General features: G+C 39.6%; 1 long non-coding RNA gene and 2 pseudogenes across 1 annotated transcript; all 3 read right to left on the reverse strand.

The window, feature by feature from the left end:
- Nucleotides 1-52,620: 52,620 nt before the first annotated feature.
- On the reverse strand, nucleotides 52,621-202,288 carry LOC149156761 (uncharacterized). The gene is made up of 2 exons (XR_016263485.1): nucleotides 202,196-202,288; nucleotides 52,621-53,174 (listed from the first exon to the last, which is right to left on the reverse strand). It is a non-coding gene; the product is annotated as an uncharacterized LOC149156761 (long non-coding RNA).
- LOC149156762 (kinesin-like protein KIN-14L pseudogene) lies at nucleotides 118,714-121,290 on the reverse strand (annotated as a pseudogene).
- On the reverse strand, nucleotides 121,319-136,407 carry LOC149156763 (phospholipase A(1) LCAT3 pseudogene; annotated as a pseudogene).
- Nucleotides 202,289-288,358: the final 86,070 nt, after the last annotated feature.

Genomic DNA, 288,358 nt, shown 5'->3' on the forward strand with positions numbered 1-288,358 from the left:
GGGTCGCTCTGGCGGCTGTTCCTTGGGATTTAATAAACACTCCACTAAAATCCTCAATGTCTGGGGGGGAGAAGGTTTTCTTGGGGCTGATATAGTTTTGGTGGAGCTCAACAGGCCTCTCAGGCTTATCAATATTTATGGGCCTTGTCAGTACATAGAAGTTTTCTGTAACAGGATTATGGGGGTTGAGTTCATGAACCAAGAGAATATAATCATTAGTGGAGACCTAAATTTCTCCCTTGGTTTAGCTGAATCATGGGGTTCTCAGGGTCAAAGCGACCATCTCACAGCCTTTTTTGAAAATTTGTTGGATTCCCACGATCTACTAAATATTGACCCTACAAAGATCAAGCTGACATGGCGAAGCCGAAGATTGGTGGCAGAAGCTCTGGCTAGAAGGTTGGACCATTTTTTGATCAAAGCCCCTCTATTGGCAAGCTTGAATTTGTTTCATCAATGGGTGCGTACCGGAGGGATCTCAGATCACTCTCCCATCTTTTTGGAGCTCAAGGATAATAATTTTAAACTGCCTTCGCCTTTCAAATTCAACTCTTCATGGATTTTGGAGACGATTTTTCGGAAATTGGTAATGGATACCTAGATTCATTGCTCTCATGACAAGCTCTCCTCTCCAGGGGAGGCTTTGCGAAAAACTTAGCAGTTTTAAAAACCAAAACAATAATATGGGCAAGGGAGAAACGAAGGAAAGATGATGAATACCTTATAAGGATTTAAGTGGCCCTCAAAGCATTTGAAGACTCGGCTTCCAAAGGAACGCCTTCCGCTAACTTAAAGGCTCAGTTGATTCAGCTTGAAACTGAAAGAATCAAAGTTCTTCGATCAAAAGAAGAAATTTGGAGGCTGAAGAGCAGAGAAATCTAGCTTCAAGCTGGAGATGAAAATTCAAATTTTTTTTAACAATATGCAAGGGGCTGGAAATCAATCAACACTATCTGGGAACTACAAGACCATGAGGGCTGAAAAGCAAGCTCCTTTGAGAAACTAGCAGACATGGGGATTGGACACTTCTTTGATATCTACAAAACCCCCATAGGAATAACTCTCCCAAGCATCATCTGCACAGTTGAAGCCTTGCCCAGTTTTGTTGATCCAAATGAGGTGGAAAATTTAAACTCCTGGGTATCTAGAGAAGAATTAGAAGCGGTGCTGAAGTGCTTTAAAAAGCATAAGAGCCCAGGGCTGGATGGATGGCTGGCTAAATTCTATAGTTCCTTCTTTGAGCTAATTGGAGACGATCTACTTCAAACCATAGAGGAATGTAGAAGATCTGGCAAAATGTTAGAGGCTTTCAATTCGACCTTTCTGGATCTTATTCCTAAAACTGACAACCCTTCCTCCTTTGATGATTACCGGCCCATATCCCTCTGCAACAGTATTTACAAAATCATCTCAAAAACAATTGCCCTTCGTATCAAACCTATCCTCTCCCGCATGATCTCCAAGGAACAGTTTGCTTTCCTCAGCCAACGCCAAATCCATGAAGCTATAGGAACTGCCTAGGAAGCCTTCCAATTGATCAAAAAGCTCCATAAAAAATCTATTATCCTTAAAATTGATCTGTCTAAAGCCTTTGATCGTTCATGTTGGTCTTACCTCCGGATTACCCTCACCCACATCAGCTTTCCCTATGCCTTCATCAACTGGATCATGGGTTGTCTTACTTTTGTCTCTTATAGTATCCTCATCAACGGTGTTGCCTCAGGGTTCTTTCATGTGGAACATGGACTTAGACAAGGTTGCCCTCTTTCTCCGTTGCTCTTCCTTCTCATTATGGAGGGGTTTAGAAGGTTGATTAAAAAAGGTAGAAAGGATGGCTCTTTGGCTGGTGTCCGAATCTCCAATATGTCATCTCTAACCCATCTTTTATTTGTAGATGATGTTTTGATTTTTGTAAGTGGATCCTTTAAAGACTCATATGCTTTCAAGTCCATACTATCCCTCTTTTGCAAAGCTACAGATATGGAGCCAAATTTTGAAAAATCTACAATTATAACTGTAACTTGTCAACCGCATGAAACAAGATTTGCTTGCCAACAAATTGACTATGTATGGCAAGATCTGGATGCTGACCTAAAATATTTGGGCTTCACATTGAAACCAAATGGTTATCGAATAGCCGACTGGGCATGGCTCATTGCAAATATTGAAAGCAGAATCAACATCTGGCAACAACGATGGCTTTCTAGAGCAAGTAGGCTCACTCTGCTCAAATTGGTTTTGGAAGCAATACCAGTTTATTAGATGTCGTTGGCCTGGATTCCCAAAGGAATATTAAAAAGAATCAAACAAATATGTTGTTGTTTCCTCTAGAGAGGCCAAAGTATAGGTACAAATTTTGCTTGGGTTCGTTGGGACCGCATTGACAACCCAAAAAACTGGGAGGCTGGGGCATAAAGAACCTTTAGTTATTCGCAGAGGCACTTGATGCAAAATTGGGATGGCGTCTCATAAACTACAGAAGCCTTTGGCAGGAGGTTACCTTCTACAAATACATCCATCCGCTCACAGTCTTGGACTGGATCCACAGCCCCTCCAATTTTACGACTGGATCCTCTATAATTTGGAAAGCAATAATTCAGTCCCTCCCCCTCATCAAGAGAGGTCTGGCTTGGAAAATTGGTAATGGGGACCAAGTGAGGATCGGCTTGGATGCTTGGAGTGGCTGCGGGAATGCTCACATCCTCCCATGCCCACTCTATAATCATCTGCAGGCTGTTGGCATCACCCACTTAGCGCAAATAGCAAACGTAAACCAAGATCGATGGCAGAATCAGAACTGGATGGATCACAGAATGCTCAACATCCCAGCCTGTTGGGAAGAGGACTGGCAGAGGTTTATCGGGTCACTCGAGGAGGCCAATGTGCAGATCAACGATAATCAAGATGTCCTTATTTGGGCTCTAGACCCCCATGGCAGATACTCCCCCAAAGCAGGTTATGCATCCTCAATGGCTACCAGACAAATTGGAGATATCTCTTGGTGGTGGCGCCACCTTTGGAAATTAAAAGCCCCTCCTAAAACCACGCTATTCATGTGGTGCATCCTTATGGACAAAGCTCGTACTGAGCTTAAGCTAATGCATCGAGCAATCAACGGCCCCTCCAGATGTAGCCTGTGTAAGCAGCAAGAGGAAGATACAAATCATTTATTCCTTACTTGTCCCGTGTCGAACTTATTTTGGTCAAGGATCACGACCTCCCTAAATTTACACATTGCCTAGTCAGGGAAAAACATAGAGGAGGCTTGGCTCAGATGGTGGACAGAAGTGCAATCTCAGAAAGTCAGAAGCCTGCCATTGCTTATTTGTTGGGGTATATGGTTAAATAAGAACAAATCTATTTTTATGGATGCCAAGATAAATTGGGAAACCTCTTGTACTTCGTTGATGGCCATTTTTAATTTGATCCCGGAGGACCCTGTCAGCAAACCCCCTCGGGTCATTATCCCAGAATCTATTGACACTAATTCCCCCTGGGGTTATTTTGATGGTTCGGCACAGGCCGAAGGCTACGGGGGGGTCTTGCATATTGACAATGTCGTGTCCTATAGAATTCAAGTTGGCCTAGGCAGGGGTACCAACAATTATGCTGAATTGAACAGTCTTAAATATCTTCTTCTATTTGCAAGAGAACTAAATTGCCAAAAGATTCAGATTTTTGGGGACTCACAGCTCAATATAAACTAGACAAATGAAGTATATCACTGTCACTTTCACACACTCAAAGATATTCTGGCTGATATCATTACTCTAAAATCTCAATTTGATTCCTTTGCATGCTTACATATATACAGGGAAAGGAATGATATCGTTGATAATCTTTCCAAGGAGGCAGTGCAGCTGAATAGAGGACAATGGCAGATTCAAGAATTCAGGGAAGGCACTTTCTACAGTTATTACCACCGACCATTCATGGACATGAATGGGCTCATCTCTGAATGATCTCTTGATCATTCTAATTTTCCTTTTTTTTGGTTCTATGTATATAACTTTTTACAGTTGTTTATTATGGGACAGAACTCAGTTATTATCATTTTTTCTAATGTTTTCTGGACTACTTTGAAGTTTATTATTAGCTACATCATGAATATTTTTGTAAAGATTATATATACTACTTGATCTGCTCCTCGGACATAGCATCTCATACATGTAGTATTATACAACATGTAATTTACTTATCATATTAATGAAAATTACGCTTTTTCCATGGAAAAAAAATATGTCACGCCTCAAAAAATAATATAAATAAATAAATAAAATAAAATAAAAATAACAAAGCCCCCAATCGGGGTGAGAGACGGAGATATGACGTGGGTACGGAGCATGACGAGGAGAGGACGACAGGGTCGACCACCAAACATTCCCATTATAAACCAGGACACGGGGGCGGCATGCAGGTGGGATGGCATCCCAAGAAACGGAGGTGACAGGGGAATGGGGGAAGAAACAACAAAAATCGATGGCAGAAAAATGATGCGCTGCGGGACAAATGGGAGACGGCCAATAAAGGTGGAGAAGGGAGTAAAGGAAATCATAATGCAGTGAAGGAGGAAGATAGCAAGAGTGCAGGGTGAACTGGTTCCATCTGAGGTGAAGCAAAGGTCCAGGTATGTTTTCGTAAAGCCAACTCCTATAATTTTTTTAATCTTAGGCAGTCTGATGGAAGTGGGAGGTGAGCTAGGAATAGCAGAGAGAGGTAGAAGTATGCCAGAGGGGGAAATACCCCTTGTAACTCGCAGCAAAAAAGGGGAAGGTGGCACGAAGGAAAATTTAGAGGAAGGGCAGAGCATGGGGAAAAACTGTGGAAACCAGGGTGAAGACCCATTGGGCTTCTGTAAGTGTTGCGCTCAGGGCCAGCCTGAAGAGGAAAAGGAAACAATCTGGGAGATAGAGAAGAATACAGAGAATAAATTGTCTGGGCTAGGGGGAGGAAAGCCTGGAAGTAGCCAAACCATCAGGAGAAATTGGAGAGAGGAGGGCAGAATCTGGGAAAAGGAAACTCAGGAAACGGGAACAAAATCCATTGCAAAGAATCTAACCTTTTTTGTTGGCCATGATACATAGGAGGTTGTAAGGAGGAAAATGGCGTGCCAGGGACAAGGAAGAGGACGTGGTGGAAGAGGCTGGTCTAATCAGCCCGGTCACAGCAACCCAACAACCTCAGAGCCGGCCATTCAAAGACGCCGCCGGAAAACAATGAGGACATCTGTTCAAGAGACGGAAAGGGCGTACAGAGTAGGCACCGATGAGGAGATCCGCAGGCTCATTAAGGAACTAGAAGAAAACGTAATGGAGGAAGATTCAGCGCCTGAAATGGAAGAATGGGGGAACCACATTTCGGACCCAGGTAATACCAGGGGATGGATGATGTTATATAAACAGACTTTGCACGTTTATTGGGTGTTGAAACGCTTACTAGCTAAGGCGTTGGAGCAAGTTGCAGGCGAAATGGTGGAACTGACCCAAGGCACGCCTAACATGAAGAAGGAAATGAAGAACCTGCAAATCATTATGATCATGCAAGATAGCAAGCTGGATGAAATCCAGCAACAGTTGAAGCAGCTTATTCCAGCGAAGAGGGAAGCGACAGCACCACTCGAGCTTTTGGAAGAATGATATTTTAGATCTTGCAGATGTTTACCATGTTGATTTTCTGAAGCTAGTTTTCCATTTTCCTGTTTATTATCATGATTGTTAGATATATGCTTAGTATTTTTTGTTGCGAAGTTTATTTAGCTTGGATTGATAGACTTACTCATTTTTGCAATTGGATGGCCTATGTTAATTTGAGGTGGCCAACAGACTTGATTTCCCATCTCGGCGGTTTGAGGCCACCAAAACGATGTACATGGCTTAACCTAATTTTATGTGAATAGAAAAGGAAAGGCACTACCTCAGCTTACAAAAAAAAAAAAATAACAAAGGATTAACAAGGGATCCAAATCTAAACACATAAAGATCCCTTGATAATCCTTTGATAAATATTCCAGTGTTAGATCCCTTGTTATTTGTTTAATCTATTGTGGATTTAATGCTAAGTTGGTCTTAAAATTTTATTATTATTATTATTGTATTAAGCTTCCAGGTCATTGGTAGTGGGAGAGTAATAAAATAAGAAGGGAGTAATTATGCACGTCAAAATATTCTTGAACGAAACAAATTATTTCAAACATTAGCAAAGAAAAAATTTATTTCAAGAGTAATCTTGACGCAATAAATTATTAAAACTACTCTTTAAGATATATTTAGTAATAAACTAGTCTTCAAGATATATTTAGTAATACCTAGATGACATTACTGAGAATTAATTAGTTGTCAGAAGTTGTGATACCTAAAATTAAATGAAATAGATGTGCAATATCAATCTTCATACAAACTATTGACAAGATTGTCTCCCTTCTTCATCACCAACTAATTATTAATAGACAATTACATACACATAAAAATATAACACAACAACTGTAACATTCAAAAACATTGTCATCCAAATCCAAACACATAAAGATCCCTTGTTAATCTTTGTTATTTTTATTTTTATTACTCCTTTCTTATGTGTAAGTATGTCACATCCTCAAAAAATAATAAAAATAAATAAATAAAATAAAAATAAAAATAACAAAAGATTAACAAGGAATCCAAATCCAAACACATGAAGATCCCTTGTTAATCTTTTGATAAATATACCAATATTAGATCTCTTGTTATTTGTTTAATTTATTGTAAATTTAATGTTAAATTAGTCTTAAATAATAATAATAATAAATTATTATAATATTAAGCTTCACAAGTTGGGAGAGTTTACAACTTTAATTTAGATAAGCAAGGACAATAACTCTTTTGAGTGTTTTTTTTAGTATTTTCTTTTGGATTTTCTTTTCATCGTAGGGTGGTATTGTTGTCTATATTAGCTTGAGTGCTTTTTCTCATGTTTTGATATTTTTTTTACAATTTTTTTTTTCTTTTCTATTGTACATGTATATTTGTGTTGTTTTGTTCTTGTTATTTTGTAGTAGCCTTTTTGTTTATGGTATTTTATCTTTGTAATCGTTATCAAGAAAAAAATATTGGAGCCATAATGAAAAAATGTCATTATGGAATAGATGTTATGTCTTATGTGGATGAAAAGAAATCCAAAGGGCTTTGTAAAAATGAGAAATATGTAGTAAAGGCTCATTGTAACATCACCAATTTAAGTTTTAGATGGATTATTATGCATGAAGAACGAAATAGGTGGTAAAGAATAAGATTCAAAATGATTGTGTTATGAAGATTGTTTTTCAGCTAGTTGTTGGTGTTAAAAGAAGTAAAGCATGAATTTAGTACATTTATGATTATTAATCGAGAGAAATATTTTCAATTGGAATTCTGAGCTTTATTCTAAGTCGGCACAATCAGTTTTGTGGCATGAAAATTTCATTAGAGTAAATTTGGTTTTAAAACAAACATCATAAAACACATATATCGTTGATAACTCGGGATTCAAAAACCAATAGAAATTCATGAAATTAGATTAATAATAACTATTAAATTTGAATTATAAAATTAAAATTATATATTATATTTTTATTTAATAATATTTAAATATATATAAACCTCATCTTAATTAAAATTTTGGTTAAATCATTGAAAATATAATAAATGTTTTTCAAACTCTAAATACAAATATCATATTGCATTACTTTCCATGTTTCTCTAAATAAATCTCACATTAATTTAATTGATAGTAAAATTACTTATAATTACCATAAATATTTTATATTATTAATTATTTTTATATTATTAGCTATTTAAAAAAAAAAATAGTATACAATAATTGACCATATAAACATAATATTAATAGATATTAATTCACAATAAACATTAAGATATTTACCTCATAATATATGTCTTATAATACATATCATGTTTCCAAAATTTTAATAAATTAATTAAATTATAACTTTATTATTATTATTATTATTATTATTAAAAGAATTAATACAAGAGTTAAACATATATACATTTAAAAAAACATGTAACAAGAAAAATGTAGTAAAGCAAGTTTAATGCTATAAATCAAAACTTAATGGAAAGAAAATCTCACACATTAGAATATGATCTTTTTTAATTAAATTGAAAAGAAAAATGACATAACTACCTTTGAAATAAATTGCAACCTTCTAACTCTAACTAGTACTAAAAATATTATATGGAGATTTTATTATTGATAATTAAATTAAAAATTTAGAAGCTCTATTTCAAAATAGACATGCCTATGAGCATAAATTTATAAATATCATTTGGAAGTACCCCAAGCAGTTGAGAGAAACATTATTATCCTACCTATGTGGGTTCAATTCCCTGTATGTGACATGTTTAAGCTCTTAATGAGTATACCCTTAAAATGCCTTTAAGTCTTATTGTTTGACAATCTTTGAATGTTGCTTTTAAGTTGTTTGACAATCTAGAATGATTATATATATATATATATATATATATATATATATATATATATAATTGTTTAATTAAAATTAACTAATTATAAAAAAACAATAACAAATAAATAAATATTCCATATATAGTATTTTTTAATTTCAAGTTTCATTATTTGACAATCCCTCTTCATGTGGAATATAAAAATATATTTTTCTATATATATGTGTGTGTGTGTGCGCGCGCGGGCACGCGCACGGGCGCTTTGAGTCTTGTTGTTGAGTCAGAGTAACATGTATATTCTTAACATGATATATAAAAATATAATATATTTAATTTTAATTAAATAATTGTTATTTATATATACATATAACAATTGTTTAATTATATATATATATATATATATATATATATATAAACATCTATATTCTTCACATGATATATAAAAATGTAATATATTTAATTTTAATTAAATAATTGTTATTATATATATATAACAATTGTTTATATATATATATATATATATCGAAGTGTGGTTCACGGTCACAGAGTGGGTAAGTCCACCTGAAGGGATCTAACCATTTTCTTATCTGGTCGAGCCTAACCCCAAGGGCGTCCGGAGATTTGACCCCGTGACCTCTCAATTGGCAAGGTACTTAGCATTTGACCCCATGACCTCCCAATTAGTAAGGTACTTAGCAATGGAACTCGACTAATTGAACTATCCCTTGGGGCTATATATATATATATATATAATCATTGTTTAATTAAAACTAACTAATTATATTTTTTTTCATGAAAAATATCTTTATATTTCATGTGAGGAGGTTAAAATACATTATATCAAAGCACATCATATCACTTGGATGGGGAGGATAGCAATTATTCCTCCCAGCGACCCAAGATAAACCCAAATGACGACTAGCCAATTATATTTTATATTTTATGATGATGGTGATAAAGTCTTTTAAGACTTATATGGTCTATCAAACAATAAGAAGGCACGAGATTAATTGGAGTTCTTTAACATTATATGTTTGTGCTCAAAAAGAAGTGTTCCCAAATCACCATAGTTTTGTTGACTTAAAGGTTAAAAGGTCGGTAGCATGACAAATATTTTGAAAATTAGAATATGAGTATAAAATGGAAAATCTAATAGAAAGTGTTTTACATCTTCAACCCTTTAAGAGTGATCTTTTTCCATTTGCAAGCCTAATTTAAATGGATGTAGAAAACAATTAATCAATTTAAATTTAAATAGATATATTAAATAATTAATCAAATTTAATTTAAACGGATTTATTAGATAAGTTAACATTAGTATAGAGTAAATGTGTAGGTGTAAACAATTTTAAATGTCAACTTAATTAAAAAATAAAAATAAAAAGTAAAATTGATATTAAGGATGAGTGCAAACATTTAAATGTTGGCTTAATTAATAATTAAACATTGAAGTAATAAAAATAAATTTGTTATATTTTGATTTTGTTATTAACTTGTGAATAGGCTTTGTTACAATACCGTGGGCCAATACCATGGTTTATTAATATCGCACGGCCAAAAACCATAACTTATTTCACAACCAAAATATTTTATAGCAATATCACAAGATTCTTGACCATGGATATTCACCCCAACTTTACCGTGAATGTCATTAACTTGTAAAAATTGGGATTTGTTGCAATACCATGGCTTATAAATACCACATACCCAAAAAAACATAACTTACTTCACAATCAAAATACTTTAAAACAATATGAAAATATATTCTTAACCATGGATAGCCCCACTTTACGATGGATATTATTAATTTGTAAATAGGATTTGTCACAATAGCATGGCTTATCAATACCGCATGCCCAAAAGCATAACTTATTTCACAATCAAAATATTTTATAACAATAAGACAAGATTCTTAATCACGGATATTCACCCCCACTTTCTCATTGATATTATGAATTTATGGATATTCAACCCCTTTACCATGGATATTATTAACTTGTAAATAGGATGTATTACAATACCATGGCTTATCAATACCACATGCCCAAAAATCATAACTTATTTCACAATTAAAATATTTCATAAGAATAAGACAAGATTCTTAATTATGGATATTCACCCCCACTTTGCCATTGATATAATGAACTTGTGAATAGCCTTTGTTATAATAGCATGGCCTTATACCAAGGTTTATCAATACCACATGCCAAAAAATCATAACTTATTTCATAATCAAAATATTTTTTAACAATATGACAAGATTCTTAACCATTGATATTCACCCTCACTTTACGATGGATATTATTAAATTGCAAATAGTTTTTTAACAATACCATGGGTTATCAATACCACATGCCCAAAAACCATAACTTATTTCACAATAAAAATAATTTAATTTAATTTAATTTTATAACATTTTTTAATTGAAGCTGAAAGGAAAAATAATTATTTTTGAGATATATCTAAACCCTCTATCCTCACCACTACTAAAAATATTCCCGTAGAAATTAAATTAAGCTTTTCATAAAATTAAAAATGAGAATACTTTTATATCTAAAAATATGAAATTTATATAATATAAATAGTATTAGTAAGAATCAACATAGATCCATCTTAACTAAGGATCCAAGGGATGACAACACCCAAAGTAAAGGGAAGAAAGGGGGGGTAGATAGTGACAAAATTGGAGGGAAGAAAGAGAGGGAGGGAGAGAGGGAGAGGGGCAGTGACAAAGGAGAGATGGAGAGAGAGTGAGGGATAGAGGATAGGAGGGAAGAGAGATAAGATGAGGGGAAAGAGATAAAGAGAGAAGAGAAGAGAAAGGGAGATAGTGATAGAGTTCGAGGAAAGAGAGAGAGAGAGAGAGAGAGAGAGAGATGGGGGAGAGATAGAGAGAGGTGGGAGAGAAATGGAGAGAGAGGACTCAAGAGAGAGATGGAGTTGGAGGGGAAGAGAGATGGAAGGAAAAAGAAAGAAATAAAGGGAGAAAGGTAGAGAGAGTGGGAGGGAAGAGAGAGAGGGAGAGAGAAGTGGAAGAGAGAAAGGCCAAGAGGAATAGGGATGGTGAGAAATATATATAGATATGGAGAGAGTGTATGCATGTTTGGGGGTGAGATAGAGAGAGTGAATAAGAAAGAGACACATAGATACAAATATAGATATTATATGGTATTATATAACCACCCTAGATCCCTCTTAACCCCGGATCTATCAATCACCGAGAGAGATCAAATGTCTCAAGATGCAAACATTTCCTGAAGTTTTGCACTCAAAAAAAAAGGTTTGCACCTCGAGAGATTGAATCCCTCTCAACACTTGATAGATCCAGGGTTAAAATAGATCTAGACTTAAACAGTTAAGGTGTTGTACAAGGTAGATTGGCAAACTTAGGAATATCTTAATGAATGATTGGTAAAATCCTAGTAAGGTACATTACACTGAGAACATTACATTGGGAACATTATTACTGTAGATTACCAACTTGACAAGAGATGACAGATTGCCCATCTCATTTGGGAGATTCCATGTAAGTCTTGAACAAGTATAGCTTTTTATTTAAAGTGAACCAAACTGCCAAGGATTTCGCCACTAAACATTTTGCTTCTTAAATCAAGGATATCTGGTTGCATACAATTTTTATGCTCGGGTGATATTCCACTGAGCATCTTGTTTCTAGAAAAATTCAAGGTCTTCAAGGCATTCCACCCTTCTACATTATTCAAAGGATTCTGAAAACTTCTTTTAATCAATGAGGTGCCCGAAGATTTGGATTTATGCCTTCCAGATTCATTCGAGTAAATAGATTTAGTACTTTCCCTTCAGGTCTATTATGAATATACTCCCATTATTGGAATCAAGGAAACAACAGTTTGTTCGGGCATTTTTTTCAAACAATTGAATGGTTTCCTGTGTTCTCACATTGTCACAATATCCTGCAATCATGGTAGTCTATGAAAAGGAATTCCATTCTGGCACATCATCAAGCAAATAGCATGTTTTATCTATTCCACATCATCGGGCATATCTTCCCCCATTGTATCCCACGAAACAATATTCCGTTCATGCATTTCAGCAAACAGTTTGGATGCATCCTCTATTTTCCCATCTGTAGGTGATCCAGGAATCATCACAGACCAGGAAACCATATCTCAGCCAGGCATTTTATCTAAATCATGTGAGCATAATTCATACATTGATTCTTGGCTACATTCTCCATCCTGGGATTTGCAAGATCGCCCTCACGGTAGTCAATAGTTCCAAATCAGTCCATTTTGAACGTTGATGTCATTCGGATGTTCAACCCCCTTTTTTGCAAAGCATCACGAAATACACGCTCTGCATTGGGGTTCTAACAAATGTTGCCATGGAAAACAAGGAGTATCCCTCAAATCTTAGAGGTTGTAGATGAATCAGACGCCATGGAATTGAATGCTTCTCTTCATTACCCTGGTTTGCTGAAAGTTCGGATTACACATCCACATTTTGCCCTAAAATGAGATGATAAAGTCGTGGGGTAACACAATAGGTGAATTTGCAATCATTTCCGGTGGAGAAGACTGCAGAGAGAAGTCTGTAATGAAGAAGAACGGGCAATGAATGGGGTGCACACCATCAACCTCATATACCACCCACAACCATCACACAATTCTTAGAGAGACAGTGTGCTACTTTATTTAGAGGTTTCACGAAATAGTTCAATTCAATTTCAATTTCTCTATCGTAATCTCTTGTTTGAAACATGCAAACACTCTAATAATGAATAGTAATAGTACTAACCTTTTCGGCTTTCTGACGCACTAACAACTTCGATGCTCAGAGACAACGCTACCAGCCTACCGGGCTATTGCCAGAAGCCATATGCAAACCATTCCACATGCTCAACATTCATCACTGTTAGAAATTCTCTACGTCATTCACACCGAGACTCATAAAGTTAGTCGTCCTTGAAATTGAAATTCTGAATATGGAAACATTCACTCTGGAATCCTCTGAATCTGGAAGCATTTCTTAGAGTAACTATGCTCGTCCTTGAGATTGAATTCTCAAAGGATAAGCTAGCATTTCTTCTAACACTTTATGCGCATCACCTTATATGTATTATTTTTCGTTATTAAACATCTTGTCAACAAACTCCTTGCGTTTTGGCTTGGGCAATTTTCCAACCGATTTGTGCAAAAAGTCCATGCTTCTAAATTTCTCATACATTTATAAAACTTCTTGTAGAAATAAAGGGATATGCCATGGAAAAAGGTCAAGGAAAAAAAGGCCAATGATATCTTAAAAAAAATTTAAGATAATATTTTTGTGGAGAAGTTAAGGATGGGAGTCATTTGTAAGGGAATAAAATTATTTTATGGTATTTTCAAAATTGATTGAGCTTTGCACAATCTTGATGGTAATATCTTTCAAGCGGATAGATCATTTTTCCATTTAACATTAGAGTTGACTATGAATGCAAAATTTGAAGAAAGGTTTGCACCTTAGAGATTTGGTCGGATCTAGATTGGTTATATAATACTATATAATATCTATATTTGTATCTATGTGTCTCTTTCTTGTTCAATCTCTCTATCTCACCGCTCTCCCCACCCCTCTCTCTCTCTCTCTCTTCCCCTTCTCTCCTCTCTCTCTTCCCCCTGCCCTCCTCTCTCCTTCACTCTCTCTCCATCGCTCCCTTATCACTCCTTCTCGCCCCCCCCCCCAACTCCATCTCTCTCTCTCCCTCTCTCTCCCCTCCTCTCTCTCTTCCTTCCTCTCTCCCACCTTCCCCTCTTCGTCTTCCCCTATCTCTCTCTCTCTCCCCTCTTCCCCTTCTCTCCTTCACTCTCTCTTCCCTCCCACTCTCCTCTCCATCACTCCCTCTCTCCCCCCCCTCCAACTCCATCTCTCTCTCTCTCTCTCCCTCTCTCCTTCTCTCTTCCCCCTCCCCTCTCTCTTCCTTCCTCTCTCTCCCACCTCCCCCTCTCTGTCTCCCCCATCTCTCTCTCTCTCTCTCCCCCTCCCCCTCTCTTCCCTTCACTTTGTCATCCCTTGGATCCTGAACTTTTCTTCAACATAGCAAGCTCATGAATAGCTAAGGAGAAATATGTTTGCAGCTAAGGAGAATACCTCTATCGCTAAGAGAGAGTGTTGATTTTTTTGTAACAGGGGTATTCTCACATGCCAAAGAGGTCTCCAAATCACCTAAGAAAATTAAAATATATATATAGGGTGCAAGTCAGCCTAGTCAAGTGAAGGGGTGTGTCCCTTGGTTTATTTTAGCCCATTTGATGAGTATAAATACATGATATGGCATTTCATTTTTATCATCAATCAAGCAAGTTTCTTCTTCATATCTAAGGTTTGTTAGGCAGCGACACGTGAGCCTGAGGAAAGGAGGATGAATTGATTGTTTTTTACCAAGTTGTTTCTCTTTGTATTTCACTGAGTTTGAGTAGGGATGATCGAGTTGCAAGAGGGTTGAGTTTGACCACAATCAGCCAAAGGAGCCATAGGCAGAAGTTTGACCAGTTTAACCGCAATCGACTGCAAATTAACTGCAATTGATCACAGGAGCCGCAGGTCCGAATTTGACTATAGTTGATTGGTATGACTATTGTTATCTTTTTGTTGATAAACCTTGTTGAAGAATAATTTCTCCTAAAAGGAAATTTGTTTGGTTTTCTCCCAAGGTTGGGTTTTCCAAGGTAAAATTATTGTCTCTATTGTGCATGGTTGTCTTTCTCACGTCTTTCTATGATCTTTATTGTTTTCGCTGCATTTACTATTGAGATTTTTTGTATATAATTGCTCAATGATATCTGTGGCATGAAATAAATTGTTAGAATATCATTAGGTAGAAATTATCAAATTAGAAAATTGGTTTCTATTGTGCATCTTGTAGAAAATTCAACAAGGTATGCTCTATTGTTAATGTCTATTTGCAAGTTCTTTATCAAGAGAAGATTCTTTGTTGGAACTCATTAATCAATAAAGGATTCTAAATACAATAATGGAATTATTTTGGGAAAAGATTTCAATCTCATTGTCTACCCTTGGGAGAAAAAAGAGGGTACCGGTATAAGAAACCCTTTTAGGGAAACTATGGAGGACCACATTTCATCATTTAAACTAGTGGATATTAAACCAACCTTCAAAAATAACACTTGGAGCAATCGAAGAATTGGTGTTAGGCCTATAATTGCTCACCTCGACAGATTTCTCATAGACAGTGACCTTTTGAATCATAAATTTTCTCTTCCAATATTCTTACTTGGGGAGAATTGTATCACAGGGTAATCTCCCTCTTAATGTGCTAAAACACTGATTACGACCCTTTTCATTTCAATTCGACTCGCATTGGCTAAAACAGCAAGCAATGTGGAAATGATCTCATCTACTTGGAGCAAATGGATTATGGGCTCCCATATTCATATATGGGAATGCAAAATTAGAAATCTAAAGCTTGTTCTCAAAAAATGGGCCAAGGAAAACAAAAAAGATTGGAGTCAATAAATAAACCTCCACAAAACAAATCTAGCAAGTATTCAGAAGAGAATGGAAAAATGAAAATATATCTGTTGAAATTGTGCAAGAAGAGAGAAGAAGTTTTGATCAATATCATGCAGCCATCAAAAAGGAAGAATAAATGTGGAGAAACAACTCAAGAAGTCTATTGCTCAAAGTGGGAGGTAGAATGATGCAGGAGCATACAGCGCAACAATTCATTATGTTCTAGTTAACTTAGGGGGGGTCTTGTGTTTTCAAGGAATTTGGATTCCTATGTATGTAATTATTAATGTTTTAAGTGATTGGAATCAGAATTAATTAGATATTGTGAGGATATTTGTAAATTCTCTCGAATGTAGGGGAACATGAGTGATGATAAGTGATGACGAGAGAGTTGGAAATCAATTATAAGTCTTAGACTAGAAAGTGGTGTCATGATTCATAGAACTAGAGAGGATTCTTAGGGATTACTAGAGTTAAAAGTGGAATTAGAGGATATTCAGGATTTAGTTCAGCAGACTAAGGATCTGAACCAGAATTGGTTAAACAGAACCTTTTGTATAAATATAAGCCTAAAAGGCATAGTAGGAGGTAGAGTCAGTCAGTCAGTCAGGAGTCAGAGAGTTAGTTATTTAGGCCTACGGGCAGGAAAGGAAAGGCCACTGATATAGAAGATCAGGTCGAGGAAGAAATTCTTGTGTAAATGTTTGTTTGTTAATACAGATTACTCGATTCTGAGTTTGTATGATGTGTATTGTGTAATTGAATTATAGATTGTGTGTGACTAGAGTAATTATGCGTAACTTAGGTTGCAGGTCTGCAGAATCAGAGAAGGAGTAACAGAGAAGTGTGTTACGTGGTTGCGCACAGACAGTATTGGAGAGAACCTTCACAGCGAAGGAATAACTGTAAGGTTTCTTAAAACCTAAAGGTTTACGAAGGAAGCGTAAAGGCGCGAACAGAGATCGAGATCAGAACAAGTGAAAACCGTAAGGCGGAAGCAAATACACAGGCAGAAAGCCGAATGAGCTATTTCACAGTAGGAGCCAAAAGAACGTAATGGTGCACAAGAATCGTTGGATCAGTCAGATCAACAGACGAGGTTGTGTGCGATAGACGACTAAGATTAAGTCACGCAAAGTAAAGTGAAGAAGATGAACGGCGGAGATTAAGCGCTAACCCTTTATTAAGCCAAGTTCTTTAAAGAATGAACTAAAGCATGTGGGCAGTTTACAAAGACGGGAAGCAGTTTCTCGTGCGCCCTAAAGGTGGTAAGCGGTCTTTCTAAAATTCACGTGATTAAGCTTAGAGGTCGACACGTAGCAAACGATGGAGAGAGAAAACCACTTTTCTCGCGTGCCCTCAATTTGATATCGCTCGTGCAAGTATCTGCGCGAGATTGCGCGATAACCGTTGGATCAAGCGGGATTGATCAACGGTGAAGATCAGCCAAGCTTGTTGGCAATCGGGTGACGCGACAGTCGTTGGATCGGATAGAGCAGATCAACGGTGGAGATCGTCTGGGATAGTTAATGATCAGGTTACATGATAACTGTTGGATCGAGGAATGAGATTGACGGCGGAGATTTAATGTGCTAAGGAGAGCATCGAAATATGTGTAAAAGGTTGAAGAATGGCGGAAAGGTAAGGTTTAAGTGTGTTTATGAGATATTTCTATTATATGGGAATTATAATATAAATAAGCGGGATTAGTGTATTTCAAGTTAAGTTCATAATTAACCAAAGATTATGAAGGGTTGTGCAAAGTTCCGCTTAAAGGTTTATTAAAGTCTAAACTTGGGATAGTTAGACGGAATATTTTCGCTTAAGGAATTGAACTTTGATAAAGTGGGTTTTCATCAGATATTATATTTCCGTTGGTTAAAACTTTGGTTTAAGAGGATTTTTCCTAAGTATGGAATATCTAGAATTCCTGGGACACACAGTGTGTGACATGCAATTTAATTTGCATACTGTGGGTATATGAGGCTTAGGTTGCATCATTGGGGTATATGCAGCTGGGGCTGGCATCATAGAAATACAAAAAAAAAATATAATCGGGCAAAAATGAGACAATGCAGGAACAATATCAAATCCATAGTAGTGGATGGGAAACATGTTTCTGATTTTACCAAAATGAAGGAGTTGGCCTTCAACTATTTTAGAGCTTTATACAAAAAAACCAAAGATAATAATTCAATCGAGCTGTTATATGCTATAGCACATCTCAAAGCAAATCATTAATGAAGAAAATGAAGATATCCTGAAATCTACAATAGAAGAAGAAATCTTGAGAGTTATGGCTTCTTTTGACCGAGAGAAATCTCTGAGTCTAGATGGCTTCTTGGCACACTTTTATCAAAAATGTTGCAAAATCATTAATGCAAATTTATGTCGAATGAATAACTAATCTTTAAAGCATGGATATGTTGGAGGAAGAACAAACTGCTCCTTAGCTCTAATTGTAATACCCAAGGAATTTAATCCATGTACTTGTGATTGGATTGTCTTATTTCTTTATGTAATGTCTAATATAAGCTAATGTCAAAAATTATGGCACTAAGAATAAAGCCTCATTTGTCTAGGCTTATCTCTACAAAATCAAGGGTTTATGGGAGAGAGACAAATGGTGGACAACATTATTCTGACTCAAGAAGAAATACATTCAAGTAAGATGAGGGGGGAAGGAATGGTAATAAAATTGGATATGGCCAATGCCTTCAATAAAGTGGATCACAATTTCCTTCTCGAAACCCTAAAGAAGATGGCCTTTGATGATCACGTCCTCTAGCAAATCTTAGAGTGTATTTCAAACCCATGGATAGCTCCATTAGTCAATGGGAGACCTATAGACTTTTTTAAAGCTTCAAGAGGACTAGGACAAGCCTATGCCCTCTTTACCCACTATTATATATTCTCACGGTGAATACTTTTAGCAAAAGGCTAGAATATGAAAAAAAAATGAAATGCTTCCTGGGATAAGATATGAATCAAATGTTAAGAAAATCAACCACTCAACATGCAAACAATACTTTGCTAATTGGGGGAGCATCAATCATAATAACTAAAAGGTTCAAAAATATTTTGGACAAGTTTGTCAATGCATCAAGAGGATTTATTAATTCAAAAAAAAAGTCAAATATATGCCTACAATATTGGGAAAAGGAACAAATCAACTAACTAGATTGATGGGCTTCAAAATTGTGGAAAATTGCTCAAAGTTTAAATATATGGGAGTGCCCCTTTGCATTAAGCCCTTTCCTCACCTGTCATGGACACCAATTCTATCCAAATTGGGAAAAAAAGTGAACAATAAGGAGCCATCTAGCTAAACTCTGAAAGAAGGATAATTCTAATTAAATATGTTATTTCAGCTCTTCCCCTTTTCCGATTTTCTACATTATTTGACCTAGCAGCTGTCATTCTTAAAATACCAAAATTATTAGAAAAATTCTTTCACAAGGGGGTAAATCAAGGACGAAAAAAATAATTTGCTCAAATGGGAAGTTGTGCACACCCCAAAAAGTCACGGTGGTATAGGTATAAGAGATCCATCCCTAATGAATCTTTCCATTGGTGCAAAGTTAGCTTGGATACTCATCTCCTCTAAAGATGAATGGTGGAATATTGTGATCATCCATAATATTTAAATGGAAACAAACTAATGTGTCTTGACTCCCCCCCTTCACATTGAGGAGGGTCCACAATTTGGAAGCTGATTTCTTCAACATCCACTTTGATTTCAAATCACATAACTTGGCTTCCTAGAAATAATTGATTAATAAATATCTTGAATTGCAACATCATGGGACAACCTCCCTTAATTGATTTGATGCCTCTTCTTCCCCTTAGACAATGGTTTGTGCAACGGGCATATTGTTATGGGATGAGGATAAGAGGTGGTTGAGATGGAACTTTCATGAGGCTCCCAACACCCTCAATGAAGCAATATGCCTACTTCTTGGGAACTCTCAGGTTGTGCCCCAAATCATTGGGAGGAAGAAGACTCTAGGGGATGGAAAGAGTTGGAATACATTGTAAAGCAAGATGTCATACCTTATTATTTCCATGAGGTGAGCTCCCTGAATCAAGATTGTGGAGAAATATTTTATTGGAAGTAATGCTTCCATGTCACGTGTAGTTGTCATTATGAGTCACGATGAGTCAATTGAGAAGTTGTTGTTTCCTATGTATGAGTTGTAGTCAAGATCTAGATGTGTGGAAGTTAGAGATCTATGTCCTATATATGTGTAATTGTTGTGATCAATAAATATATCACAATGTGTGTTTTGTGTTGTTTGTAATCGCTCTTTGATCTCTCTATATTTTCTAACATGGTATCAGAGACAATGAGGGTCGAGATCTTGGATTTGTGTGGAATGATAAATTAAATAACATGTGCATGGTTTGTTGTGTTGAGATATGTTTTTTGGAACGATCATTGATTGGTTGAGCGTTGAATCTGAGCATTGTGAGGAGCCAATGCAATGGTGCAAAGTTTTTCCTATTAAAAGTCACAGATCTGCTTAAATTCATCACACTAACATAAAAAAGGACCAATACTTGCATGAGATTCGAGATCCTAGGGTTACACAATCAGCAAAGTCACAAATCCCCGTTGTGGCACGTTTTTTTTTTGGTCTCCTCACTGTGATTTGCGTGGCATGAAGATTTGTACCATGCAATCGGTGTTTGAGGAGCAGCTGATTAGAGATAGCATGAAAGCGTAAGAGACAGCATGCCATCAATGTCAGACTTTGAGGATCAAACTTCGACGTGGGACAATGTAGTTGAACGTTGTTGTGTTTTGCTGGTTGTTGCGGTTGCGAGTATAGAGATTTGTTGTGTTGAGGGGTGGCGTACTTGTTGGAGGTGTTAAGGTGAAGCTCCACGGGTGGAAGAGATGACATTCATCAGATTAGATTAGCTCAGATCAGATCGACTGAGGGAATTCGTGTGTTGCAAGCTAAATTGCAGTACAAATCAAGTCGTTGTCGATAGCGTGTGAGAAGAATCAGATCCACAGATCTGATCTGGAAGAAGAAAAAGAGGTAACAGGGACTCTCTTATTTTAAAGAAGTTTAAGGGCATCAATTTCCATACATGGAAATCTAAAATTCAAATGCATCTTATGAATAGAGGTTTGTGGAGTATAGTAAAAGGAACCGAAAATGCTCCCACTGATCCCAAGCTTTTAGTTGAATGGGAAAAGAAAGAAGACAAGGCTAAGGTGATAATAGGATTGGGTCTTTCAGACACTCAGATGCATTTGATTGATTTAGCAAAATCAGTGCATGAAATTTGGGAACATTTGAGTAAGCTATTTGGGGAAAAGGCTATGGATGTAAAGTTCTCTTTAAAATTGCAACTCTTTAGTCTCAAAATGCATGATGAGACACCTCTCTCTAATCATATAAATGAGTTAATGTCTCTCTTTGGGCAATTAGTTGAAATTGGTGCCAAGGTAGAAATAGATGATGCTAAAGCAATTCTATTAAATAGCCTATCTCCCAAGTATAGCAACATTGTATTCACATTAAGTCAAATGTCCTCTCAATCATTAGAAGGAATGGTATCATCACTTTTAGCTAAGGAAAAAAGGGCAAATTCAGAAGGTTTAGATGTTGGTGGTCAACATGAACTTGCACTATTTTCCAAAGGCAAAATGAAAAAAACCAAGGGTTCAACATAATGCTTCTATTGTCACAAATATGGACATACAACCTAGAATTGTAGAACTCGTGCAAGGGATCTTCTGAATGGCAAGGAAAATGAAAACATAGCCAACTTGGATGACATATCATAATTAGATAGTGATGAGTGGCCATCAGAACCACCTCTCAAACTATTCTAAAAGAAAAGAGATTTAAGTTCTTGTAGTGTGTGTGTTTGTGGTGTGAGTTGAAGAAGTTTACTATTTCGTTTATTTATGGTTATCAAAAAGGGTTGGTGGTTCTTAAACTGGAAGCCCCAGTGTCCGAAACATCAATTCTTGTGTGTTTTTATTGGTTTTAAAAAAGGGTTGGTGGTTCTTAAACTGGAAGCCCCAGTGTCTAAAACATCAATTCTTGTGTGTTAGTAAGGTCAAGTTGTTTGATCAACTTTTGAACACATTCAGTATCCAGACCTTCATCCTAGCAATTGGAAGATAGTTGAAAGTGAAATATCCGACAGATGGTGGTTGGTCCATAAGATGGTTCATTACTTGACGGCTCTTATCGCGGAAGCCCCGACGAGTCGAGGTGTCAATATTGTTGATCTTGCAAAGTTCATCAACGATGGTCAGAGGCGGTTACGTTTTAAATGGAGGTCAAGTGATAGCTCGAAGATGTGGTGGTGAAAGAGCGGTGTTTGCGAGATTCCAAAGTGGATGTGAGTGTTGATGAAGACCAATAAGACATTGATCTAGGTGGCTCCAGAGACACACATAGGACAAAGAGGACTCAGGAAAGCTCAAAAATCAAAGTGCATGGATTACGCTCGAACCAAATTCATGTCCAAGATCTCATCGTCGTGATCGTGGTGGTGCGAACGGTTTGTCAATCTGAGTCCGGATGAGGAAGATAGAGCTAGTCAAAGTTTTGGTTGACTTTTGCTGACTGGGCAGGTTAATGGAGACACAATTTAGAATTTTTCGGCAAACGGAATTCAGCCAACTCTAGCTGGATTCTGGGGGAAATTGTGGCCTTGTTAAAAAGACTCGTTCGGCCTAAAATTCGAATTTTTGAACATGCCTTCTTAATTATAACAAAATATATTTAAAAAGAGCGGTGGTGGGCCACCACCCCCACCACCCATGCCTCTCACCATGTTTCAACAATAATGGAGCGGGATTTGGGTGGGTCGGCCTTGGGGCACGGACCCAACCCAACTTCCCTCCAACCTAAAAAAAAATGGCAGAAGAGTAGTTAAGGGTGCCAGCGAGGGTCGAACCTGCCCAGCCCATGCGGTCGGCCCCAAGCGGGCGGTCCCATAAATAGTATGCAGCCCATAAAGAACAATACCACCACATAAACTGGCTGTCCAAAAACGTCAATGCGACCAAAAGAATGTTAATGCGCCCGTTTTAAAAACTATAATGTGTAAAAAAAGAAGGGGCGGGGTTTGACCACCCGACCCCTCCTCAACTAATGCCTTAACTTAACCACTGCACCAAACTGACTCATTGTTTAATCCGCCCACGAAATTTTTATAAGAACCCAGTTTTTCAGTGCGTGGAGGGCAAATGGAGGAACCAAGAACAGGCACAAATTTCGAGGCGGAGGAGGTAGTGCACATAGTTGGAGGCAACGTTTTTCACGAGGGCCGAATTTTCACTTTGTCAAATTTTGACAAATTTTATATGGTTTCAACACTTCTCGACGCCACGAATGCAATGACGTTGTCCATTTCTCCATCAGAGTTCTGCATTTTTCGGCCATTTTTTAATATAGAGGTGGAACTATGACCGCTGTAGAAACAGGGGCAAAACCATGATCCTTGAAATTTTCCCAAGGTAATTTTTCTCCATGTCGGAATATAGTCAAGTTTATAGTCATTTTTCATGGTTTTCCGCAGGGATCACAATGGCGAGGTCAGATTCGCCTTTGGAGTTGCAGATTTCCAGTCCACCTATGGAGCAGAATCTTTGAGGAATCTAGGGGGATCTAAAAGATTCCTTGAGCCCCAGATTCTCAATTTCTCAGAATTCAGAAATTTGATAGTTGATTTTGCACTATTTGATGCCACAAATCTGATGGTGCGTTCAGATTTTTCATTCGCTCATTTCATTTTCTAGCCACTTTTTTAAGTGGAACACAGGTGTCAACATTCATGTGCAAGCAACCATTTCCATGCGATTGATGCCATGAGATTGATGGCACGAACAACTTCAGCAGTTTGACATCCGCTTCTTCAGATGGCCCTTGGTTGTGAGGTATATGTAGTGTGTTCATGTACTTCTTTTACTATGCATTGTGCTGCACAGATCCATGTTTGATGTTGATGAGGGATCTTGTTTATTACTTGTTTTCATGATTCCTGCTTGATGTGACGCGGAATCGTCTATGTGATGTACTTGTTGTCATGATTTGCCATGTTATGTTTTGAGATCCCTTTGTTGTATGTTGATGGGATACTCAAGTTATCATCATGCATGTTTGCATTGAGATCCCTTTTATGCCATGTTGGCGGGATGCTCATCATGCATGAGTTTGTGTCATACTGATAGGAGTCTTTTGACTAAGAGTTCCTGTAGTGGAACATCTCTTGGAGCCACTCCTGCGTGAGGGCATTTTCCTTGTATGATAGCAATGTCATCACTTATGTAAATCATCACTATTGACAGCACTTAATGCAGTGGCCTACACCATCTTGACACCGGGGTCCAAAGACATAGTCCCTCCTGGACGAACTCCGTTATCAACGGCTTATGTTTTCATGTGTTGATGGTTGACATGTTCCTCTTCTTTACAACGTGTAAATGTACTCACTTATGTTTTTTTTTTAAATGCAATTTAACACATCACGAAAGTAAAAGGTCTTGGAATGGTCCTTTGTCACACCCGTACCTGGATCAAGTGGTATCAGAGCAGTCTTTGCGTTGATGTGAATTGCAGCATGAACAATGGAACGTGTAGCGACAGAGGATGAAAAAGCGATGTACGAGACCATGCTCACAATTTCCAAAAGAGTGGAAATAATGTATGAAACTCTATAGAAAGAGACAGAGGAAAAGGAGTGATTGCAGCGTCAGTTGCAAGCCACTGAAGAGGTCCTGGAAGAACTGAAGCACAACAACCAAAACCTTGAAACATAGAACGTTGAATTGAATATGCTTCTACATGAAGAGAAAGAGGAGAAACATAGTTTGCTACGACAGCTGCAAGCTAAGGACGAGGCCTTGGAAAAGTTGCAGCATGACCCATGTGAGGTAAAAAGTAGTTCTCTGAATTCATGTATGTTTCATGATGATGATTTCGTTGTTTTTTAAAATCATACCACAAGAATTGGCTCCAAACTATTGAAGAAAATGGGGTATGAAGGAAAAGGCGTGGGCGTAAATGGCCAAAGCATTGTCAACCCCATCAAAGTGGAGGAATTACCCCATCAAGCAGGACTCGGGTATGTCAGAAAGGAAGTTGGGGAATGCGCCATGACAGTTAGCGAACCACCAACAACAGATGATGAGCAGCCCTCATCAATTCTTTCCAAACTGACAGAGGAGGTAAAAAATGTTGATTTCCTTTCGGTTTCGTCTTCACATAGTATGAGTTCTGTTGGAGATGTGGAGATCCCAATTACAGGGACAAACATGAGGCTCCTTACCAGGACGAGGCACGAGGAGGAAGAAAAACTTGGTGTTAATAACCAACACATAACTCAACCATTGGAGGTTGTGCAAAGACCTCAATTTGCAGGCTTGAGATACATCGAGGGTGAATGCTCGAAGGTGTCATATGCTTCCGAGATATCGTTAAAATCATCGAGGAAAGAGAATGATGGGAACACATCCCCATCATTCCATGGCAATTTCCGTTGCAGGGAAAGAGCTTAGGCAAGCTCTCATTGCCATACTTACACCAGAGACGGCAAGGAAAGGTATAACCAATTTCGATATTCAAATGGTCATTTCGATTATAATCATGATTTTAATGATGAATGTAAAACATGGAATCGAAAAACATGTACCTTTTGTGGATTACATCACCATACATTTTCTAAGTGTTGGAAAAGAATGACAACACACAAAAGGATGAGGCGTGAAAGAGCCTCTCAACAGCAGGTAAAGAAACATGTTAAGCAGATCTGGAAGAAGAAGATGTATTGCAATCATTGCGATAGAAGTGGTCATCAAAGAGCCACTTGTTGGAGGCTCCATCCAAACCAGCGCCTTAAAGACAAAGTGTCGGTGCATGAACCAGGTGAAACAGTTGTTTGACCATTGAATGCGCCACAAGGAGGCAACCCATTCACATTGATAAGTGAAAAGGGTTTCTAGATATGTTAGCTTGTCATGGTCGTGCTTTTGTAAATCATTTGTTGCATTTTAAAATGTAAAAGTGATGATGTGTTTTCCATCACTCATTCAGCAACAATGATGTCTGGTCTTATTTTGAGTTGCCTGATAGACTGTGAGAAAGTGATGTCGTGTTTCCATCACTTGTCGAAAGCAAAAATAGTGTTCGCCTTATTATTGTAAATCATGTGTTGCAGTGATGATGTGTTTTCCGTCACTTGTTGAAGCAACAATGATATGTTGGCCTTGTTGTCGTCGCTGGGGTATTGTGTCCATCTTGATGTAAAGTTGACCACCGAGTATGTGTTATAAACTCGTGTATGGGATGCTTGGGTCATTAGTTGGTCATGAAAGTCAAGCATGTAATTTGCAAAACAATGTACTATATAGGTTGCAGAGGTTGCAGGTGTTGGCTCAATCGCTTAAGGCTCCAAAGAACAAAGGTGAAGGAGATGGAAGCGAGACCTTTTCAGGACGCTTGTGATGCAGACAAGGTACAAGGAAGTTGCAGATTATTTTTTATGCTTTTGGAGGACCAAAAGCTCCTTAGTGGGGAGGATTGATCCAGGTGGCTCCAGAGACACACACACGACAAAGAGAACTCGGGAAAGCTCAAAAATCAAAGTGCTTGGATTATGCTTGAACCAAATTCATGTCCAAGATCTCATCATCGTGATCGCGGTGGTGCGAATGATTCGTCAATCCGAGTCCGAATGAGGAAGATAGAGGCAGTCAAAGTTTTGGTTGACTTTTGCTAACTGGGCAGGTTAATGGAGACACAATTTAGAATTTTTCGGCGGACGGAATTCGGCAAACTCCGACTAGATTCCGAGCGAAATTGTGGCCTCGTTAAAAAGACTCCTTCGACCTAAAATTTGAATTTTTGAACATGCCTTCTTAATTATAACAAAAAATATTAAAAAAAAGGAGCGGTGGTGGGCCACCACCCCCACCACCCAGGGCTCTCACCATGTTTCAACAATAATGGAGCAGGATTTGGGTGGGCCGGCCTTGGGCACAGACCCAACCCAAATTCCCTCCAACCTAAAACAAACGGTGGAAGAGTAGTTAAGGGGGTCGGCGAGGGTCAAACCCGCCTGGCCCACGTGGCCGGCCCCCAAGCGGGGGCCCATAAATAGTACATAGCCCATAAAGAACGGTACCACATCAATTACGGTACCACCACATAAATCGACGGTCCAAAAACGTTAATGCGACCAAAAGAATGTCAATGCGCCAGTTTTAAAAACTATAATGTGTAAAAAAAGGAGGGGCGGGGCTTGACCACCCAACCCCTCCTCAACTAATGCCTTAACTTAACCACTGCACCAAACTGACTCATTGTTTAATACGCCCACGAAATTTTTATAAGAACCCAGTTTTTTCAGTGCGTGGAGGGCAGATGGAGGAACCAGGAGTGGGCACGAAAGTCAAGGCAGAGGAGGCAGTGCACGCAGTTAGAGGCAGCGTTTTGCAGGAGGGCCGAATTTTCACTTTGTTAGATTTTGACAAATTTTATATGGTTTCAGCACTTCTCGATGCCACGAACGCAATGGCATTGTCCGTTTTTCCATCAAAGTTCTGCATTTTTCGACCATTTTTCATTATGGAGGTGGAACCATGACTGCTACAGAAATAGGTAGCGAAACCATGATCCTTGAAATTTCCCCAAGGTAATTTTCTCCATGTCGGAATATAGTCAAGTTTATAGTCGTTTTTCATGGTTTTCCACAGGGATCGCAATGGCGAGGTCAGGTTCGCCTTTGGAGCTGCAGATTTCCAATCCACCTATGAGCAGAATCTTTGAGGAATTTGGGGGGGATCTAAAAGATTCCTTGAGCCCCAGATTCTCAATTTCTCAGAATTCAGAAATTTGATAGTCGATTTTGCACTATTTGACGCCACAAATTTGATGGTGCGCTCATATTTTTCATTTGCTCATTTCATTTTCCAACCACTTTTCTAAGTGGAATTCAGGTGTTAGCATTCATGTCCGAGCAACCATTTCCATGTGATTGATGCCGTGAGATTGATGGCATGAACAGCTTTAGAAGTTTGACATCCGCTTCTTCAGATGGCCCTTGGTTGTGAGGTATATGCAGTGTGTTCATGTACTTCTTTTACTATGCATTGTGCTCCACAGATCCCTGTTTGATGTTGATGAGGGATCTTGTTTATTACTTATTTTCATGATTCATGTTTGATGTTGATGAGGGATCTTGTTTATTACTTATTTTCATGATTCCTGTTTGATGTGACTCAGAATCGTCTATGTGATGTACTTGCTGTCATGACTTGTCATGTTATGTTTTGAGATCCCTTTGTTGTATGTTAATGGGATACTCAAGTTGTTGTCATGCATGTTTGCATTGAGATCCCTTTTATGCCATGTTGGCGGGATGCTCCTCATGCATGAGTTTGTGTCATACTGATAGGAGTCTTTTGACTGAGAGTTCCTGCAGTGGAACATCTCTTGGAGCAACTCCTGCGTGAGGTCATTTTCCTTGTATGATAGCGATGTCATCACTTATGTACATCATCACTATTGACAGCACTTAATGCAGCAGCCTACACCATCTTGACACCGGGGCCCGAAGACGTAGTCCCTCCCGGACGAATTCTGTTATCAACGGCTTATGTTTTCATGTGTTGATGATTGACATGTTCCTCTTCTTTACAGCATGCAGATGTACTCACTTATGATTTTTCTAAAATGCAATTTAACACATCACGAAAGTAAAAAGTCTTGGAAGGGTCCTTTGTCACACCCGGCCCTAGATCAGACATAGATTATCCTTGTTATTGTAATATGTGTTTTCAACGTTTTCCATGTAAGCATTAAGGAAGGGTATTGGAAGTAATGTTTCCATGTCATGTGTAGTTGTCATTATGAGTCACAAGGAGTCAATCTAGAAGTTGTTGTTTCCTATGTATGAGTTGTCAAGATCTAGATGTGTGGAAGTTAGAGATTTATGTCCTATATATGCATAACTGTTGTGATAAATAAAGATATCACGGTGAGTGTTTTGTGTTGTGTGTAATCATTGTTTGATCTCTCTCTATTTTCTAGCATATTTGGCAACCCAATAACATCCCCAAAACTAAATTTTCATGTTGGCTCCTGGATCATTGGAAGATCCTCACAACAAAATATCTCGTCAAGTGGGGAATTCATGGCCCTACAAATTCTCTCTATGCTTAGCAGCTAAAGAAAATATTTCCCACATATTTCTAGAATGTAGTTTTACTAAGGAAGTCTAGGATAAGACTCTGCAAACTTCAATTGCAAGAGTAATTTGGTCAAATTCAATTCAAAAATTCTTTGAGGTTTGGCATAGAAATTACACTGAAACATTCCAAGGAAAGGCCCACCTCAAACAAATCTGGGTAGCTCTCCCCAAGTTCATCTGTTGGAGTATATGGCTAGCTAGGAACATAAGCATCTTTGAAAACATTAAATCTCAAACTCAAGAACTGGCCCTAAGGGCTCTATCGATGATGACGGATAATGGAAATCAATAGTTGAACCCATTTACATTAGGAAATATTTAGACAGGAATGAAGTAGAATGATTGAACCTTCTCTTTCAATATCCTTATGGAGCTTCACACCATTCTAAAGGTAAGCTTATTATCTATGAGAAATGGCATATTTGTGGTTCTAAGGATGAAGTGGAAAAATGGATTCATTTTAGGGAGATGTCATATCCTTTTCTTCGATGGTGGTTTGAAAAACAATCTAGGGGTGGTAGGAGCGGGACACCTTATACTTTGCCCCGATGAAATGATAAAATCAACCTTTACTTGGGACCTAGGAACGAGATCGAATAATAAAGCAGAAGCATATGCTCTCCTCAAATGTTTCCATCTTTCTAAAGAAAAATATTACAAGAATTTCAATCTTGGAAGACTATAGGATATAATATAGTGCGTGAACAACAAGAAATTACCAAGGGGCATAAAACTAAAAGCTATTCTTCGAAAATTTAGGGGGATTTAGATCATTTTTCTTTCTTTAAAGGCCACCACGTTTTGAAGCAATACAACAAGGAGGTTGATACTCAGGCAAATAAAGGTTGTGTTATGGGTATAGGAAGGTTAGTTGTGAATGAACTTGAGGGACATAGCCCCATTCCATAACACTAAGACTAAGAATCAAAACTCAATCATCAAAATTTGTAAAGATGTAGCATGACAGCTGGCTCCCAACATGCAAACATGGCATGCAGGGAGATCAAGAATAAGAAAACATTATGCACAGAATGCAAGGAGTAATTGACAATTGATCTGGATAGCATGGGAGTACAGTTTACACTAGATGACATTTCACAATGTGACTACTTCAGCTAGAAAAGAAAGTGCCATTGCAACAGAGTTTTCTGTTACAACATGCAAAGGAGATGGCAATATTGGAACTAAGCATGGATGTGAGTAGAGAAATCGTAGCAGCAAGCATCCAAATCGAGTCACTTGCAATGAAATAAGGAAAAGGAAAAGGTGTTGCAGATCGAGTGAGAGCCTGGGTAGGATGACTTCATCAATTGTTGGACAAGGTAGGTGCATTGGCTTGTTGTAGCGGCTACAACATCCTCCAAAGTTTTTCCTTGGCTTCATTTTGGAGCCTCCTTACCAACCATCCTTAGCAGCATGTCTTGCACTACCCAGGTACTTATGCTTTCAGTTGAGTCTCTTTGGCTTATCAGCTTGTGTTCGCTAGCTTGTTTTCCTTTCACCCGCAAGCTGACTTCCCGTGACTTGGTCTTCAACCGGTTCTTGTGCTGACTTGGAGAATTGCGCAAAACTGGAGGGAAACCATCCTTGCTCTCCAAAATTGCACAATGCGTCATAGTAGCCATTTGTGCTCCAAAATTGCGTAGAGCATGTAGGCTACCTTCCCCAAGAAAATTGCGCAGAGCAGCCCATCACTGGGCTTGCTCTCAAAATTTGTGCAGTTCTAACTGGCAGCCTTGGCTTCAGTCCAAAAATTGCACAGAGCTTGAGGGGCAGCCAAAGCCACTCAGCCCAGAAACTGCACAGAAGTCATCCCAAGGCTTGTTGACCATTGCATGTGCTCACAGGTTGACTGGTTCCCTCCAGGACTGTGCAATCTTGCCTTGCATGCATGGGGCATCTTTTTCTCGAAAAAGCAAAAAGCATCCTTAGATTTTAGGGATCTATTTTTAGCTGCTGAGGGTTAGGGTTACAAGAAAATTTCATTTTAGAAACCTCCTGCCAAGTGTCTCTTTTTCCTAGAATCGTGGCATGCACATCATAAACCTCGATCTTGTCAAAACTATTTATTCGACGCTTCAGAGCTCATTCTTCACTTTGATGATGAATCTCTGGCATTCCCAACGCATCTAGGAACTTTTGGCACACTCATCGCAACTTTTTCTGGGTAAGTCTGTTTTTCATGTCTTTTGCTGCTTTTTTGTCGCTTTTTACATTTTGGTTTGTGTGAATGTTGTTTGCTTGGTTTTATTGAACGCTTGTTGTCGTTTCAATGCATGTTAGCTTGTAGAAGCGTTGTTTCGAGTTTTGCATTGCATTTCCTTGTTGTCGCATGCATGACATTGTTTCTGCACTAACAGTCGTCGTTGCGGCGACTCGCTTCACACACAATGTTGTTTTCCCATCTTACTGAATCCTACACTTACTAATTGCGTGCATGTTCATTCACTCATGTTTGCACCCAGATTCACACATGCATTCAATGCTTACTGCTTTTCAATCGCTTGTCGGTAGGTCTAAGTTGCCTTGGCCAGGACCTTGCCTTGTCCGACTTACACTGCGCATTTCTGGGATGGAAGGCCTTGCCTTGCTCCCAGGAATTGCGCAGAACCTGCCTCACACTGGCCTCCCAGACTGTGCTCTGCGCAGTTTTAAGAGACAATGCCTCAGTTGACCCTCGGGATTGCGTAGTGCAATTTCTCGGGTAGCAGTCATGTTGACTGAAATTACGCATTGCGCAGTTCCAGTCCTCAGCAGGCCAAGCTGGACTATGCTTTGCGCAGTTTCAGTAGTCAGTCAGCTCACTAGCAGCCTGGATTGTGCTCTACGCAGTTTCAGCACTCAGTCTCCTAGCCTCTCCCATAGAAAATTGCCCAAATTTTCCAGTCAGTCACTCAGGTGTGTTGCATGTCAGTTCTCAAGTTGCTTTTCGTTTTCAACTGACATTGTGCTTGCCATGAGTGTTGCTCTGTCTCCAAGCATCACAGGTGTTCATCAGTCTCTCAGCAATACAGGTACAATGGCTTCCAAGAGAGCAAGGTCAAAGGACACCATTGAGAGCACAACTGGAGATGTGGTCAAGCAAGTGTCTATGAGCTTGCCCATCTATGAAGATACTAAGTTGTTCATAGACAAGAAGATCAAGATCACATGGCAAGACATCAATGATATCTTTTTAGGCACCTTTGAGGAGAATTTGGAGGACCATAGAGTCTATGTCAACATACACAAGTCTGGCTTGTACCGGGTTGCATGCAAGTATCCCGCATTTCCATGTGCGGACATGATCCACTGGATTGTCTCGCATATTGATCCAGAGACAATGGTACTGAGCAGTGTCAGTGGAACAGAACTTGCTACCTTCAGGGTAGAGAACTTTCAGGAGATGTATCACTTGTCGCAACCGGTGAACAAAATGGATGCACTCTTCACCCATCCCAGCAGCAACACAAACTCAAGAGACATCTTGAAGAGTTGGGTGAGAGAGTTGTCTAAGTTCAGGACAACACCCAACTAGGTATACAAGACAAAGACATTGCAGAAGGCTTATCAGTTCTTGGTCATCTTCGCATGTCGCTTGTATGGCCAAGAGAGTACAAAACCTTCCCGCAGAGTTGGGTGATTGTGTTGGATCAGCTGGTGAACGAAGGAAGACCTTTCAATTGGTCTGACATGTTGACTCTCCAGCTGAAGGGGTAAGTAACAAATGTTCGGCATCCGCCCAAGGGTCAGCAAGCAAAGCTCTTCATGTTCGCTTACATGCTTGATGCAATTTGTGCCCGTCAGCAGTTCCCTGGCTTAGGTTAGGCATGGACACCTTCAAAAACCTCTGTGCACATCTATTGCAGGTTTTTCTCCAAGTGTAGCTTCCGTGGAGTTATACTATAGCTATCAGACCACTTTGTCACCCCGGTGTACAGGATGATCTTTGAGCAGGATTCGCCTTGCATGTCACAGGCAGCGATGGAGGCATTGGTTAACATAGCAAATTGGTATGCCTCACCCCTTGGCACCTTCATCCGGATGTACAACGCGGAGAAGGCTCCGCATGTGTTACCAAAGTTTTCCATGGACAAGTTGGTCATGCAAGAGGTTGCATACCACATCTCGACAGGGTTGTCAACAAGACTGCACAAGAATAAGAAGGCACCTTGGCCTGCTCTTCCTTTGCAGATCGGGTTGTATGAGATCCAGAGTCTCAAGCATGTTAAGGCCGAGACAGAGGAATTCAAGAGATTCACCTTCGACACCAGAAGTTTCAATCCATATGACCCGCATTGCTTAGTGAAGGACCATTGTGTGAGAGTGTATCATCCTTGGATCCACGGGGCATGTCATTGGCCTGAGGAAGACCCATGGAGATACTGCTACAACTCCTCAAGGCTCAATGAACCAGTCAGAGTGGCTATAGAATGGTTAGCAACGCACAAGGCAGCAACACTTGACAGGGTAACAACATCAGCAGCAGTAGAGGGCAGCAGACTTGCGCATGACAAAGGCAAGAGGAAGGTTGTCGATAGCGCAAAGGCAGAGCAAAGCTGCAAGTTCAAGGCAGATCCACTTGTAATGAGAGCAGCTTTGGAGATTGAAGCGAAGAAGCGACAACGCAACAGAAGGATTGCGCAAAGACAGAGGGAGAAGCAGAAACTGGAGGAGGCAGAGAAGAAGTTGCAAGAGGTGAAGCAACAACTAAGGGAAGAACAAGAGTTGTGCAGAAGGGAGAAGGAAGCGCAGCAGGAATAGGAACATGAACAGCAGGAAGCGCAGTGTGCACACATTGATGAAACTGCGCAAATACAAGTTATTGAATCAGAACAACTGGTAGATAGCAAACAGGATGAGTAGTCGTAGGAGCAGGACTTTGCTTAGGAGATTGAACAGATGTTGGAGCAGATGGACACAGATGTGGTTCAGCTAGAGCAAGATTAGGATACAGACCTCATGCCCAAAGACCCAAAGGTCACTCCACCGGCTTCACCAGATCCGAGAGCAGAGCAAGTCCCAAGTGATCAAGGAGACACTGAAATCCTTGAGGACAATCTGGAAGCAGATGTGCACAACATATCCTTTGACGAGTCACAACACAGAGTTGTGCAGTCGCGTAGAGTGTCCACTCCGGATGTCCATGCATCTCTTGCGCATTTTCAAGAATGAGTGATCGTGTCCGATGTGCGCAAACATCCAGCTGCATTGGCCGATGCTACAAAGGCATATGCCGAAGCCACCAGCTCAAGTGTGAGATTCTTGATAGCTAAGAACGAGCGCATGGCTAAGGAGTTGCAAGCAGCCAAGCAGAGAGAAGAACAAGCCACAGCATCCACCAGAGCAGAGTTGAAGAAAGCGATACTTGATGAAGTATCGTCTCTCGAGACAATCATGTGGAAGTTGTACTTCAGGTTCGTCACTGTGCATAAGTCAGTTGTCCATCTTAATGGTTGGCAGCAGCACTGTGCTAGGAGAGCATGCATCTTGATAGACATACACACTATTGTCGATCACATGCAGATATGGACAATGAGGTACAAGGGAGCCCCGTTGTACTTTCCAAAGATGATGAAGCCAAAGGCAATGGAGTTGAAAGCATGCATCCGGAGTCAAATCTGGAACTATGAGGAACTCCCACAGCTCATCACCAGCTTACAGGCTTCACATGCACGAGTGTTCAGGAGCATGGATGTCATTGTGCACATGCATGCGATCCCATCCATTAGCACACTCACCGAGGCGAAAGCAAAGAACCAAGTCCAACTGGAGTTGGACATGTACTTCGAGCAATTGATGCGCATAGCCACCAACGCAGATTTGCATATGAGCGCAGACATTATGCACCAGTATGTTGCTGGTCCGGCTACACTCAAGACCATGATGCGCATGCTATATGACGAGTTGGACAGAGGTGCCAAATCAGTGTACCCATATGCAACGGAGGCAAGAGTTCGCTTTCAGAAGGATGTCACCACGGAGTACGCAAACACCATAATAGACTACCAAGCTTGGCATCAGTTCGCCACCATCGATCACCAAGAGGATGTTGACGAGTTAGTCTTCCCACAGTTGTCTGAGTCTCAGTGATGTCTTGTATGGCTTACTCAAGCCCATTTTTGTCTCACATAGGTACATGTGCAGATTGTATTGTAAACATGTTGTAAAGTTAAAGACCAAGGGACAATAGTAGAATGTAAACAGTGATGTGTAAGTTGAAGTGTCATGAAGGTAGCTCAAGAGTAACAAAGGGGAATGTCAAGGGTCACCCCACTCTTTGCTATATATAGAACCTCATAACTCATTGTATGGGCTTTTGGGAGCCAAGCTTCTGATAGGTATAACTTAGAGAAAGCTTGGAGTGTATTGTAACGAGCCTTGGCTTCTCCACAGTGCAAAGCGAGTACATCTCTTTGGAGGAGCAGGTGGCAATAACTGTAACGTTCCACTATTGGGGCTAGTGGTTGTCATGGTTGTATGTATGATTGGATCTTTCACTCTTTCAATATAATAGTGAGCACGTTTCATGCATATATTGTTATTGTAGTTCGACTATTCTAGTGACTCTAATGATGTATGTAGTTGTAATTTATTCATGTATGTATGGACTATTCTGTATGTGTTTGTATGAATCTTATCAAAGCATGTTGTTGTTGTCACTCATCACTTTGGATTGTCAACTATTCTGCTTTCCATCTCGTGATGTCTTTTAGCTCGTGTCTTCCCTTTCAAGTTGCGTGCTATCACAAGCTTCTAAGGGGTGCACTCTTCTCCCCTTTCGTGTGTTAGAGTCTTTCATGCACCTTCCCTGACTTGCTGCAAGGTCACACCCTTGCTTCCAATAAGGACATCTTACTTACCTCTGCGCACAACCATAGTCAAGGCGATACCGTACTACCCACTGTTGGGACTCCTACTCCAAATGGTCTGAGGTCTAGTTGGGACTTCATACCGGGGAGATCCCCTGACATATTGGCGTGTCTAGCACCGTCAACATGGCTCATATACAAATTTATCTCCTAGGTCAACAAATTCAAGCTATATCAGACATATTTACCAAGCTAGCGCAAAGCTCTGGTATCAAAGGAATTTGCTAAGCAAAAGCAACAGCTCTAGGGCAGAAAGAAGGAGCCATCAACAGAATTAGCAAGGCTAGAGTGTGTCGGCTCAGTGGCGGAAAAAGGAAACTGTGAAGAAAGGTACTGTATTCTGGGTCAATGTCTCAGCTGGTATCTATGGTCTTTGTATTGTTACGACACCTTGTTATGATGCTAGGAGAAACGCCCAACTTGATTTAATTCATTGCCCCTAAGTCCTTTACTTCTCTTGCTCGCTTCCACTCCATCGAGGCTTATCACTTCCACTTTGTCAAGCCTTATCTCTTATTTTCTCTCTGTCACTTCCACTTTATCAAGACTTATCTCTTGTATTATGTTCTCTGATCTTCTCAAGTAGGATCATTCCTCTTTCCATTAGAATTGAAGAGAATATAGTCCTTAGAAATCCAACCCCGATTAAGGCTATCAAAGTGAAAAAGAAGTCAATTACAATCAAAGCCAATAGGCCCTTCCATCACATCAATGAAAGCAGAGAATATGCAAAGATGCTAGACAATCTAAAAACAAACATAGGGAAATTCTTGAGAAAATCAATCAATTGCAGACTGAAACACCCTGCAGTCAACTTGTCTCGAGCCTCACTTCAATAATGGAGATACTTATATATCATCAAACTACAATGCAGAGGAATGAAGATGAAATAGCAAGTCTAAGGTAGAAAATTGAAGAATTGCAACATTCTCTAAACAATAACTCAGTAGATCAATCAATTTCAAGCAGCAATGCCAATCAAGCTGAGCAAGTTTTTCCATATATGAATCTCCCAACCCTCCAAAATCAAAGGATGTTGGGTCAAGAGATGTTGCTCATACTTAGTTAATACTCTATGTTTTGTAAATTTTGCATAGTTTTATTAGTTTTGTTGTATCTACACTCGTAAAAACAGGAACTTGGATAGTGAGGAAAGGGGAAGGAGGTTCTTTGGAGCCAAAAGGCACTTCCAAATCAAATATATGGTAACAAAATCAAATATTAAAGCCCAATTTTGATGCGGTAGCTGCAACCGCTTGCAGATTTGTTAATATAATACAAATTTTTGTTTCCATCAAAAAGATAAAAACAACAACTCGGCACTATTGAGTTAAGTGGTTTCCATGGTAACAAAAAGAGTTGAAGAAAATCAGTAAAAAATTTGTGTTATATACAGTGAGTTTATAGGCATTGGTGATATTTAATTAAGTGGTTTACAAGACATTAAAAAAACTTGGGTAAGAGAAAGATTCTGCAAATTCTATGAGTTGCATGAACAAAGTGAGATGACTCAAAATGGAAGTAGATGCATTTTAAACAAGAATGCAGTTGTAACAAGAGAGAAATCACAATAGCCACAAGAACGAAACAAGAGAAATCACAACCACCAGAATGAGTTATAGCCCGATGCAACACAAACAAGTCTGTTGTCGCGCAGATTGACACGACAACGCTCAGACCGGGCGCTGTCACTCTGATCCCCGATCCCTCCGTTTAAGCCTGTCTCCCGCGGCTAAGGGGGGTAGTCCCTGTGAGATGATGAGACCAACTGTCGACCAGTTGGTTGGGGGACACGAGATACGATAGAAAAAGCACTCGATGAATTTGATTAATTTAGCAGACCAGTGCCTTAAGAGATTGTTTTTAAAACGATTACTTGTTTGATAGAAACATAAACCGAGAACAGCAATCATTTGTCATCAAGGAAATCAGCTAAATCACAATGCTCATAGAATGATCAAAACGATATCCAGCAACCGAGAATTTTAAAGAGATGAATGCTTTAAAGCACCATGAGAATCATGAATTATTAACCAGACATCGTATTCACATCTCGACTTGAAAATTTTAGATCTCAGCATAACATGATGATTCCCGAAAAACAACTGGATCTGACAAGAAAATTTCCACAAGATATTTTATGCTTTTCAAATATATATTTTTTTTTTTAAATAAAATCTAAAGATGAAAATTAGAAATCTAACTAATATTTAAAATCTAAATTTAATTTAAAAGAAAACCTAACTATAAAAATTCAAAACTAAATCTAAAATCTAAATTTTTTTTATTTTTTTATTTTTTTATTTTTATTTTATTTTTTTATATTTTAAAACAAAACCAAACTTAAAATCTAATTAGAACTAAAATCTAAAAAGTGAAAAAAGAAATAAATAAAAATCTAAATTTAAATTTAATCTAAAACTTAAGTAAAAAAAATTAAAACTAAGCCCAAAACATATGAATCTTTTTATTTTTATTTTTTTATTTTTTTTTTTAAATCTAAAATTAAAACTTAATAAAAAATAACTACAACATAAACACTAAATTAAAAAATTAAAATTTAACAAAGCCTAAGACTAAAATACAAACATTTTTAATGAAATCTAACTATATAAAAAATAAAACTTTAAACTAACAAAAATAACGTACGTCTAAATCTAAAATCTAAGCTCTAACCATATAATACAAAGATCAAACAAAAAAAAAGCTCAAGTTAAAAGTCTAGACTACAATGAAATACGATCAAACAAGAAACACGCTCAACGCAGACACATGGAGATGGCGGCGGACAGAAAAACGAATCAGTTCACCTGAGGGTTTGCGAATGGAACAGTAAACAGTAATAGATCATAGCCAATGAAGAAGAAGGTACCGTAACCCTTGCTCAGTGTAAACGAAGAAATGACTGAACGCGTGGAAAGGATTTTCGACAGGCAGAGACGCAAATCGTTTTGAAAATTACCTGAACGTGATTTACCTGGCCCGATGAAATTTTTCAATGCTTTGAATGATTTCGATACCTTCACCCGGGCGTGTTGATAGCAGACGGCGTGAATCGGTTTTATGCTTACCCTCTGCGTGATGACCATATATCAGATCGATTCTGAGCTCAGAGATACTCGAAATTTCAGTGGAGATCGAAAATCTGAGAAATTCTGCAGCAAATAATTTTGTTTTGAATCGGATCCTGCCGCCTGATCAAAATGAAGAATCGCATCAAAGGCTCATGAACCCCTTGTCGAATGCTCCAGACTGAGCGTAAGCATGCCGAAGACCACTTCGAATCTCACATGGACAGCTTGATAGCAGACAGCAGAACACACAAAAAAAATCACGCTTCTCTCGCTTGCCCGATGACCATGGCAGATACGCCAAAAATTGTGAATACCCCCAGCGAAAATGAACTCTTCCTGCGGTTCTTGCGACGGAGGGTGGCAGTCAATCATGAATCGTTTCGATACTTACCGGCTTTCCTAAAATCGGTTTTGATTCTTTGCGATGAATGAAATTCCCGACGGCTACATACCATATCTCTGGTATTGCTTCAACAATTTCCTTTTTTATTTAAGCGCGGACGTGACTCTTTGCGAGGGCTATAAAATTCGCCTGCGTAACAACAATTTTGAAAGCGACTGACAGCAAAATAGTGTGATTTTTCACGCAAATGTCATTCAATATTTGAAAAACTCAGGCGTATTCAAAACTTCGTTGCCCCATAATAACCTTTCGCTGCACACTGGGTCAACTCTAGGTATTTCGATTTGACTTGGATTTGCTGGCTGAGCAGCTGCAAAACAAGAAAAGGAAACCCTAATGTTAAATCTGCATAAAGCAAAAAATTTAGACCCTAGGACAGCTAATCAATGTACAGACTTGGCCCCTTAACAGCCAGATTTAGCAATAAACACAGAAATATTTCAAAGAACAGAAATTTCAGACTGTTACTGTGGAGAACTTCAGAAAATCTCTCATGCAAATTAGAAAAATAAACCGAATGATAGACCCAGGATCAAATCCAACTGGGCTCAACAAAAAATGCTTGCGGGAGTTGGCTGGTTCAGCCGAGAACTTCCCCTAACGCCCACAATTTCCTTCAGAAAGGGTTTTCTGCACATCTCAGAACAACCATCAATAAAGAGGGCAAAAATGCTGCTAGATCTCAGGAAGTAATGGAGATACCTGCCATTACTTCAGAAACCCTAACAGCACCCAAACCCTAGCAAGTGAACAAGATACCTGTGCTCACAATACTCTACAAAAAGCTATTATTAACAGCTGAAAATAACATATGCAGAAAATTAAACAATCTCACAGCATTTCAAGAGAGTAACACCAGCAAGATATGGACCCCAAAGTCTTCTTTTATTAACCAGAAACAGATTTACAAGAGAGCTTCTTCAGTATCAGACTCACAGATCCAATTATCCTGAAATGACCACCTAAGACCCTATATAAAGGAAATGATCCCAACGGCTAGTTCGAATGATCCATGTAGAAATGATCTCGACCGTTGATGAGGATCAAGACATCTCTTGATCTCATCCGTCGATTTATTCTCTTAAAATATTATTTTTAAAATTTTTAAATTTTTAAATTTTTTATTATTTTTTATTTATTTCATTTTTTAAATTTTTTAAAATTTTTTTTAATTTTTAATTTTTTATTATTTTATTTCATTTTTAAAATTTTTAAATTTCTTAATTTTTATTTATTTTATTATTTTATTTCATTTTTTTTTAAATGGATCATCGAACTAAGCCTTTGGAAACATCACCTAGGACCTAGGACTTAGGACTCACGAGGGGATTTAAAACATTTTCAACCCTCAAGACACATTTCATGATGACTTTTTACAATTTACATCTCAAGGGGACAAACCCACTTAATACAGACCCTCACAAAACACCCAGTTCTGCGACACAACTATAATCTAGCAGATCAACACACTAGGATTCTCCTAAATTTCTAATGACAAAATCCATCCCGGCTTTGGGGTCAGGTTTGAAGGAAAACTCTGCCGATCCATGGATCGGTGAGACGAAAAACCTTCTGGGACGTAAATTACCACTAGAAAGTTAGGTCCACCTAGGCAATACACATACACGACTCATGTCTGCTAAGATTATTTACAATTCATACATGCAGACTGGGTTTACAATCAAAATGATCAAGCTGCTGATGACTGCAGGATGGCACGGAAATGCTGATCAGGTGCTGCCCCTTTTTGCAAAGAAAAGGGGGGTGTACTGCATGGGTAGTTGACCAGTAGTGGTCAACATCTGGCTCTACTTGGGGACACGTTGCTGCACTGTAGGAATGTGAGAATCCAGAATCTGCACCCATACAACACACAGATAAAAATAAGTAGCGTCCATTCCAAAATCATCATATACATTAAGCACAGGAAAGATAAAAGCTCTTCATTTATTGACTATCTAAAGCAGAAATAAAAATGCGGAAAAAACAAGGAGTAGGGTTAGAAATACGATACAAAAAATGCCCCATGGCATCAGATGTGTTCAATATAGTGCATACTAAGCATTTGCCTACTTTCAGGCAAATCTGTCGGCTGCTTGTCGGATGCGCCATGTCCAATTTTGCATATGGTAGGACTCTTTCCTATCCGAAAATCAAGCTGCTCACGGCCGTCTGATGCATCAAATCTTCTTCTTATTTTCTTTCTCTTACGTTTTTTCTTTCTGGCAGGTTGAATTACTGATGACCTGGAACTTTCTGTTTCAAAACTATCAGATGAAGTATGCGTGATATGTCTTTCTTTAGCCCGCATCTGATCTTTATCATTCTTAAGTCTATCCGGATCACCTTCAATTAACCATCTTTCAATCGAATCAATAACCTCCTCATAATAAGATGGAGCTTGTTGCAGCAAATGAGAAGACTCCTGATCTGTTGATGTTACCTGGTTTCTTTCATCTTCCAATTGCTGAAACCTTTGAACCTGTATTCTAATGGCATCCATCTGTCTAGAGTGTTCAACCTTTATATCACCGATTTGTCTGGCATGATGTTCTTCCATGTCTTTTATCATTTTATTGTTCTTTTCCTTTATGTCCATCAAGTAATGCTGCATGAAATTTATTTCTTCTTTATGATTCGCTTGCATGTCAGCCAACTGATTATTATGATTGAACGTCATGATAGTCATTTCCTCTTCCATAGTTAGTAACTTGTTTTGCATAGAGTCATTTTCCCTATCATGATCAGCTTTCATGGTCACCATATTTTCCTCTAAGACTGACATCTTGCTATGCATGTTTCCAATTTATGTTTCATATTTAGTTTTCATGGCCTCAATTTCTTTAGCATGCTGATTTTGCGTGACCTCAATCTCCCTATTACGTTTTTCCAAGTGGGTGCATAAAGTTTTCACATCATTGACATAATTAGTTTGATTGATTTCCATATTTCTTACCAGCATCATTAGATCTCGTAAAATTTGCTTTTGCTCTTCCCTTTCATTGTCATTTGTCCCTGATTTTTCACTATCATGAACTTGATCTGCAATATTTCCGGTGGATGACACATTCTGACATGATGAATCGTCTTGGGATCTTTCAGCTGGACCGCTTATCAAATTACTTTCATTCTGTTGCACAATTTTAGAGGCAGAAGGCAAGCTGTTTGGATAACCATATCTATTTTTAAAAGCATCGACAATGTCTTCTAAAGAAGTGAAAGATTCCTTTGGAAAATTGTTAAACCAATTCAAAGCATCATCTTCTAAAGAAAGGATAAATAGGCGCATTTTGATATCTTCATGATTAAACTGAGGGGATCTACAGTATATGATTATGATGCGAGTAAACAAGACTAGATGCCTTCTAACAGCGATTGGATCACCACGCGAGAACATAGGTAACTTAGGAATGGCATCTTCCGGAAAATCATGGAGACGTTCGGTAAAACGACATGGCTTAAATGAATAATCCATGATGAATGATAAGGGATTAGATGAATGATAGAACTAGATCTCTGCTCAAGAAAATCAAGAGATGAAAGAAGTGGAGTATCAACTTGAACAATGAATCTGATTCTAAGATCCAAAAAGTAATCACAAGCAGATATGAGGAAAGCTTCTTGTCTGGGAAAAATGAGAAAGTGGAGTCGCCACCCAAACAAGAAACAAACCGAAGAGATGCTACTGATATGGCGAAAAATAAGGCAATAAAAGATCCAAATGATAACCCAAAAGGTTGAATTTGCCAGCTCAAAATGAGATATGAGAAATATAAGAAGATGAATGTCGATGAAACTCCGGGAACAAAAAAACTCTATCCCCGGCAACAGCGCCAAAAAATGTTGGCGTTGCCGGGCCAGATGAAAAGATAAGAAATGAGAAGGATGATTGTCGTTGAAACACCGAGAACAAAGTGTCCCCGGCAACGGCGCCAAAAAATGTTGTCGTTGCCGGCTCAAACGAATGATAGGCAGATGAACGATGAATGATGAAAAGATGTTGAAAAACCAAGGACAGAAAAACTCTATCCCCGGCAACGGCGCCAAAAGACAAGAAAACTCGAAAGTCTGTGCAGTTGCTACAGTTCGGATGAACCCGCACTTGCAAGCTTTTGTCCATCGAAGTTATCCGACTCATTCAACGCAGAACTGGCTAAGCAATATCTGGTAAATCGACTGCCAGTCTTTTGGGCTTGTGGCCCTGGATTATATGCGTTGGTCATCAGCGTGATTCTCAGTTGGTTCATCTGCATTCCAAAATTGATTCACAATCACCACGATTTGGATACCCACGCGTTTCACTTAAACACTGATTGATCCTGCAAAATGTCTGCGGATCGATGTCATCGTGCGTGTGAGGGATCGAAGCTGTAAAGAAATATCAGTTGTCGGCTGGAAAACCGTGATCCCTTTCTTGCCGTCGAAAGGCCCTCAGAATTTTCGTTTGTCGCCATCACTAGCAGAGAATCATTTGCGGATAAATCATTGCGGTTCTGCACCGAATGTATAAGTGATTTCCAGCTGCCGACAGTCACAGTAAGAAGATCAGATCTCAAAATCGTTTCGATTTCTTCATACAAGCTAGGTTATGCTTTAGTCATCGACGCACCCTCAATCACGCCATTGAAGCATCCTGATCCACGCATTTCAGTCATTCAGGATTCTGCAATCGTTCAGTGCTCAAGTAAAATTCCAAAAAAAAACGTGAGCTGAATTCGTTTGCAGAGCATCTCTGCTACCGCCGTCTGCTATTAAAACTGTCCAGGGCAGCGTAGGTGGCAATCGAAATCTGGTTGATACATAGCGGATACCAGTCGATAGCATGTAAATCGAGATTCTATCAGGGTTACATTTCTGTCTTCGCCCATTCATCAAGCCGTGGATAGCTCCAGCGTTGCAGCATGTTTAATCTTCGGAGGCCAGCGTGAATAAATTCCAGATCGATGGTAAATTTTGATGCGTGGATCATTCAAATCACTCAGTGCAGGTATACGGCCAAGAGCTCCATCGCATTTCCAGGTTTCACGTTTCCAGCAAATCCTCAGGCACGCTTTAAATCTTTCAAAACCCGCTGGCATATCCTTCTTCCGTTCCGCGTAAGGGTTTTCAGGTGAATTTTTTGTTTACGCATATGTTCCTAGCAGGTAAATCAAATGCGTATTTGAGTTCTGTGGCCATAAACGTAGCTTTAGGGTTTAGTTATTTTCGAATATCTTTGTTAGATTTTAATTATATATAGAAAAGGGCTAGCGTAGAATGTAATTTAGATTTTCATTTAATTTTTAGTTTAGTTTAGGATCTGTCCTATTTAGATTTTAATTTGATTTGTATAGTTTTGTTTTTTAGTTTTATGTTTTAGATTTAAATTAACGTAGATTTTAATTTATATTTAGTTCAGTTTTTGTTTTATTTAGATTTTAATACTTAGTTCAGACTTTGGTTTAGTTTTATTTTTAGTTTTAGATTAGTTTTTTAAAATTTCATTTTTTTTAGATTAAAAAAAAAAAAAAAAAAAGATTTATTTAAAATTTTTAGGCTTAGTTTATTTTTATATAGTTTAATTTAGATTATTTTTAATTCAAGTTTTCTTTAGACTTATTTTATAATCTTTTTTAGATTTATTTATAAAAAAAAATAATAATAATAATAATAATTTTGAGAAAGCATAATAAAAAAAAAAAATAAAAAAAAAAATATAAAAAAAAAAAAAATTGGAAAATCATTTTTGCCAATTTCAGTTGTTTATCATGTTATATCTCTCATGCTGAATTTTCAGGTCGAGATGCGAAATTGATATCTGGTTAATGATTTGCGATTTTCGGGGTGTTTTAAGGCATTTATCTCTTCAAAATTTTCAGTTGCCGGATGTCGTTTTGGTCATGTGATTTAGCTGATACCTTTCGATGACAAATGATTGCTATTCACGATTTACGTTTCTATATCATCTAACAAGTAATCATCTTAACTATAATCTCTTAAGGCACTGGTCTGCTAAATTAATTAAATCTTTTTAGTGCTTATCTTAATCGTATCTCGTGTCTCCCAGCCAACTGGTCGACAGTTGGCCTCATCATCTCACAGGGACTACCCCCCTTAGCCGCAGGAGACAGGCTTAAACGGAGGGATCGGGGATCAGGGTGACAGCCGTCGGTCTGAGCGTTGTCGTGCCAATCCGCGCGATTGTCGCGCAGATTGACACGACAACGCTCAGACCGGGGGCTGTCACTCTGATCCCCGATCCCTCCGTTTAAGCCTGTCTCCCGCGGCTAAGGGGGGTAGTCCCTGTGAGATGATGAGACCAACTGTCGACCAGTTGGTTGGGAGACACGAGATACGATATAAAAAGCACTAGATGGATTTGATTAATTTAGCAGACCAGTGCCTTAAGAGATTGTTTTTAAAACGATTACTTGTTTGATAGAAACATAAACCGAGAACAGCAATCATTTGTCATCAAGGAAATCAGCTAAATCACAATGCTCATAGAATGATCAAAACGATATCCAGCAACCGAGAATTTTAAAGAGATGAATGCTTTAAAGCACCATGAGAATCATGAATTATTAACCAGACATCGTATTCACATCTCGACTTGAAAATTTTAGATCTCAGCATAACATGATGATTCCCGAAAAACCACTGGATCTGACAAGAAAATTTCCACAAGATATTTTATGCTTTTCAAATATATATATATATATATATATAAAATCTAAAGATGAAAATTAGAAATCTAACTAATATTTAAAATCTAAATTTAATTTAAAAGAAAACCTAACTATAAAAATTCAAAACTAAATCTAAAATCTAATTTATTTTTTTTATTTATTTTTTTTTTTTAATATTTTAAAACAAAACCAAACTTAAAATCTAATTAGACCTAAAATCTAAAAAGTGAAAAAAGAAATAAATAAAAATCTAAATTTAAATTTAATCTAAAACTTAACTAAAAAAAATTAAAACTAAGCCCAAAATATATGAATCTTTTTATTTATTTTTTTTTATTTTTTTTTTTTTAAATCTAAAATTAAAACTTAATAAAAAATAACTACAACATAAACACTAAATTAAAAAATTAAAATTTAAAAAAGCCTAAGACTAAAATACAAACATTTTTAATGAAATCTAACTATATAAAAAATAAAACTTTAAACTAACAAAAATAACCTACGTCTAAATCTAAAATCTAAGCTCTAACCATATAATACAAAGATCAAACCTAAAAAAAAAAGCCCAAGTTAAAAGTCTAGACTACAATGAAATACGATCAAACAAGAAACACGCTCAACGCAGACACATGGAGATGGCGGCGGACAGAAAAACGAATCAATTCACCTGAGGGTTTGCGAATGGAACAGTAAACAGTAATAGATCATAGCCAATGAAGAAGAAGGTACCGTAACCCTTGCTCAGTGTAAACGAAGAAATGACCGAACGCGTGGAAAGGATTTTTGACAGGCAGAGACGCAAATCGTTTTGAAAATTACCTGAACATGATTTACCTGGCCCGATGAAATTTTTCAATGCTTTGAATGATTTCGATACCTTCACCCGGGCGTTTTGATAGCAGACGGTGTGAATCGGTTTTATGCTTACCCTCTGCGTGATGACCATATATCAGATCGATTCTGAGCTCAGAGATACTCGAAATTTCAGTGGAGATCGAAAATCTGAGAAATTCTGCAGCAAATAATTTTGTTTTGAATCGGATCTGCCGCCTGATCAAAATGACGAATCGCGTCAAAGGCTCATGAACCCCTTGTCGAATGCTCCAGACTGAGCGTAAGCATACCGAAGACCACTTCGAATCTCACATGGACAGCGTGATAGCAGACAGCGGAACACACAAAAAAAATCACGCTTCTCTCGCTTGCCCGGTGACCATGGCAGATACGCCAAAAATTGTGAATACCCCCAGCGAAAATGAACTCTTCCTGCGGTTCTTGCGACGGAGGGTGGCAGTCAATCATGAATCGTTTCGATACTTACCGGCTTTCCTGAAATCGGTTTTGATTCTCTGCGATGAATGAAATTCCCGACGGCTACATACCATATCTCTGGTATTGCTTCAACAATTTCGTTTTTTATTTAAGCGCAGACGTGACTCTTTGCGAGGGCTATAAAATTCGCCTGCGTAACAACAATTTTGAAAGCGGCTGACAGCAAAATAGTGTGATTTTTCACGCAAATGTCATTCAGTATTTGAAAAACTCAGGCGTATTCAAAACTTCGTTGCCCCATAATAACCTTTCGCTGCACACTGGGTCAGCTCTAGGTATTTCGATTTGACTTGGATTTGCTGGCTGAGCAGCTGCAAAACAAGAAAAGGAAACCCTAATGTTAAATCTGCATAAAGCAAAAAATTTAGACCCTAGGACAGCTAATCAATGTACAGACTTGGCCCCTTAACAGCCAGATTTAGCAGTAAACACAGAAATATTTCAAAGAACAGAAATTTCAGACTGTCACTGTGGAGAACTTCAGAAAATCTCTCATGCAAATTAGAAAAATAAACCGAATGATAGACCCAGGATCAAATCCAACTGGGCTCAACAAAAAATGCTTGCGGGAATTGGCTGGTTCAGCCGAGAACTTCCCCTAACGCCCACAATTTCCTTCAGAAAGGGTTTTCTGCACATCTCAGAACAACCATCAGTAAAGAGGGCAAAAATGCTGCTAGATCTCAGGAAGTAATGGAGATACCTGCCATTACTTCAGAAACCCTAACAGCACCCAAACCCTAGCAAGTGAACAAGATACCTGTGCTCACAATACTCTACAAAAAGCTATTATTAACAGCTGAAAATAACATATGCAGAAAATTAAACAATCTCACAGCATTTCAAGAGAGTAACACCAGCAAGATATGGACCCCAAAGTCTTCTTTTATTAACCAGAAACAGATTTACAAGAGAGCTTCTTCAGTATCAGACTCACATATCCAATTATCCTGAAATGACCACCTAAGACCCTATATAAAGGAAATGATCCCAACGGCTAGTTCGAATGATCCATGTAGAAATGATCTCGACCGTTGATGAGGATCAAGACATCTCTTGATCTCATCCGTCGATTTATTCTCTTAAAATATTATTTTTTAAATTTTTAAATTTTTAAATTTTTTATTATTTTTTATTTATTTCATTTTTTAAATTTTTAAATTTTTTAAATTTTTTATTATTTATTATTTTATTTCATTTTTAAAATTTTTAAATTTCTTAATTTTTATTTATTTTATTATTTTATTTCATTTTTTTTTAAATGGATCATCGAACTAAGCCTTTGGAAACATCACCTAGGACCTAGGACTTAGGACTCACGAGGGGATTTAAAACATTTTCAACCCTCAAGACACATTTCATGATGACTTTTTACAATTTACATCTCAAGGGGACAAACCCACTTAATACAGACCCTCACAAAACACCCAGTTCTGCGACACAACTATAATCTAGCAAATCAACACACTAGGATTCTCCTAAATTTCTAATGACAAAATCCATCCCGGCTTTGGGGTCAGGTTTGAAGGAAAACTCTGCCGATCCATGGATCGGTGAGACGAAAAACCTTCCGGGACGTAGATTACCACTAGAAAGTTAGGTCCACCTAGGCAATACACATACACGACTCATGTCTGCTAAGATTATTTACAATTCATACATGCAGACTGGGTTTACAATCAAAATGATCAAGCTGCTGATGACTGCAGGATGGCACGGAAACGCTGATCAGGTGCTGCCCCTTTTTGCAAAGAAAAGGGGGGTGTACTGCATGGGTAGTTGACCAGTAGTGGTCAACAAAGTCAAGATTTCCTCTAACAAAAATGAAATAATGTACTTATAGGTCAAAAGACTCAATGCAAGGAAGCTAAATCAACATCAGAGAGACAACAAGAGCATTCCACGTTTGACGCTAAAAGGTTTTTTTTTAAACACATAAAAATGTGTGGCTAGAAGCTAGGGGTAAAGAATGATTGGTTAGTAATGAGGCATGCGTGGCTACTAGATTTATTTATTTTTTTGGTAATGATTCAATTTGTAATATTCAGTAATTATGAATCATGAAGCATGATGGATGGAGTAACCATCTGAAACGTTGGACAGACTAAATCAATTATACAGTTCACTTCTGGAAATATCCAACAATATGAATAACTGTAGAAGTATCTGATCACTAATATTCAATACCACAATCAATAATTTTAGCCCAAGTTTTATGAATGACTTCTTGTTATTTGTTGTTGATGATGCCAAATGTAAGTTATGCAAGACAACATTCTATTGTTTTTGGGTACGATGAGCCATGAAAGAAGGCACAGTGTCTCTGTAGAGTAGTCACGAGGGCTAACGATGAAAATTTACCTATGAGATAGACCATGAGCAAAACACAACCCTTACTGTGGCAATCTACAAGAGTGCTTAGGGAGTGTACCATTAACTTTTGATTGCATTTTAACCAAAGGAAATAAACTACAGTCACATGCATTTAGCTCGAGTGGGTGGGAAAACTGATTATGATCCTTTCCACCTAGGCTCTATTCCTAGAGTGACATGTTGACCCATTATGATAAAGCTAGGAGGGTAGATGCCCTAGGTGGAATGCCTCAGCTCTTGCTAAGTCATAAGTTTTCTGCTACGTGTTGGCTTGCAGGTTGTTGGCACTAGCCTAGGGGTTTTAGTGGCAACCGAATTTGAACCTAGGTCTGGCCCAAGTAACCCTGATCAGTTACCAATTCCTCTAGATTCAATAAATATAAATAAAAAACAACATACAAATTCAAATGAATATATATATATATATATATATAGTGTCAATTAATGTCCCAGTTTCCCCATGTTTCCATACAAGAAAAGATTTCGATATGAAGTACAAAAATGAGGTGCAAATGTCTAACAAATGTTTCTTATGGGCTTCCCTAAAAGGCCATATAGGCGCATGCAGATAAAATTTTTATGGCCAAACCTTTAAACCTATGTTGCATGAGTTTCTGGAACGTGGGAACGTTGGGAACTTGGGTACGGGTGTCGGGAACGACTAGAGGTTTCCCCAAAATTTACAGAAAACGACTAATCAGGAACGGTAATATTATATAATTAAAAATATAAAAAATATATAATTATATAATAATCAAAATATTCAAATATTAAAATCAATTTAAATATATAATCTCTCTTATATATAAATATACTCTTTGGGTGTCTCTCTCCTTGAGTCTCTCCCTTATATATATATAAAATATTAAAATGTCAAGTTCATTATTAGTTCTCTGACACATGACTAGTATTTGAAACAATCTGCCTTAAAAATACAAAGGAACAATTTTACCTATGTTTCTCTAGTTATTCTTATGAGAAAAAGTAAAGCGACTCTAATGGTTAAGCATTGAATGCCACATACAATATGCACACAATCTTCTGCGATACATATACATAAACAAAAAAATAAATACTCATCAGCATGACATCCCAGATATCGCCCTTACATTGAGGTGTCACACGCTTCCTTAACCCATCAAGAGATTGCTCCAGTTTCTCAATTAAGGATATCGGTGTTAAGGATGTCTTTGGCCTTTCTTCCTGTGAAGGTTTCAACAAAGCCTCATGTTTTGTGGGCAGTTCAACATATTTGTCTACATGCTTTGTATTCCCCAACCCCAAGGAACGCAGGAACTCCAAAAAAAACAGTCTTCAAAGCTCCCGGAACTTTCCCAAGCTCCCATTGCAGCTCCCACAGAAAAGGGAACATTCCCATACAGTTCCAAAGCTTCTGGGAGCGCGGGAACCACTGGAACGGGTTTCCCACCTCTAGGGAGCGGTTCCCGTGTAACACAGCTTTATACTCATGTACTTTCTTGTTTTAACTCCTCCAACCCCATAAAATTATTTCCAGCAAAGGAGAGTTATCTATGAGGAAGGAATCTCACAGTGTTATGCAATTTTTTGGCTCTAAGTTCAATATTAATGTCATATAACCATAGACATAAGCCCATGGTTTAATTGCATAGTGGTCAGGTCGCTTTATGTGCATCTCAAGGTCCATCCTCGTCAACTCCAATCTATAATAGCTGATAATAAGGCTGGTTATTATTTGGATCTCATCCATAATGAAAATAGTCAAGGTTAAATATCCACATTATCTGCCATTGGATTTTGTGCCTGAACTTTATATGCCCCAATGGTGCCTTTGAATAATATATTGATATATTGTACTCACACAATCACAAAATTTATAGCATTTGGTATAACTGCTGGCAGAAATATTGTGAAAAATATTGAAATTGTTCAACCTACAACAATAGTTTAATCTGCTTCTCAACAAGAACATACTTTCGTCGTACATGAGACCCTATGTCTGAGACATTTTCTTCAACAGACAATAGCAGTTTAATTTGCTTCTCAACAAGAATGCACTTTAACCTTATATATAAAGACAGCAAATTTAGGAACCCGTGCACGTGAAGATGATGTCCAAGTGAACGAGAGGTATCTGAGGAAGAAGATATGTATGAGGAAGAAGTCGCACCATGCCATTCCAGTTTTTTGGCCTTAATTTTACTATTAATATCATACAAACATGGGCATATGCATGTGGATTAATGGCAAAGTGGTCATATCACATTATGAGTTTATGAGGTCCATCCTCATCAACTCAAATCTTGCAATAGTTGATAATTATGCTGGTTATTGTAGGTATGTCATGCCAATTGGTAATAGTGAAAATTTAATATTTATTTATTTTCAGATCTAGACTGAGCTTAGACCAGGGCCAGCGCACATGTTGGATGGAAGAATGATCTACACAACAATAGAATGCTGTCACCAGGATTAACAGTGAAAATTTAACATCCAGACTAGCTGTCATTTGGTTTTCATGTCTCAACTTTATATTGATCACTCTATTATCTCTGCACCTAATGGTGCTTTTAGATAATATCTTGACATGTTGTACTCTCACAGTCTAATTTTTTAAACATTTAGAAAGAAGCTAGATATCACAAACATTTCAATCACTTGAAAGACATGGCATTGGGTATAACTGCTAGCAGAAATATTGTGAAAAGATTAAATATGTTCAACATACAACAATAGTTACCACTTCTCAATAAGAGTGCACTTTACTCCCATATAGAAAGAGCCCAAATCTAAGACATTTTTACTTTATTAGTAAGTTAATTCTTAACAAGTATGAAGGATCAACAGTTCAAACCTCCCTTTATAATGTTGTACAGCATTACAGATCAAATGATGCAAAATCCATTAACATGAAACTTTCATTGCTGTAAGAACAAAGATTACTGCATTTAACTATCATGAATGAGGATGAATAAATTCCAAAGCTATAACTTGACGCAACTCGGATACATCAGACTCTTCATCTTAAAATCTTCAAACCTTGAAAAAGTACATTATTTAACAATTTCGCTCTCTTAACAAAACAATCTTGTCAACAAATTCTACATAGTAACATCTAAGAATGTGTTTAACAGAACTGGCAAGTCATGACGATTGGAAAGTACAATAATTGTGAAATACACACTTGTGAAGCTGGCACGCTCCCATTGTTCATGCCCATGAGAAGCAAAGGACTTACTTAGTATGATTTGACCACAGGTTCAGAACTCGAACTAGAAACCTTTTCCGCATGGATATGATCCTTACCACTGACCAGTGAACACCAAACGTTGTATAATGAACATCTGCACTCTCATATTAGAAACAGGTATATAAGCATATGCAATATAATCATGTAAAAAAACAACAACACACAGCATTTAAGGAAACAACAAATGAAAAAGAAACTATCAAATGCTTCTCTTCAAGAATAAAAACCTCTCCTATTGTAACATCACCAAATAATAAACCAGCCTGGAAAGAAACGGGAAAAACGAATCAAACAAGGTTGCAAGTGACAATGAAAGGTCTCTAATACAAGAACATTTGGTTACAAATCAAACAAGGCTGCAAGTGATGATGAATGGTCTCTAATACAACCACACTTGGGTACAAGAAAGTACAACAAAGAAATGGGACCCACGTTTGCAAAAAAGACATGAAGAGGAAGCTGGAAACTTACCACAGAAAAGTTTATAGAGAACCTTTTGCCATCCTTCGATCCTTCTTGTGCATAATATTTGATATCAAGGTTACATTGGTAAGTCAATTAGAAGTACCATTCACACCTACTAACTACTGTAAAATGCAATTCGTAGGATGCATGGTGATTGCCAAGTTGGGTACTTAACATGATCGCTAAAATGTAAATATTGGATAAGAAGCTTATAAGAAAAATTCCTGGAACGAAGCAAGACAAGGCTTTTCAGAAGATCAGATTCCAGAATATTTCCTACTTCACTCTTTTGCATGAGTACCTCTGTTCCCAATTCCTCTCAATAATCTCTCTGTCTATATTTTGCCCAAATGAATGTAGAAGTAAACAGCTAGATCACCATATCGCCACATCACTTGCAACTCCACTTTTGCACACATGCCAGTGAAAATCTGTAACGTCCTCTACAAATTGAGGACAAATGGGACGAAATACCCTATCCATCCCCGTAGGCTATAGTCCTCTATAAGGAGAAAAACCCCAAAATTCTCACTGTTGGGCAAGTTTTGGGGCAGCTGGGCGAAGAAACCCAAAGTTGGGGCTTGGAGTGAAGTTTACTCAATCATTTTAGAAGAAAAGGCCGCTCTAGGAAATCTATAAATATGAGAGCGATGAATTCATTTTGGGCATCAAGTGTGGATCAATTCAATTGTTTCTTGAGCATTAGCTCTGAGGGTTTTAGACCCCTTTCTCCTTGTCAATTTCAGTTGTGAAAGCTTCTACAATATTTGACCTTTTTCTATTTTTTACTCATTTTGTTCTGGAACAAGAAAGACCTTTGAAGGCAGCGAAATTATGGGTTGGTTCTTGGCCTAAGGCAGTGAAATTCTTGATTTGGTTCTGGTCCTGCAAGCGAGGTCTCTAATTGTCCTTGGTAGGACAACAAAATTGTGGCACAGCACTTGTCTGAAGGTTCCGAAGTGCATGCACAGCCTGAACCCTAATTTTCTTGAAGCAAAATCTATTTGGGATAACCAGCGAAGAGGGTTTCAAGGTAGCAACAGCCTGATATTGTTGAATGGTGTTGTCATTGGTGTCAACCCTAGAGTTTGACTTTGACTAAGCATTTGTCATTGATGTCAAATTGTTAATGAACGCTCTTATATTTGTCTGAATTACATCAAGTTGGAAGCTCCACTGAAAGGGTGGCCGGAAACCCTTGTTCTAGGTTTGGGTTCCAGGGACTAAGGATGTACCTTGCACTAGTTGGAAGTTTTTGAAGAAGTAAATTACTGTGTTTTCCTTTAAGATCCTCGTCGGTCGATTCCAGTTGTATGTGGCACGCCTCGAGAGGCCTCCCAGTTTGAGAGATACTCTCATTTAAAGTTGAAGCTCCCAACCTCTGAGCAAAAACCCCAAAGAGTGACCATATGGTACCATCACCTTGGTCAAGTCAAAGAGAAATTGAATAAGTTTAATATAATGGTCAAAGGACTATTAAAATTCAAATTAAATTAATATATATATATATAAGCAAGATTAAGGCTTCATGTTTTAAAATAAAAATAATAATAATAATAAATAAATAAAATAAAATAAAAAATGAGGACTTAGCGTACTTTTGACGAACTATTATAACTTTTGGAGTTTGTTGCAGGGTTTCAAAATTCCCTTTAAATTTAATTTTAATCACAAGTCGGCCCTAGCTTCACGTGACACTTTGATCCAAAACTTTGAAGTTCAAATATCAATGGCTTCAAAAATATGAGTCGGCTTCCACAAAAAGGACACATCAAAATCTATATAATAATCTTTCCATATAGCTCTTGATACATATGAACTTCAACGATGATCTAATAGCTCTGAAACAATATATTCGACCCCTGTACAGAATAGCAAAGAATTATTGAGAAAGGCTCAGTCAGCGAGGGTTTTTCTTTGCAGTCCTATACTATATCTCTGAACAATGAAAGAAGGCTTCACCTTGGCACCTCAGGGAATTATTGCACTTTGAATTTTTTATCTTTGTTCTGGGATTCGTTGGGTAATATTTTTATGGCATGTAGACCGAAAATTTTTGAAGAGTGATCTATTGCAAGAAGATCAGCAACAAATTCCTGGTGACCTTTCTCTCTGGAACAACGAGGGTTAAATGTTTTGTTGAAGAAGAGATGGCCTTCTTGAGGGGTATAAACACCTGTGTGCATAAGACTAGTTAGGGTTTGGAACAGTGACCTATGTGGCCTTCATTTTAAGCCCCTGTCACAAGCAGCTGAGGTCACAAATCACTGCGGTACTTTGTTTGGCTCCTCTTCATTTATAGTTTGGTTCTGGAATGTATCATCAATAGACAGCAAAGAAGCCCTAAAGTTTGTATTCTGAAGCTTGAAGGGAATTAGGTCAGTACAGGTAAAAAAACTTTCAATCATTTAGTTTTTGTGATGAAAATGAAGGCCCTAAGAGGCAGCTCATGTTGGGCTCACTCATTGAAGATCCGTTTGTCATTTGTTGAAAGCTCAAGCACTTTCCTAAGTCACCAAATGGAGTGAATGGTGAATACATATAGTATGAATCTTTATAAGAGGAATTGGTGGATCATTGTGAAAAATACTGAAGCAAATTAAAGAATCTAGCCTCACATTTCAAAGCTCTGTTTGCAAAACTACTCATACATCATCACCTATAGCTCTACAACAAGCCAACTTGTGCAATCCTCTACACAGCTGTTAGGGTTCAATCCTGCAGACTTGTTTTGATTGAAGCCTGAAAACAGCTTGATTGAAGATTTCTTTTGGGCGTCAAAATTAGGTTTCATCATCACATATCATGCAAAAGTCAAATTTGTAGACCCACCTGTGTACTTTGTCATAGCTCGCTAGCCGCAGTAAAAAAAATTGACGTTTGGATAAGCATTGCACTCTTACAGCAAGGATTTCCACAGTCATCATTCATGTGATAGGGTGGCATTTCATAGAGCGGCCATATGATCTTAATGGAGAGCCATAGTTAAACTCTTATAGTAATCTCTGTTGCAATAATATGTATATATTATAATGGCCTTTGGTGACAGTTACCTTATAGTGAAAGTTTAGTCAACTCAAACAAGTGCATTTGAGAGAGTACAAGTGACCTAATAGTAGTTACACTTAAAAGTGTTACTCCATCTATAACATGATCAAAGGATAGGATTGTCAACAACAACAAAGTTAGGGTGTTGAATCATTGTTGAAGGTTGATGCTTGAGCAGGGCAGATTACCTAAATCCGACATAACTTGACATGACAGTTTCTCCTTTAATGGGACAACGTTTCCTTGACAATGATCCTGTGATAAAAAAATTTTTACTGTCCCTTCTTGATGATGACATTCTACAGTGACAGGATGATTGTGGTCTTATTACACAACTGACTCTACAGAATACAATAATCTTATATGCTACAGTGATCTTCTCTGTGATATGACAGCAAGCTTGAAAGTTGATGTGTTACCTTGAATATCAGTGGGTATAACACTAGTGACACTTGCCTTGATAGCCTGTTAGGGTTTGCACTATCTATACCTCTTGATGACAGTGATGACTACAACAGTGATGTGACAGAAGTGATTGACAATAATCTAACAGTGTTATGATAGTGATCTACATAAGAGTGCACTTGGCATTTGACAGTATCTTTTGGTACCTGATAGTGTTTCTCGTACATGATAGTTTGATTGACATAATCTTGGCCATCCTATAGCATTTGAAAGTCGAAAGCCTCAGGACTCGGAGAAGCTTTATTCAATACACAACAAGGAGATGTCAGCTATCATGCATGTTTTGGCCAAGTTCAGACAATATCTAGTGGGAAACAAGCTCATAGTCAGGACAGACCACAACAGCTTGCGCCATTTCCTGGGGCAAAAGGACCTGAACGAGCGGCAGCAGAAATGGGTAAGCAAGATCCAAGCTTATGATTTTGATATTGAGTATGTGAAGGGAAAGAAGAATGTTGTAGCTGATGCACTTTCTAGGAAACCAACAGCATGTGCCCTCATAGAGCTTACAGAAGATTGGAAGGCTCACCTCTCAGCGGAGTATGCCAAGAACCAGTTTGCTTGCGCAATTATTGACGGGATCATCTGTTATGCTCTTGACCTGCGAGAAGATACTGGAATACCAAATATGCGAAGAAATATAACCCAGAACACAGAACAATGAGAAATAACAGCATGTATTTTATTATTCAGAAAGGAAAGCAATGTTCACTTGCCTCTTCGAGGGGGCAACCTCCAATAGAACAGGGCTCGATTACAAAATAAGACAAGATGCTCCTCAATGGGGAGTCTCTATCCTTTATATAGGATTCATACATGCAATACCATGGGTCAGTACCATGGTTCTTATTAATACAATCTATCTAATACCATGGCCCATTTGCAACTAACTGTGGTCCCTTCTTTAAATGTGGGTCATCCACTTACAATTATTAATATGGGCTTTATTGACTCTTTAACTAACTATAACTTTGACTCGACCCTATTACATAAATAAGGGGGTTAGGGTTGGACCCTAACATGCCCTCCCCCATAAAAACAGCCTTGTCCTCAAGGTTGAAGTTGCGGACACTACTGAAGAACAGTGGCTAGTTCCCAGGTCGCATCTTCTGGAGAGGTGTCTTTCCACTTGACGAGGACTTCCTTGATTGTGCGAGCCAGCAGGTGTCGTTCTCGCATGTCAAGAATCTGTTCAAGTTGGAGCTAGATTGAACCTTCTTCATCCAATTCCAGTAGACTGGTTTGAATTCTGCAATTGTTCCCAACCACTTTCTTGAGGCATGAGACATGGAAGACGGGATGGATTTTTGCAGTGGTTGGCAAGGCTAGCTTGTAGGCTACTTCTCCGATGCGCTGAAGTATTTGATATGGTCCGTAGACTTTTGGAGATATTTTCTGACAACCCTTGTCTTTGAGTGATGTTTGCTTATATGGTTGAAGCCTCAAGAATACCTTATCCCCTTCTTGAAATGTGTGCTCTGAACGATGTTGGTCTACCTGTTGCTTCATGCGATTTTGAGCTTGATGGAGATTATCTTTGAGGTGGGTAAGCATGGTTGCACGGTTCTGTAGGAGTTGATCCACTGCTTGTACCTTAGAGCATCCCGGGATATAAGAAGTAGGTGAAGGGGGAGTTTATCATAAACTGCTTCATATGGAGTCATCTTGGTGGTGGCATGATAGTTAGTATTATACCACCATTCGGCTAGAGGTAACCACTGTACCCATAGATGTTGCTTTTCTGAGGTGAAACACCTGAGGTAGGTCTCCAGACATTTGTTGACTGCTTTAGTTTGACCATCAGTTTTGGGATGATAGGAAGTACTGAGTTGTAGTTGGGTACCTTGTAGCCTGAAGAGTTCCTGCCAAAAGTTACTGGTGAAGATCGGGTCACGATCAAACACAATGGAAGTGGGCATGCCATGCAATTTGAAGATTTGGTCCATGAAAGATTGAGCCACCAAAGCGGGTGTAAAAGGGTGGGGTAGGGCACAAAAATGAGCATACTTAGAAAGTCTGTCCACAACCACCATGATGACTGACTTGTTGCCTAACTTCGGAAGACCAGTAATGAAATCCATAGAAACCTCCGTCCAGATTGAGGTAGGGATGGGCAATGGCTGTAAAGTGCCTGGGGATTTGACTGTTTCTCCTTTGTGGCGCTGACACACATCACATTCAGCTACAAAAGTAAGAATGTCCTTTTTCATGCCTGTCCAAAAGAATGAACGCCGAGTGCGAGCATAAGTCTTCTGAAAGCCTGAATGGCCTGCAGTGGGAGATGAGTGCAACTCTGCCAAAATGCGACTTTTGAGGGTGGATGTTGGTGATATCACTACTTTGTCCTTGTAGCAAAGAATCTCATCCTACCAAGAGTAGCCTGCTGTGGAATTTGGATCTGCCTGAAATTTATTAATGAGTTGGGAGAGTGAAGAATGTGAAAACCATTCCTTGCGAGCCTCTTCAATCCACTCTGGAATGGGAAGAGAAATTACTAGCAGGGTGATTCCCTCCTCAAATTGGCGTGATAAAGCATCCGCTACGACATTTTCGCGCCCTTTCTTGTAAATTATCTCATAATCATATCCCAACATTTTGGCTAGCCATTTGTTTTGTTGTGGTGAGGATAGGCGTTGCTCCAAAAAATATTTATGGCTTTGATATTCTGTGCGGATTTGGAAATGCCGCCCCAATAAGTATGGTCGCCAGGTATCCACTGCATGTAAGATGGCCATCATCTCCTTCTCATAGGTAGATTGTCCCAAATTTGTCCCACTTAGTTGTTGGCTAGTGAAGGCCAAGGGTCAACCTTCCTGCATTAAGACAGCCCCAATACTCGTACCTGAAGCATCACATTCAATCACAAAAGATTTGGTGAAGTCGGGTAGTGCCAATATGGGAGTGGAACACATGGCATGTTTGAGAGCTATAAATGCCTGTTGCGCTTCATCATTCCAAAGGAATGAATTTTTCTTGAGAAGGTGAGTGAGGGGTCTAGCAATGCGACCATAATTGCGGACAAATTTGCGATAGTAGTTGGTGAGACCCAAAAATCCTCTCAAACTCTTCAAGGTCTTTGGTTGGGGCCAATCCTGCATTGCTTGGATCTTTTTAGGATCCACCCTGACACCTTCACGCCCCACAATGTGGCCCAAATACTCGACTTCTTTCATGCCAAAAGAGCACTTGGACAATTTGACAAATAATTTATGCTTCTGGAGCAGTTGCAAGAGCAGGTCTACATGCTGAAGATGTTTTTCCCAGGTGAGGCTGTAGATGAGGATGTCATCAAAGAAAACAAGGACAAATTTTCTAAGATATGGTTTGAGCAGGTGATTCATGAGGCTTTGAAAAGTGGATGGGGCATTACAGAGACCAAATGGCATGACCAGGAATTCATAATGGCCTTCATGAGTTCGGAAAGCAGTCTTTGGAATGTCTACTTCTTTCATGCGAATTTGGTGATAGCTCAAGTGAAGGTCTAGCTTAGTAAAGAATTGAGCCCCACGTAGTTCATCCAGCAAATCATCAACAACCGGGATGGGAAATTTATCTTTGACCATCAGCTTGTTGAGGCTCTGAGGTCTACACACACACGTCATTCACCATCTTTCTTGAGCACCATGACCACAGGCGATGAATAAGGACTAATGCTAGGACAAATGACACCGGCTTCCAGAAGCTCCTTGATGATTTTTCAATTACATTCTTTTGGGGAAAGGATATCTATATGGGCGCACATTTGGTGGTTGTGCCCCTGGGACCAAAGTAATGCTATGATCATGTTCCCCTCTCAAGGGTGGAAGCTCATGAGGCTTGTCAAAGACTTGCAGATGGTTGTTTAAGACCTGTTGCATCTCAGGATGAATATGAAGAGAAGTGGGCTCGAAGGCTTGGATGGCATTAAATTGGGCTATAACTCCATGGTGGCCCTTTTTAACAACTTTTCCATCCTATGCGAGCTGATGATAGAAGGAGCACCTGCCTGGAGTCCGCGGAGGGTATGCATGTGGTCATTCTGCTTAAAGCTCATATATAACTCCTGGAAATCCATTGTGATTGGGCCGAGTGTGCAGAGCCATTCAGCACCCAAGACAATGTCACACCCACCCATGTTGATGGAAAACATGTGGGTCTTTAGGTGATAATCCCCCATCTGAAGTTTGACATTTTCACAGCGGCCGTCACATTTCATTGTCCCCCCATCAGCAATCTGGACCTGGAAATTAGAGACTACTCTGACAAAACAATGCACTGCTTCGGCAACCCTTTGATGGATAAAGTTATGCGTACTGCCACTATCAATCAAGACTACTACAGGGCGATGTTTAATAAAACCTCTGATTTTGAGAGTTTGGGGAGAAGAAATGCCTGCCAAAGCATGGAGCGAGATAACTGGTTCTTCTGGTGTAGCTAGGAGCTCATTGTCCTGTTGGTTGTCCTCATCTTCCTCCTCTAGTCCCTCAAATGGTGGAGCTTCCTCAGATGAACTGTGATCAGTAGCATCAATTTGAAAGAATTTGGGTTCCTTGCATTTATGCCCCGGGGAGTATTTGTCATCACAGTAGTAACACAATCCTTTCTTTCTTCTTTCCACCATTTCCGCTGGTGACACCTTTTGAACCTTAAGTGTTTGGGTAGTGCTCGGAGCCTGGGTGGGGCGTCCCTTGGCTATGAAATTTGGACGAGTCAACTGGGCCGCTAACACGCGTTCTACTTCACGAGCTGTCGTGCAAGCTGCTAGCCATGTGACTGGGTGGTGCATCCGGACGTGGGCTTGTATGGCGTCTTTGAGACCATTGATAAAACATTCCAAGTAGAATTCATTTGCTAGACCTCCTGTGCGAAAGGCTAATGCTTCAAAGGCTTTAATATATTCTTGCACTATGACTGTCTATCGGAGCTTCGTAAGACGACCCAAAAAGTTAGATTCATGGTCAAAGCGATCAGAAAGGGCTTTTGAGAATATCTACCAAGTCATTGGCCTTGCATAGCATCATTGATGCCATTGCCACCATTGCCATCTTTCTTGGTCCAAGTAAAGGCTTCCCACACTTAGCTTAGTCTCATCATCTCTGATGTGATTCAATGTGAAATATTGCTCCATTTGTGATAGCCATATGGCCGGATGAGAGCCATCAAATTTATACATGTCCAGCTTGGGTGGTCGAGGATGGGACTGTTGGTGGTTTCCATAGAAGTGAAGAGAATGGCTAGATTCACCCTCATGGTTTTCATTAAAAGCATATGCCTCCAATTGTACCCCCGACTTGCCCTTTGTGATTGTGTCATTTAAGGACTGGATCTACTTCATTAATTCCTCCAACTTTTGTTCAAGGGTGTTTATCTTCTCATTGGCCATAGCTTGAGCTCTGGTTTGTACCATGCACAGATCCGGTGCACTTGTCATTACTATGAAAAAAATTGGGACCACCCGAAATTTTGACGCTGACAAGTGAATGGTACCACCTTGCTCAGCCCGTCCGCCTGATTCTTATGGGCTACGTCTCCTATAAGCGTCCCGGGAGGGTCTCAGACTGAGTTTTACTCCTCGCTTATGAATACTGCAATAGCCGATTCCCAAAAAAGTTAATTCTGCCCAATGTCCTGCGAGAATCACTCCAAGGTATAGGAGCCACAAGCCTCCCTGCACAAATAGTCAGATCTGTCGACGAAACCCTCAACTGCAGAGTATGAGTAGGAATGTGGCAGTGATCGAACCCCCGCTACTAGATCTGAATGGTGGATCTGATTGTTGCGGCTGTGACAGAACCCAACCTGCTAGATCTGATCTGGCAAAGAAGATGATGTGCGATCTATAGAGAGACAAGGGAACTATGGTCTCAAGGAGTGTCAGGTGCTACAGATCGCAATATACATATCGGCCCAATATTTTAGGGCACTAACTAAGGAGGACCAACTGTATCCTTAGCCGTACTACTCAACTACCCTATCGTACGCGCGAGTAATCTCCCCGAGCGCTGTTCTCGATGTACTGTAGCAGCAAGACGGCCGACGGTTTATCTATGGCAAGGTTTCAGGTGAACCTAGGGGACTTCCGATATACCCAAAGGGTACTTGGAAGACAGTCCGTGCGCGGTTCTGTCTAATACGCTACTACTCGAAGGGGTACCCACAAGAGTTACAAGGGAATCCAACAAGCGTGACCACCTCTTGTATTTCATGCGTGCATGCCTCCCCAAATCCGCAGGTTTATGCGCTCAACGACAAATCTCGTGGTTTACAGACGCCGGAACACGTCTCTAGCCAAAAAAAATCTGCTAAAAATAGAGATCCCACGGCCCTGGAAGGTGCTCTGATACCACTTGGTATGCTCTTGACTTGCGAGAAGATACTAGAATACCAAATATGTAAAGAAATATAACCCAGGACACAGAACAATGAGAAATAACAGCATGTATTTTATTATTCAGAAAGGAAAGCAATGTTCACTTGCCTCTTCGAGGGGGCAACCTCCAATAGAGTAGGGCTCGATTAAAAAATAAGACACGATGCTCCTAAATGGGGAGTCTCTATCCTTTATATAGGATTCATACATGCAATACCATGGGTCAGTACCATGGTTCTTATTAATACCATCTATCTAATACCATGGTCCATTTGCAACTAACTGTGGTCCCTTCTTTAAATGCGGGTCAACCACTTAAAATTATTAATATGGGCTTTATTGACTCTTTAACTAACTATAACTCTGACTCGACCCTATTACATAAATAAGGGGGTTAGGGTTGGACCCTAACATCATCCAAGACGACCAATACAAACTAGCTAACGGTGTTACTTATTATAAGGATAGAATGTACTTAGTTCCTAAGTCCGCACTCAAGGAGAAGATTTTGAAGATCACACATGACATTCCATTAGCTGGACATCAGGGTTTTTTCAAGACATACCAACAGATTCGAAAATGGTTTTCTTGGAAGGGATTGAAGAAGTGAAGAGATACATCAAAGAATGCATCAAATGCCAATAAAATACGGTCGAGCATTGCATCCTACAAGTCTTCTCCAACCTCTACCCATTCCCGAATAGAAATGGGAGAGCATCTCAATGGGCTTCATTATAAGGTTGCCCAAAGCACAAGGTAAGGATTGCATTTACAATGTGGTGGACAAACTCACCAAATTCGTGTAGAAAATTATGCATTGTTGTAGCCCAACCCAGTTTCAAACTTTTGCATGGTTTAATTCCCATAACCCTTCATGAACATATGACTGATATATGTGTTAGTTTTGCATTTAACTTGAAAACAAAGGACTACTATTTAATCTTTTGCACAACTAATACAAGATATAATTGCAAGCACACACATAAATTTAACACTTTTGTTTTGGTCTAATGACCCTAGAAAATCTCACAAGAGGAAAACCAGTTCTAAGGGAGTCTTTATATTGCTTTTAAGGAGATTTATACATAGAGAGAAAAAATCACTTATCTCCCTTACTGTCTTGTTGAAGCCATTTCCATGTCACTTTGAAAATAAAAACCTCTCTCTCAGTCAAAAACTAAGCTTAGCTTGAGTAAGCTTAGTTTTTGTGCACCAACAGTGGGTTGACTTTGACATCAACTAAGCATACAAGTCTTGGAAATGTTGCCTCCCCAATGATTGTAAATAGTCTTGAATAGCAAATTGATAGTTGCTTCCTCTCTGACTGCAGACTACCTTGAAAAGCGTGTTGGAGCTGGCCCGAAGTACCTACGAAATAAGAGTTATTACATGGCCTGCTTGACATAGAAACTCGACCTAGGTTCTTCCCATTCTCGACTTGCTTTCTCTGCTAATCACAGCCTGATTACTTCACCAGGAAATCGGTCTGACAGTCTAACGTTGAGCCTAGTCATCTATCTACAAACATGACCCTAACTCAGCCTGAAAACTGTCAAAACGGGCTGAACACTTGGAGAGAGATTCTCGGGTTTCTAGCTTGCAAACTCAGCTAGAAATGACAGTAATCTCCCTTGGAATTTGAGCTCTTCTCTGGAAACGGTTTGATCTCTCCTTGGCTACAATATTAAACTCCTTTCTCACCTTGCTCTCTCTTCTCAATAGCTCTCATGAGAATAATGGAGATCTTGCACCTAACGATGCTACACCAAGTGATCTTGCACTCAGTGATACTGGTGTTTGTGAACCTATCATCCTTGAAGAAGGTGACACTCTAACCCTGATGTCCCACCTGATGATCCTGAAACCTGTGGTGTGGCCTCCCCTGAGGAGCCTACTACTCTATCTGATCAACCTCCCAAGACCTCCTCAAGCCCCTCTCCTCCTCAAATCTCACATCCAGCCTCTAAAACCTATCCTCTATGTAGGAATGTATATATGGTAGGCCCTGTTAGTCTCACTGTAGCCCACAAGGATACCCTTTTCTGCAGTGGGTTCCAACTTCGTCCTCTTCTCCTCAGCGAAGTGTGAGCATGTAAGGCACCCAAAGATCCTGATGTCCCCAACCTCTGGCTTCTTAACAATAAACACCTCCTCAAGAATCTTGGTCCCTGAGACTCTATGTGGGCTCATGTTTTACAAATACACTTCAGTGTTACATGCCTCGGCCCACAAGAAGAAAGGTAATCTCTGATCATGCAACATCACTATAGTTGCACCCACTATGGCCTTGTTCATCCTTTATGCCACTGCATTCTGCTGGAGGTTATAAGGCACTATGTACTCCCTCTTGATGCTCGCACTCCTACAAACTCCTTCATCTCTGTGCAGGTATACTCACCCCTATTATTTGATCTCAGCACCTTGATCTTCCTCCCTGTCTGGTTCTCCACAAGAGCCTTAAACTCTTGGAACCTCTTGAAGACCTCATTCTTGGTCTTCAGAAAGAAAATCTAGGTCTTCCTGGAGTGGTCATCAATGAAGGTCACATAGCACTCACATTCGCTCAGTGATACATGAGATATGGGACCTGTTGTCGCTCAAATTGTTCAGGCACCGCGAAAACGCTCAAGACAGGGGTTGTCACTCTGATCCCCACCCACTCCGTTCTAGTTGTCTCCCAACAACAGGCTATGGGGGATAGTCCCTATGGAATGAAGTGAAAGAAAACAAGTTGAAAATCAACTTACTTGGGAGACACGGATGAGTGGCCTAGCCACTTGGTTGAAATTAAGCAAGATTATTGATTAAATTAGATTTTCTATTATGAGACCAGTGCCTTAATGGAGTCACAAATTCTTGTTTCTTATGAATTGGAACCAAATGACCGGATGGACACCCGCTGCTTGAATGATTGACTAACCTATATGATATGCAAGTCCTAAGACCTATGTGAGATGCAATGATCTTGGTAAATTTTAGTTAAATGCCTAGTCCAAGTGTAACCTTCCTTTAACTATTTTCAAGTTGGGCTCCAAGGTAGGTCGTGGGAAGGAGGCTAACACGATGCAGGCTAGAGCCTGATTAACAATACCTTTTGTTAGGCTTTTATCACCAGATGCCTCTAGCGCTGCAAATACTATGGCTCTGACGACTGCAAGGTCACCGTGTTAACCACTGAAGAGTTGTCGAGACCCCACAAGCTAGATAAGAAGGGTTGTTCTATATCACTATCAACCTAGCTTATGCTAGCAAGGAAATTATTAATGCAAATCTAGATCTAGTCTGCTTATGCAAAAGATTATGAGTGAGATTTATCTTGAGTTAAGATTTTCTTAAGTTGTTTAAGTACTTAATTATAATCTCTTTAAGAGTACTCAACAATAATGAATTACAATTTTAAACAAGATAAAATGTTTAGAGATACAAGTGTAAATTGCAACGATATGCCACAAAATACCAAGTAACCCAAGATGTCAAATGCTTAAAATAGTCGATCAAGATGCCGATCACAGATTTATACCAGCAATACTACAGAAAATTCAGATCTTATCAATGTTGTAAGAGCAATGCATAAACCACTTCAAATAATGAAACTTGCCCAACACATTAAACATTGAAATTCTATTGACAAACAAATGTACTTCAGCCTGCTTAGATCACTTTAAGATGATGTATTCAGTCAAATTTGAGATCTGATTTCTCCATTTACAGCAGAAAGTACAAACAGATCAACAACATAAAACTGCGAAAAATAGATGGCCTATATGCTCAAAAATAGCAAAATGCACCAGAACTTCAAAATTTCGATTTTAGGGCTTTTAGAGAGTTTGACTCAACAATTTTCAGCACTGATATGTTTGTTACAGCGGCGAGTTAACTACAAATCAGCGAACTAATCAAGCCAAAAATAGATGCCCAATATTTCTAAAAATAGAAAAATTTCGCCAAACTTGAAAAAATTAATTTTTTGAGTTATTTAGAGGATGTGATTCAGAACTTTCAGAACTGATATGTTATTACAGTAGTGAAACAGTGATAGATAAGCAACCCAACAATGCTTAAGACAAGCCAGAGCCCTTATATTTCCAAAAATAGTAAAATTTTCCAGAAATTTAAAATTTCAGTTTTTGGCCTTACTGAGTATTTGATTCAGGAATTTCAAAACTGTAGAAAATTTCAGTTATGCAGAAAAATCCAGCATCCATAAATGTTAGATCCAGACCAAAACTCAAATACCCAAAAGGCCAAAATTTGTGAAAATGAAGATTTTGCAATTTTAAATGATTTTGACCATTTAGTTTATGATTTTAGGGCCTAATTATTAGTAATTTGTTTGTTATAATAAAACTGCAAAAAACAATGGTTTAGAGGTCAAACCCAAGGCCTTGAAGATCTCATGGTTGAAAATCGTTGAAACTTTGAGATCACGTTGCCGCCTGAAAAATATGAATTTTGAGACCTTAAGCCTGCAAAAACCGCCAAGTATTTGTAGGAATTTACAGGGTAAGTTCCACAGAAGAATACCAAAAGGACACCGCTCACAACCAGATCTCAAATCAATACACCAGTATTTTTGACGTGGTTAAAACCCTCAGAGTGCAAGGAGGGAAACAGTCCACGGCCTGTCCCAACGTGGGTACAGACAATTTATTAATCAAAGAATGAAAATTTACATAAGCTTCTCTCATGCACGGATTACCCGAACAATGACCCTCCATGCGCTTTAAATAGAACTCATGGACCAATCGGGTGTCAAGCCACGGATCAAGTGTCGGTAATACCGAGGTGAGAGTGAACCGTCGGATCACTACATATCGTGACCGTCGGATTGTAAGTTACAAAATGTACAACGGTAAAGAAACACACTTTACCTAACTCTAACCTAACTCTATACTAGACCAAGTTGAACTTAACTATATCCTATGTGTCGGAATATCCTAACATCCCCCCTTAAGAACAACTTGGGATAGGATTGAAGGATTTACAAATATGACACAATAGGAGAAGGAAGGAGGCACTAGAGCCTATCCCCCCTTAGTGACAACTTCCTGAACTCCAAGCATATATCGAAGTTTAGTGAACTTCGCCTCTGTGAGAGCCTTTGTGAAGATGTCTGCAACCTGATCATCCGTTGGACAATATTGCACTTCAAGAACATGGTCAAGAATGAGCTTTCTGATGAAGTGCATGTGTAGTTCAATGTGTTTGCTGCGCTGATGCTGGACTGGATCTTTGCATAGCTGAATGGCACTTTGATTATCACACCAAAGTGTGGTTGGATGCTGCTGCTCAAAGCCAAACTCTGATAGGATCTGACGAAGCCACAAGGCTTCCTTACTAGCTTCCACGGCACCACGATACTCTGCTTCTGCTGACGAAAGAGAAATGGCAGCCTGTTTCTTACAAGCCCATGTAATAGGTCCTGAACCAAGAGTGAAGACATAACCGGCAGTAGACTTCCGATCATCAAGGTCACCAGCCCAATCAGAATCAGTGAAACCAACTAACAGAGGAGCTGCTTTGGCACTGTAATGAATCCCAAACTGTATTGTACCCCGAACATAACGAAGTATTCTTTTAGCTGCTTTCCAATGACTTTCACGGGGGTTTTGCATAAAACGAGCAACAAGGCCAACAACAAAGGAAAGATCAGGACGAGTATGGGTTAAATACAAGAGTTTTCCGACAAGTTGACGGTATAAGGTAGCATCAACTTCAGGAGAAGTACAAGAGACTGAAAGTTTGACTCCAGACTGAAAGGGAGAAGGGGCTGGCTTACAGTCTTCCATGTGAAAATGACGAAGAATATCACAAGCATACTTGGACTGGGAAAGGAAAATACCCTCTTGGGATTGCAAGACTTGAAGACCGAGAAAATAGTGTAAGTGTCCTAAGTCTGTCATTTCAAATTTCTTTTTAAGGCTGGACTTCACATGGTTTATAAGGTTGGGATCACTACCAGTAAGAATAAGATCATCAACATAAAGAACAAGGATGATGAGAGAGTTGCCCACTTTCTTGGTGTAGACAGTATTGTCAGAATGACACCTAGAAAAGCCAGATTCTAAAAGAAAGCTATCCATTTTGGCATACCAAGCTCGAGGAGCTTGCTTGAGGCCATAAAGGGATTTCTTAAGGCGACAAACGAGGCTGGAGTCTGTTTGTATGAAGCCAATGGGTTGTTCCATATAGATTTCTTCCTGCAAGTCCCCATGCAAGAAGGCAGATTTAACATCCATTTGATGTACTTCCCATTTTAAAGAGGCAGCAAGGGAAAGAACAAGGCGGATAGAGTTCATTTTGGCAACTGGAGAGAAGGTTTCAGTGTAGTCAATGCCTTCAACCTGTGAAAAGCCCTTAGCAACTAGACGAGCTTTATGTTTGTTAACTTTCCCATCTGGTCCATACTTGGTTCTGTAAACCCATTTGCATCTAACAAGTTTGCGTCCCTTTGGTAGAGGAACAAGATCCCATGTATCATTTGTCATCAATGAATGATATTCTTCATTCATAGCTGTTTCCCAATGTGGATGGCCTGAAGCTTCTGCAAAAGTGTCAGGATCATGATTCACTGGAGCTTGAGCCAGTAAAGAAGAGGCTCTTTCAAACTGAGAACGTGTACGTCGCTGATCTGTAGGATCACCGGCAAGATCACCTGCTGCATCCCGAGTAGCACGGACCCATCTTGGAAGTTGAGGATCCTGAGAAGGTGGGGAAGGATTATCATCCTCGCTTTCATCATCAGAAGAAGAAATGTTCTCAAAGATAGAAGAGATGGGAAGAGGTGGCACATCCGCCGGACTAGGCTCGCAGGCCGATTTATTTTCATCAAATTTTACATCTCTTCTAATGATAACATTTTTGGACTTAAATGGAATAAGTCTATAGCCTTTTACATCTTCAGAATATCCAACAAAAGTACATTTCTCACTCTTAGGTTCTAAGGCTTTATGCTTTTCATCTGGAATATGGGCCCATGCTTCACTTCCAAACACACGAAAGTGACTTACATCTGGTTTAATGGAACTCCAAGCTTCTTCTGGAGTGATATTCTCTAGAACCTTAGTAGGAGTGCGATTGATTATATAATTTGCACAATTAATTGCTTCGGCCCAAAAACTAAGACTGAGTCCTTTAGATTGCAGCATACAATTAGCCATTTCCTTTAAAGTGCGATTTTTCCTCTCAGCTACACCATTTTGTTGTGGAGTGTATGGAACAGTATGTTGCATTTGAATGCCATTTTCGGTGCAAAAGGTGATGAATGCATTTTTAACATATTCTCCACCATTATCAGTTCTTAGCTTAAGAATTTGATGTCCAGATTGTTTTTCAACGAATGCTTTGAAGGCCAAAAAGGTGGTAAGTACTTCGCTCTTGAGTTTTAAGAAGTATACCCAAGTGCGTCTAGAGAAATCATCAATGAAAGTTAAGAAGTACTTGCAGCCAGAGAATGAAGCAACAGGAAGAGGACCACATAAATCACTGTGCACAAGCTGTAAAGGGGCTGAGGCGTGCCAAGAGGCACGTTTGTCAAAACTGTCCCGATGATGTTTTCCGAGTACACATCCGGAACAAACACCATCTTTGCAAGATACCATAGGAAGACCTGTCACCATGTTTTCTTTACAGAGATGCTGAAGGGAGCGATAGTTTAAGTGACCATACCGCTCATGCCAAAGTTTGCTCACTTCATCATTATGAGCAACAAATACTGAGGGAAGATGGGATGACCCAAAGTTGTGAAAATTATACAACCTTTTGGAATCATCAGCAAGACCAGTAGCTAGAATCTGTTTAGGATCTTTTAGATCCTTGATTACAACATCATGAGGTGAAAATTCAACGATTTTTACTTCACCTGAATGAGTTATCTGATAGACAGATAGAAGGTTGCAGGATAAGTTTGGAACACATAATACATCATTGAACTGACCATTGTCTAGATGAACAGTTCCAGTCCCTACAACATTAAGAGATCTATCATCACCAACATATATATTTTTGGTGTTACAATCATTTAAAGAAGAAAACATGGCTTGGTTTTTGGCCATGTGACAAGAGGCTCCAGAATCAATGAGCCACTCATGAGAATGAGAAGAAGAAGAAGATACATTTAATGCATAACTAGACTGAGATGATTGACGATGACATGCAGAAAATGCCGTTCCGGAAGTTGAAGTTGAAGTAGGCTCCAGATGGATGTTATGTTTCTTCATTGCGGCTTCCAAGGCTTCCATCTTCTTAAAGCATTTAGATTCTAAGTGGCCATCTCGATTACAAAAGTTACAATGTCTTTCAGTCTTCTTCCATTTGTTTTTATTGGGCTTATCATATTGCTGAAATGATCTTTCATCTTGAGGCTGAGTTGGTTTAGGACCATTCCTTTGAGGATAAGACTTCTTAGGATTCTTTGAATTTGGATACTGCTGGGCGGCTAACGCTTTTGTGGAAGAGTTTCCAAGATTAAGAAGACCAAGGTGTAAGAGTTTTTCTTGTTCTCTTATTAAGGAATCACAAAAGGAGTCAAAGGAAGGGGGCTTGTAGTCTTTGCCTTGACAAATGAAAGCTTCCCTGGTAGAATGGAAAGTGGAAACAAATACAGAGTAGGCTGGCCCTAACTTAGTGAGGATGGAATAAATAAGGTTACCATCATCTTTCTTAACTTTAACACCTTCCAAGAGATATCTAAGGTTCTTGAATTTTGACAAGAAATCTTCAATGCAAGAAAAATTATTAGGATCCAAAGTAAGCAGCTCATTTTCAAGTTGATGGGATCTAATTTCATTTTTAATCCCAAAAACTTTAGCAAGTTTTTCTAATGCTTCATGAGGAGTTTCAATTTCTGCAATGTGGAATCTAAGATCAGGAGAAACAGACATTCCTATCAAGCCACGTGCTTGATCTTGTCGATTTTCCCATTTTTCGGCCTTGTCTTCATCTTTGAGTTTCTTCTCTTGGTCTGTGGCTATTCTGAAGAGACCTTTACTTCTAAGTAAATCTCCCATGTAGGCGACCCATTGGAAGTAGTTAGTGCTGTCAAGAATGACTTGGCATGGACTTTCCATTTTTGAAAAACAACTGAAGCTGAAGATGCTGAAAGTGAGTGGTCCAATGGATAGATCTCGAAAAAATAGGCGGTTTTAAAAAAAACGGCTCTGAAAAAGGCTTCCGGATGAAGAAGTTATGGCTTTTTGAAAAAAAATTGTTGACGTTGCCGGCAAAGTGCGCGAATGTGCGGGAATGAAAAAAAAATCCGCCCCCACAAAATGGAGACTTGAACCCAAGACCTCTACTCTCTTAAAAGGTCTTTGAACCAATTGATCTATACAAAAGATTTGAGAGAGAGAGAGAGAGAGAGAGAGAGAGAGAGAGAGAGGGGGGGGGGCCTCGATTTGCGTGCTTGCCTTGGGAAGACTCTTTTCCCCTACAAAACACAAAACACAAAACCCAACACGAATATCCAAAGAAAAACGAACCTTACGGCTCGAAGTTAGCTTTAGCCAAAAAACTAGAAATTTTAAAAAAAAATCTCAAAGTTAGCTTTTAGCCGAAAAACTAAATATTTTCCTCAATGTTTCTGATTTTCCGAGATCACACTAAGGTGCAGGGAAAAGAGCATACGCATGAGAAAAATCCTTTCTTTCTGTTTCTGATTTGCCCAGATCGCACAGAGTCGCAGGGCAAAGAGCATACGCAGAAATGAAAGGTATAGATCCGGGAAAAAAAAAAGGCTAAATAAGCCGAAACCGAAATAAGCAGGGAGAAAATGACAGTAAACTGCAAAAAAAAAACACTGTATACCTCCCGATCTGAAAAATGACGCAGCTAGGGCTACCGGAAACCTTTTCGCGTGAAACGAAAGGGGTTCCTCACTGAAACAGATGCTCCGAATGCAACAGAGCAGTCCTCTCGGCCCGAAAGCAGTCAGAAACAGCAGATCTAGGAAACGACAGCCGCATGCAGTTCTACCGGCTTCAGATTTGGATCACCAACGGACGCGGCCCTCAAATAGCTTTGATACCATGTAGGAATTTACAGGGTAAGTTCCACAGAAGAATACCAAAAGGACACCGCTCACAACCAGATCTCAAATCAATACACCAGTATTTTTGACGTGGTTAAAACCCTCAGAGTGCAAGGAGGGAAACAGTCCACGGCCTGTCCCAACGTGGGTACAGACAATTTATTAATCAAAGAATGAAAATTTACATAAGCTTCTCTCATGCACGGATTACCCGAACAATGACCCTCCATGCGCTTTAAATAGAACTCATGGACCAATCGGGTGTCAAGCCACGGATCAAGTGTCGGTAATACCGAGGTGAGAGTGAACCGTCGGATCACTACATATCGTGACCGTCGGATTGTAAGTTACAAAATGTACAACGGTAAAGAAACACACTTTACCTAACTCTAACCTAACTCTATACTAGACCAAGTTGAACTTAACTATATCCTATGTGTCGGAATATCCTAACAGTATTTAGCCTTCAAAATTTTCAGATAAGGGTTTAGGGCAGATTAGGGCAAAAGCGGCCAAGAAAAGGCAAAACAAGGCCAAGGAAAGTCAATTTGTGGGGATAAAAGGGTTGGCTTAAATGGCAAGAGGAGGCCAAAAACTGGAAACCTGTGTCTCGAAAAAAAAAACTTTCGGATCTGAATTTTGTTGTCAAATCTTCAATAAATGTCCCTGTAAAATTGTCTAGAGACTAGATCTTACTCTCAAGGGCCTAGACCTAGCTCTTCTCTCACTTGATTCCTTGATCCAACCTGCAAAAATGAAAATAAAAATACCCAAACCTCAAATATATTCAAAATACTAAAAATCCCCAAAACCCAAGTTAAAAAAAATAATTTACAACTTAGATCTACAAAATTATTCACAAGATCTACAAATATACAAGGGTTTTAAAAAAATTTAAATTTTTGAGAAAAATATTTTTATGGAGTTTTTTCTTTTGAAGAATGGCTAAAAATGCTTTAGAAACCCCAACGTACACTATAGCCTTAGCAAAGATTTAATCCACCATATAAATATTTGCAATCCAAGCAACAGTGATTATTGCCCAAGTTTGTGAACTTGGAGGCAAAGGACTAAAGTACTTGCAAGCACTATGAATTTATTTCAAAATAATTAGTTAGATCACATGGGGAATCAAACCACCTAAGATTAAGCCCAAAACTATCAATAGTATGGTTCTATCTCCATCTAATGAAAAAAACAAATCTTACCAATATTCAGCGCAACACAGAGATGTCCATAATCAGCACATACCACAAATCAATAAGCAAGAACACCTTGAATTGCACCCCAAAGTCTTTATTATGATTGAAAAAATAGTTCACAACGGGACAATAGTTACAAAGTTGCTTCAGCAGAAATTTTCTAGCCAAAGATCAAGATGACTAGAGACTCAACTGACTCTCTAATTTATAGATAAATCCTCCAAATGGAAAAATAACGGCTAGTTTCTTTAATCCTTGTCAAAATAATCTTGGTCGTTGATAAACACTTCAAGATATTTTAATCTTGGCCCTTGTTTTTTATTTTTTAGGAATTTTCGAATTTATCATTTAATTCCATTTTAATTAGCTCAAAATTAATTCTTTAGAGCTAATTTCCTCAAAATTTTGACTTTGACTTTGTCAGGCCAGGGTAACTCCAGAATAAGCAGAAGAAAGGATCGAGTCAAACCAAATACATTGACCTTGGCAAACCACAAAAGGCTTACGGGGCTTATATCTCGGGGTTTCCTCGTCAGAACGTCTCAGTAGGCCGTCTCTTCGGCTTCTTGAACGGACGAGATACTCGCTTAGAGCGCCGGTCGAGGTACCGTCAGCCGAACGATTTCTGGACAGCAGCTCCCAAGGGGCCGAGAACTTCAGCCACGACAAATTTCTAAAATGTGGAGCCTCTGAAACCAAAGTAAAACTTGAGATTGTGCATCATAAAACTTGATATAAAAGCGTGACTTGTCCACTGATATACCAGCGTGACTTGTCCACTGATAGTTTGGACTCCAAAATGTCTGCAATCGCTGTACTCAACTTCCCATTCACGCCTCGGTCCACAGCGTAATTCTGGGCTCCACCGATGTGACCATCTCCAACTCTCTGCTTTCCAATACGAATTTCAACACGCTCTTGGGTGGTTCGGACATGGATACAGTCGATCACAAGCTCAGGGTTACAGTTTATCGAAACTGGTTCTTGAGTGCTTCATGGACGCGGAGACTCTGTGCTATTCAAAACCTACGAGTGTGAAGACCAGTACCGAGGCGCAGAGCGATTGTATGTGTAACGTTTGAATAGCTCAGTGCTTATGGACGCTAAAACGGTAAGATACGTTCATAAAAACAATGCGCAGTCTCTGGCGTTCATGTTAGTCAGAGAGCGCAGAGAATCATCATTGAGACGCAGGACAGAGGCGCAGACAATCAATGATGCGCAGAGAATCAATGACACTCAGGGCAGAGCAGCGCTCAGGAGAGAGCAGCGCTCAGGACAGAGGCAGGAGTTACAACTATTTTTAGAACCTGGGACCTGTGCTCTGATACCATGTCAGGCCAGGGTAACTCCAGAATAAGCAGAAGAAAAACTGATATATTATTTCATTAGAGAACTATTGTTTATATACAAAAAGGAGACGGAACAGTTCATCTTCTTGATGACTGTTCACGTTCCAGTTCACCCATCCGTTGAGGATTAGGTGTCAAACTTAACCACCAAGGTACAAGGGTCCAAATTTTATTGAAAAAGACAATATTCCCTTGGTAAAGGACCTTTAAAAATTGACTATTTTAAGACCTGCGAATTTTTCCATTTGGAGAATTTATTTTCTTAAGACAATTTAACTTGACTTTAATTAATTAATTTTCTGGCTTGGGATTTGATTTTATTTTGCCAAAAAAATTTATTAATTTACACATGAGGGGAATAATTATTTTCCCAACCCTCTAATACATATGATTTTTCATTTACATGACTCAAAGAGGGAATACAAATTTGTCTTAGACTCTCAAAACACATAACCCATCTGCGACTCAATATGATCTAGTAAACCAAGTGATTTATAATAAAATAATTAAGCTAATTAGCTTAAATTATTCTCAAACCACTTTTACATCAGACTCTACTAAAACACTAGGACTCACCTGATAATTCGACAATAAATTTCACCCTAGCTTTGGGGGTTTAAGCTGGAGGGAAAAAACTCTTTTGATTAGCCGTGTCGAAAAACACAGGGAATCAGTGAGGTTAAAAGACCTCCTAGGATGGAATTCGTCATCAAATTATAGGATTACCTAGGTTGTTACATAGATTCAAAGTTTTACTAAGATCATTTACAATATATAATTTGCAGAATGGGATAACCATGACATGCAGACTGTTGATATGTGATCCGATCCTTGTTGAAAAAGTTGGCACTTTCGTTTCCCTGGAACTTTGACAATTTTGAGTGCAACAGGACCACAGACATCAAAGTGTACCAAGTCAAGGATACCTATAGCTTTGCTATCATTGCTTGAGAAAGGTGTCTTGGTGTACTTTCCCTAAGCACACCCCCTGCACATATCATGATGATCAGTGATGAACTTCGGTAAACTAGTAACCATCTCCCTCAATATCCTGAAAGCTCCGTGGTGCAAGTGGACCATCCTCCTATTCCATAGCTCGTATAACTAACAGTTTTTGGTTTGTGCCACTAAGGCTCTAATAGGTTGAAACATAAACATGTATAGCCTCCCACTCCGGATTCCAATAGGTCTACCATGTTCAACACTAGATCCCCTGGGATATACCAAGAATTGTCCTCTATGGAACACCACTTCATACCCCCCTGTCCTCCAAGCTGGAAACTAATATCAAGTTCTTCTGCAGCCCTAGAACATAAAGAACATCTATCACTTTCAAAGGAGGTAAAGACTCCTATTGAAATTATATTGTCCCCACTCTTGCTGCTATGACCTTGGAGTTATCTCCGAGCACAACCTCCAAGTCAATATCATCCTCTAAGAGACTCATGAAGTGATCTCTCACTCCAGTCATATGGAAGGATGCTCCATTGTCAACAAACCATGCATAGGAAGATGTAACATGAGTGGCTAAACTCACCACCAAGGCAAACTCCATGTCAAATCTGGAAGTGAACTCATCCACCTTTACTGAAGCTGCAACTCCCTGTTTCTCCTTTCCCTTCTTGTTGGGACACTGAATAGCATAGTGACCCATCTTCCCACAAGCAAAGCATTTCACTTTGCTCATGTCTTTCTCCTTTGCCTTCTGCTTTCCCTTCTCCTTCTTTGCTCCACTAGAAGACCCCTTCTTGGCCTTCTTCTTGTCCTTCATTGCAAGAGCGACATTCTCCTCCTCACCTCCCCCACCACTCTGATTGCCAACCTTAGCACTCCTCCTAATCTCCTCTTGAATGAAATTGTCCCACATCCTCCTCCAGTATGGAAAGTGCTCTCTAGCCACAATGCCATGTATGAATCCATCTAATGCAATCCTGACCCCACTGGTTCTCTAGGATAACCTCTCCCATGGCAGCCAAGTCATCCTTCACCAATGAGATCCTAGTGAGGTATGAGGTCACACAATTGGTCTTGGTTATCTTGGTGTTTCTTATCGTTTGCCTCAACACCATCTTCCTATTCTCATTAGAACTTTGGTGTAATGTGACTAGGGACTCCCACATCTCGTAGGCAAACCTCATTCTTGTCACATGAAGGAATAAGGTCTTTAACAACATCTAGAAGGATCCTCTTAGCCTTCATATTCTTCTTGTTGAAGTCCACCAATTGAGCTAGATCAGTAGGTGGTTGCACAGGAGCCTCAACAATGTCCCACACTTCAACTTCCTCCAGTAAAAGCATCATCCTCTCCTTCCAGGGGCCAAAATTATCAACCCCACTCAATTTGTCCTCCACCCTCAAACCAGTAGCCATGACCCTCACAACCAACAAATAGGAACAAAATGTTACTAGGCAATCTCCTCCCTCTCAACCAACAAATCTTTGGGTTTCTGACTAAGGTTTAGTGACTATTGTTCACTGAGATGGCAGAATTTTAGCTTGTTGGTCTTTGTATCAGTTGATGTAAAATTCAGATCTAACTGCTCTTAGGCTCTGATACCATGTAGAAAATTATGCAATGTTGTAGCCCAAACCAATTTCAAATTTTCGCATGGTTTAAAGCCCAAAACCCGTCATGAACATATGATTGATATATGTATTAGTTTTGCATTTAACTTGAAAACAAAGGACTACTCTACTATTTAATATTTTGCACAGTTGATACAAGATATAATTGCAAGCACACACATAAATTTAACACTCTTGTTTTGGTCTAATGATAGTGGAAAAACCCACAAGGGGAAAACCAGTTCTAAGGGAGTCTTTATATTTCTTTTAAGAAGATTTATACATAGAGAGAAAAATCACTTATTTCCCTTATAGTCTTGTTGAAGCCACCACCATGTCACTTTGAAAATGAAGCCCTCTCTCTCAGTCATAAACTCACCCTGAGTAAGCTTAGTTTTTTGTGCACTAACAATGGATTGACTTTGACATCAACTGAGCATACAAGTCTTGGAAACGTTGCCTCCTCACTGATTGTAAACAGTCTTGAACAGCAAATTGATAGTTGCCTCCCCTCTGAGTGTCGACTACCTTGAACAACGTGTTGGAGCTAGCCCGAAGTACACAGACTAAGAGTTATTACACAGCTTACTTGACCCAGAAACTCAACCTAGATTCTTCATTTTCTCAGCCTGCTTTCTCTACTAATCATGACCTGATTACTTCACTAGGAACTCAGTCTGACAAACTAATGTTGAGCTTGGTCATTTGCCTACAAACATAGCCCTAAACTTGGCCTAAACACTGCTAACATGGGCTGAACACTTGGAGCGATATTTTCGGGTTTCTAGCCTGCAAACTCAATTGGAAACGCCTATTATCTCTATCGGAATTTGGGCTCTTCTCTAGTAGTGATTCAATCTCTCCTTGGCTGCAATATTAAACTCCTTTCTCACCTTGCTCTCTCTTCTCAATAGCTCTCATGAGAATAATCAAAGAACTTTCTCCTTTTCCCTCTTTTCTCTCCAAAGTTTAGAGAACCCTAACGCTTAGATCTAATGGTTGAGATTAGTTCTCAGATCATTAGATCATGGGTAGAGATCAATCCCTCTCTTGACCCCCTCCCTCATGTGGTCCCCCTTCTATTAATGAGCCTCCTAGTACTTTTTAATGTTTTTGTACCATGGTCACTTTTTCTCTCATAAAGTCACTTTTAGAATATAAAAGGCCCTTTAGTAATGTAAAGTGTACTTAGTACTTTCACATAAAGTGACTTTTAAAACACATGTGACTTTAATAACTTAAAGTACATGGTAGAAAACTCATAAAAGGTACTTTAGCTCCTTGATATTAATAAACTCGTAATACCCCTTAGACAAAAGATCTTTAAAGTGTCTCCCTAGGCCAAAAGGATAAAATGCCTAAGAAACACCTCCTTGGTACCTTTATTTTCAACAATTTACACACTTCTTTGCAATCTCATCAAATCATTCGACTAAACAAGTAGTAGAACTGTTTTTCCAAGAAGTCACCAGACTACATGGACTACCAAAAAATATAATTAGCAATCACGACAATAGGCTTACGTGTGCTTTTTGGCAGGAGCTCTTTACGCTGGTGGGAACCGAATTAACTTCCAGCACTAGCTATCATCCGCAGACAGATGGACAAGAAGAAATCATGAATAAGTGGATTGAAGGGTACCTACGCAGCTATCTGACAGGTCAATAGGGAGCTTGGATCAAGTGGTTGTACCTTGGGGAGAATTGCTACAATACTACCTACCATTTATCCATTAGGATGACACCATTCAGGGCTCTATATGGGTACGATGCACCATCCTTTATCGACAAGGTTTTTGGAGACATCAAGGGCACTTATTGCTAAGGATTAGATACAGCAAAGTCAGGACGTCCCCAAAGTACTCAAGGAAAACATGTAGGATGTTCAAAATCGGCAAAAGTTCTACACAGATCAGCACCGAACTAAACGCAACTTTGAGGTAGGAGAACTTGTTGTCTTGTGATTGTAGCCCTATAGGCAGTCTATACTCGAGAAGAGCAACGCAGAAATATTGAAACCTAGGTTTTATGGGGCTTACAAAGTTGTCCAGAAGATTGGCAAAGTGGCATACGGGCTAGAACTACCAAATGACAGCAGAATTCATAACTTAATCCATATGTCATGCCTCAAGAAGGTTGTGGGACAGCAAGTCACCACCTCTATCGAATTGCCACCATTAGACGAAGAAGGACAACTGGAATTGATTCCAGAGGCGATCATGGGCGTGCAGGAAAAGAAGTTAAGAGGGAGAGTAATTCTAGAATACCTTATCAAGTGGAAGAATTTTCCAGAGGAGGACACGACATGGGAATGAGAACGTATTTTGCAGCACCCGAATTTGCAATTGCTTAAGGGCAAGCAATTTCGGGTAAGGGGGACTGTAACGTCCTCTACGAATTGAGGATAAATGGGACGAAATAGCCTATCCATCCCCGTAGGCTATAGTCCTGGTATATGGAGAAAAAACCCAAAATTGCCATTGTCTGGCAAGTTTTGGGGTCGTTGGGCAAAGGAAACCCAAAGTTGGGGCTTGGAGTGAAGTTTACTCAATAATTTTAGATGAATAAGCCCCTCTAGGAAATCTATAAATATGAGAGGGTCAACTTGATCAATTTGAAATTTCAATTTTCATTTAATTTCCCTCCATTTATTTAGTCGACTTATAGCTAGGAATATTGACCGCAACTACCTAAAAAAAAATCAAATCCCTCTTAGCTAGGTAGGTATTCACCTTCACTTCTTTAGATGTCCACTTTGTTGAAAAATTTCTCCTTCTCAAGAAAAGATTGAATGAGCTTGCTATGTTAATGTATCCATCCACTTTATCTTTTAGTCTAGAACCATCTGGAAAGCATCTTGCATTAGCATCATGCTCAACAAGTCGTCACTTGGAGCAAGCTCTTCTTGTCGCTACTACAACACCATCCAAATTTTGGCCTATATTCAAACTTTGAAGCCTCCCTTGATCATGTGAACTGTCGTTTCTAGTTGTTAGAGTCATCCCATACTTGCTTCCTAAGTTTCTAAGTCCCTTTTTGAAGGAATTCAAAGTGTCGTCTTTTGTTAAGGGAAGTGTCGTTCTTTGTGAAAGACAGTTATGGCACACCTTTAAGAGGTAGCTTTGGTGCTTTCTCCTGCATTAATGGATTCTATTTATCATAGGGACAAGCATTGGACTCATCCTCAAGGTATTGCGTACTTTCTTGTTGCAGTCGACACTTGTGTCGAAAAGTATATCTTAAGTGTCACACTTGGAGGTAAGTGTCATCTTGTTGTCGTTTCAATGGATGCATGTTGATTTTTGGTACTGAGTGTCTCATTGTCATGTGATTGGTCGTTTATGAGTGTGTGACCATGTTCAAGTCATGTTACATGCTTTTACTCTTATCTTTCTACCTTACTGATCCCACACTTAGTCAATTTTGGAGTTTTCTTTGTCTTCACAACTTACCTGACCAAGCACCTATCTTTTTGCCTCCTGGAACAGTGAAGCATCCTCTACTACATGGAACTACGCACTACGCAATCACAGAGAACTGCCTCCATCAATTTGCACTGCACAATCTTAGTGCTCAATCATTGTCAATTGTAGTTTCCCACTGCGCAATCCTTGACCAGCCTTGCTTTCATTGCACACTGTGCACTTTCAGTCAGAAGTCGGGTCATGTCCCTCCCTGTAGTGCTCAACTATGCAATACATTTACCTTCTCCTTCTAGAACTGTGCACTGCACAGTCACAGTGAGCAAGCCTGTCATTTTTGCCTCCTTAACTTCCTCAACTATGCAGTCATGTCTCTCACTCCCTTTCAAGTTGCGCACTGCGCAGTCATAATGCCTAGTCCATCATCCCTTGGCTCCTACTCCTACGCACTGCGCACAAGAAGGCCTATCTCTTCAACCTTGCACATTGTCCCAACTCAATCAATATGTTGAATGAGAAACGGTATAGACTGGGAGATTTTTGGACTAACATCATCTTGTCATGAGTGAACTCCATTTGCAGGTGTTATTATCTTAACATGGTAGGATGATGCTCAAGGAGGATGTCAAGGAGATGATACAAGAAGACACTCGTGAAGTTGAAGACCTAAAGAGATCATCAAGCAAAGAGATAAAGGGACACTAGATCACAATAGAAGAATGAAGATCAAGATCACATGGAAGACTTTATATCCTAACCAGCCTCTTGGAGGATGAAGATGAAGTACATGCAAGACCTATCATGAAGATGTGAAGATAGCAACAAGGAGAAAAGCTTGGCATTGATACTCTACAATGAAGTTCCATGTCACCATCGCCAAGTCATGGCTTCTCAAATTGTCACCATAAAAGTCATATGTTGTCAATGTATTTTGCCAGAAATTTGTGGAAATGTAATATTGTATTTTTTCGAAAAATTCGAAAATGTAAAATGTGTGGACGTCGAAGAGTCATGTAGAAGCTCAAAGGTCTCATAGGAATCCGAAAAAGTCACATCGGAGCTTAAGAGCCATGAGGGAAGCTCAAGAGTCACAAGGGAGGTGGACAGACACCTCATTTGTTATATATACACCCTCATAGCTCAAGCAAAGCACTTTTCACCTTGGCTTCTCAAACTAGGCATAGGACAAAAGATTAGTCTTTTGAGAAGCCAGTGGTTGCTTAAAATTCCACTATTGGAACTAGTGTTGTTTCATTGTAATGGTGTATCTTGGGACTTTCACTTTATAATAGGCCTACAATCATTCATATGTCGTGAATGGTTGTAGGCCTATTATTTCATTGTTTGCATTGTATGTAAATGTTTCTACATACTGATTAAAATGAACTATTTCGTTGGGCTTTAGTATGCATCTTTGAATTGTGTCTCTTGTTTCATGATCGTTATTTCTTTATGAACTACTTCGCAAGATAACTAATGATTTTTTCATATCTATGTGTGTGTCTTTACTGGCATAGTACTATTAATTTTCCTTTAGGACTCACTCACTTTTCATTTTCGTGGAAGAACCATTATACACTTTACAATTGAATACATCACAAGGGTAACTTACTTGTTCATCTTGAAAGTATATGTGTTTCTCTTGTGTCATTTATTGCAGCCAAGGCAAACCAATAAGAATATGGCAGTCGGGTCCATTTCCTGAATGCGGCCTCTACTCCAATCAATGTGAGGTCTAATTGGGACTTCATATTGGGGAGACCCCTTGATTGTTGGCAACATCCAGCACCATCAACAAATTTAGCGCTAAAAGGAGGGAAGCCTTTTTATGGCTGATAATTCACCACATTCACATAAAGAACCTGTTGACACCTAATCATAGGGATTGGGTGAACAGCTGTAATTAGTGTAAATAAATAATAGAAGAAATGGAGAGTCATCAGGAGATGAACTGAACAGTCACTCCCTCTTGTATATAATAATGAACAACCTGAATGAATAAATCAGTTAAATTTGAGGAGTTCTGACATGGTATCAGAGCCAGCTCCATTTTTGGCATCCCTTTCTGCCATTGTAACTCCCTTCTGCCAATTTTTTCATAAATTTGTCCTACATTTCCTGCCATTTTCCTCTGTCCCTCTGCATCCACGCTGGATTGAACACTGCCAAGAGTAATAATGTTGGATTGAAGCTTACTAGTTCCGGCGCTAGTTCTACCATGCCTCAGCTTTGAAAACCATGGATTCTTCAGACAGAATGTTGGTTTGTGATGCTTGATGCAGTTGTCGTTATTTTCCTTCGTTGTGTTTTCTCTTAATGTATGTAGTTGTAAGCATCTTTAATTAGGTGGTTTGCGTTGGATTCAAAGCAATCCACTTATACGCAGATGCAAAATTGTTGAAAGCCCTTTGAAGGCGGATCGTCTAAAAAGCTATGCCAGATAAAATGCTATTGACAGGAGATATGAGGTTTGAACCCTGCGTATACCTGTTACTTTTATAATACCGGATCTCCCAACTACGCAATCTCGGTCCTCTCCCCTACATACATTGCTCTGGTCCTACATTGTTCCATATACATAAACACATGTTATATATATGCGCTGGCTCCTACGCTACTCCCATACGCCCATGGTTTTGAAGCTTGAAAGCTTGCGGGGTTTTGAACGCTGCTCCCATACACCATACGACTACTCGTTGGTATCGCCTCCCTTCACCCGTATACCATACCTTGCCCACCAGGCTACCATACCTCGGCCCTTGGCATATGTCAATCCGCTCCAGGTTATATACATTAACGTTGTCCGGTTATATTATGTTGAACGTTGTCCGGTTATTATGGCATGCTAGATTTGGACACTTGAACTATGACAACCTCTGCTTGTTGAAGAAAAATGGTGTTATTGGTTTGCCTACAATTCCTATGAAACTTAAGCAATGTGATGCTTGCATTCTTGGAAAGCATAGCAAACAGTGTTTTCATGATTCACATTCCAGAGCACATAGAAAACTTGAACTCATTCATTTAGATTTATGTGGTCCAATGCCTGTTCCTTCTGCAAATGGAAATAAATATATGATGACATTTATTGATGACTACACCAAAATGTGTTGGGTTTATTTATTAAAGAACAAATTTGATGCTTTTCAAACATGCAAGAACTTTCATACATGGATTGAAAATGATGCACAATCTCATATTGGCTCTATTCGCACTGATAATGGAAAAGAATACACTTCAAATGAATTAGAAAAATATCTTCACCAACATGGGATCAAACATCAAACAATTGTGCCTTATAATCCCCAACAGAACGAAGTAGCTGAAAGAATGAATAGGACAATCTTAAATATGGTACGCTCCATGATGTTTTTCAAAAATGTAAAACTGATGTTTTGGGTTGATGCAGTGCTATGTGATGTATATGTAAAGAATAGATGTCCATCTAATGCTATTAGAAACAAGACTCCTTATAAAATGTGGTATGGGCACATTCCTTCGGTAAAGCATCTCAAGGTCTTTGGTTCCACATGTTATGCCTTGATACCAAAGGTACAAAGAAACAAACTTGGTGCAAGAAGTTGTAAGTGTATCTTCCTGGGGTATTCAAACACCTCCAAAGCATATCGTCTCTATGATGAAGTCAACAAAAAGTTTGTTGTATCTAGAGATGTAATCTTTCTTGAATCATCCAAAACTGACAATGTTGTTGAGCAGCAACTTGATCACTTAGATAGATTCGCAAATGCAAAATCATTTCAAGAATTTGATAATCAAATTCCACATCTTGAAGGGGGGATTCCTAGACTAGATCAACCTGTGGAATCTTCTTCTGAAGCACTCTCTCCCCCGCATGAAAATCCAACAACAAATGATACTTTGAGTGATGTGATTGACAGAATTGGGAGACTCAATCTTGATTCAGTCCCAACTCAATCAACGGAGCAGCCTGGACCATCTGAGAAAGGTCCCCCAAAGTTGTTGACAAAGACACTTGAAAGTGTTCATCCTGATGAGGTTGGAAAGACAGGAACTAGAAATTCAAACCAGCAAAATGGAGGTGATGTAGATGACTCTGATTCACCTGTTGATATGGATGTTTCTTATGATTGTGAATTGAATTTGTCTACAGATTTTGAACCAACTTCCTTCAAAGAAGTTGCTTCTCATGATGAATGGAAAGAAGCAATGCAAAAGGAGTATGATGCCTTAATAAAGAATGGCACTTGGAAGTTGGTTGATCCTCCATTGGGAACCAAACCAATTGGCTGCAAGTGGGTCTACAAGAACAAGTATAAAGTTGATAGCTCACTTGACAAGCACAAAGCCAGGCTTGTGGCAAAAGGTTTTGCATAGAAGGAAGGGGTCGATTATGAGGAGACTTTTTCCCCCACAACAAAATGGGCTACCATCCGGACACTCTTTGCCCTAGCAGCTCAAAATGGTTGGAAAGTTCATCAAATGGGTGTAAAAACTACTTTCTTGAATGTAGATCTAAAAGAGAATGTGTTTATGTCCCAGCCTGAAGGATTTGTTGTAAAAGGACATGAACATAAAGTATGTAAACTTGTGAAATCCTTGTATGGCCTCAAACAAGCACCGCGAGACTGGTATGAAAAACTAACTGAGCATCCTCTGAAACTCAATTTCAAACATTATGATCTTGATGATGCAACTTTTTTTGTCAAGAAGGTTGGCAAGACAATTGTATATCTTGTGGTATATGTAGATGATCTTTTGATGACAAGGAACAATGAGAGCTACATTGCATCCATAAAGAAGGAATTGAGGAAAGGTTTTGAAATGACTGATTTGGGCTATGTTCATTACTATCTTGGTATTGATGTTAGGATATTCCGACACATAGGAAATAGTTAAGTACAACTTGGTCTAGTATAGAGTTAGGTAAAGTGTGTTTCTTTACTATGTACATTTTGTAATTTACAATCCGACGGTCACGATATGTAGTGATCAGATGGTTCATTCTCTCCTTGGTATTACCGACACTTGATCCGTGGCTTAACACCCGATTGGTCCATGATCTCTATTTAAAGAGCATGGAGGGTCATTTGTAGGGTAATCCGTCTATGAGAGAAGCATATGTAAATTTTCATTCTTTTATTAATAAATTGCCTGAAGTGGCCGCGTTGGCTCAGGCCGTGGACTGTTTCCCTCTTTGAGGGTTTTAACCACGTCAAAATACTGGCGTATTGATATGTGATCTGTTTGTGAGCGGTGTCCTTTGGTGTTCTGTCTAAGGAACTCACCCTGTAAATTCCTACATGGTATCAGAGCTATTTGAGGGCCGCGTCCGTTGGTGATCCAAATCTGAAGCTGGTAGAACTGCATCCGACAACTGTTTCCTAGATCTACTGTTTCTGACTGCTTTCGGGCCGAGAGGACTGCTCTGTTGTGTTGGGAGCATCTGTTCCAGTGAGGAACCCCTTTCGTTTCACGCGAAAAGGTTTCTGGTAGCCCTAGCTGCGTCATTTTTAAGATCTGGAGGTATACAGTGTTTATTTGCAGTTTACAGTGATTTTCTCTCTGTTTATTTCGATTTTCGGTTTATTTAGCTTTTTTTATTACCGGATCTATACCTTTCATTTCTGCGTATGCTCTTTGCCCTGCGACTCTATGCGATCTGGGCAAATCAGAAACAGAAAGGAAGGATTTTTCTCATGCGTATGCTCTTTTCCGCTGTGCCTTAGTGTGATCTCGGAAAATCAGAAACATTGAGAAAAATATTTAGTTTCCGGCTAAAGCTAACTTCGAGCCGCAAGGTTCGTTTTTGAAAATATTTAGTTTCCGGCTAAAGCTAACTTCGAGCCGCAAGGTTCATTTTTGAAAATATTTAGTTTCCGGCTAAAGCTAACTTCGAGCCGCAAGGTTCATTTTTTTTTTTTGTATGTCCGTGTTGGGTTTTGTGGTTTTTGTTTTGTAGGGAAAAAGAGCTTTCTCAAAGCAAGCACACAACCCAAAGAATCAACCCCCCCTCTCTCTCTCTCTCTCTCTCAAACTTTTTGTATAGCTCACTTGGTGCAAAGCTAATTTATGAGAGTAGAGGTCTTGGGTTCAAGTCTCCATTTTGTGGGGGCGGATTTTTCATTTCCGCACATTCCCGCACTTCGTCGGCGACTTCATCAAATTTTTCTTCAAAAAGCCATAACTTCTTCATCCGGAAGCCGTTTTCAGAACCGTTTTTTTTGAAACAGCCTAATTTTTCGAGATCTTTCCATTGAAACACTTAGTTTCAGCATCTATAGCTTCAGTTTTTTTTTTAAATGGAAAGTCCATGCCAAGTTATTCTTGACAGCACCAACTACTTCCAATGGTGGTCCTACATTGTGGATTTACTTAGAAGTAAAGGTCTTTACAGAATAGCCACAGGCCAAGAGACCAAACCGAAAGATGAAGACAAGGCAGCTAAATGGGAAAATAGACAAGACCAAGCACGTGGGTTGATAGGGATGTCTATTTCTCCAGATCTTAGATTCCATATTACAGAACTTGATACTCCTGATGAAGCAATGAAACAGATTACTAAAGTCTTTGGAATTAAAAATGAACTTAAAGCCCATCAACTTGAAAATGAATTGCTTACATTGGACCCCAATAATTTTTCTTGCATTGAAGATTTTTTGTCCAAGTTCAAGACCCTTAGACTTCTCTTGGAAGGTGTTAAGGTTAAGAAAGAAGATAATAGCCTTATCTACTCCATTCTTACTAAGTTGGGACCAGCCTATTCTGTGTTTGTTTCCACCTTCCATTCTACAAGAGAAGCCTTCATTTCTCAAGGACAAACCTACAAGTCCCCTTCCTTTGATTCCTTTTGTGATTCTTTAATAAGAGAACAAGAAAACCTCTTACACCTTGGTCTTCTTCATCTTGGAAACTCTTCTAAGAAAGCGTTAGCCGCCCAGCAGCAACCAAATCCAAAGAATCCTAAGAAGTTGTATCCTAAAAAGAATGGTCCTAAACCAAACAAGGGTCCTAAGCAATTTCCGCCTCAAAATGAAAAATCATTTCAACAAAATGAGAAGACAAATAAAAACAAAGGGAAGAAGACTGATAGACATTGCAACTTTTGTAATCGAGATGGCCACTTAGAATCCAAATGCTTTAAAAAGATGGAAGCCTTGGAAGCAGCAATGAAGAAGCATAACATCCATTTGGAGCAATCTTCAACTTCAACTTCATCTTCAGGAATGGCACTTTCTGCATGTGGTTGTCAAGCATCTCGGTCTGGCTATGCACTAAATGTATCTTCTTCTTCTCATTCTCATGAGTGGCTCATTGATTCTGGAGCTTCTTATCACATGGCCAAAAACAAAGCCATGTTTTCTTCTTTAATTGATTGTAACACCAAAAATATATATGTTGGTGATGATAGATCTCTTAGTGTTGTAGGAACTGGAAATGTTCATATAGACAATGGTCAATTTAATGATGTATTATGTGTTCCAACCTTATCCTGCAACCTTCTATCTGTATATCAGATAACCCATTCAGGGGAAGGTAAAATCGTTGAATTTTCACCTCACAATGTTGTAATTATGGACCTAAGAGATCCTAGACAGATTTTAGCTACTGGCATTGCTAATGATTCTACAAGGTTGTATAAGTTTCACAACTTTGGGTCATCAAATCTTCCCTCAGTATTTGTTGCTCATAATGATGAAGTGAGCAAACTTTGGCAGGAGCGATTTGGTCACTTAAACTATCGCTCTCTTCAGAATCTATGTAAAGAAAATATGGTGACAGGTCTTCCAATGGTATCTTGCAGAGATGGTGTTTGTTCCGGATGTGTACTCGGAAAACATCATCGGAACAGTTTTGAAAAACGTGCCTCTTGGCACGCCTCAGCCCCTTTACAGCTCGTGCATAGTGATTTATGTGGTCCACTTCCAGTTGCTTCATTCTCTGGCTACAAGTATTTCTTAACTTTCATTGATGATTTCTCCAAACGCACTTGGGTATACTTCTTAAAACTCAAGAGTGAAGTATTTAACATGTTCTTGGCCTTTAAGGCCTTTGTTGAAAAACAATCTGGACATCAAATTCTTAAGCTAAGATCTGATAATGGCGGAGAATATGTTAAAAACACATTCATCAACTTTTGCATTGAGAATGGAATTCAAATGCAACATACTGTTCCATATACTCCACAACAAAATGGTGTAGCTGAAAGGAAGAATCGCACCTTAAAGGAAATGGCTAATTGTATGCTTCAATCTAAAGGACTTAGTCTTAATTATTGGGCAGAAGCAATTAACTGTGCAAATTACATAATAAATCGCACTCCTACTAAGGTTTTAAAGAATATCACTCCAGAAGAAGCATGGAGCTCAATTAAACCAGATATAAGTCACTTTCGTGTTTTTGGAAGTGAAGCATGGGCCCATATTCCAGATGAGAAACATAAAGCTTTAGAACCTAAGAGTGAAAAATGTATTTTTGTTGGATATTCTGAAGATGTCAAAGGATATAGACTTATTCCACTTAAGTCCAAAAATGTTATCATTAGAAGAGATGTAAAGTTCGCTGAAAATATATTGGCCTGCGAGCCTAGTTCGGCGGATGTGCCACCTCTCCCTATCTCTTCTACTTTTGAAAATATTTCTTCTTCAGATGATGAAAGCGAGGATGAAAATCCTCCCCCACCTTCTCAGGATCCTCCTTCAGCTCCTCAGCTTCCAAAATGGGTCCGTGCTACTCGGGATGCAGCAGGTGATCTTGCCGGTGATCCTACAGATCAGCGACGTACACGTTCTCAGTTCGAGAGAGCCTCTTCTTTACTGGCTCAAGCTTCAGTGAATTATGATCCTGACACCTTTGCAGAAGCTTCAGGCCATCCAGATTGGGAAGCAGCTATGAATGAAGAATATCATTCATTATTGGCAAATGATACATGGGATCTTGTTCCTCTACCAAAGGGACAAAAACTTGTTAGATGCAAATGGGTTTACAGAACCAAGTATGGACCAGATGGGAAAATTGATAAACATAAAGCTCGTCTTGTTGCTAAGGGTTTTTCACAAGTTGAAGGCATTGACTACACTGAAACCTTCTCCCCTGTTGCCAAAATGAACTCTATCCGCCTTGTTCTTTCCCTTGCTGCTTCTTTCAAATGGGAAGTCCATCAGATGGATGTTAAATCCGCCTTTTTGCATGGGGACTTGCATGAAGAAATCTATATGGAACAACCTATTGGCTTTATACAAACAAAGTCCAGCCTTGTATGTCGGCTTAAGAAATCCCTTTATGGTCTCAAGCAAGCTCCTCGAGCTTGGTATGCCAAAATAGATAACTTTCTTTTAGAAAATGGCTTTTCTAGGTGTCATTCTGACAATACTGTCTACACCAAGAAAGTGGGCAAGTTTCTTATCATTCTTGTTCTTTATGTTGATGATCTTATCCTGACTGGTAGTGATCCCAACCTTATAAACCATGTGAAGTCTAGCCTTAAAAGGAAGTTTGAAATGATAGACTTAGGACACTTACATTATTTTCTCGGTCTTCAAGTCTTGCAATCCAAGTAAGGTATTTCCCTTTCTCAGTCCAAGTATGCCTGTGATATTCTACGCCATTCTCACATGGAAGACTGTAAGCCAGCCCCTTCTCCCTTTCAGTCTGGAGTCAAACTTTCAGTCACTTGTACTTCTCATGAAGTTGATGCTACCTTATATCGTCAACTTGTAGGAAAACTTTTGTATCTAACCCATACTCGTCCTGACCTTTCCTTTGTTGTTGGCCTTGTTGCTCCGTTTATGCAAAACCCACGTGAAAGTCATTGGAAAGCAGCTAAAAGAATACTTCGTTATGTTCGAGGTACAGTTCAGTTTGGGATTCATTACAGTGCCGAAGCATCTCCTCTATTGGTTGGTTTCACTGATTCCGATTGGGCTGGTGACCCTGATGATCGGAAGTCTACTGCAGGTTATGTGTTCACTCTTGGTTCAGGACCTATTACATGGGCTTGCAAGAAACAAGGTGCCATTTCTCTTTCTTCAGCAGAAGCAGAGTATCGTGGTGCCGTAGAAGCTAGTAAGGAAGCCTTGTGGCTTCGTCAGATCCTGTCAGAGTTTGGCTTTCAACAGCAGCATCTGACTACACTTTGGTGTGATAATCAAGGTGCCATTCAGTTATGCAAAGATCCAATCCAACATCAGCGCAGCAAACACATTGAACTACACATGCACTTCATCAGAAAGCTCATTCACGACCATGTTCTTGAAGTGCAATATTGTTCAACAGATGATCAAGTTGCAGACATCTTTACAAAGGCTCTCACAGAGGCGAAGTTCACTAAACTTCAATTTATGGTTGGAGTTCAGGAAGTTGTCACTAAGGGGGGATAGGCTCTAGTGCCTCCTTCCTTCTCCTATTGTGTCATTTTTGTAAATCCTTCAATCCTATCCCAAGTTGTTCTTAAGGGGGGATGTTAGGATATTCCGACACATAGGAAATAGTTAAGTACAACTTGGTCTAGTATAGAGTTAGGTAAAGTGTGTTTCTTTACTATGTACATTTTGTAACTTACAATCCGACGGTCACGATATGTAGTGATTTGACGGTTCATTCTCTCCTCGGTATTACCGACACTTGATCCGTGGCTTAACACCCAATTGGTCCATGATCTCTATTTAAAGAGCATGGAGGGTCATTTGTAGGGTAATCCGTCTATGAGAGAAGCATATGTAAATTTTCATTCTTTTATTAATAAATTGCCTGAAGTGGCCGCGTTGGCTCAGGCCGTGGACCGTTTCCCTCTTTGAGAGTTTTAACCACGTCAAAATACTGGTGTATTGATATGTGATTTGTTTGTGAGCAGTGTCCTAAGGTGTTCTGTCTGAGGAACTTACCCTGTAAATTCCTACAATTGAAGTAACTCAACATCCGAAGTCCATATTCCTTTCTCAAAAGAAGTACATTGGAGATATGTTGAACAAGTTTGGCATGACTGAATGCAATCGTCTGACTGCTCCAATGGAACAAAACTTAAAGCTCACATCCATTGAAGGAAAAGAATTTGAGGATGCAACAAAGTATAGACAGCTTGTAGGAAGTCTCAACTACCTAACTACTACCAGACCAGACATTTCGTTTGCTGTTGGAATCCTCTCTAGGTTTATGCAAAAGCCTTGTGAGGGACATTGATCTGCTGGAAAAAGAGTTCTAAAGTACTTGAAGGGAACTCAAGACTTTGGAATCAAATATACACAAGTGAGCGACTTCAGTTTGATTGGATACTCTGATTCAGATTTCGATGGAGATAAAGAAACTGGGGTATCTACTTCAGGTTATGCTATGAGTCTTGGATCAGGAGCTGTCTCCAGGAGATCACGCAAACAATCAGTTCCAATAGATTCCACAACAGAGGCAGAATATGTGGCAGCAGCTAAGGCAACAAAAGAAATTGTATGGCTCAGGGAAATTCTTGAAGATTTGCAGGTAAAACAAGTACAATCAACTCCACTCATGATTGACAATACCTCGGCAATAAAGTTGGCCAAGAACCCAAAGTTCCATGATCGAACGAAGCACATCAATACTAGATATCATCTGATTCGACATCATGTTGAGACCAAAACAATCCATCTCCGCCATTGTTCCACTAATGAGCAAACTGCAAACATCTTCACCAAAGCGCTTGGAAGATAAAAGCTTGAAAGATTCATAACGATGCTTGGACTCACCAACATCCCTTCAGATTAAGGGGGGTAATGTTGACACCTAATCATAGGGATTGGGCGAACAACTGTAATTAGTGTAAATAAATAATAGAAGAAATGAAGAGTCATCGGAAGATGAACTGAACAGTCACTCCCTCTTGTATATAATAATGAACAACCTGAATGAATAAATCAATTACATTTGAGGAGTTACCTCCTGGTCTGACAGAACCTTTTGTGCACGGTAGCAATTGTCTGAGCTCAATTCCAACTCATATATCTGAGGAAGAAGAGCCATCTCACCAAGTTCCAGACTGTGCCTATGAAGTTATTTATGAGCAACTCCGGACACTTCCACCTATTACTCGTCAGTTTGCTAGAGCACTTGGATTACTTCCTGTGTCATTCGTTCTTCCTCGTAAGCAAACAAAGAAAGGGACAACCCACCATGGTGTGTTGGTTTCTTTAATGGAAAATTTGATTACCACGACCCTTGAAGATTTTGTTGACTCTCTTGAAGGAACTTATCATCAAGGGGATCTTCCACCACCTATTCAGGAAAATCTGGAAGGAGACAGGGAGCATTTTCATTTTTCTGACGAAGAATAGTCGAGCGACCATGAACAACTGGATAACAACGAGAATTTGAACAGTGAAGGAGAAGAGTCCTCAGAATCAGAAAGTGAGGAGGAGGAAGAGACGAAGACATGGTCGATGACCAATTGGATTAGATGGCCCAAGGGCCTCTTGCTCTTCTAGGCAATCTTCATCGCTTGCCAAAGCACCCGAAAAAGTTTCTTACAAAGTACGATCTTGATAAGAAAACAAAGACCGAATATCACGTTGATGACTTCTACTTGCATTTACATATGTTAACGTACGTTTTGATAATTTTGCTTGTAGATTATTTTCGTACACTTTAAAAGGTAGAGCATCAGTTTGGTACCATAGCCTTCCACCAAATTCAACAAGGGAGTTCAAAGAGCTATTATTAGAAAAATTTGTTGATGATAAAACTCTTGCCATGTTACTTAAAGAACTCAAAAACATTAAGATGGGGGATAAAGAAAAAGTTAAAGATTTTAATCAAAGATTTACACGTATTTTGAATAAGTTCCCCACTGATGTGCAACCTCACGATTCAATTACTAAAGATTATTATATTGTTTCCTTGCCCACTAACATTTCCGTTTTTGTTAAGCGCACTGTGAAAGAAACCTTGGCTCTTAATTTCATAGAAGCAATTGCGGTTGAAAAGGACTTAAGGTCTATTTGGGTGATTATTGATCAGGAAGACTCAAAAGACTCCAAAGACAATAGTAAGAAGTCCCAAGCCTCTTCTGCTAAAACTAAAGAGATCCTTTTGACATGGATGGCTTGACTAAATCCTTGAAGTTGTTAACCAATGACGTATCTAAACTTAAAAGGAAGTCAAAAGAGGCTTCTAAAAATAACAAGTCTTCTAAGCCATATTTTAAGAAGAACATCAATCGACGACTAAATCTACCCAAAGCTCTAATGTTGTATTCAACATTGAAAACTTGGGCATGGACAACTACTGTACTTTTCATCCAAAAGCATATTCAGAGAAAGTGTGCCCTCAATAGAAACACAACATGAATGTTGTGGTTGCTAATGTTATAGATAGTTTGTCAGCATAAGAGCATCTAGAGCAGACTCAAGAGACTGATGAACTAGCCTCGGCAGAGAAAAACACAAATGATGGTGATTCAATTTTCATGCTTGATCTTATCTTGAATAATGACCGACAAGGTGTTAGTGAGCCCCCAACGGGTGAAGCTCCTCCTTAACAATCATCTAAACAATACAATTTGGGGAGCAAAGGACTGGTGCCTGAGCAAGATGTGAGGAAGCAAATGTTGAAGATTTTACCTCCTAGTAATCATGCTCAAAGCACTCAAATCAAATTCGGAAATGTACAAACTGAAAAGAATGCTTTTGGAAATAATAAGAACAATTTTGTCACTCTTGAGGTATCAAACAAAGTCACACCACCTACCACTTCAGCACACCCTGCCCAAGATGAAGACATAGATTATAATGTTCTTGAAGACATGAAGAAAGCTTGCGCTAATATTTCCATATTTGAGCTAGCAAAGTTGGTAGGGCAACATGAGTTGATCATCCAAGCATTTGCATCTCAGCCTCCGTTAGGTAGAAAGGATATTGCTTCTCAAGATTCGCTCGGTAAGTTTCCTACTATTCTTGAATTGGTAGTTAACATAGCTAATGTAAATTCTAGATCCACTTGTCCCCCTTTTCTTTTTTGAGATTTTTAATTATAATGCCCATAATTGCCTAGTTGATTCTGGTGCATCTGTAAATGTCGTGCCTTTATCTTTTGCAAAGAAAATCAATGTGAAATGGGAAAAGACTGATGCCAAAATCATACAATTAGATAGATCTCTAGTGTAGGCAATTGGTGAGCTGAACAATGTTATAATTTGTTTATCATTAGATCATAGAGTTCACCAATGTATTGATATTGTCATCGTGGACATTCTGGAAGCTTATGGATTGCTTTTAAGTAGAGATTGGTCTAGCAAGTTGCAAGGATACTTTGCTACTGAATGGTTGCATTTGTGGCTTCCTTATAGGGGGAAAGATTAATCAGATCCGAGTTGAGAATGAACCTTTCATGAAACATACTGTCAAATCACTTGAGGCCCCTAATGAGCTTATTCGCTATGCGCTAGTAATTTTCAGAAATTGTTTTTAGAAGTTGAACCTATGCGCAAGTAATTTTCAGAAATTGTTTTTTAGAAGTTGATCATGGATGTTATCTTGCACAACCATCCCCTGTACCACCAGATACACAGTTGGAACTCCTTCCTTGCAATCCAACTAGTGTTAATGATTTTTGTAACATAGATGTAAATAATACTAGCGTAGAAACTAACCCTGTTGTTGCTAACATTTAGACTTTATATTTTGATGGTTCGAAAACACAAGAGGGTTTTGGAGATGGTTGTATTTTGATTGACCTGCAAAAGAACAAGTATCTGATCTCATGTCGATTGGAATTCGAGTGCACAAACAACATTGTTGAATACGAAGCACTCATTCTAGGATTAAAGAAATCCATAGACCTCAAAGTGGAAGCGCTAAAGGTAATATGTGACTTAGAGATTGTCACACGTCAGGTATGGAATACTATTCATTGTGTGTCACCTAATCTTAAAAACTATCAGCAAGAGGTATAGTGTCTTATTTCTTTCTTTCAAGGTTTTAATATCAATTCTGTTCCGAGGATTCACAATGTAGTCACAGACACATTAGCTAACACTACTGCTAGGTTGTCACCACTTAGAGATGATTTTTCCATTGAAATAATTTATAAGCCATTTGTACCTAATAATGTTACTAATTTTCGTGTTTTCAATAATGACTAGCGAATACTAGATTTTATGGCCAATGTTGACGTGTTTAAAGATGTGCAATAGATGAAGATGAGTACGAAAGGGCTTTGCAGGAATCAACTCACGCACATAAAGGGAACCCCATGCCTAAGGGTGTGGTATTTTTAGAGAAGCTTTATGACCTGCAGAACCGCTTTAAGGGGCCAACCAATGCTAAAACCCACAGTTCTACACTGTCGCACGAACAAGTTAATTTGGGTGCCAAAGAAGATTTGAAATATGTGAATCTCGGTACGAGTTGTTCTCCCCAAGAGCAACAAGCCTTTGTTCACCTTTTCAAACGGTACCGAGATGTGTTCGCGTGGACATATGATGATTTGAAAACCTATGATACGCGGATTATCCAGCATGTGATACCCATTAAGGAGGGAGTAAAGCCATTTCAGCAAAAGTTAAGAAAAGTTCATCCTATGCTTGAACCCCTTATTTAGAAAGAACTAAGGAAACTGCTAGATGCTCAAATCATATTTAAAGTTCATCATTCTACCTAGGTCTCAAATTTGGTTCCTATTAGAAAGAAGTCCAGAGAGATACGATTATGTGTTGATTTCCATAACCTGAACCGGCTTCAAATAAAGATAATTATCCCATGCCATCTATGGAGCAGATACTCCAGACAGTATTTGGGTCAGAGATGTTCTCGCTATTAGACGGATTTTCTAGATACAATCAACTTTTAGTAGTGGAACCTGACAAATTAAAAACTACATTCAAAACTAAATGGGATATGTTCACATTTCGGCGGATGCCATTTGGACTCATAAGTGTTGGTGCTACTTTTTGGCGGGCTATGGACATCGCATTCTGTGGTTTGATTGGACAAAGTGTGGTTGTGTACTTCGATGATGTTACAATATTTTCGAAGAAAATATTTGAACACTTTCATCATCTAAGGCAAATCTTTGAGTGATGTCGAAAATATGGTATATCTTTAAATCCTAAGAAGAGCATCTTCGGAGTGTCTGAGGGCAACCTCTTCAGACACATTATAGCTAAGAGCAGAGTTAAAGTGGACCCAGAGCAGGTCAAGACTATCACTCAGATTCCCTTTCCCATGAATAAGAAAGCCATGCAATCCTTCTTGGGGAAAATTAACTTCCTCCGGAAGTTCATCTCAGATTATGCACAGATTGTTAAGCCATTACAAGAGATGATCAAGAAGGATGCAGTTTACAAGTGGGACCAAAGGGAGAAAGATGCCTTCACCCAGATTAAACAAGTGATTATTGATGCCCCAACATTATATAGTCTAGATTTTAACAAATATTTCTTGTTGTATATGTTTGCTTCTGACACATCTATTGCAGTCGTTCTTACTCAGAAGGACAATCAAGGAAATGAGCGGCCCATATCATTTATGAGTGTTGGTTTACAGGGATCTGAATTGAATTATCCCACCATAGATAAGCAAGCCTATGCAGTATACAAGGTGGTGAAGCACTTTAGGCCTTACCTCTTGAAAAGCCATGTTATCATCTTTGTGCCTCACACAACAGTTAGATCCCTCTTTGTGCAGCAAGAGTTGGGTGAGAGGAGGGCAAACTGGATGACAAGCCTTCAAGAATATGATCTAGAATTTAAACTAGTTCATACAATAAAAGGCCATGGTCTCTATCAACTTGCAGCAAAAGCAGTCAATTCGCCAAAAGAGGACTCTTCTAAATGGGAACAAGAAATTGAAATGTACAACATTGAGCAAGCTACCCCTACAAACGCAACCACATATTGGTACAGTGATGTATGTCAATGTTTAGAGCAATGCACCTTGCCCTTGCACTTATTGACGAAACAGAAGAGAGCAATTTGACTTGAAGATTTATCATACCAGCTCGTATATAGTGTGGTTTTTCAAAAGCACCACAATGGTGTCCTGCTCAAATGCTTGGAAGCACAAGATTCAGAAAGGGTATTGAAAGACCTTCATGATGGGCCAACTGGTGGGCACTACGCAGGCGACACTACTACTCATAAATTCATGCAGGTTGGTTATTATTTGCCCACATTATTTAAGGATGCACATGCTTACGCCTGTAAGTGTCTTGTATGTCAAAGATGTGCTACTTGAGATAAGAAGTCAACCACCCCATTGCTTCCCATTATCGTTGAAGAGCCTTTGCAACAATGGGGATGGGATGTTATTGGCAAAAGATTTCCACATTCATCAAAGCAACACCAATATATCTTACCTACCATAGATTATTTTACTCGATGGGCTGAAGTTGTTCCATTGAAACAAGTGAACGAGCATGAAGTCATCCACTTCCTCAAGCAGAATATTATTACCAGGTTTTGTGTTCCCACGTCACTTGTTTTTGATAATGCAACTTACTTTTCATCGTTAAAACTTTATGATTTTGCATTAGAGAATGGTATTGTTTCAAAGCACTCATCTAATTACTATCCTCGGGGAAATGGTTTAGCTAATTAATTCACATCATCAAGAAAATCATTTACTCTGAGCAAAGGAACTAGCATAATGCATTGGTGAATGATTTATGGGTTGATTGTATCACACCAAAACCCTCTCTAAAGACCTCTTCTTACTTCCTTGTGTATGGAAAAGAAGTTATCCTTCCTCCAAACATATACCTCCCAACCTTACAACTTTCTCAAGAATCCCGAGGTAAACCATGTCTTGTTGTTCAAAGCAGGATATACACCCTTCTTAAGTTAGAGGAAGAAAGGAAAAAAACAAAAGAAAAGTTTGTTATGCATCAAAATCATATCAAGCACTAGTTTGACAAGAAATCTGTAGGGAACAAGGAGTTCGGTGTGGGAGACCTAGTATTGAAATGGGATAAAGCCCATGAAGAGAAAGGTAAACACACCAAATTTCAATCATGTGGATTGGACCCTTTGTTGTTCATGACAAGCTTGGCCACCATACTTATCATCTCCAATCCTTAGATGGGAAGATGGACTCTCTTCCTGTCAATGGCCAAGATCTTAAGCATTATTTCCAATAGCAGCCTAGGGTTGTGTTTCTACCTATGTACATATTCCTTTCCTTGTCCGTTCTTTTGATTTTCTTTCATTCATGTCGTGTCTTGTCCTTTCTTTCATTGTTTTGTTAGGAAATAAGGCCTTGTGTGAAAGTGTTTTGTTTGGTTGTAACCAATGTGGCGAGAGTTTAAAGGGCTTTGTGACACCTAACAACACTTGGTTAACTTTCGATCCCTCTCCTTTGACTTGGATCTGATATCTTTAAGGTCAATGATGTCTGAATGGAAAATACGATCCATTCGAACGAAAAGCTTTACGCAGAACCATGATGCCCGTATCTATTTTAGGATCTTCATTCCATAACTCGGTATTGTAATTGAATGGCTTTGCCTACCGATCCAATTGAGTATAGAAGGGAAAGGAGAAAACTAAAGGCGAGCATACTAATTTCAGAGGTATATAACAGTCTCTGAAGGAATAACCTCTCTTGCTCTCAATAAGTCAGGATCCCTCTTCCACCCTGGCGATATAAACGCCAATTAAATGCCAATGAGCATATTGAAAATAAAATAAGGGGTGAAATAAGAGAAAGGCTTCCTGCTCAGAGAGGCAAATCAAGCAACTTTGTAACAGTATTGAACAGGCTCGCTGGCGGGGAAGCAATGCTTGTGTTTCTTGAAAGCGACTCTACCGAGGTATTGAACAGGCCTACTGGCAACAAAGCAACACCAGAGACAGAACTAAAACTACGATCATCTAAACTCACGAATATATACTATCCGTCTCCTGGATCGAAATAATTGTGATATGGTAAGCATTTGAATTATGTTTAGTCGAGAAAGGGAATAGGAGAGACTACACCTATAACCAGGATAAATGGGGAAGTTGAGGTAATCTACATGATGAATCAATTCTTCCTGAAAGACTAGACCCTGTGCATAAAGCTAGCCCTGAACAAAGAAGTTGAGGTTCTTCCAATAAATCGCCAAGTGTTGTTGTTGTTGCTACAACACCCTTCGAATTTTGGCTTATGTTCAAACTTTGGAGCCTCCCTTTGATCATGTGAACTGTCGTTTCTAGTCGTTAGAGTCATCCCATACTTGCTTCCTAAGTTTCTAACTCTCTTTTTGAATGAATTCAAAGTGTCGTCTTTTGTTAAGGGAAGAGTCGTTCTTTGTGAAAGGAAGTTATGGCACACCTTTAAGAGGCATCTCTGGTGCTTTCCCCTGCATTAACATATTTTATTTATCATAAGGGCAAGCATTGGACTCATCCTCAAGGTATTGCGCACTTTCTTGTTGCAGTCGACACTCGCGTCGAAAAGTATATCTTAAGTGTCGCCCTTGGAGGTAAGTGTTGTCTAGCTATCATTTCAATGGATGCATGTTGATTTTGGGTGATGAGTGTCTCATTGTCATGTGATTGGTTATTTATGAGTGTGTGATCATGTTCAAGTCTTGTTACATGTTTTTGCTCTTACCTTTCTATCTTATTGATCCCACACTTAGTCAATTTTGGAGTTTTCTTTGTCTTCACAACTTTCCCAACCAAGCACCTACCTTTCTGCCTCCTTGAATTGCACACTGCACAATCACAAGCCTCAGTGAAGGATCCTCTACCTCCTGGAACTGCACACTACATAGTCACAGAGAACTACCTCCATCAACTGCACTTGCCCACTGCGCAGTCCTTGACCAGCCTTGCCTTCACTGTACACTTTCAGTCAGTAGTCGGGTCATTTCTCCAGTGCTCAACTACGCAATACATTGACCCTCTCCTTCCAGAACTGCGCACTGCGTAGTCACAGTGAGCAGGCATGTCATATTTGCCCCCTTAACTTCCTCACTTGCACAGTCATGTTAAATTTGAGGAGAGGATGCAAGAAGACACTTGTGAAGCTGAAGACCTAAAGAAATCATCAACCAAAGAGATAAAGGGACACTAGATCATGACAGAAGAATGAATATCAAGATCACATGGAAGACAATATCCTAACCAGCGTCTTTAAGGATGAAGATGAAGTACACGCAAGACCTAGCATGAAGATGTGAAGATAGCAGCAAGGAGAAAAGCTTGGCATTGATACTCTACAATGAAGTTCCATGTCACCATCGCTAAGTAATGGCTTCTCAAAGTGTCACCAAAAAAGTCATATTGTCAACGTATTTTGCCACAAATTTGTGGAAATGTAATATTGTATTTTTTGGAAAATCCGAAAATGTAAAATGTGTGGAAGCCCAAGGGTCACACATAGAATGCAAAGAGTCATATAGAAGCTCAAAGGTCTCATAAGCATCCGAAAAAGTCACATGGGAGCTCAAGAGCCATGAGGGAAGCTCAAGAATCACAAGGGAGGTGGACAGTGACCTCATTTGTTATATATACACCCTCATAGCTCAAGCAAGAGACTTTTTCACCTTCACTTCTCAAACTAGGCATACGAGAGAAGATTAATCTTTTGAGAAGCAAGTAGTTGCTTAACGTTCCACTATTGGAACTAGTCTTGTTTCATTGTAATGGTGCATCTTGGGACTTTCACTTTATAGTTTGAAGCTCTTGGTGTCGGTGATCTTTCATGCATATGTCGTGAATGACTGTAAGACTATTCTTCCATTGTTTGTGTGTATGTTTATGTTTCTACATACTAATGAAAATGAACTATTTGGTTGGCTTTAGTATGCATCTTGGGATTGTGTGTCTCTTGTTTTCATGATCATTATCTCTTTGTGAACTATTTCGCAAGATAACTAACGATTCTTTCAGATATATGTGTGTGACTTTACTAGTATAGTATTATTACTTTTCTCCTAAGGACTCACTTACTTTTCCTTTTCATGAAAGAACCATTATACACTTTACAATTGAATACATCACAAGGCTAACATACTTTTTCATCTCGAAAGTATATACGTTTCTCTTGTGTCATTTATTTCATCCAAGGCAAATCATTAAAAATATGGCAGTCGGGTCCATTTCCTGGATGGGGCTCCTACTCCAAATAGTGTGAGGTCTAATTAGGCCTTCATATCGGGGAGACCTCCTTGATAGTCACTAGCTCAATAAGTCGTCACTTGGAGCAAGGTCAATACCTTTGACCAAAAATGGAATTACCAAAAAGGTTAATACCGAGCAATTACCGTTTCAGCATGCCAATTGAATGGTAATACACTTACCCGATGCTAAAGGCACTCACTCTACCCACTAGCCAAGCACCTCTTGGCAATATGCTCAAAACCTTCTGACCGAGGGAGCACTCTAGGCTATAACAATCTTGGGATTGTTACCACTCAAACTAGCAGGGGACCTAAAAGGGGTTCCTAAGAGGGTAACTGATAGGTCAAAGGGCAACAATGGAGGCTTAGCCCACTATCACGACAACTAAGTCTTCCTGCTCTTTACGGACATTCACTGATGGGAGGAGTCCCGGTAGTGTAGGGATCACTTTGTAAAGTAGATGTCAATGGATAGATGAGGAGTAACCCTGAAAACCCTTTCCCAAGGATTACCACTCAAACCAGCAGGGGACCTAAAAGGGGCTCCTAAGAGGGTAACTGATAGGTCAAGGGCAACAATGGAGGCTTAGCCCACTATCACCACAACTAAGTCTTCCTGCTCTTTACGGACTTTCACTGATGGGAGGAGTCCCAATAGTGTAGGGATCATTTTGTAAAGTAGATGTCAATGGATAGACGAGGAGTGACCCTAAAAACCCTTTCCCAAGGATGGAGTGAGGAATGGAACTTGCTTGTTTTTTAAGCAAGGGGCTTGGTCCACCAGGGGTAAGGGGTGAGGATTGGAGGGTTGAGGGAGAAAGAATAAGCTTATTAAGGAGTTTCTCAGTCCCTATATCCTTGGAAACTTGGATTCCCAAGTGGTCTTTGACAAATAGACTTTATTGAGAAGTGTGACCACAGGGGGCCAAGTGGACCCAGCCCAGGTTCGACAATGGAATATAGCAACCAATGATGTTCCTATCCTGGACAAGGTGAGGGGAAAGGACCAAACAAGAATATTCACTTCAAAAGGTTGAATTGATCCTATTAAGGTCTAGCCTTGGGGATACCTAGGCAAAATTCGGTCCTAGAGCTAGGGCTTGGGATTCCCAGAGATTTCACCGTTAGAATGGCCACAAATTTGGAGAGGGAGGGGACCCACCAACACAGTAGCCTAGAGGAGATCAAAATTTTTCCTTGGCCCAATCACCGGGAAATTGATGCCCTAGGTGACCTAATGGGGCTAGACTTGGGAAAAAGGGGAAAAATGGTAAAATGAAGGTTGAGATGATCACCCTTTTTATGGAACCAGTGCCTAATTCACTTGGGGATATGGAGTCAAGGATGGTAATGAGTAAGAACTTGGATTCTTGATCAAGGAGGCCCAGAAAGTCAACTTCATCCAATGTAGATAGTAAGAAAAGAAAAGCGACTTTCAAGCATTTATACTTTAAAGCAAATGATGCAAGCTTCTCGAGATAAATAATCTCTAGGACATTTCATTCATATAAAATTGGCCCATACATTTAATAACTAAAACATAGCTCAATTCCACATTACAATAATGTAGCAACTAGCCCTAATTTTAGCAGTATGCAGCAACAAGAATAACAACGATAAAAAGCACTTACAACGTTATAGAGTATATCCAAAGTTCCAAGACAAAAGAAATAGCCCAAATCCATACAACAAAATTCATCCATATCTAGCAAATATCCTCCAAGGAAAAAGTGCGAAAATTCTCTAAGACTAGAGATCCCAAGTCAAGTGATGATACAAATGAATGTATCTAACATCAATATATAGCCTCCTAAGTAGTTTGAATTAGCCTATGGGCCCCTAAAGATAAAATAATGTGCAAATAATAACTCCTAGTAGTGACAAGCCCACCATACTAGCTCATAATGTAAAAACAAGCCTCATAAGGGACCAAATAATTATGTATGCATGTCGTAGGACCCTCCAAAGGCTCAATAACATCCTGAAGTGCCATATTGAGAAATAAATTCCTCAGAATATGATGGACAAGGGGGTGGCCCCTGTTCTCCAAGTAGTAGACCTGTGGTGCTCTCAGTGGATCTGAGGGCACATCAATGACCCCATGGGTCTCCATATGAATCGGAGATGTCTGTAGATCCTCTGCAATGGTCTAGGTGGTGGAATGAATGTTGCCATGACATTGTACAAGTGTTGGGACACTTGCCAAGAGTGTGGGGCTCCTGTGGGGGCCTACTGGGCATAGTGTACCAATCGTGTCACCATCGTCCCAAAAGTGGATCATCAGTGGTCTCTGAATATCCATGAAGATTTGTGGAGTGTTGTCTGTTGCTATGGAGGCCCATGGCTCTCTATGCACACCCTACATGTGCCAATGTGGACCTCTGGGGGTCAGGATCCCATATAGGGAAGCCAAACCCAAATGGAAACCACCTGCAATCCTGCATAAGATCCAATGCGTCCCCTAGGCTTCCAGTACAATCAGTCATTAAAATAATTGGGTAAAAGAGCTTACAAACCATGGATAACAAAGTGGGTACTTCATAATGACATGCCCTTCCATAGTGGGCTTTGGCATGTGCTAGTGTCTCTAAACTCCAAAGGGGGTTAGCCAAGGACCTTATTAGGTGGTTTCAACCCTTAGAGGGGATAGTATGTCCAAGGTACATCCTTCTAATGGGGGTGGCAAGTGACAAATAGGTGAGATGGAATAGGGAATGAGAGGGGCAACCCTGGGCCACATAATGGGGCATAGGGGTAGCTAGATAAGGGGAAGCCCACACCTGGGTATATAATGTATAGGAGGAAGCAGTGGTAGTACATGAGGTACCTGGCCTTATTTTTCCACCCTTCTTTCTATGCCTTTTGCTTTTTATGAATTTTTCTTTAGTTAACTGCTCGAGGCTCAAAGGACAAGAGCGTGATGTTTATAATATAGCAATGATTACTCCCTTTGAGGTAGGGTGGTTCATTGCCCTCTAGGGTTTGGGGCAATCATGGGTTCCTGAATGATAGAGGAGGCTCACCTAGGGCCTATGGAACTAGCATGATGGCCATGGATGGGGTAGAGCTCATGTGTTGGCTTTTGCCCACGTGCTAATTATTTTTGTTCTGGCCATTTTTTGCATTTTGTGGTACAATTTCCTGTTAAATGTGGCCATTTATGCTTTTCACTTTTTCTTTTAATTGCTTCAACCTCCGGGGCATCATTATAGGCTTGACCCAAGGTGGGGGCAAGGGGGTAGGGAGGCTAGCCCTATGTGGACCCAAAATAGGAATGTGGACCCAGGCGGGAGAAAAGATGAATGGGGGTATAGTGAGTGGAAAGGGAGTGATATGTGCGGATAAAGGAGCAAGACCACACACCCAAAATCAGGGTTTCCCAAGTAGTACCACCCTAGAACCAAATGGTCAATAAAGGAGATCCCACGGGACTAAGATCCAAGGGTAACCATCCCAAAAGAGATAAAGGGGACAAGAGCACAAACTAAGCCCACTTTTTCCACCAAATCCCCCCATCAATCCATACCCAGAAGTGTCCATGATAAGTAAACCCAATACTCAATTACCAAATGACAACACATACCTTTAGATTCGGGAGGCCCACCTTCAAACATATGATCAATACAAATGGGTGAGGGACCACATGGTTAGCTCAGGTGGCAGAAAAATGGCACAACGAGCTAGTAGGAGTCATCAAGGGCCTGTCGGCTGCCAGCGGAGGGTCATCATGGAGAAAAAATTCTCCTAGGGATATCACCCACAAGGTGGTGGGTAACAAGGACCATTCTCCCTAACCACATCACATGGCAACTTGGTCAATACCTTTGACCTAGGGAGAATGTTTGTCCTTGATGCTACAACATCAACACTCTCTCTAACTAAGGGAAGTATTCTCAACTACTCTAAACTTGTCCTTGAAGTTTGAAGTATACAAACTTCACCCTAGGATAGAGGCTTTGAGAGAATGTCAACATCCTGCTCGTTTGTAGAAATGAATTGGAGCCTCACTGCACCCTTTTGTACCATGTCTCGAATATAGTGGTATTTGATCTCAATGTGCTTCTACCTGTCATCATGGTCGTTTCTAGCACCTGATCAATCATCAAACAAATCCTACAAGTAGTTTTTGAAGCCACACTACTTCACAACTCACCAAACTAGCTGCAAAATACTTTATCTCGACAGTGCTGAGTGCAATAGATGTTTGCTTCTTGCTCATCCAGAATATCAAAGCAGGATCCAAAATTGAAGCATCATCCTAATGTGCTCTTCCTAACTTCTACACTCTCTTCCCAATCTAAATTTGTATATTCCTGTAGTTGTACTTCTTTATCTCAATCCAACTATATCATACCAATACCTCAACACATGTTTTTTCGTGTGCCTCTGGTCAATCATAAACTGACTGACGCCTTCATTGGATCCATCACCACAACCGCTTTCTAGTCACCCTGATTGGGTGCTCCTTCTGACACTGAAATAGATCCTGTTGTGGCAATCTGCTCCGTAAACTGCCATAGATATTCTACTGGACAGTTCGTTACAACAGATCTGATAATATTATATTAAAAATCTGAGATTCTACACTATTACAGTTTTATTTAATTTCTAGATATGTAAAATTAATTGTAATTAGTGCATGCATGTAAAAGTAAATCAAGCAGAAAAGTAGAGAACGACAAAATAAGCACACACACATAATACACAAGATATGCTCTCTAGGAAACCCTTTCGGGAGAAAACCCAGCTGGAAGGTGAGGCCACTTCGCTCTCTTTCTCTGTCTGGAAATATGGTTGCAGATACAAAGAAGTAATGTATGTGGCCCGTGGGCTGCTATAGTGCACAGATCCTCTCTGTGTGCTCTACCTCCTATCTCTCCTGGCTATCTTTGCTCAACTATGGAATAAAATGTTCTCAAAAGAATGGAATGCCTCTTCCTCCTAGTGGCCCGGTTATAACACAGCCCGATAGCCTACTAGTGGTTAAGTTTGACTACATCAACTCTTAACTAGAGTTACAAAATAGACTCTTCTAGAGTCTTTTACATCACAAACACGTGGTTAGCCCCTTTTCCATGAATAATGGGGGTTGACACGGCATCCTCCCGAACTATAGGTGTGAAAACAGGAAGGTCAACTTCTGAGTGGCATAAATTTTGCATACGGACTCCGATTGACACGATTCTTGCATCGTTGGAAAGCTCTTTGTGTGTAGAATAGCATGAAAAAGTGTGGCACTTTAGCGACAAAGTTTAACGCCCAAAAAAACGTCGCTTGATGCCTCAAAACGCTCCTGGAAGGTTTCACACCCTATTCCGCCAAACTGGGTCCCGCCAGTAAAAACAGTTCTGTGCGCTGATTCCTCCACTTTTTCCACTCCAAATGCATCGAGATGGATGACAAACAATATAATGATCCAATTCAGATCACACCTCCCCATTTTGGGAGGCTTTTGCTCCCCAAAAGCTTTTACTAAATGAGGTGAGGAAATTTTTCCTCCACCTTCTCTCTAGTGTACCATTTAGCTTTTCCTGGAAGTTGTCCCTTCAACCCAATCTACCAAAGGTCTTGTTGCCCTTGTCTTGTAGTTATGGACCTCTTCTGCAAAACTATATCTTCTGTCAACTCTGCCTAAGCGTTTGGTGCCAAATCCTCCACAGAAGGTAGGACCTATTCCTCTTCCTAATCTAGCATGGAAGGCTCATAAAGTTTCAAATTCTCTACATTTACAACTGAGTAAATGCGCATATATGGTGGTAAACTGAGTCAATAGGCATTATCACCCACCTTTTCCAGTATCTCAAAGGGAGCATACCTTAGAGCCTTGATTTTCTTACTAGGCCCCTGCAACCTCTCCTTGTTCAACTGTAGCCATACTTTGTCTCCCACCTTGAATGATTTCTTTGTTCTGTGCTGATCATGCCTGGCCTTATACTTCACCTGTGACTTCTACAGTGTTTCCTGTACCTGTAGATGGATCTGCCTAATCTTCTCTATAAATTTTTCAACCCTCAAAGCATCTCCTGTAATGTCTTCCTTCACTCCTCCTTGCTGCCCATATGCAATATCCAAAGGTGAAGGTGGAAAATATCCAAAACAAGTTTCAAATGGGGACTTTCCTGTAGAAGTGTGGACCGCTCTGTTATAAGAATGTTGTATATATACCAAATTTTCATCCCAGGTCTTCGGATGCTTCTGGTTATAACCCCTCAGAAGCTGCACCAAAGTCTTGTTGACTACTTCTGTCTGCCCATCTGTCTATGGATGGAATGTTGTAGATCTCTTCAACTTTGTGTCCATCTTCTCCCATAATGTAGTCCAGAATGCACTGAGAAATCTTGTATCCCTGTCTGAAATGATGCTCCTTGGTATCCCAAAGTGTACCCAGACCTGTCCAAAGAACAAGTTTGTTGCTTCTTGTCTATTGATGGTCTTTTTATATGGCATCAGAACACACATCTTGTTGAACCTGTCAACTACCACGAACAGGTAGTCATGTCCCTTCCTGGTTGTCAGTAAAACTCCCACAAAGTCCATGGAAATGCTTTCCCAAGGACGAGTAGGTACAGGTAAGGGATGATACAGACCCTGTTTCTTGTTGCTAGGCTTGCTGGTACAACAAAGCATGCATCCTCTTATGAACCTAGCTACTTGTTCTTGCATCTTGGGCCAATACACATACCTTTGCAAGCTAGCCACAGTCTTCCCTACACTAAAGTGCCCTGCAACCTTGGAGGTGTGAGCCTCTCTAATCAGCTGCAAATGTTCACCTTTAGGAACACGTAGCTTATCCAGCCTGTAGAGTAACCCATCCTGAGATGGTAGTCAATAGTGTTGTCGCCATCGTGCACATGACTCTGACTCTGCAACTGCTGATACACCTCCTTGAAGTCCTCATCTTTTGAATATGCCTCTCTATATGCATCATGGGTGAATGGCTCCATGTGCATAAGAGTCCCCAAAGCTGTAATCTTTGATGTGGGTGGCCTTGAAAGCATATCAACCAACTTGTTTGTGTTTCCCTTCTTATACTTGATCACCAAATGAAATTGTTGTAAAAACCCCATCCACTTGTAATGCCTGGTCTATTGTAGCTTATTTTGGGCCTACAGGTACTGTAATGGCTGGTGATCCATGTGGATTATTGTCTCCTTTCCCATCAAATAGTGCTTCCACTTCTTCACAACTTGCACCATGGCATAGAGCTCCTTATCGTAGGTAGGGTAGTTAAGCATTGCACCATGAAATACTTCAGAATGGTAGCAAACGGACCTTCCTCCTTGCATCAAGACAGCTCCCATAGCATACCCACTCGCATCTGTCTCCACTTCAAAGGGTCGTTGCAAGTTTGGTAATGCCAGAACTAGTGCTTCACTGATCTTCTTCTTTAACTCATCGAAAGCCTTATGTTGCCCTTTTCCCCACTGGAAACTCTTGCCACTTGTTGTTATGGCATGGAGCGGTGTTGCTACCGCTGAAAATGAGGCTATGAATTTCCTCAAGTACTGTGTTGCTCCAATGAAACTCCTAACCTCAGTAACATTAGTAGGCACCGCCATTTCATGATGGCCTCCATCTTGGAAGGATCTATCTTCAATTCTCCTCCACCAATCACATATCCCAAATACACCAAGGATTGTTGCGCAAACTCGCACTTCTTGAGATTTGCTAGCAGCTAGTGCTTCTTCAATGTTTCCAGCACCTGCGTCAAATGTGAAATATGCTCCTCCTAGGTAGCACTATATACCAATATATCATCCAAATAGACAATAACAAATGAATCTATAAAAGGGCGCAGTACATCATTCATTAATCTCATAAATGTAGTTGGTGCATTACATAGGCCAAATGGCATAACTAACCACTCATACAAACCTTGCCTGGTTTTGAAGGCAGTCTTCCATGTATCTTCTTCTTTGACTTGAACCTGGTGATATCCAAACTTCAAGTCCAACTTGGTGAAATACCTTGCTTACTGCAACTAATCTAGCAGATCGTCTATCCTAGGCAGGGGGTATCTGTTCTTGAGCGTGATTTTATTCAACACCCTGTAATTTATACACATTCACCAAGTCCCATCCTTCTTTGGCACAATGATGATGGGTGACCCACATGGTGATGTACTTGGTCGAATGAAACCCTGTTCCAGTAGCTGCTGCAACTGTTTCTTCACCTCACTTGCTTCTATAACAGACTGCCTGTACAACCCAATATTTGGCAATGGGGAGTCTAGCAATAGTTGGATCTCGTGCTCCACTTCTCTCTTAGGGGGTAGCCCTTTAGGCTCTTGGAACACGTCCTTGTATGCCTGTAACAACTCCTCCAATTGTTGTTTTTGTTTCTTAGTACACCCCTCTAGGGATGCCTTACCTCTTATTGACTCCTCTACAAATTGATTTTCTCTTAAAAACAATAAAACATACTTCTTGCTGGAACTGATCAATTTCTTGGCTTGGTTGGCACTTACTAGTGAAATTTTTGACTTGCCTTTGTGCGCGTTGATGATGAATGATTTTCCATCCTTGATGAGCCAGTACTGGTTAGCTCTCCTCATGAATATTGCATCACGCATGTACATGTATGGACTCCCAAACACGACTCCACATACATCAAGGGGAACCACATCCAGATCTACTTCATCAATAAAATCAGCACTGATAGCAAATCTAATTTTACATTGTTTTGTTACCTTCAGCTTTGCATCCTTATTTACCCATCCTAGTGGATATGGGTTTGGATGATCATGAACTTCCAACCCCAACTTCTTGACTAGATCTACTGCAATGAGATTTGTCTGCGATCCTAAGTCAAATAGAGCATCAATCTTCGTCTTCTTGACCTGTATCTTTACATGGAAGAGTTTGGTCATTTCTTTCTCTTCCTATTGCTGAAGGCTACTCAGATTCACCTCCTTCTGCACTGATGTACAGACGATCTTCTCATCCACGTCTGAGTTGCTTTCAACTTGGTTGCTCAAATCAATGGCCATGAGATTCTTCTTCTTATTATCTTCTTCTTGTTCTTCAGGTTTAGCTCTGGATGCAACTTCTAGCACTTCTCCTCTGTATGGCCATCAATGTTGCAGTGGTTGTAGTGGTTGCTAAAATCTTTGCACTGGTGTGCTATGGTTGTCGTCTTTTTATCTTTTCCCCCTTTTTGCTTCTTCTTCCCCTCCTTAGAAGCGTCTTGTTGCTCCTTTTGCTTCGATCCACTTGATTGCGCTCTTTTCAGGCCTATGTTCTCCAGGTACTGTGCCTGTACACAAGCCTTGTCCACCATTTTGGGCTTGAACAACATCACTTGCTCACGCAGATGGCGGTGCAGACCCCTAAAATACTTGAGGAGTACATTTGGGTTCTTTGGAGAGATACCCAACATTATAGCCATCTTTCTTAATTATGTGGTGTACTCCTACATGCTTTGGCCCGGCTTTTGCCTGAAGTAATGCCACTGGATCCACTAGTCTTCCACATACCCAATGGGATAAAACTATGACTTAATGAGGGTTTTGAAATCCTCCCACTTAGTCACTGGAGGTTCTCCCTCCAACCTCAGGGTTTCTGTGTGGCTCTCCCACCAAGTCAGTGCATGGCCCTCCAATTTTAGCTGCGCGAATGAGATCTTCTGCCCTTCCTCGATCTAATGGACACTGAAATAAACTTCCAGTTGTTGCAACCAGTGGTTCAGCTTCAGAGCGTCGATCTCGCCATGGTATGGCTTGATATCGACTTTTGCTTCCACTTTAAACAGGGATTATTTCACGACACTCAACTAGGTTGATCTTTTCCAGGTTCTTTCTTCAGCTGGTTATCTGTGTCTTCTCGATCTCCCGATCCCCCTTCTGATTTGTCCTCTGCATTCGAACCCCCTTCTTCTCCAAATATCCCCAGCTTATTGCTTAGGGCCGCCATGAGGAGGTTGACATTGTGGTTTATATCCGCAACTTGTTCTTCAAGCCGCGAAAACCTCACCTCTGCAGGATCACTAGGTTCATTTATAGATTCATTGCCCATGATTAGGGTTTTACGATTTTCGGCCTCGCCGATCTAGATCCCTGCAATCTCCACAAAATACCCAAAGAAACCCACTCTGATACCAAATGATCTGTAAATTGCCGTGGATATTCCACTAGACAGTTCGTCACAACAAATCTGATAATATTATATTAAAAATCTAAGATTCTACACTATTACAGTTTTATTTAATTTCTAGATCTGTAAAATTAACTGTAATTAGTGCATGCATGTAAAAGTAAATCAAGCAGAAAAGTAGAAAACCACACACATAATACACAAGATATGTTCTCTGGGAAACCCTTTCGAGAGAAAACCCAGCTAGAAGGTGAGGCCGCTTCGCTCTCTTTCTCTGTCTGGAAATATGGCTGCAGATACAAAGAAGTAATGTCTATGGCCCGTGGGCTGCTACAGTGCACAGATCCTCTCTGTGTGTTCTACCTCCTATCTCTCCTAGCTATCTTTGCTCAACTATGGAACAAAATGCTCTCGAAAGAATGGAATGTCTCTTCCTCCTAGTGGCCCGGTTATAACACAGCCCGATAGCCTACTAATGGTTAAGTTTGACTACATTAACCCTTAACTAGAGTTACAAAATAGACTCTTCTAGAGTCTTTTACATCACAAACACGTGGCTAGCCCCTTTTCCATGAATAATGGGGGTTGATGCGGCATCCTCCCAAACTATAGGTGTGAAAACAGGAAGGTCAACTTCTAAGTGGCATAACTTTTGCATACAGACTTCGATTGACACAATTCTTGCGTCGTTGGAAAGCTCTTTGTGTAGAATAGCATGAAAAGGTGCAACGCTTATGTGGCAAAGTTTTATCCCAAAAAAACATCATTTGATGCCTCAAAACGCTCCTAGAAGGTTTCGGACCCCGTTTCGCCAAACTAGGTCCCGCTGGTAAAAACGGTCTCGTGAGCTGATTCCTCCACGTTTTCCACCCCAAATGCATCAAGATGGATGACAAACAATATAATGATCCAATTCGGATCACAATCCTAGATGCTCCCTCTACCACTGTTGATTTCTAGTCACTGAAGCATATCTACTGTCTAGTATGGTCCAATCATAGAAGGCATACTGCTCTTACAGATCACCCATCTCTAAGCATTTAGTCTGGCAATCTTGCAATCCATCATTTGAAGGATCTCAATAGTATAATTTCGTTGACAAAGGAAGTAATGCATCAATTCCAAATCCGTCATCTCAAACTTAGAGTTCAACTCTCTTTGACACTGAAGCAGGGTTAACTGCTCCCCCTATCCTAGAAGTGAATCCTCTTGCCATTGTTGCTCCCTCTATCACATGAGTTTTGCTCTACTCAAAAAAAAAAGTCATATAATAACAAGATCAACCAAGACTCAACAGATATCCATCAATCCAAGAATACCAGGGCCGAGGTTCGTACAAAGCTTTCTTCAATTTGCAAGCATGAGATTCCCTCTCAGGTACCTCAAAGCCTCAAGGTAGCACTATGTAAAATTCTTCCCCAATCGCTCAAATGACGAAAATGATCTTTACATTCATCATATGTAACCTCCAATCCATAACAGAAGAAATAGAAATAATAATCTAATGGAAATGTACCTAGCAACTAGAGAAAATGTCACTTCATGGTTCTCTCCCTCTTTCTGGGAGAACCCTCTTGCCATGAACATTGCTTTGTACTTCTCTATGTTACCATCTATCGCATGCTTGATCCTGTAGATCCACTTGGAAGCCAACTATTGACTTCCCTTCAGGTCTCGGCATAATTTCTTTTATCATGGCATCCTTCAAACTTGTTGGCCTGCTTGCTCCCTCTGAACTAGCAGCCCTTCTAGTCATCAATACAATTTGTCCCTCTTGAACACAGATCACTCTAACTAATTTTATCCTTGATCCTAGGAGAATCCTCTTGCCACATCTTTGCTTCGTTCTTCCTGATGCTTCCATCTACGGCCACAGCCTTAGCAACCCTCATGATGTACCTGCAAACCTCATTAGGAGGCCATGGAAGAAACGATTATAACCAAGCAAAAAATATAAAGACAAGAGGCTAACCAGAATTAAAGATAATAATCAAGGAAGAAAGATATGAAATACTTATCTTTTGATCTGAGGATTATATGCAATTGTCAACTCCCTCTTGATCCTTGCCTTTCTGTAAAAATCATTGACATTCATCTACAATCTCATCAAGCTAGAAATGTTCATCCTCATCCTCATCATCAGCTACTAATCCATGTAGTTTTCCTTTTCTTCTTTGCATGAATTTAATGAGTTAGGTTTCTTCATCCTTGAGTTATCGGCAAGCTTAAGACATTTTCAAGTACAACTCCACTAATCAACATTTTTGGTCTTGCTCTAGGGATTCAAAAACGCTTAGGACCAAGACTTTAATACAAGCCATATCTTTCTAGACTATCATTGACACCCTATATTAGTCCCAGGGTTGCGGGGGAGCGACCCCCCTGTCGAATCCGCTCTCGGAGCGCGCTCCGAGCAGGAGCGCATCAGGAGCGACCCCGAGAGCGCGCTCCCAAAATTCGCTTCCTGCTTATTAAGGAGCTATTGAAGATTGGAAACAATTTTTGTTTGAGTGGGGCAGCCTAATGTTCAAGCCTATGGCCCTAGTGTTGACATGCAATTTATAGTAATATTAAATTCTTGAAGTAAAAGTGAATATCACTTTTACTTAAATTTTTAACATTACCATGAAATGACTCAGGATGTTTGAGAGTGGTTTCGACCTCATTGGATTTCATATGGAGAAAGTAGAATTTTAGATCTCACTCAAAATCCAGCAGACTTATCAATTTTTCAGGATTTCAGGATTGTGGGGGATTGCAATGTTTCCATTGGATTTTGTCATCTATTAGGGTATGGAACTTGTATTTAGTCAAGAGCACCAAGGCCTCTTTGTGGGGGAGACTCCAATAATCAAGCGCACCTAGGGTACCAGGGTATGGAACTTGTATTTAATCAAGAGCACCAAGGTTGTTCGACTATGCAGGAGGAGACTCCCAATAAAGCACGAAACGAGAAATTAGAAATTTCTCATGGCAAGAGGGTCAAGCAGTGGATAATAGATTTATTTGTCTTTTCTAGTTTCTAGTACTTTTTATAACTATTGACTCTTTCATATTTATTATGGTATTTTTTGTAAACAATATATGACAATTTAAGTTTGAAGTTGGCATTTACAAGTCATTGGTAATGCACTATGAATATGATGTTTCGTGAAAGTTGAAAGTTGAAACATTTCATTTCATGTTAGATATTCTTTGTTATCGTTTGGTTACTTGGTAATGGTAATGGTTACAAGTACAAGTTACAACTTTAGTGATCAATGATGATAAATGTTATATATTGAATTTTGAAAGCTTGAAACTTTAATATTGATGAATCATGAGACTCGATATGTTGTATGTTACTAACTAGTGGACGTGGTTGATGAAGAGTATAACTTCTAGATGATTGATGTTATATGGTTCAATCAATGTTTTTATGTTTTTTATATCTAATTCATCATTCTACATGCTTGTTGACATATATGCATCAAAATATATATTATATAAAATTCGCTCCCAAACCATGAGCTTTTGAAAATGTTGCTCCCCGCTCCCGCTCCCCACTTTCACTCCCTTTCCCAAGTAACCTTGATTAGTCCAACAAACTTGTCATGTGCAAATTACCTTGCTATAGCCATGGGGCCAATCACTTTCCCTTGAAAAAAAAATTGGCATTGATCCATTGCAAGATGCCACCATATCATCTCAAACCTTTGAAGATCATTGACCACCAGTTAATCTGGAATTTATTGCTTTATACAAAAAGCAGGTGAGCTTTCTCCTTAGCTCCCTCTCGCTCTTGGAGTAACTTTCTTGAAAGATGAACCATGAGGTATACTAGTCAGATTACAAGCTTCTCTTTGGCCCAAAAATGAGGTTAGCTATTCCACGTCAAATGTAGATTGGTGTCTGTACTTAATAGTTTCAAATCACATCATATGTCATGCTTGAGTCATCCATACTGTAGACTATCTCAGATATGGCATCAATGATTCTTTGCAATGAAATTTGACCATGTAATGCCCTATTTAATCTTATACTGCAACTTTTACTAAGTGTTTAAAATTCCTTAAAATATGGACTTATAATTATCTAGAAATATTGATACATACCTACATTGGTGAAACTATAAATTTAGTACTGATTTAAATTTTGTTATTATTCCCAATGTACCTCCCCAAATTTTTAAATTTTGAGACGACATAGTCCTCTCCAATTAATTACCAAATTATATATATATTCACATTCTCAAATGTCCTATCATGTTTACTTGGGAGAAGAGAAGTCAAATGTAAGGATGAGGGAGAAGTTATGGCATTAATGAGAGGTGGTTGAGGTGGAGAAGAGAAGGGGGCATAAAAGGGGAAAGATGAGGGAAGGAAGGGGGATTCTTGTCTTGATTTGGTTTTGGTTGAGTTGTGGTTTTGGAGGAATTGTTTGAGAGAGAGGAGGGGAGTATTATTTTATCTTGGACACACTACATCTGGTTGGACTTGGGCTCAGAGGGCTAGGGAACTTGTGGAGGTTTCCTGGGCTAGGAATTACTTCCTAGTAGGCTGAGAGGTAAATCCAGTCAATAGTCAAGAGGAGCGTTCCAGCAGGAGCAGTAGCTCAAGGGCATCTCCACAGGGCCATCGGTACAGATATTCCTCTATTATGTATAGATTACTTATGTAATTGATTGAAATGAAAGGTTCACTATTTAAATTGTAGAAATTAGATTTTAAATGGTAAAATATCATCGTTTAAATGTCTTATCAGAAAATAAATTATTGCCCTTTTATTGCATTTAAAATTAGAGAATATAGATCTAGTAGAGGACCCTAGGAGGGGACCTTACACATGGTATCAGAGCGGGTTCGAAATCTAGACCCAAGACCCACTAGACACGAATCTCCACTAAATTTTTTCTTTAAAAAAAAAGGTATGTGGAAATGATTTCTCCACCTTACTCTCAATAAGTCATTGTTTCAATATATTCAATGCATTGGCTTCTCACGGTCTGCTATCCTTAACTACCAATTCAAACAAAATCAATTATTTAGAAAAGACTCATTCCATTTTAAACGGCAATAGTTACAATGTTGACTGCCTATAACATTCAATCTGGATATTCAACTAGCGCATATGGCACTGCAAGCTCAGTTTCATAGTCCACCTAGGTTGTTATGGAGTGAGGATATCTTATTGCAGCTCCTGGTCCAATAACTGACTGTGGTGCCCTTGTGAAGACGATGGGATACTTTGGTATATTAGGAGTCATCGTTTTCCATGTATCAATTTCTTTAACATGGTCAGCATAATTTTTACCAATACACGTTATCGCTCTAGAAAGCATAGGCATAGGAGCAAGCAATTTCACATCTTCTATTGGGATACCTGGCCCTTCAAGCTTTATACAACTATGAAGAAAGTCCCAATGATTGATGACATCTATCATATCGTTAATATGAGATGTATCAATGTTAGCCGATAGGTTTACCACTTGTTCCAATGGCCAAATGGACCCATTGCGAACAACTCCAACTTGACTTGTGTTTGGTTCTGTAACAAACGTTGCCAATCTCAAAATTTTCGGTCTCCAAATTACCATTTGTTTTTTTTGTTGAATCACCCTTCTAGTGACTATCAGCACCTCCAAATGTCTTAGTAGCCTGAGCTTTAGCAAGCTTATTTTCCAGTTCTTTAACTTTGGTCTCGAGAGTTTGAATCGCAGTTGTGTGTTCTGGCAACTGAATCTTATGTTCCTGTTCAACCTTCTTTGTGCATTTTGTTCTTCTTCATATTTCTGTTTCTCTTGTAGCATTACACTCTCTGTTTTTAGATCTGCCTGCAATGCAAATGCAACTTTCCAAGCTTTTTTTACTTCGTTGAATAAGAGAAGAGATTGATCATCTGCCTCTTTCAGCGCTTTCTCTAAACGCATAACCTCTTGCCTTGCCTCTGAAAATTCCTTTTCTTTCATATATCTCCTTGTGAGCTTCATTTGCCACATCTCTCCACTTCTTCATGGTATCATGATTTCGGAGACTTAGTTCAACATTTCGAGCTCTTGCAGCAAAATTTAGAGACGATATTGTCTCCTATACTTCTGCATGGTTGGGACTCACGTTAGCAATAATCAAAGTCTTGGAATCATCACTTAGCTATGTTGCAGGAAACGTGGGGTAGGAGGGCGTTTCCGTACGGAAACGAGTACGAAACGCTGAAACGCGTTTGGTACGGCCCTGAAACGCGTTTCAGGCCGTACTGCCACGTTTCACGAAACTGAAATGTGGCCAGTACGGCCTGAAACGCGTTTCAAGGCCGTACGACCCACGTTTCAGCATTTACTTGTGTTTTTTAATTTATTTTTTTTTCTAATCTATTCTTACGTTAGCCTAGTGACTTCTAGTTGCTTCCAGATGCCTGTCTAAAGTTATAAAAGTGAACTTTTGCCCTAGTGTTGATATGCAGTTCATGGTAATGTTAAATTCTTAAAGTAAAAGTGATATTCTCCTTTATTTTTCATTTTCATCCTTTTACTTAAATTTTTAACATTACCATGAAATGACTCAGGATGTTTGAGAGTGGTTTCGCCCTCATTGGATTTCATATGGAGAAAGTAGAATTTTAGATCTCACTCAAAATCCAGCAGACTTATATGTTTTTCAGGATTGGGGGGATTGCAATGTTTCCATTGGATTTTATCATGTACTAAGCTATGGAACTTGTATTTAATCGAGAGAACCAAGCCCTCTATGCAGGGGAGACTCCCAATAATCAAGAGAATATAGGGTACTAGGGTATGAAACTTGTATTTAATCAAGAGCACTAAGGTCATTCGACTATGTAGGAGGAGACTCCCAATCAAGCACGAGACAACAAATTAGAAATTTCTTGTGGCTGATTTTGGATATTTCTATTTTCATTATGTGATTATTCATGAGTAAATGTGATGTAAATTTAGATACTTACAGTTTATGCATTGACAATTGACAATTTTATCATAATGTAATAAATTAGAATGTATCATATATGCTTTATGATTGCACACATTCCTTAAATGTCCTAATATATATATATATATATATATATATATATATATATATATATATATATTCGCGTTTCCCTGTTTCCAAAATTTGGGGAGGTCGCGTTTCGTATCGCTTCCCTTTTCGGAAACTCGTACCCGTTTCCCCGTTTCGTGCAACCTTGTCACTTAGAGAATCTGAGAGCGTTTGAGTGAGCCTTGAGTTGTCGTAAGGGACGCGGTCCTTCTTTGATGTCAAAACAAATAAAACATCCCCCAACGCAGACAATGATTTATGTGCATGCAGCAACTCTTTGAGGCAGTCCCCATTAGCTTCCTCCTTAGGCAAACACCCAATTCTAGCTAAATCAACCAGTGAAAGCTTGCTATATTGTCACTCCCCAGTGAGGCTGCTAGACAATTGTATATGAATTGTAACAACCAAATGAGAATAGCTACATTCTTCAACATTCATGGCGTCCATTCCTCGGTTTTGTATTCCCAATTTTAGCACACTCAAAAGTCAGTTGGATTTTCAACTTTTCCTGTACAAGTTCAACAGAAAACTCTGTTGGACCCATACACATTTTTGAGGGATTTCCACTGGTGTTGAAAAGCAAATCATGAACCTCCTCATTGGGGAGCTCAAACATTGTAACATGGAAGTCAAATTTAGAAGAATATGCGTTAGCATTAGAAAAATCGAATAGCTCCTCAAACGCCCTAAAATAAAGTCTGCGGTCATGGCTTGAACCTTCCATTGTATATGTTTCCCCAGAGCCATTTGGCCATAAGCAAATACAGAGACGTTGTATCCATCAAAAGCAGACCGTACTAAAGGCTAAACATCTTGAAAGAAATCCCCTTGGCTAACAAGAGGTCCATAAACTCTGTCAAAATCAAAATCCTTTTTAGAACTTGTAACAGGATCACCACCAAGATTTATTCGTATCGTAAAATCATCAGGAAATCTATTGCTGGTACCCCCCTCATCTTCAAACAGAGGGCGAACACGGCAAAATACCCTTATATTTCCTTTTATAGTTACTAATTCATTAAATAGTTTCTTCCTTTCTATGACCAATGGAGCGATTCTGGCCTTAGTTTCTAGAGCAATCTGATCTAGCTTGCGAGCTTTCTCCACAAGTACACTCAAATACCATGTAACTCGAGCAATTCCATAGCAACTATATCGTCCTTAAGTCCCATGGTCATGGCATTCTTTTTCTTGCTGACTCTGCAAGAACAGTTCCATCTCCATCCACATAAGAATAATGAGGCTGTGAACTGCAAATTTCTTCCAGCTTGCCAATCAGGGAAGTTTCTGTTCCATAGCATACACTAAAAGGTGTTTCATGTGTTGTGCCAAAAATATTATAAAATTTAATTCCATCTGGTAGCTTTGCTGTATCAAGGATTCGACGAGTTTCCAATGACCATTTAGAGATGGCCATATTGAATGGTACAGGTATTGACTTCCCATCATAGTTCAACATGTTTCCCTTCAGTGCCTTTTGGAATATTGAAATACTCTCGCTAGGACCATATGATTCTAGCTCAGCAGATGATTCCCCTTCCTTTGTATATTCCTTATGCCAAATTTGTATTTGTGGCAGTTTGTTCCAATTGAACTCTATATTTGTCATCATCTCATATATTGATGGGCATTCAATCAACAGTTGATGCATGGTCCAGCAAGATATAAACAGGTAGCTCTCTAACCCATAAACAAATTGCATACCAGTCAAAAGACAATCATTAATGACACCTGGACAACCTTGGAAAGGACTAGCAATGCACACCCATGTGCTTACATAGTTCTCAAATATATCTGGATACAGTGAAAGAAAACACTTGACAAGCAATCCACCCATCGAATGAGAAACTATGTTCACTTTCTTTCCACCAGAAGCCTTGTAAGCTGCCTTCAGTTTTTCTTTTAATCCATCCATTGATTTGGTAATTCTGTTGCTTTGCTGAAAGTCAAAGCCATAGCCAAATAATGTGACCCCCTTTTCGTAACCCCAGTCAAGTAGTGTATCAATCAGATCATGAAAATAGTACAATTCCTTAATGTGAAGAAGTTTTGGTAGCCATGAAGGATCCAACATGTCAATTGCATAAAGACCATAGTCATCATCTGGCACTTCAATTTTAATATTGGGATCCAAAGGCTCCACATACCCTGTTTTATGATTCCTTGATCCATCACTAAACTCAATTTTATTATAGCAAAAGCCTTTTGTTGTAGCAATGTCTAAGCATTTTTTTTTGTGTAAGAGAGAACACTATGAATCAAGTATGCAAGGTTGAAATTGAAATTTGCATATCCACTATTTCTTAGAGGGTAGTTTGAATGAATTTTTCAAAAGCGTGTGATCAAATTGCTCATTAAATATTCATCTTGTAGGATGTCACTATGCGATAGTAGTTTATATGTGTTCAAAAAAAAAGGATATATATATATATAGATAGATAGATAGATAGATATTTGTACTTTTTACTAGCCTATGTAAGTGTTCTATTTTCCATGTTGCATTCATTGCTAAGAATCTTACTTCTTTGGTTACTTCTCATTCACATGAAAGTTTCCTTGTGTTAATTCCTTGAGAAGATACAATGAATCCATGGTTTTGGCTTATGATAATGTTGTGTATACCAATCCATGTGTCGATATCCTAGTTGGATCAAATGCATATCTATCTAAATTAAAGCCTTGAGTTCTATGTATCATTCGAACACATGCTAACTAAATTGGAAATTGTTTCCATACCATGAATTAAGATTGTACCCAGGTACATAGAAATATTTTTACAATGCACATGAATGGGGTCCAAGTTGGTGGTGTATATTTGTCACATAAGTCATGATATTTGTTCTTTAACAATTGTCCAATGCTTAGAACTGTAAATTTTATCCAAACAACATCTAGGTTTGCGGTTTTCTTTGTATATGCCTTCAATGTTCCATCAACACTAATGACAAGGCCATCTTTTATGTTGTGGTTCCATGAATATAGATCATCTAAAACATTTCATTTGATTATTATCTTCAAGCATGTAGCACTAGCCATTCTATATACATCAATTGGATAGTATACATCTAACAATAATGTCAATATTGAGTTGATTGAGACAGCTAGGCACCCACTTTGAAAACTAATCTAACGTTGTTGATGAAATTTCAAAAGGGCACCTAGTTATAATAATGTGATTAAAAATGGTAAGTTAATGATTATGTGAATGCTCAAAATGTATAAGATGGATTTAGTATGATTGTTTAGGGATATCTAAGGATATTTGAGGGTGACTAGCAGTGTGTGGTAGCACTTGCTTAGATAGCAATGGGGGAGGATTTAGTAGACCCACGGTTATCATCTCTATATTAGAAATAGTCGTTTACAAGTATAACAAAAGGAAAACTTGCATCTATCATTATGCAAAACATGTGTGAGCCGAGTAAGAATTGAGAAGGCCCTAAGTTGTGCTAATAAGTCTTAGGTATCATGCAGATTTTGAACAATTCAAAATGGTGAGGACGCGAAGAAATCAAGGTCACGGAGAGTCATCACAAGGACCTCCTACAAATAACCCATTACCTTCACCAGAGTTGACTCTCATCTTGCGTTCCCTAGAAGCAATTAATGAGACCTTAAAAGGGCGCCAAACAAATGAAGTGGAAGTGGAACACCCTCCATCAGGGTTAGGGAATCTCGAGGGATCTAGAGACTCTGATAGAGGACCTCCAATCGAGGACATTACTAGGGAGCTCCAGAAGATTAAACTCCCAGAGTTTGCAGGAGGTCGTGCCAGCGAACGTGCAGAAGCCTGGTTAGAAGGAATGAGAAGGTGCTTCGCACTAAGGGATTACAATTCCAATTCAAAAGCTAAAATAGCAATATTCCAACTCAAAGATAGTGCTCTGAATTGGTGGGGTAACTTGGAGCATCAACTACACCTCACTCTAGACACAGTTACTTGGGAATTATTTGAGGAGAGATTCAAGAAAAAGTACCTGCCAGCATATTATGAAGAACAGCAAGTAGGAGCCTTCCATGCCCTGGTACAGGGAAATCGTACGGTGGAGGAATATGAAATTAGATTCATGGAATTGGTCAAGTATGTCTCCTACATGGATACTGACCAGCGCCAAGCAGATCGTTTTATTTATGGATTGAACCCTAAGATTAGGGCAATGGTTCGAATGTGGAAACCATCCTCAGTTGCAGAAGTTGTGGAACAGGCTCGTTATGTCGAAGAACACTTAGACTTAAAGGGTGAAAACAAAACCATTTTTCCACGCCAACCAAGATTTATGGGGAAGGCCCCTCGTACCTTCCAAAGGGGAGGAAGTCTAAGGCCACCACCATATGGAAACAGGGTGGTACCCAGAGCGCCGACAGTGGGGATTTCAATGGTTGCTAGCGCAGCTTCACCCGCAGCTTCAAGGGCGCGTTCAAACCAAGGCCATACGAGAGGAGCAACAAGTAGGGGCAGGGGTCCCAAGGGAAGGAACTCTTTCCAAAGAACTCCACAACATTCGGTTCAAGGTCTACCGCGCATCACTTGTTGGGGATGCAGAGGACCTCATTACTAGCGGGACTGCCCTGAGTTACAAGCTGGTAACAACCGTAGAGAAGGAAAAGCACCAGTGGGGGGGCAAGTAGCCACCATCGAATCTATGCAGCAGTTGATAACCAGCAAGTTGAACACTAGTCTGCCGTGGTAGAAACCTCAAGTATGATAAACAAAGTAAAAGTTAAAATTTTGTTTGATTCTGGTGCTACAGATAGTTTCATTTCACCAATTGCATTAGAAAAATGTGGGTTGGCAGCCTATGAGCACGATGACTTTAAACAAGTTGAGATGGCTTCTGGGATAAAACAAGCAGTAGGACCTAGTGTTGACCAATGTCAAGTAAACCTCGGGGTGTGTATGACTAAGTTGAAGGCATACATCACAGCATTGGGGACGTATGATGTAATTATTGGAATGGACTGGCTAGAAGCTCATCGAGCTTTGGTAGACTGTTTCAAGAAGAAGGTGATTTGTTTAGATGATGAAGGTAGGCCAATTGAGATCTCTGGAATCAAGAGGAGAGTGTCGCTACGATTCATATCCATGATGAAGGTAAAACGTTGTCTCCGACAAGGTTGCAAACTATATGTGGTCGAGGCTGTAAGTGACTAGAAAGGACCCTCCCTAGATCAACATCCAATTTTGTCAGAATTCAAGGATGTTTTTCCTAGGGAATTGCCTGGATTACCTCCTCTAAGGGAGATTGATTTCATAATCAACCTAAAGCCTAGTGCAGAACTAATATCTAAGACACCCTATTGGATGACAACTCCAGAATTTTGTGAGTTGCAGATGTAGCTAAAAGAGCTCTTAGACTTGGGATTTATCAGACCTAGTATTTCACCTTGGGATGCAATAGTGATTTTTGTCAAGAAGAATGATGGTTCCTTGCGGCTATGCATAGATTATAGAGACTTAAATAGAGCCACAATAAAAAATAGGTACCTGATACCTCGAATAGATGACCTATTTGATCAAATGAAGGGAGCAACAGTTTTCTCAAAGATTGATCTACGATTTTGATACCACCAATTGAGGATTAAGGAGGAGGACATCTCAAAAAATGCATTTCGAACTCGGTTTGGGCACTATGAGTTCGTAGTTGTTCCATTTGGTTTAACCAATGCACCAGCAGTATTCATGAGCCTCATGAATGGTGTGTTCAGGAAGTATTTGGACCAATTTGTGCAAGTCTTCCTCGACGACATTCTTGTGTATTCCAAGAATGAAGAGGAGCATGAAAAGAACCTAAGGGTGGTATTGACTTGCTTAAGGGAAAATCAATTGTATGGGAAATTGTCAAAATGTTCCTTCTTTCAGAAGAAAGTTCATTACCTTGGGCACATCATTTCGAGAGAAGGGATTTCAGTTGACCCGAAAAAGGTGAAGGCCATAATGGATTGGCCAATACTAAAAAATGCCCATGAGGTACGTAGTTTTATGGGGCTAGCAGGGTATTATCGCAAGTTTGTGGAAGGGTTCTCAAAGATTGCAAAACCCATCACCACATTACCGCGAAAGGGGGTTAGGTATGAATGGGCATATGAATGTGGCACTGCATTCACAGAACTAAAGAGGTTACTAACTAGTGCACAGATCCTTCGAGTACAAGACATGGAAAAGGACTTCATTGTCTGCACCGATGCTTTGGCACAAAGATTGGATGCAGTATTGATGCAAGAAGGCGGAGTAATAGCTTACGCATCTAGAAAATTGAAGAAACATGAAGATTTGTATGATACCCATGACTTAGAATTAGCAGCAGTGATGTTAGCCTTGAAACTGTGGAGACACTACCTCATTGGGAGAAGATTTGAGTTAAGAACAGATCATCAAAGCCTGAAGCATCTCTTCACTCAAAGGGATTTGAACGCCAGACAAAGGCGGTGGAGCGAATTCATGAGTGAGTATGATTTTGAGATCTCATACATCAAGGGAAAGGAGAATGTGGTGGCGGATGCACTAAGCAAGAGACCACGAACCTTCTCCCTAGTAGCCTTAAAGGTAGATTTAAGGGAACGTGTGTTGGAGAAACTCTTTGAAGATAGTTGGTATCTAAAGGTCATCTCAGCACTCCAGAGTGGGAAGCAGATAGAACCAAAGTTTGAGGGATATGTCCTTGAACCAGATGGGCTATTGAGATTTCAAGGGAGAATGTACGTACCTAAGGAAGGGGGTATAAGAAGAACCATCGTCAAATAGGCACATAGAGCACTCTATTGTGCACATCCTGGAGTAAAGAAGATGTACGCAGACACGAAGAAACTCTTCTTTTGGGTAGGCATGAAGCATGACATAGTCCAGTTTGTCGCCAAATGTCTTGAATGTCAGCGAGTGAAGGCTGATCATCGCCATCCAGCAGGACTCCTACAACCTCATGACATCCCTATATCTAAATGGGAGGTAATTTCCATGGATTTTGTTGTGGGTTTGCCACTCACTTCACAGAGGCACAATGCTATATTGGTTATAGTTGATAAATTGACCAAAAGTGCCCATTTCATTCTAGTAAGAGACACTTACGATGTTATTGATGTGGCATGAGTGTTTATAAGTGAAGTTATTCGACTACACGGGTTACCCACAAAGATCATTTCTGATAGAGACTCTCGATTTACATCTAGGTTTTGGACAAGTTTGCAATCAGCACTAGGGACTCAGTTGAACCTGAGCACTGCATATCATCCAGAAACAGATGGGTAAACTAAAAGAGTAAATCAGGTTATGGAAGACATGCTTAGGATGTACATCATGGATAATCAGACTCAATGGGAAAGGTACTTACCATTGGTAGAGTTTGCCTATAATAACAGTTACCACAGTTCAATCGGGATGCCTCCTTATCAAGCTCTATATGGAAGGCCATGTAGGACGTCGTTGAGTTGGGAAAAGTTGGAGGATCGAGTAATAGTTGGGCCAGAATTAGTTCAAGAAATGGAGGAACAGGTAAAGCAGATTCGACAAAGGTTAAAGGAAGCACAAGATAGACAGAAGAGTTATGCTGACTCACATAGGAGTGATCGCAGTTATGAAGTAGGGGACCAAGTTTTTATCCATATCCGACCCAACAAAAGCACCATTCGGTTTGGGAAGGGGACGAAATTGTCACCTCGGTTCGTAGGACCTTTTAGGATCAAGGAGAAGAGTGGACCAGTTGCCTATCGTCTTGTACTACCACTCCATTTGCATAAAACTCATGATGTTTTTCATGTATCTATTTTACGACATTATGTTTCTGAAGAATCTCACAAACTGGATTGGAGGGAATTGCAGGTCTCGGACATAAGAACCGTAATGGTTGAACCATTACGCATATTGGACCGTAGGGTTCAACAGCTCAGACGTTGCACAATGGACCAAGTTAAGGTCCAGTGGGACAAGTATAGCCCAGGATCTGCTACCTGGGAGGATGCAGAGACTATACGTCAAGACTACCCCTCACTTTTTGAGCATCTGTGATGCCCATTTTGACATAGATAGCTACCTATGCTGAGACTCTATTTTACAGTTCCATGTTATTTATTTATGAACGCTATGTAATATTGATGCATTTAGTTGGACATGTGAAACTACTTATATAAATCATTTGATGGATTTGGTATTGATGATGGAAATGGTTGATGTATGGCCTAAATGTATGACTCACTTAGTGATGAATTATCTAGTGCGTGACTTATCAGAATTATTTTGTTTCATATATGGCTCAAGTGGATATGATTTGTTTAATAAATGACTTAGTGAATTTATGATTTATTTCCAGTATGAACTACAAGATTGACACGTGGATACTAGACTTAATAACATGATGATTAAAGATCACTTATATATCTTGTTGTTATATAAATGCATGAATGAGAGCTAACCCGCAGGTTGGAAAGAACTATATGATAGCCGAGATCTACTCTTCCATTGAGGGAAGGTTAAGACATCTCATGGGGAAAGGTATAATGTACATTGTTCTATTACATTTGGTATCTACTTGATATGCACTCTTATGACATGAGTAAAATGTAAATGACAGGTGGCAAGATGACCTGACTGGATTATTCGATGACAAGTCCAACCAGTGCTGTAGTGTGGTCCATATTAGGGCGTTGACCCTAGTTGTGAGGAGGGGTGGAGGTATTTCCCACCGTGTAACCTCCAAACCTGGAATCGTGGGAGGGTAGTGGTGGACACGCTCCCCTAGACGTGTGATGACGATTGCCAGTTGCCTGCTGGGGAAGTTAGGTCGATATAGTCGACGCTTCCGCCATATTGGTTTTATCAGTGGTTAGATTGGTATAGTTGATGCCACCGTATATAGCAGCAGAGGATGGATAGGGTGGGAACGGAAGTAGGTCAGGAGGGATAGGAGGATATAGATCAGTTGGAGACTCTTGATGGGAAGTAATGTCATTGTCTGACTTATCAAATTTTACTACTATAACTCTCTCTCCATTTGTTATGCCTTATTGCTAAACTGCTTCGAACTCTTGTATCTTTTACACTCTAACTTCGGGACGAAGTTTTCTGAAGGAGGAGTGTATGTAATGCCCTATTTAATCTTATCCTGCAAATTTTACTAAGTGTTTAAAATTCCTTAAAATATGGACTTATAATTATCAAGAAATATTGGTACATACCTACATTGGTGAAACTGTAAATTTAGTACTGGTATAAATTTTGTTATTATTCCAAAGTTACCTCCCCAAATTTTTAAATTTTGAGAAGACATAGTCCTCTCCAATTAATTATCAAATTATATATATATATATTCATATCACATTCCCAAATGTCCTCCCATGTTTACTTGGGAGAAGAGAAGTCAAATGTAAGGATGAGGGAGAAGTTATGGCATTAATGAGAGGTGGTTGAGGTGGAGAAGAGAAGGGGGCATAAAAGGGAAAAGATGAGGGAAGGAAGGGGGATCATTGGTCTTGCTTTGGTTTTGGTTGGGCTGTGGTTTTGGAGGAATTGTTTAAGAGAGAGGAGGGGAATAATGTTTTATCTTGAACACACTACATCTGATTGGACTTGGGCTCGGAGGGCTAAGGAACCTGTGGAGGTTTCCCGGGCTAGAAATTACTTCCTAGTAGGCTAGAAGGTAAATCTAGTCGGTAGTCAAGAGGAGCGTTCCAACAGGAGTAGCAGCTCAAGGGCATCTCCACCGGGCCATCAATACAAGTATTACTCTATGCATAGATTACTTATGTAAGTGATTGAAATAAAATGTTCACTATTTAAATTGTAGGAATTAGATTTTAAATGGCAAAATATCATTGTTTAAATTTCTTGTCAAAAAATAAATTATTGCCCTTTTATTGCATTTAAAATTAGAGAATATAGATCTGGTAGAGGACCCTAGGAGGGGACCTTACAGACCATTCATCACTACATAGGTTGTCCTCCAGTGTTCACACAAAAACTTCTTCCTTTGAGCACTTTGTCCCAGCCTTATTAGTCCTCCAAACCAGGTCCTAAACTGCTCCTCAACAAGGTCTTGAAATAGGTCTTAATTAATTCCTTTGTCCACCATTTCTTTGCTGCCAAACTCAGCCCTACATCTGTTGTCATAATAGGTTAACCTCGGTTTCTTTCTACAGTCTAGAATTCATTCTTCAAACAGACCTTAAATAACCTTTAAAGATTCGGTCTCAGATCAAGGCCATAATATACCAAACCCTTGTCTCCTTGAGTGGATGAGATGGATGCATGTATGACCAATATCTTCTGCACTATGTTTAGTCAAAGAAGACTTCCTAAATCATCAGCAACCTATGTCCACCTTTGCTGGCCTGTTGAGGCATCTCAGCTCTACTTCAAGAGTTTGAGGCCTCTCAATCCTTTCTAGGCCTGCGGCCTAGCCTCAAATATCTGAGGCCCCTTCTTTCAAGTTCATCTGTTCATGACCTGAGGCTTCTCGGCCACCTTTCAATCTGACTGAGATCTTTTTGACCATAAACTAGAGCTTTGGCCCTCTCACAGAAGCTTCTACAGAAGCCAAAGGCCTTTCATCCTATCATTACTGGCAGATCTGAGGCCTAGCAGCTTTCTTCTAGGGCTTCAAGCCTCCCTTCTGGAACAGAACAGATTACGATGGTAACTCGGCCAGCATCATTCCAGCCTCCTCTCCAACAGATGACATACCCCGCCTTTCAAGACAGAATCACAGAACCAGACATCTAACTTCTCTTCTCTTCTTGGACTTATATAACTAGGGAATTTGCTCTTCCACAGTCCAAACTTAGTTCTCCTTCTAGAGCATTCCTAGCTTATCTCCTGTTTTAGGGCTGCTCTTTAGCAATTTGGCTCTAATACCATGTTCATTTTCCAATGTTAATATCAAGTACAGTTTTCTACTACTGATAATTACTTCTAATGAAATTTAGCACATTCCAGATTGTTCATTAAGCATTTACACTTCAGAAAACTTCAAAAATAAATGCAATAGAGCAGTAGAGGTCACAGTAGGACAACAATGCACAGCAGACACCAGAAATTTGCCCTGGGAAAACCCTGACTAGGGAAAAACCCAGCAATCTTTTCTTAAGAGAAATTGTTCAATTCAACAAAAGGACAATCTGATTTCTCCAGTCAAAATTTTGGTCAAAATGACCACAATAACCCAACAAGTCAAACCTGATCAAACAGACCAATTTCAGTTTTCCTGGTGCTGCCTCGGAAATTCAATCAACCCTGGTCAACAGGGCCAAAATTTGCCCTCCTGCAGCTCCTCTGCAATTCAATCAACCTGTGGTCAACTGCCCAGAAGAACTGCCCAGAAAATCTCGATCAAATAGTCAAACTCTCTGGCCACACATGCAAGCTAGTCTGCTGGTCAACGCTGATCAAATGCAAGATAAATTTGCCTACCACAGAAGATTATCTTCCTCAGAAAAACTCGGCCTCTTTCCTCAGCTCCTTCTCATGTGTGAACAGAAGGTTAGATGTTCTGAGATGACCCAAATTGCTCTCCAATTGGTGAGATCGAATGGCAATATATAGTGATAGGTTGCTTCCCAAGTGGTGTGTCTTTAAGTGGGCTGACTTGACCTTTTGGAGGGGCAACTTGATCAATTTGAAATTTCAATTTTCATTTAATTTTCTCCATTTATTTAGCCGACTTGTAGCTGGGAATACCAACCGCAGCTAACTAAAAAAAATCAACATATAGCATAGTGAATATGTACTCAATTATAATTGTAAAGCATGCCCCTGTTACTGGTTACAACTCTTAAATCATTGTACTTTTCAGCACCTGCATGAAGGTGGCAAGACAACAAACTTGAAATTCATGCTTCCCTGAGAGGAAACCTGGGAATGAGTCTATATATTCTGACTACAACTCTAGAGAATTCTTGAGAACTCTAAGAATGATACAGATCTTCAACTAAGTGGCCATGCAATTAAAAGCCCTAATCTATAGACTCAAGAACCAAAGATTTGACCATTTGCAGTGTTGTACACAAGGCATATCCCATACTCAGAAGTTGTGCACTCTTCTTAACCAAAGTAAAGATATCAGTGAAAACAATATTTTAACAATAGAACACAGTGGTGAACATGTGCAGTAAACGAGCTTCCCTAAATTGTCTTGTTTTATCTTTCTCATGTAATAAATTCCAATCTACCAGTGCATATGGAATGCTTTTTATTTTAAAAATTCCCTGGGTTTACATAGTGGCATTGAAGTACATGTTCAATAATAGCTTGCAAAAAATAACTCACAATCACTAACCAGCCTTATAACCAACAAACAGCCCCAAAAGAAGTCCAGCATAGTTTAACAAAACACCTCTTTGGGGAAATATTCTTCCCCAATATGTTGGGAAAGAATCAATCATGTGACCCCTTAAGCTTTCTTATAGTAAACACACCCTCTAGTCACTTGTGCAGATATGACATTAAAACGAACTGTATTTTAAGTTTTGTCAAAATATGAAAAATGGACAAGTTAAATGCCACCATTTGGTATGTGACATGTCCAAATGTTAAGTTGAATTGCCTTAGTGTGTGCTATTGGGCTATCGGCCAAGGGGTTTGTAATCAAGACTCCATAACTTATGCCATAGCTCTAATTCCTCCAATTAAAGATATATGGCCAGATTGTTCTTTGGACTATCTAAGCTTGGATGTGAATGTGGATGAACACTGCTATAAGAAAAACCAAGTGGGTATTGATTTTGAAACCAAAATAAAAGAAAGTACCCTTTTGAAACCAATAACAAATTGGGGGAGAATTGACAGAGAGAGGCCCATACCTTCACTATGACTTATCAAATGAGGGACAAATAATTAGATTGGACAGTTAAAAAATAATATGTGCCATTACTCACCCACTTATCCAAGATAAACCCTTTCTTTGGTATATATTTTCATTTTGGACAGAAAGCCTTCTTCTTCATCTTCATCCTCTTCACTTGGCAAGCATCTTGAGGGAGAATTTGCCTAAATGCAGACAGAAATATTTTGCTGAGAAAGGTCTCACCTTGGCTTTGTCAATGTACCTGCCAAGAGTTCATCAAGTTGATGTATTCATTTCCATGACTGGGAAGTATGCCCAGCAAGGAGTAATTTGCTGCAGTAGAAAGCACTTCTCATCCCAGTTGATTGTCATGCTTTTGAACTTGTTCTTACCTTTTCAAGCAAACCCTAGGGTTGAATCTTGAGATATTTTTAGGTCATCATGTGAACCCTTGTTCATATCCTCACCTCACATTGTGTAATATTCCCTTTTTCATGATATGGTTAAAGTGGATGGAATCTGCCCATATTATTTACCGTGGTATTCGCCCATGGTCTTTGCCTTCGTTTTTCTAAGGAAAACAATAAAATAAGGTTTCTAGAGAGTCCACCAAGATAATAAAAGGGGATAAGGGCCAGACATTGGGATCATCCTGAGTTTATCTATCTTATTGTGTTTTCTTGAGAACTTGGTGTGGCCAGTTCCAGTTTGATCCCAGGGACGAAAAACCCATGGGTGTGATTTGTCTGGTGGATCCATCTAGGGTCCACGATTATGCTTCAGTCTTTGTTTTCTCTTTTGATGAGCAATCATGCATGCCATTGCAGGGGCTCTAATATTTTTGTATGGGCATGTACTATTTTCTTCAGTTAATAATATAAAGGTTGCATTTCTTTTAGATCCCTTGTGTTCCAAGTTCCGCCTTGTCAGTATTTCAATTAGAACACTAAAATATTCCGGATTTGTTGATTATTTAGCCATTTGGGATCTTACAGTGGTATCAGAGTTGTGCATCCTACCAGCCTAAGGGTTTATTATAGATCAACTTCTAGAAAGATCGTGATCTAGGGTTTCAAGAGAAACTAGTTTTCAGTGATTTCACCCTAGCTAGAATCTCGGCAATTTCGGTGGTTCTCTATAGCCACCCTAATTAGCTCATTATTATTGAATCTTCTGGAGTTTATTTTTCTGCAAGGCATTTTTTTGAGACAGCCATTGGTTGCAGAAGAATTTTTTTATGAAGGGCTCGAGTTAAAAAGGCCAGACATGGATATTTGAAAAGGTCGTGAACATATATTATTGGAAAATTTTCAAAGGGTTGTGAACAATTATTAAAAAGGGAAAAATACTGCAGGGGTCTTTCGGTAGACAATCTCTTGGGTTCACTTTGGGCGCAGTTGTTTGTGAAGGAACGAAGAGATCGCAACAAGCCACTCTTTCTGGACCGACTGACATATCTCCTCACAGATTGAGTGTGACTCTTGTGCTGAGGAAGCATTAATCACAGCAACGACCCTGAATTGTAGCCATACGCCCATTGTCGACTTTGTGGGGGCCGGGAAACACTCTGGAGTCGTAGCTCATCTACTCCAGACCACAGGGAGTCTGATCCACTATTTGGAGAAACCTGAGAGGCACCACAAGAAGGATTGTTTGTTTGGAAGGCCACATCGCTAATCCAAAAACGATGGAGAAACTGCGTGAGGTTAATATTGTAGGGTGAAATCAATGGGTCAAGAACAGCACAAGGGAATCACACAGCGAAGTTGGAAGGACGCAGCATCGTCCCAGATCTATAGAGGAGCTTGAGATCTGAATGCAATGAGTAGGTGATCATCTGGCCATTCAACACCACAATTCCATCCCAAATTGACGAGTTATTTATCAGCTACATCACCAACAGAGGGAGCGCCATTACAGAGAGGACGAGTGTAAAAATTCCACAACCAGAATCTTATTGCAGCAACTGGAAATTATTCTCCTAATTGTTAATTAAATTTAACTATTTATTCACTGTTTGCTACAGCAAATATTGAATAACTCACACTGCAACCAACAAATAAAACTACAGAAGTATAAACAATGGAAGAAATGCTAGCACACACATAAAATAACACAGTTATTTTTGGACCAATGTCCCCGGAAAAACCCAACTTGGGAAAACCAGTGCAGCAGCTGAGGGTTTTATTATTAAGCAGCAGTGAAATAATCTAAGTACAACTGGATGCCAAAACTAGCAATCCTATAGAGAAATACTGGCAAAAATTTGGAGAGGAATTTTCCTCACCCCACAGGCAATCTCTCGGCACAACTTGCCTTCAGAATTTCAGTCTTCTGAGGCTCTGCGTCAGCCTCTGCACTGCTCTGCATAGTTGGCTAGACGGCTTGCCTCAGACTAGACTCCGATGAAGTCATTTTGCCTTCTATTGATAAGAAAAACGCTTCTCCGACACTTTGGGACTCCTTCCTGGCCGCTGGAACTGAAAATTTCAATCTTCCCCAGCAGTTCGATTTTGCCTCTAGAGGCTACTGCAATGTTCTGCATCAACCTCTCAGTGGCTCTTCTACCTCTCTGCAAATGCACTCACCAGATCTAGAAATCTTCCTCCGACTTCACTATCTCTGCCCCTCTCTCACTGCTTCGATCCCACTAGCTCTCTCTCCAGCAACTGACTGCTGCTACTCTAGAAATCGATCTGCTTATGAAATCGAACTTCTCAAGTGTTTTCTCCAAGTGCCCATCGACTTCTTCTTATAATCCTATGTTGGGACTCCAACAGCCAAGATTAAATCTTAATCGATGGCTAGGATTAACTTGAAGTCGATCCGTGTGAGTTACTAGATCATTCACGCCTTGACTTAATTAATTTTGATTAATTAAACATATTCCCTAAGTTTAGACTTACGAAATATTTAAAAACTAGTTATGCGGAATTTCCAAAAGCGATTTTTGGGTTTTGGAGATCTCATGTATTCTAGCCTCTCCACAAAATTTCGTGGCTAGAACACATTTGATGCAACAAAAACTAACACTCCCTCTTAGCAAGGAATGTGTTCTAGTGCACATCCTATAGCATCACCTTGTTTTTGCATCATCTCCTATCATGCTACTGATGTTTGGCTATACTGCCCACCAACCACTACGCAACTCTGATATCCGTTGCATATGTGCTGCTGCTAACCCTGCTATACTGCTACCAACACTACATCTGCACTGCAACTCCGTCTCATCTGTTGCTACTGCAACTGCAACATCTGCAACTGAAAAGCATCCAAAATACTAAATCAATTATGATCAGTATAATGCATCATTCTCCCGAGTCTCTGACCACTGCTAGTATCTGCACTATCACTAAAGAATATGCGCTCCTGTTGACTTTGCACTGTGCCAACTACATTGCTGCCAACCCTGCACTGCGCTCCCCAGCATCTAACTGCTACTAGTCTTTGCGTCTATCACTATGGCATCTAACTGCATCCACTGCCACTGATCCATCCTGCTACTGAATATTGTGGGCCCCCGAGGCCAGGTAATGATCTAAGAGGTGGACTCCTCAAGGATTCTACCCAACTATAGCGCTCTGGGGTGACAATACCAAGTCACTCCACCTCACTCCTGGAGGTATATCAGCAAACATGGCAAAGTCTTCGTCTATCGATCTTTGTTGATGTTGCCTGTTGGTCCTACTTCTCCTCCTTGTCCTTCTTCCCGAGAGGACACTGAGTACTATAGTGACCAAGCTCTCCACATCTTAAGAACTTGACCTTTGACAGGTCCTTCTTCTTCTTCCTCTGCTCCCCCTGTCCCTGATTGGGACCCTTTGATGCAAGGGTCACATTTTCCTCCTCCTTCACTTGCTTCAATCCATTGTTGCCACTGATGGAGCTCTTCAATAGAGCTCGCCTCAATTCCTCTTGTTGCAAATCAGCCCACATCATGTCCCAACTTGGCAAGGTATCTCTGCCCAAAATACTTTGGACGAACACTTGCCACTCCTAGGAGACACTGTTTAGTGCCAATCACACTAGCTCTGTGGGTTGAAGCATTTCCCCACAGCTGACAACTAGTCCCTGACCTCCTGAATCCTGGTGAGGAAAGAGTCTATGCCTTCCCCCTTCTGCATTCGAATGAGCCTCAGCTTCTCCTCTAAGTACATCTTCAACTGCTCAGAAGTTCCCTGGTACAGCGGGAAAGTGTATCCCACATCTCTTTGGTCATTCCCTTGGCCGCTATGTGTGATACAACATGATCCCGGACACTATCTAGGATCAATCTCTTTGCCCGCACCATCTCCTTTTTGTACTCCTTCAGCGAATCTGCATCCTAGGGTATTGCAAACACTGGGCCATATTCATCTAGAAGGAAGAACATCCTTGCCTTCCAGATAAAATAGTTGGAAGCTCCATCCAACCTATCATGATCACGCAGTCCAAAAGTGTCCATCTCAACGAATGTCGAAAATCTCCTCTTCCCTTCTACTCAGTTGCTGCTCAGTTATTCACACTCCCTTCTGGAGTGAGAAACTCTGCTCACAATGATTGTTGATCTGCAAGGAAAGTCTAACTTCTTGAGACTATAAGTTCCCTGAGGAAAATTTTGTTGAGAAATCAATGCTAGTAGGATTAGGGTTAGATTTCTCTTTCTTGATAATTACTTGTGAATTATGTTGGCTTCTTTAACTTATTTTTTATATTATCTTTCATCAAGCAATTACCAAATTATGTGTGCATGAAGATAACAAAAACACAAGAGACAAGATGTACGCACTCTGCCAGGGAAAAACCTCTATCTAGGGGAAAACCCAGTCAAAATCTGTTCCTTCAATAGTTTTCCTTGAGACTCTTCAACCTAGACAAAGACCTCCTCCACACCAAGCCAGCATCTTCTTCTTCGATCCAACCTTCGACCTAGTAGCAACAGCACTTCGACCCTAGCAACTTTGACTTGGCAACTTCCAGCATCAGCAGCAACTTCGACCTTGACAAGGAGACTTCGATCTCCTAAACCAGCCCACACAAGAGAGAGAGAGAGAGAGAGAGACACCAAAACTTCGATTTTCTTCTTCCCTTCCTTCTTGACCAAACTCGCACTCCTTTTAGCCCCTTCCTTCAACTTCGCATTTTTCCAGCTTCCAGCTTCAGATATCGAACTATGCTTGAGAGAGAGAGATACTCCAAATGAAGTCGAACTGCCTTGTATATATAGCCTTCCAATGAGGTCGAATTGCCTTCCTTGAGGCCGACTTGGTGTGGAGGTTACATAATTCATTTTTTACTCGAAAATAATTCTTTTTACATCATTCAAAAGCCCAAGATACAATGACTCTAATGACTCTTTATTAATCCTAGAAGTCCACAATGGAGACTTTGACTAATAAAATAATGACCCAAGCATGAAACCCATGCTTTAATAAGTCATTGTAACAATAATAAAAATTCTTTTGACAAATACATTTTATGAAGACCGAACCTAGTTACATTTTTCAACACTCCCTCTTAACTAGGGAGGTATTCATATGGAAGATCTCAAACTATATGAACTATGAAGAGTTTAGGCACTGCAATGCCATGGACTAGATTCCTAACCAGGGCAATATATCCAAGGTCTCTCACAGTTTAAGCACCGCAATGCCACGAACTACATTCCTGACCAAGGCAATCTATCCGAGTAGGACTAAGATGGACTAAAGCTTTCAGCCTCTCTAGGTACCATCAGGGTTACTTACTAACCATCAACCCAGGGATCTAGGTGTGTATCTGAGGTCAGAGCTCTATGACCAATGCCACCCTCCCTACTTCGGGAACTAGACATCAACACATAGTGTCGGCCAGATGTCCTCCGAGGCAATGTTTCACACACAAAGTCTCAACTTCCCAATTATTTCAATCGGTAACAAATCCTCCCCGATCAAACAGATCAGCACCAAATCTCTCCCAATCATCGACAACTCTAGGCACGTAAAACATGCTATCAAACTTTCGAGAGATTTACCTATACAAACACAACCCCAATCAGTGAAAACTTTCAAATGTATATAAATAGATACAAACCTCCGGGGTCTTCCAGACAACTTGATGTTGCTTCTCAACTTTTCATAGTAGGACTTAGAGCTTTCCCAATGAATCTTGACAGAAGATTCCTCAACCATACAACTTCCTTTCCTACTTCTCATGCAGCAACATATTCCACAAATCGATCTAGCTTTTCTTATCTCAGCAGCCCTTCAAAATACATTCTCCAATTTTCTTCTCTCACTCATGGCCTTCACTAAAACTTACAACTATTAGTCTTGGTCTAGTGCATGACACATGAAGTAGAGAACCATATCCATCACTCCCTCTTAGCCAGGGAGGATCTAATCATTCCTATACAAGGAATATACCCAAGCTCCCTCTTATCCTAGGGAGATTCCTTTCATTCAAGCTCCCTCTTAACTTAGGGGGCTCAACTTCTTTTCTACGACATCGGAGAATCCTTCATGGCTTCCATCCTTCTCATCAGAGTTGTCATGACCATCATTATTCACATCATGCTTATCACATCAACTTTACTTTACGAACATCTTCACTATCTTGAAGATCACGTACCTGCACAACTTAGATAGCAAGTACAACCAAATCTATAGAAGCATGAAGTTAACCATATCAAAATCACGGAAGCATTCAACTTTATATATCAGATGCCCAAACTTAATTACAAACAAGAGACACATACTCTTCAACTTCTTGCTAGGGATTTTGTCATAAACCCTAGACTACTTCATCAAGACTTCGAGCATTTCATAACAACTTTCATTACATCTAGGGTTTCAATGTTTCTTCCAAAGGTATGACATACCCTACTACAACATATAGCAAACCCTAGAAACAATTCAAACAAATATAGATCTACAAAGTATCTCAAACTTTAGAATTCACATGTTAGACTTCCTACTAGGATTTCATACAAACCCTAGATTTCATACATGAGATTTCAATAATCAAAACCAATCACAGCTCAATCAACAACATGACTAGCTTCCACTAGGGTTTGTTGCAAACCCTAGATTTTCTCAATCAAACATCAATCACAACTAAAACTCAGATTTCAACAATCTTACACAAATCTCACGTTATCACATTGTCATCATATATCAGAGATTTGGACCTCTACTAAGGTTTAATTACAAAACCCTAGAATTCACAAATATTATCATCCTAGAGAATCAAACTTTGACTAAGGCTTAGTTCCAAACCCTAGGACTCATGACCATCAATAATTAGGTCAACTCATATATCTAGGATTTCATCATCATGCACAAGCACATCATAACATGTGTTAGTCAAACCCAACTACACAAATATCAATAAGAGTTAGACATATAACAAACTTGATCAAACTAGGGTTTGATCGGACAAACACATACATGCCAAGGATTTCATTTCTAAGACATTATAAGGGTCTTGCTTATACATCCTACCAAACCCTAATGATCTAGGGTTTCAATACAAAACATAGCAAACCCTAAATTATCAATACTTCAAAGGTTCGGGATTTCAGACATTACCATTCAACCCTAACGAGTTAGGGTTTCCATATCCATACCAAAATCCCAAACATGACTTCATCAAAACATCAAACATTTTCTTTCAACAATAACCCTAAGCATATTAGGGTTTCACACATAATCATCGACATACCCTTAAGTTAGGGTTTTCACAATGAACCTTTCTAGGGTTCCACAAGAATAATCAAAGATATAAGGAGGGTAGATTTATCTAATGATGAATCACCCAATCAAGAATCTTTAAGATTCAAGAAAGCTAGACAAAAAGATGTTAGTAATAGTTTATCAAGAATAAATATCAAAAACTTGTAATTCAAAACATACCTCTTGTTTCTTAACAAACCTTGTAATTCCAATGCTTTGTTTTGTGAAGCCTTCTTCCATATTCAACAAGTCTTTTCTAAACAAAAATATGACTAGAAATGTGATTAGTATTTAATATAAACAAACTTAGATAAGTAAGGGAAACCAAATATAAAAGACAATACAAGGAGTAAGATACTTATCTTTGGAAGTTGGTAAGGGCTCCTTCCAAGCTTGAGGGATGCAAGGGATAGAGTTCCTAACAAATAGGTCTTTGACTTCGAGTCCTTCCATCATGTTCTTCTTTGGTGAAACTTCTTTGGCAAAGTTTGCTTGATCCCTGTCCCTTCTTTCTTGGCCCTTTAGGCTTCTTGATTTCTTTGTAGACTTCTTCACTTTTCCTTTTACTAGATCCAAGACTTTATCATTTTCGAGGATGAGATCTATCCTCTTCTTCCAAGCATTATAATTGGATGCTCCTTCTAATTTTTTCTCTCCCTTTATTGTGTTAGACATTATCCTTGAAGATAGTAAGCTTCTTTCCTTATAAGGTCTCCTTATGTGATTCTTTAATCAACTTCTTGAGGTTCCTTAGATTAATTTCAATAGATCCTTAAACTATATTTTTCCTCCTTCACCTTAGCTCCATTCTCCAGCTTTTAATGATGTTGATCCTAGGCTTCTAATAGCTTTTGTTATCTCCCAATTCCACTGTATGAGAAGATGATTCCTTTGATAGAGTGTGAAGTTGTTTACTCTTTCTTGTCATATGCCTAGATGCTTCACTGTCAATAATCCATGCATTATCATTATTAAGTGAACCTATAAGTGCAGCCAGGAAGGCTTGGCTTTTGACTTTGTTGAATAAGTAGTAGTTCTTTTTTATACAGCTTCCTGCAGTATTGAATCCCATTCTTATCATAGAGGGAGTAATCATTTCCTTCAAGCCAATGATGTGATCTTCAATCTTCTTTGACCTTAGCTCTGATACCATGTTGAGAAATCAATGCTAGTAGGACTAGGGCTAGATTTCCCTTTCTTGATAATTACTTGTGAATTATGTTGGCTTCTTTTACTTATTTGTTATATTATCTTTCATCAAGCAATTACCAAATCATGTGTGCATGAAGATCACAAAAACACAAGACACAAGATGTAGGCACTCTGCCAAGGCAAAGCCCCTATCTAGAGGAAAACCCAGTCAAAATCTCTTCCTTCAATAGTTTTCCTTGAGACTCTTCAACCTAGACAAAGACCTCCTCCACACCAAGCCAACCTCTTCTTCTTCGATCCAACCTTCGACCTAGTAGCAGCAGCACTTTGACCCTAGCAACTTTGACTTGACAGCGTCCGGCATTAGCAGCAACTTCGACTTGGCAACTTCCAACATCAACCGCAACTTCGACTTGGCAGCTTCTGACATTAGCAGTAGCTTCGACTTTCCAGCATCAACAGCAGCTTCGACCTTGACAAGGAGACTTCGATCTCCTAAACCAGCCCACACGAGAAAGGGAGAGAGAGAGACACCAAAACTTCGATTTTCTTCTTCCCTTCCTTCTTGACCAAACTCGCACTCCTTTTAGCCCCTTCCTTCAACTTCACATTTTTCCATCTTCTAGCTTTAGATATCGAACTATGCTTGAGAGAGAGAGATACTCCAAATGAAGTCGAACTGCCTTGTATATATAGCCTTCCAATGAGGTCAAATTGCCTTCCTTGAGGCCAACTTGATCTTCTTGAGGCCGACTTGGTGTGGAGGTGACAATTCATTTTTTACTCAAAAATAATTCTTTTTATATCTTTCGAAAGCCCAAGAAGGGTCTCATAAAATATACAATGACTCTAATGACTCTTTATTAATCCTAGAAGTCCACAATGGGGACTTTGACTAATAAAATGATGACCCAAGCATGAAACCCATGCTTTAATAAGTCATTGTAACAATAATAAAAATTCTTTTGACAAATAAATTTTATGAACACCAAACCTAGTTACATTTCTCAACAAATTTTCCCTCAGGTTGTGCTCTTCTTCCATCCACCAAACGCTAGCTCTGACCTAGCAAACTGCTGCAAAACTACTGCGTCCAGCTAGAGATCTACTCTGCAAAAATACTGGGTTGCTCTCTCTGCGTTTGGAATCACTCGATCTAGAGAGATCGAATTTTTCTGTGCCTCACTCAGAAAAATTGAATCTCCTCAAGTAACTTGGCCTCTCAGCAAAGTGACTGCGTTGCCTCTGGGGTTTTGATCTGCTACCCACACTAAACAGCGAAACTCCTTCTGTCTTCACTACTGAGCTCTCTAGCTGATCAACTGCGCTTTGATACCATGTGAAAATTCCACAACCAGAATCCTATTGCAGCAACTGGAAATTATTCTCCTAATTGTTAATTAAATTTAACAATTTATTTACTATTTGCTACAGCAAATATCGAATAACTCACACTGCAACCTACACAAATAAAACTGTGGAAGTATAAACACTGGAAGAAATGCTAGCACACACACATAAAATAACACGGTTATTTTTGGACCAATGTCCCAAAAAAACCCAACTTGGGAAAATCGGTGCAACAGATGAAGGTTTTATTATTAAGCAGCAGTGAAATAATCTGAGTACAACTGGATGTCGAACTGGCAATCCTAGAAAGAAATACTGGCAAAAATCTAGAGAGGAATTTTCATCACCCCACAGGGAATCTCCCGACACAACTTGACTTCAGAATTTCGGCCTTCTGAGGCTCTGCGTCAGCCTCTACGTAGCTGGCTGGACAGCTTGCCTCTTACTGGACTTTGATGAAGTCGTTCTGCCTTTTGTTGATCAGAAAGACACTTCTTTGGCACTCTCAGACTCCTTCTCGACCTCTGGAACTGAAAACGTCAATCTTCCCCAGTGATTCGACTTTGCCTCTAGAGGCTACTGCATTGTTCTGCATCAGCCTCTCTGTGGCTCTTTTGGCTTTGCAAATGCACTAACCAAATCTGGAAATCTTCCTCCAACTTCACTGTCTTTGCCCCTCTCTCACTGCTTCGATCTCACTAGCTCTCTCTCCGGCAACTTACTGCTACTATTGTGGACATCGATCTGCTCATGAAATCGAACTTCTCAAGTGTTTTCTCCAAGTGCCCATCGACTTCTTCTTATAATCCTCTATTGGGACTCCAACGACCAAGATTAAATCTTAATCGATGGCTAGGTTTAACTTGAAGTCGATTTGTGTGTTTCCAAATCACTGACACTTTGACTTAATTAATTCTAATTAATTAACCATATTCCCTAAGTTTAGACTTAGGAAATATTTAAAAATTGGCTAATAATCTAATTCTAGGCAGAATTTCTAGAAACGATTTCTGGGTTTTGGAGATCTCATGTATTCTAGCCTCTCCACAAAATTTTGTGGCTAGAACACACCTGATGCTACAAAAACTAACAATGAGATCCCTAGAGCATCGAGATCAAAGCCCGTGAAGTGACACGGTGAGTGTCGCGTCGGGGCCTAGACCTCCATGTAGACAATAGAGGTTAGGCTGAGAGGCCATTGACTGCTCCTAGGCCTGCAACACATCCATCAAGTAGTTGAATGGATACTGCATGAAGTTGATAGCGATGGAAACCTCTTCGCGGGGTCTACAGTTTGTAGCAAGCCCAAGGTCGCAGAATAACTAAGGTCATCCCCTGCGTTCATATCTTGACGCCGAGTTCGAGAGCCTTCATGTGCAGAATCAATGGGGTATGATCCAGCAATGTGACCAACAGCGCTTCAAGGGGGAATACAAGTCAATCCGGTAGATCCATTGTGCAATATGAACACGAGAAAGATTCCAATCATGGAAGTTGTTTGAAGGGACGAACATTGGGTCAAAGTTCTTGAAGCCACCTCAACATTACGGATTGTAGAAGGGCCACTTATCAATAGTCAATCGAGGAGAGAAGTTATGATCACAGCAGCGTCAAGGAAGGGACAGACAGTCTACACATTGGTTTTTGAGGGCCAAAAGGCCATATCCTTGGACAGCATCCGGATTATAAGGAACCGCCTGGGGTATCGTGGAGGAAGAGCACTGATTTTATTAAGCCATCGCACCAGCTCGTGGATTGGTGAAGGGTGAGTAGCCATTACGTGAAGGGTGGTTACACTCCACAACACATCTCTATGGAGGTTAGGCACACATATCACCCAATACCTGTGTCAAAGTTCACCAGACCAAGCGACCTCTCGAGCAGAGTGAAGCAAATTGTAAGAGTGGGTCAACTACTAGGTGGTCAAGCAGCATGTAAATAGCAAAGGTAGATGAGCCAAGGTCGTAGAGGACTAGTCAATGTTGAGCAGTGGTAGAGGCAATGTGTCATTTGCAGCAGGGTTGTGACAGAGGAACTCTTCAGATGCCGCGTAAGGGAGATGAATAATTTTTGGCTTGTGCGCTTCAAACTTATGAGCCCAGACACTGTGCCAATTGGTCAGAGGCCCAATGGCGGAGCACTTTGGTAAGTTATAACTGTGGGTAGCCAAGTTGGGATTGGCATAGTTATCTCTTTTGTAAAAGCGCTCAAGGGAGGTATAAGAGGCTTTATAATTTATTGCTTATTGGAGCACAAGAATATATATAGGAGTTTTGGTTGTACATATAATTAGTATCAAAATATATATATACATAGATAGAAGAGGGGTAAGTTTGGGGTCTATTGAAGATAGTAGTTGTTATAAAAAAACAAAGAGGGTGATTTTGGATTTTTTTTTGGGAGATATAAGAATTTTTAAGGGTTTGATATTATTTAAAAAAAAAGAGAGAGAAGGGGATTCATATTTTGCTTTGGTATGGGAGAAGATGGATCATCTTGAAGAGACCTTGGAAAACACCCAAAAACTTCTTGATGAACTAATGAAGATATATGGTCCTTTGCGCATCAATACCTCCTTAGACCAAAATAATGGTCAAAGCAGTAGGCCTTTCTCGAAAAGAGTCCATAATTCTGCAGCAGAATTGCCCATGGGAAGTGAAGGAAGGACAGGGAAGAGGGGCTAAGACATAGACGTAGAATTGCAACAAACAAAGTCAGACATAGACATTTATAAGTTGGAGGAATTAGACACATGTATCTTTGAGGTGGGGCAACCAAAGTGGAAGAAACTCAGTTGGGCTCTCAATCCGTCCATGCTTGCATTGATACAACCCAAAATTTGGGAAAATCCTTGTGAATAGGCCAAGCCCACAGTTGCTTCTTGTCTCAGCAAAATCATAGCTCTAACATCGCCACTACTGCCCTACAATAATGATTTCATGAGAGATATATTGCAGCTGGTAGTAGAAGCCCTTCAGGGGTTGAATAGCATCATGCTTCCTACCTTTCATAAGCGGTGCAGAATTTTAAAACTCATGGCAGAGTTCAACTTTGGCACCTCTATGTTGAATTTGGAATACGACAACTTAATATTTCAGTTACTACAAAGCTTTTACACCAACAGTACATCAGCTCATTCAGACTGTGTGAAAACAAGCGTGCAAAAGATTGTGTCGCTATTCTTAGCAAGAGATGTTGACATTTGCAAGATATTAACATCCAAATGTTGACCATTTGGAGGAAGGAACCAAAGGTATCACCAGTTGCCTATGATCTAGTCGAGAAGTTGGTCAAGCAAAACATAAAATTGCTCAGAAGGGTGTTAACTAGGAAGGAGTTGAGAAGGATTGATGGAGGAAGCAAGAACAAAACCTGCAACAAGAATGAACTAAGGAGGAGAGGACTATGTTTTATCTACAAGGGACCTTGGGCCCTTAACCATTCATGTCCAGGTGATAGGAAGGAGGCAACAAGGACAGAACAAGAGGAGATTCCTTCAGATCATGGGGAGTCTTTTGTAGTTGGGTCTATTGATTTTTAGGATGGTGAGCAGCAATGTGATATTATTCAAGGAGACTTGCAGGATGACAAGCATTTGGAAGTGCATGAGGAAATTCTACCTAATGGTATTGATGAGGTAGACTCCTATACAACTGAGTCCATAGGTCTCCAGGGGGATGTCCATAAAGAATATGAACAATCAAGTATAGATACAATCCACCAGTGCATCTATGTTCGACAATTGGAGAGGATGGGCAACGTATTGTCTTTACAGATGGAGGAAGAAGGGGAAATTTGATTGAGGAACCAGCAGTAGTGAACCAGCATGATGAGCATGACCATGAGCAACATCACAGAGATAATGTGCAAAATGAACCATTCCCAAAGAGACGAACAGAAGCTCAAAGTTGAAGTTGTGGTCGTTGGGCATCTGGTGCAGACAAGTACAGAGACATTCAGCAGGGCACCAGAATCACCAGTAGAGAACTTTAAGGGAAAGATCACGCATTTCAAGACACATCTTATGTTGTTGAAGCAGAGAGTCTGGACAGCCCAAGACACTATCTTACAGGAGAACAGAAAATTTGAGGAGCTCATAGGGGTATGTCTCGAGTCAACAGCCAAGTTGTCTAGTGTAGAGGAACGTCACAAGACCCTCACAAGGCAACAAGAGGAACACAGTGGTGAGTTCCAGAGCAGCCCTCTACAGGAGTACATAAATAAGGCTTGTAGCACTACCAACCCGCCTTTATACATTGGGGAGAGCAAGGCAGAGTTCTCCAAATGGATCATGTTGGGTGACCGAGTGGAGCAGCATGAGTTGAGCAACAGGCAACATCAGCATAATAGACTTATTCCATGTGCAGGCAGTCATGCATTAGATCCTTCCCATGGGATGGATTGGTGAGAGATTATGAGTTGGAACTCTATTGATGGGTTGATTCCTAGGAGGATACCCATAGCCAAGGGCATATTGCAGCTTGGGCCCTTAGGCACGGGTAGCGATGGAGAGATGAGATGGTATCATAACCCACAGGTCCCAAGACTTAGGTGGCATTGGAATCCAGGTGAATCTATTAAAGGCAGGATTGGCCGAAGGATTGGTTGCGATCTAGGGATCGAAGGATCCAATCATGATCATTTAGCATGGAGGAATGGGATAACACATTGGTTTGTATGGGATCTTGGAATCAGTATACAGATGATTTTGCTATGGATAGAAATGGATTGCTTGACGGCAAGCAATATTTGGGCGGGAGGCTTTGTAATATTCCACTTTTTTTTATATGGTCAAAGTGGACGGAATCTGCCCATGGTATTCGCCCATCGTATTTGCCTTTGTTTTTCTAAGGAAAACAATAAAATAAGGTTTCTTGAGATTCCACCAAGCCTATAAATGGGGATAGGGGCCAAACAGTGGGATCATCCCGAGTTTATCTATCTTATTGTGTTTTCTTGCGACTTGGCGTGGCTAGTTCCAATTTGATCTTAGGGACAAAAACCCCATGGGTGTGATTTGTCTGGTGGATCCATCCAGGGTCCAAGATTGTGCTTCAGTCCTTGCTTTCTCTTTTGATGAGCAGTTGTGTATGCTATTGCAAGGGCTCCGATATTTTTGTATGGGCATGTACTACTTTCTTCAGTTAATTATATAAATAAAGGCTGCATTTCTTTTAGATTCCTTCTGTTCTAAGTTTTGGCTTGTCAGTATTTCAATTAGAACACTAAAATATTCCAGATATGTTGATTATTTAGCCATTTGGGATCTTATGGATTGACAACAGGTTTCTCACAATGAGATTGCCAGTTAGTTGAGTGTTGAAGTTGAACAGTTCCCAAGCATTATGGTGCTATATCCAAAATTTTGTAGATAAATAGGATATTAACTTATGTTGTTCGGTGTGATTTCCATCTCGAAGTTTGAAGCGCATGAAATGCGAACAGTTTCCTTTGATTATCTGTAGTCAAATTCTCAGGTCATAAACTATAGACACATTAAGGTAGATCAGCAAAACAAAATTATTTTTATCAGTCTTTTGAGTCAAAATATGCTATCATGTGATTCCACTATGATGTCTGATAGATGCTATTACATTGTTATTTGAGGGCTAAGCAGATACATGCAGTGTTGCAAGTTGCAACACTCAGCATCGGCAAAAATCAGTGGAGGTCATCAACTCAGGAAATAGACAAGTTTGGTAAAATATTGGCAAAACTTGGCAAGCATAAACACCTGAAAAAGCTGGCAACCTGAAATGGTTGGAAAAAATCAGAAAGAAAAGAAATAGGAGAAATTAAAGATTTTTGCAACACCTGTGACTGGTATGCAAAGACGTCTAGATCAGTGTTCTGACACGCAGAACTGAGTTATGGCAAATGAGGACGGGACACCTGCACTACGGGGCATTGTCGATTCTGAGGGATATAGTCACTGGTCTCCCAAATTCTAGTATTGAGCAATAGGGCGTGTGCAGAGGTTGTGCACTTGGCAAGAATGCCAAGGTTGTTTTTCCAAGAAGCAATAGTAAGTCCAAGGGAACCTTGTATCTTATACATTCAGATATGTGGACCAATGGCAATAGCATCAGTACAAGGAGCACTATACTATGTGACTTTCATTGATGACTTTTTCCAAGAAAACCTGGATCTTCTCCATGAAGACCAAGGATGGGGCCTTCAGTTGATTTCAAAAGTTCAAAGCTCAGGTGGAGAGCAAGACAGAGAAGAGGATCAAGGTCTTGAGCTCAGACAGTGGAGGTGAGTACGTTTCAAATGACTTCAAAGATTTTTGCAAGGAGGCAAGGATCAAGAAGGGAGTTGACAGTCTCATACAGCCTTCAACAGAATGGGGTTGAGGAGAAAAAAAAGGCCCACCATCAGTTCTACCAAGGCAATGATACATGACCAGAATTTGTCTATGTTCCTTTGGGCAGAGGCATGTAACATGACAGTATATGTGTAGAACAGGAGTTCTCACAAGATATTGGGGGACAAGACTCTAAAGGAAGTTCATTGGGGTGAAGGGAGAGTTAAGACACTTCTGGATCTTTGGTTGTCCAGTATACATCCACGTGCCTATGAAAATGACGACAAGTTGGAGCCTTCGGGAGAGAAAAGCATATTTGTAGCGAATAGTGAAGCTTTTGTTAGTTTTTGTAGCATCGGATGTGTTCTAACCACGAAATTTGGTGGAGAGGTTAGAATACATGAGATCTCCAAAACCCAGAAATCGTTTCTAGAAATTCCACCTAGAGATGACTTAATTAGATTATTAACCTATTTTTAATGTTTCCTAAGCCTAAACTTAGGAAAACTAGTTAATTAATCAGAATTAATCAAGTCAAGGTGAGAATTCTCTAGAAACTCACACGGATCGACTCTGAGATGATCCTGGCCCTTGATTAAAATTTAATCTTGGTCGTTGGAGTCCCAACAGAGGATTATAAGAAGTCGATAGGCACTTGGAGAAAACACACCAGAAGTTCGATTTCCTTAGCAAATCAATTTTCAGAGAGCAGCAGCAGTTGTCGAAGAGCCAAAGATTGAAGCAGAGTCAGTGAGGGGCAGAGACAGTGATCTGGAGGAAGTTTTCCAGATCCGGAGAGGTAACAGCAAATGACAGAAGTGATCCACGCAGAAGCAGTGCAAGCACTACTCAGTAGCTGAAGCAAAGCAGTTCAATTTAGCTGAGGAGGAGGTCAATTCAGTTTCCAAAGGCCGGGAAAATCTTCCAGAGGGTCGGAGAGTCACTTCCAGCAGCAAAGGCAGGCTAGATGGCTTGCTCAGAGGCAAATTCGAGCCACACGTGTGAGAGGCAGCGCAGAGGAGCCTACACTGGGGTTTGGACGGCCAGTTTTCTGTAAAAGCCAATGTCGGGATTGCTTGTGGGGTGAGAGAATTTTCTCTCTAATTATTTATGTTAGATACTTGCTGATTGGATTGCCAGTTGGGCATCCATAGATTGTACTCAGGATTTCACTGCTACTTAATAAACCCTCAAATGTTGCACTGGTTTTCCCAAGTTTGGTTTTTTCAGGACAATTGTCTAAAAATAACGGTGTCGAAATTTTTGTCTTAGTATTTTCTCAACTTCCAGTGTTATTATTTTCTACAGTTTTATTTGTGAAGGTTGCAGTGTGATTTATTTGATATTTGTCGTAGCAAATAAATTGTTAAATTAATTAACAATTAGAAGAATTAATTCCATTTGCTGCAATAGGATTTCAATTTTGAAATTTTCAAATGGTATCAAAGCGTGATTGATCAGCCAGGAAGCTCAAAAGCAGAAGAAAGAAGTTTGCTACTCAGAGGGAGTAGCAGGCCGAAATTCCCAGAGGTAGTGCAGTATCCAGAGCAATGTTGCACAAAGCAGAGACGAAACGGGGACATTTTGGAAGCGGGGACGCGAAAGCGTCATTTTCCAAAAATCTAGGAAGCGAAGCATCTCGGAGGCGTTTGCTATATGTATATATTTATATTTATATTTATATTTTTTTTGCATTTATATTCAAAAAAACATCCCAAATACCAAATTAGTTGTGGAAAACATGAAAACATGCATATTTTTACATAAATCAAGATAGATATGGCATCTATGGTTCCATTGTAGTATGTACATCAATGATTAATTATTCGAGCATCAACCATCTATATTCTAGCAATTATAAACATACATCAAATTTTTAAACATATTAAAAAACATAAAACATAGAGCATATTATGATTTATCTAGCAAGTGAGCAACTGTCAACATTTGTCATGTCCAGCGAATTAACACATCTTCAGAGAAAATAGGAGTTTTGGATCAGGAGCGAGCTGCCTCGGCCCTCGCAGGCCGCCATTCCCTGCGTGCTCTGAATCGATCTCAGCGGATTGAGCCGGATCGGAAGCTTTCGTTGTAGACCTGGAGGCCGCATCCCCCTGTGCGCGCGCTCAGACTCTGCTCCCTGAGGGCGGATCCGACTGAGCCTGAGGGTGGGCTGCTTTATGGAGATCTGCGCTGGAATCTGTCTGGCTTCTCTCTAAGATTCGAGATCATGGAGACTCTGGGCTCCCCCCAGGGTTCCCCATCTGCTCCTCCGCCTCTTTCGCCTTCGGAGGCCTTCAAGCGGCTTCTGACAGGGCTCCCTAAGAAGAAAACCCCTGAACCTTCGAAATTTGTCAAAAAGCTGGATGATATCCTAGTGATCTCCCTTCCGCCTGAAACCCCGATGCAAGTTGCTCTGTCGCTGTCCGAACGAGCCCTCATCGGCCAGTTTACGGGGCTTTGGCCGTCCCCAAAATCCACGGAGAGCTGGGTCTCCAGAAATTGGGCGCCGCTGATCAGAGAAAACGTTACTTCTTATTTTCTGGGGAGAGGGTACTTCCTCTTCGAATTCACTGCAAAGGAAGACAAAGACCTGATCTTCCGAAACGGCCCCTACTTCATGGGTCCTCGGGGTCTGTACCTCAACAAATGGACCCCGGATTTTGATCCAGCAGTCGATGTTCCTAACGCAGTTCCGGTGTGGGTTAGACTCCCGAACCTCCCGGTCCATTGTTGGAATTGGGACTCTCTGCGCCACATTGGAAATGCCCTGGGGAAATTTATCGATCAAGCGAACAATAAGGACCAATACGACTGCGCCCGGATCTGCGTAGAAGTAGATCTGGAGGTAGGGCTTCCTGAGGCCATCACGATAAATGTCAGAAGTTGGACGCATCTGCAGAAGCTGGACTATGAGCAGCTGCCCTTCAAATGTCGGAAATGTCACGTGTATGGTCATTTCGCCAGAGGCTGCCCATCCAACATCGAGGCCACGCAGGGAAAGGAGGACGGATGGAACCAAACCAAGCGACACAAATCTAAGAAGACGGGAGGACCTAGCGGCAAAGGTCAGCCACCTGTTCAACATATTCCATCTTCAGAAAACAGGTTTGATCCTCTCAGCTCGCAACAAGAGAAAACTCAGGAGACAGAGACTCAAAAGGAGACAGAACCCACAGAGGAGACTGAAAAACAAAACCCAGACTCTTCAAGCAAAGGCACACCTTCAGCCTCCATCAAAGACACAAACGCTGAAAATTCCAAAGGCAAGAATGATGAAGACAATGAAGAAGAGCAGATCACAGATGACTCAGAGGAGGAAGGAGAAATAGGAGAGTCCCAAGCCTCGGTAAGAAGATCCACGAGAGGCCGCAAAACGGACAGAGAAAAAAGAGAGGAGGAGACGTACAAGGAAAAACTACAAGGCAGTCAGCCAACTCTGGAAAAATTGCTAGCCTCAAAGCCTAGGATGCAGAAAAGCCAGCCACAAGGCTCCAAGGGAGCCCACCAGAAACATAAATAATGAAGATCATCTCCTGGAACTGCAGAGGTATGGGGAGAAAAGTCAAGGAAGAAGCCATGCGAAGTCTGATAAGAACAGAAACCCCAGATATACTTCTCATCCAGGAGACCAAGCTGGAAGACTCAGTTTTCCTTCAAACAAGCAAGAAACTTTAGTTCAAAAGTGAAGCAAGAGCGGTCTCCGCTAGGGGGGCCTCGGGAGGGATTGGTACTCTTTGGAACGCTAACAAATTTGCAGCCATCAGTGAGGCTAGCAACACACACTGGTTGCTGCTGAAAATGCAGAATCTGATCACTAAAGAAATACACTGTATCTTCAATGTCTACTCTCCAGTCAACGCTGGGAAAAAAAAGCATGCTGGGATTCGATAAGACTTCAAGCAGATCTTATGAATCTGGAAAACACTATCATCGTCGGAGACCTCAACCTCACCCTCAGCTCATCTGAAAAAAGGGGTGGCAGTGTTGTTCGTGATCCGGCAAGAGAATGGGCGGAGGACCTCATGCAAGACTGGGATTTGCTGGACATCAAACCCTCCTCCGGTAAGTACTCTTGGTCCAATAAAAGAATAGGCCCAGGTCATATTGCTGCTAGATTAGATAGATTCTTCATTCAAAGCTCATACTTGTTGCTTGGACTAGAACCAAGAATGCACATTCTCGCTAACAGCATCTCGGACCATAAACCTATAAAGCTAGACCTTCTAGCTCATCTGGATCTGGGCCCTATTCCCTTCAGATTCAGCCCAATCTGGGTCAAGGAACCAGACTTCATGCAGCTAGTTAAGGAATGCTGGAGCCAATCTGTTAAAGGATCCCCCTTCTATATATGGGAAGAAAAACTCAGAAGGGTAAAAAGAGCTCTAAAACATTGGGCCAAAAACCTCCCCAAACCTGATATAGAAAGAAAAAATATCAAAGCCGCCCTTGTCATTCATCAATCTCACATGGAAGACACTTCAGTCACCAAGGATCTGCTTGAACAGGAAGCCCATCTGCAACAGCACTATCATAAGGCCTGTCTTGTTGAAGAGGAATACTGGAGATTAAAATCAAGAAACCTCTGGCTCAAATCAGGGGATAGAAACACTACTTTCTTCCATAAACAAGCGCAGAGCAGAAAATGTTTTAACACCATATCTGAGATCAAGGTGGACAGCGAAACTTACAAGGATTTTGCAGACATAAAGAAGGCAGCCCACGCCCATTTCCTAAAGCTGTATAGCGAAGAAAAGGTTCAACAACAAGCTTCAGATCTGTTAGACTTGATCCCAGCTGCAATTTCTCCTGGTATGAACGAAATCTTGGAGGCCAAAATAACCAAAGATGAAGTCAAAAAAGCCTTATATGACATGGATCCGGACAAGGCCCCTGGGCCGGATGGATTCTCTGCCAGGTTCCTCCAAATATGTTGGTCCATTATTGAAAAAGATCTGATCAAAATGATTCGAAAATCTCAGAACTCCCAGAAAATAGGCGGCAGTACAAACTCTGCCTTCTTAGCCCTCATACCCAAGGAAAAAGGTGCCAGCAATTTCAGTAGATTCTGGCCGATCTCTCTATGTAACATTGGGTATAAGCTAATCACAAAAGTTATAGCAAATCGATTGAAGCACATCCTTCCCAAAATAATCCCGGAGAATCAAGGAGGCTTCATCCAAGGGAGGCAGATAGTGGACAACTTCACCCTTGTTCAGGAGGCAATCCACTCAAGTCTTCAACGAAAAGAGCAAGGTATGGTAATTAAACTTGATTTAGCAAATGCTTTTGACCGTGTAAATCATAGTTTTCTGTTAAAAGTCATGAACAGGTTTGGATTTGGATCAAACTTCATTAACTGGATCCGGGCTTGCATCTCGGAGCCATGGATTGCTCCACTCGTAAATGGAAGAGCTACGGACTTCTTCAAAGCATCAAGAGGGCTCAGGCAGGGGTGCCCACTCTCCCCTATGCTTTTTGTCATTCAAGCCTCAGCTCTCAGCTTTCTGCTGGACAAAAAAATGCAAGACGAAGATCTTATGGGACTACATATAGCAAGAGGAGTCAAGAACATTAATCATGCTCTTTTCGCGGACGACACCCTGCTTTTGGGTGCTGCCTCTCTCTCCTCCGCCTCCAAATTCAAATCTGTTCTGGAAGAATTCAGCAAGGGCTCAGGCAGCGTTGTTAACAAGAATAAGTGTCACATCTTCAGTTGGAATACCCCGCCCAGACTTCTCTCTGCTATCTCCAGGTGCCTAGGATTTGCAGCCTCCGCTTCATGGACTTCCTTCAAATACCTGGGCCTTCATGTTGCCCACAAAAGAATCTCAAGCAAAGATTGGCTACCCCAACTCGAAAAATTCCAGTCAAAAATTCAGGCCTGGGGCTTCACCTGGCTCAACTATGCTGGCAAATCCGTCCTTATCAAATCAGTGCTCACTAGTCTTCCTATTTTTCAATTTGCAGGGATGCTAGCTCCATCAATCATTCTAAAAAAATGGAAGAGCATATCCGGAGATTCTTCTGGAAGGGAGGAAAGCAGAACGAAAGAAAAATCCCCCTCATCAGTTGGGAAGTCATATCTAAGCCTCTGTGGGAGGGAGGCCTTAATTTCAAAAACTTAGGCCATCTGAATGTAGCAATGGCTGCAAAGGTCATCTGGAGAGTTGTCGCGCCCAATCCTGGCTGGGCCCAAACAGCTCTCAGAAAAAAATATTTCCGTGGCCCTCGCTCCAGCTGCTTAGACAGAGTGACCCGTCTGCCTAATTCGACGTTTCTCAAGCTATATGATAAGGCCGCCTCCCTGATCAAAAATCACATCTACTGGATCCCTGGAAACGGTAAGAAAATAAAAATCTGGACTGATAAAATCATGCTCACAGATCCGATCATCGACAGAGTGCAAATGGGAGAGCTGCGGGAGTGGATGGAAAGAGAGAAGCTGCGAACTCTTTGGGACATCTCCCTCTGGAAAGACAACGAATGGATAGGCTGGAAGAGAGTGGAATTGCCAGAACGCCTGGTCGATGATTGGGCCACGATGACAGGCCTCCTCCACGGTCTTGCGCCCATGAACAGGAAAAAACAAGATGCAATTGGCTGGGGGAAGAAAGCCAAAGGCTATTCTGTCGCCGAGGGCTACGCCAAACAATGTGAGAGACCGCACGTCCCCTCAAATCCAGCGCCCTGGCAAGCGATCTGGCGCTGTCAGGCTTGGCCCAAAACTGATACATTCGCTTGGATCCTTTGCCATGGTCGAATCCTTACCTTCGACAGACTGCAGAAATTGGGATATAACGGCCCCTCCATTTGCCTTCTGTGCAGCAATAGCGTAGAAACAGCAGCGCATTTATTCCTGGAATGCTGCTACGCCAAACAGATATGGTGCGCCCTCCTTCACTCCTTGGATCCCACCTTCCTGCTTCCGCGTTCCATTGTTGATCTTTTCTCTAGCTGGGCAATCAAATACCCTGGCCCTCCTCCTCAAAATCGGTTAATCAAAACAGCTTGGGCCATTCTACCAAAGGTCATTTGCTGGCAGTTATGGCTGGAACGCAACAGAAGAACCTTTAGGAATGCTAGACAGCACCACAAGACCATTGAAGTTAAGATCAAGTGCCAAATAAAGGAATGCCTGTCTCAAATAAACAACGATGCTAATCTATCAAGATATAGTTTGGGGCTCTTTCCTTGGATTACAATTTCTCCCAGCAATCAGAAATGCACTACCACTCAAAGATTGGCAAATAAGAAAACCGGAAGCAGACTTCCAAGACTGGCTCAAATCGCAATCAAGGTACTTTCTATTTTTCGACGGGGCAGCTAAGGGTAATCCGGGCAGAGCAGGTGCTGGAGGTGTCGTCCTAAACTCAACGGGAGAAAAAATTCACTCATATGCTTGGGGGCTTGGACACATGACCAGCACTCAAGCTGAGGCTTTGGCCCTCCTGCAAGGCCTTAAGACTCTAAAGGAGCTAGACATAAGGGAAGCAACAGTTATAGGAGACTCTCAGATCATTATAAGTGCAATGGTCTCTAACTCCCCTGCTGCTGATCTTAATCTAGCCAGGATGATTTCCAGAATTAAGGGCCTAGAAAACGCTTTTCAGAAGCTGAACTACTATCATGTTTTGAGAGCTCACAATAAAGAAGCAGACAGCGAAGCAAATAAAGCAGCCCTCCTCTCCGTCAGGGTCAAGCTGAAAGACGGAAAAGAATCATGGGAACCCATCCCATAAGCCGCGGTCCGCCATGTTTTACTGCTTGATCTTAAAAAAATTTGTCTGTATATCCAAGTGGGGGAAATAGCGGATATAGAATCAATAGAAATCCAAGCTAGGAAAAAGATCTCAAGTCATAATAACACTCTCACTTCCATTAGTGAGACTTTTCAGGATTTAGACATCCTCATTGTATACAGACACTTGGCATTTAGGCCAGGAGGAATATAATCACAATATAACCGTTTCTGTCAAAAAAAAAAACATTTGTCATGTCCAAAATTCAAATAATAATGTCTACAAAATAGGTCACTTGGTCACCGCCAAGACAAAATGTTGATTTGGGGTAGCATTGGATGTGCTCTAGCCATGAAAATTGGTAGAGAGGCTAAAGCACATGAGATCTCCAAGACCTAGAATTGGTTTGGACAGATTCTAACCGGTTTGGGAGATATTAAAATAATTAATATTTTTAATGGAGTTCCTAAGTCTAAACTTAGGAAAAATAAAATATTAATGGGTATTAATATAAAACTGAGTTAGAAGGTTCCAAAAGTCATCGATCAATCCAAATCTAATCTTAGCCATTGATTATAGATTTAATCTCGGTCGTTGAAGGACCAACAGGAAAAGTATAAGAGAAGGCTTGAAGGTCAGTTGGAGAATACACCAGAGTGATCAGTCATTCATTTTGCTAGAGCGAGGTTGCTAAGCAAAGTTGAATTAGTGATCAACAGCGAGGGCAAGTGAGTACGAGGCAGAGAGGCAGGGACAATACTGGGTGACCAGGACAGAAGCAGAGAGAGCCAGAGTAGCAGTCAGCCCGGGCTACGCAGAGCCCAGTAGAGGTAGCAAATAGCCCAGAGAGACTGCGTCATCCACGCAGAGGGCAAAGGGAGTTATGTAGAGGCTCCTAGAGGTTGCGCAATACCTCAGAGAGCTGACACAGAGGCTCCTGGGGCTGACGCAAGTCAGCAGGAGGCTGATGCAGAGGCCAGAAGGGCCAACGCTGAGCTTTGGTTGTGTCGGAGAGGGTTTCGTGAGACAGGTTTTCTGAATACCTGTTTCCGGATATAGAGGTATTGTTGTCATGTATTTTTCTCTATAGGGCGAGCCGGATATTAGGCACCCTGGTGTAGTCAAATAGATTGAATAATAATATAATCCTCAGAATAGCTGCATCGGTTTTCCCACATTGGATTTTTCTGGGGACATTTGTCCAAAAATAACAGTGTCACTTGTGTGCTTGTTTTCTTTCAGTTGATGAACTGTAGATGTTGTGACTGTATTTTGTTTATTTCGATATTTAAATGTATTAAATAACTTGTTCGAATTTAAACAAGTACAAGAAATAAACCAACAGAATACAGATTAATTTTCTAATGGATAGACTTAGAAAATTCAACATGGTATCAAAGCGTGGTTGTTGATAACGGGGAAAACTAAAGGCATCAGCCGAGCAAAGCATTTGCAGCAGATTCAGTTGTCTCAAGTGACAGAGTTGATCCTTACAGAAGGCGACAGAGGAAGGAGTGATGCAAAGGGACTGCGTCATCAGTCTAGGCCAGAAAGAGGCCAGCGCAGAAGTTGAGAGATGCAAAATCAGGCTCACGCAGAGGCCAGGAGGGCTGACGTAGTTGGTTGAGGGCACTGATTTGCCGGTGTCGGGATTGCGCAGAGCCAAGTGGCTCAATCCTTCAGTTGTTGGAGCATAGAAGGATGTCGGTAGTTTGCGGAGCAAAGCTGGTGGGGTGTTGTGGTCAGAACAGTACCTAACAGGGCAAGACCAAGGTGGAGGGAGTTGTTGCCGAGGCAGATTTCTAGCCAAGGAATCCGGATCAGTGTTGCAGTTGCACAAACGATCGAAGAGGGGCAACTTGACATTGGCAGAAGGATTTCCAGGAGGGAAATCAAGACTCAGAGGGAGTCCAGAAGAGAACTTCCAGATGGGAAGTAGAGAGACTCAGTAGGAGTCGAACAGAGGACTTCCAGGAGGGAAGTAGAGAGACTCGGAGGAGTCGACAGAAGAGCAGTGAGATGGTCGTGAATGTGCTAAGAGATCAGGGCAGGTTGGACGGAGTTGTGCTCTGGAAGGCCAGGATCTTGTCCATTCTAGATAGACATCACATCAAGGGCTTCATCTCGAGAGTGATAGCTATCCCAGTTGACCCAATAGCTAATGAAAGATACGAGGAGGCAATGGCTAAGGCTAAGTGCATCATCCTTGATGGGGTCAAGGATCATGTGGTACCACATATTGCCGAGAAGGAAACAGCAAAGGAGATGTGGGACGCTTTGAAGACATTGTACCAACATACTTCCATGCAAAGGAAGATGCTCCTAGAGAATCAGCTAAGGGCATACCAAATGCAGAAGGGAGAGCAAATAGATGTCTTCCTCAGTCGGTTGAAGAAGATCCATGACCAACTAAATTCCATAGGGGCCGCACCGGGTAATGAATTAATGGTGAGGACCGCACTGAACACAGTTTCCGAGGACTAGGAGGTATTTGTCTAGAGCATACTGGGCACGATGAGTCTTTCGAATTAGGAGGAACTGTGGGTGGCTCTTCGTCAAGAAGAGATCAGATGGCTGACCAAGGCGGGGAGTAGCGGCAAAGGGGTCAGGATCAAGAAGGAGGAAGAAGAGGATGCGACTCTAGCATCTACGGGAAAGCAAGAGAAGAGGAAGAAAAAGGACCTCTCCAAAGTCAAGTGCTTCCATTGTGGGGAACTGGGTCATTTTGCGAACCAGTGTCCTGGGAAGAAGAGTAAGGGAGAGGCTTCGGACTTGAAGGCAGCGCTAGCGAAGGCAGAGAAAGAAGTCGAGGAGGATGACGATTGTGCCATGAGTGCTCATGTGCCACTTGAGAAGAAGTGGGGACACATCGAGCTGTAGTCAGCAAAATACAGGCGATGAGGGGCAGGATCCTTGAGGTACCCAACCTCTTGGATTATACCTTGCTATGGGAGTCCCGAAAAGGAGTAGCAAGACTGGCGGATGTCGGTAGAGATGGATGCAAATGAAGCAGCAAAGAGTGCTACAGTGCAAAAGTCCCCGGGCAACGCGAGGCTAGCAGGTTGCAATAGTGCGAGAGGCACGGGAGTGTTGCACCAGTGCAGAATGGCATAGAGAGGTGTGCAATGGTGCCAGATGCAGGGAGTTGTTGCAGCAACGCAGAGGCCAGAGAAGGAGCACTTGTTAGCGGCAGAGGGAGCTTCAGCATCAGGAGTGTTTCTAGCCTGACAGGGATGTCAAAAGTTGGGTGGATCGGTTACTTACTTCTCAGTAACTGAGTTGCAATGTAGTAGCAGTATGCAGTAGCACGATGCAATATTATGAGAGGGGATGCAGTGTTGGGAGGATGGACCAGCAGTAGCACAAATGCAGAGGGAGCTGTCGTACGGATGCAACAGTGGCAGTGGCAGAGCCATGGGCAGCAGTACAGGATGCAGCAGTGCAGAGGATGTTGGGCGGGGAGGCCTAGCATCAGCACAGGTACCGGTGCCAGATAATCAGAGTGATGCTCAGTGAGGAGTATTACTAGAGCACAGTCCTCGCTAAGAGGGAGTGTTGATTTGGGGTAGCATCGGATGTGCTCTAGCCATGAAAATTGGTGGAGAGGCTAAAGCACATGAGATATCCAAGACCAAGAAATGGTTTGGGCAGATTCTAACCGGTTTGGGAGATATTAAAATAATTAATATTTTAAATGGAGTTCCTAAGTCTAAACTTAGGAAAAATAAAATATTGATGGGTATTAAAATAAAACTAGGTTAGAAGGTTCCAAAAGTCATGGATCAAGCCAAATCTAATCTTAGCCATTGATTAGAGATTTAATCTTGATCGTTGAAGGACCAACAAGAAAAGTATAAGAGGAGGCTTGAGAGTTAGTTGGAGAATACACCAGAGCGATCAGTCATTCATTTTGCTAGAGCGGGGTTGCTAAGCAAAGTTGTATCAGTGATCAGTAGCAAGGGGTAGTGAGTACGAGAAAGAGATGCAAGGACAACACTGGGAGACCAGCGCAGAAGCGGAGAGAGACAGAGTAGCAATCAGTCCAGGCTACGTAGAGCCCAACAAAGGTAGCGCAGAGCCCAGAGAGACTGTGTCATCCACGCAGAGGGCAGAGGGAGTGACACAGAGGCTCTTAGAGGTTGCGCAGTGCCTCAGAGGGCTGATGCAGAGGGTCCTAGGGCTGACGCAGGTCAACAGGAGGCTGATGAAGAGGCCAAAAGGGCCAGCGCTGAGCTTTGGTTGTGCCGGAGAGGGTATAGTGGGACAGGTTTTTTGAATACATGTTTCCGAATATAGAGGTATTGTTGTCGTGTATTTTTCTCTGTCGGGTGAGTCGGATTAGGCACCCTGTTGTACTCAGATAGACTGCATAATAATATAACCCTCATAATAGTTGCATTGGTTTTCCCGCATTGGGTTTTTTCGGGGACATTTATCCAAAAATAACGGGGTCACTTGTGTGCTTGTTTTCTTTCAGTTGATGATCTGTACATGTTGTGACTGTATTGTGTTTATTTCGATATTTAAATGTATTAAATAACTTGTTTGAATTTAAACAAGTAAAAGAAATAAACCAGCAGAATACAGATTAATTTTCCAACAAATAGACTTAGAAAATTCAAAACAAAAAGGTTCAAATTCACAAGCCTACAAGTCTAATGATTAATCTATGACAAAAGTAGTAAATTGTGAATATATCTACTAATCTCTCCTCCTTTCACAACGAAGAGAACGTGGCGGCAGGCCTCCACGTGGTGGCAATGAGGAAGATGGTGCCTGTGGAAGTTGTGGCACTGATGAAGATGAACCCCCTGATGTTGGTGTTGAACCATGGAACCTGGGAACCAAGGGACCAGAGGGGGGTGGCATCTCAACTCGATCATCATCATCCTGGAATCGCTCAAAAAATTCATACCAAAAAAAACCACTAGTTAACAAAAAAATTAAAAACATGAATTAGAGAAATACTTTATAAGAAAAATTCATATCACAATGGACATATCTGGATAAGAGCATCCTCTAATTGCTCTAATCGCAACACTCCATCCTCCAAATTGGGCTCTCCTCTGGATTATTGTCCCAAATCTTAAGCTCTTTATTAGTTTTTGCATCATCACAGTAATGGGACAACAATTGCAAGTTGTAATGAACATATACCAAGCTCTCTCCCCGGTCTAAACTCAACCTGTTCCTTTTAACACTGTCGATGAAAGAATAAGAGCTTCAACACCTCTCTGCAGAAGAAGTGTTTACCACCTGTGATAGCACCCGCAATGCCAAAGTCTATAGAAGTGGAGTAGCACCTCCATGCATGTTCCACCACTCAAGAGAAGAAAAAGTCTCTCGATCTCTAATTGCATGCATGCTCCCAAATGGACCAATGTTAAGCGTATAGTTACTCAATTGTCTCCGTACCATGGCAGCCTCCTCCTCATCAGGGGCTAATTTATTCAATGCAATCATATTTTTTTTGAACCTCTTGATCTTGGTGTGGTTTTCTCCTGCTTCCCCCCCCAGGTGCTGGTGTTGAAAGCCATGATGGATGATAGTATTTAGGTGTCAAAACATATGCTAATGTATGCAATGGAACATTTAGCATTTCCCATCGGTTTTCCACCTCTACATTAATATAATTGTACACGGTGATATCTCTAAGCTCAACAATGTCTTTAATCTGCCCCAACATGCTATCCGTTTGTTCATACACCTCCCCAATTATTGGTCGATCTGAATCTCCAAACTTGATAATGTAATAAATTGGTTTGGTGAATTGCAAAACATATTTAACCTGTGACCAAAAGTACATGTCAAGAATAGTGTCCTTGGCTACATTAGCACCATCTTTATCAGTGTTAATTTCCTCCCATGATTCGGCACACACCATTTTAGTTAAAGCTTGTCTCACCTTCACTAGACACCTATAGGTGAGGTAATAACTGGCAAATCTTGTTTTTGCAAGTTTAAGCAACTGCAACTTGGAGTAAGTGCCAGAGAAGTAGTTTATCCTTTTATGCCCTGTGATGAATTTAGTGAGTTGCTTCCCTCTCTTGTAAAGTTCATTAATCCACCCACATTCTTTATGCTTCACAATATCATGCATCAAAAGGTTCAATGTGTGAACCAAGCACCCAGACCAAAGGATGTGTGGATGAGTACGCTCAATAACTTTTCCTGTTGCCTTTCAATTTGCTGCATTATCTATGATCACTTGAACCACATTATTCGGACCAACATCTCTGATTGATTGCAATAGGAGATCTGCAATGTTTTGGGAAGATGCACTGATCGAGGAAGAGTCATGACATGTAATAAATACTGCACAACTAGCAGAAACACCAAGAACATTTAACAAATGTTGGTTTCTAATATTTGTCCACCCCTCTGATACAATGGATACCCCACAATCTTGTTGGCATTATGATACAAGTGTTGTCCTTGATGGCAACTCACTCACAGGCCAATTCAATTTTGGTAAAAGGCAACTCACAGTACAACAGGGATATTCAGAGGTAACAGGGCAGTGGTACAAAAGAACAGGAAGATGGAACTAAGGTCTACTGATCAAAATAAAGAAGGTAAAGGAAAAGGCTGATGAAAAGCAATTTAAGAAGTATACGCAGGTCCACTTAGTCAAAACAGCGTATACACGTTGGTCCACAGAACAAAAAGAGCGTATACGTATACACACACTCCCACAGGAAGAAAAGCGCGTACATGTTGGAAAACCAAGGTTTTGGTCCAAGGTATTTGGTCCATGGTATTGACCCTAGGTATTTGGTCCGTGGTATTGACCCTAGGTATTTGGTCCAAGGTATTGGTCCTAAGTGGTTTTGGTCCAAGGTATTGACAAAGGATCTAAGTATATAAGGAGGAGAAGATCAAGGGCTAAGCACCGAAGTAATGAATATCTTATGAAGTGTTATGTGCAAGTGTATGGGTCTCTAAGGAATACTTCTATCTGAAGTATATTTTATGTTGCAAGGGCTATGTTTGTGATTTGATCTGAAATACTTTGTGCACCTTGAATTCAATATTGGATCAAGATCATGAGACCTGAAATGACTTATTATTGAATGATCTGATATTGGGCTAGATCTGATTATGTACACCTGTTTTATTCTTTAAATATCGTGATCTGGGTTTGTCTGAAGTCCGGAAGTGCAACGAAGTTATGAAGTAAGTATTTGCAGATCTGTACGCTGGTTCGCTTTGGTGAAGGTGTGTATACATGCTGGTTCGACTCTTCCAAGTAGCGTATGCAAAAGAAAAGCTTGATGTTCAAGGATGACTGATCTATCAGATCAGTGCTGTTGTTTTACTGTTGTCTGTCAATGAAGTCTTCTTAGATCTGAATGTAAAACTGAATGAATAAGGAGTTTGATATTTGATAGATTGATTGTATAAGTGAGAAGAAGTGATCTTTGTTGCTGCCTGTGTAAAGCTCTGTAAGTTGACAGTAGATTGTTGGTTGGTACAGTTTGCAGTAGCTTTGGAGGTATACGCAGGTTTGATTAACGGAAGTAGCATATACACGCAGTTTGGGTTCAGCCAAGTAGCGTATACAGTATGATGCATGGTTTCTGAGGTTACAGCTGGTTCTGAATGATGATGCAGGTTTCTGGGTTCAGCACAGTATTCTAGTGTCAGTGATCTGATTGTTCAGATTAACTGAATATTGGTTGATGCAGTTTAAGTTTAAAAGTTGTTGATGGGTCCAGTGTGAAAATTGGATGAAACGTGGCCTTCAGATTATGGTGTTGTGTTCCAAGAGTATCCAGTCTGAAAATTCATGAAACGTGGTCCCTGGAGGAAGAAAGAAGGTTGTAGCCTTCTGTAGGTCGGCGCCTACATACTAGTAAACAAATTGGTTAGTACAAGAGCTAGGGGGTTGCAGCTCCCTTCCAATAGAAGCTGGAAAACGAGAGAAGGTTGTAGCCTTCTGCAGGTGGGTCTTTGCGTATTGGTATGAGTCTGCACCAGTACAAGATTGTAAACAGATTTTCTTATTATTAAAAGAAGACAGAGACGACAACAGCAGGTGGTTTTCACCCACATTGGGTTTCCACCTTAAATCTTGGTGTTCATGTGTGTTGCTTATGTGTGATGCTTTATTCTATTTTTACTACACTGTCTAATATGTTACTGATGCACTGGTTTAAGATCAACACATGATAAATTGTCTAAATCACAAGTTCTCTAGATATACGTTGGTTTCTCTAATCACAGTTGCGTGTACACGCTAGTTCACTTCACTAAAGTAGTGTATATAAATCTGTTTGGGAAATAAAATTATTGATCTGATAATACTGATTCACCCCCCTCTCAATATTATTTCCAACAATTGGTATCAAAGCAAGTCCTTCAGAAGAAGCTTGATTGCTTGAAGGTAGATCTCTCAAGATGAACAATCACGAAGGCATGGGATCCATCAGACCACCAATCTTCAATGGGAGCAACTTAGTATATTGGAAAATAAGAACCAGAGCCTATCTACAATCGCTTGGAACCGATGTTTGGGAAATTGTGGAAGGAGGATATCAATTTCTAGCAGCGATTCCTACAAACGTTACGGGTAAAAAGTTACACAAAACTAATGCCAACGCCGTCAATACATTACTGGGAAGTCTGTTAGAATCAGAATTTGTCAAGGTCATGCAGCTCAAGATAACCAAAGAAATATGTGACAAAATCATTCAGAGCTACGAAGGAGACTCTCAAGTAAAACGTGCTAAGCTTCAAACTCTCAGAATTCAATATGAAACTCTTAAAATGCATAATGATGAGTGTAGCCAGTTACTTTTTACGTATAGATGAAATTGTTAATTGTATGAAGAATCTGGGTAAAGAAATAAAGGAAGTTACTTTAGTTGAGAAAATTTTGAGATCTTTGTCTTCTAAATTTGAGTCAAAGGTGTCTGCCATAGAATAAAAACAGGATCTTTGTGATTCAACTTCATGGAATCCTAACTGCCTTTGAAATGAGAAAAGGAGGTCCATCAGATATGAGAGAAGCTACATTTAAAGCATCACCAAAGGGAAAAGAAAAAGAAGAGAACAATGAATCAGGACACATTTCTGAAGAAGAAGATGAAGTAAATTTTGTCAAGAAGCTTTAACGAGGTTCTGGAAGGTTTAAAGGTAAGTTACCTTTCAAATGCTTTGCTTGTGGTAGAGTCAGGCATTATGCTGCCAAAGGTAGTCATAAAGATAAATATGAAAAAGGGAAGGAATATGCAAAAGGCAATAGGAAACAAGTTGTGAATAGAAGGAGTTACTATACGCATGAAGATAGTGATGGTTTATCTAATAGTGATGAAGATGAAACTGAACAAGATTATAGACTTCTCATGGCTTATGACAATGATGATTTTTTGGAAGTATTAGAAGAGGAAGACCTTCATGAAGAAATCACTAAACTCAAAATTTGTTTAGAAGAAAAGAATATGATCATAGATACTTTGACACACCAACTTGCTGAAAGAGAAAAACACAATGAAAATCTAGAATGTGAAATTGTGGGTCTAAGAAAAGATCTTGAGAAGACAAAATCTCTCAATCTTAGATTTGTTGAAGGATAAGAAACTTTAAATGAAATTATCAAAGTTCAGCGTTCTCCTCTGATAAAGACAGGTCTTGGACATATTGAAGAACCATCTCAATCACAGAAACCGTCAACCTCCACCAGAAGCTATATTGATGCAGCAAAGATCAGTGAATAATATGTCAATCGTCGCAAAGACCTAAAACTAATTATTAAGTAAATCATACTCAATTTACTCCAAGGATGAATATCAATAGAAGCCGCAACCAACAGTTAAGCAATGTCAAAAGATTCGATGGTCGCAGAAACTTCTTTAATGGGCAATGTTTTTCATGTGGCACAAAGCTGCTCAATGTGTTGCTTATAAAACCATCATGACTAGAGAAGCACGAAATCAAAGAAGTGTAACAAGAATCAAGAAAAGTTCCTATAATAACTTGTCTCCTCTTGAAAATGAAATAGAATGCTCGATTTGTAACAACTTTGGTCATGAAGAATCTAAATGCAGGAGCAAATTTCGGCCAACACTTCAAAAGGAGCAAATGCCATCAAATCCCAAGATATGGAAAAGGAAGGAATCTCAATTAGAAAGATGTGGTATAGCCTTGTATGCAGAAGGACAAGAAAATCAGTGGTACATCGACAGTGGATGCTCCAACACATGACAGGTGATAAAGAGAAACTTCACTCATATAATGCTTTAGAAAAAGAAAAGAATGTCTCATTTGGAAATGACACTCCAACTGTCATTAAAGGTAAAGGTTCTGTTTTCTTGAAAGAAAAGGTTAAAGCTGGAAATGTTATGTATGTAGATGGCTTAAAGCATAACCTGTTGAGTGTCAGTCAAATGTGTGATGAAGGAAATGAAGTAGTGTTTCGATCAAACGGATGTGTTGTTCGTGAGTTTGATATAGGAAAGACCGTGATCAAAGGTACAAGAACTCAAAATAACTTATACATACTAAAAGAAGGACAACAACAATATTATCTAAGCAAAACAGATGAAAATTGGTTGTGGCATAGAAGATTGGGACATCTAAGCTTTTCTTAAATAAGAAAAGCATGCAGGCTCAAGGCAATTCGTGATCTTCCAGATATCAGCATCCCAGAAAATACCATATGCAAACCATGTCAAATCAATAAGCAAACCAAAGTTCACTTCATTGAAAAGGAAGGGTCAGCAAGTAAGTCTCTTGAACTTATCCATACAAATTTATGTGCAACAACAAGGGAAAAGTCGCCTCGTGGAGAAGAATACTTTATTTTGTTTATTGATGATTTTTCCAGAATGTGTTGGATAGGTCTTCTAAAGCATAAAGATGAAGCATTTGAAAAGTTTAAAGCCTTCAAAGCTTTGGTTGAAAATGAATCAGATCGAAAAATCAAATGTCTCAGATCTGATCGAGGGGGAGAATTCATATTGGATGAATTCTTTGACTTTTGTGAGCAACATGGAATAAAAAGGCAATTCTCCACCGCAAGAACTCCTCAACAAAATGGTGTAGTAGAAAGGATGAACAGAACAATTCAACAAATGGCTCAAGCTATGCTAGATGAATCTAGAACTCCTGCAACCTTCTGGGGTGAAGCTGCATTTGCTGCCGTGACTATTCTCAACAAAGCAAATGTTCGGGTAAATAGCACTCAAACTCCACATGAACTTTGGTATGGTAAGCCTCCTACTGTAAAATACTTTAAAGTTTTTGGAAGCAAATGTTTTATCAAAAGGACTGATGAAAAACTTGGTAAGTTTGAACCCAGAGCAGACGAAGGTATTCTTCTTGGTTATTCTTCCAGAAGTAAAGGATACAAATGTTATAATAAAAGACTTCGAAAAATTGTTGAAAGCATTGATGTTGTAGTTGATGAAGCATGAAGAAATCCAAAACAGATGAAATCAACAAAGGAATGTGACAATGAGGAAGATGGGGATTACTTTCCCACATCAAATCAAAATGATATTGAAGAAGAAACCAATGAAGCACCAGAAGAAGATACAGCAAATAGGGGAAAGACTCCATCCAGGTATGTTCAGAAAATCATCCAAAATCTCAAATTCTAAGAGAAAAAGGGTCTGGAGTACAGACAAGAAGAACTCTTATAGGAACCTCAAGTTATCTAGCATTACTATCCTCCACAGAACCTCAGAATGTAAATGAAGCCTGCAAAGATGAATGTTGGGTCAAGGCCATGGATGAAGAATTAGATCAAATTGAAAAGAATGATACTTGGGAGTTAGTTCCTAGACCTCATGATAAAAATATTATAGGAACAAAATGGATATTTAAGAATAAGCTGAATGAAAATGGAGAAGTTATTAGAAACAAGGCAAGACTTGTTTGCAAAGGGTATGCCCAACAAGAAGGTATAGATTTTGAAGAAACTTTTGCACCTATTGCCAGACTTGAAGCCATAAGGATGTTTCTTGCTCTTTCTAGTTTTCGAAAATTCAAAGTATATCAAATGGATGTAAAATCAGCCTTTCTTAATGGAGATCTAGAAGAAGAAGCTTATATTGAACAGCCAGAAGGATTCATTCTTGGAAATAATGCAAAACTTGTATGCAGACTCAAAAAGACTCTCTATGGTCTGAAACACGCTCCGAGGGCTTGGTATTACCGCCTTGACAAATATCTACAACAACAAGTCTTTACAAAAGGTTCTGCAAATAGCAATTTATACACAAAGATTGAAAATGATAAATTGCTAATTATTGTTGTTTATGTTGATATCATTTTTGGTAACAATGAAGAATCCATGAGTCAGAATTTTGCTTCAGTAATGCAGCAAGAATTTGAAATGTCCATACTTGGTGAACTTACTTATTTTCTTGGTCTATAAGTTCAGCAAACAAGAGATGGTATCTTTATCTCACAAACCAAATATCTCAAGCAAATCTTGAAAAAGTACGGTATGGAAGATTCTAAACTAATATGTACTCCAGTGGTAACAGGATGTTGTGTCAGCGCTAATGATGAATCACCAGCAGTAAACCAACCAACTTACAGATCTATGATTGGAAGTCTGCTTTATCTAACAGGTACCAAACCTGACATCATGCATGCAGTAGGAATTGTTGGAAGGTTCCAAGCAAATCCAAAGGAATCACATCTCCAGGCAGTCAAAAGAATTTTCAAATATCTTCAAGGAACTCAGGACTTTGGACTATGGTATCCTAAAGTTACAGAGCTTACTCTTCATGCATATACAGATGCAGATTAGGCAGGAAGTGTTGATGATCGAAAGAGCACTAGTGGTGGTGCATTCTATATGGGTTCCCGGTTAGTATCTTGGTTCAGCAAGAAACAAAGTTCGATTGCTTTATCTATAGCTAAAGCAGAATATGTGGCTATTGCATCTTGCTGCACACAACTACTTTGGATGATGCAAACTTTGCAAGACATTCAGATCACATATACTCCACCCATCTCCATTCTATGTGATAATACAAGTGCCATCAATGTTTCAAAAAATCCAGTCATGCACTCCAAGACCAAGCACATACCCATCAAGTACCATTTTTTACGAGAACAAGTGCTTGGACAAAAGGTCAAAGTGGAGTATGTTCCCCCCAAAGAACAGGTTGCTGATATATTCATTAAACCACTACCCAAAGAAACATTTGAATATCTCAAACAAAAGCTGAGAGTAATTGTTGCATCATACTGCTGTTAAATCCAGTTTTTCAAAGGAAGGTTATTATACGCAGGTTTCATGAAGTATAGTCGCATATACACGCGGGTTTCTGTGGCTAAAGAAGCATATATGTTTTTCTGACAGGAAAAACAGTGGGTCAGACTCTGATATGGGTGCTCTGTCTAATGTTGATGATTACAGTCTGACGATATGTTTTGTTCATTACTTTTTATCTGACTGACAAAGATGCCTTGATGAATGACTTGTTGACAATGCACAGGTAGCACAGGTTCAGGGGGAGCATTAGCCTTCACTCGCATTCTGCATTGTTGGCATTATGGTTGCTGAGTCTAGCTATGGCTTCAGATATTTATACCATTTGTTGCTTAAGTCATGTAAAAGTCTAGGGTGTGATATGACTTCTCATACATTTGAATGAGTCCTATTGGACAAGTGATGTAATTTGTATCCCCACTTTGCATGGGATGGATGATGTAATATTTATTGTATTTTTGTCATGTATAAACAATTGGTATATCCCCACTTGGTTGGATGGATGAGTCAAATTTGGTATATCCACATTTGATTGGCAGATTGATGTATGTATGAGTCATTGGTGATAGGAAGGTCAAACTCACATAGTTGAGTTATAAAGTCATGTTATTCTTTTGATTCATATCTCTGCAGACTCGGCATGTACTCAGGGGGAGCATGAACAGCATAATGTATATCAGAGGAGGAAAGTTACTTGGTCCGCCCTTTGCCCTTGATGTCAAAGGGGGAGAGTATTTTGGTGTTAGTATTTTGGTGTTGCATGTTATCTCTAACAATTTCTACAGCTTGCAGTAATCAACACCATCATGGTTGCCATCAAGTCCAAAGGGGGAGATTGTTGGCATTATGATACAAGTGTTGTCCTTGATGGCAACTCACTCACAAGTCAATTCAATTTTGGTAAAAGGCAACTCACAGTACAACAGGTATATTCAGAGGTAACAGGGCAGTGGTACAGAAGAACATGAAGATGGAACTAAGGTCTACTGATCAGAATAAAGAAGGTAAAGGAAAAGGCTAATGAAAAGCAATTTAAGAAGTATACGTAGGTCCACTTAGTCAAAACAACGTATACACGCTGGTCCACAAAACAAAAAGAGCGTATACGTATACACGCACTCCCACAGGAAGAAAAGCGCGTACATGTTGGAAAACCAAGGTTTTGGTCCAAGGTATTTGATCCGTGGTATTGACCCTAGGTATTTGGTCCAAGGTATTTGGTCCGTGGTATTGACCCTAGGTATTTGGTCCAAGGTATTGGTCCTAAGTGGTTTTGGTCCAAGGTATTGACAAACGGGAGGAGAAGATCAAGGGCTAAGCACCGAAGTAATGAATATCTTATGAAGTGTTATGTGCAAGTGTATGGGTCTCTAAGGAATACTATATTTTATGTTGCAGGGGCTATGTTTGTGATTTGATTTGAAATACTTTGTGCACCTTGAATTCAATATTGGATCAGGATCATGAGACCTGAAATGACTTATTATTGAATGATCTGATATTGGGCTAGATCTGATTATGTACACCTATTTTATTCTTTAAATATCGTGATCTGGGTTTGTCTGAAGTCCGAAAGTGCAGCGAAGTTATGAAGTAAGTGTTTGCAGATCTGTACGCTAATTCGCTTTGGTGAAGATGCATATACACGCTGGTTCGGCTCTTTCAAGTAGCGTATGCAAAAGAAAAGCTTGATGTTCAAGGATGACTGATCTATCAGATCAGTGCTGTTGTTTTACTATTGTCTGTCAATGAAGTCTTCTTAGATCTGAATGTAAAACTAAATGAATAAGGAGTTTGATATTTGATAGATTGATTGTATAAGTGAGAAGAAGTGATCTCTGTTGCTGCCTGTGTAAAGCTCTGTAAGTTGATAGTAGATCGTTGGTTGGTATAGACTTGATTCAAAAGTTTATGTTTGTAGTAGCTTTGGAGGTATACGCAAGTTTGATTAATGGAAGTAGCATATACATGCAGTTTGGGTTCAGCCAAGTAGCGTATACAGTCTGATGCATGGTTTTTGAGGTTACAGCTGGTTCTGAATGATGATGCAGGTTTCTGGGTTCAACACAGTGTTCTGGTGTCAATGATCTGATTGTTCAGATTAACTGAATGTTGGTTGATGCAGTTTAAGTTTAAAAGTTGTTGATGGGTCCAGTATGAAAATTGGATGAAACGTGGCCTTCAGATTGTGGTGTTGTGTTCCAGGAGTATCCAATCTGAAAATTCATGAAACGTGGTCCCTGGAGGAAGAAAGAAGGTCGTAGCCTTCTATAGGTCGGCGCCTATGTACTAGTAAACAAATTGGCTAGTACAAGAGCTAGGGGGTTGCAACTCCCTTCCAGTAGAAGCTGGAAAATGAGAGAAGGTTGTAGCCTTCTGCAGGTGGGTACCTGCGTACTGGTATGAATCTGCACCAGTACAAGATTGTAAACAAATTTTCTTATTATTAAAAGAAGATAGAGACGACAGCAGCAAGTGGTTTTCACCCACATTGGGTTTCCACCTTAAATCTTGGTGTTCATGTGTGTTGCTTATGTGTGATGCTTTATTCTGTTTTTACTGCATTGTCTAATATGTTACTGATGCACTGGTTTAAGATCAACACATGATAAATTGTCTAAATCACAAGTTCTCTGGATATACGCTAGTTTCTCTAATCACAGTTGCGTGTACACGCTAGTTCACTTCACTGAAGTAGCGTATATAAATCTGTTTGGGAAATAAAATTATTGATTTGATAATATTGATTCCCCTCCCCTCTCACTATTATTTCCAACAATTACCCACTCATTTCTAAAACGTGTCAAAGCTCTTTGAACCTTTGCTTTTTCTCTTTCTAATAACATTGTTCTAGCTTTCTCATATGTCAGGCCAGGCAGTAACTCTCCAAGGGCAGAAAAACTGATTGGTGTGTTTATTCCATAGGTATGTTATTGTTTTATACATTAGGAGTGATTGTTCAGTTCATCTTCCGATGACTGTTCACATTCCTGATTTATTTATTTTACAAATTCCCCAATCATGAAGATTAGGTGTCAACACTCCCCCCCTTAATCTGAAGGGATGTTGGTGAGTCCAAGCATCATTCTGAATCGTTCAAGCTTTTCTTTTCCAAGTGCTTTGGTGAAGATGTCTGCAATTTGCTCATTTGTGGAACAATGACAGAGATGGATTGTTTTGGCCTCAACATGATGTCGAATCAGATGATATTTAGTATTGATATGCTTTGTTCAATCATGGAACTTTGGATTCTTGGCCAACTTTATTGCAGAGGTGTTATCAATCATGAGTGGAGTTGATTGTACTTGTTTTACCTGCAAATATTCAAGAATTTTCCTGAGCCACACAATTTCTTTCGTTGCTTCAGCTGTTGCCACGTATTCTGCTTCAGTTGTGGAATCTGCTGGAACTGATTGTTTGCGTGATCTCCAGGAGGCAGCTCCTGATCCAAGACTCATAGCATATCCTGAAGTAGATACCCCAGTTTCTTTGTCTCCATCGAAGTCTGAATCAGAGTATCCAATCAAGCTGAAGTCGTCCACCTGTGTATACTTGATTCCAAGGTCTTGAGTTCCCTTCAAGTACCTTAGAACTCTTTTTGCAGCAGACCAATGTCCCTCACAAGGCTTTTGCATGAACCTGGAGAGGATTCCAACAGTAAATGAAATGTTTGGTCTGGTAGTAGTGAGGTAGATGAGACTTCCTACAAGCTGTCTATACTTTGTTGCATCCTCAAATTCCTTTCCTTCAATAGATGTGAGCTTTAAGTTTTGTTCCATTGGAGTAGAAAGAGGATTGCACTCTGTCATGCCAAATCTGTTTAACAAATCTCCAATGTATTTCTTTTGAGAAAGAAATATGGATTTTGGATGTTGGGTTACTTCAATGCCAAGATAGTAATGAACATAGCCCAAATCAGTCATTTCAAAACTTTTCCCTAATTCCTTCTTTATGGATGCAATGTAGCTTTCATTGTTCCCTGTCATTAAAAGATCATCTACATATACCACAAGATACACAACTGTTTTGCCAACTTTCTTGACAAATAAAGTTGCATCATCAAGATCAAAATGATTGAAGTTGAGTTTCAGAAGATGCTCAGTTAGTTTTTCATACCAGGCTCGCGGTGCTTGTTTGAGGCCATACAAGGACCTCACAAGTTTGCATACTTTATGTTCATGTCCTTTCACAGCAAATCCTTCAGGCTGGGACATAAAAACATTCTCTTTTAGATCTCCATTCAAGAATGTAGTTTTTACATCCATTTGATGGACTTTCCAACCGTTCTGAGCAGCTAGTGCAAAGAGTGTCCGGATGGTGGCCCATTTTGCTGTGGGGGCAAAAGTTTCCTCATAATCGACCCCTTCCTTCTGTGCAAAGCCTTTTGCCACAAGCCTAGCTTTGTGCTTGTCAAGTGAGCCATCAGCTTTGTATGTGTTCTTGTAGACCCACTTGCAGCCAATTGGTTTGGTTCCAAATGGAGGATCAACCAGCTTCCAAGTGCCATTCTTTATGAGGGCATCATACTCCTTTTTCATCGCTTCTTTCCATTCATCATGAGAAGTAGCTTCTTTGAAGGAAGTTGGTTCAAAATCTGTAGACAAGTTCAATTCACAATCATAAGTAACATCCATATCAACAGGTGAATTAGAGTCATCTATATCACCTCCATTTTGTCGGTTTGAATTTCTGGTTCCTGTTTTTCCAATTTCATCAGGATGAACACTTTCAAGTGTCTTTGTCAGCCACTTTGGGGGACCTTTCTGAGATGGTCCGGGCTGCTCTGTTGATTGAGTTGGGACTGAATCAAGATTGAGTCTCCCAATTCTATCAATTACATCACTTAAAGCATCATCCGTTGTTGGAGTTTCATGCAGGGGAGATTGTTCTTCAGAAGAAGATTCCACATGTTGTTCTAGTATAGGAATCCCCCCTTCAAGATGTGGAATCCGATTATCAAATTCTTAGAATGATTTCGTTTTTGCGAATCTATCCAAGCGATCAAGTTGCCGCTCAACAACATTGTCAAATTTGGATGATTCAAGAAAAATGACATCTCTAGATACAACAAACTTTTTATTTACTTAATCATAGAGGCGGTATGCTTTAGAGGTGTTTGAATACCCCAGGAAGATACACTTACGACTTCTAGCACCAAGTTTGTTTCTATGTACCTTTGGTATCAAAGCATAACAGGTGGAACCAAAGATCCTGAGATGTTTTACCGAAGGAACATGTCCATACCACAATTCATAAGGAGTCTTGTTTCTTATAGCATTAGATGGACATCTATTCTTTATATATGCAGCACATAGAACAACATCAGCCCAAAACATTATCTTTACATTTTTGAAGAAAAGCATGGATCGTACCATATTCAAGATTGTTCTATTCATTCTTTCAGCTACACCATTTTGTTGGGGATTATAAGGCACAGTTGTTTGATGTTTGATCCCATGTTGGCGAAGATAGTTTTCAAATTCATTTGATGTATATTCTTTTCCATTATCAGTGCGAATAGACCCAATATGAGATTGTGCATCATTTTCAATCCATTTATGAAAATTCTTGAATGTTTGAAAAGCATCAGATTTGTTCTTCAATAAATAAACCCAACACATTCTGGTGTAATCATCAATAAATGTCATGATATATTTATTTCCATTTGCAGAAAGAACAGGCATTGGACCACATAAATCTGAATGAATGAGTTCAAGCTTCCTATGTGCTCTTGAATGTGAATCATAAAAAGACTGTTTGCTATGCTTTCCTAGAATGCAAGCATCACATTGCTTATGTTTCCTAGGAATTGTAGGCAAACCAGCAACACCATTTTTCTTCAATAAGCAGAGACTGTCATAGTTTAAATGTCCAAATCTAGCATGCCATAATAAACTTGATGGAAGTGTACCTTCTTCATGATGAGAAATATATGAGAAATGTTGTGCATGAGCAAAGGTTCCTTGCAGTTTGAGAAGCCTTTCTTCTTCTATTCCCCTCATGACAAGTGAGTGGTCAGATGCTTTTCTTACCTCAAGCTTGCCATCAAACATATGAATGGAGTGACCTTGCTGGCGGATGTGGACCAAGGACAGCAAGTTTCTCTTGAGCTGTGGGAGATATAGAACATGATCCAGAAGAAAGTCTGGAAGACCAGGCAGTTTAAGCCTGATTGTGCCAAGCCCTGATGGCTTGATTTTTGATTGATCTGCAAAGTATACTACTCCATCAACATTGTCAGTGAAATCTTCAAAAAAATCTTTCCTATGAGTCATATGACAGGTTGCTCCTGAATCAAGCAACCAATCATTTTTCGAAGAAGCAAGTGAAGCATTAAACAAATCTTCATTTACTCCAATGTTACATTGTGCCTCAATATAGTGAGCGGATTCAGGTGCTTTACCTTTGTCTGTATCATCAATTTTACCTTTCTGCTGGTCTCTTTTCTGCTCAATTTTGTCCCATGGTAGCTTGCATGTAGAAGCATCATGTGATCCATTTCGTTTGCAGCGAATGCAATGCAGATCTGCTTTTTCTCCTTGAGAATGTCTGCCCCCCCTGCCTCTGAAGTATCTTCCTCTTCCTCTTCGTCCACCTCTTCCTCTTGTAGAATCTTGAGCAGGATGCTTTTCTTTATGAGCAAGGCAAACAGTCTCTTCAGAAGATTCAGGGACTGTCTTCTTTCCAAAGGCTTTCTCTCTTTCAGCAAACTTTTTCACAAGAGAGTCAAAGGTTATATCTTTAAGATTTCCATTTGCTTGTAAAGACTCAAGATAATTGGAGTAAGTAGGATAGAGTGCCTTGAGAAAAGCAATAAGAGGGATATCCAGCTCAACCTTAGTGGATTTGATATCATGCATTATGGATTTTACTTCAGATGCAAGAGCAAGAGGATCATTATTTTTCAGTTCAAGAGTGAAGAGTTTAATCATGAGCTGAACAACTTCAAGTGCAGAATGTGAGTCATAGAGTTCTTTGAGCTTTTGTAAAGTTTCAAAGGCAGTTGAATATGATGAAATATGGCGACTTACTTCTTCATTTACAGATGCTGCGATTAATGCATATGCTTTGCTATTCCTGTTATCCCAAATGACGAGCTCTTTGTCTGATGTACGCTGTATTGGGTCATTGTCTCCTTCTCCGACACACACTCCCTTCGACAACTCATTGAAGATGAGGCTGTGTTTTATCATCCGGGACCATTCAGGATAGTTCTCCTTGCCAGTGAGAACTATCCCTACCATAGAGATGATTGAATGCATTCTGTAAAAAAAATACTTCTGCTGAAAAAAATTCCTTACGTTACAGCCTTATGCACTATATTTTCTTCAAATCCCTCTAATGTTTGATAGAAGCATCAGCATTTCATTGTACATATCACTTCAATATATCACTTTAATGCCTTTTTTTTTTTTACCATTCAAATGATAAAAAAAAATTGTGCAATACTACTATGTTTTGAAAAACGCGCAATACCACAAATGCTTTGATATATAAACCACTTTGAAAACAGCGCAATACTTTGAATGATATATAAACGCTTTGAATGATATAAACTGCGCAATACCATGAATTCAACAACCGTTTTGAATGATATACACTGCACAATACTTTGACTCAACTGCGCAACACTATGAACTCAACAAACGTTTTGAATGGTATACACTGCGCAATACCATGAACTCAACTGCGCAACACTATACCACAAATGCTTTGATATATAAAAAGTTTTGAAAACTGCGCAATACTTTGAATGCTATATAAACGCTTTGAATGATATATAAATAAACTGCGCAATATTATTTGAACTTAACACGTATCCACGGACATTGTGGACTACCAAACGCAGTTTTGTTACCATACGCAGTTTTGTTATCATGCGCAGTTTTGTTATCTGTCCTCAGCAATGTTCACTCTCAAGGGCTTCCCACAGACGGCGCCAGAACGACAGAGACTGGCAGCATTACCTGCATTAGCATCTCCTACAACTTTTACCCTTGCCAATGCCCTCACAGTGCGCGCAGCAGCTCGCAGGGACTTGCATTAAATCTTGTCACTCGAACGCAATATCTAATTGTCTTGAGAGGAACGAGTTCTCTGCTTCTCTGTTCTTCCACTCCGCGTGCACAACTAATAATAAGCTGTCATCGCTTGGAGAATGCGTTCAAGTGGTCTTCCGGCGGATATGTGAGATAGTGTTTGCATTAATTTGTAACATTGAAAGCCTTATACCAATCTACCATTCGACTGCAAATGTCCAGGTCACGCTTGTCGCAGAATCACTGAGATTTGTGCAAGAAGAGCGGTGGATACAGATTACAGAGATATTGCAGGAGCATAATACAAGAGATCAGGCTTCATGGAAGCCCAAGGTGCACTAGAAACCGGGGAACAAAGCCAAAGGTAAGGCGGAATCAATTGTGGCACATAGGTAAGGCGGAGTAGCTGTAGAGCGCAGGTCGTGGGTTGAAACTCACAGTAAATACACACAACAATATGGAAATCACACACAACGAATAGACTCCTTAACGCACTTCAAAGAATACATTAAACAATGAATGAGATTTCGCAGGGATATGACAGAGATGTCAGCCTGCAAAACATGGGCAAAATATAAGCAGAATATGCAGGAGGGAGTTACAAAGCAGAGGGAAACTAAAAAAAGGTGCTGGCTCTGATACCATGTCAGGCCAGGCAGTAACTCTCCAAGGGCAGAAAAACTGATTGGTGTGTTTATTCCATAGGTATGTTATTGTTTTATACATTAGGAGTAATTGTTCAGTTCATCTTCCGATGACTGTTCACATTCCTGATTTATTTATTTTACAAATTCCCCAATCATGAAGATTAGGTGTCAACATCATAGTTGGGGGACTTGTATCCTTTTGGGGCTTCATTGATGGCCTTTACCATTTCATGGCAATAGGGAGAGCGAAGCACATTGAATGGTACACCGCAAGCACAAAGAAATCGGACTATCTTTCCATCCACATCATCCCTCCCAGCAACATTCAGGAAATCCCCTATTGTTCTTTTACCTCCAGAGCTTCCAGAAGTACCATGAGGAGATGAGCTACCAAACCTAGAGGTTGCACTTGAATCAAAATGAGTTTTTTGTTTCTTGTTTTTTTGTTGTGCAACCTCCTCTATTTGGATGTATTTTCTTCTTTGTTCAGCTGAAATGTTTGGGCAAATTTGTATCCCCACAGCACCCTTTTTTTCATCACTGTCCATCACCCCACAAAGATGCCTCCTCACACGAGTATATGAACCACTAAATGGTTTTCCTCCATGACAACCATGAGGGCACAAAAATTTGTAGCTTCCACCACCCTTTCCCCCTTCAAGTTTGGTCACATAGTTCCACAAGGGTGTTAATGCAGCTTTCCCCTCTAGTGTTTCAGTGTTCCCTTCAGGTTCAACTTCATCCCCTTCCTCTTCAAACCCTTCCTCCTCATCATACATTGGGTCACTCATATTGGGACCACTATCCTCTTGTTCTTCTTCCCTTCTATTCCTACTCCCCCTTGCCATCATTAAAACCAAAAGTGGAATGATACATAGAAGCCAAAAGAACACCATCTTGGAATATGGATATAGGTGGTGGACAACCTGCAATTAAATGAGCAAGTAGAAAGAATGGGAAAGAGTAGGAGAGGGAGGAGAAAAATACAAAAAACAATGTCAAAAAAATGAGGGAGTTTGGGGTTTGCACTTACCTCTTTAGCTCTTGTAGATGGAAGTCCTCCAAGCTCCTCCTCCTTCTCCTAGCTCCTCCTCCTTCACTCCTCCAAGCTCTCATAAAATAAAAGTGAGCAAATGAGAGATGAAAGGGTGTTAAATCCCTTCACTCCTCACCCTAACCCAAGGTGGACCCACCCCCAACCAAGGAAAACAAAATCAAAAATAAAATTAAAAAGCGACTTTTTTTGGCCCGCACGACGGAAATGATGGACACCAGGGCGAAGAGGTCGCGATTCGTACGAATAGGACCCGGAAGCGTCATGCTTCGTATAGCCGAACCATCGTATGAAACGCGTTCGGAAGCGTCGTGCTTCGTATGGCCGAACCGTCGTATGAAACGCGTTTCGGAAAAACCGAAACGCGAATCGGTTGTACGATTCCGAAAATGGCAGGAATCGGATTTATCAACCCAATCCGCATTTCAATTTTTCCGAAACACGTTCCGCAGGGCAGTTCACCCGCTCATCCGTACAGATCGCGGATTGGGCTTTTGATCCGGGGGGATCGTTTCCTACAACACTGATCCAGACAGGGAGGCTGAACTATTGGGGCAAGGGTTCGATTTTTAGTTGCAAGTTGGCAAAAAAGTCGATTTGCCCAGGTTCGTGATTCCAACAGTTAGAGGGAGTAGTTGTAGCTCAGATTTTCACTGAGCAGATTCCTTGGCTGGACGCAGAGGGTTTTGCAGCAGCAGAACCAGCATCGGGTGGAAGAGAAAAGTACACACAGTAGAGGGAAATTTTCTCTTAGGGAACTTCGAGTCTCAGAAGTTCGATTTCTCCAAGCAGATTGGCAGTAGCAGCTAAGCAGATCCACGCATTCCAGAAGGGAGTGCGAGTAGCAGAGAAGCAACCAAGCAGAAGGAAAGAGAGGGTTTTCGACGGTTTTCGAGATGGCCATAGCAGGGCTTAGAGATCACGATAGGTTGGATGGATCTTCCTACTATGTCATCTGGAAGGCTAGAATGTCCTTCCTTCTACATGAATATCACCTGAAAGCATACATATACAATGTGGTGGCAGTTCCCCAGGATGCAGATCAGCGGAAAGAATACAGGAAGGAAATTGTGAAGGTGAAGTGGTTGATCCTAGATGGAGTCTAGGACCATATAGTATCACATATAGCAGCCAAGGGAAGGGCCAAAGAGATATGGGAAGCTCTCTCCACGCTATATCAGGGCACTCCCGAGCAGTGGGAGATATTCCTGGAAGAAAAGTTGAGATGCATCAGGATGTACAAGGGGGAAGGCATAGACCCCTATCTCACCAAGATTCAGGAGGTTTGACACTAGCTTGCAGTTGTTGGGGCAGGGCCTCAACCTTTAGAGCTAGTACAGTTGAAACTAAACAGTGTCTGAGAGGATTGGCAGGTCCTCGTCCAAAGCATATTGCGCAGAGACAAGCTACAAGAATGGGACAAGGTGTGGTCTGACTTGCAGCAGGAGGAGCTAAGACGAGCTCTGCTAAAGAGCTCCATTAGTGGCAGCAGCAGTAGCAGCGAATCGAAGGTGGTGAAGGAGGAGGAGAATGTGGCCCTCGCATCAAAGGGTCCTAATCAGGGGCAGGGGGAGCAGAGAAAGAAGAAGGAGGACCTATATAAGGTCAAGTGCTTCAAGTGTGACAAGTTTGGCCACTACAATACCCAATGTCCTCTCAAAAAGAAGGACAAGCAGGAGAAGCAGGACCAAGCAGCAACACATGCTGAGATAGATAGGTTGTCCTCCAGGTTGGAGGAAGAATTTGCGATGTTCGTTGATATACCTCCAGGAATGAGGTGGGGTGACTTGGAGTTGTAGCCCCAGAGAGCTACAGATTTGTGCAAGGTCCACTGAGGAGTCCACCTCATGGATCACTACCTAGCTACAGGGGCCCACAGTATTCAGTAGCAAAATGGATCAATGGCAGTTGATGTAGTCAGAACCAGAGTGACAGTTGCAGACTAGTAGCAATCAGATATTGGGGGGCATAGTGCAGAGTCAGCAACAGCGCAGAGTCTTCAATGGACAGTGCAGTAGCTAGTAGCAGTGAAATACTCGGGTGACAGATGCATCATACTGAACATAGTTGATTCAGTATTTCGGATGCTTCTCAGTTGCAGTTGCAGCAAAAACAGATGAGAGGGAGTTGCAGTGCAGATGCAGGGTTGGCAGCAGTATTGCAGTGTCAGCAACAACACAAATACAACATTAGAGTTGCACAGTGGTTGGTGGGCAATAGCAACCAAACATCAGCAGCGTGACAGGGATGGTATAGAGACAAAGTGTTGCGGCAGGGTGTGCAGCGCTAGAACATAGTCCTTGCTAAGAGGGAGTGTTAGCTTTTGTAGCATCGAATGTGTTCTAGCCACAAAATTCAGTGGAAAGGCTAGAATACATGAAATCTCCAAAACCCAGAAATCGTTCTAGAAATTCCTCGTAGAGATGACTTAATTAGATTATTAACCTATTTTTTAATGTTTCCTAAGTCTAAACTTAGGAAAATTGGTTAATTAATCAAAATTAATTAAGTTCAGGAGAGAATTCTCTAGAAACTCACACAAATCGACTCCAAGATGATCCTAGCCCTTGATTAAGATTTAACCTTGGTCGTTGGAGTCCCAACAGAGGATTATAAGAAGTCGATGGGCACTTGGAGAAAACACAATAGAAGTTCGATTTCCTTGGCAGATCAATTTCCAGAGAGCAGTAGCAGTTGTCGGAGAGCCAGAGCTCGAAGCAAAGTCAATGAGGGGTAGAGACTAACCAGAGGAAGTTTTCCAGATCCGGAAAGGCAGCAACAAGTGACAAAAGTGCTCCACGCAGAAGCAGCGCAAGGACTGCGCAGTAGCTGAAGCAAAGCAGTTCAATTTAGTTAAGGAGGAGGTCGACTCAGCTTCTAGAGGCCAGGAAAATCTTCCAAAGGGTCGGAGAGTCACTTCCAGCAGCAAAGGTAGGCTAGACGGCTTGCAAAGAGGTAGATTCGAGCCACACGTGTGAGAGGCGGAGCAGAGGGGCCTACGTTGGGGTTTGGACAACCCGTTTTCTATAGAAGCCAGTGTCGGGATTGCTTGTGGGGTGAGAGAATTTTCTCTCTAATTATTTCTGTTAGATACTTGCTGATTTGATTGTGAGTTGGACATCCATAGATTATACTCAGGATTTCACTGCTGCTTAATAATAAAAACCCTCAAATGCTACAACGGTTTTCCCAAGTTGGGTTTTTCCGGGGACAATTGTCCAAAAATAACGGTGTCAAAATTTTTGTGTGTGCTAGTATTTTCTCAGTTTCCAACACTATTATTTTTCGCAGTTTTATTTGTGAAAGTTGCAGTGTGATTTATTCAATATTTGTCGTGGCAAATAAATTGTTAAATTAATTAACAATTAGAAGAATTAATTCCAATTGTTGCAATAGGATTTCAGTTTTGAAATTTTCACAGCTTCAAAGGTTTACAAGATCTTCATTCCACTGTAGAGGAAGATAGTTGTGAGCGAAGATGTGAAATTCGAGGAGAACTTGGCATCTAGGAAGTCTAATGAGCCACTACCAATGAAATAGGATGAGGAGCAGGAAGCTCCAAAGGGTGAACTACGTTTAGAGGATTCCAATTCAAGGAGTCAACCTTTAAGTGGAGAAGGGGAGACAGTAGCTCCTTTCAATTTTGTCAGAAGACCCAGGTGGTTTACACAGACATTGAAGGATGCTTAGGAGGATGTTGAGGCTCCTAGGAGCACATTCAAGGAGAGTAGGCCTCCAAAGAAAGTTTTGAACTATACGGCACTAATGAGTGACATCATTGAAGAGGTAGTGCCAAGGCTGCGGAGGAGCGCCCCCCACACCCCTTGAATCTGCTCCCAAAGCGTGCTTCAAGCAGGAGAGACCCAAGAGTGCGCTCCCGCAAAAAAAAAAATTGCTCCTTGGCTTTTTCGCAAAAAAAATTCACAAAGATGTTCCAAATGATAAAACAACAAAAAAATTAAAATATATATATATATATATTGAAAGAAACAAGAGTTTTTCAATAGGGCAGCCTAATATTCAAGCCTATGGCCTTAGTATTGATATGCAATTGATAACAATGTTAAATTCTTAAAGTAAAAGTGACATTTTTTACTTAAATTTTTAACATTACCATGAAATGACTCAGGATGTTTGAGAGTGGTTTCAACTTCATTGGATTTCATATGGAGAAAGTAGAATTTTAGATCTCACTCAAAATCTAGCGGACTTATCAGTTTTTCAAGATTGGGGGGATTGCAATGTTTCCATTGGATTTTGTCATGTATTAGGGTATGGAACTCGTATTTAGTCAAAAGCACCAAGCCCTCTATTTACATTGACGTTAGTGACATTGGTTGTTGAACTCCTCTATCATGACCCTACTAAAAATGTACCCATCACTCAAACAAAATCTTGACTTGACATGCTATGTTTTTTCTATCTTATATTAATTGCTTAGAGGGTGATATTGATGACAAAGATCCCAAGATAGGCAATGATTTTGATGATATGTAGGTATTTGTTATAGCATGATTTTTTTGGATGCTAGAGGCCATCTAGAGCCTATTTGTTGATGTATTTTCGGTTTAGAGATGGATTGGACTCTAGGTTATTTTGGTTATGTGAACCCTTATATGCTATATAAATGAGAACTTGTAAGTTGTGGACATGTGGTTGATGAAGATTATAACTTCTAGATGATTGACATTATATGGTTGAATCCATGTTTTTATGCTTTTTATATCTAATTCATCATTCTGCATGCTTTTGTTGACATATATGCATCAAAATATATATTATATAAAATTTGCTTCCAATCTTGGAGCTTTTGAAAATGTCGCTCCCCGCTCACGCTTCCAAGCAGCCTTGGGTAGTGCACCAGTAGGTTTGAAGGAATACCATGGTGAAGGATGAAGCATGGGATACTATCTCAGGACTAGAGGGAAAGTCAGTTCTAGGTGGCTCTTCAAAATGTTATTTCCTCACTAAGTGGGAGTGTTGATGATTGTAGCATCGGACAAGAGCTTTTGAACAGGACTAGGTGTCTAGACGTATGGAAGTTCATCCAATGCCTTCAACTTTACCAAATTTATTTTAGTTAGAGGATTAATTGAATTGAAGTGCTTTTCATAAAAAAGTGAGTTTAATACAATGAAATACAAAGGTTTTTGCATTAGTGAATTAGATGAATCTTAACCACTGATCTCAAGTGAGGTGAGATCTCATATCAGCTGTCATCACTTTGGGGAATAGGGTTGCGGATTCAGTCAATAACTCAAGATTACAAAAAAAGGCTAGATGAAGGAGAAAGACACACACTGAGCACAAAACAAGTGAGATATTCAAGATCTCATAATTAGGTGAAGGACAACTTTCATCGAAGTGTTCAAGAGAGAGTGATAAAGGACTTTCACTCATAGCAACTCAAGAGAAGAGTGTAAAGAAAAACAGCAAAGAGAGGAAACCCACCAGCAAGAAATTGAAGGGAAAATTTCTTCACATCCATACAGCAAGAAAAAGGGTAGGTCGCAGGCAAGCCATACAGGCTATATGGACAGCAGCAGAAGGGGTTTTCTTCAGTAGAAAATCACCATGGTTTTTGTTGTATTTGTATTTTTCCTCAATTGACCATTTTCCCAGTAACAGAAACCTTGTATGCTGAGATATTATTTTTAATGAATATCAGATTTGAAGGGCAGAAAATTTATGTGTATGAAATTGTTTTTATTTGATTCCGCTGAAATTTATGTATTTACGAGTTAACATCCCAGCAGTGAGCCCCGAGGTTAGCTCAATTGGTCGAGTTCCCGTTGCTAAAGTACCTCGCCAATGGGAGGTCACAAGTTCAATTCTCCTCGACACCCCTAGGATTATGTCTGCTAGTTTGGCCAACAGAGGTGATCACTTTAGGTTGATCTGCCCAGATTTTCCACGGAAAATAAATAAAATAAAATAAAAAAACAACCCAGCAGTGCCTTTTATTCTGTGAAGCTGCAATTTAATTAACTCACAGCAAGGAAATTACTAGCAAATAATTTCCTTGTTTGTTGGGGTTAAGGAAATTTAACATTTGTTACATTCAATATGAATACTAGCAGTAGCCCAGAGTTCAGGCCCATTTAAACCAGGTTTTAGAGCTATACGAACCAATCAAGAGAAGAAAGTGATGTGTGATGATGCCTCCAAGTGATATGACATGAGGTTTATTAATATGTAACTAAGGGTGTCAAATTTCCATGCCTAGGTCGACTTGTACTTTTGTGCAGTTGTGGCTTTCACATTAAAAATAATATTTTTCCTTATGCAAATTAATTTCTTCCTAGGGCTAATAGGGTCTCCAAAGGATGAGGAAGCCTTCCCAAAGGAGGGAATTTCTTCTTAAACTACCAAATTTCAACACCCCCTCTCAGCTAGCGAGAAATTTTCGACTGGATCAAAATCTCATCTCAAATGTCTCATCATCGTCATCGTTGTATCATGTCATATATCATCTTTGCTCGTCTCTACTCATATGTTGAACACTCTAGAATCTAAAGAAGAAGAATAATCATAGAAGAATTCATGCTTCCACCCTATATCTATATACAATAGGTGAGATACTACTTACCATAAGAGGTAAGGATCACACACTATCCTATTGTCTGTTGATCTTCCCATCTTGACCCTCAAGAGTCAGTGGTAGAAAACCTACATCCTTTCACTCGTGGTAAGGATCGCACACACCCAAGTCTCTCCTCACCCATTGGCCATATGGGTGGCAATACCAACAAGCCCAGCTTGTGGGTAGGATGCATACTAGGGTATACTATGTTAGGGGAGGATACCTCTACTTCACACACGCCCCATAGTGACAATAGGTAGGATACCTCTACTTGCCATAAATGGCAAGAATCGCACATCGTATTGTCTAGAGTTCCCTCAACCCCAGGAGCTCTCTAACTCAATTCCTCTTCCTGGGAGCTCAAACAGGAGGGAAGAGCATAGCTCAGTGTCCTCGATTAGTCGTGCCCCTTTCTCGAGAGGGTCACATCCATCAGTCCACGCTGCTCTCTAAAGACCAAGAACTTCCCTTTCGACAAACCCTTGGTGAGAATATTTTCTATCTGTTTGTCAATCGAATGTGATGGAGTTTCACTGCTCCTCTCTGCACCATATCTCAAATGTAGTGATATCTAATCTCAATATGCTTGTACTTGTTGTCAAATATGGGATTCTCTACCAGTCGGATCCCACTCTTGTTGTCGTAATATATCACTGTTGTATCCATAACCTACTCAAACGGCTCTATAAAGAGCTTCCTCAACCATACTACCTCGCAGTTAGCCATGCTAGCAACAATATATTCTAACTTAGTCGCATTAAGGCAATGGACTTTTGCTTCCTACTCATCCAAGATATCATGGCAAATCCCAGGCTAAAGCAGCACCCTGATGTGCTTTTGCTATCAATGACATTTCTAACCCAGTCAACATCAGTGTATCCATGTAGCCTCACATCTTAGGCAGTATATCCAAGGGTCCAAACATCAAGCTCAAGGTCTAGGCTACATATGCTCCAAGTTTGGTGGACATCCGCCCGAATTTCATCCATAAAATCTCTTGTCGTAGGTGTTTGCCCCAAGAGGGAAAACCTAGATCTTTCTCTCACACTTTGGATCTTCTTTGAGGGTTGTATGAGCATAGTATTCATTGGAATAAATCATAAGAAACCCTTTCTCCTCCCTTGTCGTGACCTAGTGAGCACCTTGGAAGTATTTCTTCCCAAGATTATTCATAAAACCCTAGGTCTAGCACACATCTTTGTTTAGGTCTCTCAAAGGGAGCAAAGAGCCTCTTGGAAGTGTTAAAACATCACATTGAGCTTCTTTGAGAGGTCCTATCTCATCACTTGGAGTCTTGATCTTAGGAATACCTATTATCATCATAAATCTCAAACCCTAAGTCTTGATCTCCTCCTAGGTCTTTCTTGGAGAGCTTTTAGCTTCCTTGAAGCATTGAACCATTATTGTGTCTCTCCTTGAATGGGCTTTGTGGAATCACTTCACACCTAAATCATTGATCTATTCATTCTAAGTGATTCCCTTCCTACCGGGACTCCTCCCATCAGTGAAAGTCCATAAAGAGCAGGGTACCTTGACTAAGGTGCCAGTGGGTCACTATCCCATTGTTGTCACTTAGTCTAGTAGTTGCCCCTTAGGTTTTCCCTTCCTTAGGGCCCTGCTAGATTGTGTGCTAACATTTTTGGCGTCGTTGTCAAGGATGAAGTAAGTCTACCTTTATAAAGTCTTTACCTTCTTCCTTAACAACAATATATATATATATTATTTGGCGACCTTGTTCTTCATTGAACCTCAAAGTCAATGCTTGTAGGGTGAAGCAAGTATCTCTCAAGGTATCTTTGAAATCACCCTGGCGACTTCAACATGATTGATATGTGTAACCTAATAGGATGTCTTACTTTGACATCGCTAGCATTCCTTGGAAATCAAAGACCTTGAGAAAGACGACCCTGTTGTCGCGCGGATTGACACGACAACGCTCAGACCGGGGGCTGTCACTCTGATCCCCGATCCCTCCGTTTAAGCCTGTTTCCCGCGGCTAAGGGGGGTAGTCCCTGTGAGATGATGAGGCCAACTGTAGACCAGTTGGTTGGGAAACACGAGATACGATATAAAAAGGCTCGATGGATTTGGTTAATTTAGCAGACCAGTGCCTTAAGAGATTGTTATTGAAATGATTACTTGTTAAATGATATAAAAGATGGACCATGAACAGCAATCATCTATCATCAGCTAAAAACACAATGCTCTTAGAATGACAAACACGATATCCAGCAGCTAAAAATTTGAAAAGATGAATGCTTTAAATCACCACGAGAATCATAAACCATCAACCAGATATCAATTTCGCATCTCGGCTTGAAAACTTTAGATCTCAGCAATAAAGATATAACGAAAACCACTGAGGCTGGCAAAAATAATTTTCCACGAAAATTTTATATTTTCAAAAAAAAAATTTAAATCTTTTTTCAATATATTTTTTTATTTTTTTTATTTTTATTTTTTATCTTTTTTTTAAAACTAAATCAAAAATCTAAATTAAAATCTAATTTAAATTTAAAAGGCTAAAAAATAAAACCTAAAACCTAAATTAAAATCTAAGTCAAAAAATAAAAAAAATCTAATTCAAATCTAAAAATCTATTTTAAATATAAAAGAAAACTAAACTAAATATAAATTTAATATCTAATTAAAATCTACTTTAAAACTAAACTAAATTAAACAAAAATAAATCGTAAATAAAAAGCTAATTTCTAAACCTAAAATTAAAATTAAAATTAAATCTAAAATAAAAAAAAATGGAAACGTAACATTACAAAACTCTTTTCATTTTTATTTACACAAAATTATGCTAAGTCTAACATGAAGCCGTAATGACACTACGCCTATCCCAAAATACTCAAAACGAAAACCCGCAGCCTTGTGTTAATATACAGAACTCCAAAAACGCGTGGAAATGAGACTGCAACGAGGGCACGAATCATGTATGGAAACCCTAGCCGCAGCAGCAAGACAGTCACAGGTAAACGTTGATCAAAAAAAACGCAGACACATTACCTGGCATGCGATGCCTCTTCAGCAGAAATCGAAAGTGATTTACGTTTGTTACCTGAGGCGGATACCTTGCGTCTGGTGCTGAGAAATCCGGTTCTGAATAATACTTGATATCCACTGCGTGAAATACTGGGCAAGACTCCTCGGTGGACGGATTTGTGTACACTGACCCCGGTTCAACGCACAGCCAAAAAGAAACTGAACGCGTGAAGAACATGAAGATTTTGACGTGAGCACAGGTGACGGCAGTGGCTTGAGAGGCCTGCTGTTCGATCCACGCTTAACCAGAATATTGATTTATTTGTCTGCATGCATAACTCACGCCAACAAAGCTTCAGGCAAAACGCGTGTGTGAATGAAAGTCATACATTGACGGAAGTCACTGTTTGTCTAAGCCGCCTGGCTTCATCGAACTAGAAATCGAGATCTGAGGAATCCGATGTTGCCTTCATGATTTGCTGAGATAGCGACGTATTCTCGTTTCAGGCTTTTCTTCTGTTGGCGGATATTTAAGGAGCCTTTTCCTAGCATGAATACAGTGGCAAATTTTTGCTGATGCCTGCAGATTGATGAAACGTGAAACCTCCTGCGTCTTTACCAGAGAATCTGGAGTGTTTTGGTTTGATGCCCACGATGAAACCAGCTATACTCTGACAGATTGCCCTTTTGAAAACCCTGTAGCTGAAAACATAGAAATACAAAACCCTAATAAAAAAAAATTGTGAAAAGCAGAAGTTTGGAAACCCTAAAAAAAAATGAAACCCTAAGACAGCTTAATAATTTACAGATTTGTGGCCCCTGAAATGCCAGATTTAGCCATAATAACAGAGATATTTTCAGAATATCAGAAACTTGAACTTCACTGTGAACAGAAAGAAAATCTCTCAATGTAAAACAGATAAGAAACTCTTAATGATTAACCCAGGGCACAATCAGCTGGGCTCTGCACAGAAGAGCCTGTGGGAGTCGGCTGGTTCAGCCTAGAACTTCCCCAAACGCCCACCTGTACCTTTTACCTAAAGATCTCCTGCACACCTCAAGCAAACATCAGTAAAGAGGGCAAGAAATGCTGCTAGATTTCAGGGAATAATGGAGATACCTGCCATTATTCCAGAAACCCTACAACATTCCAACCCTAGCACGTGAGCAAGATACCTGTACTCACAATACTCTGAAAACCAGCTATTATTAACTGCTGAAAACTGAAATATGCAGAAAAAACAATCATCTCACAGCAATTCCGGAGAGTAACACTAGCCAATTTTGAACCCCAAAGTCTTTTATTAATCAGAAAATCAGATTACAAGAGAGCTTTCTCAGTACAAACTCACAGATCAGATGATTTGAAATGACCCCCTAAGACCCTATATAAAGGAAATGATCCTAACGGCTAGTTCGAGTGATCCATGTGGAGATGATCTCGACCGTTGATGAGGATCAAGACATCTCTTGATCTCATCCGTCGATTTATTCACTTAAAATATTATTATTTTATTAGTTAGGGTTTTTGCTTCATTTTTTAATTTTTTATTATTTTTTATTATTTTATTATTTTTATTCATTTTTTAATTTTTTAATTCATTTAACATGGATCACTGAACTAAGCTTTCGGAAACATCACCTAGGACCTAGGACTTAGGACTCATGAGGGGATTTAAAACATTTCTCGACCCTCAGGACACATTACATCATGACTTTTACAATTTACATCTCAAGGGGACAAGCCCACTTAATACAGACCCTCATAAATCACCCAGCTCTGCGACACCACGATAATCTAGCAGATCAACACACTAGGATTCTCCTAAAGTTCTAATGACAAAATCAATCCCGGCTTTGGGGTCAGGTCTGAAGGAAAACTCTGCCGATCCGTGGATCGGTGAGACGAAAAACCTTCCGGGACGGAGATTATCATCAGAAAGTTAGGTCCACCTAGGCAAAATACATACATGACTCATGTCTGCTAAGATTATTTACAATTAATACATGCAGACTGGGTTTACAATCAAAAAGATCAAGCTGCTGACGATGGCAGGATGGCACGGACATGCTGATCAGGTGCTGCTTCTTTCTGTCAAGAAAAACGGGGTGCACTGCACGGGTAGTTGACCAGTAGAGGTCAACAGACCCCATTAAGCCCTCGGACATTAGTGATTTCGTTGGATATTGAAGAAGGGAAGTGGGAGATCACGGGCCATCGTTTCGACAAAGATCATATCTATGGTTAATGGTTGTATGACAGCGATATCAAAGACCTTGAGAAAGACGACCCCATTAACCCCTCGGACATTAGTGATTTCTTGGATATTGAAGAAGGGAAGTAAGAGATCACGGGCCATCGTTTCGACAAAGATCATGTCTATGGCACCGATGAAGAAGGGGAATTTGTGGAAAGTGAAGTTGAGGTTGGCCTTGTTTTTTTCAATAAAATTATTCTTAATGATACGCCATTTGAGCCTCTTGAACAACAAGGTGATCAAATGGCTCCTTCGAGCACTGACAATGAAGACTACTTGCATGTTGTACAAGGGAAATGGGAGATTATTAGCTACTGCTTTGACAAAGACCCCATTTATGATGTTGATAATGATCTCCATTTGCCTTGTATTCCATGTCATCAAGTAACATTGATCACTTTTGAGCAATCCTTGGGCCTTAGTATTACTAATGATGAACACATGGTGGTCTCCCCTTTTCATCATGATCCTTGCAATCATATTGATTTTGCATAGATAATATGATCATATCATGTTCTCGTGCTAAAGTAGGTGCATGTAGATTAAATGTGCATCATAGAATTGGTTTAAATTTCTATATGGTTTTATTATTTAATGAAAACACGAGCAATAAAAGTATGCCCACGACACATGCTTCCAACATTGTTTGTGATGTGCAGGATACAAGTCTATGGTCCCAAAGGGTTGTTATTGTTCTCATGACCTCCCCATTCGAGCACATTGATCGTGTGCCCTACAAAAAGCTCACGTCCTAGTCAAAGCCAGATGTTACCCACCAAAAGTGACTGACCCCATAGGAGAATTTTTCTCCTAGACATCTCTTCAGCCAGCAACCTCTGATAGCCATTGATGTAGCCGACATATTGTGCCATTTGATCTCCACCCCCTGAACTAGTCATATGTCTCTTTGCCCATCTGTTGAGAGCACATGTTTGAAGGTGGGCAATCCAATCATAAAGGTATGTTTTCATTATGGGTTGGGCATCTTAACTGGGGCCCAAGCCCACCAGAGAATCATTAAAAAACCCCTAGGGGATGCGTGGAGAGACATGGGACTCCATCATCATTTAGAGCATCATTTCACGCCATGGGCACCCTCAGTACCTTCAGCAATTTGTTCATTGCCCCACATTATTCCCAAGATGATGCACTTGGACCAGCATGCCCAGATTGGCTTAGCATGATCATGGTAGTTGATCCGAGGCCCAGAGGAGGTTTGTCTCACCCTTGAGACATGGGAAGGCAGACACCATCATCAGAGCCCTCATTTGGAGCATTGTACAGGCTTTTCTTTCATCTGGAGACCCATGAGACCAGCAATTATGCCCCAAACCCACTTTGGGGCCCCACATGATGACTTGCATGGAAAATTAAGGGCCATCCCCTAATTCATCTTTATTGGAGACCTCTCTCTCATCATGGTACTTAGAGGACTCAATGTGGCCCCCCAAAGGCCCTACATGTTAGAAAATCATAAAGGTAGAAAGATTTTCTTATATTGATAATTACTTGTGATATTAGTGTATTGTTATTATCTTTTATGTTCTTTTATCTTCTTTTCATCAAGCAATCATCAAATCAAAACATGAATATCGACACCAGATGTAGGCACTCGGCCAGGGCTAAAACTTCTCTCTAGAGGAAAACTCATTCAAACTCTTCCACTAATCAAATTGAAATAGACCAAGACCTTAGACCTGACCAAAAGACTTTCCTCCACCAAGTCAGCCTTCCAATATGATTCACCAAACTTCAATAGTCTCTTCTAGCCCAGCAACAATCTAGAATTTCTACCTAGCTACTCCAAAATTTCAACTAAGCAACTCAAGAATTTTAGCCCAACTACAGTATTGCAATTTCAACCCTTCCATCAACCCAACAACTTCGCACATGTGAGAAAAATAGAGAAAACTCGACTTCTTATGCTTGACAAAGACTTCCTTCTCCTTTGCTAGGATTTCCTTCCTCTTCCTTGAATTTCACACCCTTTTCTGTCTCCAGCAACTACAGATCAAACTTGTGATTGATGTGCTCCAAATGAGTCGAGTTGTTGCCCTTTTATAGTGGTTTCTACCTCCCTAATTAGGCCAACTTGTCCAAGTTGAGGCCAACTTGGTGGAGGAGGCCTAAATGACCTATTTTACATAAAAATAAATTTCTTCTTTGATAGATGAAGCCCAAGAAGGGTCTTTTACATATTGACAAAGACAAGGACTCTTGACATAAACCCTAGAAGCCTACAATGGAGGCTTTGATCTAAAAACATTGACCCAAGCATGAAACCCATGCTTTAAGTCAATTTATTTTATTATAAAATTTCTTTTTCTTTCTTTTGACAAATACATTACATCCTGACTCAAATACAATTATGAAGACCGACGCTAGTTACATTCTTCAACATTCCCTCTTACCTAGGGAGGTATTTATAAATACATACATATAGAGGTACATGGAAGATCTCAAAGTGATATACTCTATGAAGAGTTCATAGCACACGCAGTACTATAGATTAGATACCTAACCAGGGTACTCTAATCAAGTGGGACTAAGGTGTACTCAAGCTTTAGCCACTTTAGGTACCAACAAGATTTTAAGCTCTAACACCAACCCAATGATCTACTTGCGTATCCAAGGTCAGAGCTCCATGACCAACGCTGCCCTCCCTACTTCGGGATCTAGACAACAACACATAGGTCGGCCAGATGTCCTCCCAAGCATCTCGTTGCCATAAGATGCCTCATCTCTCCTTTTCAACTAAATTAGATATATATCCATCACTCCAAGCATGCTTCAAAGTTCAAACATTCAATCTTTTTACGAAGAGATCTTGCATAATCACAACCCCAATCAATAATAAACCTTTAAAGATATATTCAAGTAAAGACAAACCTTCGGGGTCCTCAATCATTCTGATGCTACTTATATCATCATCATGTACAACTTGTCGAAAGCTTTCTTCTTTTACTTCTACTTTATTCAGTAGCACCAAATAAAACCTCAATACTTTTCAATTCTTTTGTTCGCAAATCCATCTGCAGTACTTTCATTCATTTTTTCTTCAAGGTATTTTTCATGACTATCATATTATGTCCTCACTCTCAACTGGGGAGATATACCTTTTCTTCTATCCAAGCTCCCTTTGAACTTAGGGAGATCAATAGCTACCTTCTTTTATAACATTGAAGAAACTTCATCCTTTCAAGTCTTCATTTATTTCTCATGGCATCAAGGTCAACTTTGATCATCATCATTCTTATAGATTCCTTCATCATCATTATGAACATCTTCAACATCTTGAAGATTATGTACCTGCAAAACTTTAATAGCAAGTACAAGCAAATACAAATCAAAGCATGAAGTTAATTATATCAAATTTATGTCATTTCAATCGAAGCATCAAAACATTCAAGCTTTATCAAATACCTAAACCTAGTTAGGTACATAATCAGCGAGAGTCACACCTTTTATATATTCTAAACTTCAACAACTTGCTAAGGTTTTGTCACAAACCCTAGACTCCATCATCAAGACTAAATCATATCAATAATCGAAAACAATATACTTCTAGGGTTTCATCAACATGCCCTAGAATATCAATCTCTACTAAGGTTTTGTTACAAACCCTAGATTTCACAAACTAAAACATGAGTAGCAACAATTTAGCATACTTGCATAGACATATCATTATCATGCATTAACATCTCATATCAATATCTACTAGGTAAACCCAAGATACAAACATTAATACATCGAAGTTAGATATACAACAATTTGGACCAGTCTAGGGTTTCGATCATACTGACATAAATACAGCTAAGGTTTCATTCTTAGGATCTTACTTTAGTTATTACAAGAGTTTTTTTCATAAACCATAATTCACTAAATACTAAAAAATCTAGGGTTTCATAATAAAATCTAGACATTAACAACAAACCTTAAAGGACTAGGGCTTTTACTACGACGTTATCAAAACCCTAAACTTCAAAAGAATAGAATTTCGACTTTGTCAACAACCCCTAAGTAGACTAGGGTTTCATTATTAACATTGACATACCCTTAGCAACAAGAGGCTAGGGTTTTACAATGAACCCTAAAGATTAGGGTTTCATAAATGTAAACAACTGACAAAAGATAATATAACGAGGGTTGATTCAATCTAATGATTAATCACCCTAACAAGAAACCTTATGATTCAAAAACCTAGACATAAAGATTTCAATAATGTAAACCAAATTTCAAAAGAAAATGATCATAACTATTGTATGGAGAGAACCTTGTAACAAACTTGTAGTCTATGACATACCTTGAGTTGTTCTTTAACAAACCTTGTAGGACATTAATCTTTAAGGGCTTCCTTTGCAACAAAACTTCTTTCATGATTCAAGTCTTTCCTTTGAAGTTTCCTCCATAACCTTTGTGCATTATGCAAGCTTAAAAAAAACTTGATGTGAGGAGGAAACCAAACATAAAAGAGGAAACGAGGAACAAGATACTTATCTTTTGGTAAAATGGTGAAGGCTCCCTCTTAATCCAATCTTTCTGAGGGATACCTACAACTTATCAAAACAATTCAAAAATGTTCTAACAAGATATATTAGATCTACAAACTCTAGAAATCAAAACATATTACAAAACTTAAAATAGTAGACTAAGAAGGATATGTAAGAGGAGACTTAATAGTATAAGTCCTTGACTTCATATTCTTCAGTCTTGTTCTTCTTAGGTGGAGCTTCATCAGCAACATTTGCATGTTCTCTTTCTCTCTTCTTATTCCTTGGATTCTCAAGACATTGACTTTTATAGTGTCCCATCTTATGACAATTGTAGCACTCAATTTTTGATAGATCAACTTTCTTCTTTGGTCCTTTGAACTTCTTGTATGTTCCCTTCTTCTTGTGATGAGAAGAGTAGGCATTAGAAGTGTTGTTTTCTTCATCCTCCTTTTGATCACTTACTAACAAAATGCAGACTTCTTCTTGACTGCATGCATTCCACATTTGTTCTAAGGTTGGAGTATCTTTCCAACTATTAATTCCTTATGCAAAAGCACTCAAGGATTTTGGTAGACCTAGTATAGCACCAATCACGAGTTCCTTTTTCGGTACAACTTCATCTATTGCTTGGAGTTTGTCTCTTATTCTAGATATCTTTACAAAGTATGATGACACAATATCATCTTTTGTCATCTTTATTGCCCTTAGTTCATTCTTGAGGCTAGCTATCTGACCAATGTTCTTGATGGTGAATAACTTGGAGAGGGCTTCATACATTTCTTGAGCAGAGTCTATATTGGATATGTATGGGATTAGATTGTCCTTTACTCCATATACTATTAGATTCATGGCCAAGATATCGGTTTCCCTGAACTTCTCCTCTCCTACATCATCTGCAGGTTTCTTAAATTTTCCTTTAACAAGATCCAAAACTTTATGCTTAGCGAGAATAAGATTTATCCTCTTCTTCCATGCCCTGTAGTTAGAGGCTCCTTCTAGCTTGTTTTTTGTCTTCATTGTGGTTGACATAGTCTCTATAGATAGTAGGCTTCTCTTCTTATATTCTCCTTTCCTTGATGGCTTTCTTTTGTTCCTTCTTTCTTAACCCTTCTTTTAATTGACCTTCAAGCTGCCTTTTTTTCCTTCCTTCTTCACCTTAGCTCTGTTGATACCATGTTAGAAAATCAGAAAAGCAGAAAGATTTTCTTATGTTGATAATTAATTGTGATATTCTTGTATTCTTATTATCCTTTATGTTCTTCTTTTATCTTCTTTTCATCAAGCAATCATCAAATCAAAACATGAAGATAAATGACACCAGATGTACCAGGGCTAAAACCCCTCTCTAGGGGAAAACCCAATCAATCTCTTCCGCTAATCAAATTGAGATAGACCAAGACCTTAGACCTGACCAAAAGACATTCCTCCTCCACCAAGTCAGCCTTCCAATACGATTCAACAAACTTTAGTAGTCTCTTCTAGTCCAGCAGCTACAACCCAACAACAATCCAGAATTTCAACCCTGCTACTCCAAAATTTCAACCCAACAACTCCATAATTTTGACCCAGTTACAGTACTGCAATTTTGTCCCTTCTAGCAACTTCGCACGTGTGAGAAGGAGAGAGAAAATTCAACTCCTTATGCTTGACAAAGACTTTGTTCTCCTTCGCTAGGATTTCCTTCCTCTTCCTTGAATTTCACGCCCTTTTATACCTCCAGCAACTGCAGATTGAACTTATGATTGATGTGTTCCAAATGAGCCGAGTTGTTGCCCTTTTATAGTGGTTTTTGCCTCCCTACTTAGGCCGACTTGGTGGAGGAGGCCTAAATGACCTATTTTACATAAAAATAATCTTTTGCTTTAATAGATGAAGCCCAAGAAGGGTCTTTTACATATTGACAAAGACAAGGGCTCTTGACATAAACCTTGGAAGCCTACAATGGAGGATTTGACCTAAAAACATTGACCCAAGCATGAAACCCATGTTTTAATAAGTCAATTTCTCTTATAATAAAATTCCTTTTTCTTTCTTTTGACAAATACATTACATCATGACTCAAATACAATTATGAAGACCAACACTAGTAACATTCTTCAACACTACATCATCTTCATGTCGTCAACTCGACTTGCATATGGATGGTTAATTCATAACTTTTGATAGCTACTTGGTCGACCTGTGACCAAGACTAGTTTTTTGCGCATTATTTTATAATTTTGGGGGCTCATTAGGCTAATTCGATTTAGAGAGACTCATATAAATAGAAGTGAGTCTCATTTGTGAGAAATCTTCATCATCGCTTGGATTCTTCTCTTGTAAAAGAACTCACATTTTTTCTTTGGAAGCTTTTTAGTATCTTGGATGCACTATGATATTTGGAGTTGATTTTTGATCTTGTCTTGGAGCTACTTCTTGAATATGGATGGGTATATTGCATGATTATCTTGTAAGTTCTTTGATGAAATCTTTCTCTGAAAAATACCTAATATATGTAATTGTTGCAACTAATGTAAATGCTCTTGTGCCCTAATTTTGTTGAAGAAATTTTTTGGAAGCTATTTGGTTGGCTCTTGCATATGTTACTCATGATATAACATGCAATGAATGTTCCTAGTGATGAAATGTTATTTTTCTTCATGAAACTCCATATTCTAATAGTAGGTAATTGTTGAAGGTTGGTAGCTAGGGCATCAACTTTTGACCTTCTTGAGGACAAATTTGGCCAATCTAATGCATCTAGGACTCCATAGCCCAAAGCATCGGGTACTAGTCCAAGGATTTTGGTGATCAAACTCCTCTTTCTCCATATTTTCTCCTCCTAAATTCCAGTCCCCTAAAGGTGGGGCAAAAATCTATGGCTTGCAATGAAATTTGAGGGAGGTGACCTTTTGGGAATCTGAGGGTCCAAACATCAAGCTCAGGGTCTAGGCTATCTATGCTCCAAGTTTGGTCGGCATACGCCCAAGTTTCATCCATAAAATCTCTTGCCCTAGGTGTTGCCCCAAGAGGGAAAACCAAGGTCTTTTTCTCTCACCTTGGGACCTTCTTTGAGGGTTGTATGAGCATAGTATTCGTATGAATAAATCATTAGAAACCCTTTCTCCTCCCTTGCTTTGACCTAGTGAGCAACTTGGAAGTATTTCTTCCCAAGATTATTCATAAAACCTTAGGTCTAGTGCAAATCTTTCCTAGGTCTTTCAAAGGGAGTGAAGAGCCCCTTGGGAGTGTTAAAACATCACATCGAGCTTCTTTGAGGGGTCCTACCCATCACTTGGAGTCTTGATCTTAGGAATACCTATTATCATCATAAATCTCAAACCCTAAGTCTTGATCTCCTACTAGGTCTTTCTTGGAGAGCTTTTATCTTCCTCGAAACATTGAACCATTGTTGTGTCTCTCCTTGAATGGGCTTTATGGAATCACTTCACACCTAAATCATTGATCTATTCATTCTAAGTGATTCCCTTCCTACCAAGACTCCTCCCATTGGTGAAAGTCTGTAAAGAACAGGGGACCTTGACAGAGATGACAATGGGTCACTGTCCCATTATTGTCACTTAGTCTAGTAGTTGCCCCTTAGGTTTTCCCTCTCTTTGGGCCCTGCTAGATTGTGTGGCAATAGTAGCTAGGCTCCATATCTTTCTAGATGTCTTCAATTGATGTTCTTGAGTTAGATTATGCCTCGTATGTTCCTGATTTAACTAAGAGTCTACTTTCAAATTCTTGCATGAGCGATTTATAATGTTTGGCTGAGTTTGATGGTTAGAAAGTCACCATCAAAGATAGCAACTATGAATCTGATCGATTTCTAGCCAAAGGAGTGTGAGAACGTGGCCTTTAAGAGCTACTTGCATATCTAGTTGAGCAAGTATGGAAAGATGCCATAATGGAGTATGGTTCCTCCAGCCTTGAGGAGACAGTAAGAGGATTCTCTCAACAAGAGGGAGCTGACTTTGATGAGATTCTTACTTTAGTTATCCAAAGATTCTCCCAATAAGAGGGAGTTTCCCTAGGTAGGCTAATACAGACACCACCAATTTTGAATTTTCATATCAAAGAGTTTGTACTCACATTGGGATTTTATGAGCTTTGTGCAAATGTCAATTATTTATTTGATAGAGTTGATACGCTTGTCTTAGTCCTGTATACAAATGGCATTATTGTCTTAGTCCTGACTCCTGTATACAAATGGCATCATAGCAAGAAATTCAGAACAATTCATGTCATGGTATTCGAAGAGTTTGACCAGTGAAGTTGCTATGGAGGACAAAAGAGGTTGGAAGGTTGCTAATGCATTATTCCTTTCACAAAAGGTTTTCATCTTGAATATTTTGAACAGAGTTTTGAGTACCGAAGGATGCAACGATCCAGTGTCATGTTTCTTCAGGTTTGCACTTGCAGGAGATCAAGAATTGGACCAAAACCCTAACAAAAAACATGTTCAATATGTAGAGGGAGCATCTTGTGTTTTTGGTGGAGAACATTTTTCTTGGTAGTGACTCTTAAAGTTTGTACCTCTGTAATGTTTTCATTCTGGCTGCAGTTGTCAATCCAGCACGTAATTTTGAAGGTGTCCAAGACCTAGGCACACACAACGGCAGGTTCTTACAGCAGCCTACCTGAGTTCCTGTGTGCAGCAGGCAGAGAATGAGGGAGGCATGTGTCCATCTTAGTTTATTTTCAGTTTTTCCACCTTCAGTTCACTATTGCTCCGTATTTAGAAGATCCCAGTTCAGTTCAGTGCTATTTTTTGAGTTTTTTTTCTATTTATGATTTACTTTTCTAGTTTTAGAAAAACTGATTAGATAGAATTTAGATAGATAGGGCTGTGATCCCAAGGAGAGAGTGAAGGTAAGGTGCATGTGTAGCCTACTCTAGTCTAGGCATAGTTATCTAGGTGGCCAGTGAATGCAATTGCAAATATCTATGCAAGCTGGGCACTCTAACTTGGGCACCTAGGGTTAGGTTATTTTTAATGTACAACCCTAGTTTCCTTCTCTATAAAGAAAGGTAGGTCCCTAGCGTTATTCATTCAGTTCAATAAAGAGCGAGTGATTAAAGTTAGGACTTGAAGCTTGCAGTATTTCCTCTTTTTAGAGCAATTAAACAGTGATGTGATTTGAGTTTAAGGTCTGTTGTGCCTGCTGATATATTTTTTTCAATTTGCTGTGTTTCAGTTCCTTGTAAAAATCAGATTGCAGTTTCCATAGTACTTACAGTTTTACGTTGCTTCTAAGTAGGTAGGTTACGTCAGATTGCTAGGACTGATAGCATGTGCTGAGAATTTCAACATGTCTCAAGTTCACACAAATTGCCGACGTATCGAAATATTGGAACTCGGGAGTGCAACCTCGAGGTGCATGTTAAACACGAATTTAGATGGATCCAAGATAGTCTATATAAATTTAACCTTGCACCCTCAAGGGAGATATTAAACTTAGATATGAATATGTCTAGGCTAGCATATAGAAATTTAAGCGCGCAGTCTCGAGCTGTATATCAGACCCATATTTAGAATTTTTATATGAGCAATTAGTATTTAGAATTTATTTATAAGCAATTACTTGGAATGAAAGCTACTAATGTCACATTTCTCGAAACCATCTTCTAGAAATACTGGAGATGAATGAGGCACATTCACTGTGTATTGTTATAACTATAAGCCATGACCAAAGCCTAATGAAAATCATTGAGCTTAATTCACAAAAAACAATAGCTTCTTAGAAAGTAGGGTTAGTAATACTCTTTTTGATGGGTGCACCAACACTGCCGGTACGGTTAGTAAATGCTCCTTTTGATGGGTCAATTAATGTGTTATTTGCTGTACTCCCACTCTCTGAGGCAATCCAGAAGGTTCATAACACATCTTTCAGTTGGTTACAAGTTCAAAAGAATATTAGAAGTGCATAACAGTAAGGAAAAGACAAGCAGCAGAATTCAACAACAGAAGTGAAGTCGGAGAGCAGATTGTTGTGCAAATGCAAAGGTATAAATATACCACATGTCCTTGTATGTTAGGTGAGGTATAATATCCTTTCTTTCTGCATAAGGATGGAATCATTGTGCACGAGGGATTGAACGATAAGCCTATCCTGTTCAGGCATCTTTAGAAAGTATATTTAAACATTATCGTTGATTGATTTGTTTCTCCTTCATTGGCATTAAATGACATTAATTACACCAATAGAAGTAAGAAGCATTTTACAATCCAAATGGGATGTGGGCGATCCATTGACGTGCACGTGTAACTAAGCACTGCATCTAGATAGCGCATTGGGTGAAGTGAATGTACATTGTAAACACTAGCACAAAACCATTTAAATCCAGACCTAATATCCCTAAGGATGCATGACTCAAGTTCACACAAATGATTGCAATATAAACCCATTAAAACTCAGGTATAATATCCCTAAGATGCATATCTCAAGTTTACACAAATGATTGACATATAAGTTATCATATATTGGAACTTGAGATATGCAACCTTGACCTACATGCAGAGTTATTGGAACCAAAACAGGAAAATCCAAAATCTCACACCCAACCAAAACCATATATATATATATATATATATATATATATATAAACATTCTACAATTTAAAGGGACATGGACGATTAAACGATGCTTCATGTGCTTCTGTAACTCAGCACTGAATCTAGATAGTGCATTGGGTAAAATGAATGGAAACACTAGCACAGGCCCATTTTAACCTAACTCTAATATGATGCATATCTCAAGTTCACACAAATGATTAACGTATCTAATATTGGAACTTGAGATATGCAACCTCCCTTACATGCAAAGTTATTAGAACCAAAACAGAAAAATCTAAAATCTCACAGCTCAACAAAACGGGAAAAAGCATTATTTATATAAAAAATACATAATATATATGAATTAAAAAATCATATATTGCCATGTCCATCATTAAAAACTATATGCAAATTTTTCTCATCTAGAGGAATACCGAATTTAGATAGACCCAGGTCAAAATCAGACCCAGGTCAAAATCAGACCCTGATTTAGATGGGTTTAGACTAGCCGATACAAATTTGTAATAAGATTCTCTAACCCAGTATTTTATTGTGAGCGTTCTTACAGAAATTATGTTTCCGAGAGTCGCTGAAGGGGAATTGGCATGTGACATTTATGTTTTAAGCATTGCAAAATGGGTATTGCTCACCTTCAACATCCTTCATAAATGGATATTAATAAATACGTATACTTAAATAGGGAAGCAGACTTGCTTACTGGGGAGTTGGCGAGATCTAATCTTGTTGGGGTGGATTTTGGTTGGATTTGAGAAACTGTTGTTGATCTCTGACGAGTCCTACTCTCATACTGCGACGCTCCTCCTGCTGCTGGCGGTGAACATATACGATGCCGCCTCCGGCTAACCCCACCACAGTCACAAAGACAACTACCGCTGTTTTATTCGCCATCATCACAACTGCTACGAGCCCATCCTCTTTTCAAAATGTTAATAGAGGAGAAACCACTACATTGAATTGAAAAACCAGGTGACCACATAATTGGTGAAAGAAGAAGGAAATTTTTCGACGGGTGAAAGTGATAACACCCGTAATACGTTCAAATTCTTGCACCAAGACTTCGGCGCATTGTCCATGACATAGGGACAAAACGAGAAACGAGAATCGGCGCATTGTCGATGACATAGAAGAAAAACGTGAAGAGATGAGATGCAATTTATGTCCAATTAATGATCACAAAGTGGGTCAAAGGGATTATTGAGTACACTGATGTATATACAAAGCGTGAGAACCAAATGATCTTCTATAAAAGATAAGATGTATGAAGTAAATCAACATTTGGTCCTAGTGGAGAAGATCCCGGAGCTATTGGGTCTGAGCATCTCTCCTAACATTAGAGGTTGAATGAACTCAACTGAAGAAACTCAACTCTTCAACAAAGTATGTTGGCCCGATGAAGAGCCGATGGCAAGTGCAGATTGTCCATTAAATGGTTTCCTGGCGGGTTCACACGTTGTTGAATGTTGGAGGACCTAGTCCATCTCCTAGGAACGGATTTGAGATGGAACTGCTGCTGAGATCTCGTGTGGTAGGATGAGGTCCCACGGATCCTCACTAATCTGGAGTCTGGATACGTACTGATATCAATCGATCTCTTAGTACCCTGAAAAAGGTCGTGATACTCTGTGATGGGTCTAGTCTAATGGGAGGCTGAAGAATATGCACTCGGAACCTAAGAGCCTCCTGCATATATAGGGCCAAACATCTCTGATCGAGGTACCTGAAAAAGTCGGCAAGGGTCCGAGAATCTTTGAACAAGCAATGAAGCCTTCCTCTGATCTCGTAGTAGACAGGGCATCCAAGGATGAAGTGCACCTCGGTCTCCACTTTCTATAAATGACATACCTGGCAGAGTTTGTCTAGTCTATCCACCTGGTGGTCCGTCTCTACCCAAAGTCTATGAGAACCTACTCTGAACTGGCCTAGAGGAATGCGAAGAGCATGCATCCAGTGGTGAAACGTATATTGGGGTCGAACAATGACTCTGTCTCTCCACTCCAAGAAGTGCTCAGCGTAGAAAGCCATCTTTGGGGGCAACCCTCTCGGAGGATTGACCCAGGTGACCTGGACGAACTGCCTGTAGATGTCCTCCCTAATGATCTTGTTTAGCTTATGTCTAGTAGGTAAAAGGTGACAAGGAGCATCTAAGGAATATCGGAAATGAGAGAGACGATCCAACTGAATTCTTGCTGACTGTAAGAGGTTTGAAACTCCCGTAAACCAACATCTAGCTCAACCTAAGGGAGTAGAACGAGCAATAGTCTTCAAAAAACACCCAGAAAATTAGGGTCACTGCACACATATTGATAATATAACATCTTATTAATATAAGGCTTTTTAATAAATTATAATAATAATGTTTTATTTTTAAGAATATGGTTAAGTATTAAATTAATACATAAATATTTTTTTCCCTTTAAGAGATGGTTAAGTTAGATATTATATTATTATGAATATTTTCATTGATTTGATTCTTTAGTTTATAGATTTATAGTGTTGTATGTATTTTAATTTTTTAATATTTAAAATGTGTTTAAGGAAAAGCATATTCTTAAGTTAATAGCGAAGTAAAAGTTGAAAAGCATGAATTGTAATCAAAAAAAAATTATTAAGTTATTTATTTTTGTTAAATGTTTTGGTATTTTTTAATGGAAAATTGGTGTCGTGATTTGTACGTTCATTTTAAAGGTAGATCATGTTTTGGTGATGTAAGGTTTTGAAACTTTTGGAATTTTTTTAAGGATTAAATAATTGTTTTGGGGTTAAAATTTTGCAAACAAAATTTTTAGCACTTAAACATGTTTCAATTGATTGAGCAAATTCTAGCATTCCTAAGACCCCTACAATTAGAGTATGAATGAGGAAGTTATGCCTTCTGCAAGTTGACCTATATTAAGTCAAAACTCATTGCTCACACTATGGTGCTAATAACATGTGTACTTTCAAAAAGGCTCTAGGGAGTCTTAAATGATAACATTAATCGTGAGTGAGGCATGCAAAAACTCTATCTTAACTCTATATGACAACCAACACGTGTTAAATATTCAATCATAAGGAAAGGAAGTGGTTTGTTCTTATTGTACTAATTTAATATTCTATAGATGGGTGAAGGAAAGGAGTGAGATATTGTGAGTAGAATAGTAGAAAACTATGTCATTGTTATCCAAGGCATTGTGTTTATTACAACTCCATGGTAAGACTATCTTCTTTGTATTTACATTTTATATCCAAGAAAAAAAGACCAAAATATAGTCCTCACCCTCAAGTTGGGTTTTCCCATGTTAGGTTTCCAATAGTACATCTTGTATTCATTATGTGAATGGTTGTGTGGTCATTTTATTGTTGTAGCTTTTTTTAATCTCACTTTTTAGGTATTTTGAACATTATGCTTATAATGTTACATTTGTTCATAAATAAATAATGCATAATGAGGGATAACCTCACAATATTTTGCAGTAATTTGTAAAATCTATTGTGACAAACTATCCAATGTGATAAGCACCACAATTTACAAGTCATGTTAGTATCTTAAATAATTTTCTTTGGGGTGTTGTGGGATATTGTAGGATCCATAAATCATTGTAAATAAATAAGTTTCAAATAATAGTCATGTTGGATGAGTACACTAGCAATCCAAAGAGTGACTCGAGGAAGAGAGGAAACACAAGTCTTTGACATCACTTATAATATGGCAACGCTAATGTTGGCTCTAGAGAGCAATTTTTGAACCTTTTAAGGATCTTGGTGGTTGTAACTCAAACATTGGCTCAAAAGAGAAACCTAAAAATAAAGAAAAGCGGGAGGAGGAGGCAAAGAAATGAAGACCAAGTTTTAGCATCACATTCTCTGTTCAAAGTGGAAATGAAAGTGTACATCAAACCCTATTGATTGTTATAGCAGTCATAAGTCTATTTCAATGTGCAAAAAAAATAACAAAAAAATAGATTTGCTTAGTCATTGTACCATTAGTTGCAAAACATTCGCATAGTTGTTCACACAACATTATAAGTGCAAGACTCATACTAGTGCTAATATAGTCATGAAACACATAGATATGCACATCAATGCCTCTTCTATGAAGAGACACAATGACCATTTATTGCATAATGGCCTGCAATGCACTGGTAATGGGGTTTCTGATAAAATGAATTGGTGTGAATGTAGTCATTAAATGCATAGTTATGCATGCCGATACGTCTTCTAAGATGAGACACACTGTTAATGTGAGACGACTAAGATGAGACACACTGTGAATGTGAGATGACCATTTTGGTGCATTATGTTTTATATTGCACTAATAACAAAGTGTCCCACTAAGTGCATTGGTATTAATGTAGCCATGAAGTGCATTGATACATATAGGAGCATCTTCTAAGCCAATATGCACATTTAACATGTCCCAGGTATTTCATAGTGTTGGGTTATATAATGCACTGTTACCAGTGCATATCGGCTCACACAACACTAGTAGTTCTTGTTGTAAATTCATAGTATGCATCATTCAGTTCAATGCAAGTTAAACTTGTGGAGTGTGTCGTGTAAATAATTTTTTTAAATGCAAAAAATGACCAAATTTAAGCCCAATTGTAAATTTTAATACGACGAAATTGAAAATAAGGAGGTAACAAACAATTTGCATGGACTTTTCTTCCCTTAAATGGTATGGTTTTCCCCATAGAGAAAATGAAAATATGCATTGTTTTCCAAAATTTGAAAATGAATCAAATCTAGAAAGCAACATTGTAGAGCACTACAAACGAAGTGGCCATGGAAGGAGGGTGAGCACTGTGTTTGTGTGAATGGTTAGAAGCATCGAAGGAAATGTGAAAATGACTTAATTTTTATTATTATTATTATTATTTTAATTATACCCTTTTGTGATGCAACTAACATTAAGATGTAGTGGTGTGTTTTTAGGCATCTCAACACATTGATTCAATATTTTAATTTTTAGATATAAAGTTATATTTTTTTGAATGAAAGTATTGATCATGCAGTGTGTTACATATATAATAACGCATTGAGGTGTTGTAATATTTGTAACTCATCAATTGGATTTTTTGTGATATGTTAAAAAACTCATTGTTATTGTTCCTTCGGTGCACCAATATTCTAGACATATCAATCTGTGTGTATTTTTTAAATGCACTAGTATCATAATGCATCACCCCACTCACTTGTGCACACATAGTTTTTAAACACATCAGTATCAGGGTGTCTCGCCCCACTCTCTAGTGCATGTGTAGTTTTTAAATGCACCAACATTGGGGTGTCTCACCCCCCCTCATTAGTGTTGAAAGAGTCTTGAAACACATGATATGCACATCGATGTATTGTCTAAATATAGATGCATTATTAATTCTTGTTAGACATTTTGTTATGTTGTTTTTTATAACATGCTAGTAATAGGGTGTACCTGCCAACAAATTGCAAGTGGTCCTTCCTATAAATTCAAAGGACGCGCCATCAAGGTCAGTGCAAATTGAACTCGTGAAGAACATATGTGATTGTGTTTTCACATGCAAAACGTGGTTAAATTTAAGCCCAATTATAAATTTAAATTCAATGAAATTGGAAATAAGATGGTAACAAACAAATTACATGGTATCTTCTCGCTCGAGGAGGTGAAATTTACCCTATGGAGAAAAAAACAAAAATGTGCACCACTTTCCAAAATTCGAAAATGAATATAGTCCACTTACGAAGCTATCAAACCAAGAAAGCAACATTATAGAGCAATACAAATGGGATGTCATAGAAGGAGGGTGGAACTGATACTTGTGTGAGTGGTTGGAAGCACAAAAGGATATGTGATAATAAAATTTGGTTTGGGAATTTTTTTAATATTATACCTTTTGTGGTGCACCTAATAGTAAGATGCCCTGGGGCATTACGAGGCATTAGAACACGTCAATACATCATTTTGATTTTTAAATACAAAAAATTATATTTTGTGAGTGAAAGATTTGATCATGCAGTGCATGACATAACTCTGAATGCATTAGTGTCATGTGCATTTTGAGCACGCTAGTGAAGTGCTTTAGTTTTTTTTAATTGAATATTTTCGTTGAATAGCTAATTGTTCTAACTGATTTGGTGTATCCTACACACACACACACACTCTATTGCTCTTAGTTTAGTGTCGAGCACCAATATGCATTTTTTTTTAATAAAAAATGATATTTTAGCATATTTATAATAATAATAATTATCGATGCGCCATAATATATTAGTAGTGGTGTGTTTTGTTGTTGAGCGCATCAAGGCATCATTTCAAGATAGGCACACCATTTGAAAAATCTCTACAAAAAAAACCTTTGACCACTTGCCGTTCCTAGCAACCACCCCTATAAACAGAGAATAGATTAAGTTTTCATGTATGTTTCATAAAAACCTCCACTACAAGGTGATCTTCTTGTAGTGTAAAAAAAATATGACTTTAGAGGACATCAATAACATATCTTGTTTTATTTGCAAGAAAATTGTGATGTAGGGGCATCCCTAAAATGTTTGAGATAGGTAATGCAAGAAGATTGAGTGTGACATGAGATAAATCACAGCTGATGGGAGTATTGGTAATTAAGTACAACAATGATAAAATGAAGATGCAATTCCTAATTTTGGTGTGGAGATGAAAAGTGTGTAAAGATAGATGATGTCATCAATATGAAAGTGCAAATAAGAAACACAATGACCATTTATTGCATAATGGCCTGCAATGCACTGGTAATGGGGTTTCTGATAAAATGAATTGGTGTGAATGTAGTCATTAAATGCATAGTTATGCATGTTGATACGTCTTCTAAGATGAGACACACTGTTAATGTGAGACGACTAAGACGAGACACACTGTGAATGTGAGATGACCATTTTGGTGCATTATGTTTTATAATGCACTAATAACAAAGTGTCCCACTAAGTGCATTGGTATTAATGTAGCCATGAAGTGCATTGATACATATAGGTGCATCTTCTAAGCCAATGTGCACATTTAACATGTCCCAGGTATTTCATAGTGTTGGGTTTTATAATGCACTGGTAACAGTGCATATCGGCTGACACAACACTAGTAGTTCTTGTTGTAAATTCATAGTATGCATCATTTAGTTCAATCCAAGTTAAACTTGTGGAGCATGTCGTGTAAATAATTTTTTTAAATGCAAAAAATGATCAAATTTAAGCCCAATTATAAATTTTAATACAACGAAATTGGAATAAGGAGGTAACAAACAATTTAAGTGGACTTTTCTTACCTTAAATGGTATGGTTTTCCCCATAGAGAAAATGAAAATATGCATTGTTTTCCAAAATTTGAAAATGAATCAAATCTAGAAAGCAACGTTGTAGAGCACTACAAATGAAGTGGCCATAGAGGGAGGGTGAGCACTGTGTTTGTGTGAATGGTTAGAAGCACCGAAGGAAATGTGATAATGATTTTATTTTTATTATTATTATTATTATTTTAATTATACCCTTTTGTGATGCAACTAACATGAAGATGTAGGGGTGTGTTTTTAAGCATCTGAACACATTGATTCAATATTTTAACTTTTAGATATAAAGTTCTATTTTTTGAATGGAAGTATTGATCATGAAGTTTGTTACATACATAATAACGCATTGAGGTGTTGTAATATTTGTAACTCACCGATTGGATTTTTTGTAATATGTTAAAAAACTCATTGCTATTGTTTTTTCAGTACACCAATATTCTAGACAAATCAATGTGTGTGTATGTTTTAAATGCACTATTATCAGAATGCATCGCCCCACTCACCTATGCACACATAGTTTTTAAACACATCAGTATCAGGGTGTCTCACCCCACTCTCTAGTGCATGTGTAGTTTTTAAATGCACCAACATTGGGGTGTCTCACCCCCCTCATTGGTGTTGAAAGAGTCCTGAAACACATGATATGCACATCGATGTATTGTCTAAATATAGATGCATTATTAATTCTTATTAGACATTTTGTTATGTTGTTTTTAATAACACATTGGTAATGGGGTGTACCTGCCAAAAAATCGCAAGAGGTGCTTCCTATAAATTCAAAGGACGCGCCATCAAGGTCAATGAAAATTGAACTCGTGAAGAACATATGTGATTGTGTTTTCACATGCAAAACGTGGTTAAATTTAAGCCCAATTATAAATTTAAATTCAATGAAATTGGAAATAAGATGGTAACAAACAAATTACATTGTATCTTCTCGCTCGAGGAGGTGTAATTTACCATATGGAGAAAAAAATAAAAATGTGCACCACTTTCCAAAATTCGAAAATGAATATAGTCCACTTACGAAGATATCAAACCAAGAAAGCAACATTATAGAGCAATACAAATGGGATGTCATAGAAGGAGGGTGGAACTGATACTTGTGTGAGTGGTTGGAAGCAGAAAAGGATATGTGATAATAAAATTCGGTTTGGGAATTTTTTTAAAATTACACCTTTTGTGGTGCACCTAATAGTAAGATGCCCTAGGGCATTACGAGGCATGAGAACACGTCAATACGTCATTTTGATTTTTAAATACAAAAAATTATATTTTGTGAGTGAAAGATTTGATCATGCAGTGCATGACATAACTTTGAACGCATTAGTGTCATGTGCATTTTGAGCACGCTAGTGAAGTGATTTAGTTTTTTTTAATTTAATATTTTTGTTGAATAGCCAATTGTTCTAACTGATTTGTTGTATCCTACACACACACACACTATTGCTCTTAGTTTAGTGTGGAGCACCAATATGCATTTTTTTAAATAAAAAATGATATTTTACCATTTCTATAATAATAATAATTATCGATGCGCCATAATATATTAGTAGTGGTGTGTTTTGTTGTTGAGCGCATCAGGGCATCATTTCAAGATAGGCACACCATTTGAAAATTCTCCACAAAAAAAAAACCTTTGACCACTTGCCTTTCCTAGCAACCACCCCTATAAACAGATAATTGATTAAGTTTTCAGGTATGTTTCAAAAAATCCTCCACTACAAGGTGATCTTCTTGTAGTGTAAACAAAATATGACTTTAGAGGACATCAATAACATATCGTGTTTTATTTTCAAGAAAATTGTGATGTAGGGGCATCCCTAAAATGGTTGAGATAGGTAATGCAAGAAGATTGAGTGTGACATGAGATAAATCACAACTGATGGGAGTCTTGGTAATTAAGTACAACAATGATAAAATGAATATGCAATTCATAATTTTGGTCTGGAGATGAAAAGTGTGTGAATATGGATGATGTCATCAATATGAAAGTGCAAATAAGAGACACAATGACCCTTTATTGCATAATGGCCTGCAATGCACTGGTAATGGGGTTTCTGATAAAATGAATTGGTGTGAATGTAGTCATTAAATGCATAGTTATGCATGTCGATACATCTTCTAAGATGAGACACACTGTTAATGTGAGACGACTAAGACAAGACACGCTGTGAATGTGAGATGACCATTTTGGTGCATTATGTTTTATAATGCACTAATAACAAAGTGTCCCACTAAGTGCATTGGTATTAATGTAGCCATGAAGTGCATTGATACATATAGGTGCGACTTCTAAGCCAATATGCACATTTAACATGTCCCAGGTATTTCATAGTGTTGGGTTATATAATGCACTGGTAACAGTGCATATTGACTGACACAACACTAGTAGTTCTTGTTGTAAATCATAGTATGCATCATTGAGTTCAATGCAAGTTAAACTTGTGGTGCATGTAGTGTAAATAATTTTTTAAATGCAAAAAATGACCAAATTTAAGCCCTATTGTAAATTTTAATACGACGAAATTGAAAACAAGGAGGTAACAAACAATTTACGTGGACTCTTCTTACCTTAAATGGTATGGTTTTCCCCATAGAGAAAATGAAAATATGCATTGTTTTCCAAAATTTGAGAATGAATCAAATCTAGAAAGCAACGTTGTAGAGCACTACAAACGAAGTGGCCATAGAAGGAGGGTGAGCACTGTGTTTGTGTGAATGGTTAGAAGCACCGAAGGAAATGTGATAATGATTTTATTTTTATTATTATTATTATTTTTAATTATACCCTTTTGTGATGCAACTAACATGAAGATGTAGGGGTGTGTTTTTAAGCATCTAAACACATTGATTCAATATTTTAACTTTTAGATATAAAGTTCTATTTTTTGAATGAAAGTATTGATCATGCAGTGCATTACATACATAATAACGCATTGAGGTGTTGTAATATTTGTAACTCATCAATTGGATTTTTTGTGATATGTTAAAAAACTCATTGTTATTGTTTTTTCGGTGCACCAATATTCTAGACATATCAATGTGTGTGTATTTTTTAAATGCACTAGTATCATAATGCATCGCCCCACTCACCTGTGCACACATAGTTTTTAAACACATCAGTATCAGGGTGTCTCACCCCACTCTCTAGTGCATGTGTAGTTTTTAAATGCACCAACATTGGGGTGTCTCACTCCCCTCATTGGTGTTGAATGAGTCCTGAAACACATGATATGCACATCGATGTATTGTCTAAATATAGATGCATTATTAATTCTTGTTAGACATTTTGTTATGTTGTTTTTTATAACACATTCGTAATGGGTGTACCTTCCAACAAATTGCAAGTGGTGCTTCCTATAAATTCAAAGGACCCACCATCAAGGTCAGTGCAAATTGAACTCGTTATGAACATATGTGATTGTGTTTTCACATGCTAAACGTAGTTAAATTAAGCCCAATTATAAATTAAAATTCAATGAAATTGGAAATAAGATGGTAACAAACAAATTACATGGTATCTTCTCGCTCGAGGAGGTGCAATTTACCTTATGGAGAAAAAAATAAAAATGTGCACCACTTTCCAAAATTCGAAAATGAATATAGTCCACTTACGAAGCTATTAAACCAAGAAATCAACATTATAGAGCAATACAAATGGGATGTCATAGAAGGAGGGTGGAACCGATACTTGTGTGAGTGGTTGGAAGCACAAAAGGATATGTGATAATAAAATTCGGTTTGGGAATTTTTTTTTAATTATACCTTTTGTGGTGCACCTAATAGTAAGATGTCCTGGGGCATTACGAGGCATCAGAAAACGTCAATAGGTCATTTTGATTTTTAAATACAAAAAATTATAATTTGTGAGTGAAAGATTTGATCATGCAGTGCATGACATAACTCTGAACGCATTAGTGTCATGTGCATTTTGAGCACGCTAGTGAAGTGCTTTAGTTTTTTTTAATTGAACATTGTTGTTGAATAGCCAATTGTTCTAACTGATTTGGTGTATCCTACACACACACACACACTATTGCTCTTAGTTTAGTGTGGAGCACCAATATGCAATTTTTTAAAATAAAAATGATAGTTTAGCATTTCTATAATAATGATAATTATCGATGTGCCATAATATATTAGTAGTGGTGTGTTTTGTTGTTGAGCGCATCAGGGCATCATTTCAAGATAGGCACGCCATTTGAAAATTCTCCACAAAGAAACCTTTGACCACTTGCCTTTCCTAGCAACCACCCCTATAAACAGATAATTGATTAAGTTTTCGGGTATGTTTCATAAAAACCTCCACTACAAGGTACACTCCTTAATGGCTTCAGTGGGTATTGGATCCGGATCTAATAATTATGCCGAACTATCAGCACTAAAACTTCTCCTCTGTTGGCTTATCCATAGGCACATCTTCGCAATTCAGATTTTTGGAGATTCCTTGAATGTAGTGAAGTGGGTAAATGGTAACAGTAGGTGTCAAAATTACATGTTGAGGCCACTTCTTGAAGAGATCTTGACATTAAAACAGTCCTTTAATGTTTTTTCAATTGAACACATCTACAGGGACAGAAATGAAGCCGCGGACAAGCTATCTAAAGATGGTCTGCAGCAGGCTGTGGGCATATGGAAAATGACTGAAAAAGTGCATGAACAGATCCGTGTGTCGGATCTTCCTCCTTATGCATAAACGCTGCTGCTTATTTCTGTTGTTGTTTATTTTCCTTTTCTGTATATAGTCGCATGTCTTTCCTTTTTGTAATGGACAAGTAAATGCTGGACTCTATGAACTTATTGCCCAAGGTATGCGGGCGTCACTATGTTGGTGGGCTGTTTTCCTTTCAAGGAGGCCCACGGAACTGTACTGTTGTGGTTCAAGTCATGGTCTGTAACACAAAGACTGAGGCTTGCGCTTGGATCCCAAAGGGGAAGCAACCTGTACCTGGTACAGGGGAACTGAAAGTTTTTGAAGATTATGGCTATTTCAGAGAAGCATGATCCTTCTCTGGTTTTTGCTGAGGGAGAAGTCCTCACAGAACTGAATGCTCTTTTGCATCTGCTTGTAACTTTTTATCTTTTATATATAAAAAGTTCGTTTTTTTTCTCTGGAAAAAAAAAACCTCCACTACAAGGTGATCTTTTTGTAGTGTAAACAAAATATGACTTTAGAGGACATCAATAACATATCGTGTTTTATTTGCAAGAAAATTGTGACGTAGGGGCATCCCTAAAATGGTTGAGATAGGTAATGCAAGAAGATTGAGTGTGACATGAGATAAATCACAACTGGTGGGAGTATTGGTAATTAAGTACAACAATGACAAAATGAAGATGCAATTCCTAATTTTGGTGTGGAGATGAAAAGTGTGTGAATATGGATGATGTCATCAATATGAAAGTGCAAATAAGAGACACAATGACCATTTATTGCATAATGGCCTGCAATGCATTGGTAATGGAGTTTCTAATAAAATGAATTGGTGTGAATGTAGTCATTAAATGCATATTTATGCATGTCGATATGTCTTCTAAGATGAGACACACTGTTAATGTGAGACGACTAAGACGAGACACGTTGTGAATGTGAGATGACCATTTTGGTGCATTATGTTTTATAATGCACTAATAACAAAGTGTCCCACTAAGTGCATTGGTATTAATGTAGCCATGAAGTGCATTGATACATATAGGTGTGTCTTCTAAGCCAATATGCACATTTAACATGTCCCAGGTATTTCATAGTATTGGATTATATAATGCACTCGTAACAATGCATATTGGCTCACACAACACTAGTAGTTCTTGTTGTAAATTCATAGTATGCATAATTGAGTTCAATGCAAGTTAATCTTGTGGAGCGTCTCGTGTAAATAATTTTTTTAAATGCAAAAAATGACCAAATTTAAGCCCAATTGTAAATTTTAATACGACAAAATTGAAAATAAGGAGGTAACAAACAATTTACGTGGACTTTTCTTACCTTAAATGGTATGGTTTTCCCCATAGAGAAAATGAAAATATGCATTGTTTTCCAAAATTTGAAAATGAATCAAACCTACAAAGCAACGTTGTAGAGCACTACAAACAGAGTGGCCATAGATGTAGGGTGAGCATTGTGTTTGTGTGAATGGTTAGAAGCACCGAAGGAAATGTGATAATGATTTTATTTTTATTATTATTTTTTTAATTATACCCTTTTGTGATGCAACTAACATTAAGATGTAGTAGTGTGTTTTTAAGCATCTGAACACATTTATTCAATATTTTAATTTTTAGATATAAATTTCTACTTTTTGAATGAAAGTATTGATCATGCAGTGTGTTACATACATAATAACGCATTGAGGTGTTGTAATATTTGTAACTCATCAATTGGATTTTTTGTGATATGTTAAAAAACTCATTGTTATTGTTTTTTCGGTGCACCAATATTCTAGACATATCAATGTGTGTGTATTTTTTAAATGCGCTAGTATCAGAATGCATCACCCCACTCACCTGTGCACACATAGTTTTTAAACACATCAGTATCAGGGTGTCTCACCCACTCTCTAATGCATGTGTATTTTTTAAATGCACCAACATTGGGGTGTCTCACCCCCCTCATTGGCGTTGAAAGAGTCCTGAAAAACATGATATTCACATCGATGTATTGTCTAAATATAGATGAATTATTAATTCTTGTTAGACATTTTGTTATGTTGTTTTTTATAACACATTGGTAATGGGGTGTACCTGCCAACAAATTGCAAGTGGTGCTTCCTATAAATTCAAAGGACGTGCCATCAAGGTCAGTGCAAATTGAACTCGTGAAGAACATATGTGATTGTGTTTTCACATGCAAAACGTGGTTAAATTTAAGCCCAATTATAAATTTAAATTCAATGAAATTGGAAATAAGATGGTAACAAACAAATTACATGGTATCTTCTCGCTCGAGGAGGTGCAATTTACCCTATGGAGAAAAAAATAAAAATGTGCACCACTTTCCAAAATACGAAAATGAATATAGTCCACTTACGAAGCTGTCAAATCAAGAAAGCAACATTATAGAGCAATACAAATGGGATGTCATAGAAGGAGGGTGGAACTGATACTTGTGTGAGTGGTTGGAAGCACAAAAGGATATGTGATAATAAAATTCGGTTTGGGAATGTTTTTAAAATTATACCTTTTGTGGTGCACCTAATAGTAAGATGCATTGGGTCATTACGAGGCATCAGAACACGTCAATACGTCATTTTGATTTTTAAATACAAAAAATTATATTTTGTGAGTGAAAGATTTGATCATGCAGTGCATGACATAACTTTGAACGCATTAGTGTCATGTGCATTTTGAGCACGCTAGTGAAGTGCTTTAGTTTTTCTTAATTGAATATTTTTGTTGAATAGCCAATTGTTCTAACTGATTTGGTGTATCCTACACACACAGACACTATTGCTCTTAGTTTAGTGTGGAGCACCAATATGCATTTTTTTTAAAATAAAAAATGATATTTTAGCATTTCTATAATAATAATAATTATCAATGTGCCATAATATATTAGTAGTGGTGTGTTTTGTTGTTGAGTGCATCAGGGCATCATTTCAAGATAGGCACGCCATTTGAAAATTCTCCATAAAAAAAAACCTTTGACCACTTGCCTTTCCTAGCAACCACCCCTATAAACAGATAATTGATTAAGTTTTCAGGTATGTTTCATAAAAACCTCCACTACAAGATGATCTTCTTGTAGTGTAAACAAAATATGACTTTAGAGGACATCAATAACATATCGTATTTTATTTGTAAGAAAATTGTGATGTAGGGGCATCCCTAAAATGGTTGAGATAAGTAATTCAAGAAGATTGAGTGTGAGATGAGATAAATCACAACTGATGGGAGTATTGGTAATTAAGTACAACAATGCTAAAATGAAGATGCAATTCCTAATTTTGGTGTGGAGATGAAAAGTGTGTGAAGATGGATGATGTCATCAATATGAAAGTGCAAATAAGAGACACAATGACCATTTATTGCATAATGCCCTGCAATGCACTGGTAATGGGGTTTCTGATAAAATGAATTGGTGTGAATGTAGTCATTAAATGCATAGTTATGCATGTCGATACGTCTTCTATGATGAGACACACTGTTAATGTGAGACGACTAAGACGAGACACACTACGAATGTGAGACGACCATTTTGGTGCATTATGTTTTATAGTGCACTAATAACAAAGTGTCCCACTAAGTGCATTGGTGTTAATGTAGCCATGAAGTGCATTGATACATATAGGTGCATCTTTTAAGCCAATATGCACATTTAACATGTCCCAGGTATTTCATAGTGTTGGGTTATATAATGCACTAGTAACAGTGCATATCGGCTCACACAACACTAGTAGTTCTTGTTGTAAATTCATAGTATTCATCATTCAGTTCAATGCAAGTTAAACTTGCGGAGCGTGTCGTGTAAATATTTTTTTTAAATGCAAAAAATGACCAAATTTAAGCCCAATTGTAAATTTTAATACAACGAAATTGAAAATGAGGTAACAAACAATTTATGTGGACTTTTCTTACCTTAAATGGTATGGTTTTCCCCATAGAGAAAATGAAAATATGCATTGTTTTCCAAAATTTGAAAATGAATCAAATATAGAAAGCAATGTTGTAGAGCACTACAAACGAAGTGGACATAGAAGGAGAGTGAGCACTGTGTTTGTGTGAATGGTTAGAAGCACCGAAGGAAATGTGATAATGATTTTATTATTATTATTATTATTATTATTTAATTATACCCTTTTGTGATGCAACTAACATTAAGATGTAGTGGTGTGTTTTAAAGCATCTGAACACATTGATTCAATATTTTAATTTTTAGATATAAAGTTCTATTTTTTGAATGAAAGTATTGTTCATGCAGTGTGTTACATACATAATAACGCATTGAGGTGTTGTAATATTTGTAACTCATCGATTGGATTTTTTGTGATATGTTAAAAAACTCATTGTTATTGTTTTTTGAGTGCACCAATATTCTAGACATATCAATGTGTGTGTATCTTTTAAATGCACTAGTATCAGAATGCATCGCCCCACTCACCTGTGAACACATAGTTTTTAAACACATCAGTATCAGGGTGTCTCACCCCACTCTCTAGTGCATGTGTAGTTTTCAAATGCACCAACATTGGGGTGTCTCACCCCCCTCATTGGTGTTGAAAGAGTCCTGAAACACATGATATGCACATCGATGTATTGTCTAAATATATATGCGTTATTAATTCTTGTTAGACATTTTGTTTTGTTGTTTTTTATAACACATTGGTAATGGGGTGTACCTGCCAACAAATTGCAAGTGGTGCTTCCTATAAATTCAAAGGACGTGCCATCAAGGTCAGTGCAAATTGAACTCGTGAAGAACATATGTGATTGTGTTTTCACATGAAAAACGTGGTTAAATTTAAGCCCAATTATAAATTTAAATTCAATGAAATTGGAAATAAGATGGTAACAAACAAATTACATGGTATCTTCTCGCTCGACGAGATGGAATTTACCCTATGGAGAAAAAAATAAAAATGTGCACCACTTTCCAAAATTCGAAAATAAATATCGTCCGCTTACGAAGCTGTCAAACCAAGAAAGCAACATTATAGAGCAATACAAATGGGATGTCATAGAAGGAGGGTGGAACTGATACTTGTGTGAGTGGTTGGAAGCACAAAAGGATATGTGATAATAAAATTCGGTTTGGGAATTTTTTTAATATTATACCTTTTGTGGTGCACCTAATAGTAAGATGCCCTAGGGCATTACAAGGCATTAGAACACGTCAATACGTCATTTTTATTTTTAAATACAAAAGATTATATTTTGTGAGTGAAAGATTTGATCATGCAGTGCATGACATAACTTTGAACGCATCAGTGTCATGTGCATTTTGAGCACGCTAGTGAAGTGCTTTAGTTTTTTTTAATTGAATATTTTTGTTGAATAGCCAATTGTTCTAACTGATTTGGTGTATCCTACACACACACACACACTATTGCTCTTAGTTTAGTGTGGAGCACCAATATGCATTTTTTTAAAATAAAAAATGATATTTTAGCATTTCTATGATAATAATAATTATCGATGTGCCATAATATATTAGTAGTGGTGTGTTTTCTTGTTGAGCGCATCAGGGCATCATTTCAAGATAGGCAAGCCATTTGAAAATTCTCCACAAAAAAAAACCCTTTGACCACTTGCCTTTCCTAGCAACCACCCCTATAAACAGATAATTGATTAAGTTTTCAGGTATGTTTCATAAAAACCTCCACTAAAAGGTAATCTTCTTGTAGTGTAAACAAAATATGACTTTAGAGGACATCAATAACATATCGTGTTTTATTTGCAAGAAAATTGTGATGTAGGGGCATCCCTAAAATGGTTGAGATAGGTAATGCAAGAAGATTGAGTGTGACATGAGATAAATCACAACTGATGGGAGTATTGGTAATTAAGTACAACAATGATAAAATGAAGATGCAATTCCTAATTTTGGTGTGGAGATGAAAAGTGTGTGAAGATGGATGATGTCATCAATATGAAAGTGCAAATAAGAGACACAATGACCATTTATTGCATAATGGCCTGCAATGCACTAGTAATGGGGTTTCTGATAAAATGAATTGGTGTGAATGTAGTCATTAAATGCATAGTTATGCATGTCGATACATCTTCTAAGATGAGACACACTATTAATGTGAGACGACTAAGACGAGACAAGCTGTGAATGTGAGATGACCATTTTGGTGCATTATGTTTTATAATGCAATAATAACAAAGTGTCCCACTAAGTGCATTGGTATTAATGTAGCCATGAAGTGCATTGATACATATAGGTGCGTCTTCTAAGCCAATATGCACATTTAACATGTTCCAGGTATTTCATAGTGTTGGGTTATATAATGCACTGGTAACAGTGCATATCGGCTCACACAACACTAGTAGTTCTTGTTGTAAATTCATAGTATGCATCATTCAGTTCAATGCAAGTTAAACTTGTGGAGCGTGTCGTGTAAATAATTTTTTTAAATGCAAAAAATGACCAAATTTAAGCCCAATTGTAAATTTTAATACGACGAAATTGAAAATAAGGAGGTAAAAAACAAATTGCATGGACTTTTCTTCCCTTAAATGGTATGGTTTTCCCCATAGAGAAAATGAAAATATGCATTGTTTTCCAAAATTTGAAATGAATCAAATCTAGAAAGCAACATTGTAGAGCACTACAAACGAAGTGGCCATAGAAGGAGGGTGAGCATTGTGTTTGTGTGAATGGTTAGAAGCACCGAAGGAAATGTGATAATGATTTTATTTGTATTATTATTATTGTTTTTAATTATACCCTTTTGTGATGCTACTAAAATTAAGATGTAGTGGTGTGTTTTTAAGCATCTTAACACGTTAATTCATTATTTTAATTTTTAAATATAAAGTTCTATTTTTTGAATGAAAGTATTGATCATGCAGTGTGTTACATACATAATAACGCAATGAGCTGTTGTAATATTTGTAACTCATCGATTGGATTTTTTGTGATATGTTCAAAAACTCATTGTTATTGTTCCTTCGGTGCACCAATATTCTAGACATATCAATCTGTGTGTATTTTTTAAATGCACCAGTATTAGAATGCATCGCCCCACTCACTTGTGCACACATAGTTTTTAAACACATCAGTATCAGGGTGTCTCACCCCACTCTCTAGTGCATGTGTAGTTTTTAAATGCACCAACATTGGGGTGTCTCACCCCCCTCATTGGTGTTGAAAGAGTCCTGAAACACATGATATGCACATCGATGTATTGTCTAAATATAGATGCATTATTAATTCTTGTTAGACATTTTGTTATGTTGTTTTTTATAACACATTGGTAATGGGGTGTACGTGCCAACAAATTGCAAGTGGTGCTTCCTATAAATTCAAAGGACGCGCCATCAAGGTCAGTGCAAATTGAACTCGTGAAGAACATATGTGATTGTGTTTTCACATGCAAAACGTGGTTAAATTTAAGCCCAACTATAAATTTAAATTTAATGAAATTGGAAATAAGATGGTAACAAACAAATTACATGGTATCTTCTCGCTCGAGGAGGTGCAATTTACCCTTTGGAGAAAAAAATAAAAATGTGGAGCACTTTCCAAAATTCGAAAATGAATATAGTCCACTTACGAAGCTATCAAACCAAGAAAGCAACATTATAGAGCAATACAAATGGGATGTCATAGAAGGAGGGTGGAACTGATACTTTTGTGAGTGGTTGGAAGCACAAAAGGATATGTGATAATAAAATTCAGTTTGGGATTTTTTTTTTTTTTTAATTATACCTTTTGTGGTGCACCTAATAGTAAGATGCCCTAGGGCATTACGAGGCATCAGAACACATCAATACGTCATTTTGATTTTTAAATACAAAAAATTTTATTTTGTGAGTGAAAGATTTGATCATGCAGTGCATGACATAACTCTGAACGCATTAGTATCATGTGCATTTTAGCACGCTAGTGAAGTGCTTTAGTTTTTTTTAATTGAATATTTTTGTCTAATAGCCAATTGTTCTAACTGATTTGGTGTATCCTACACACACACATACACTATTGCTCTTAGTTTAGTGTGGAGCACCAATATGCATTTTTTTTAAATAAAAAATGATATTTTAGCATTTCTATAATAATAATAATTATTGATGCGCCATAATATATTAGTAGTGGTGTTCTTTGTTGTTGAGCGCATCGGGGCATCATTTCAAGATAGGCACGCCATTTGAAAATTCTCCACAAAAAAAACCTTTGACCACTTGCCTTTCGTAGCAACCACCACTATAAACAGATAATTGATTAAGTTTTTTGGTATGTTTCATAAAAACCTCCACTACAAGGTGATATTTTTGTAGTGTAAACAAAATATGACTTTAGAGGACATCAATAACATATCGTGTTTTATTTGCAAGAAAATTGTGATGTAGGGGCATCCCTAAAATGGTTTAGATACGTAATGCAAGAAGATTGACTGTGACATGAGATAAATCACAACTGATGGGAGTATTGGGAATTAAGTACAACAATGATAAAATGAAGATGCAATTCCTAATTTTGGTGTGGAGATGAAAAGTGTGTGAAGATGGATGATGTCATCAATATGAAAGTGCAAATAAGAGACACAATGACCATTTATTGCATAATGGCCTGCAATGCACTGGTAATGGGGTTTCTGATAAAATGAATTGGTGTGAATGTAGTCATTAAATGCATAGTTATGCACGTCCATACGTCTTCTAAGATGAGACACACTATTAATGTGAGAAGACTAAGACGAAACACGTTGTGAATGTGAGATGACCATTTTGGTGCATTATGTTTTATAATGCACTAATAACAAAGTGTCCCACTAAGTGCATTGGTATTAATGTAGCCATGAAGTGCATTGGTACATATAGGTGCGTCTTCTAAGACAATATGCACATTTAACATGTAACAGGTATTTCATAGTGTGGGGTTATATAATGCACTGGTAACAGTGCATATCGGCTCACACAACACTAGTAGTTTTTGTTGTAAATTCATAGTATGCATCATTGAGTTCAATGCAAGTTAAACTTGTGGAACGTGTCGTGTAAATAATTTTTTTAAATGCAAAAAATGACCAAATTTAAGACCAACTGTAAATTATAATACGACAAATTTTAAAATAAGGAGGTAACAAACAATTTACGTGGACTTTTCTTACCTTAAATGGTATGGTTTTCCCCATAGAGAAAATGAAAATATGCATTGTTTTCCAAAATTTGAAAATGAACCAAATCTAGAAAGCAACGTTGTAGAGCACTACAAATGAAGTGGCCATAGAAGGAGGGTGAGCACTGTGTTTGTGTGAATGGTTAGAAGCACCGAACGAAATGTGATAATGATTTTATTTTTATTATTATTATTATTTTAATTATACCCTTTTGTGATGCAACTAATATTAAGATGTAGTGGTGTGTTTTTAAGCATCTGAACACATTGATTCAATATTTTAATTTTTAGATATAAAGTTTTATTTTTTGAATGAAAGTATTGATCATGCAGTGTGTTACATACATAATAACACATTGAGGTGTTGTAATATTTGTAACTCGTCGATTGAATTTTTTGTGATATGTTAAAAAACTCATTGTTATTGTTTTTTCGGTGCACCAATATTCTAGACATATCAATGTGTGTGTATTTTTTAAATGCACTAGTATCAGAATGCATCACCCTACTCACCTGTGCACACATAGTTTTTAAACACATCAGTATCAGGGTGTCTCACGCCACTCTCTAGTGCATGTGTAGTTTTTAAATGCACCAACATTGGGGTGTCTCACCCCCCTCATTGGTGTTGAAAGAGTCCTGAAATATGCACATCGATGTATTGTCTAAATATAGATGCATTATTAATTCTTGTTAGACATTTTGTTATGTTGTTTTTTATAATACATTGGTAATGCGGTGTACCTGCCAACAAATTGCAAGTTGTGCTTCGTATAAATTCAAAGGACGCGCCATCAAGGTCAGTGCAAATTGAACTCTTGAAGAACATATGTGATTGTGTTTTCACATGCAAAACGTGGTTAAATTTAAGCCCAATTATAAATTTAAATTCAATGAAATTGGAAATAAGATGGTAACAAACAAATTACATGGTATCTTCTCGCTCGAGGAGGTGCAATTTACCCTATGGAGAAAAAAATAAAAATGTGCACCACTTTCCAAAATTCGAAAATGAATATAGTCCACTTACGAAGCTATCAAACCAAGAAAGCAACATTATAGAGCAATACAAATGGGATGTCATAGAAGGAGGGTGGAACTGATACTTGTGTGAGTGGTTGGAAGCACAAAAGGATATGTGATAATAAAATTCGGTTTGGGAATTTTTTTTAAAATTATACCTTTTGTGGTGCACCTTATAGTAAGATGCCCTGGGGCATTATGAGGCATCAGATCACGTCAATACATCATTTCGATTTTTAAATACAAAAAATTATATTTTGTGAGTGAAAGATTTGATCATGCAGTGCATGACATAACTCTGAACGCATTAGTGTCATGTGCATTTTGAGCATGCTAGTGAAATGCTTTAGTTTTTTTTAGTTGAATATTTTTGTTGAATAGCCAATTGTTCTAACCGATTTGGTGTATCCTACACACACACACACACACTCTATTGCTCTTAGTTTAGTGTGAAGCACCAATATGCATTTTTTTTAAATTAAAAAATGATATTTTTGCATTTCTATGATAATAATAATTATCGATGTGCCATAATATATTAGTAGTGGTGTGTTTTGTTGTTGAGTGCATCAGGGCATCATTTCAAGATAGGCACGCCATCTGAAAATTCTGCACAAAAAAAAAAAAAACCTTTTACCACTTGCCTTTCCTAGCTACCACCCCTATAAACAGATAATTGATTAGGTTTCAGGTATGTTTCATAAAAACCTCCACTACAAGGTGATCTTCTTGTATTGTAAACAAAATATGACTTTAGAGGACATCAATAACATATCGTGTTTTATTTGCAAGAAAATTGTGATGTAGGGGCATCCCTAAAATGGTTGAGATAGGTAATGCAAGAAGATTGAGTGTGACATGAGATAAATCACAACTGATGGGAGTATTGGTAATTAAGTACAACAATTATAAAATGAAGATGCAATTCCTAATTTTGGTGTGGAGATGAAAAGTGTGTGAAGATGGATGATGTCATCAATATGAGAGTGCAAATAAGAGTATGGATTGTAGCATGATTGACTGTTAAGGGAAGATGAAAGGTTACTGATCCAAAATGAATTATTATATAATTTGTCATTTATCTTTTCCCTCTTTAGGCAAAAAAGGGTGAAATTGGTTTGAAGGTCCCATTGTAGGGGTAGGGCTTTGTTTGGTTATTCGGGATTGTAACATCCCTAGTGAAAATTCCATGCAATAAAAGTTAAAAATCATAACCACGGATGATGGGACACTTATTACAAGTTGAATGTTGGTTCATTTGGTTGTTTATGGCTAAGGAAATTGGCAAAGGCAATGGCTAAGGCTTTGGAAAGGCAAAATGGCATTTTTTGTACATTTATTTATTAAAATAATGGAAATTAGGAGAAAAGGGAGGGGAAAGGTCACAGGTTGCATGTGAGGAGGAAAATGAAGAAAATAGAGGCCTCACCCATAAAAAGGCTTCTGAGGATCAATTGGTAACCTTTTGCTGGTTCAGTGTTTGAGCTCTCTCTCATTATTCTCTCTCTCATACTCTTGGACACTTAGAGCTTTCTTGGAGCATTCTTGGAGGGTGTGGCATACTTGGAGCAAGAAATCAAAGGAAAAGCAGGAAAGTTCAAGGAGGCATCAGGATCAACAACTACATCAAATTTGCTCACAAGTACCGAGTTGCATGTATGTTTCCTTGACTAGTTTTGGCATGCGTGGCACATGCATGTGGTTTCTTGGTTATGATCTGTCATTGACATGGAGGATTGCCAGGATTGATAGTGGATTGCCTAGCCTTGTCATTTCCTGGATAGCCATGGTGATTGTGGGTTTATTTTCATTGTTTTGTTTTGGTTAGTTCTCATGTTTCCTTTAGCCTAGGTTGAGTTAATAGTTCCTGGAAGCCCTTGTTGGACAAATGCTTTAGAAGCCCTGTAACATGTTGGGTTTAGTTACTAGTCCTTGAAGCCTTGGTTGGACAAACGCTCTGGAAGCTCTTGGTGGGTTGAGTTATTAGTCCTGGAAGCCTGGGTTGCACAAGCGCTCTGGAAGCTCGCCGACAATTGTGGGTTGAGTTACTAGTCCTGGAAGCCTTGGCAGGAACAAATGCTCTCGAAGCCCTGGAAATCTTGGATGGAGACCAATCTGATGACGATTTTGTGATGTCCAACCGTGAGGTGGAATCGTTGTTTGATGGGTTGAGGTGGATGGCCTTTGGAAGCCGTAGATGAGTTTTTATTGATGTGTTCTATGAGATCCCACATTCGTGCTTGAAATATGGCACGGGGGTGAATGGATGAAGAGAGATTTGGCTCAACCATTCTATAGTCGAGTGGAACATGGAAGTCCCATCCCGGCTTTGGATTTTGCGTCATTAATGAATGGTTATTTCGCCTTGCATTTTTATGGATTATATGTGGTCTATATGACTGTAATTTCATGAGTATTTTCTACTACTATTTTGTTGGTTATGTATGTGTTTTATGACAGCAGCCATGTGTGGCTCTCATCATGTTTTTACTTATAATTGAATGTCAATGTATTTATGACCTAATGGATGAACTGGTAGTTGAGGCATTAAGGCATCAATGGTTCTTAGCAATTCTCAGCTAAGTATGAGACCCCTATGCTTAGAACTGTTAATTACAACTGTAGATTACACATTTGCAATATGTTTGACGAAATGCTTGCCATGGCTAGTAGGGGTCTAATCAAGGTCTTGACCAAGTATTTGCATTAGGACTCTCATTTCCATGTTATCTTACTAATTTGAAGAGATGGATCAATTCTGGGCAGTGACCTGGGCTCTGAGCCTGAAAAAGTGGTGTATATCTCGGGGTCGTTGGCGCAACACTGGCAATTATGGTCCATAGTCGCTAGTAGGCAGGCCTATGAGAGCGACTTTAGGTTGCTCGTCGCTCCTTTGCCCAAAGCATGAGAGTGACTATGGCCCAAGAGACCTAAAACAATAGTGGGACCCAAGGACAGGCTGCCTGAGTGGAAGACTTGTCCTCTGAGTGTTCTGTTGATGATGTTGGATGTTTGTATGGTATGTTTTCATCGGTTTCACTTCTTTAATGTGATTTAGGAGGTTGAATCATATCATAGTGGCCTCTTGTCGCATGTTTACCCCGGTTAGCCGGTTGATTGGGTAGATGTGGGAGGAGGGTGTTATAAGGATCTACAAATTTCCATAACCAATTTGCAGTTTCAAATGACTCTTTTTTGGGACAATTAATTCTAGGGATAGTTCTCAAGGGGTTGACATTATTCTACACTCTAAAAGCTTCCAACAATGAGAAAATCACCTCAATCAGAGTTTGTGTGTGGAAGTTATGCCTCCCACAAGTTGACCTACTTTGTTGACCACCACGATATTGAGTGGATTCCTCATCAACCCTCATTACTCTCACACATGGGACTAGCCACATGTGGACTTTCAAGAAGATTCTAGAGGGTCCAAAACACTAACACTGGTTAAGGGTTGAGATATGCAAAAACTCTAACCCAAACATTAGATGACTATCATGTTATGTTAAATACTAGGCCTCTAGGAAAGGAAGGGGTTCCATTCTTTTAACATTGTTAAAAACTAGCCGCCGCTCTGCAACTCCTCTGCGCCTGATGCCATTGGCTCGGCCCTCTGGCTGCTTCGGTGGGCTCCGCTGACCTCCTGTGGGCAGTGTTTCCTGTTCCGGTCCTACTCCTGCACGGCGATTTGATTGGGTGTCGCGGCGCATTGGGTTGGCGCGACGCATTGAGTCGGCCCCCCAGTGTTCGTTTTGGTTGTGCGCGGCGCTTGGCCCCTGTGCGGCGCACTGGCCTCTCTGCGCGGCGCTTTGAGCCTCTGCTTCTGGTCTTGGATTTGTTGGGGCTCTTTATTCCTCACTGCTCGTTCTCTTCTGCGATGGCTTGAGGGGATCGGTCTTGATCGCTGGGATCTGTGGTCGCTGCAATAATGGAGCCGCCCCCTCCGCCTCCCCCCTCTGATGCTGAAGCTTTTCTCAAACTCCTGGAATCCCTGCCGAAGAAGAAAGTTTCGGAGGCTGCGAAGTTCGTGAAACGATTGGATGACATCCCTGAGATTTCGCTCCCCCCTGAGGGTCCGATCCAGGTCGCCCTTTCTCTGGCTGAGAGAGCTTTGGTTGGACAGTTCACTGGCCTCTGGCCCTCCCCCAAAACCACGGAGAGCTGGGTTGCTAGAAACTGGGCTCCGCTGATTAAAAATGGTGTCACCTCGTATTTTCTAGGGAAGGGATTCTTTATGTTTGAATTCTCTGACAAGGATGATAAGGATCTGATATTCTGGAACGGTCCCTATTTCATGGGTCCTCAGGGGCTGTATCTCAACAAGTGGACGCCCGATTTTGACCCAGCAGTTGACGTTCCCACAGTCGTTCCTGTGTGGGTTAGGCTGCCCAATCTGCCAGTGCATTGTTGGAATTGGGAGTCCCTAAAGCATATCGGTAACACCTTGGGCAAATTCATCGACCGAGCAAACAACAAAGACCAATACGACTGTGCTAGAATCTGCGTTGAAGTTGACCTGGAGGTTGGTTTGCCCGAGGCAGTAAAGATCAGGGTTGGAAGTTGGACTCATGTTCAAAAGCTGGATTATGAGCAGCTTCCGTTCAAGTGCAGGAAATGCCATGTCTATGGCCATTTTGCTCGAAGTTGTCCAAAGAATAGTGAAGTGGAGAAAGGCAAGGATGAAGGTTGGACTCAGGTTAAAAGATCCAAAAATGCCCATAAAGCCATTCGAACTGGTAATACAAATGGCAATGGCCCTCAGGCAGCCCCTAGAAACCAAACCCCTATCATGGAAGAGCAAGGAAACAAATTTGCTCAGTTAAGCTCAGCAATAGAAGGCACCCAAGAACCAGAGATGCAGAAGGAAGGATCGACCCACAAGGAGTCCCCCTCGGGATCAAAGCATGTGGAAAGTAATGAAGACAGATCAAAAGAGATCCTCATTGAAGAGACAGAGGAAGTGCAAGGTTCGGAGGAATCAGAAGAAGAAGGCGAAATAGGGGCTTCGCAAACCTCGGCCAGAAGATCATTGAGAGGCCGAAAATCTGCTCGGGAAAAAAGAGAGCAAGAGACTTACAAAGACAAACTTCAGGGAAGTCAACCAACCCTCGAGAAACTCTTGGAAAATACTCTGAAGAAGAACAGAAATCAGTCCCAGAGCTCTAGGGGAGCTCACCATCCAAAAAGCAAGTGATGAAGATCGTCTCCTGGAATTGTAGGGGTATGGGGAGCAGAATAAAAGAAGAAGCCATAAGAAGTTTGATAAGATCAGAATCTCCCGATCTACTCCTTATCCAGGAGACTAAAATGGAGGACTATGCCTTCCTCCAGATCGGTAAGAAATTGTGGAAGAAAAGCGAAGGACAAGCAGTCTCAGCTCGAGGTGCTTCAGGTGGACTGGGCACTATTTGGAATGCTAACAAATTCATAAAGATCAAAGAAGTCAAAAACACCCATTGGTTGTTCTCAAAGATACAGCACGTAGAAACAGATATGACTCTCTCCCTCTTTAACGTGTATGCTCCTGTCAGCGCAGGAGAGAAAAAGCACTGCTGGGACTCCATTAGAAGTCTGGCAGATTCTGAAGATTTGGCTAATATAATAATAGCAGGGGATCTAAATCTCACCTTATCATTGTCAGAAAAATGTGGAGGAAGCACTGTTAGGGACCCGGCGCGGGAATGGGTTGAGGATTTGCTTCAAGACTGGGACATGATAGATATTAAGCCTACGTCCGGGAAGTACACTTGGACAAACAAAAGAATCGGCCCGGGACATATCGCTGCAAGGTTAGACAGATTCCTTGTTCAAAGTTCTTTTCTTCTTCTTGGTCTAGAGTCTAGAATGCATATTCTCCCTTGTAGTGTTTCCGATCATCGCCCCATTAAACTTGACCTGCTGGCACATTTGGACCAAGGTCCCATTCCATTTAAATTCAGCTCTCATTGGGTCAAGGAACAGTCATTCTTGCCTCTGATAAAAGAAAGCTGGAAGCTCCCAGTCAAAGGCTCTGCCTTCTTTGTTTGGGAGGAGAAACTTAGGAGAGTTAAAGCTGCTCTAAAAACCTGGGTAAAAACCTTACCAAATCCTGTTGTGGAAAGGAAAATGATTCAGGAACGACTTTGGTTTCGGAAATTATTGAGATCACAAAAGAAATACTTGACAAGGAGGCTAATCTTTAGCACATGCTCCTTAAGGCTAGCTTGGCAGAGGAAGAGTATTGGAGACTGAAATCCCGCAGTCTCTGGCTCAAGGCGAGAGATAGAAACTCTTCCTTCTTCCATAAGCAAGCTCAGGCCCGAAAATGCCTCAACTCCATCTCAGAAATTAAAGTAGAGACCACCACGCATAGAGAAGAGGCCTTGGGACATGTTTCTATCCTTGTGAATGAGGTGCCCTCCCTGATTACCGCCAGAAAGAATCAATTCCTGGAAGCTGAGATCTCTAACAATGAAATAAAAAACACCCTCTTCGCTATGGAACCGGATAAGGCCCCGGGTCCTGACGGTTTTACTGCCAGATTCCTGCAGTCCTGTTGGCAGATTGTGGAGAAAGACTTATGCAGAATGATTCGGAAATCTCAAGAGTGTCAGAAAATTGGGGGAAGCACTAATTCAGCCTTCCTGGCCCTCATTCCCAAGGAGAAAGGCGCCAACACCTTCAACAGGTTTCGTCCTATCTCCCTTTGTAATATAGGCTATAAGCTGATTACGAAAGTTATTGCCAATAGATTAAAAATCATTCTCCCAGACATCATTCCTGCGAACCAGGGAGGTTTTATTCAGGGAAGACAGATTGTGGATAACTTTATCCTGGTCCAAGAGGCGATTCACTCTAGTTTGGTTCGCAAAGAGAAAGGAATGGTTGTCAAGTTAGATCTTGAAAACGCCTTTGACAGAGTGAGACATAGTTTTCTGATGGATGTCCTGCGCAAATTTGGGTTTGGATCCAAATTTATCAACTGGATTAAGGCTTGTATCAGCGAGCCATGGATAGCCCCTCTGGTGAATGGGAGGGCCACTGATTTCTTCAAAGCTTCTCGTGGATTGAGGCAAGGGTGTCCTCTATCCCCTCTGCTCTTTGTCCTTCAAGCTTCTGTCCTCAGCTTCCTTTTGAACAAAAAGCAACAGGATCAAGAATTAATGGGCCTGAACATTGCGAGAGGAGTTAATAATATAAATCATGCGTTATTCGCGGATGATTCCCTCTTGTTGGGTGCTGCCTCTGTGTCCTCAGCTAAAATATTTAAAGATGTGGTTGATGACTATTGTGAAGACTCAGGAAGCAGCCTCAATAAAGGTAAATGCCATATCTACTGCTGGAATACCCCTGCCATCACGCTGCAAGCCATCTCCTGTTGCTTTGGTTTCGCGGCCTCCTCGTCATGGTCTTCCTTCAAGTATTTGGGTCTCCCTATTTTCCAAAAACGTGCTGTCAGCAGAGACTGGTTGCCCCTGTTGGAAAAGTTTGAATCTAAGATCCACTCCTGGGGATTTAACTGGCTTAATCTGGCAGGCAAGTCAGTGCTTATAAAAGCAGTCCTAAATAGCCTCCCCATCTATCAGTTTGCTGTGATGCTGGCTCTAGTTGGAATTATGAAGAAAATGGAGGATCATATAAGAAAATTCTTTTGGAAAGGTGGGAAAGCAAACGAAAAGAAAATCCCTTTAATAAGCTGGGCTAAAATCTCCATGCCCAGATTGGAAGGCGGATTGAATTTTAAGAATATTTGCACGCAGAACATTGTGTTGGGAGCAAAGCTGATCTGGAGGATAATTGCCCCAAATCCGGGGTGGGCTCAGCTCGCCTTGTGGAAAAAATTCTTTCGTGGGCAGAGAAAAAGGTGTCTGGACCATCCCATAGCAAACTCTGGCTCGCTAATTCAAAAGCTCTGTGCAAAATCTTCCTTCTTAATTAGCCAACATGCTCATTGGATCCCTGGTAATGGCAAGCAAATTAGAATATGGGAGGATCGTATAATGGGCTGCGATCCTCTGGCTGATGATCGTTCCCTGACTTTGTTGAAAGACTGGATGTACAGAGCAGGTTACATTACTCTGTGGGATATTTCTAATTGGGAGAATGGAGACTGGCATAGCTGGATTAACATTGAGGTGCCCCAGATTCTGTCCAACGAGTTTGCAATCTTCTTAGACTTCTTAAATGGCAAGGCTCCTTTGAACAGCAGGAAATTGGATACCCGTGGCTGGGGTCCGACCCCTGGGCGTTATTCAGTCTCTCAGGGTTACAGGCAGATCTTATCACATCCCCACGTTCCTCCAGATCCGAAACCATGGAAAGGGATTTGGTCCCAGTCTTCGCTTCCTAAAATCGACTACTTCTGTTGGCTCCTATGTCATCAGAGAATCTTGACTGATGATAGATTACAGAAAAGAGGCTATCTAGGCCCCTCTCGTTGCTCGTTGTGTGGAGAAAACGCAGAAACTGCTGCACACCTGATGCTCAAATGTAAATTCGTGGCAGATCTTTGGAATGAGGCCTTAGGCCCATGGAGTTTGGATTTCGTCCTCCCCAATAGCATTCCCGATCTGTTTTCGAACTGGTTGAGTTCGTATCCTGGAGGCTCTCCACAGAATGTACATATCAAAGCTGCCTGGTGCATTCTTCCTAAACTAATTTGTTGGCACACCTGGTTGGAAAGAAATCAGAGGATTTTCAGAGATAAGAAGAGAGATCACAAGATTGTCTGGGTTAAAATCAAAAGCCAGTTAAAGGAATGTGTCGGAGATCAGCTGGACGGGGCAGGCCTGAGAGACCATGATGCTGCTTGGAGCGATATCCTGGACCTCTGATTCATTGAAATTGCCAGGCCTCCCGTTCCTCTCAAAGAATGGCAAATTAGACTTAATGCTTCAGATTTCTTGGCTCTTTGCACAAAGCAGGTGCATAACATTCTCTTCTTTGATGGGGCAGCTAAAGGCAATCCGGGCAGTTCCGGAGCTGGTGGAGTTGTTAAAAAAGCTGATGGCAGAACTGTTCTTAGATATGCCTGGGGAGTGGGCTTCAATACCAGCATCCAAGCTGAAGCCCTGGCCCTTCTCCAAGGTCTGAAGCAACTTAAATCTCTCGGTATCAATGATGCAATTGTGATGGGCGACTCTCAGTCTATCATAAAAATCATTGTAGACAGCTCTTCCCCTTCAGATCTAAGATTGTCCAGATTGATCAACAGAATAAGAACCCTGTCAAATTCCTTTCAGAGCTTGAATTTCTATCATGTCAAGAGAGACAACAACAAAGATGCTGACGCTGAAGCTAATAAAGTTGTTCTCCTCCCTCTCGGAGTCATCCTCAGAGATGGAGAAGAAGGCTGGGATCCCATTCCTTAACTGTCTGGTGAATATGTTTTACTGTCTTTTATTGGAGCAGTTTGTCTGCATTTTTAAAGTGGGAAAGATAGAGGCGGTTGCCCGAAAAATAGCTTGTAAAAATCTCTGGCGTAGCAAAGAAAAAGACACATCGGTCCTGGCCAAGGAGTTTTCTGGACTTTGGTTAGCATTTTGTAATCAGTTTTGAGGCATTTTGGCCAGAAATTAATATATCACTCTATCCGTTTCTGTAAAAAAAAAAAACATTGTTATTTTTCCATAGTTGAGAAAAACATTTAGGAGTGGGATACTGAAGCATAATAAAGGAGGTGAAATATTTTGTAGTAGCCATTCAGGTTATAATGTTCATGTCAACTCCATAGTGAGTGTCCTTTTATTTGTATTTGCATTTTATAATTGCAAAAGAAAGAGTAAAACACATGCCTTGCCTTTTAGCTAGGTTTTCTGAGTTACCTCGGTTAACCCAAGAATAATAAAGAGGACAGGGGCCATTAGTGTCAATTAATTGATTATATCACAATATAGCCAATTATTTGAGAGTTGTTAGAATTGTTAAATAGTTGATTATAAGCTAAGCAAGAGAGAGTCAATTAGCTTTATCTCGAGTGGTTAGGATGAATGATTATTATCCCCTCTCCTTAGGTTCAATTCCCACAAATGACATGTTGAGCTACTATTGAGTATATTGTTGTAATGACTTCGAGCCTTGTTGTTGTATAGCCTTGAGCCTTGAAAATTATCTTACCCTTTCCAATATGTTGGAGAATAAGGTAATCTTTTGCAAGGAAAATAAAAGCTATGCGAGAGAGTGTCAAGAACATATGATTGTATTATGTAATATATGTACTTTGAGTAATGAGAATCGGCACATGTTTACTCCTATGATAATGTAACATGGTTTTGAGAATGTACACTATTTTTAAAAAGTTAGTAAATTAGAGAGACATCACCCTCCATTATGCTATAATGGTCACATCAATTTCTTTGAATATTTTTAACAACTTACATAAATAAAATATATATATATTGAAATATTAGGTCAATATACACTTTCACCTTACCATTCACTATTTACAAATCCAATACTTTCACTCCCGAGCCTAAATGCACATCTTGACCTTTTATGGAATGAATGTCCATATTCATGTTTTAGTTTTAGTTTTAATTTGATCACTTTTGCTTAATATAAATAAATTTAAGATATAAACAAATTAACCATCGTGTTGTATATATATAGATAATTAAAATTTATTATTATTATTATGTTGTGATAATAAGTTTTATTACAGATTATAGATTTAGTTTAATTTTAATTATGTTATTTAGTGTGATTTATCAATTTATTTAAATTTTAAAACATTTAATTTTAATAATACATTATAATATTATTTATATTTTATTTATTTTTTTGAATATTAATTTTATTTTATAAGAAGGGTTACATAGTAACTAGTGCACGCCCCTAGTTTAAATGTAATTAAATAAAAATAAAAATAAAAAAATTCAAGTTAGTGTTACAATTTAGAATTGGGTTAATTTAGATTCTACTCATTGGTAAATTGAGATATTTGGTTATTTGTAATTCAACATTGTTAGGGTGGAGAATCCAATCCTACCCAACAACAATAATAATAAATTTTTGATTGGTTACATGTTGGAAAGTTAGATTTGCATATATAAACAAATTGATTGCAGAACAACTCATATTTTCGCACGCTCATTCAATATCTCTGCTAGAAAGAGGTATGTACATTCTTTCACAAGTGTTTGTAATATAGGTTTACTTTCAAAAAGAACAACAAACCGCTTACCGCTTGTAAGTTTTTACTATCACAATATTAATATTATAATAATAAAAAAAGATACTAAATTATGGACATATGAAGTTAATATTTTGTAAATTAGTTTCCAAGTTTCTTCAATGATGGTAGATAACAACTAACCATTAATATTATGCCTCAAATTATGTAAATAATGTCATGGAAAATATGGAAAATATCATATGATTATTTAAGTTATAAAGTTTTGCTCACACACTGACTTTATTAAGGAATACTAAGGGTGTATGACTTTATTAAGGAATACTAAGGTGTGCATCTAAGTAATTAAAAAAATGATAAAAAAAATAATAATTTGTAATTTAAAAAGATAGACTTGAGGATAAAAGTGAATTGTGAATATAAAAATTATATTTTAAAATACCGATGAAACTCACAAGTATTCTATAATTAAATGGATTATCTCATAAATTCCATAAATATTTTTATCTCCATATATAAACTAAACCCAACCACAGTTAATTCTAAATTTATTTAAAAAAACAACGCAACAACTAATTCACAACGCCGACACATATGGAATAAACCATGGACTCAACACCTAGATAGATCCCTAAATGCGCATCGCCGCAACATTAAATGCTACTGTCAGGTTGTTGAGACCCAGACGCCATCAGGGTGATAATGTGGCAAAGTATTAGATCTTTTCTTTCTTGCTTTGAGTGAAATTAGTCGCAACATTTGACCTATATGCACCCGACCAAAGCATCAAACGTAGCTGTCAGATTGCTTAGAAGTACAAGAGTCTGACTATCGATCAATGACCAATGCAATAGGCATTAAAATTCAAAGTACCATCATACCACGAGTTACGAGGAATAACCCTATAAGATCTTCAAAATAACAACCAATAGCATTATAGAAAAATGTTAATAAAAAAAAATTGATAAAGAAAAAAAAATGTAAAGTTTTACTTTATGAAATTGGAAATTATTTAATAGATTTGACCAAAGTAATGGGTGGTCAACCTAAAACCAAATGCATAATACCTGTTGCTGCAGGCATGATAATATGAATGAATAAATTATTATTTTTTCACCTTTTTTCTAATTTCAATTATCTTAAAATTTAATTGGTCAAAAAAGAGCAAATTTTTTTTCACAAAGTTCCCATAATAAAAAGTTTTCAAGAAGTTGAAATACTACATGTTAGTGTCAGTCTTTCCAGCCTTCCTACAGTGATCAAATATGCTCTTACAAAGTGGTCTCAGAGTGTCAAGGTCAAATTTTGTCATTTCAGTGAGTCTTCAAGCCAAAATTTGGTCACTAGGCATTAGGTCTAGGGTTTGCCCAAATGTCAGTCCATGTCATCATTCAACTGAGCCTATCATCATTCATAGGGTTGTCATTATCATGTCAGTGTCTAATGAGTCATTTCACACCTTGTTCATGCTTCAGTTGCACCTAGGCAAGGTCATTTCCCTCTCCTAGGGTTTTGAAGGCAATTTCTCTTGGATGGTCAAATCACCGGCAAAACTTGTTTCCTGATGTTCATACACCTTCCCCTATCCTTAAAGTACCTTATCAAACACTTCCCATCCCTTAGATCCGCCAAATTCCTCATTTTTGCACAAACCCTAGTTTCTAGCTACAATTTGGCAATTTTCTAGGTTTGGCCTGTGTTTTGCCCTTTTGGACCCCTTCCCCTCACTCAATCTCTGCGATTCCATTTTCCCCTGCTTCCTAACATCCCTCCCCACTCCCAAAAATTTCCCCAAGAATTTAGAAGCCCCCTATCCCCTTCATTTCGCTTCATTTCGACAAAATCCCTTGTTTCACACATCGGGACAAGTTGCACTCAAATGATGTTTTAGAGCAATAAAAGATGAATTTTGGAAATCTGAGAGAGGTTTTTGTCCATAACATGCCAAAGAAGAAAAACCTCATTCACTTTTTGCACAGGTGTCATGGTTTTAGAGAAATGCCAAAATTACAATCGCCGGATCCAAGGAGTTTGACCGAAAGCACTAAAACGGAGAAGGAGGCCAAATCCACTTCGTATCTTGGTTGAGGCCTCTCTCACTCACCATGATACTCATTAGCATCCTTCTAGCAGGAGCCCAAGAAATTTTGAGAGTTTTGAAGCATTTTTGACATTTTTGGGAATTTTACAGGTTTTGGCCATTTGACTGGTCTCACCCCGCGCACGACCATACATGGGGGCAACTCAGAACGGGGAAAACTTTGCATTTTTTGAATTTTCATGCAAAAATACACTTGCCTATGGATGGGTTTCAGATTTTATGGAGATTTGGGCTTCCAAAAGCTCAAAATACATGCAAATTTTGACTTTCTGCCCCTATTTTGAGTTGCAGAAAGCTGTCTTGGGAGAAATGACTTTTGAGGGGTCAAATCAACTCCAAATTCAAAAATTCCAGTTGGGTTGGAAAGTAGACTCATATACCTTTCCAACAAGCCCACTTTTACTCAATTTGGCCACCTGAAAGTACCCCAAACAGAGCTCCAAAGGGGCGCGACCAGTCAGGAAGGGGGGCGCGACCAGTCAGGCAGTTTTTTGCCAGATTGCACTGTACAGCCCAGAAAACGCAGATTTGACTCAGTTTGACTTTTTGGGGTGGAAGATGATTATCTTTGATGTAATTATTGTAACTCTAAGACACTTTTACTCTTGTTTAACACTTCTAGAAGATTCATTCATGTAAAGGGTAAATATTTAATGAATGGATTGGTTTCCTAGCTTATAGAGGCAAGTTGTTTTGACTGCCTATTATCTAGTGCTCAGTTTAGAATTAGTTGAAACAGATCCTAGGAAGCTGAGCTCGACCCCTAGAGGTGGGGAAAGGAGTTAGATCATCTATATTATGCCTTCTCTTGCTCATTTTCATGGTTGGACGCTTGAGGGAGAAGCTCCTATTGTATATTTTACTTGTATCTCTGCAATTTGAGGAAAAGGAAGACCAGGGTTTTGCAGACATCATTGGGATTCTTGTGGACTCTTGTGTTGATGGTGTGTTCTCTTATTGTAATTGTAAGTGTGTTTATGTGTTCCATCTCTTTCTTTACTGCAGCTTATTAAACAAATGAAGTGATAAAGTTTGAATTCATGCTTGCCATGCTCAGCTTTCAAATTTGTTTAATGTTTATGTTTTCCACTGTCTAGAGAGGATTCAAAGTCATTGTTTTCCCTCTTTAGCCTTCTTATCATTCTTCCTTGATCATCCATCTCAGCTAAAGGCATCAGCACAAACTCCTACCTTGCCCCAAAGACCCACCTGCAGAAACTGTGTCAAATCCCTGCACCCTAAAATTGCAGATCCTCAATTTGCCACCAAAAAAAAACCCAAAAACCCCCAAATCAACCTTTTAATCAGTTTACTAGCCTAATATCAGTGTTACCTTTGATTGGTCATCTTGCCCCATTGAAAATTTGCCGAGATAGACCGGAGAGAGCCTTCTCATACCCCGTAGGGCTAGCTACGAGGTGAAATGGTTTGATGTTGCCTTGAAGGTTTACCTTCCTCAGCCTAGGGTGAAATCTCAAGCGCTAACACCACATTTCTTAAATTTCAATTTTACTGAAAATATAGAATGTGATTACTAGCATATTAACTTTTAATATACACTATTAACTAGCATAGTCTGAAGTGGGTGAAAGAAAATGCCGAATTATTTTTGTGATTATAATGCTCAAAAGAAAAGAGGTGTTTATTTTGGATGATTGGTGAACGATTAAGAACAAGCAATAATGGATCCATTCCACAATTCCATTTGTTTCTTATTCGTTCATGCAAGATTGCAGTTATGTATAGTGCCTCCAAAAATAAGATTCAATATGTTAATCATAATTGGTTGTATGTTGGGAGAAATATTGAATTAAAAGGGAATTGAGGGTGATTGTTGTGTATTGGGGTATTTTCATGTGTAACCACTACAACTCAATTGGAGAGTGCAAAAAAATGGTTGAGATGGGATCATTAGGCTAAAGTACACAAAAATAAAAGAAAATGTTGTTTGCTCAAACACGTGCTAGAATTGATGGTCATTTGAGTTGCCCCATCTTGAATGACAAATTAACCACTCCACAAGTTACAAACACAATAATGTTACTTGTAAACATTCAATGACAATGCTCTAATACCTGAAGTTTTAATTGACATAAAAAATGGCTTCCAATTGCATATAACCATTTTGATAAATTTTTAAGAGCTCAAGGAAATCTATGAATTGGAAGTTGCAACATGATGAAAAAGATGGAAAAAGTTTCCTATTACATTTGCTTCAATAGTGAAGATCTCCGGCTACAATAGTTAATAGTTATTGTGGAAACTTGAGAATGTGTCATGAAAGGAATTTTAAAATACATGGAAGATAAATTCATAAAGACAACTTCTAGATAATAATATGGGCATTGGTAATTAGAAAGTTGAGTTGGACCTACTAGCCCCCATGTATTCATCCATATTGTCCTAAATCTCCATCGTTTATCTTGATGCCACTTATGTTTGCTAATCCACACATAAATTACATGAACTAAAAAATTAGCTAACAAAATTACATGGAAAAATATATGAGCATACATGATACAATAATCTTTGATAAACTAAATTTTATCCCACCATCTGCAACAAGACAAATTCATAAAAAAAGCTTGGAGTAAAAGCATAACTGGGAAACATGACAATACTTGAAACAGTGATAGAAAAGTCTAAATCTCATACTGAAACTATCTTCACCTTCCATTACCTCACAAATTTAGCAGACTCCACACTATCATCTTCAAAGTGAGTAAAACCCCATGTAAACACTGCAACGCTGTGGAAGTGATGCAATGAACTACACATACATGATAACTGGGACCAACATAAGATTGTGGAAAAGCATTGGCCATACCACTGTGTTTATTTATTTCAATAAATTTGGTGTACCTACTATAAATAATTTGAGCACGATGTTGATATAACTTTTGTTTATTTTCCTTTTAAATGTTTTTTGGTGATCTTTTCAACAACTCATACATTGGAATGTTTTGTTGGTCAATGATTTTATTCTCTCCATGCATTAGACATGGAACACTCTATTAGTTAGCATTCCATCCTACCGTAAAACAATCTTTGTAATTCTAGTGCCCACTTATGTTACAAGAATTTATTTTCATTACCATGGTAACAATGACACATTAGATCATATTTGCACTCACAATCATGAACTACAATATATTCAAGTACAATTGAACTTACAGTAATTTGATTGGAGAAAATTGAGTTATTGAAGGAAATGTCCAAGTGGGAAAACTTGTTGTTGGATTAAAGGTATTGTGGTCTATGTTCGTGAAAAGGCCTCATGAGGTTGGTTTGAATCTATAGTAGATCTTACCTTCAAATATATGAATATGATACCAATATACCCAATAAATGTAAATAATCTCAAGAGAATTATAAACACAAAATATAGAAATGCTTCTCTTTATTAATCAAAACCCTTGAGTTAGGGTAACAACATACAACTACTCCTTAAGGAAGGAGAACACTCCACAAGCCATATGCTTGTTCATACAATATTCCTTGACCTCTTTCCATGGCGAGTCTCTAGCCTCTATATAGGCTTCATACATATAATATAATGGGTCATTACCATGGGTCTCTCAATACCATATGTTTAATACCATGGGCTTATCACATTATTTCTAACTACTTGTGGTCCCTTACATGATGCGGGTTAACCACTTTATTATTAACTATGACCCATCTCATTATTACATTATTCCCTTGGGTACCTCCCTCTATACCCCATAATCCCCCCTAGGTATACTACATTCCACCCCCCTTAAACATGTTTCATCCTTGGAACATAAGAAGAACACAAATAATAAGATCTACTCAAAAGAGTAATCCACTGGTACCATGCACGTGCATCTATCCATCTAAGAGAAAGGTGAACCCTCGATCTAGAGGGTGCCTCGCTCGATTGAGATGGAAGTTGAACCTGGCGGCTCTTCTGTGTTGATGTGTTGTGGGTGGGTCGCGCCCCTCTCTATCTATCATGCGGGGGTTGTTATACTTGTGGCTAATTCTTTGCCATCATGTTGGTTGTTTTCTTGCTGGGTGATGTGGGTGGTGATATGCTGAAGTTTTAACCAATGGTGTATCTTTCTTTAATTCACCACCTAATGGAGCCTGATGGGTATTTGGTACCTGTTGTGGCTCTTGCTATTGTTTCTTATCTTCCAGTATTACTTCAACCACAGATTCCTCATCTGATGTGTTAGTCCCTGGAACATCTTCTGCTTCAGCCTCCTTGGACTCTACCTGTTTATTGATAGAAATATCCTGTAATGTAATTTTCTTCTTTTTATACCAGAGCTTCAGGAATTTCTTCTACACATTAATATTGATAGTACCAACAGATTCCATCCAAGGGTATCCCAAAACAACATCCACATTAGCCATATCTGAAGCATAAAAATTAGAATGCAATACATACTTGTCCATAGAAATCTTCAAATCTTTATACACTTGCACCTCCTCATTATTAACCTGTGTGTGCTCCATTTGTTTGGCTGGGACTTGCAATCTTTTTGCAAAATTAACATTTATAAGATTTTGCTTGCAACTAGGATTTATAGACACAATGATCTTCTCCTTTTGAATATATCCATGAATCTGTAATAAGGAGATACCAGTAGAAAATAACCCCATATGTTTCTCATTATCTTGTTTTCCGACATGAGACCAATTGTCTAAAAGGAATTTTTCAAATTTTTCATCTGAAAGTTTGTATAACTTCTTGCTGTCAAGTGATTTCCACCATATGGCAGCCTCATCCTGTAAACCAAGCCATACGAAACCTTTCCAATTTTTCTCATATATGAATTTTTCACTGCTTATGAATTCTTCAATAGTAGGGCCACCATCTTTTCCTGTAAAAACAAAATCCTTGCTAGAAGCCATCAAGAGGGTTTTGAAAAAATCACTTACTTGGCGATAATTTAAAATGGCCACAGTTTGGTTAATATTGCTCAAAGTCTTTATTATGACCTGTTTTCGGGCATGGAACAACCATTCTGCATATTCCCATGTGATAGAAATCCCGATCCAGGCACTCTGGAATTTCAGATTTGCGTTGCAACTGTCCCGTCATCATAAAAAAATTACGAAAAAAGAGCTAATTTTAAATCAGCGATATCTCCCTCATCTGGACTCCAATTCAAATGATTTTTTGTTGTTGTTGAAATTGGGTAATTTTTCAAGAGGATCTCATATCTGCAATGAGTTTCTCAAAATTCCCCACAAAAACGGAAAAAATCAACTGGATATCTGCCGTCCACGAATTTTTGTCAAAAATTTTCTACAACACAGCTAATTTTTAAATCAGTGATATCTCCCTCATTCGGACTCCTATTCGACCGATTTTTTTTTTTACTTTGGGTATTTTTCACAAAGAATCCAGATCTGTAATTTGATTCTGCAAATTTTGCACCAGAAGTTTCAGATCTGATCTGTAAACTCACTGCCCCAAAATATTCCTACAAAAAAAATATAAAAAATCTCTCTGCTTGCCCAAGAAAGTGCTCTAATACCACTTGTAATAGATCTGACTTGAAAATATATGAATATGATACCAATATACCCAATAAATGTAAATAATCTCAAGAGAATTACAATCACAAAATATAGAAATGCTTCTCTTTATTAATCAAAACCCTTGAGGTAGGGTAACACCATACAACTACTCCTTAAGGAAGGAGAACGCTCCACAAGCCATATGCTTGTTCATACAATATTCCTTGACCTCTCTCAATGGGGAGTCTCTAGACTCTATATAGGCTTCATACATACAATACCATGGGTCTCTCCATACCATATATCTACTACCATGGGCTTATCACATTATTACTAACTACTTGTGATCCCTTACATGGTGCGGGTTAACCACTTTATTTATTAACTATGGCACATCCCATTATTACATTATTCCCTTGGGTACCTCCCTATGTACCCCATACTATTCCCCCCTAGGTATACTACATAATCGCCATGTTATTGGGAGGCCCATAGACTAGTTAAAGAGATTGAATGTGGATGGCCCTGTCATTGGATCAAAGGTATTGTGGTATGTGTTCGTGGAAAGGCCTTGTGGGGGTTTGAACCTACATGCTATTGGGAGGACTATTTAACTAGTTAAAGAATCAAATGTGGATGGCCCGTTAGGAGGTTCATTCCCTCTCCTATTGTTCCCACTCATAGACGCCAAATCCCCTGCCATGTCCACAATCACTAGCTTCCACTAATCATGATCACAGTAGCTAAGAGCCACCATATAAAGGATAGGTCACATATCAGACATAACAACAACACCAAGAAATTGTAATCATATTGTGAAACATGCCTTAATTCTTGCAACAAAACATCAATTTTCAGGATTCAGCCCATGGGGGTTGTTGGGTTGAAGAGATGCACTAAAAACGTCAGATAGGAAAAGTAAAACTTACTTTTATTGAATATTTCAGCATGGTCCTTGAAACGTCAATCCTTGAACTACCATTCCTTCCCAAGTTGAACACCACCACAACATGACTCCAATCATTGCAAGACAATGCAAATGGCTTATCCCTCCCTTTAGACAAAATCGCCAAAATTCTCACCAAGCATAACATTATGGTTGCCTTCACACCCCCTAACACCATCAAAAACATGCTAGATTCTGCCAAGGACCCAATAGACCCAAAAAATCACAAAGGAGTATACTCGGTTCCTTGCTCATGTGGCAAAATATATATAGGTGAAACAGGGAGATCCTTTGGCATTAGGCTAAAAGAACATATTAATGATATTTCAAGAAATAGGTCAGAAAAATCAGGTCTAGCTGAGCATGCATGTTCTTCCTCACACTATATTTGCATGGAACAAGCAAAATTAATTCACAAGGAAGACCATTATTTAAAAAGAAGGGTAAAGGAAGCAATTGAAATCGAAAAATCCTCCAATAACATGAATAGAGACGACGGTCTAAAGTTAAGTAACACCTGGAAACCCCTATTAAATAAAATAAAAAAGCAATAAACAAAGATTTACACACATTCATTAAAATAAATAAATAAAATAAAAATAAAAATAAATAAATAAATAAATAAATATTAATATTAATAAATAAACAAAATTATTTAATTAATTAAATAGATAAATATAACCTATCATAGCTAGCTCCCTATCTAATCCTTTAAATAAAATTTAACAAGATCACATAATAAATTAGTTAACATAAAAATTCAAAACTAATATTTAAAATTATATACATTTTAGTAAAACAATTAACATATAATTAGGATAGTAAACCGGTAATATAAATTTCAATAAATATATATATAATAATAATAATAATAATAAATAAATAAAATAAAAATAAAAATAAATAAATATTAATATTAATAAATAAACAAAATTATTTAATTAATTAAATAGATAAATATAGACTATCATAGCTAGCTCCCTATCTAATCCTTTAAATAAAATTTAACAAGATCACATAATAAATTAGTTAACATAAAAATTCAAAACTAATCTTTAAAATTATATACGTTCTAGTAAAACAATTAACATATAATTAGAATAGTAAACAGGTAATATAAATTTCAAATATATATATATATATATTATAATTATAATAATAAAAATAAATAAAATTAAAAAAATAATAATAAATAAATAAATAATAATAATAAATTATATATATATATATATATTTCCCGTGGAAAAAGTCGTAATTTCTATTAGATCGTAAGATATTACACTCTGTAAATGCCTAGGCATATGCATAATGAGGCTGGTCGCCTCCCGGATAGTAGCAAAATGACAATTTAACTACAGCCATGTACAAAAATATATGCAGTTTTGTGCCTCCACGCAGGGAGTTCATATGATCTCGGAGAGATTTTGCATAAAAAACATAAGTAAACATGTTGATAGAGTGTGCTCCACGCAGGGAGACAACTGGTAAGTGTCAAAAGAACCAGAAGAAACCGGAGTTTTCAAAAGATCCTGTATGTCTGATAGATCTGTGATGAGACTATTTTATGTACCAAGTGATAACAGCAGCAAGTACCCAACAACTTACAAGAAGTCAGTGGGTCGAAAAACCCCAAAAAAACTGTGTTTATGGAATGAAAATAGCGGTGTTATGTCTCCCGGAGAGAGTGCAGATCTACAAAAGGCCTGTGGTAATGTTGGTGGAAAATTCCATCCACTTCTTCCTGTATCAACCAGTCTTCTTCCTGCCTTTGCGCTACCTGTTTTGATAGGAGGTCTGCCCTTGAGTTGCACTCCCTATAAATGTGTTGACAAACAAATTTTTCAAAAGATGCTATAAGCCTGTGTGCCTCATCCAAAATGTGTCTCAAAGAATAAGCAGAGCAGTAAGATGTACTATTGAGCCAATTGCAGACAAGTTTTGAGTCCCCAAACAGTTGTAGTTTTGTACATCGTTTCTCAAGTGTAAAGTGGATGAGGTGTTTGGCTGTAGATAGCTTGGCAAAGTTATTTGTGCCTCTTCCCAGGTGCATCTGAATTTCGTAACAATGGTCATCCCTTAGGTAGAGGAGGGCCCCACCCCCACAGCCTTCTGCTTGGGCTGAGCCGTCAAAGTAGGCCCAGGGGTAAGATTTGTCAATGAGTTCAGGGTGGATGGATCTAGGGAGGAGCTGAGAGAGGTCATCAGGGAGGAGTCTGAAGTCGGCAAGGATGTGAGATCTGATGTTGGGCCAATTGGGGTCCTTTTGGTTAAATATGGCTCGGTTCCTCGCCGTCCAAATAGCCCAACACATAAGGAGTGGTAGATTTCTATCGCGACCTTTGTGTTTCTCTAGCCAGTTCAGCCAGGCCTCTGCTAGGGACTGGCCTTGCCATTGATTGAGGGATTGAGAGGATGAGGATATGAGGGACCATTGCTCAATGACAATAGGGCAGGACATAAATAAGTGGGCAGTGTCTTCCTTTTTGCTCCTACAGAGGTGGCACCAGAATGGCCCATGAAAGGATCGTCTCATTAGATTTGCACCTGTGGGGATTTTATTGAAAAGGATGGTCCACATAAGCATTCGCGTCCTGGGAGCTGCTTTGAGCTTCCATAGTGCTTTCCACCAATGCTGTATATTCTCTGGCTGAACTTGTTGCATGAGGTTTAAATAGCCTTCCTTGGGGGTGTATGTTCAATTTTTTGCATGTGCCCATACGATCTCATCTTTTTCTTCCGTTATCCTGATGTGTGCTTGAGTGAGAGCTTCTGTGAAATCCTCCCAATCATGCCTCCAATATCCCGGGATGAGGAGGTCTTGTGCTGTCTTCCAGGCCTACTGGAGAAGAGTGGTGTTTTCTTGATCTGCTATGTGGGCAATATGAGAAACACCCTGATCCTGTAGATGAGCGATCAACTGTGCTGGAAGTCGATGGGCGTTGCCACACCCGATCCAGGGGTCCATTCCTATGCGAACAACATTTCCTTGATGTATCCTCCATGTTATGCCTTCTCGTATGAGGGGGAGGGAATTGAGTACAGCTTTCCATATATTGGAATGCCTTCCGCTCACCCTGTGCTCCCTGCATATCCAGCCGATTATGTTTTCCGGGGCAATGTATTTTTCATATACTACTCTTGTCCAGAGGCTGTGTGAGGTAATGAGCTGCCATCCTAGCTTCGCTGCCAGTGCTTTTGCAAATAAGTCCAATCTTTTTATACCCCATCCTCCCCATTTCTTAGGCCTCGCTATAGTATCCTAGTTTACCCAAGCAAAAAGGTTCCCCTGCTTGTTCCCCTTCCATAGGAATCTGCAACATATCTTTTGTAATCTGGCTAGGATTCCTCTTGGAATCCAAGCCAATGACATCCAGTATACAGGGGTTGCTTCCAGCACTGCTTTTATGAGGGTGAGTCTTCCAGCCCGTGTGAGGTACCTGTTGTACCACATATTCAATCTCTTTTCCACTTTTGCAATAAGCCAGATCCAATCAGCGATTTTATATCCCCCAGGTTTCACTCGGAAGCCTAGGTATTTCAACCCTTCCTCCATAGGGTGTGTAGGGAAAGGAAAATGGTGTCGAGTGAAAAAAACTTCATGTTGCGAGCAGCCTATAGCTGTGAGGGTGGATTTGTGTACATTTATGATCATGCCTGTAGCCTTCTGAAAGAGGTCGAAAACAAGCTGCAAGGCAGAGGTGTCAGCCATGCTGCCGTTTAAGAAAATGAGCACATCGTCTACAAACAGGAGATGAGTGAGAGAGCAGTTTTCCGTGATTTTTATACCAGCAATCCTGCCCCTCCTGTGTTCTGTCCCTATCAATCTGCTTAGCCCTTCCATGATGAGCAAGAAAAGTAATGGGGAGAGGGGGCACCCCTGCCTGAGACCTCTTTTGGCTGTGAAGAAGGGAGTGGGGGATCCATTTAGGAGGACACTGTAAGGCACATCAGAAATGCAGCTCATTATCCTTTTGATGAACATATAAGGGAAGCCCAGATGGGTAAGGAGCATTCGTATGTAGAGCAGGCTTGCCCTGTCGAAAGCTTTGGAAAGGTCTACCTTAAGGATCATACCTTTCAAATTCTTGCTTTGTACCGAGTGTAGAAGCTCTTGTGCAGTGCCAATGGCTTTGTGGATCCAGCGGTGCTGTAGGAAAGCAAACTGTTCAGAGGATATGTGTGCCGAAAGAATGGGCTTGAGTCTATTTGCAAGGATTTTGGCCATGATCTTGTAAAGGCAGTTGCAGAGCGAGATGGGCCGAAAGTCATTGAAGGAGGCTGGCTTGTCGGATTTGGGGATGAGGGCTATGAAGGTGGCTTTGATGGCCAAGGGGATTTTCCCTGAGTGGCTACAGTGATTGATTACTTTGAGGAGGTCCTGACCCAACAGGTCAAAGAAAGCAAGATAGAACTCGATGGACCAGCCATCAGGTCCCGGGCTTCTGTCTTTTTGGAAACCCCGAATGGTGGCTTCAAGCTCCCCCAACGAAACCTCTTTGGTAAGGTCTTCTGCTTCCCCTTCATCCACAAACCTGGGGAAATGCTCGGCCACTCGCATGATTTCTATGAGACTGGCTTCCCTCGGGGCCATATATGTGTTCCTGAAGTGTGAGGTGGCGAGTGAGGCGAGTTCTCTGGAGGTGTGGATTTGTTGCCCCCAATCATTTTGCAGCTCCCAGATTGTGTTGATTGTTTTCCGACCATTTGCAAAATGGTGGAAAAACTTTGTGTTTTCGTCCCCCTCCTTGAGCCAGGTTGCTCTGCTTCTTAGTCTCCAGCTTGCCTCTCTGTCTCTGAGAATTTGAGATCTCTGATTGATGAGGGTTTCATACATAGCTTTCTGTTCCGGGGAGTTGAAAGTTCCCTCCGAGTGAGATTCAAGGTCTGCAATCGCCTGCTCTGCTTGGGAGATAATTAGGTCATCCTGTTCCCTTTTCTTATGAGCCCAAGTTCTGGACAACACCTTAATTTCAGAGAGGTTTTTAACAAAGCATTTAGCTGGATCCTCCTCCTCAGAGATCGGGTGTGATTTCCAGAAATCGGTTATTAGTTTGATATAGGAGGGGTCCCGGAGCCAAGTGGAGTTGAACTTGAAAGGAGCCTTGTGCTTCTGTTGCATTTCTCCAACCTCTAGAAAAATGGGTCTGTGATCCGACATACCACCGCTGCCGACCCATTGCCTTGATCTGGGGTGGCTGTTGTGAAAAGCTTCTTTGATAATAAAGCGGTCCAGTCTCCTGGCTAGGCTTTGGTCACCTGACCGGTTGTTCCTCTAGGTATGCTGAATCTTAGCCGAGGGGATGTCAATCCAGAGGTAATTCTCAAGTAGCTGCTCAAAGAAATCAGAAAGCGGGTCAATCTGCGCCATGTGTCCCCAGGATTCTAAGAAGCCCATAGAGAAATTCAGGTCTCCTCCTAGGATTACATTTCCAGCTAGGAGGAGGGGGGAGCTGAGAAGTTTTCGCCAGAAGATTTCCCTGTTGTGGCAAGGTCCATAGACATTTATAATTCTCAGCTCTTCCTCCAGATCCTTGGAATAAATGTCCGCCCCCAGGAAACCCCCTCCCCCCCATATGTTCTTCAGGTTAATAGTGCAGTTCTTGAATCCAATTGCAATGCCCCCAGAGCGTCCCGAGACATCGAGAGCTTGGAAAGACCATCCAGGCATCCAAGAGCAAAGGATAGGTATGACCGAATCTGCCTTGCAAAGGGTTTCTTGTAAAAGGATAATGTCAACCAACTCAGATAATAAGAGATGCTTCAGGGCCAGCTTTTTCTCGGGGCTGGCCAGCCCTCTGCAATTGAAGGACAAGATCTTCATGGAGGGGGGTGGGGAAGGGTGTCCTTTGCTCTAAGAACCCTTTCAATGGTGTGCTGTTTTCCCTGGATCACTTCGTCCCCTGCTTGTTCTTTTGCCTTGTGGATGTTGGAAGGTCTGCCTCTACCCTGCTTGGGCGAGAGGATGGGAGGGGCAGCGGCCAGCCCTATGGCGTCCGGCTCTTTCTGCTTTGCAGTCGAGCGGGTGGAGTACCTCGGTGTGGAATTTACCGAGGGGGAGGGCGACTGAAGGGAGCAGGCAGGGACGGATGAGAGGGAGCATGAAGTATAGATGGCCGATGGCATTGGGAGGGGGCAGGTCATATAAAGATGGCTTGTCAATGGGGGGGAAGAGGGGGGCGGGAATCCACAACCAGGTCGAGAACCGACGGGGATGAGGGGGCAGGAATCAAGACCGGAGGGGGCAAGTGGGAGGAGAGTGATAAACAAGAAGAAGAGAGATGCGAATCAGAGAAAATAGGAGGGAGAGACGTACCCGATGAAAAGACGACTCCCTTTGCGGCCCTTGAGCGCGTCAGAGGAGGAGATGGAGGCCTGATCGGGTTCTTGCCCTTCTTTTTTTGCAAAGGTGCGAGCGGCGCTTCCACTGTGTCTGAGGTCTTGATTTATTCCGCTCTTGGTGCTGTCGCGGTCGGAGGAGCTGGAATTCCTGCTACAGGGGGATGGTCCTGAATCCCGGTTTCTTGCTGAGTCTTTTTTAGGAGGGGGCAGTCTTTGTAAAGGTGTCCCACTTGATGGCACCTTCTGCATCGGTAAGAGATTCCTTCGTAGTCAAGCTTCTGCTTCCTCGAGAAGGATTTCCATTGGATAGTGATGTGTTCCTGTAAGCCTCCTCTTGTATCTAGATGAACTAGAACCCTGGCGTATGCCATCATCCCCGTCGGGAGATAAGATTTGTCAGATTCCATGAAGGTGCCCAGAGAGTTGCCGATTCTCCTGAAGATGTCCTTGGACCAATACTGTAGTGGCAAACCCGGGAGTCTGACCCATACTGGACCGACCCCAATTTGTTCAGTCTCTGGGTCGAAAGGGGCGACCTTCTTTTGAGGAGTACCGGTGCTTTTTCGAAGTGCCAGAAAGATGAAAATACCCAGCTCGTGTGGTCCGCCCTTGCGAACCTCAGTACGAACCAACCTCGCACAAATGTCTGGACGGAGGGGATTTCCGCTAGATGCTGGCCCCAAATCTCCGTAGCCCATGTCTTCAACTTTTCCGCAGAGTAATGTCTGCCTCGGATACGTCCCACAAGTACTCTATCCGCTAAATCCATCGCCTCTCCCCACTGGATATCTTCTTCAAGCCTTAGGATGATGTCCTCAGGTCGGGATTTGAAACATCGTTGTTTCTTGGATGGGCGAGAGGACATGCGGCTAGGGTTTGCAGATGCCCTAGGTCCTACCGGAGCAGCGATCGGGGGGGAGGGGTAGGGGGTTGATTGGGGGGGGGGATAGCCTCCGGAAGGGGGGGGGGATAGCGTTGTAGCTACCAGAGGAGACAGGGGGAGCTAGTGGGGGGAGAGGAGCCGAAGGAGGGGGGACTTCGGGGGGTGCTTCAGGTTGTAGCGGGAGGGGGTGAAGACCCAGCAGATTCGAGGGACCGGCTTCGATAGGAGAGGATTGGAAACATTCCGCAAGAAAACCAAGGGAGGCCGGGGAGGGAACAGAAAAGGGTGCCCAGGAGGAGGGTTCGACAGGCTGAAGAGAGGCGGAGAGAGCCGGATCAGTCGACTGTGTGAGGTCCTCAAAGCTGGCGGTTAAGCTTTCACTGTACAGACCTCCAGAGGCCGTAAACGTGGAGCGCCAGATGGAGCCTTCTGCCAGCGGAGAGTCCGAGTAGTCCACCTCGTCAAGATCCATTACGCCAGCTGCTTGAACAGGATGTAACCTCGGAACCAGGTAACCGTCGGGGACCGGCACCGACAGCAAGGAAACCGTTCAGGGCCGTTCGAAAGGCGAGAAAAGAGGAGCAGCTGTAAACCGTCCGGGTCGAGCAGGCGGGAGGAAAACGACGGGGGGCAGCCGTGAGCTGTCTGAGCGCGGCTTCAAAACCCTAACGACGATCAGCGGAGGGATAAAACCCAAATAGGGGTGAGAACGAAAGGGTAAAAAGGAAACCGCAGATCTTGAGGTAAAAAAAGAAATAACCATAGGCATGAGACCCAAGGAAGGACGGTATCGGGGGTGGCTGCAGGACCGATGCCGGCCTGCAACCCCGTTCTGTGACCCCCGTTCAGGCCATGCTACTCAGGCATAGTCGTACCTGCTCCCATATATATATATATATAAACAATAATAAAATAAAATAAAACTAAATAAATAAATAATAAAATAAATAAATACTTATTTAAATAAAGAAATAAAATAATTATTAATTAATTAATCATTTGTAAGCCGACTACAAAAGAAGACATCTAAAATCTTTTTCAATAACTATTAATAAGCTCTGTAATTTCACGCTCTCTCTTCTCAAATACAAATCTCATTGCCCTGATGATGGACTCACTAAGCTAGTCTGAAACGTTGGATTCAAAACTGTTCACAGGCTTTTCCACAAATATAAAAAAACATTTCCTTGTCGCGAAAATTCATCCTCTATATAGTAATACATAGGCTTCTTGGGATTTTCCCTGACCTTGGCATCAAGGACATAGGAAACCCAATCCTCTAAGAAAATTCTTCATAACGCATATATTCAAGACAGTTTGGAAAGCACCGGGAAAAGGAATTATAGACACACCATCACCAAAACTATTGATATTGCATTCAATCCTAAGGATATCCTTGAATTTCCCTTCAACCCATCTTTTTATTTAATTTCTTTTTCCCAATATCAATCCCAAGATCCTTCCCAGACCCTTTTTTTTAAAAGGGTCTCTTGATGCCCTTATTGGATGTTTGTAAGTTTTCCTTTTCTGACACTATTTTATGTTCATCACTGTTAATTTCCATCACAATGATGTGTAGGACATTCTTATTCCTACACTCAATAAGGACTTCTCTATCCTCTAAGGTTTCTCCAAAACCTTAATCAGCTCAAGCCAAATCCTAGGGTGGTTTTTCATGTTAATCTAGTTTTCTGGAGACCCCTTTCATTTGCCTCTGCTCTGGGCCTTTTGTTGAACAATATAGATCCTCAAGGAGATATTCCTCTATGTTAGGCAGACAACAAGATTTTGAATGTGGGCTTCTAAGTTACAGTGGGAAACTCTACTCGATTGTTTTCTTTCAAAAAAAGAGAAAAAACTGGTGCTTCCTCTTAAAACTCTAATTTCTACCCTTACGAATAAAAACACCACCAAAATAATATTGCATAAATCAAACATGCAAATTACAGGAGTAAAACTTTGCTCACCTAAAAACTTGATGAAAAATGATGAAAAATATGCTCTTGTGCTAGATAACACCATGGTTTATTTCCAAAACTACCTTTGCACCTATACCTTCCATTTTGTGAACATAAAAAAGAATAGGGATGTGCACTCACCTGTAGAGATGACCACCAATTACTCTGTTTAGGAAAGACCAAGCTAAAAATGACTGATCCTCGAAGTGGAAAACACAGAGGAACCACCCAATAATGAAGCCCAGGACATATCTAATTGACAGGTGGATTGTTACCAACACACAATCTATGACATGGGAAATTGGACACATGGTACATGTTTATATGTTGTGGATAGACAAGAAAGGGCTCAAGAGGAACTTCCTTTAATACAAAATGATTATGTTTTTCATATCGTGAGGACTTGCTACAATTGGCAGCTGACAGTCGCAGGTTGATAGGTGGTATAAACACGTGGCAAGGGGTCAAACCTTGAATTGTGATTATTTCCCAAGTTGAACACCACCACGACATGACTCCAATCATTGGGAGACAACGCAAATGGCTTATCCCTCACTTCAAAGATAAACATTTCCCTGTCACGACCATTCTTCCTCTATATAGTAATACACAAGCTTCTTGGGAATTTCCTTGACCTTGGCATCAAGGGCATAGTAAACCCCATCCTCCAAAAAATTCCTTCACAATGTATATATTCAAGAGGGTTTGGAAGGCACTGGGAAGAGGAATGATAGGCACACCCTCACCAACACTATTGATATTGCATTCAATCCTGAGGATATCCGTGAACTTCCCTTCAACCCCTTTTTTAATTGAATGCCTTTTTCCCAATATCAATCCCAAAATCATTCTGAAACCTTTTTTATTCAAAGGGTCTCTTGATGCCTTTATTGGCTATTGGCACATTTTTATCTTCATCCTTCTTATTTTCCATCACAAAGATGTGTAATAAGTTCTTATTCCTACACTCAATAAGGGCTTTTCTGTCCTTTTATGGTTTAACCTTAATCGATTAAAACTAATTGATCCTAGGGTGGTTTCTTTGCCATGTTAATTTGGTTTTCTGGAGACCCCTTTCCTCTGCTATGGGAAATTTGTTGAATAATCTAGATGCCCAAGGAGATATTGCTTTATGGTATGCTGAGAACAATATTTTGAATATGGGCTTCCAAGTTATAGTGGGAGAACTCTGCCCCACTATTTTATTAAAAATAAGCAAAAATTGGCACTTCCTCTTAAAACCATAATTTCAACCCTAACAAATTAAAAACACCACCAAAACAAGATTGCAAAAATTATACATATAAAATAAGATTGTAGAAATTAGATGTATTATATGGTAATTTTCTCTACACAAACCTAGTATGGGTAGTTATAAATTATCCTACTGTCACTTATGGGTTGTCAACTGTTGATTCTAGTTTCGATGCCTTGCTGGAGTTGGAAAGAAGAGAAGCATCTAATAAGAATTTTCCTCTTTTTAGGTCTTGTTTTACCTTCTTTGTTGAATCATTCCTGTTCCACCCAACACATAGTTGGCTAACATAATCTAGATGGGGCCTACTTATTGGGCCTTAGTGGGAGGGGACACATCGTACACCAACTTAGTCAAGGAAGGTGATTGGTTGGCTGAGTACTCTTGGAGTGGGAACATCATATTTTTGTCTTTCCTCTTCTCGTTGCCTTGAAGAATGCAAAGCTCCAGTGAATGACCTAAGTATTTTTGTCCTTCCTTCAAACACCAAAGAAGGGGCTTCCTTTATGCTCTTTAATAAAATATATTTCGGGGGCTGCTAACAAGGACAGGTTGGCTGGACTGCCCATCTTGACCGGTAAAGAAGTATTTAAACTTCGAGTGTGTGTTAAGTGAAAGAGGGGGTTGTTTGTGTTTTATTAATTAATACTTGTGGGATATATAAGTTAGATGGGAAATTGCACACTGAGCTTGGTCAATGGGCTCTGGTAGCTTAGATCATGCGCAATAAAGTGTATTTGAACTTAGTGCTTATAACTACATTATTCTAATTGGTAATTGATCGATTGATTAGAAGAAGCATCTTTGGGCATCCAACCATTATATTTAGACAAGTAGGGAAAACCAATTGGTCGGATTTTTTATAGCTTGCTTCCATCCAAAGAATATCATTGGTATCAAGACTTATGTAACCACACTACTTGTTGGCTTCGGGGATTAGACCAAAGTTCAAAGTTAGGCTGCGCTAACCAACAAAACCCTATATTACCAGCCCTTTCAGCAACGACCTATGCATGGCAGATCGTAGTCTCACTTGAGGTAATATGGGGGGATGTTAGAACCATGTTTATGCATACAGAGGGGTATGAAGTGTGGTTTTAGGGTTTCTTCTGATCTAGGGTTGAAATTGACCTTCGCCAACCATTAACTTCATAAACACAATCGTAGAACAGTTTCCTTACTTAACAAATTTATAAGCTGCGCGTAACTACTTCTATATTTATTATTCAACATAAATAACAATATCCAGTCCTTCGCAATGCAATTATATGGCAAATATGCTACAACGAACAATATTCAAACATAAGTACAAAAACTTTAAAACAAATAAAAGAACACATATATGCTTCCAAATCTTATTTTATTACTTTAATTCTTCAATAATACAAACTTTTGACCCTACGCACTCAGCTGCAGGGGCTTGCGCACACAGCTGCAGACTTACCAAGGTCTTTGTGCACACAACAGCAGGAGCCTTCCCCTTCGCTTGAATACAAAATATAGACGACTCAACACACAATTATCAGAACATCACATAACACACTGCCTTAGACACCCCTTTATATATTTTTTCCTATTACAATACCATGGTCCGCAAACCATGGATGGAGCTCAAAACAATACAAAAACTAAGGGGCTTTGACCTTCCTAAAACCCCTTGAATCCTAATGACCTACGTGCAACACGCTCCGCTCCTTAAAATGCGGAGGCTTTTACAAAACTTAGTCAAAATTGGACCTAGGGGACACCGTCCCAGTAGGTCCCCAACACAAAGATGTGACTCACCCTCAAGTCACTCCATTGGTACACTCTATATCTTTGCTTCCAAGTTGCTGAACGAAGATTTCACTAGGTGAAGCATCTCTGTGCATTGTATTGTTGCCTGTTGAACTTCTTCGACCAACTTCTCTGTAGTCGGGCCTTCTACTGCTAAGCTGATTGTCCATTGCATTTGTTGCATAGTTTTTAGCTTGCCTTCCACAGTGTGTGAGAGTTTCCCTGCCTCTTCTTCCAAGACTACATCCACACAATGATAATCTGCATCTTCTTCCACAACTCCTTGATCTATGCTTGCAGGGATGTCCCTTCTTTCAACCGGGCGAACCATTGCACGAGTGCTAAGGTGCATGTCGTTGCCTTGATCTCATCATACCACAGTTGCTTATCCCTTATTTCAACTTCAATCTTTTTCACTTGTGGGTCTTCCTGCAGTGAGGCCCATATTTCTAGCATTTCTTCAAACAGTTGGCTACAGTCCTTGACTGCAATGCCTATCTTTTCCATGTTCGTTCATATGGCAGCCTCGCGTTGTTCTCATATCTTAGGTGGTGTGGTGGGTTGTATCTTCAAATGTAGCTCAGTGATTTGCATATGCAGATCAAAACGAACCTTATCCACTTGCGGCTTCGACTCTCTTAATGCATCTGCCAACTGCTGCACAGTCTTCTGAGGCGACCTCAGACTGAATTTGGAGCTCTAGAAGCTCACTATATACTCTGAAAATGGCCTACTCCAGCTGCTTCCTTCTCTCAACGGCCTCATCTCGATCCTGGAGACCTTTGTGCTTTTCATCGCACATCTATTGACTAGTGATTGTTATAGGAATATTTGGGCACTGCAACCCCAATCTTATATGTCGATAAACCAAGGACTCTTTAACCCCTAAAAGTGTTGTTTTATACCCTAAAGGATCATGGTCAACTGATTACGTCATTCCCCAGAAGTTCCACCTGAAAAACCACTTAGAACTAGCCAAAATAGGACCATACTGAATGCTCCACTGTCAGGGTGTGATGCATACTGACTGCTACACTAGCCAAGTGCGATGCATACTGAAGAAGCCTTCTATGGGGTGTGATGAGTGAGAATGGACAAATGTCTGAGATAGTTTGCTAAGTGGATGCTCATGGAATCTTCTAGAAACTTCCTCTATGACACTTGCCTCTCTGAATTCGCTCAAGGATGAGTAAGAGATCCAAGAAATCTCCAAGTGGAACCAAGAACTACAAGTGGAATGACACTAATCAAAAGCCCAGAGATGACTCACACCTTTGCAAACATCTATAAATGGATCCCTCATCTGAGATATCTAGAGGCTGGAATTTTATAATTTGTAAAGAGGTGCTGATAGTTTGTCTTTGAGAAGAAGCATTGTATTTTTGGGTGATATTGCTTTTCATGAGGTGAAGAAGGATTTGATGCTGGGAGGATGATGCTGTATCAGACAACTGGGTTGTAATTCTCCCTTCTATTTTAATAAAGTTCTTTGAGTTTTCCTTCATACAATTGTGTATTTGTGAATCTTGTTATTTGTGAATGTAATTATATGTTCAATGTATTTCTGATTCTACATTGTTTATGATATTATAGATCGAGATGCTTTGATGGTGTTTTGTTACTTTGTTTCTATAGGTATTCTCTAAGCGGGACAAGTAGGAGAGGAGTTGCAAGCTCTATCAAGGGAGAGAGAAATCAAAGCAAGGAGTCAAACGGAAGATCCAGGTTGGTCTCTTTGCTTCTCTCTTATCTATCATACATAAAGGAAATCACAAATTGTTTTGATTGTTTGTTTCTAAGATAGTTGCCAATCTTAGTGGGACTAGCAGATCGAAAATACACTAGTTTTCCCGGAAACAAAATGGCGACCATACTGGGGATCGAATAGTTTGTTTGTTTGTTATTGTTGTTTGCTTTATAAACTACAGACGGAGCCTAAAGTTAGCCAGATAGCCTTCGAACTGCTCTTGCTATGCAATTTCAAAGTAGATGAATGCTGCTTCAGTCAATCTCCGGGTTGGTTTATGAACTGAACATCTGACTTACAAGCATTCTAAACACCCTTGTGGTAGCTCAATAACCTCCCAAGATCATACCCCTGTACTTTGCTTTTTACTGTCCATCATAGCTCAGCGTAAATCACTGAACTCAGCTGCAAATTTGAGCAAAAACCCAACTCAGTTTCGCTCCCTGGCCCATCACACTGTCTATCAGTGGAAGCCAGTATGCATCACACCTCTCGTGTGTAGCAGGTGAGATGCATCCCTGTTTCTATGAAGCATAGGTGCGATGACTGAGTAATCCTATTTCCCTCCTTGAAATTTGGTTTTTTGTCCTTGTTTTCAGCTCTGTTTTACCGTGTTGCTGCTTATGAACAGTATCTCATTGATGAAGCCTCCTTACTTTACATAGTTCAGCCTCCATTGATTAGGATTAGTAAATGTTTTTATGTATTTGTCCATCATTTACAATCCTTAGTCAAAAAGTTGCTTAAATCAAACTGTCGTCTTGATGCAAAAAGTGTCGTAGCTGTCGTTTTGTATCAAAAAAGAGAAGTGTCATAAAGTCTTCCCTCTCTAAATAGTCGATTGAACTTTTTGAAGTGTATTTGATTTGAATTGTTAATATTTGAAGTTTCGAAAGCATATTTCTATTCGAAATCGAAAAGTGTCATTTAGTCTTCCTTTCATTTTGAAAAGAAATTGTCGAAATGTCGCTTTGAAGAAAATATTTCAAATCTATACTCAGTTTTCCTTTTTGACATTCCTCACATTAAAGGGAACGAAAAACAAATACATGCATTTGCATTTGCATTTAGACTGTGTGCAAAAATTGATTTAGGAAAAGTGCATTTAGGGTGTGCTCTTTGCTCTCTGTTTGAAAGAATCGTAACCTTCTTTCCTTAGTAGCTAGGATTTTCATTGCTAAAAAATAAACAAAGATGGTTTATCATTTTAGATTGCATATTTAGGAAATTTACATCTACATCGAACCTTGAAAGACAAACTTCTAAACAAGATCAACTATAAAATAAATTTCAATGAACTTAACAACGCTTTGGAACCTAACACAACACATTTAGAAGTCTAGGCTAGAGACGTGTTCTAGCGTCGTAAAATCTAGTAACTATCGTTTTCATCGAAGGTTGGGTGATTCCTCCTCTTTGATATGACAAGTGCTAGCACGAACTTGTGCTCCCCGTACCGTCGAGTATATATTGGGAGACCACAATAGGCTTACATCCTTTATCCATAGGAGGCCATGTCTGCCGCCCTATCGATCGCGATGCACTAAACATAACATTCGGGAAGATTGACTGCCATACATAAGTCCTTGGTAATTTCTCTTTAATTTACCATCAAGGTGCATATTGCAGTTTTACAATTGGTTTGGTAATCCCTTTGTCTAGATTTCCAGAGTAGTCACTTTCATTCCTTTTCGACTCCTTAAAAGAAAAGGTCCATCTAAGCACTTGTCACTTCAGGCTCATTAAAAATAGAAGGGGACTAGAGTCATCTTTAGCTTTTTCTCGACTCTTAAAAATTGAAAAAGTGAAGTTGTGTTAAAGCGTCATTAAAATTTATTTAATTCGGAATAACATTTCCCCCCCTTTAATTTTGAGTTGTTCAAGTAATCCGTAATCGTGGAAGAAAGTCAATCAAAACCCCGTCGTTTGCGGAGACTAGCGAGTCAACCATCTTTGACTCCGGAAACGAAACCATTCCGGGCAAAACAGTCTCGTTTAACTGAGTCCAATTCTCCTGGTTTATTTGAAACTTGCGTTTCAACATCATCAGAGACTACAGTTACTCCAGTTATTTCTGGTACATCTACCTTTACAGAAGAAGTTCTGCAGTTACAAGAGGACATTAGAACTGATCCTAGTGTAATGGTAGACACTTCTATACCTGAAACAGCTCCATCTAGAGCTGATCCAGAGACTGAAGTTCACTTACCTGAACATCTGGAATTTGAGTTCCAGAATTTAGAAGGTGTCACCCCTCCAGTGTCTGTTACTGCAGAAGTTATACCTTCTTCGGCTCCAGAAATATTTTACGGACCTGACGGTCTACCTCTTCCACCTGGACTGATTGCTATAGAAGAGATAGTAGAGGATCTTCCATCCAGTACCCCATTACATTTTGGAACTGGGATCCACTTATATCCTTCTACCCCTGAAGTTAGTTCTTTTAATCATCCTTCATCACAAGTTCCTGTCGAATCGCTAGGAAATCTTTTGGATAGACTAAATATGTCTGAGCAACCATCAACATCTAGGACTGTGTCATCTGATACAGCCACAGCAGAACTTCCTGCTGCTACTCCTACGATGTTTGCCGGTATACCATCTATCCCAACTAGTTATCAATCACTAGATGGAGTCCACCCAGGGACTGTTTCAACGACATGGTCTGTTCCTATTTGTTCGTCCAGGATCCTATCTGGTATTTCTTATGTTGAAACTCAGCAAATTGATCCTGCATACCAGCTTCAATTTGGGCAGCCCAGTCTTCAAAGACCGATCTATCCTTTGAGCACTGGATTGCCACCATATGGGGGGCAATATGCTTTTTCATTGTTCCCTCCTGGAGAACAACCATATGAGAGTTCACAACAAAATTTAGGTCAAACTGGAATTACATCCAGTGGTTGGGTACCAATACTGCCTCAACAACCAAGAGTTGTATATTCAATGCAACCAATCCAACCTGTGTCGAATATTCCCACTACACCTACTATTGTGACTGTATCGCAAGTACAAGCATTGCCTGTTGTGTGTCAACCTCAGGTCTCTCAGGTTGCAATACAACAACCTGTTATCTATGGCTCAATCACAACCTCAGGTTAGTGCTTCCTTACCTGGAATGACTCAGGCTCAAACAGGTACTATTACTCCGCATCTTGGTCAATCATCCATTATTGGGCAACAGCAAATGGTCCAACAACCATGGCTAGTACAATATCAACAACCACAATTCTAGCAAACTTACCGAGGACCTGAGCAACAAGGCTTTGTAGGTAATGGACAACTGCATTTTCAAAACGGTTATCAACAACCATACTATAATGGTTATGCCCATCAACCTTATCAAAGTTACTAGCATCAGATACATTATGCTAGTATGCAAATACCTACTGCTCAGGCGATCCCATCTTATCCTGGGTATGCTTCACCAAACCTGAATCAACAGTTTCCTTTTGTAGCAACTCTAGAATTACCAGATTTGAACTGGCTGACAAATGATCCAATTGCATACGCCCCTTGGTGGCCAGTGATTCCTCATAAACTTCCCTCCGATATTCCTAAATTCAATGGAAATCCAGGTGAAGATCCATCGAATCACGTAATGACTTTTCATTTGTGGTGCTCATCTAACACCCTAAATGATGATTCGATTAGGCTTTGCCTTTTTCAGAGAACGCTAACTGGTCCGGCAGCGAAATGGTATATTGAATTGCCTAGAGCTTCGTTTGATAACTTCAGCGCCCTTGCCACTACTTTTCTAACCCACTTTTAGTTACCCATAAGGTACGAAATGGGGATAGAACTCCTTACCAACTTTAAACAGACAATGACCACTCACATATCTGATCATATTCATGAGTGGCGACGTCGTCGTCGAATGGTAAAGACATATGTTCCTGATCAGCTTCTAGCTGAGTGGTTTATTAAGTCATTATTACCTTCTATTACTGAAGATGTGGCAAAGGGAGGAGTTGTCACTGAAGAGCAAGTCATTGCTCGTGCACAATATTTAGACTTGATCTATACTCAGTTTGGCACGCTCTACGACAAAATTCCTGACACTCCTAGACTAGAATTTTCCGTTCCTCCCCCTCCTAAATCAAACAGGGACTCTCATGCCGGCGATGGCATGATCGGTACCTCAAGTACGCAAACCGCGAAGGCTCCATCTGGTAAAGCCCTTACAGTTTCCAATCAAAAAGCAAATGACAAACCTCTTGCCTCAGAGATTAATGCCGTGTCATCTAACAAGGGCAAGGATCCAAAGCAACCAGGGGGCAAGAAAAAAGGGAAAATTAATAACAAGAAACAGGAGAATTCAACTCCTGAAAAATCTTCTAAAAACCCTACTGGGCGAAAGAAACCTAGTCAATCGTGTTTCATATGTAACAAGGAGCATTGGACGAAAGATTGTCCACATAGAGTTGAGGTCGCAAAATTTTTAAAGACTTCAAGTACCTCAGCAGTGTTGACTGATCCGTTTCCGAACCCAGAAACTAATCTGGTTGCTATCGATCATGCTTCCCCATCCCAAGTGCTTATGCTATCCATCTCGAAACAACAAAATGATGCTTTGATATCGACAAGGAATAAAGATTATGGGAATCCACAGTCGTCAAACAACAAGGCTACAAATCAACCTAGTAGTTCGACAACAACTTCGCCAGAAGTTGTTCCACCCATCATTCCTGAATTAACTATAAAAATGCCAAAGGGAGTAGTACATAAATCGACATTTAATCCTCGTGCCCGAGCAGCACAGAATTATAATATAGTGGAGGATCTGGCTCAATCGCCATCCGCTATATCGACACTTGAAGTACTACAGAATCGCCCCTCCCAAAAGTGGGCTTTGTTGTCAGCAATAGGTGGGATTGACCCAACGGGTTCAAATTTTGTGGCCTTTAACCATAAAGGATACGAACCTCAGCTACCGACCCAACTCGCATTCCTTATATAGGTAAAAGCCCTCAACAAAACTATTCATCGAACAATTATTGATGATGGAGCATCTGCCTGTATTATTTCAATGAGTTGCTGGAAAACTTTAGGTTTACCAACCTTGTCTCGATCATCAACGACATTAAAAGCATTCAATGGAAGAATATACACGTCATATGGGATTTTAGGTAACTTACAAGTTGAACTGGGGGGCAAGACAGTAGAAATTGAAGTCGAGGTCATCGATGGAAACCTTGACTACAATATCTTACTAGGAAGGCCATGGATTTATGCTATGGCTGCCGTTGTGTCAACATATTTTAGAAAGATTGCATTTCCCTTCCAGGGTGGAATTACAATCGTTGACCAACTAACCTTTTTCCCTAACAGTTCTCAAACTACTGGAAGCATTCCATTGATCCATGGAAGTTCTCAATCACTTCAAAATATTGGAGTAGGTCTCCTAAAAGACCTTCCTTAATGGGTACTTTTGCCCTCCCGCCTCCAAGTAATCTAGCGGAAGTGGCCACAGTGGAAACCTGTCATATGATATCTTTTACATCATCAAAGATTAAGAAAAACTCTGACCATTTTGATAGTGTGGATCATCGCCAGGTGTTTCTCCCAAGCCCCATATAATCTTTGTAGTAATCAATTTTCTGGGCCTAGGCGGCGAACCCAAATCAACACTCAGCGAGTGTTTGGATAGATAGGTCTCTAGAGTATGGTACCTCTTCTGATCCTTGGTCTCGTATACATTCTACAGATGAAGGAATCATTCAGTCGATGATGATAGGAGAGACGTCGTGGGAAGATTACCACCATCGTTCCCACCTTCAAGATAACAATGAAGATTATTCAAGCAACCTTAATCATCCTTCAATTTTTTATTTTCTATCAAATACTGTAAATACAGTGGATTCCAAGTGAAATCTGTCCAATATTGAAGAAACTATCGCCATTAATATCTCGACCAAACCTAATGTTGTAGAGAATATTCATGTTGGCAAATCTTGTTCTCCTTCAGAACTGGAAATATACTGTGCTCTCTTTTGCGAATTCAGAGATGTCTTTGCATGGTCATACGAAGAAATGCCAGGCATTGACTTGAGCATCGTTGAACATGAAATCAAGATGTATCTAGATGTCAAACCAGTACGACAACGGCTTCGACTGGCTCACCCAAAAAAAAGTCGCTGCCATTAAGGCAGAAGTTGAAAAACTTTTACATGCTGGTTTCATTTACCCCGTTCCTCTCACTGATTGGGTATCGAATATTGTTCCTGTGATGAAAAAGCAAGGAATAGTTAGAGTGTGTGTCTATTATAGGGATATAAATCAAGCGTGTCCAAAGGACAACTACCCGACACCCTTCATCGACCAAATAATTGATGAATGTGCCGGATGCGAAATATTTTCATTCATGGATGGATTTTTCGGATACAACCAAATCAATATCCGCCCATAGGACCAGTCGAAGACTGCATTCATATGTCCAAGGGGCACATTCGCGTACCACAAACTACCTTTTGGTTTGAAAAATGCAGGGGCAACTTTTCAGAGGGCAATGAACTATGCCTTCCATGACATCAAGCACATCGTTCAACTATATCTCAATGATCTACCCGCTCATTCACGAATGCGGACTGATCATCCGCATCATTTGAGAGCCATATTTCTACATTGCCGACACTACATGATACAACTCAATCCGCACAAGTGTTTGTTTTTTGTTGGTTCTGGTCGATTAATTAGTTTTGTAGTTTCTAGGGATGGAATTCGAGTCGACCCATGTAAGGTTCAAGCAATCCTTGACATGCCTCCACCTTCAAATTTGCTTTAGATTCAAAAACTCCAAGGGAAAGCAAACTTTCTAAGGAGGTTCATTCCAAATTACGCCGAACTTGCTAAAGGTTATATGTGTCTTTTGAAAAAGAAGTACCCTTCAACTGGGATCAGGTTGCGCAAGCTTCCTTTGATGCTTTAAAAGGTTCCCTAGTAAAAGCATCATTAATGTATGCTCCTGACTATCAAAAAGACTTTAACCTGTATCTCGCCGCTACAGATACAACCATTGCCATGGTTTTAGTACAAGAAGACAATGGAATAGAACATCCTGTGTATTATTTAAGCCGCAACTTAAATGATACAGAAAGAAAGTACTCCTATGTTGAAAAGCTGGCTTTAGCAGCTGTTCAAGCAGTACAGAGATTTCGACACTATATACTCTTTCGCAAAACTACCATTCTGTCAGATTGCAACCCTATGACCTACATTCTGTCGCGTCAATTACTGGGGGACAAATATTCCAAATGGATAGCCATTTTGCAAGAGTTTGATCTGGAATTCACCAAATCCAAATCAAAGAAATCTCTCGTCTTCGCGGAGTTACTTTGTGACCTCCCATCGTCGTCCAACGATTTAACATCTAAAGCATCAATCGTGGATGAGACTTTGTTTCTGATATCGTCAAGTGATCCGTGGTACGGAGATATACTGGTCTATCTCCAAACCCAAACTTTTAGGCCTAACACCTGTTGCAATGAACAACGACATATTCGATACTAAGAAAAAGACTACATGATCGTCGGTGATACACTTTACCGTCATGGTGTCGATACAGTTCTGCGAAGGTGCCTCACGCGTGAGGAGGCAAAAAAAATCCTGAATGACTATCATTCAGGTGCGTGTGGGGAGCATCTATCTGGCTACGCTACTGCACAAAAGATCTTACTAGCTGGGTACTTCTGGCCAACTATATTTAAAGATTTCATAATTGCAGTCAGAAGTTGCCATGCTTGTCAGATTTTTTATCGCAAAACCAGATTACCACCTGCACCGCTGCATCCAGTAGTTGTTGTTGGGCCATTTTCTAAATGGGGCATAGATTTCATGACATGTAACCCCACCTCGGCCGGGGGGCATGGGTATATTATAGCTGCTGTCAACTATTTTACCAAATGGGCCGAGGCGATGCCTACATTAAACAACAACGGCGAAACAAATGCTCTTTTCTTTTTCAATCATGTAGTCTCTAGATTTGGTGTTTCACAGGCTATAGTCACAGATCATGGATCACACTTTCGCAATCAAATGATGGTTGAATTGACTGCCAAATTAGGACTGTCCCACGATAGTTCTACTCCATATTATCCACAGGCTAACGGACAGGTTGAGGAAATCAACAAAGTCCTTAAGCGCATGCTGCAGAGACTGATTGGAGTCCACAAACGGAATTGGCATTTGATCCTATACTCAGCCCTATGGGCATATAGGAATTCAGTGAGAAATGCAACTAGGTTTAAGCCGTTTCAGTTGGTGTATGGTCTGGAAGCTATCTTACCAATCTAGTGCGAAATTTCGTCCCTCAAGCTCGCATTTGATCTGCTTCCCGAAACTTCAGAGGAAGAGGCTCGTTTCGTGGAACTAATCCACTTGAATGAAACCCGTCGTGATGCCTCGTTGGCTAACGAAGCACATAACAAATGTGTCAAGGCGCAATTTGACAAAAATTTCAAGCCTCGTGTCTTCTCGGAAGGTGACTTGGCCTTGCTCTACGATCAGGACTCTGATAAATTGGGAGCAGGTAAGTTCGAACCATTATGGATGGGCCCCTACGTTGTTAAACGGGTATTGAAAAAAGGAGCCTACGAGCTGGTCGATTATGATGGAATTCCACTGTTGCAACCCCGAAACGGGTTGTACCTTAAACATTACTATGCTTGATTAAGTGTAGTACACTCTTTGTGCATATACTTTTGTTACATTTTTGTTTTCTTTTAGAGTTTTCATTTTGGTTAGGTAATCCACTTTGCATTTGTTGCAGATGTCAGACTTTTTGGAATCATTTGTTGGGTACGCCGATGGAGCTAGTCGTAGTACGCGGAACCTATCTTCTGCGGCTTGGGTCATTTTCGCTCCAAATGGCGAGTTAGTGAGTTTCAGGGGAATATGTATTGGTCGATCAACGAACAACATTGCTGAGTATAGCGCGTTGATTGAGCTTCTCTCTAATGCCATTTCGCATGGCATATGCCGACTTGTTGTCAGGTTAGATTCACAACTCATCATCATACAACTTACTGGCATTTATTTCGTTCGCAACCCAACTATTTATCGTATGTTCCTAAGAGTCAGGATTTTGGAAAGACAATTTGATTCCATTAAATATCAACACATTTCCAGAAACTTAAACACGTTAACTGATTCATTAGCAAATTATGTGTTAGATAGACATTTGCAGCGTTTGTAAAGAAAGCAATTTACATTAACATTTGCATTAGGATTACATAACTTAACCAAGATAAAACTCTGAAAACCAAAAATATATAACTGTTTATTGTTTTTTCAAAATGTTTTGTATCCAAGACAAAATCGGTCATATGACCAAGGAACTCAAAAATGAATGCAGAAAAGCATCCTAGACTAATGATGCTGGTGATAGCATGTCACCGCCTGTGCGATCATGCGCAAGAACCTAGTCCATCGGCTCGGCACGCCAGTAGTATGGCGTTGTAACCTCAAAGGTAACTCGTCGGTCCTTACATCCTGAATACCAAGAGTGAGACCCTCGATCTGATCCTGCAACACTGCCAGGGTCTTCGCGAAGGACAACCCTCCTTATAGCCTCTCCTGCTGGAACGTCAGCTGCCGCCCTTGGGTATGCCACTGGCCAAACTGGCCCAACATCTGCACAAATATACGAGTTTGATTAGTCTTGACAACATTTATAAACACAAAACATTATAAAACTGATAAACAAAGACATGGTCAAATCATTTTACCCATAACACTCCACTGCTCGCCAGCCGATAACGCCAAATCTGGGTTGCCTCGGAATTCCATCCCAATGTATGGATACTCCGCGAAGACCATCTCTTGACGGTCGAAACACTCAAAGAAGGCATCAGAGAAAGAAATCTGTGACTGACCAACATGTCTGGCCATGAGATCAACCCACCTTTGCATCCGTGGTTCCCTCGGTGCTGGCAATCCTAGCGAAATGTACTGAGGCTTCATTAGTGGAATCCTCTCTAAAGAAAAAGAAGTCAAGATGGAACCATAGCCGAAATTCTTGGATCTTCCATTCTTTACCTTGGAGAGCTGTTCTTTTATGACCGGAAGTATCGCCTCACACCAGTTGAACACCTTTGGTTCCGGGCATTCCAGGGCGTACTGCATGTAAGATCTGTTTGCCAAATGAAGAGCCGTGCTACCAGCCGATCTCGCAAAGGTGAATAAATGGTCCTCAAGGTCTGATCAGTGACATCCCAGATATTGATCTTGCCACCTCTGCGAGGCTGAGATCCATCTCTATAGAACTGACGAATATAATCTCTCATAGATTCGCCTCCACGGGCGGATCCTGATAATGAAAGAGGGGCACCACATCTCGACAACCCCATCAGAAAGTAGATATCCTCGACTATCTATGGAATTGATTTGCCTCTAATCTGGAATACCTGGTTGATTAAATCCCAAGCATCGAGGAAATATTGCAACAAACTGATTTGTTGCCTCATGCTGGATATGTGGAAGAATTTGAGCAAACCATAGTTTCGTAATGCAGTAACTATGCCCTGATCGTGTAAGGCAATCATGTCCTCTTCTTCATGTTCACGTTCACGCCATGTGATGACCATCTTGATCCAACAAATATCTGAAACACAGACAAAAGATGAATTAGGATCCTGATTTGAGCAAAAACAGGCAAAAATTTCATGAAAAATTATTGTCTAAAGTTTCCCTTCTGCGCCCATCGCACCCTGCCTTTGAGCAAGGTGAGATGCATACTGACTGGCCAGTGTACAACTCAGTATGCATCGCACCTTTCGATGTAGGCCAGGTGCGATGGATGGAGAACGAATTCTTCAAACCCCAAGGGCCCAGAAAAAGGGAAAAACTTGCTCAAAATAAAGAAAGGATGGAATGAAAATGAAGAGCTCAGGGTTAGCTCCTACCTGGTCCTGACGGCGCGGAGAATAGTCCACCGGATCTCCCGAAATCAGCTAGTGAAATTTGAGGGGGAAAACCACTCCAAAGCTCCAAAATCCCAAATTCGAAATGAAATGGTAAAAATGAGGGGTAAAACTACTTTTTATGTTACTATTCACGTACTTCAAGTAAAATGTTAGTTTTTAATTCATTTTTCGGGCATATATATGTATTTCTAATCAATTTGATGGAGCAATTGAGCAGGTTGTACGACCGACAAAAGAATCTAACATGTTAAATGGTGAATTGAACATATTTGACTACTATTATGAGCAATGTTATTGCATGGTTCAAGCTCGTTAAAAAATAAACCTACCACTGAGCATATGTTAACGCAAGGTTCAAGCTCATTAAAAAATAAACCCACCTTCAGTAAACGACCTCTGTGATTGCCATGCTATCAGCCTTTTGAGCCTTGGTTATGTTCCTACCATCACCTCCATTCTTTTGGCCGATCATATGCTTCCACTTGATTGTTTACCCTTTTGAGGAATAGCTGCGACGAGTGGTTCTGTTAGCCACCCTCTTCACACTGCCATGTTTTGAGAAGTTCCAAGCTTCCCTGGAACCAGTTGCTACCCTAAAACGCCACTCCTTCCTCAAAAAACGAGTCCACTTTAATCACTTTTCAGACTCGCTAAATATGAAAATATTTTCGAGTAATTGGCCTCTCCAGCTCGCTAAAGTGATTGGAAGTGCCATCCCTCCGGTATATTTTAATCTTTTTCAGACCCGAGGGATTATCCCACAAAAAGATCGAGCGCTTGTCTTTTTCGGCTCGCTAAAGCAATCGAAAAGTCATCCCTTGCGTATTATTTTAATCTTTTTCAGACTTAAGGGATTATGCTATGAAAAAGAACTGCTGGAGTTTCCTTTTCGTGCCTTTTCAAACTCTCTAAACATGAAAAGGAACAAGTTATCCTTGTCGTTAAACTCGTTAAAACAATAGCGACAAACTTGTCCACCCAGACAAAAGAGAGTTTCACTATCGCTAAGCTCGCTAAAACATAGCGACAGGTTTGCCCGAAGGGAAAATTATAGAACAAGCATATGTTATCCTCCTCAAGCTTGACAAAAATAAAGAGGTACTGGTCAGCAATGACTGGGGAAAAAGGGAAGAAAACTTGAAGAAATTTATTTGTAGCAGGTCGCTCTTGAACATGATACTTTCCCTCCATCACCATGATTGAGTCGGGTTGGATTATTCCATTCACCGGCCATATCACCATTTGTCCTCCATACCATCCATCTTTTGGGGTTAACGCTACCAATACATCTCAGTGTCACTGATATGTTCAAGAGAAGTCATTCAGAGAATTCACCATTGAGCTAATGCCTCATCCACTGCAATACCTTCACCCTCCATTTTTCATGACCGCCATTCCTGAACCTTGTATCATCAGATCGTTTTCACCTCCAGAAAATCATTTGCTTCATTTCGTGTCATAGATGTGGGATACATTAAGGCCCTCCTACGACGGGTCACTTCTTGTCGACATCATCTCATTATCCAAGAAGTTGACTTAGAAACAACCCTTTCAGTACTTTGAAGCTTGCATGCCTCAATGGCAAGTTTCTCACTTTCGGCGATAGGTTTACATTAATGGCCTTCGACCAAAAGATTTTGCATGGTGTTCGACATCAGATCATATATTCACACCACGTAAATTGTACTGTAGTACCTTGAGGGTCATTATCATTATCAGTGATTCCTCTCGCGTCTGTTAACAGCTTACATTATTGGCTGGTAATCAGGCGATGTCTATCCATGTTCGAATTTAGGACATCTTTTCACATGGATTGATTTGTACATCGAGCGAAGATTGAACGAGTTTGAAGACCCCAATCTAGTTTCATCCATCCGGGCTGCGATATATTCAGGAATATAAAGACATCAAATGTACACAGAAGCTGCACAGATGATCATCCAAGCTAAGGGATGATGACTCTACATATAAAGAATCACCAGTCTGCAACTGCAGACGATTATCTGTCCTATGTACATGAAAATGAATTTATAAAGCTGAGCATGGGAATGCTCGCCTCAGCTAGATCATGAAAATAATATGATGATGATGTATTGTATTGTATCTTATACAGGTCACCTTCCAGTTAGAATACTTCGGATCCTCTTGATAAAGCATTTCACTCAACATCGGAAGATTTACGACTTCATGCTTTAGGGGGCAACTGTTATAGACATATTTGGGCACTGCAACCCCAATATTATATGTCGATAAACCAAGGGCTCTTTAACCCCTAAAAGTGTTGTTTTATACCCTAAAGGATCATGGTCAACTAATTATGTCATTCCCCAGAAGTTCCACCTGAAAGACCACTCAGAACTGGCCAAAATAGGACCACTAAATGATCCACTGTCAGGGTGCGATGCATACTCACTGCAACACTAGCCAGGTGCGGTGCATACTAAAGAAGCCTTCTATGGGGTGTGATACATACTGAAGAAGCCTTCTGTGGGGTGCGATGAGCGAGAATGGACAAATGTCTGAGATAGTTTGCTAAGTGGATGTTCATGGAATCTTCTAGAAACTTCCTCTATGACACTTGCCTCTCTGAATTTGCCCAGGGATGAGTAAGAGATCCAAGAAATCTCCAAGTGGAACTGAGAACTACAAGTGGAATGACACTAATCAAAAACCTAGAGATGACTCACACCTTTGCAAACATCTATAAATGGATCCCTCATCTGAGAGATCTAGAGGCTGGAATTTTGTAATTTGTAAAGAGGTGCTGATAGTTTGTCTTTGAGAAGAAGCATTGTATTGTTGGGCGATCTTGCTTTTCATGTGGTGAAAAGGGCTTTGATGCTGGGAGGATGATGCTGGATCAGACAGCTCGGTTGTAATTCTTCCTTCTATTTTAATAAAGTTCTTTGAGTTTTCTTCCATACAATCGTGTATTGGACAAGTAGGAGAGGAGTTGCAAGCTCTATCAAGGGAGAGAGAAATCAAGCAAGGAGTTAAACGGAAGTTCCAGGTTGGTCTCTTTGCTTCTCTCTTATCTGTCATACATAAAGGAAATCACAAATTGCTTTGATTGTTTGTTTCTAAGATAGCTGCCAATCTTAGTGTGACTAGCAGATCGAAAAGACACTAGTTTTCCTGAAAACAGTGATTTGCGCATCTTTGATCACCATGAGAGCCCATTGCTCTCGCACCTTAAGTTTAGATGTTACACCTAGGTGTAGCTCATGAAATGTCTGCAGAGGGAGTGCCAAGAGGTTAATACTCACATTCTTAAGTTGTTGCACACTCTCCCTATCTTCGACATTATTTAGCTGTAAATATCCATCAGGCAGGTGTATAGTGCGGAGCTCTAAAGTGAGTACCGACTGTACACTGCCCGATGTACAGTCTTGAAACACGCTCACTTGAACCTGGCTCGCTTGAACATGAAACTCTTTAAGGCCCTTTAGGACCTCTGTTAGCAAAACTTTGTACTGATCTTCGATGTTTCCCCAAATCTCCTCCATCGCAAATCGGGCGGTGTCTCCAATTTCATCGAGGTCCCCATTAGTGAGGACCATGGGCTCTGTGCCGACGGACTTATCAGATTTATGCTTCTTACGTGCACCTCTCGCACTTGTCTTCTTCCACTTCTTGATAATAAATGGAGAATCAACGTCCTCTAGGTCTACATAGGGGTCTTCACCACCCTGATCAGGTTCTTCTGTGTGTTGTTCTTCTTCACCTTCGCGCTTTGGTTCCTGCGCGATATTCTTGTCTACATCAGTGGTGACCTTTGGTGCGATATCCTCTTCATTGAACAAAAATGACAACATAGTCCATGTCTTTGTCAGGTCACGCCTCACATGGATATAAACATGGTGGAAATCGACCTTCAAGTCATCGATGCCCCAATATTCCTTGAATAGACTCCGTGATAACCTTGGCTTCTGGTTGATCACCATTCACAAATCCATTTAAAATAACACCTAGAACATCTTATTTTCTACGGCGTGGGTAGGGTCCTTTGATGCCCACATCGAGGAAAATTTGGCAGCCTCGCACAAATCTGGATCTGCAGTGGGTAACAATGAATCATTCGGTGTCCTCAAAGCTATCAGCGCGATCAACAATAAGAGCCAGACGTAGTGGAATGCTTTTCCCTCTTCCTATGCTTCGTGATAATCTTCGAGGAATTCTTGGCATAGATAGCCTGTTCAGTTGAACTGGACCCCCTTACTGCACTGCGCAACCAAGGATACCACTGGGGTTGACACTTCATCTACACGACACTTCCTCATGATCATTCCTGCCAAGGTTTGGGAAGTGAACTGCACAACTTCATTCGTGATTGAACTGATGGCATATGCCTTAGGCTTTTTGATCAGCCCAAAGTCACTCTTCATCTGGTCCGCCAACTTTTTCTCAAGTGACTTCCCCACAAAAGCATCTGCGGGGTTCACACCTTGATAGGGAAACGTTTTGATTCTCCATATCAACATGTCATCAATCGGGATGGGCTCTCCCAGCCATAGGCACCCATCATGGACCAACGCCAACAAATGACGCACACAAATAGTGTTTATGTTGCTTCATCCAAAGTGTGGGACGTACAACATATTCAACAATCCTATGCGCTGAATACCTGCCGCCCATTTCATTGGTTCAACTCTTGTGACGCCTGACTCCTCATAGTACACCGCCTTTAGATACTTGTTGGGGTCAAGCTGTGGAAATTTATCCCTGTTGCTCAAATCCCAATCTTCCATGCAAAATTGGGGCACCCTTGCTAATAATTCACCTTCAATAGGCACTTCCTCCAGTAACAACGATGTGAATATCTTAAATTTTATAGTGTCTTGATCCTTATCCACTTTTGAGGTTGGCTTCCATGGTGGCAACCGAGAAATTGGTTCCACTGCTTTTGCATCGATGTCCTCAATCCCTTCGTCCAACTCTTCTTCATTCAAGTCCTGTGCCTTCATCAGTTATTTCTGTTTTTCAATTCTCTCTTTTGTTTTCTGTTCGGCGGGGATTTTTCGTGGCAATTGTCTTACTGGCGCCCTCAACGGTTTCTTCTACTTTTTATCTCCTATCGCGGAGGCAGTAGGCTTTGGCCTCGGCAACCTGGTTGTTGTAGTGTGGATCGGCGATGTTGTATTCATGATGTTCCCTACTCCTCTTTCAAAAATCTTTCTTAACTTCTTCCCAACTCAGGTAACCAGACATGCAACAATACACTCGGCTCTTTAAGCGCAAAAACACACGGCGAACTCTCAAGAAGAAAAGTGTTGAAATGTGGAGAGGGGTGTGATATTTATAACCACTCTCAAATTCAAACTGTCCATTCCCCCATAGATATTCCTCATAAATGCGGGTTTGGCAGTAGATTTTCCCATATTTGTGCCTTAAATGCATTTACCCTGCTCCTTTTAACGAAAAATTCCCTGTCAAAGCAACTGTAGCACTACCAACGATCATATTCTAGATAGACTGTGCCATACCCACCCTTGCTGCGCAGGCACCCACTCTGCGTCGTAGCTTCCTCCAGCCTCCCAAACATTGCATTGCTTCCAGACTTCGACACAACTATCTTTCGACAAAGTTTTTTAGAGTCTCATGCTTCCTTTCAACTTCCCGTAGCACTAAGACTTTTCTGCATCCATATAGTCATTGTGCAATCTTAGGGATGAAATCATCCCTGTATATCTTCAATCGACTACCATTCACACGTCCAGGGAATAGTTCTTCATTCAACTTCATGAGCTGAACTGTGCCACCATCGGAGATATTTTTAACAATGTAGGGTCCCAACCAATGCATTTTGAACTTACCTGGGAACTTCACGAACTTACTATCATATAATAAAACCAAGTCACCATTCTTAAAGGTTCATTGCTTGATATGTCGATTGTGCCATGATTTTTCCCTAGCCTTCTGTACTTGTTGATGGAAACCTGCGATGAAATGATCTTCTTCCAACGCAATCAACTATTCCAATTGTTCCTCCATAATGTCATTGTCTACCATGTTTGTGACTGCTGCAATTCTAAGACTTGGCACTATGTATTCCATAGGCATAACAACTTCTTGCCTATAAATTAGTATGAATGGAGTTTGTCCTGTCAGTTTCTTATAGGTTTCCTGTAGGCCCAAAGCACTGTCGGTATGCGCACATCCCAGTCATTTCTATTGACATTACAGACCCTCATCAGAGCGTTTTCCAAAATCATATTGAAAGTTTCCAGAGTGCCATTCACCTATGGATGATAAGGCGTACTTTTCTAATGGTGTACCTGGAACTTAGTTATCAATGCTTCAATCGTGTCATGTAAAAAATGTGATTCTCTGTCACTCACTAGGATCTTTGGACAATTGAATCTTGACAAAATGTACTCAAACATGAACTGCGCAATAGTATCTGTGCTGCAATATTTTACTAGCTTCACCTCAGCCCACCTGGTTAGTTATTTTGTTACAATAATAATATATCTCGCACCCGTCTTCTTAGTGGTCGGTTGATTGTTCCTATGAAATCAATTGCTCATTTGTCAAAAGCTTGCAGAGTGGGTTGTGGATTCTATGGTAATTCATCTCTCTTTGATGGTCTACCGGTCATCTGACTGCAATACTCCTTCAAATCTTTGTGTACCGTGGGCCACCACAACCCTGCTCTTAAGATCTTTTGCGTGGTGGCTTTCCCTACATAATGGCCTCCCACGACACCACCATGTGCTTCAGCTATAATACTATAAATTTCTTACTCAGGGACATATCTACGCAATATCTCTTCCGGACCCATTTTGTACAATTGTCCTGCAATCAAGGAAAAATCCGCAACTCGGACTACCAGTTCTTTCTTCTGCTATGATGTATAATCTACGGGAGCTACACCAATAGCCAAAAACGAAATCATGTCAGTGAAGTGATCGTCAGCTACTCTTACTGTGAAGAGTTGTGCATCAGGCAATCCTTCCTCGATATTTGTAGGTTCTTTGCCATTCTCAATTCTTGATAGATGGTCTGGTCTGACATTCAATCTACCTGGCTTGACGATTATTTCAAAATCATACTCCTGGAAGAGCAGTAGCCATCGAAAAATATTTCCCCCCAACACAGGCTTGTTGACCAGGTACTTTAATGCATAATGATCTGTGAACATTTTAAAGTGCGCACCTAATAGATAATGTCTGAATTTCTGTAGCGCATATACCATGGCCAACCCTTCGCGCTCAGTTGTAGAATAATTTTTCTCCGCCTTCGATAGTTTTCGACTGGAAAATGAAATTGGGTGGTCAATGTTTCCTTCACCTAGCTGGGTCAATACAACACCCAAAGCTATGCATGAGGCATCTACGTGGACATGAAACTCTTTCTTCCAATTTGGAAACACTAGAATTGGCGCAATAACCATCTTTTCTTTCAAAAGATCGAAGCTCCTTTGGCAGTCCTCATCCCAACAAAAGAGAATGTCCTTTTTCAACAACTTCTCCATTGGCGCAGTGATCTGCGCGTAGGTCTTTATAAACTTATAATAATATCCAGTGTGTTCTAGAGTGGTGCGCAATTGTTTCACGTTCTTCGGCGGATCTAAATTGATGGTAACAACAATTTTGGCAGGGTCGACCATCAACCCCTGGTTGCACACAACATGGCCCAACAATATTCCATATGGTACATATAATATATACTTATTAAGTTTCAATGATATTTCGTATTTTCTGCAAACATCCAAACACGCTTCTCTAGTAACCCAAACACGGTCCAGTCATCAAAGTACACTTCCATAAATTTGTGGATAAACCTTTTAAACGCTGCGACGACCACTTGGAGAATATTGCAGGTGCATTTTTCTATCCAAAAGACATTACAGTATACTGAAATGATCCCATTCGGTGGCAAATGTTGTCTTACTTCGATCTTTTGGCGCGATCTTGATTTGGTGGTATCCTGAAAACCCATCCATGAAAGAATAAGCCTCCTATCCTTCTACATTTTCTATAACTTCATCAATGAACGACGCACAGAACAAATCATTCACACAGGCATCATTCAACTTCTGGAGATCCACACAGATCCTTATTTTGCCTTTGGTATTCTTTTCTTGTACAACCATCAGGCTTACCCAGTTGGACTCCTCTACTGGCTCAATTATCCCAGCTGCGACCATCTTGTCAAGTTCTTCCTTCACCTTCTCTTTGTATTTTGGGTTAATTCGATACGGTCACCGCTTTACAGGCTTAGCTTCTGGTTTCAACATGATTTTCATGATGCCCAGATCACCCGCAATACCTTTGAGTTCAGAAAACTTCGTCGGGAATAATTCTTTATATTCATGTAATAGATCAATAACTTTATCAACTGTATCTTCACCCCAATAACCGCTGATGCGCGCAAACTTTGGTTCTTCCTCAATCCCTATATTAATCTGCCTTGTTTTCACCAGTTATGTCACATCGGGTATCTCGACATCTAGTCTTGCAACTTCGCATTGTCCTTCTGATTCAAGGATATTGACGTTGCACAGATCTTCTTCACCCTCTTCTGTAGTTATGTTGTAACATTCAAACGTGTGTTGCACCTGCGCATTCCAATCCGGCTGAACCCAAGCCAACACTTCAGTTGGTATTCTAAAAATAGTTGCACGAATCTCTTGAAGGGCATCATCTATATATTCAAACCCATCCTCAAAACTAAAAGTCAATATAAAACTTTCCTTCAGTTCATGCCAATCAGTGGTGCCATGGTGCAGTTCTGTTTCAAGATACCAGTTCATAGGTATTACATCTAATGTGTGGAAAAAGATATGTACCCATTCTAGTTGTGGTTCTTCACCCCATGCAGTAGTCCAATGAGACAGATGCTCGCGCGGGTCATTCTTTCTAGTATACTTTTCTACAAGTCTCGTATTCGCATACCCGAACCTGAGCCTCATCAATCTTCGATATTCCCTCCAATCTGCTATATTATGTTTGTGCATGCCCCACCATCGCGCAGGTGTAGACCACAGAGCTATATCCAGAGCTTGGAACCTTTCTTCCTCTGGGACATCTCTTTCAAATTCATCTAAAAAGATACTGACATCCCCTATTCCATCATAGTATGGTAAGTTATGAACCTCCAATGAGATACAACGAAGAGATTTCGTCAGTCTATTACAATGCAGCGTAGAGACTTCATGTAACTGGTTCTGCCAATGCTCCATTTCCTCGTCAGAGTCTGAAATGTAGGAACTATCCTTCTCCCAGCTAATTCTTCCATCTGCAGTGGGATTAATCCAATCTTCATTTCGTGCAGTTAACTTGTAGATGTGCTCAATATCCTCATTGTCATAATCTTCGTGGATCGGTTCTGTGTATCGTGCTCCTTCAGAGGGATCTAGAGGAACAACAACCCTCATTCTGTTCTTCTCAAATATCATGCTCCATCATTTCAAGTTAATTATAACATCCATATTAAATGCCCTGTCAATTCCCAGTAAATTTAGGTACATATTACTATAATCTATGATCTCAATGAATTCAAAATATGATATTACACTAACTCCCTAAATATCTACAACAACTCCATGTAGCCGATCCATCGGAATAATCTTCTGTTGGTTTGCCATGCACAGTTGGATTGGAGACCATTGTAACTTTGGCTGTCCCATCTGCCCCCATGTCTGCTTAGGTAGGATGTTTGCATCGGATCCTAGATCCAGGATTACTTGATCCATTTCAAATTCTCCGATCTACGCAGTCAGTGTCATTTCTCGACCTATTCTTTTTTTGTTTCCATAGATCTTATTTATTGTGCGTTGTTCCATTCAAGGATTTTCTTTTCTAGCACAATTATCAATCAATTCTTGTAACCCTTCCACTACTTTCTGATCTCTTAACAACTTCATGCAGGTCTGTAGAAAGGACTTCAAAACAGTCGAATCAGGATTTTTTGTCGTTGTTTTAGGCTAGTTCTTATGTGGAATTAACTGCACCGGTTTCTTCGACGTCGAAGCTCCTAGATCCATGAAACTTTTCTTCACCTCCATGAAAGTTTCCTTTTCTCTTTGCATATTGAACCCAATGTTCTTAATTCTAGCTTTCCTAACCCAAGTATCCGCCTCAAGTTGTTCTCCTTTTGCTTTGCCAACTTCTTTAGTTGCGCTACTTCGTGTTCTCACCATGTTTATACTAGGATCATCCTCGTGCGGCTCTGATCTCATCATCTACAAGTTCTGCGCAGGCTGTTGGTTCTTCTTTTCCTGCATCTTAGCCATTAAAATGGGACAATATTCAATCACATGATCAAATTTTCTACAATACTTACAAGATGGACAGGTGGGGTTCTGACAGTCTCGCGCAAAGTGTCCTGCTTCGCCACAATTATAACAGATGATTTGACCCCGTCCTCATCCTATGCCTCCTCCTCGACCACGTCCTTAGCCCTGGAATCCTCCATGGCCTGTAGGTGAACCTTGATTTTCTTGTGCACGACTTTCAACTTGCGTCGCTCCATAATTAAGGCGTAGCTTCGACAATTACTCTCATTGTGTCCTATTGATTGGCAAAAATTGCAAAACAGCTGCTTGGGTGTCTACACATACTTTTGCAATAAATAACAATGATCTGTGGGATGTTGGCCTGCGACTCTGTAGATGCTACACCATATACTTGATCCAACACCTTGTCTTGTACTTGTTTCTAGATTTAGAGGATTAGGACCTCCAGCCGCTATATAATTAGGATACATGGGACATTGATCTTTATAATGACCTTCAGCCTTACATTTCAAACACCATACTTCTGAGTATATGTCTGATCGAACATCTTTTCCCTTCTTTAACCCTTGGATCTCCATGTGAAAACTTGCGAGCTGTGATTAGATCTGTTGGACTCCTATATGCGTATCCTGGACTGGAGATGCTTCTAACTTCATCGTGATCTCTAAGGCTTCAGCTTGTGTGTTGATCTTCTATTGTGATAATGGTAGTCTTAGATGTGGCAACAACACAATGATGTACCATTCTTTATGTACTTCGTCAGTAATCTGGAAATTCCCTTGATTGATCAGACACTTTAGCCTTTGGTCTAATTCCCATGCACTTTCATTAGGCACTTGCTTGATTTCCTTCATCTCTATACAACACTGTGACTATGACTTCGGCTTTCTGAATTCTAAATTTAAGGTTGTCTTTGTCTCAACCATTGTAACAATGGGATTCGTTGTGCTATACTTTATGTACCAAGACAATGCTCTATCTTGCAGCACTGTGATAAGTTGGGCCTTTTACATATCATCATCATTAATTTGTTGTGCTTTCCAGACAGCTTCGGCAACAAACCATAATTTTTCAGGGTCTTCTGATCTTAGACCCTTGGACACAGGCATTTTCACTGTATTGGCCATATTAAATTTTGGAGGTGGAGGTGGAGGTGTGGGTGTATGCGGTGGAGGTGGCGGGGGAGTGGATGGATGGGGAATCCCATATGTACCCTGATATCTAGATTGCGATGCTCATACAGGTGTATTAGGGTTACTCCTTTCTTCATCATTGTCTGACTCACCTAATAGAGGGTTGTAACTGGTTTTAGATTCGTATATTTTCCCACTTCATGTAGTCCTAAGCTGACTTTTCTTAAACATCAATTTGCTCACATACACCCTTTTCGCACAATAACATTTTAATCGAGAGCTTTAATGAGTTCAAGAACTTACCTCGTGGACCTTTGAAAAATCTTTACTCGGATTCGCTATAAGATACTGACGTGTCAATTGCGATTTCTGTGATGAATCCTCCAAGAATGCTATTGATCCAGAAGTCTACAGCTCTTGTGATCTCAATATCAGTCTTTTTGAGCTTCTTTACTAATTCTAGGGTCCAAACAAGATTCTTATCGTGCTTCTAGCGAGGCTGACTATCAACTAATTTTGCAAGCCACTCATATAATTCGTCAGGGAAAGAACAGAAAAAGATCTCATGTTGTTCTGTATAAATGTACCTTTGTAACCAAGCTTCTGTCGATAAGCGCAGATTTCTGTTTTCCTATACTGCAAACTCGCGCTCCTTTCGCTCAACCCAATTATGAATTTCCTTCTTAGTCGGATGCCACATCCACATCCCTCAAACAGATCCCGGTCCTGACAACGAAACCATTTGTTGGCTTTGGGGCTTAGACCCAGGTTCGAAGTTAGGTTGCACTAACCAACAAAACCCTATATTACCGGCCCTTTCGGTAACGACTTGCATAAGGTAGATTGCAGTCTCACCCGAGGTAATATGGGGGGATGCTAGAACCAGGTTTCTGCATCCAGAGGGGTATGAAGTGTGGTTGTAGGGTTTCTTCTGATCTAGGGCTCAATCTGACCTTCATGAACCATTAACTTCATAAACACAGTCATAAAACAATTTCCTTACTTAATAGATTTATAAGCTGCACGTAACTACTTCTATATGTATTATTCAACATAAATAACAATATCCAGGCCTTCGTGATGCAATTATATGGAAAATATGCTATAGAAAACAATATTCAAACATAAGTACAAAAACTTTAAAACAGATAACAGAACACAGATATGCTTCCAAATCTTCTTTTATTACTTCAATTCTTCGATAATACAGACTTCTGACCCTGCACACTCAGCTGCAGGGGCTTGCGCACACAATTGTATACTTACTAAGGTCTCCGCGCACACAACAGCAGGAGCCTTCCCCTTCGCTTGAATACAAAAGATAGATGACTCAAGACACAAGTCTCGAAACATCACATAACATACTGCCTTAGACAAGCTAAGAATACCATGGTATGCAAACCATGGGCAAAGCTCTAAGCAATACAAAAACTAAGGGGCTTTGACCTTCCTAAAATCCCTAGACTCCTGATGACCTACATGCTCTGCTCCTTAAAACACAGAGGATTTTACAAAACTTAGTCAAAATTGGACCTAGGGGACCCCATCCCAACACTGCTACAACAACAAAGTCACAATGTTCACCCAAGGTAGTAGACAATATGATCGTGAGTTTGCACTTCTTTACAACATCTCTACTGCTTGCATGAATGAATGAATGAATGATTTTTAATGACATCCACAAGACCTCGCGGTCTAAGGGACCACCCATTGTCACTTAATCCATATTCAATTTTTTTCTATGATGAATCTGCTGTTATGGACCTTGAGTAAGAAATTTTTTATTTTTTGGAGTCTTGTCTCCTCAAAAATCTCACTGACACTGTTCACCTTTAGGTTGTCATCAAAATCATGACAAATAACTTCATACGCTGCACATTATTTGATAAAGTGCCATTATGTTTCTACCACCCCTCTGCTGCAGAAGATGCATGTTCGTTCTTCCCACTCTTCTTTAGGGACCACCCATCTACCAATTTCACATCTTAGATTATGGGAGCTAGTCCTCAGCTGTGCAATTAAAATTTTAGCTTTTCCCTTGATTGAGGAACTCAAATACTCTTTATCATCATGCCTCCACGCTAGGTTAAATTATTTGAAAATTTTAGATTCTTTTTGCCTACCTATTTTGTCCACAGGGCGGTCCTAAATTTTTCTAACACCCACTTTTTTATCTCCTTCTTAGCATGAGGGCAGTCATGCAGATTTATGTCCCATTTTTCCAACCACTTTCTATTTTGCTTCATCCATTTCTTTTTCCGACAATTTAGCTCTTCTTCAACAACCAATTTGGGCCACTTGTGCTTATCCATATTTCCAACCTTCTTCGGGTAACTTAGCAAATGAATGATCATTGAGGCCTCAATTGGAAACATACCAACCTCCGCTAAAAGGATATCATATGGGATCATTGATTTGAATTTGAGGCTGCTTGTGATTAGGTGCTTTGAATTCTTTCTATTTGTCGCCATTTATGTCTTAACATGTTGCTCCCCCATATTTCATAGCCATAGAGGATAACTGGCACCAGTAATAGACCAAAGAGTGTTTTCTTAGTTTTCCAGTCCCATAGTTTTGCTTATCTACACCTGTTCTGGAGAAGGTATGAAGCTTTCCACCCTCCTTGGATTCTCTTTGATCTACATGTCTCCCAGCTAATCCTATGGTGGAAATCAATTCCTAAATACTTGTATTCATCTATAACCTCCAAGTGGTTGCTCTTCAAGAGAAAAGTTACCTGTTGTTTCTTTCTTTCCAAAGAGAAAATCACAACTTTAGTTTTATTGATATTTACTTGCATTCCCACCTCTTGACAAAAGAGTTTCAGAGCTTTCAAGTGTTCTCTTAAACCTAGTGTAGATTTAGCGATAAGAATAAGGTCATCTGCATATAAAAGTAGTTTCACCACATAACTTGCCAACTTGATGCCTTCTCCTTCGGTGTTATTTATCCACTCTTCAAGCTTATCAATATATAACCCAAACAATGTGGGGGAAAGAGGACATCCCTGTTTGACTCCTATGTCACTGCTGAAGCATTTAGACATGCCTTCCTTTGTTCTGATTTTGGCTCTAACCTGCTCATAAAGCTTATGAACAACTGCCCTATATTCCTTTGGGACCCCTAGTTCTTCCATTTTGTGCCATAGCTTATCTCTAGGGACAGTATCAAAGGATTTTTTGAAGTCAACAAAGCAACAAAATGTTTCCCCACCTTGGTTGTCCCAAGCTTTTTCAATGAAGTGTCTTAAAGTGATGCAATGATCAATGGTAGAATGTTTAGGCTTGAAGCTAGCCTGCCCCTTTGCTCTTTTTTCCTCCTTTTCTGCCCATTCACTGATTCTACACTCTCGCATGTGATGAGCCCCAAATTTGGTAACATTTTGGGCTCATTTGGCCTAATTACCCTTGTTCAATCCTTCATTTTTCATAACTTATGCATTATTTTTTAGTATGTTTATGTCGTTTGTACGAATAAGGGTAGTCACTATTCCTAGGTGGCTAACACGTGCTCATTTCAGGATTTTTTGACACATGTTGGAGCAAAACCGAGCAAACATGGGCTAGGAGACAACCAAGCTTGGGTTGAGGATTCGTAGGGGGGTTGTCTATGGCATTAAATAGCCTCCCTCAGGATCTTCACCCCCAACTCCAAGCTCCAAAGGCCACCAAAACCAGATCTAGAAGGCAGCCAAACAGATTTCTTGGAAGGAGCTGTTCACTCACAGTTTGGGCAGCCAAATCCCATAGATTTAGGAGGCCAGCTAGGGCCTCGTGGTGTATAAATGTTAAGGCCTCAGCCTTCGAAAAGGACTTTTTGAAAAGAACTCTTGCATATCCTGTACTACAGTGCTGCTAGCTCTGTTTTGTTCTTTTGTAGCCATTGTTGGCATAACTCTTGACTTATGATTATTTTTTGATAATGGGAAGCAGTCAGATTTGATATCAGCTCTGAGTTTTCTATAGGAGCCATAGCTCTCGGGGTTGGGCCCAACCTAAGAGCCTCGGGCCTCCTTCTTTGTATTGTTATCTTTCCTTTAAGCACATTGATTTTCCTTTTATGCATTTGAAACGAAGTTTTGTTGAGCAAGATTTAGTTGTGTTGGTTAAATAGGTCATTGTTGAGGAATAGAATTGCTTCAGATGTGTAGAATAGATTGATAGGATAATAATCGATAAAGCTCCAGAAAAAGGATTGCCTGCACTCTCAGTTTCACCTGTCCCTTATTGGATCAGGGGCTGGAATTGCAGAAACAGTGCTGCCCAACAAAAACACTAGTTTGCTTGACCATGCAATCTTTGGTGTAATGTCTTCATTTGTAGAAGTTAGTCATGCGTTCAGACCTTTGTGGATGTTTCTTTGATTAAGTGTTGTACATGGTTCTCTTTGGGAATAAAGCTGCTGTTCATTCGTTTCGTTGATAGTTAGGATAGATTAGCTAAGATTTTGATTGTGTGCAGGATTTGGTTGATTCGGTTAAGTACACACCGTGCAGGGCATATCCATCTCTCTCTCATCCACCTAAGCTTCGTCCAGGCCAACTGCTCCATCTCCTAGTTAGCTTCCTCGTCTCACAACTACTCTTCTGCCCACGTAACCCTACCTTCTTGCTCTTCCATTGCCTTAGCCTTCCTTAAGTCAAGTTAGCTTTCCACATCCTCCCATCACTTCATCCATCAGTCACTGGGTCATTTTAGACCCCTACCCTACCTCTCTATCCATTCATGCATCCTCTTTCACTCACCCATCCTCCAAAATCCAATTTTAGAACATCCTATAGAAATTCCTGAACATCCTGTAGAAATCCTTGAAACATCCTGTAGAACCCCTGCAGATTTCCTGTAGAAGCTCACAAGTGAGGTTGCTGATAGCCAAACTTTGTGAAACTCTCTGGAAGGGTGTTAAGGACTCCTTAGACCTTCTCTGAGCCTTCCCAACCTTTTCCAAGCATTCCCCTTCCTTGATCCACCCCTGCACAGTAAAAATCCAGTTAAAACACATGCATGATAATTCTAATAACTTATTTGAAAGCACAAAAAGATGTTTCCTTCAGATAGAGATAGCCTAGGCATGTGCATTTTAACTTCATAGAAGTAATGGCATCTCTTCTAATAGTTTGCATTCTCTCCTCTACATTAGTAGGACTAGCTGGTAGAATTAGGGTTTGCTAGGGTTTATGTTACCTTTTGGCTTTCAGTTTCTTTCTGCAAGTAGATCGGCTTCCTCTGAGTTAGCTTCCATCCATCAGTTAAAAAGCTTCTTCTAAGAGCTCATAGAAGTTGGCTTGAGCCCTAACGGACTTGTGCCAGCTGATCAAGTGACAGCTGCGGCAAGAGCTAGTACTTGTGCATACAGCACCGTCGCTTCCAAGTTTGTTACGAACTACCGGGTTGATAAAATTAAAGAAGGGAGTTCCAGGAGTTGCAACATTATTGCCGCAAAAGTAAAATAGATATTTCCTGCTTTCATAGATTAGCATTTCAATTCTGCAATTTCAATTCTGCAAGCGTAGATTAGCAATTTCAATTCTGCAAGCGTAGACTAGCATTTCATTCCTGAAATTTCATTTGAGCAAAATAGATTAGCCATTTCCTGCTTTCATTTCAATTCCGCATTTTCATTTCAGCAAGATAACTAGTTGCAGTTCAATCTATTTTAGTTTTGCAGGTGCAAGCAGAAAAAGCAAAAAGCAATCAAAAGCCTTTCCATTTCATGCCTCGTAGGAACAGAGATAAAACCGGCAAATTCTTACCCAACACCCCCACCACTTCACTGAGTCACCCTTCTCTCTTCTTTGGTGACAGTGATCCAGAAGAACCTATAGGTGAGCCTCCTGAGATATACGAAGATCCTATAACAGAAGAAGAGTTAGAAACCACTCCACCTGAAGCCATGGCTGAGAATAGAAGAGAAGCTGAGAATGGAAGAGAAGATGAGAGAATAGAAGGTGCCTTTCCCATCCGAGAGACCAATGGAGACATGAAAATGAAAAACATAAGCCCCTCCGCTTTACCTCACTTCCATGGATTGACTACTGAAGACCCTGATACCTTCCTGTTTGGGTTTGTTGTCCTTTGTCGAACCTATGACTATACAGAAGATGAGCAAAAATTGAAACTCTTTCCCTCTACCCTCAAGGATGCAGCATTACGCTGGTTCATGGGCTTACCTAGAAACAGTATCACCACTTGGGCTCAGATGCAGCAAGCTTTCAATACCAAATACCGGGACTACTGTAGGTCCAAGGAAGCCAAGGGAGAAATCTTTCGAATGACCATGGGAAATGATGAGTCTTTAGAAGATTATGAGGAAAGGTTCCAACTTAGCTATAAGCGGGCCAGGTGCACACTTGACCCTGAATCTCTCAAGTTGGTCCTGCTCCGAGGAGTCCCTGAAGACCTTCTAGATACCCTTCACATGCTAGCGGGAGGAGATATTTACCAACTACCTTATGAGGATATAAAGACTGTGTTTAGAAACCACTCTAGGGCAGCCCCGAAAAGAGGTAGGGGAAACCCCCTTTTAGCTAGTGCTACTTTCTCCAAGCATGAGTTTGTTAATCAGCTGGAGGACCTCAAAAGTGAGGTGAGACAGACCATTGCCATGCAACTTGATACATTCTGAATCCAACAAAAGAAAGAGGAAGCTGAGAGGGCTTTGGCCATCTTCTGTCCTAGGTGTACAAGGAAGCACCCTAAGAACGAGTGTCCATTACACTCGGTAGAGGTATGTTTCGTTTGTGAGGAGGATCACCCCACAAACCAATGCCCAACCTTACCTAGGTTCAAGGCCATGTACCAAGGAACCGAGGCACCCACTGAACCTCTCTACTTCCTCAACCAAAGGAGGCCGCATGGACCTAGACCTTACCATCAAGGGATGCAAAGGACATCCCAAGCTTATTATAGCCCCAACCAATCTGCTCCTATGCCTTCTTGGGGTCCCCCTGCTCATCCTTCCTGGTCTGTGCCTCCTCCATGGTCTTACCCACCTCAATACCATACTCAGCCCACTACTCATTCGTTTCACTCCCATGCCCAGCCACAACCTCAGTGGAATGCACCTCAACCGGGGTGGAGGCCCCAGTAAACCACTCCTCCCGCTATTTTGCCTCCACCACCAGTTCAATCACAACCATTACCTCCTGCTCCTCCAAGACAACCCCAAATGCCTGTTCAACCGAACCTGAACCCTAACAACCGACAGACCCAGCAGGTATATACCGGGGAAACAACATGCCCTACCTATGCTGTGGAGATCCAGGAGATCAACCTGCGATCCGAGAAGACTCTTCCGGATCGCCAACCTCCCCCCTAGAGGATGAGGAAGATAAACAGGAAAGTGAACCCAAGGCCACTCCACCCTTT

This window comes from Pinus tabuliformis, chromosome 9 (assembly GCF_031772625.1).
Source record: "Pinus tabuliformis cultivar Carrire ecotype Pingquan chromosome 9, CPIR1, whole genome shotgun sequence".
Taxonomy (NCBI): Eukaryota; Viridiplantae; Streptophyta; class Pinopsida; order Pinales; family Pinaceae; genus Pinus; species Pinus tabuliformis.